We start from the raw sequence: 288,358 nt of genomic DNA, 5'->3' as shown, positions 1-288,358 counted from the left end.
ACGTGAAACGATATTTGCAACGTAAAAAGGATACATGCAAATGAGTATCTTGTTGCCAGGACGTGCAGTATTAACTATATATTTTTTCAGTCGCATTTCCTTTGCGAATTAAAGCATTTTGAATATGTAATTGGGACACTGATTCATGCGGAGCGACTTCCAAACGTCTTCTACAAATTCCATGAGATTAGCATCATCTGCGCCTCGAGTGCATTCGCAAAATCTGCCTCAAGATGCAGCATCTCCGTTTTCCCTTTAGTGCCGCATCTCCGGCTCCTATCTCACCGTGTGCACATACAAACAAACACAATCTGCATGACCAATTTCCATACACATTATTATACGGGGAGATCGTTAAGTGGAACAGTCAGAGTTAAACAAGTGGTTTTAGCTTTGTTTCAGTTTGGAGATTGTTCTCTTTTGTTAAGGTTTGATCTATTGTTACTCTCGAAGTCAGATGTCGGGGAACTTTTTTTTAAGTTATTACCCCAAAATATAATCATTTTCGCCAACAAAATAATATTTTTTACTTGCACGAATTTAATTTTACCCCATTTGGGGTAACTTACCCTTGTTCTTTGACCCATACTCTAAGTAGTAAGTAGGGTGTACCAAAAATAACGCTGGATTTTTATTTTTTAATGAAACATGTTATTTATTCAAAAAGGTTTTTTTATATTTTTAACTCATTATAAAGTATATTGATTTAAGCGCTTGGGTCATTTGTATTTTTGGCTTTCCATTATGTGTAAGGAAACGTTTAATCCTTGTTATGCAACGTTTTCGAGTGAATCTGTACTACAATGGCTTTTGGATTTATCAACCTTATATAACAAAAATGGCGCCAAATTTAAATTTGGCGCTCTTATTAGCACACCCACTATTTGCCAAATAAAATAAGTAAATTACGTGATACTTAGATAGTAAATTAACTTGCTAAGTAACTCACTTACACACAAGTACATAAAAATAAGTTAAGATACGTAATTTGTCAAGTACTTTCTCTTTAGGTTATTTTAAGTCTTAATCTGATCTATTTTAATTAATTTACTTCTTTAAAGAGAAATCTAATGCCATATTTTTTGGTCTATTTTAAAAACTAAACAAAGTTCCGAGGTTTTGTTCGAGTTTCATAATAGTATAGTCCTTGATTTTATTGTTTTCGTAAATTCAAGTTGTTCGAATGTTCTTATCAGTTAAGTTACCATGGAAACACTTTGAGTATAAGACGAAGATCCTTCGGTGGAAACAGTGAGAAGAAAAGCCGAAGCTGCGAAGACTGCAGATCGAGTAAAAAAAAATTGCGGGCGCCACGTTGATCCCCCGTTCTTCGAACTGGTAATGAAATTCCCGCAACGCAGAGTCGCAAATTGGAATCGGAAAAGGAGTAGCGAGCAGTCCTATTGAGATGCATTCCCCCATTGTGTTCGTGTTTTTTTTTTGTCATCTCATTTCGTCCTCATTAAATGACCGACTAGGATTTTTCGAAAAGGGGCACCGATCTAATTCCGTATTCGCCTCTCATATCGAATACTTTTTGTTTCTTTGTTTATTTGTTCTTTCTTTTCTGCAGTTTCATTTTGTTTCCACAGCCGCGCCGCATCCATTGTTTGCGAATGCAAAGGGCATATCCATAAATCCGGACGCTAATTAACGCAATAATTCCATCAAACTGACCCACCACGAAATCCGAAAGCATAAATAAATGAATAAATGCAGAGCGGGAACTACGAAAAGAAAAACAAACAGAGTTGCGTTGGCGATGTGCGTACATATGAAAAAAAGCAATCGTCCTCCAATGGTGGATCGAGATGGAACTCGGAATTAATTGTCAATTAATGGAGGTAATTAAGGACATTTCGGAATGCGGCGCGGGTCGGGATTGTGGGCGATTTTTGTACAACAAAAAAAGTAAATAAATATGAGGTGAATAAGGATTAGGCTCTTTGGAAACTGACACCCACAATTCCGGTCGTACGCTTTTTTTTAAATTCTGGTTGTTGTAAATTCTTCATCTCTCGAGGCTTATTTTAGTATTCAGGATCCGGTATATTTGGAAATCTCATTTAAATGTTGCATTTTTTTCTCGTACTTTTACTTTTATACATACATTTTTTTTTATATTTTCATTCAATTGCACGTGGGATTGTGGGTGTGTATTGCGCGAGTGCAGATATAATATGGATCGGGCATTATCTTCCAGTGGTCATATAACTAGCCTTCCTTCCTTTCAACCAATTACAGTCTATGGTCAGAACCTTACTATGCAAATGTTCCTCTCTTCCATAAATTAGTCTCATTACCAACGTATTTATTACGGCTCGACGTTAAAATACTGGCAACGCGCCATACCATAAATATCCGAGCTTCTTTATTTCTTTCTTCTCCCTTTTTTTTATATGAATTTAAGGATTACTTCATTCTGCGCGATTCTAGAATTACTGGAAACTTGTCTATAGATATTTATGGCCGTTTATCATCGCTCGGACAACTCTTGCTAGTAGTATTTGATTACGGTTCCTCCTGCCACTCTGACAGAGCTACTACCACATCTCGCGATCATCTTACAACCACTTCTTTATCATTATTATACGACCTAATGAAAATATTCGCATAGCTTATTTTTACCTATTTCCTTCGGTAGCTTTGCAATTACCATTTACATAATTTGTTTTTCGTTTTAATTGTTTTTCATTTACAATAGATTCTATCAAATGCAAATATTATATCTAAATATAATATTATATATATATGACAATTAAAATTGTTTTTTTCTTATATTTTGAATAAATTTATTGTTAAATGTTAGACAGTTTTCATTTAAAAATATTTGCTCTTCATATTTTGAAAGTTTCGATTTTAGAAATCATCTTTAAGTAATTGTCGACTTCAAAAATGTTTATGTGTGAACACTTCTTATCTTTTGGATCTATTCAATCTATTACAATTTCTAAGAAAATCACTAAAATGTGAAAACACTGATTATTGAGAGTTAATTTTTAATTTTTTTCAACTTTAAATGTGAAAACACTTTACTTTTTTAACTTTGAACGCAATTTACAGCTAAATGGATGAAACCATATCAATATGCGAATAATCGCTACATTTGCCACACATCCAGCTTTTATATGCATTTTTTGGATCCATTGAATCACTGCTTTTTCGAGCGTTCATTTTTCATTACTTTTTTTCAAATTTGAACGCAAATTACTGCTAAATGAATGAAACCACAGCAATATATATATTTCCCAAACATCCAGCTTTTAAATTTTCAAATTTTCACAAAAAGAAATAGAGAAAAAGGATTTTTACAACTTGTTTTCTATTGCTCACATGGATTATTTTCTTTCCAGAAATATAATAAACTCACTTGCTACCAAGCTGGGTTTAATCGTCTTTTAGAGCATTCAACAATCAATTAAATTATTCGTTCTTCTTTTAGTACCCTCTAACACTAAAAGTTCCTTTTTTTAGTAGGTTGAGCCAAAGTCACATATTCAGGTTCTTGAATATATTTATGACTTGATTCTTTCAAAGCAAAGCTATAATTTCTATTTCTTTTTTTTTAAATGATTTGCATACAATCTTGATAATATTTGTCCAAAAAACTTAATGATCTCACTTTTTGAAGCTAGTGAATGAAATAAGCTAGACGTCTTTGTCTAAACGTTCTGTAGATTTTGTAAATTATCTAAAAATCTTATAAAACAAAAATAAATTTCAGTTTTCATGATTTTCTGTTGACATGATTTTCTGTCAATATTTCTATGTTTTTGGGGAAAAACCGGTTTTCGAATTACACAAATTTCAAAAACCGTGTTTTAAAAATCGACAAACCCTAACGTTTGGGTTCCATTCAATCTATTATAGTTTCCGAAAAAAAATCGTTAAAATCTGAAAACACTGCTTTTTAAGCGTTAATTTTTCTTTTTTTTTTCAAATTTGAACGCGAATTACAGCCAAATGTATAAATAAATAAATAATAAATATTTGACTAATTAGTTTGATTAGTAAATATTTATTGTGTAAATTGATAGAATTATTTAATATTGAAAATTTGATTGCATTAATGCGAATGCAAAAATAATGACTTAATTTTAATAATGAATAGCGAACGCTGTCCGGTGTATAATTATTGGCCTGCCCCGATGTGCGTTTGATTAATATTCCAGGTACGCAGTAAGTGCGGTTAATGAGCGAGAATGGCTCTCATAAATCAATTGAAATGGACGTAATTGCAAATTTTACTTCGGTAATCAAAACAAATTGCCATTTTCCACGAGCCACGATCTCACTTTCCATCCAAACATTCCTTTTTTCTAATGAATTCATTATTTATCGAACGATTTGTCCGACGACTCAATCTCACTTGTTTGGATTTCTGGATGATCGCATCAGAGATAACGAGGCGTGTTTAAGCTCGTCCATCGGTAATCGCTTTTCGGATTGAAATGAATGAACGGTGTCGGTCGATTAAAAGCGCAGGACGTGTGGGCCTAATATGAATGATGTGAAAGGATTCGCCGCTCTCCCATCCCCAATTCTATATTTATTAACACGAACTTTAGTATTATTTTGTATTTCATGTGTACTCGTTAAGAGTTAACATGTATTTCCGTTTTGAGATGGAAAGGAAAAGACGAGGAAACGCAGTTGAATTAAACCGCGATTAATACGCAGATGGAGTGAATAATATCGGTTTGTGTCAGCCGGAGGATTATCATGTTATCCCGCTTAATCCTGACAAGCCATAAACTACGGTATTAATGCACATAAACAAGTCTTCGAGCAGCATGATGCTAACTCAAGTATCCAGGTCCATTCATAAAACTGAATATGTACATTTTTAATATATGGATGTACGGATTATATATTTTCATAGTATTTAAACTTTACATTCGAAAATCTTCGGTGCAGCCAAATAAAGACACACCAGCAGGCTAACTTATATTCCAGTCCGTTTAAATTTACTATTCTTTCGCATTGTATTATAGGTGAAACGAAAAGGATGAATAAAAAAAGGATCACAACAACAGCAAAGCACTTGAATACTTCTTTTCTTTTCCTACCACAACCATTCCTTAAAGGACATAAGTTTTCTATTATAATTCTCTATTAATAGAATCTGATATATTAATTATACATTTCCAATAATAAATTTTAAAAGAAATTGAATTATTCATTTTATTGTTATACCGAAATTTATTACTTAAACATAATTACTTTCTATTAGGTTATTTTACTTTATAGTTTATTGATGATCGCAAAGAATGATTCACAGAGAGGAATAAATTAACAGAATTACAAAAAAATAACAATCATTTCTTTTACCATCAATAAATCATCTTAAAATACCTAAAGTTGAATAGATTTTATTCTTATCCCATAATTTATATCCATCAAAAACTGATTAAATTGGATATAACTTTGTATTGCAACATTTTACGTTACATTTTATTTAAAAATATTTTAGTTAAAGAATTATTGAATATATAGTTAAATTAATTAAAAACAATTTGAAAAAAAAATTTAAATAATTTATCAAATGCATTATTAATGTTATTGTTTTCCATTAATTTATTGCCATAAAAAGAGAATTACAATGTTTTAATTTCCTTTTTTCTGTTCAACATTGTTCAACATGTTTCAATACAGACAAAGAAGAAATTCCATCAACTAATGTTTACGTAATAAATTTACAAGTGTTTTGTTTAAATCTCTATATTGTATTTATTGTATGCGATTTTCTAACTTTAAATTTTATGGAAGAAAGAAACGATTAAAATAAAACAAAAATTATACAACAAAATAAATTATTTGAAAAATATTTTCTAATGGATTCCTATGTGATTTCTAAATGATTTCTTTGAAATTTATAAATAATTTTTATGTAATTTCTATGAGATTAGTGTGTTGTTATACAATAAATTAAGGAATAATTATACTGACTATTACTGTTTCCAAACTTAAACAGAGTTAATGATATTGAGATATTTGTAATGAGCAAATATTTTAATGTGATTTGTAATGTTAAAATTCGAATGGTAATAATATGTATAAGTACAATGTAATTTCAACCTTAACATTGATGATGATTATTAACATAGGGGCTAATTTGAATGCATAATCTTTGTGATCGAATTGTCTATTAATTGCTAAAAAAAGAAAAGAGATCTGAAACGTGGGTAGAATTGAATGTGCAAGACGAATCCGATCTTATTCAGTGTACGAAGATCTGCATATGACGATTGTCGTGATTTATTGAACTTCGCGATTTTATTTTTTTGTTGCCTTGGTCCAAAGAGAGATCCGCTCACGCATCGTTACGTGACGATCACAGATATTTATTAAGTATGTACATATTATTATTATGAAAAGGCAGATGCATGAGCAACGTATAATTTGTAAGGTGTGAACTGCGGGTGTGTGTATATTTATATATAACAAAACTATAGAGCAAGGGCAGAGGAAGGAAGAGGCAGTCCCTTCGTGACTTCGGACTTGAGTAAATTGAATTACTAATAGTAATAATAATAATAAAGTGCATATTAACATCCCTCTTCTGCCCACGGAATCACGAAGAATATCGGCATCTCTCAGCAAACAACGGCAATGTTTGATTTATATCCGACAATTTCATTAAAACATATTATGCATGTTGCTCGAATATAGGAACGTTGCTTCCTAATAAATATGAATCGCAGCATCCCTTCATCATCTCGTATGGATGGACGACGCACGAGAGTGTACAACTTGGAATAAGTTGTAATCCATAATTCGTGTTGGTGCATTTCAGTCTCGTTTTCCTCTCTTTTTATTTAAATTTGAGGTAGATGTAGGCTATTAAATGATGCGTGGGACGTTGATCGCTGATCTTTCCACGCTCACCTCGAGTTAATCAAAATAATTAAACAACGTTTCGCCGCATTGTCTTCACCATCTTCCCCAAATAGCTTTTAATCGTTATTAATTGCGGATAAGTGCTGATTTATTAAACCCATTGTCCGTGCGCACTTATTGTTTAAAACTTAAAGAACGTGGGTTGAGATCCAAGCAAAACAATTAATAATTATATATATATATAGTTATACAAATATTACTATATATATTACTATATATATTGCATCATAATGCATTTTGGTTAATTATTCTCTACTATGTTAGTAATAATTTATTCAGTGCCTTATTACGTATTTGCATCATAAAATGTTTCAATAAAATTTGGTTATAAAATGAAAAATAATTTGAATTTCATCATATTTATACAACATTAAAAATTAACAAAGAATACACATATTTATTATAAAAGCCACAAAAAAAACAAATAAAACATATTTATATAATCAATAATAATAAAAATTTCCTAATGCATAAAAATTAACATTGATATGAAATATTGCAAAGCTTAAGTAATTGTTCTTTGCTTTCTCACTTAATTTTATATAAATTTCAACTATCACCATATTTAAATAAATATTATTAAATAATTTTGTATGTAAATTTGACATTTGAAGTGTTTCAAAGCAATTATAAAATTTTAAAGTTTACGCATTTCAATCACAAGAATGACTTTTCTATTTATAAGGTTATAATTTAACAAACTCATATTCTTTGTTCAACATCATTTTTTCACATTTTTTCATTAACGTTTTTCACTATACAATTCTTAAGTGCCTTTCAACCTATAATGATTCAGTTTTAAACATGATATAAAAACTACATATGATAAAATAATATTATATTTAATAATTTCATTAAATCCAAAGGATTTATTAAGATTAATATTTTCAATCGGATGTTAACAATGTAAGATAAGTGTAGTTTTTTTTGTTTGTTACTTTCAAATTGGAAAATTTGAACTCGAACATAAGAAGGTTCCAACTTTTAATGATGATAAAAGTAGCAGTAATAATTGAATAGTAGTAATATTTGAATTGTGTTGTTGCAGGATCAAGAGAAGCGGCTTTTACGTATGCAATATCAAGCGCAGGAGTGGCGTACGCCTTGGCTGCGGCCTGCGCTAAAGGAAACATCTCCTCGTGTGGCTGTGCTCCTGGTCCGAAAGTTAAAGAACCTGCACCGTCCGGTTGGAAGTGGGCAGGATGCAGCGTGGACGTCGGCTTCGCCATGCGCTTCGCAAGGAAATTCCTGGATGCCAGAGAATTGGAGGGAGATGAGAGAAGCCTCATGAATCTGCACAACAATAAGGCTGGAAGAAAGGTTGGTTTTGTTTGAATGAACGCTTTTACTTACTCTCTCTCTCTCTTGTCTTTAATTTAGTTAGCATTTACCAACAACGCACACATACAATCTTTAGACACGATCGTAATAAATCCGCGCGCGTTTTGCAATTATGAATTCCGATAATCAAGCGATTTAATCGAACCTTCGGATTTATGGTCGTTGCAAAATAGTTATTGTAATTTTTCGCGTTTGCAGCTAGCAATGAAATAAATTCACGAGGTGCGATAAATAATATATTCAATTAAAATTAATTTATTGCCTTCGAAAGTGCGCGCACCAAGAGCAAGAGAAAGAAAGGCTTCTGACAAAAGTGCTTAACTATTTCGATATCCCCGATACGGACACTCGAATTATTTATGAAGTGGACGGTAGTTCAGAACCCACATTTATATAATGAATACATATACATATATCCCCCTCGGTACCGTTCCTTAATTTGCAAATTGCAAATCTTGAATAAATCGCACAGAAATCGAACGGCGGCGGCGGCTGCTGCAGCATTTGATTTATGTAACGAGCGTGTGTGGTCCTTTTCCGTTATTATTACTATTGGTTAACTTTGATTCGAATTGCTTTGCAGGCCATTAAACTGAACCTGTCCACCGAATGCAAATGCCATGGAGTGTCAGGAAGTTGCACCATGAAGACCTGCTGGAAAGCGCTTCCGCCGTTCCGAGAGATCGGGGATAAACTGATGAAGAAGTATTACAGAGCAAGGCCCGTGGCTCTAAGTCAAATTACTACACACGTTACAAGAGCGACGAAGCCCAAGAAACACCTGGTACTGAAGAAAGGTAAAATACCCATCAAGAGGACGCCCAAGAAGTCCGATTTGGTATTCTTACAAACTTCACCCAACTATTGCGAGCGTGACCTTGCCGCCGGTTCCTTAGGTACCATAGGAAGGGCCTGTAACCGAACGTCAAGAGGTAAGATCATATCAAATACAAACATATAACATTAAGGACATTAAGCATTTATTACAACTCATCGAAGGAATTGGATGAAAGCAAAGGTTTTATCACTTTTAATTCGTTTTTTCAGGTATTGATGGATGTGATCTGATGTGCTGTGGACGAGGCTACAACACTCACCAATATACCAAAACCACGCAGTGCCGATGTCAATTCGTTTGGTGTTGTTCCGTCAATTGTGATACATGCAGCGAAAGAACTGAAGAATACACCTGCAAATGAATCTCCTTCAGCAACAGCAGACATGATCTGCTATACTTGCATAATACTCAAAATATCCACGATTCCCCCCAAAACTACACTCCACGACATTGATTGATTCAAGTGTAAAGACTTAAAATATTCGTGATACTTAAAGAAAAAAAACGTAACAGAGCAATAGCATAACAACAACTAACAATGATGTACTGTATAATAGTGATCTGTAAATAGTACGTAATATATTTTGTAGTGTATATAATGAAGAACGCTAAATAAGCTAATAATAATTATTATAATTATATATTTATGCAACAATCTTTGCTTAACTGTGAAAATGAAGAAAACCACATCCCATGCTTCCACCAATCAAAACGCCTATAACCCAAGCTAAAAACGCTAATCCAACATATGCAACCACATGTACATCAATTACTTAATTAATTTTAAAAAAATACACCCACTCATTTCTATTAAAACAATAATACTTTAATCTGAATAACAATATTTCGATAGAAACACACTTAAACTTATCAAGGAGTAAATTTGGTTGCCTACAGCTTAAGCATTTATTTTTTTTTATATGTATTTATAATTTTTAACGTCTGTGTTAAAAATCGATCGAGCACATTGAAACCATTAATTTATTAAAAATAAATCTGTATTATACGTCATGCACAAAATAAAATTTATATATGAAAAAAGAAAACAAATTAATGAATCAGGTTTACTCGTAACGATCCATGAGATTCCTCTGATTACATCATTTTATGGAGGGGCGTATGTGCTCACACACATCATTTATTTCCCAGTTGTCCAATTAATTAGGAAAAAAATTCTATTGTAAATTAATCAATTTATAAAAGAAATTTTATTAGTCTTCCTTGATGTATTTTACTTGAAAAATAAATAAATATTTTAATTTTTGTAATTAATGTTTTTTTTTGTTATGTTTATGAATACACTTTTTGACATTCGACATAGAAGAAAGATTATCTTTCTATATTATTCTTTATTAGTACAAAAATGTAACAAAGTCGTTAAATGTATATTTTTTACACTTGTGTTGTATAATCAAATTTTAATATAGTAGCCAATTATATCCACAAATTTCTGTATGTCGATTGTTCCCTTTTTTATGTTGCTTGATGAACAAAAGGAAAATTGGAAACATGAATATGGGTCGATTTAAGTGTACATGAAAACAACTTTGAGCGCCGAAATTTCATGTCGGAACACACAAAACAGAAGATAGCTTCTGTGCTTTAATTAAACAAATAATCCAGAAAAATCGTATATATTTTAATACGATTATCCTGGAGTATAGAATTTTCAAATTTGTTAATTTCCAATTGTAACTGCAAAAAATATATATAAAATAATAATAAATTTATATCAATTTTTAAAAGATAATAAATAATTATTCAATTTTATGGGCATCAAACTTTAATACGGATCTGAATTAGCGAAAATGGTTAAACAAAAAAGAAATTGGTTTTATAGTAAAAATAAAATGTATTGGAAGCTGTAAAAATAATAAAGTAATAAAAGAAACATTGTAATATATTTTTTACTTCTTGTATTTTCGAGTATTACGATTATTAAAGGATATAACATAAATGAATTTTTCTTTATATTTGCAGTTCTTCGAGTCGCAAAAACCAAATAAAAGTCGTATGTAGACGACATCGTTACTGGGCTGGCCTGGCAAATCCATGTTTGCATTATATACAGAATTTAATAGGCGAAGCGTGTAATGTGGAACGGACTTGGCAAGAATACTCCAACTTTGGTAGTTGGTGATGGTCGAAGGGATTGATTATTTGCAGGAAGCAAGGCGCCGACTTCAATGCGAGATGCGAGGCTCCGTCTGACTCTCTTTCTCTATGTACACATCATCCTAGGTCAAACTGTTTAAAATCTATATATAGGATTTCGGTTCGGAACTTCAAACGAATCCTATACATTCTTAACATGTAATCGAATCTTTGTCTAATCTCCACGTTACGATGCTAATTTCCTGCGATAAATCAATCAATCCAGCTGCTAAGTTAATCAGAGCTTTAACTTGTGGAGCTGAAGTAACTCAATTAATAGTTTCACGGCTACTTTGTAAATACACTATTCACTCACACACAAGGGTGTGTGCAATTGCAAGAACAAATGGTTAATTAATTATAAATAAAACTCTGTTAATAATTTATTTACTTAACTCGTGTTTATCTCAACGTTATATTGTGATAGTATTTTTACACTTACAACTTTTTATAAAGTTTTAACCAATATTTCTACAAAAATCAATTTGGTACCATAATTTATTTTGTAATATTCCCTTTTTTTGGAAAAATTCCCAAATATTTCTTAATGACTTTAGTAATGAGTTTGGATTGATTTTGGCCCGTTCACATCTTCGTATAAATATTAAGAAAAAAGTATGTCAAAAAAGAAACGTCATAAAACTGCGTTAGTTATTTTGTTAAATTCATTTACAACAATAGAACAAGATACAAATGTAATTGAAAATTGTCCAAAAACAAGTATTCTCATTTTTGACATAAAAATTCAAATATTTAATTAGTTAGTACATATAATTAGTAAGAACATTCCAATTAGAACTATTTTGAAATTTCAGTTGAAATGATGAATGATTTATGATTCGTGCACAAATGTATTTGCAGTAAATCAATTGTTGAAAAGTATGTATAAAATATTTCAATTTCGTTTGATAGATTCGGGAAGTGTGGCGTTTCAAATATCCTTTCAGGATTTGAATTTGCCTTTAATTACAAGATATTGAGGAAGGTGCATGTGTTGTTGAAGTTATAATAACGTGAAAATGAGGGTCGAAATAAGACTGGAAATGATGGGCGCCGTTCACGGACGGCAGCTTTTAGAAATACGATGAGAGTTCGCTGCATTTCAGCCGTATTTCAGGAGAGTATGGTTTTCGAGACGTCCGCCAGGGTGTATCGAATGTTATTTAAAAATCTAGGCCTTCCCCACTCGGTTGACCCCAATTCATGCCGTGGAAGCTCTCTTGCGCCGCCTCCGATGTATTTTTAGCGTATGCTTTTCGAGTAGACATACATACACACACTCGCAGACAGAGTAAAGGGCGAAGGGAGAGAGAGGGTGGTGGTGGTTGTGGCAATGATGATTATGGTGAGGTGATGGCAGTGATGGTGGAGGCGTTGCAGAAGTAGTAACACTCGCTGAAGAAGAGGTTTTCGGGGAAATTCGTGATTTCGGAGGATGGAAGAAGGTCCGGATGCGTGGCGCGCGCGCTCTCACTTTGTTCGAAGCCACCAGCACGCACGCTCATCGAGAGCGTTGGAGGCGTGAGGAGGAGGAGGCCGGTGTTATCGTGTTGGTCCTTACGAAGGAGGAGGCGGTGGAGGCGGCTGTGCGGGGGTGGAAGGAAGTTGGTGGTGACGCGCGCATCGTACTCACTGCTACACACACCCGTTTCATTGATCAGAGGCGGCGGGCAAAGTGGTGCGGGCGACATCTTCAGTACCGTATGTGACATGACATGAGATGTCCCGAGACGCGTACGTGGGGGGCAGCCGGTCCCCGCGGGGCGTGAGATTGCCCACCGTGGACCGGTCCCCCAGCCGGGCTTATCCTGGTGGAAGTCCGATAAGTAGAAAGACCTGCCGTCCGACGAGATCTGGAAACAATTCACCGGACCACGGTTACGGCTTTCACCACAGCTACTACAGAGACGAGGAGCTCGCCAGTCCGACTATGTTGGAGGAAAGAGGACGTCCGTTGGCCGTCGGCCCTGGTCATCATCGTTCCCGTAGCGCGACAAGACCCACCAACCCCATGACCGTACGATACCAATCTTTGGATCGAGGCGCGACCGTTGACCATGAACGAGAGTTCCTTCCCATCCGCGACCGTAGGGATCGTTCCCTCGAACGGTCCCTCTACTTCGACGAGGACACCTACGGAAGTCGATCAGCTCGACAGTCCCCCACGTCCCATCAGCCCTTCCTCGGTGAGCTGCAGCATCAGAACTCCGATCTTCAGCGTGAACTCGGCAACCTCAAGAAGGAACTCGAATTGACCAACCAGAAGCTCGGCTCCTCCATGCATTCCATCAAGACCTTCTGGAGTCCCGAGCTGAAGAAGGAGAGGGCCCTTCGCAAGGAAGAATCCGCCAAGTACAGTCTCATCAATGACCAACTGAAACTTCTGAGCAGCGAAAACCAGGTCAATATAATTCATCATCACCATCACGCTACATTTTTTTTTTTTGCAATATTCATTGATGCCCTCCTACCATGCCATCGATTTTCAATTCCACCCTTCTCTGCTTAATTCATGCATTATCTTGTACCAATTCGAGCTTACAAACATTGTCTGCTCAATATTTCAGTATCGAACCTTTCCACCCACGCACGCACCGAATTACAACCACTTCTTTCATTGATTAAGTTCACTTCCTTGCGCGACCAGCGGCGTCCCTCCAATTTTACACAGGGAGGGGCAAACCATTTTTTTTATATAATATCAATTCTTATAAGTATTATTTGTCTCATTTATCCGTTTTATTTATATGCGCTTTACATCATCATTCATTGAACATTCACAATATTACAATTATAAAATATCAATTCTCGACATTAATTAATCTCTATATATTAAATTAAAAAATATCAAATATATATACAATCAATTTTCAACGTAAATCAATAATAATTCAAGTATTGTCATTTTCTTGCGCATGTTTACTAAACTATTTTGTTTGTACATTAAATACGATCGCGCATGACACTGATTGGTTAAACTTTCCAGATTTTTTCCCCTCAACATTTTTATATAATTATGTACATTTGTATAATTAATACAATAATATGTAATTTCAGTAGGATCATTGTTACGACGATATTTTGATCAAATATAACAGTGTTTCTCAAACCAAAACTTGATTTTTTTACTCTGAACAGTAACAATATATTGTTACTATTAGTATTGTAAAAAAATTAAGCATAATAAACTTTATATTTTTTTCAATATTTGATTTGTTAAAAACAAACAAACAGCTAAATATTTCATTTTTTACTATAATTAACAATTATTATGTTCCTTAAACATAAGTAATAAATGAAATTATATTATTCTGTCAAAAGAAATAATTAATGATAATTAAAACTTAATTTCTCATATATTTCCTTTACACACAATTTTCTAAATAAAGAAAACTTAGCATTACTTTATATAATTAAAAAGGGATATAAAAATATATTATTGTATACATACATTTCTATAATTAAAACTTTGAATATTAATTTGACCATTAAAATAAAACAAAATCAAATTTTAAATAGGTTTTGATATTAAAAAATGTGATGATTTTCTGTTAAGATCATCATGATACATACATTAAAATTAACTTGAACTTGAAAACATTAGTTAATAAAAAAAACATATATTTAGAAGCAACCGTTGGTTAAGCAGCGCATGTTTTCAGTATTCAACCATTGTCCAAATTATTTCCGTATATTGATCTATCCGCCGTTGGATGTAACGATTTTCGCTCAGAAATACTTACAGTTAGAAATTATTCATCATTGATTTTATAGATGAACAATTTTTACAACTATACGAAAAAGTTATATTTAATACCAATTGTTTTATCAATATATTTATCATTAAAAGTCATAATTTTCTATTGGAAATACCGACAGTTTGAGTACATTCATCATCGATTTCAAACATGAAAAAAATTGATATTTTTCTAAAGAAATTAACATAAATGTTAAGCAAGGCATTAATCACATTATTAACTTTAAAACTAATTTTCTTCTATGCAAAAACAGACATCTTAATTACAAGTATCATTGATTTTATAACTACAAATTGTGATAATTCCCCCAAAAGAAAGTTACATAATCTTAATGCGATTGTTTATAAACGTTAGATGTAATGATTTTCGCTTAGAAAATCTATATTGAAAAACTACAAATTGAACTTTTATAATTTTGAAGAAAATCGAACGCCCATGCTTCCTCTATTAAGCAAGAAGCACTCGAGGCGAAGAAACACTTAACTTGTCTCTCGCCTGTAGAGAGAATTCCCATCGGAAACAATCATAAATTGTAATTATTACACTCTTCGGTTACACGAGATTCGTAAATCCCTTGTCGACGACCTTTAGAATCCTTCGACCACTTTACGACTCTCCTCTTCTCGAGCAGCACCGTAAAACGAGAGAGCTCCAAACAAAGAAGAAAGTCTGAAACTCGTGTAAAAGAAAGATGCATATTTTCGCAAACGGTCTAATTTTAGAGCGCATTCAGAGACTCTTAGCAAAAATTCACGTCCTTTGCCGCAAATGAACAATTTTTATACAATTTTTATCAATGATCATTCAAAAACTTCAAATCAAATCCTTTTAAAATATTGTGGAATAATAGTATTGATTTTCATTTGTTTTAATGTAAAGTATTAATAATATTTAGTCGTTAAGACGTGCTCCTGAGATGATGATTTTTTTTGTTCTGGATGTGAGAAATGGGTCAAGCACGTGTTCAATAAGTGGTCACAAGTGGAGGGGTCAACCATCTGCTAATAAAATCATTCTTTTTAACATACCGAAAAACTTCAATCACGGAGCCAAAGTTTTGTTATCGAAGTGAAATTGGTTTCTCCGCCGTGACTAACGAAATATCAATTTATCTATAATAGAACAATGATTTTCAACTAAATGGCCGTGAGAAGGTACATACATATTTCAAAGAAGACGTGCAATAAGTGCATAAATCAAAATTAAAATTACAAAACAAATAATTTCTGTATACAATATAAAGATTACATTAAAGTACCAACAACTATTTAGGTCTGTTTCACGTCTCTTTATAATTTACATAATAATTAATTAATTCATCATATTTATTAAGTATTCAGATGATACTTACGTAATGTTATGTACATACCACATACCAAGTGTATACACAATTCACTTGTGAAAGTTACTTGTCATGTAGAACAGTGATTCTCAAAGTATGGGTTGGCAGAAAAATATCCATTCTTCGGGGGTTCCTTAAAATTATTTATGTGCAAAAGGGGGTCGCCAAAAAGTTGGAGAAACACTGATGTAGAATATTGTGTATTACTTATATAAGTGGTAAATATGCCACGTAAAACACTTTATAAATACTGTAGAAATATAAATGACTACAAAACAATTATTTACTTTTTTTGGATTCAGATATTCACTTAAAACCTATATAGTACAGCAAATATGATACGTACACACTACTTGGAAAGTAAATGCAAATTGTATGTAGTATTTCTATATACAATTCTTGTGACAATAACTTGTACATTACTTATATTTAAGAGTAGAAATCCAAGTTTAACTGAACTTATAAGTGCTGTCAAACGACAAGGGGTTGAAAAGTTTAAAAAAAACACTGTTTTAGAATATCTTTTTGTAAAGACATCAGACAATAACAATGAGAATTCGTCTTCATTACCTCATTGCGCGTGTTTATTTTAAATTAAGATCAAGATGTAGTTAGTTTGGTGCACGTCCTTGGGTTGTCTTACAGGGAATTAACCGTGGCAACGAGTCTATAATTAGAATTTTTCATGAAGCAATTTCAAACAGCTCAATGTTTCGTGCTCAAAACAAATCTGGTTTAACGCTGAGGGCTTTCTCATCACAAAAAAGAAAGATTAAGTAAAATCAATGAATCGATCAATTTTTTGTTTTATGATTTCAATTTGTACTGAGAATCTATTTAATTATTAAATAATTTATACGGTTTGAACATTTAGGACCGAAAATTTTTCGAATTTTATATAAAAATCATTAAAAAAATCACAAATATGACTTTTTTTTTAAGTTCTAGTTCATTCTTCCAAAAGTATAAATTTATAATTTTTTTTAAAGTAAAAGTTAATATTTTATTAAATTATTATTCTATGATTTGTTTCTTTTTTGCAATTTAATTTTAGTCAATTTCATTTGCTGTTCTACCTAGTAAAACAAATGTAGTTTCTCTCTAATTCTAGAAAATTTACAAAAGTGTCCAACACTCAATTCCTTTCTTTATAGTCACATTATTTTCCTCATTATCTTCCTTTTACCTTATAGTATCAGTTAAAATAATTCTTAGTTGCAATGGTAAAGAAATACAAATGTGGTTATAATGACCGAAAATATCGTGAACCGTAAAATGCAATTATTGTCTGCATAATTCCTGAAATGCAATCCTGATCATGGCTGCCTGCCTGCATGTAACCGAAATGATTCGCATCGCATCGGATGCCCCAATTTATCGGGGACAATCCTGTAATCCTTACGCGAATATGAATAATCGCGAAAAACTGGATATTTGACGAGGAAAGGTGGATGATCGATAATGTGAATGGGCTTTTTGAATCAGCAATGCTTGAGGTCCCACCACCAAACAGTTCAACACTACACATGTTCCATAGTAGTAAACGCTTTTCCTCATCCTCCACGTTCTAATTTCATCATTCGAGCTTCGTAGTAGTACATACTAGTATGTATTCGACGCAAATAGAAATGGAAAAACACGCAGCGAAGGCGAGAATTCAGCGGAGAATTCTGAATGAAAGCGTGGCTGATTTTTATTTTCCTCTTTTTTTGGAGCTTTCTTTTTTTCTTCCTTCTTCGTGTATATTGGATTTTCAACTGATCGCTGCTTTTCATTCAGCTCCGATTTGTATTTCTAATTAAAAGCAGCCGTTGGATGCCTACGAAAGACATCAGACAATTTAATTAACGTCTCTCATTGTTGTCTAATGTACGAAAAAGGGAAGAAAAAAATGTTGTCAGAATTCGTGCATTGTCGTAGTACGATCGATGCTCTCTGACTCACGACGCTAAATTATTAACCCTGAGTCACTGTCGTCTCCGCACTCGCTCATCCACCAAATTTACGACTGTGAAATCGACTTGGAAAACACATTTATAAAGAGCGTTCTTTCAGCATTATTTAAATCTTTTGAGAAACTTCGCAGTTCTAAATATAAAACAGAAATAATAATGATTTTGTTAACATCAATCATAATTAATATCACAGAATATACAAAAATCTGTTAAAGTAATCACGAATTAAATTGGCAATCATTAATTCTGAAAAGTTTAAAGTCAAATGAGAATGAGAGAAAATACATTCAAATGATATCATGAACAAGTAATATAACTTTCAGACACTCCATTGATTCATTTCGAGTTATGAAACCTGTACAAAATTGAAAAATAACTGATCACAAATTATATTATTAGATTCTTATATTTTCAAATACACAACGATTACAATTATATTTAATAGAAAACTTAGATACAATTTATGGCTTTAAGTTAATTCCAGATCTTCCAGATCAGTTGTCATGCATCTAATATGATGTGATTCAAAGCTTTAGAGCTGTGAAAAAAAAACAACTTAAAAGTAAAATAAATAGAAAATTCCATTTTTATATTCTTATAATAATAAAGAAGATGTCAGTCATCGTTATATAATTATGTTGAATTGAAAACTGAGATACTTTGCAGTGACATCTGTCAAATCAGTTGTCATTGCGTACAGACAAGCAATACAATAAAAGAGAACTTCATGAATCTATTTATTTACTGAAACTACTACTACTGAAAATAATGTTACAACTTTTTGAATTTTTGTATCGTTAATTCGTCTAATATCATGTGATTAAGAAAAGCTTTAAAGCAGTATTGTTTTTTATTCAAAAGCAAAAGAAGTGATTTTAGATCAAAGTAAAAAAAATATTGTTATATTCTTAAAAAATTGATTCCAACTGCAAAGCGATTTCAATTGTCGTCATATAATTGAATTGAAAATGCAGGTACAATTGATGGCATTACGAAAATTCGCGACATTAGTAATAAAATTTGCGGTGACAGCTGTCATGGCAGTTGTTATTGCGTACAGACACAAATAATACGATAAAAGAGAACGCTATGAATCTTACTCAACGTGAATTTCATATTGTTTTTAGTTTATTTTTTTCAATTTAATTTTAGTCCTTAGTAACAGTTGATCATTTTTTATTTAATTATTATGATTATATGTTTAATATATTAAATTATTTCAAATAAACAAACAAAAATGAAATTTTTAGTTTCATTCTTGCAACTTCAAATTATAAACTAATTAAAAAAAAAGATCTTAATTGTTTAGAGAAGAAAACACTAATATTAAATAAATCGAGATTCGCTCATCAAACGTTGGTAATTTCAAATAGTTACGTTAAGATATTTCCAATAAATCGGAAAAAAAAAGCATTGAAGAAAAATCAATAAATTTTCATTAAATCAGAAACGACTCTCGCAGAGCTTAATTAAACTTTCGCCTGATTAGTTTAAGGTTATGGTGACGCAAAAAAACAGCGACTCCGATAGATTTGGAACGCATCCAGAAAAAGAATGGGATCTGTTGAATGCCAACAGCAAACTTTGATCCTCGGAGAAAGTGCGAAAAGAACAAGTAACAACAACAAAAAAGCTGGACTAAAGATAGGACAAAGAAGTCCGTAGTAATTTTCATTATTTAATGAGATTATTTTCTCGACGTTTCACTTGTTGCGAGTAATCTATCGCTATAATTCTGTCGGCGCTGCACCCTTTGTGGAAGCCCTTAAATAGTGTTTCGGAGGACATCGATCAATGAAAATAAAGTAAAATTTACAAGACGAAAATTGAATTGGATTTGCAAAACTGTTCAATCGGCGGCGAATTTGTAAATGCTCCGATTTAAAAAAAAAAAACACACGTATAAATAGAGGAAAATTTCATTTGCAAACTCACTGGACAATATGCTACAGCAGATACCTAAACTGGATGTGCAGACGGCGTGAAATTCGAATTTCATTCGATTGTTGCCGTTAGCAATTTAATTTCGAAGCCAAGGAGAATCGAGGATTTCCCAATTAAAAGACCGTTCATTATTTCACCTGACTTTAAGTCACTTAACCTTTACCCGCACAACGATAAAACTTTTGCGCAACTTTTTAATTGGCTCCGAGTTCGTTCATTTACGCTTTAATACATTTTTTTATCGACACCTTGAAAAAGTTGCTTTCATTATGCACTTTATAAATTTACACCGGATACATCCAAAGCTTCCTGTTTAAAAAAACAATTCAAAACTTATATTTTCCACACCTCTGAAAACCCGTTTTGTTATTTCGAATTACGAACATTTTTCTTTTTCTCCATAGAAATATTTATAAGTCATTAAAACTTTAACATTTTGTCATAAAAGAAACGTTATTACTTTGGTTTGATCTCATTTCTAACGCATTTTATTATTAAAGAATCATGTAATATGGACTTTCCATCATAAACGTTACAATTTTTCATCAATAATCCGTTATTATTTTAATATTATATCAGAAAGTAATCATCCATATTTTTATGTGCTCTCGATAGTGTTTATACAGCTTTTCATCCCAAAGTCATGTACAGTGCATTTTCCAATTTTAGTTTAAAAGAAGTGTAATAATTTTATCATGAATGAAAAGTTATTATTTTCTCATGAAAAAACGTTATCTATTTGTCACAAAAGAGACATTCAGTCATGCTATGTGGACTTGCCTTAAAAGAAGCTATACAATTTGGTCATAAAAGAAGCTTTACCAATTTGATTTGCTTTCAATTCAAACATATTGAGGTTATGTCATGTAGTGTGGATGTTTGTCTTATTCATTATAAAAATTTATTGAAAGAAACTCTTACTCTTTTGCCTGTAAAAAGTTCTACCATTATATCATAAAAGAAGCGTTACTATTTTAATATACTGTCACTTTCAAATTATTGAGATTATGTATTATACATACAATTTTAGCATTAAACGTTTAACGCTTCAACAATTTCAATAAACGAAAGGAAATCAGTGCAGGTTTCATGAGTATCAACGATCTGATATTCAATGTTTACGATAAACTCCCCTTTGGCTCAGGCCCAAAGATAGATTCCACCCGTTTGCAAATGCCACTGAATAACTTACCTGCTACACCAGTATAGCTCGTAACATCGTTATTCCAACTTAACTCAAACGAATCTTTATTACGCAAAAGCTGGCGTTCCGCAAGGCGCGATTCTAGGTCCTTGCAAACACCACAAAAATAACATAGTAAGATGGCCGAAGAATATCTATGCAAATGATCCGACGCTATAAGGATGCGCGCAATTCCTTATCGAATTGTGATCAATAACCATACCACGGCTATATACAATAATAGTGTCTAGTCAGCAACCTTTTTGAAGCAAAGAGCCATTTTTAATATATTGTTTGTTCAAAAGAAACGCATTGCAATCGATATTTTTACTAGTAAAATAAATTTTCCAACGTAGATGAGAATTAGGATCATCTCATATGAATTTATCTTCCAAATTGAATATTATATGGTGAAAATCCAGGATTCCGGAATGGATTAGCGACGTAGTTAATGTTGGTATTGGATACATTGTGGAAAGTGTGGGACGCTAAATATGAAGTTCAAATTGCCATTAAAGTGGATTTACGTTGGGGGCGCTGCGCCTGCAAAATTTGTTACGTGAAACAATGGCGTTACCATGGGAATTTCAAAAGTAGACTTGTCAACTTTGGAATTCCCGTTAGGTGCGAATATTCCTCTGCCGAAATGAAAATGTACAAATATACAGAAAATTGAAGAAAAAAAAAACTCTGGAATGTTTCATGTACTTATTCAAGAAATTGTCGAGCAATGTGAGAGTGTCTTTATCATTTTAGTCATTTTATATTTTTATGCGAAACAAAAGCGTTACTATGGGAATGTCAAAAGTAGACTTGTCAACTTTGGAATTCCCATCAGGTGCGAAAATTCCTCTGCCGAAATGAAAATGCATGCAGGATTGAAACAAAATAATAACAAAATAACTCTGGAATGTTTCAAGCACTTATTCAACAAATAGTCGAGCAATATGCGCAAATTGTCTCAATAATTTTTCCCCACTGTAGCTGTGAGAGTGTCATTATTATTTTTATTCTTTCTATTTTTATTATGCGCTTTTCTTTTACAGAGGAAAATTTAATAATCTTGGCGGAGCGGAGCGAAATAAGATTAAAAATGCACCCGTTTTGCGCAAATAATCATATTTTCCAGGCGCTTAACGAAATTACGGCAAAGTGGAACGCTTTTACCGATCGTTCGTTCGTTCGATGCGTGCGTGCTTTGCTTTTGCATGTGCTCCTTCGGCGTTTTCCTCTCCTGTATTGATTTTCCGACCACGCATGGATCGCGCGACACTCCCGCTAACGCAAAGCACCCCATGAATTCTTCACCGGTTTTCATATCGTCCCCCCTCGGCAAACTTCATTTCCCGTACTTCGTTATGAACGTACGCTAACCAATCTAGTTACTATACATACCTATTCAAAATCATACCGACATCAAATCATAAACACACACACAAAATTGAATCTAAATATATAAATTTCATACATTTACATCAATAGACAAATTGTAATTCCAATTTGAAATAAACTTATAAAAAACGATATATTTCTCCCCTCAACTTCAAATGTCACAGAAATGTTAGTTTTCTTACATCACTTTAAAACTTAATACTATATTTAGATTTCTGACAGAAGTTTCAAATTTTTCATTATTTTAGTTTTTTTTATTATTATTTTATGAAGCATTTTAGAAATACAAATAAAATGAAAAGATTTGTAAATAAAAAATGATGAGGAAGATAACAAAGTTAATTATATAAATTTTGTATTGCAATATGAACGTAACTTCTTTAAATCCAACCGCAAGATATTAATTGATCCGGAGGAGTAATTAACAACGTAAACTAATTTCAACTCTTAATTAAAGACTATCGAAAGGACGCAGGGATCGTCGATAGCGAAGATCTTAATCCAATAAGTGGAGGATAAAAATCATGGAAAGAAGAGCTGCATCTCGCGAATCTTGCCTCCTATTTCGCATCCAGCAATGCGGGAGATTCGATAAAGTTTCAATTAATCTGGATTATGATGTGGTTTCAGCGAAATTCGCTGTTCGATGTTATATCTCACGCGATGATTCGCAACGAGCGGTTCTCGTGCCTCTGCTGCGTTTCGATCCGAAACTGTGCTCGCATTTCTTGGTAAATTTAACGGTTTGATTGATATCTTCGCTTGGAACGATTCCCAGTACCTGTTGTTTGTTAGGAGCATTTCCGTAAGGGCTATACCTGATTTCATCGTGAATTTATTTAACCAATTATTAGCTTTTTTCAGTTCGTCACAAGCTACTTTTTCTTATAGCTTTAAATCTGTATAAAATACATAAGTTTGAAGAGCAAACATCCAACATTTTACACTTTCAATTCATAAATTTATCAATATTTCTTTCAATACTCAGCAGTCATTCATTACATTACTGTAACATTCATACCTTTAAGAATATATTGTGTTCTTAATTACAATCATATGTATATTTGACTCAAGGTAGATGATGGTATAATTATATATCCAAAGTACAATTAACATTTGTTTTCATGAAGATGTGATGATTCTACACTAGTTTCATCCATTCCTAATATCTATCGATCTTCAGACGGTAACGTAGAATACAGAATGACCTATAATTGCATCCAGTAATAATTAATCATCACGTCGGGTAGGGACTGCGCCCGGTCTCGGATTAACGTTGAGGCAGTTTGTTTAATATTTATTGGATATAAATATTATTTTCCTTGTCGCACGGTACTACCGCCGCAGAAGCCGACGACAATCGATCCATTCCCCATTTCCAAGCTCATTTGCATTCTTCGTGGACAATTCAATGTTCATTACCGACCCGACATATCGCAATTGCATTACGGACTTCCAAAGCGACAATGCATGTTACAATTATCCTTCCACCCAAAAAAAAACAACTGGCTATTCCCGTTTATCAAATTTCCGTTTCTAATTCAATATTAACGTGACGCTTTTCAAATTTAATAGTTTCCGATTGATGTGTGTTGCATAGAAAGTCCGTTTATCAAATAATTTAATTGTGAAAATTACTTTTTGAGGCTCAAAATTTGTTACTTCGATTTTGACAGTTTATTACATTACTAATAAGAACATACTAATGTGAACTGATATTGACCAATGTAAAGACTTTATTTTAAATCCGTGTTCAATATTCTTTCTATCATTATTAATTTTTTTAATAATTAGCGAAAAACGAAAATGGTTAACATTTTTACCTACATTTGAATATTTAATTGCAGAAAATTTTCAAATATCACAGAAATCACTATAGACTCATTTAATTCAATGTAGTTTTAACTTTAATACCTTTATTCACTATCCATTCTATCTTCATTATTAATGAAGTTATTAATAAAAATTTAAAGTACTCATTTTCCAACACTTTGCAGGAAAACCGCCGATTCTTCAGACATCTCATTGAACATATTGATTCCCTATAGATTTATCTTTAATATCCATCTTCAATATTCTTTCTATCATTTATAATTATTAACTAAAACGCATGGACACTTACTTTACGAGGCTCAATATTTATTACGTACTTTTTGATATTTAATTGTAGAAAACTTTAAGTACCAGACAAATCACTATAAAGTGACTTGATTCTATGAAATTTTATCTTTAATTAATGTATTTAATATCTGTTCTATTAAGTTATTAACTAAATTGTATTAACATTTCTCGAGGCTTAAAATTTTACAGCGTTTTATAGGAAACCAATCAAAGCCAGATAAATCTCAGTGGATTTATTGATTCTCTGTAGTTTTATCTTTAATATCTCTGTCCAACATTATTTCTATGGTAATTGGTTTTCAAGTAATTAACTAAAATGTAAAGACTTTCAATTTTTGAGGCTTAACATTTATCAATCCCTTGATTTCTTTTATATTTTTGTTTCTTTTAATTGTTACCAGTCCAGTTCATTATCTTATGTAAGTTAATTGCATGAAAATCTCAGATTTATCTTTAATATTCAATAACCACTCTTTATCTATTAGTTATAAAATTATTAATTAATCTTTCTTAATCTAATGTCATTACTTTATTAGTGATTTTAGTAAATTATGAAACAGTAAGAAATATCACAATGTTTGATAACATGCTGTGCATGTATTTGTCTTGCTGATGAAACACGGGCCTCCGGAGTGTGCGTAATTGTTTTGATTTCACCTGGACGAACGCAAATCCTCGGTCTTCCCGTGTAAATAGAGTTCTCGGTTTTAATTATTATTATGCAAAACTGGGATTTTCATATTTAATAGTCACGGAACGAAATCCAATTCTCCTGCAAAACGTCATTTGCATACGTACGTACGGATGGACGGACGGACGGACGCACGGAAACTTTCCCAGATCCCAGATGTCCGTTCGATCCGTAGCAGTCCTCTGTTTTGTTTCACTGCGATAGCCATTTATTTACGTAATCAATATCGAATTGCCTCAACCAAACTAGAAGCTATAGCACTGAATAAAAGCTAACTTTATCAAACATTGGACTTACTTATTTCGAATCATCTATTGAAACCCAACCTTCGTATGTTCCGTTAAGTACTTTTTTTTAGAGAATCTCTTATTGAAAAGCTATCTACTTACCTCTCAATTACAGAATATCAAAATTCAGAGACGCACCATTAACTTTGAGGTTCCTTGACTAACACTGTCTTGGGTACCTCGACTAACATTGTTTAGTCAAACACTGGATTGCAGCCCATAACAATACCTAAATCTGCCCCTGCCAATATTATTCACATATATATTATGACAAAGTATATTGTTTTCCATCGCATACTTGTTACAAAACTTTTAAGTCAAGTGCAATTTCTTTCTCAAAGATGGAGTCACTACTTATTTTGTTTATTAAATTTACAAGAAATTCATTAAAGCTACAAAAAAACAATTAATTAGATGTCTTTTTTGAACTAATTAAATTTACCTAATTTAATTATTAATTAATTGAAATAATTTTCATTGTTTAACTGATACCAAATTCACTGGCTATAATTTCAATTATTCTCTTAACTTTTATCACAAAAGTAAATATTGTTATTATAATTCAATATTTACACAAATTAAACTTTAATTGTACATACAACTTATGTTTTACTGTAAAAAGTTTTTGACTGCTATAGTTATGTAACCAATCGAACATTTTTTTTTTTTTTGAAAATAATTGATAAATTGTCAACAATGCAATATTTTTAAATAAAATATTGCATCACTTGAACAAATCAGTATCGATTGAATTGTGCGTTGGCAAAGAGCCAATTAATTTAAACAGGAAAAGTATTATGGAAATTGTTACATTTTAATTGCCAATTACTTTGGATTTAGTATTCAATAATCGTAATAATATATATTTATTTAATAGCAGTTCCCTATTATTTTCTTTCGTTTTAAAAATGCGCGGGACGAATTCTTTTTTTTTCTACACTATTCCAGTATTGCCACACGTTTTTTTAGGAATAAACTAATTCTAAATTTATAGTTTAACAATGTGTCAACTATTTAGTTTTAAATGTATTAAATTTATAGATAGCACTGATGAAGAAAACTGTCCTTTTGAACAATTTCATAATTGAAATTAGCAATAAACTAAAATTAGTGAAAAGTAAAAAATGTATTAATTATATTCAACAATGTCGCTTCTTGCTGCAATATGCTAAATTTGTACAGATGTTATCCGTTATTTTTGAGGGTCTTGGGCTATAACTGTTTGGGGTCCGCATTAAGGCAGTCGTGAACCCTAGACACTAGTTAAAATAAAAAAGGGATTGGGGCTCAGCATTTTAACAACAAAATATGTATTCTTGAATTCTAAGGACAGGATATACCTCAAAATGATCTAAACTAGTGATTCCCAAAGTAGTCTATATCGACCCCCAGGGGTCTATGACAACCTGCAAGGGGTCTACGAAATAAAAAAAATTGGGGGTCCATGACATGAAAATTTACTTACATTATACTATCTTATAATATAAAGACATATACATTATTTAGTTGCTAAAAATTTGAGTGTTAGATTGTATGAATCTCTTCAATTAGTCTTTGATGCAGTAAACCGAATCCGAAGCAACGCGTTGAATACTTTCATCAATTACTCCTTCACACTGAAGTACGCTGGATGTCGAAAGGCTTATGTTTGACAAGATTTTTTGCACTTTTTGAGACTATTTTAGAATTTCTGGATACTAAAGATAAAAGTAAATTTGATTAAAACAAAGTCCATCTCATCAGCGTTTCTTGCCAGAGTTAAACTAATAAAACAAAATATTGGACGGGGCTAATTTTCCCAGTTCCCCAATTTGTCACAGACAAACTGCCAGGAAGACAACGTTTTAACCCACGTTCAACATTTAAATGCCTTCTAGTCAGATTTAGAAACTAGGTTTGAGGACGTTTTGACTATGGTAATACCACCGTAGATAATTAACCCATATGGAGACATAGAAGAAACGAATGTCATATTATAAGAGGAACTGACTGAATTAAGTATAAACGAAGAACTTAAGGTTCAGTTTAAAAACGGATATCAGCAAAACCTTACAAAATTGACGCCAAATGTTGATAATTTTGTATTAAAGCATCAGGTTCATTCTTCTCACTAAAAACACTTACTTATTGCTTAGTTTATTTTATGTTACCTATATTTTATATAACAGATACAAAATTTTATTTTGAGTAGTTTTAATTTAAATTCAATTAATAAATGTATAAAACTTAACATGTGTTTTTACTTTAAGTTTTTAATACTAAACTTCACTACAGTTAGAAATTTACAAAAAAATCAATATCAGGTAAGTAGGGGGTCCACCCAAAACCGAAAAACATGGTAAGGGGTCTACGACACAAACAAGTTTGGGAACCTCTGATCTAAATTAACGTTGTAGCTGAAGCCTATAAATAACATGTCTAGATCCGCCCCTGAAGTAATGAAATAAGTAATTAAAAATGTACATTTCGAACAAAAACAAAGTCAAAATTCAATCAATAAATGAAAATACAAACGAAATAAATGGTATTATTTGATTGTTTAGAGATGAAAATGTTTGCAAATGGAATATTCCCAGTGGCGAAAGTACAAATAGTTAAATTAACTAGTGTCGAGGCTCACAATCTGCTTAGTTCCATCAATTTTTTCTAATACCTCAATACTTATAATTTATGGGCCTAAATAATATTTTTCAGAGGTGACTAAGATTTGAAGTTCCGCCACTGGAATATCCAATAGCAAATCATCGAGTTTGTTTGTGCACGTACACAGATGCATAATTAATTGCATAAAATCGCGTTGTTTTTAAAGCAATAGTTACTAATGACTATTTGTCATGTCACCACGATCGCAACTAACGAATTAATTGTTGCGTGCGTTATTTGTGTGCACTTCTCTCTTTTTGATTGTTTTCTTGTTGTTTTTCTCTCTCTCTCTTGTTTGTTTGTTTTCGTTGTTGGCGCAACAATGGTTCGTTTGTGTTCCATTCTTTATGTGAGCATTCACCGATGATAATATCCTACACTTCGGTTGGAATGAAAAAATTTCGTTTTTCACATTTATGTTTAAAGCGGCGAATGTAGAATGCAGGAAAGCATATTTAACCCTATAATCAATGTCTGCAAAGTGAGCAGCAGCAGCACAAGGGGGGTTAACATGCCGCAATAAATTACTAACACCCTCCGATCCACCCCAAAGCACACAACGACAACAAAAAAAACGTTATTATTTTCGGTTTAATCACTCTTTTCGACCTGTCATTTTCACAGTTGCATGGCAAAAAAAAATGCGAAACGCTGTAATCAGAATTACATTCTTGCAAATATAGCAACAGCAATTTGTTGCTGCGAAACTTGAAAAAAAAGCTATTCATTCACGAAACATAAATTACATTATTAAAACTTCTTGAACATGAATACAGTTAATCACAAAAAATAATTACAAAACTTTTATATTTTATATTATAAAATGGCAATAAAAAGAAGCCACAAACTGTTTATAACTTTCCATTTAATACATTAAGATTTTGATTAATAGAGCAGATATTAAAATAAATAATTAAATCCCGGCGCGTCCACCGAGATTGGATATTCACTGTTCTCATTTTTTATCTACTTTTGATGGTCATTTAAGTGAAGAGTTATAAAATAATTTCTAAATTACACATGACATAATTGTCAGTGGAATTTTATTTTTATAAATATTGTAGATGAGATTTAATCCACTTTGAAAATACTCAACACATTCATTGCTTATTTACGTGAATTTTGTTATTCTGAAAGTGCAATTCTACCATCTAGTTTGAAAATATTCGTCGGATTCATCAATCATTCATTAATGTAAAAGCGACGTGTCGAAATAAATCCATTAAACTTTATACATATTTAGATGCACACAGACTTGATTTCATAACAGACATTAAATGATTTTTTAATATACGTATTATATATTTACCGATCCCTTGTTTATTTACCATCAAAATATCTATTATACAAATGGATATTTTCTATTTTAATAAGAATTACTCATTGAGACATGTCATTTTTACAAATAGGTCACTTAATTTATTAACAGGTGTCAAAAGTTTGCAAATGACAGATTTTGGATATTTGGAATATTAAACGTAGTACTTTAGCAATTCCAATGTGAAAATATAAATAAAAAAATTCGGCATTTTTTCTATATTTATATGGATTAGTTTTGTTTTAATATTATGGTAAGCAAATTGTAGTAAAATTGTGAAAATTATGAAATATGACATGTTTCAATAATTACAAATCGGCCACATAACCTTAATTTATGTTAAGCCAAGCGTTTCTAAATGACAAATATTGAACAAAATTATGAAAAATCCATAATTTAGTATTAAATGAACAAATTGTTGTAAAATTGAGCTATCAATCAATAAAATAGTGAATACAGATGTAAGAGAGAATAAAATATCTTGAAGTTTATATGGTCAAAATGATTTATGTAGACTATTATGAAATGTGTCTTCAGAATGCAGAGAAAATAGGATAAGGATGATTTACGATCATATAAATCTAGAAATTTTCTCAAACTATTCAGTTTTATTTCAAAAGTTTATAATCGATCCATCAATATATTTTTATTTGTTACGTATTTAAATATAGTTGGTTAAATTGTTGCTTAGTTTACGTTAATTTTCAACTTATTTCTTAAACGAATTACGTTGTGTATGCATCGGAGACTGCGAAACAATGTTAGATAATAACGAAGTGGCCTTTTTAATGGGGCTCTTCGTTCGAGTGCAAATTTGATAAAAGCCGAAGGAGAACGTAGCGCAATTTGCAAAGAGCGTTTTCTTGGAGCCGCATTAAATAATTCGCCTTGTAAATGGAGCCGTTCGAGAAATTATAGCGTTGCAAACGCCATGTAAACGCATTAGAGAAACTTTAATGCTCGAACGAAGACAAAAGTTGTTGCAAAAATTCGTTTCAGAAACGTTAATCATTGTTATATTTTAACGTTTAGTTTAGTTATAGTAAAATTGAATAAGTTCAAGATTATATAGCGATGTACGCAAATTTTCGTTTAAAATGAAAATTGGAAAATCGATTGAAATGAAAATTGAAAAAGTTTGATGCTTGTTTTGCATTGTAATTATCAACGCTTTGTTTTATAAACTTTTCTTACATTAATTGATTTCCTATGTTATTACTTGTTATTGGCATCGAGTGCGACCGAAACTTGGAAGACAGCCAAAAGGGGATTCTTTACTGCTTCAGTTACACAATGCATTTTATAATCCTAAATATATACTTATAAGTTGCTTGTTTTCGCTATAAATCTTTTATTTTATATCTATTATATAATGTTTATTAGTCAAATATTTTAGTACTCAAATAAAACTCACCATTTTTAATTTAATCAAAACTTATTTAGATATAGATTAGTGAATTACTATGTTTATCGTGTGAAATATATTAAAATTAAAAACTTAACTAATTGGATCTGAATTAAGTGTATTGTATGAATCTGTTTAGAACAATTTACGTTGAGACGAATATTTTATTAGATTGCATTCATTTTGTTACATGTAACATCATGATTATGAAATTAATGCATACATATATTCTTTGTAAGTACTAGAAATACACTAATAATTAATATTTATACCAATTTTTCTAGTAGTCTATGACGATTTTTATAAATTAAATGAAGAATATTTTTATATTTTTAATAATTCCTTTTAGTGAAAGTATTAATTTAATTTATAAATTCAATTTCAAATGGAAATTACTTATTTACATGAGATTTATTCATTGACACATGTCATGTTAACAAATAAGTGACATAACATTAATATATTGACATGTGTCAAGCTTTTGCAAATGACAGATACTATCAATATTTAAAAATTGGCCACACAACTTCTACATTAAACCAAAATACAGAAAATAATTACTTTGGTAATTCAATTATGTAAATAAATGAGTATAGTATGGATGCTGAAATGAGTATCGAAATATATTGTTGTTAGTTAAAAAAAATATTCAATATTCAGATGGAAATTACCTATTTTAACGATTGACACATGTCATGTTTACAAATGGGTGACATAACATTAATATATTGACATGTGTCAAGTGTTTGCAAATGACAGATACTGTCAATATTTAAAAATATACAGAAAATTATTACTTTAGCAATTCAATTATATAAATGAATGAGCACAGTATGGTTGCTGAAATGAGTTTCGAAATATATTGTTGTTAGTTAAAAAAAATCAATATTCAGATAGGAATTACATATTTTAACGAGATTAACTGATTGACACATGTCATGTTTACAAATGGGTGACATAATCTCAATATATTGACATGTGTCTAGCGTTTGCAAATGACAGATACTGTCAATATTTAAAAATTGGCCACACAACTTATGCATTGAACAAAAATACAGAAAATAATTACTTCGGCAATTCAATTATGTAAATAAATGAGAATAGTATGGTTGCTGAAATTAGTTTCGAAATATATGGTTAAATATAGTGTATATAATATAGTGTTATTAGTTAAAAAAATCAATATTCAGATGTAAATAAACTATTTTAACGAGATTAACTGATTGACACATGTTATGTTTACAAATGGGTGACATAACCTTAATATATTGACATGTGGCAAGTGTTTGCAAAAGACAGATACTGTCAATATTTGAAAATTGGCCACACTATATTCAATATTCAGTTGGAAATTACATATTTTAACGAGATTAACTGATTGACACATGTCATGTTACAAATGGGTGACATAACCTAAATTTATTGACATGTGTCAAGTGTTTGCAGTTGGCAGATACTGTACAAAAAAAAATAAATAAAAATACATAATACTTTAATAATTCCAATTTGTATATAAATGATTTTACATTCTGGATCTTTTTATATTTAGTGATTTTTTTTTTTTAATTTAATTTGGAAACATGAGACGATTTTCTAAAATTGACATTTTTTTCTTTGATCAAGGAAACTTGACACTTAATTATGTTTTTATAGGGACGAATTTAGGTATGGCATTTAGTATTAGTCGTGGGTCCTCAATCAGTGCTAGCCCAGGTCCCCTAAATAGTATCAGTTTAGGGCAAGTATATCCGCCCTGTTTTTTTTTAATAGTTTTTTTTTTAATCACATCGTTTCAAAGCAAAGTACATAACCCAAATGAAACCATATCATATTATGTTCTTGCCTTTGGATGGAATGAGATTAAGATCTTCGTAAAAACGGACAGTTATTTGATTAAATGCAAATGGGATGAATATTCCGAAAGTTACATCAAATTCAAATGCAGCCAAATTTGCATAAGTGCATACAAAAAAGAATAAATTGGAAGAAAAAAAAGTATAATTTTCTTTATTTTTATTTCACACTTTTATGTATGCACAACAATACCTTACATAATGCGGATTCACTAAAGAAATTTTCAAAAAAAAAAAATATAATTGAATAAAATTTAAAAAAAAATAGTTTGAAGTCCTCGATTAGTATGGTTTCAAACTACTGTATATATAGTTTAGATATAAAATGAGAAAGTTTAAATGTTTATAATGAAATATGTAGAAAGAAATCTTTTTTTTGCAAAGCTAAATTGCGGTAATGTAACGATCTCGAACAGTTTGTTTCAAATTTGTGGCTTAGTCGCTTTTGATTAGCGCTAATCTGTGCTATTAGCTCGATGCAAATTTAATTCCACAAGGTAAACGTAGTCATTAGATCCAAATGTTGCGTGGTTCGTCCTTTGTGATGTCCGCACAAAACGGCGGCGGTTTTACGTTAAATGTCATCCCCCCACTATGTACAGAGATCACCTACAACTCATACAAATTGATTCATAGGGAAATTCGATTAAATTTATCACAAGGAATTATCGATAGATTTTGAATTACGTTCCTTCTATTGTTACATGAAGTAATATAGTACATTTTATGTATTCATACAATAACAAATTTTAATCAATTTTTGCAGCACAAAGAACGACATTTATTAAATATTATATTACGACCCAAATCGGATTTCACTCGGATATTGAATTTTGATCGAATTTATTATTATTAAAAAAAAGAGGTTATTTCCCCCATTTCGTTCGAATAAGCAGTAAGATTTCCCGACTTAATTATTTACACCTAATCAATCTGAACATCCGTTTGCGCAAACTACGATGTTTTTTTATTTCTTTTTCTCGCTTGAATTCGAGCCGGCAGACAGCAAATTGAATCAGGAAAAGTTAAATCGAAGACTCGCTATAATTTAAATCAATTTGATGTAACGATTTAACAAGAAAATTGTAATTGCTATGAATGTTTGATTCAAGACGATTTGTTTGAAATAATTTCAAAAGAAATTGAGTATAAATAGATGATATCATTATTATTTCCATTTATATACAGTGAACTAGGTTCAGGTCGTAGAACCGCATCGATTTTCGCAGGATTTATTATTTACGTGACGATGCATACATAATGTGAGCTGAGCGTAATATGAATTATGAAGTAATTTTAGAACCATGCAGTATTCATACTGCATAATTAATGATAATCTTCGGTTTGTGGTTGCAATTAACATTCCCGATCTTCGAAACTGCTATTATGACTATAATAATTATGCAATTAGAAGATTCATGTTTTTTTGCACAAATTATAAGAAAACTATAAACATTGAAACTTAGTATATTTTTTTTTAAACATTTCTTTTGATAATTTGAAAATCTTTATTTCATAGCAAATTTATACATAATTATATATATTCTTGGCTTTTATAATGATATTCAATAGGTTAAATTGAAAAATTCGCTAAAAGCTAGTGTTTTTTTATAATTCAAAATTTGATAGTAATTTCCAAGATTTCTACGAATGATACAACAATAATGTTATGCTTATATTATTCAATATATTCTTAGTTTTAATAATTTAATAATTCCATCATTTGTTTTTGCTCACAGAATCCATTGGGAATTAAATGATATAATTGAAAGCTTCGAAAATTTTGAATTTTCATCAATCGATAATTAATTCCAAGAAAGAAATAAACACTATAAGAACAAAATTAATTGTATTGAAATTAATGAACTTGTCACTTAATTTATATTTCAAGTTATTAACATTTGTCAATCGATATTTGATAATTTAATTAACAGATGGCGTTAATAAATCAATTAGTGGTATTTTGGGAAAACCAAAATTACCATGACGACCAATGGTAAATATCCAAATTTTATTAACAACAAACCTAATTGTCAAGTACTATTTAATTGGATAAGTATTTGTCGCGAGTTATGTAATTTTGCTATGTTTTTTTGTCGAAACCTTATTTTTTTTTGTACCATGATGCGAATATGTCCGTCATAAGCGCTACGCAATACAAGATGTTTCAATATTTATAATACGATTTAAAGTTATTAAGATAATCGTTAAAATACTAAAAAATTTATATGAATGATACAAAAAGAAAATTATGATTACTTTATTTTGTATATTCTTAGCTTTAATAAAGTTATTCAATATTTATAATATAAAAGTATGAAGAAAAACGTTTAGGTCTACAAACTTTACTGGAAATTTCATAAGTCTAAATTTACAAGATTTCTTTGTAATTGCTTATATATATAGAACAATATTATTCCGTATATTCTTATCTTTAATAATATTTAAAATGCGTTGAGAAAAACGTTTAAATAAAAAAAATGGAAATTTTACACCGTTAAATTTGATAAGAAATTACAAGATTTTTATGAATGATATAGCAATTAGTTTATACCTACATTATTCTGTATATTCTGAGCATTAATAAGACTATTCAATGTTTACAATATCTTATAAAGTTATTAAGAAAGACGTTAATAACTTAAGACAGTACGAATTGAATAAGTACGAATTTATCTGTAAAATAATCAAAAACTTTAGAATTTAACAACATAAACACATTTCTGTAAATATTCTGAAAAATTAAAAATTTAACTGAAAATTACAAAAAAACGGTAACGTGCACAGTTATTTATAGAATCATGAAAATACTATCACTATTTTTCATATCTATAACATATAATCAAAATGAATCTAAATCCTTGATTACAATCAAAAAAGTTGTAGTATTTTTTTTGGTTCTTATCACGAATAAATATGTGAAATAATCGCCATATGCGTACATGACAAATCTAAATGATGATTGCGTGTCTCGTAAATTTTGTATAATTACACTGAACTTAATCCACGAAATGCGTGGCTTTGTAGTAACAGTAACAGTAAACGTTTGTTCAACCCCGCAATTTACGCCCTTCGACTTAATCAAATTCCTGCCGAAATTTATTTGAAATCGAGGAGGAAATCGATGTCGCAGCGAAAACCACCGCATCTGGGATTTTCGATTTTAATCAATCCATCAAGAGATTTACACTATCCAAGATTATATTAAAAATACGTTAAAATATTTTGTCTTTAATTAATGTGCCTTATATTAATATTTGTTGAAATTTCATAGCAAATTTCTGCTTTTTAACTTTATCCAAAATGAAATAATTAAAAGTAATTGTTATCCTTCAGCACTTTTGTTTAATACTTCAAGTTGTTTTTTTTTGTTCTATTTTCATTTATAATAAGGAGAATAATGCTGCAAAATGAAACAGTTAGATTGTTAGTGGAAGTTTTCGTAATAATGCCCAGTCTTATTGGTGTTTCTTTATTTTACAACAACAACAAAAAAAAGAAGAAACTAGTTTCTCATGGTACGTCCTTATTACTTCCTCCGTTCCCTTCTGGCTCAGATATTTGCTAGTTGCCTCGGTTTGCGCGCTCGCGTCTTGTTGAATGAGGTATTGAGTTTTAGAAGGGGTGTAGGATTCCAGGGCCGCCTCCGAAATGTGTGTGTGTGTAGCGTAGTGCCGCTGGCTTTGGAGAGAGGGTAACATCCAACGATCGATGCATAAAGTGAAGGGTCGACGACCTCCGTACAACATTCCCTCAACTCCCTCATCGTATTTTTTTTTCTTTCTTCCCTTCTTACTAATCTATTTTCCACTCACATCTCTCCTCCGCCACGACAATTTCTGCACGGACGTATGAACATAAGTATGTGAAATGCACGGATTTGAATCGTGAGAGAGATAGAAAAAAAAAATAAAGTAAAAAAATTAAAAACTGGATCAAAACTTTGCTGCTCTTCGTCAAAGAACCTTTTTTTGGCTCGTCGCGCATTTGATTACCGACACGTTCGAGCCGCACATCTCCAGCAAGCGAATAGAGAAGCAAGCAAAAGAACAAAAAGAAAAGAAGAAAAAAAGGGGAAACAAAAATAAAGGATGAGTGGAAATTGAAGCGTGCGCAGCAGCTCATTCATGAATCGATACTCAAGAAAACAAGATACAAAAAAAATGTGCGAGCACACATTCTTCTCGGGCACGAAGGAGGCGCGATTTAATTTTATGATATCATAATCGTCAGATTCTCAGTGGTTTTGCTTCAAGTACTATTTAAAATTTTCATTTTTCTTTTGCAAAAGATTACATTTATATAATCTTTAAATTTATACAATATTATAAAGCTTTTATTTCATTAATATTGCAGCCACACTTGATGATCCTTAATATGATACATTGAGTCGAAAAGAAAGAAATTTATGTTTGAAGGAGTGTGACATTTGACAAATGTCACTTTTAGCTTACTTTATATGCAAATTGTGCGTAATTTCGTTTGCAGCTGTCAATTTTAACATGGAGTGAAGTAACGAACAGTTTCAACTTATTTTGCTTTTATATTTTCGTAAAAGCATGAAAGTTGCTGACGTTCACCAAGAGATATATTAACAGAACGCACGTGTCAGAATTGGATATTTTTTCACTCAAAGATGACCAGAACGTTGGTCATCTTTGTTGATCAGGACTAGTATTAGTTTTTTGTTGAAAAAGACCAGAAGTTCTATGATCACAGAATCATAAAGTTCTCGAAAGGATGACAAAAGGTCATTGGACAAAATGGACAATTTTTATAATACAAAACTGAATACCAATTACTATTGATAATCGAAATGTCTTGGTAATCTTGACAGATGTCATATTTGAATAAAATATTCTTTAATTATTTAATTAATAAATTAACAATTAAGTTTTATACACAAAACGAATTATAACTATTAAAAACTCAAATTATATAAGTTTTAACTATAATTTACCTAAATATAAATTATTTGCATTTACAAGTTTTCATAAATGCCTAAATTGGATCATTCAAATTTGATGAAAACCAAAAGACATTTAGTTTGAATAAATCTATATTAAAGCTAAAGCTAAATAAAGGACAAATCAATAAAATGATGTCATCAAATTTTGACCAAAAAGTTTTTGTTATTGGACAAAACATTATAACTACTTAATTATATAGTTACCAAAGTGAGTGCAAAGACCACAAAAATTATTTTGCTTAAATTGCATTGAAGAAAACCAGTTGCTTTGATTGGACCTACTGAGGCATATTTTAATTTATTTTTTTCTTTATCATTCTCCATTGTATATTATGTCCAATGGAAACTTATTCCTAAGTACGTAGTTGATTCAATTGATTCAATATAGAATATTCCTTATATAATTCGAATAATAATGCAATTTTAAGCTCTTATCAAGGACACTAAAGAGTAAGAGATTCGAACCGAATCGGAGCACTTTTCACTCCTTCCCAATTGTTCGCCAAAAACTTAAAGTTTTGACCCGAGGTCGAGTTGCGTACTGGAATAATACCCCATCATTCCCTATTCATCCTATACCATTGGCATGATATTAATGCGAAGACAGACGGATAGAAATAACGAACTGAAGAAGAAGAAAAAAACTCTTCTTCCTTCCATGCTTCCTTCATTAAAGCTCCTGCTTTATTGTTGCGTTCGCATCCGTCTGAAATATTTAATTCTTTGACACAATTGCAGACGGCGAACAATGCAATGGTTTTCAGCCATGCGGAATGTTTTAAATTCGCTCCACGAAACCTCGTATTGATACCGGCGCCTCCGCCGTTTCGCACGCTCCCTAATTAAAATCTTATCATTGAAATACACCGAGCGCGGTTTGCGTAACGCCATTAAACTTTTGCAACGGTCGACGCAAATTCAAATGAATAGTAATAGTTAACTACGTGCACGTATGGCACAATGCAGTATTTAGATTCGCAAGAAAGTTACAACCTGATTGGCGATCGTCGACCACGTTGACCCGTTTCTACCGAAATTCAATCAACTGGGGGGCCTTTGTTCCGTTTAATCTAGGCAACGGTCTATAGTAATTTATTTAAACAAAGGAAACATTTCATTTCATTTCAACAGTCTACTATAATTATTATTATTAAAAATACATAATTATTTATCGATCAAATGTATACTAACAGAATTGCCAACTCAACATACAATACACATTTTTAATCATCTTCTTCTTACAGTTCTTAATATTTTTAAATTCTAAAACAAACCTGATAATATGAACAACATAAGTATTTGCAGACGAACGGCGGATCCATTCGCCCATTTTTTACAAAGTAAACTATGTTCTTATGCAAAATAGTATATATGGCCACTACACAGCGGTTTATATTCAGTATTTTTGTATCGTTTCAATGAGTGCGCGATATTCGCGGAACCGCACTATGCGAGGTATGTGGGCTGTATTTGCATTAAATTATTTTAATTCGAAATAGAATTTCATAATTAAACGGATATTCTCAGTAAATTGTATGCAAATGAATATAATTAAATTTTAATTGTAATATCGAACTGGAAATCAGCGCGCATTGCGTTTATTATTCTACATCATATTTGCGTTGGTGCTTCCGTTTTTAATAAAATCGATGTTTATAAATTACATCGCATATGCAAACATTTCCAATCGTAACATATAAATATTATTAGCTTATATCCAACCGTTTATTGAGTCTTTTTTTTTTTAATAAATTATTAAATATAAAGTGATGTTCATTTTATTATTTAAAAAATAAACTTTTTGATGTTTTGGACAAATATGAGACATAAAAGGAGAAGGAGGAAGGACATACCATGAGACTTGACACAAACACAAAAAAATTGACAAGTGTCATTATTTTAAACAAAGTGTGACATAAAAACATTCGAAAGTGGACATAACTACATGGGATCACACTAGTCATTGACATTATACAGGACATGAATCATAATATAAGATATGTAATTATGAAGTCAAGTAGGTTTTCTTAATAAAAGACATAACATGATTTAATATGACATAAAATTGACGGGTGACATAATTCTAAACAAAATATGACATGTGGACGCCATATATATTCAATTGTCCTAAGTACGTGGTTGCTTCGATTGATTTAATATTCCATATATTATTGGATTACGTAGGATACATTTTTGTGCTCGTATCAGTGACAATAAACAACAATTGGATTAATTGCAAAAGCGTTATCGTTTATTAGCAGCAAGGGATGATGAATATGACGCACCGAATCGAGTACATTTTAGTCCTCCCAAAAGGCTGATTGTTCAACATGTTTCGTATGAGGAAGGGTGTGAGCACAAGACATTCAATACTAGACTGGACAATGATATTAGATAAAACATGACATGAGGACGTGAGAGATGGCTTGAGGAAATAGATAACGTGAGATTGAATATGACATGAATCAGTACAAAGTATCAGCCATGAAGTTATACAAAACGGATCATATTGTCACAGTTCGATGCAGGACGTGAAAACATGATATAACACTGAACAATAGATTAGATTACAGACAAAAACATAACACAATGCAAAACATGACACAACACTGGACATAACATGAAAAAGAGTGTTAGATAAACGTAATTCAAATGGAATGTATTCTGATATGCGTAGATTAGATCACAGCGTGCGAATGTCATTGAGCTTATTGCACTTTCGATCAATTATAGCAATTGTTTTACCGTGCGGTGATTACTCAAATTGTTTATCTTCGGAGAGAGGTGGCATCATTACATAATTGCGTTTGCAATCAATCCAATTGACTCGTACGTTAATCGCGATACGAGCAATAATTGCTATTATTATCGGAAGCGAAATTAATGAATCCGCAATGTCGAGTGGGAACTCGTTAATCGGCCGTTTAATCGCATTTTTTATGCACTGCGATTCGCATGTTATGAAAACGTAACGCCGGTCTCGAAATTCTCGCGTAAACGCAAAAGCACGAATACACATTTTAATTTATTAAAATAATATTTAGTTTTTTTTTTATATAAATAGAAATATGCATGTTTTTCTTTGATGTTAATGAAGTTGAGTATGTAAATGGATTTAATTAAATCGAAAATCAGGTTTTAATGAAATATTCTCCGAACTGAAATTATTGAAGCAGTAATTGCATTCTATACAGTTTTGTTCGATGGAAATGACATTCCTTTTAAACGATATTAATATTGGTATAATATATCATAATAATAATTTATTAGCCAAACATCAATACAGAAGAAGAAAAAATACATAAAATAAAAAATATATTAATAGGCTGGCCAAAGGGCTAACGACCGAGGTCTTTCCACCCTAATATATCATAAATTAACGAACTTCCTTAAAATATTGAGTTATGAAGCTGTGGTCTAAACTGTTTGGTGTTATTTGCAGAAACAAGCCATGTTGGTTCGACAGTTGGAGGAGGAGTTGAGGATGCGGATGAGAGGACCGAGCATAGAGATGCAGCAGCAGATGGAGGTCATTTATCAGGAGAATGAGCATCTGACCAGAGAAATTGCCATATTGAGAGATACCATAAAGGTGATGGAATATTAGGAAATTAATAGAATCGGATTTGAATTGGAAGATGGTTTGCAGGAATTGGAGCTGAGGATCGAGACCCAGAAGCAGACGCTGCAGGCGCGCGACGAGAGCATCAAGAAGCTACTTGAAATGCTGCAAAATAAAGGAATGGGTAAGTTCGAGTACTACTTTACTTACATATAGTAGATGCTTGATCTCTTGCACCAAACTTATAATTCTACTTTTCACTTCTATCATCCTCCTGACTGTGCATTTATGACTAAATGTTTTGTAGATATAGTTTTTGGTGTTTCCGTTCATCGCACATACACGTGTTTGTTTTGGTATAAAAATATAAGAGTTGTGAAAAGCGAGTCTTGGAAAGCAGAGTCTTACATGGTTACAGTGGTGCTAGTTTCGTTCCCGGCTAAATGTCAAAGATATTGGGTTTCTTGGGGTGATGCCATCTAATGCGTTCGTTGAAATCGGTGTGTTCCAGGGAAAGAGGAGGAACGTCAAATGTTCCAACAGATGCAGGCGATGGCTCAGAAGCAGGTATTATTATATGATCGAGAAAGAATGTTGGTGATGGTGCGTGTATGTTGCGTAAATGGATGCCGTAGTTGGTCGAATGAGTGTGCGAGTGTGTTGGATGAAGGTGAGGAAGATGAGGGTGAGAGTGGTGGTAAAGCGCCGGCCGAAGGTAGGTAGGTAGGGGGTGTGTAAGTTGAAAATTTTTGTGAAACCTTGTGCAGGAACTGCGGGCGGCCAACGAGACGTTGCGCACGCTGCAGTCACAGCTGGAAATGGTTCCTTCGCCCTCCAGCAGCACGGTCCGAGTGCTGCTGGACACAAAGGACGCTAGAATAGCGACTCTAGAACGGGAAGTGCACTTGTTGGAAAACGAAGTGGAACGTCTTGGTGGTTCAAACGCACCTCAGGACTCCTCCACTCCCTATAAGCGACAAGTAAGTTTTCTGTTGAACGATGTTCAGTTCGGGAAGGATGGTTCAGTACTTGGCATACTGTAACTAATTGTAAAGACTCTCCGGCCGCTTAGTGCTGACCGTTTTACCACCTCACTGTCTCTCGGCACGCATGTGTCCTGCATGGGTAGTGCATGCATTCGCTCCTGTGTGCAGCTCGACGAGTTCCGGGTGGAGATTCAACGTCGGGACCAGGAGATCCTCGCAATGAGTGCCAAGATGAAGACTCTCGAGGAGCAGCACCAGGACTACCAGCGTCACATCGCCGTTCTGAAGGAGTCCCTTTGCGCCAAGGAGGAACACTACAACATGTTGCAGGCTGACGTCGACGAGCTTCGATCCAGGCTGGACGAAAAGAACAGGCACATCGAGAAGAAGACGCAGCAGTTCACGCAGGAACGGCAGCGTGCCGGCTCCGAAATTGCAGAGATGAGGGAGCACATGGACATCAAGGACAGAAAAATTAATGTCCTTCAGCGCAAGGTAAATTTACCTTCACTTCCTCTTCCTTCAACGAATCCATGATACAAATATACAAGCTACGCTTTCAATCACTTGAACTTGAACCATCTTCTACATTGTTCTACCTTGTATATATTTGTATCATGCTACGAATCAACTCTTAGTTCTACCATTTTCTTTATTTATCTTACATTTTCATTAGGCATCAATCAACATCGATGCATCGTGCACTTCATGTACAATTCGAACAAATTCGCAAACAACTAAAGCTTTGTTATTCACTCTTAAATGTTACTAATAACTAATACTTACTAAATGTTACCCTGCATCTAACCACATGCTTCTAAATGTTAAATCCACCCCTTAGAAAGCAACGCAACGCTTGCAACCATCTTTCTCTTCACTCTCGCAATATTCTATATAAATAATATTGTAGCATTGATATTATAATAATTGATTTATGTCTAGTTGTGTGTAATAGGATAAACGTGTCTAACAAAGTTTTTGTTGTACCGAAATCGTGAAGATCGCGATTCGTTCCCAACCTTACCAATATAATTTTTACCTAAATTTGATCGAATTTAGAACCCTCAATATCAATTTCTCAACTAATTGATTTATCTGGATTTTTTTTCAAATTTATGATAAACTAAACTATGCGATTTGAAGAGGTACAATATGATTTAAGGAATAAATCGCATTCATTCCCACATATTCTTAATATGGTGCAGTGTGTTTTCTGAAAAGTAATTAATTAATGTTACATTTATTCTGAAATGTTAATTTTGAAGAGTTTCTTCAAGATATACAAAATCAAGAACATTAATTAATTTATCTTGGTTATTTAGTTTATTTTAAAATGTAGGTTTTGATGATCTCCAATAGGAATACGGAATACACTAATTAAATGAGAATAAGATACCGTCATTTTCGCATAAAAAGACATACTCGTTTCTGATTCGATTTTTTTACATTAAAAAGTGTGTCTTATTTTCCGAAAAATACCGTAATATGAAAACGCACGAACTTCTAAATCACTTGATATTCCCAAATTATCTCGCACATTATGTTTTTTGTTTGTTTGTTTATTATATATTTTGTGAGTGTTCCAAAGTGATCGAATTCGGAATATGATAATGGTTATTAATAACACAGGTAGAGAATTTGGAGGATTTGTTGAAAGAGAAAGACAACCAAGTGGATATGGCGCGAGCCCGTTTGAACGCAATGCAGGCTCACCACTGCTCATCGGAGGGTGCCCTTTCATCTCTTGAGGAAGCAATCGGTGATAAAGAGAAGCAGATGAATCAGCTGAGAGAACAAAGAGATCGGGCCGAGCAGGAGAAGGCAGAAGAACGGGAATTGCACGAAAGAGAGATTGCCGAATACAAGATGAAGCTGCACGCTCTGAACAGTGAAGTAGAGAAGCTCAGCGTAAGGTTGGAGCGTGCCCAGGGTGATCGGGATAGATTGGAGACGAAGCTGGAGAGTTCCCAATCGGAGCTGGGCAAGTCGAAGGCAGAGCTTGATAAGTTCAGTGTTGAGGTGGGAAGAAGCGGTGCCGATTGGGAGCAAGCGAGGCAGAGATTGGCACGTTTAGAGTTGGAGAACGAAAGACTCAAATCGGATCTGGATAGGGCTCAACTCTCATCGTCGTTTAGCAGAAGCGCTCTTAGCAGGTCGCAGGAGTTCGATACGAGCACTTATGATCGTTCGGACAAGACCTCGGCCGAACTGAGACGATGCCAGGCAGAGTTGAGGGTGACCCAAGCCGACAACGAACGTGCAAAGACAGAGGCAATGGCTCTGCAGGAGAAACTGGAAAAGTCTCAGGGGGAAGTATACCGCCTCAAGGCACGCCTGGAGAATTCTCATCAAGAGCAGGGAAGTCTACGAGAGGAGATGGAACGGGCGCAGTCTACTATGGCTCGTCTTCACGCCGACAAAGATCGTTCTACGGCGGACCTCGAGAAGGCCAGGGAAGAGCTGGAGCGCTCACAGGCGACCTTGGCAAAGGCCCAGTCGCAGCAGGACAAGCTGCAAAATGCCTTGGACAAAGCTCAGACCGATGTCGACAAAATGCAAGAGAGGCTCGACAAAGCATTGGCGGAAGCACGCAGGGTAAAGCAATACGCAATATTCAGTAGTCATTCACACGCATCACAATATAATTCACAATTCCTTTTCCGAACCGCAGATACAACTAGAAAAAGAAAAACAAGAGTACGCTTTAGAGAATGTCCAATCGCAATTGGACAAGGCTCTAGGGCAATCTGCTCGATTACAGAAGGACAAAGATACCGCACATCTAGAAGCAGATCGTCTTAGAGATAAGTACGAAAAGTCACAGGTAATAATAATAACAATAATAATATATACTACTCATTTATATATATACACTCTCATAATAATTACTAATAATAATTATGGTAACAATAATATATTAATAACATTAATAATAATAATAATAATCATCATAACAATCAACTAATCAATAATCATAATCCTATAATACTAATAATACTCTTCTGGTTGTGTATCTCGCACTTGTTCACGTGGTCTAAAATTGGGCGTTGTAGATTGCGGTGACTAGGCTCCAGAAGGAAAAGGAAAGTTTTCAGGAAGAGTGCGATAAGATTAAAGAACGTCTTGAAATACAGCTAAGCCAAGTTGCTAAAGCGCAAAGAGAAAAAGCAGATATCGAGACTGAGCTCGACCTACTGAAGGAGAGATGGGACAAGGCACACATGCTCCAGCAGAAGATACAGATAGAGAGAGACGATGCTATTAACGAAATTGAATTATTGAAAGAGAAACTTGATAAATCCATGTATTCCACGCAAAAGATCATGGATGAACGCGAAAATCTCAACAAGGAATTCAATAAGTTGTTGGAAAAATACGATAGGTACGTACTTGGGTTAAATAGTTTGGCGAGTGAGCGTCGATATCTTATGTTTGTTTATTTCTGTTTTATCGTAGATCGCAGAGCGATCTGTACAGACTACAAAACAAATTGGAGACGATTCAAGCAGACAAGGATCGGTTCGAGATTGAAGTGGAGAAGCAGCAAATGTTGCAGACAAAATCGCGAGAGGATCAAAGAAAACTGCAGGAAGAATATCAGCGATTGCAGGAGATGCACGACAGAGCGCAAATGCAATTGGCCCGTACAAAGGAGATGGAAGAAAAGTCGAAGGAGGAATTGGGTAGACTTGGCATGGACATGGAGATGGTGAGAGAGAGATACGAGAAAGCTCAATTGGAGTGTCGAAGATTGCAAACGGAAAAGGACAAGTTGCAATCGGAGAACGAGAGATTGCAGTACGAATTGGAAAGATCACACATTCAAGGTAACAAGGCTCAAGCCAGTTACGAGAAGGCGCAGGAAGAGGCGACGCGTCTTTCAATCGAAGTGGAGAAGATCAGAGATAAGCACGATACTCTGCAGAATGAGTTTAGAAAAGTCGTCGGGGAGTACGATTCTCTGCGCGAAAGCACCACGACAGCCGCGAGCAGATATTCAAAGTACGACAGAGATGAGAGAACCAAGGAGGATAATGATAGGCTCAGAGCCGAAGTGGATAGATTGAGAGAACGATTGGATAAGACCTTAACGGAATTGGATAGATCGAGGAAGGATCTGGCTTTAGCCGAGACCAGTCGCGGTAAATACCAGTACGAGGAGAAGGAAAAATCGGCTGAAACTGACAGACTGAGGGATGAATTGCAAAGAAGCGTTAACACGATTGAACAGCTCGAAACCAAGTTGCACGAGTTAACAATGCAACTTGATTTGGCCAGGGCCGAAGTATCCAAAGTCTCGGGAGGACAAGACAAACAGCGTCACGAATTGGAAAGGGCAGTCATTGAATGCGAGAAGCTCAGAGATCGGCACGAAAAGCTCAAACTGCAAATGGAAAAATTGGAGAAGGAAAATGAAAAGTTGCGCGTGGAATTGGCACAAACGGAGAGAAGACAAACTTTGGCCGCGGATAAGGTCAGATCGGATGAAAGGTTAGAGGTGGAACGTTTGAAGGAAAAATTGGAAAAGGCGATACAAGCTCGAGATGCTACAGAACTGGAGGCAGGTAGATTGGCCCAGGAGCTCGAAAAATCCCAGATTCATCTTGCAAAGGCTTTAGAGACGAACGAAGCCACGAAAATCGAGTTCGAACACATGGCTAATGAACTGACACGAATGCACGAGAGGATCGAAAGGGAGAAGATCGAATGGAAAACGCTAGAACAGGAGAGAGACGTGCTGCATGCAGAAGTGCAGCAGGTTCGTAGTGGAATGGACTCGCAACGTAGAACCATCGATCACAGGGCTCAAGATACTATCGTTAAGCTGCAACAAGAATTAGCCCAAGCTTCCAGAGAACGCGAAAAGATCGCCTCGATGCTAGACAAGCAGGGTAGACAAGGAGATTCTGTTGAAAAGCAAATCGTCAAATACGAAGCAGACATCAAGCAGCTGACCATGGAACGTGATCAATTGGTGATGCAACTGGAGAAGTCCCAAGATATGCTGATGAAATTCCAACAGGAGCTCAATCAGAGCGAAACAGATTTAGAAAGGCAAAAGGCCGAAGTGACAAGACTCAAGAATGAACAGAAGCGAATGTCTCAGGACGTCGAGAGGGGCACCAAGGAGATGCTCGAGAATAGGGATAGAGAAATTCAGAAACTCCAGCAGCAGCTTGCTAACATCCAGAAGGAGCGCGACAACCACAGGCAAAGAGCTGACAAAGCCGAGAAACGTCTGCAAGAAACTGGTGCCAGAGGCGACAACGAATTGGAGCAGTGGCGTAAAGTGGTCGAAACAGAGACAACTCGAGCGGATCAAGCTGAAAAAGCCGCTCAGGAGCTGCAAAAGCGCATCCAAGTCATGGAGAAGCAGCTACAACAACAGCTTCAGCAGATGGCTCAATACCAGAAAGGCGGTATACATCCACAGCAGGACGACAAGGAAATGGTCAGGTTGAAGAAGGAGCTGGAAAAGGGACAGGCAGAGCTAAAGAATAGCCACACAGAGAAGGATCGTCTTCAGGCGCAACTGGAAATGCTGGTGCAAGAGCTGGAACGGAATCAGGTTAGATACACTAGAACTCACTACAACACATCAAACTTTTATTTATTTATTTTAGTTAGAATAATAAAACAAAACGATGATATATCAAAAGAAACATATTATTATTTTATTATTTGCGTTTTATTTTAACACTTTATTTTACACTAACAGACCTACTTTTAATTTTATTATAATTTCTAAATTGATAATTATTGACATCTTTCAACATACTTAATGATATTGCTAATTATAGATGGAACTTATGGAAGTTTCGAAGAAGATGCATAACAACGTTGCGCCGCAGAAGCAGAACGAAGAGATTATCGCACAAAAGAAGCAGCTCGATGAGCAGCGTCGTCAGTTCGAAGAACAACGGAAAACAGTGGACTCCAAACACAAGCAGATGCTGGAGAAGGAGAAGCACATCAACGAGATGGATCAAGATCTGAGAAGGAGGAAAGACCAAATGGATAAATTGGAAGCGCAGCTTAAAAAGGTACTTGAATCAATTTTTGTACGATTATTCTAAGCAATTTGTGGATTTTTGTAGGCTGGAGGAGGAGCAGCTGCGGCCGGAGAACTGAACAAGAAGTTATCACAGGCCGAGCAGAATTACAAGAAGGCAATGGACGAGGCCAAGCAGAAAGAAGGCGAAATGGAGAGGCTTCTTCAATTAGTGCAGATGAGTCAGGAGGAGCAAAACACTAAAGAGAAGACCATCATGGAGCTACAACAGTAAGAGTTTCAAAATACCAATATTTTGTAAGGTTTATTAATGTTTTATTTGTTAATATTTTGCAGGGCACTTAAAGCGGCGCAATCAAAACTGAAATCGCAGCAGCAGGTCAACGCGCAACTAGAGGAGCAGAGAAAAAAGGAGGAGGTAAATTATCATAAAACTGTTAATCAGCGTCTTCAGCTTGAATCGTGTACTAATACAATTTCTTTCTCTTTTTGCATCCCTCTAACAACTCGTTAACATTGGATCCGTATGTATTTGTATAATCTCAGGCTGGTCCAGCCGGATTCCTGAAAAGCTTCTTCTAAAGACCTTTAACCTTCCATCAATCTTTACACACACACACAAAAACATACACACTCACATACACACTCGACACATACATACCTTAAACACTACACTCACTCACTCAAATGGAATATGATTACTAATTTTCGTTGAGCGTTTCTTTATTATTTCTGACATGTTGTACATTTTCCGCTTTGTTATCTAAATATATATATAAATATATGTACATCACACATTCGTAAAACAACAGCATTCCGAAATACAAACGATCGAGGAAAGTGACGAAGAGACCAAGGACTCGTACATTTCTAAATTGATGGACACGGTGGAATCGTACGAGGACGCGCTGAAAGAGAATCGAAACGAAATTGGAATACTGACCACCAAATTGGAGAGGAAGGAGGATACTATAAAAGAGCTGGAGGTAACTGCAAGCGATAATGGTAAGAAGCTGGAAGAACTTTTTGGTGCTTTGGATGAGAAGAGGATTCGAGTCTTGGAATTGGAGGAAGCTTTGAGGGAGAGCATGGAGATTGCAGAGCAGAGAGACATGGATATAGCTGAGGAGGATAGGAAGAGACAGCGCGTCGTCGAGAAGGTATAAATTCATCAGTCGTTAAACGATTTATGAATTTTGCAAATTTATCACAGAAAAATTGTCTTCATCAATAATGTCCAAATTTAAGGTTGCAAAATTGGAGCAGCGTTTGGTTTCGATACAAACGGCACAGGCGTTACGATGCCATTCCTGCAGACCAACGCTTCTCAAGATGCATTCTCTTCAATCGCGTTTCGGTCAATTGGTGAAGGAGCGGAAGCACCAGCTGCACGAGTTAGCCGACATGAAGTGAGCGACGATGATTGAGAGGAATAATTTTGAAATGAATTACTTTGATTACTTTCGATTTGCAGGAGGGAAGCGCTCGAGGCCGCAATCAGCGAGAAGGATGCGCATCTGGCTTTGCTGGAGATGTCGGGAATTCGAAGTGCCAAAAGGGCGGAAGAGGTGGATCAGCTGAAAACTGATAGACGGAGACTTGTTGAGCGGCTGCAACTCGAGGTATATTAACTCAATTATTTCCCGTGAATCATAATTTGCGGTTCAATTTCCCTCCACATCTACGCAAACGAACTAATTATGAACCAATAGTGGAATTTCCTACAATTTTAGATAACGTAAACTGTATTCCAAATATGTATTATCACATCTAAAAGATTTTCAGTCTAACAGTGTGCATAAAAATGTAAAAATAATATAAAAAAAATATAATACTTCGAGTGCGATAAAGGTTGTTGGATAAATATAGATGCTCGAATCAAGCACCTATGTTATGTCAGCTGCGAGTGCGATCTTCAATATTGCAATATCACATTCGAATTCTGACAGTCGTCGCTTTTATCGACGATCAAACGAGTACCTCTAAAATACAAAATTAATTGCCGCAAACTTTCCATTTATCTCTGTGATTTATCGTCGAGATCACGTCGAAAACCATTTAATTTCAAACGAAAAAAAAGTATATATTATTTGACCTCATCAATCATCTCGATAATAAACATCTCCAATGCAGATACAATAAGAAATAGTAATCAAATAACAATAACTAGTACAAAATAGCTTTGACATATTATTGATTTTTAAAGCCTTAAATTGAAGCTCTGAAATCGATAAATTCGTTGAAATTGCGAGGAATATTTAAGTTGTTTCCAGAAGGAAACGTTAGCTTCACTTCAATTTAGTCGTTCGATACATTTTATATTTTAAAAGAAAATCAAGGATGAAACGTGCACGAATGACCTAACACCAATTTCAGATTATTTCAGATCATACATTTTACAATTAATTGCTACTATAATTACAATAAATTGTAGAATAATTTGGATTTCCAATGGAAAAGTTTTAATGAATTATCTATAACTACAGGTTATTATCAGATTACATATTTAAGTTTGTTATTTCAAGGCACACTTGAACCTATAAAAATTAATTCATCATCTCACAGTACGATACACCATCATGGTTGATAATCACTGAAACAAAAAACTTATATTTCGATATAAAATAAAATGATGATAAAATGAAATTAGTTCATCTTCTTGCTTGAATTCAGAGTGCGAATTCTTATTGTATGACTCAGCAAATTGGTGCGCGTTGTTAATAAACGCGCTGAAAACTAGGGTAAACTAGGTAAAGTAGTAGAAGGAAGTCCTCAATCGTCCATAAGAGCGCTTCATTTATTTTTATAGTCAACCTCTCGTAAAAGTCTGTACATAACGGAAAAGGGGAAAACAAATGCATTTTTATCGGTGCCCTCAACAATGGTAACAACTGCATTTTTCTTTGTTACATAATAATGGTATAGCGATAATGAAATGTTAATAGAAGCTAAACTTGGAATTTGTACTGTTCCTTTCTATACCTTACAAATACAGTTTTTCCACTTTTTTCTACATTTTTTTCTTAGTTCTTAGCTCAGACATTTCTTCGTTATTTGGAAAGATCACATTCAGGCAATATTTAGAAATAAATGTTTACTGGTTATTAGTGAAAAGGTCGAAATTATCAGTGGATAATAAATTATTAATACACAAGGTAATATTGAAACTAATATGGACTTATGGTTTCTAATTGTGGGGTACATCCTGCAAGTATACGAAGTTGTTCATGGTCACCTAGCAGTATTGACCAATGACCAAGACTATCATATCTGATGTCATTCACAGAAACTGTGTATGGTCGTGTGTTTTGTCGTTCATCTTCATTTTCTTGCTGCTCATCATCTGACTTTTCTTCAATGTCTTCGTCAATTTCATTATTTTTATGTAATTTTTTCTTCTAAATTTCTCTAAAACTTTCTTTAAATTTCCGTAAAACTGCATTGGGCTATGCCATCATCATATACATCATTTTTTATTCTCAAACTAGACAAAACACCCCAGTGGTGGAAATTACGTACACACATTTCAAAGAGCTATGAGGATGGTTGTTTGTGTAAAAAACCACACATAACTTATGTTTAATAAGTTTATAAACTTTATACTTTACATTCCAGACAAAATAATGTCCAAATTATTCTTTGTATATTATCTGCCACCTTACCTTGCACAGCCGTCACTTATATACGAAGAGATTCAAATATAGTAGAAGTTAGTAACGAAATATATTGGCAATCGTTTGTCGAGACTACATCTAGTGTTTTATGCTGTTAAATTATCTCCAAAGTATACAATTACAATTGAATGCAATTAATACATAAAGAAATGTACGAAACTGATGTTATCTTATATCTTCTGTTGCAGAATGAGCTTAGCGTGTCATTGACGGAAGATCCTGACGACGAGGAATTCTACCTGGCCGATTTCGAAATGGACGAAGAGACGGAGGAGACGTGTTGAGCTTTTTGTTTTGTTTCGACGGATCCTGTTGAATTTCGGTATATTCATCGTTTAGCAATAAAGCAATGTGTTTATAAAGGAATACGAGAGAGAGGAACAAATAAGAAAGAAACGAAACAAATAATAAACAATAACAAATAATGAAGAAAAAGAGGAAGAAGCGTATTGAAATAGATTTATACATATATATATATATACGTATATAATTTATATACGTCGTGAAAAGAAGCACTGCCTATGAATATTCATTAAATTAGTTAATCGATTTAAAAAGAAAAAGAAAGGAGAAAAGATGGACATGAAAATGGAAAGATTTTTTTTTTTGGTTTTTCGTTCAGACGTTGGAGACGACAATAAGTGGACGGATCGGATTATATTTGATGTTTATTTTGCAAATAATAAACTCATCAGTTTTTTTTTTGGGATTGGATATGTGCAGCAGCGAGAATTAATCGCACATACGCAAATGGGAGAGATTCTTTACGTAAATTGCCTTGTATAATATATAGATTGTACATTCATGTTCATATCATAACTAATTTAAAGAAAAAAAAAATGAAGGGCCGAGAGACACTGCCATTGCTCGTGCCATACTCGAAGACGCGCGTTTCGAGGTTTATTATATTATATAAAATAATTGAAAAAGAAAAACCAAAAAAAAAACAAAAACAAATAAGATAATTAATTAAATACTTGATGAAGATTGAGTGCACTGAACACCGGAATTCGCGTCCAGACAGCGGATGAAAAAAAAAACAAGAGAAAATCTATCGGTGTCTGTACCAAAAAAATTAAGAGGATTTAAAGAGAATAAATAAACCATTAGCCGAGACCAAGTGCGCACATGCACACCAGTAATTATCTATACTAATAATACTAATCGTAATAATAATAATAATATTAATAATTAAATACTTAAATGGGAAAAAACTGCATTTGTAATTGATGATATAAAAACTTCTTTGTCTTCTTCCGTGTCGCTTCGTAGTCGTTTAGCAATTGGCTGGTTGGACGAGTTGCGTTTTTTTTTTTAAATTATTCATTTATTTCATCATCATTTGTTTTGGAAAACCGTCCCTCCTGCAACCCCCATCCCCCTGACGACGATGGAAGCGCAGCCTGCAAAACGCGAATTTATTAATAACCCAGTTGTTCTTAAATATTTAAAAAAAAATTATTACTCGCAAATATGAAGATGTGCACAACTAATACTTATATTAACAATTAATTACCGGTGTCGTAAATAATAGCAATGATAGGTGGATTAGTTTAGATCAGATTATCGAAGCGTAGATTTTCCTCCCGTTCTTTCGTCCAGCGAGTCTACAAAAAAACAAAAACAAACAAAAAAAAAGCTTTCGAAGAAGACCATCCACTTTTCCTTCCTCTGTCCATTCGCTGGATCAACCCATCTCCGATGCAACAACAAAATCTAATCTATATACAACATTCAAGTTACAAAACGCAACTTCACACCTCACTCGAACATCACCTAACATATCTCATTGAAAAGTTTAAAGAAAAAAAGAAGATATATGTATATTATATATTAAACAAGTTGCTTTTTATAATAACGGAACCGGAACGTAGGGAGGATTCAGAGACGAAGCATTTAAGGAAGTAAATGAATAAATATTAAAAGAATAAAAAAAAATAAATAAAATAAATCTTGTTAGTGTTTAATGATTAATTGAAGATGGAGAAAAGGATAATTAATTAAAACGTAATCAATGTTTCTTGTTGGACGCGACCGGGGCGCATCGTCCTCGGCGTTCTTTTGTTTCCCCGAACAAATCTATATGTATATATATATATACATGTATGTAAACAGGATGATTTCCTGCAGCTTCTTTGATCGTCATCATCCGAGCGCAGGAATCTCGATCCATATACATATAAATATATATATATATATAAATCTATTTATGAACATAAATATTTATATATATATAATTTTATAGGATTTAGTATCGTAGATCATGTTGATTTTTTACGTTACCTAATATCTAATTTATTTATGTCAAGCTGTTGTAAAAATCATGTTAATGAATGATGAAAAGAAAGTGTGAACAAAACAAAAAAAAAAGAATAATGAGAATAAAATAATTATAATAATAATAATATTAATAAGAGATGCGAACTGAAACTAAGTTTGTCTTCATTTATTTCAATCTCATTTATTCTTCTTACGCCCGATCCCCAATATTATTTACTTTTTTGTGTGTGTGTGTCTAATCTTAAGTGGATTTGAACCATAAATTCTTCTTGGAGTGGTTTTTGACCTCGGATTACACGTTTCCTCGTTAATCTCCAGACGAGGAGCGTAAATCCATCGACGGCTCGGGTTTCCTAAGATTCTTTAGATTTGGACTTCTTTGCTCTTACTTACTACCATCAGGAGGATCATCATCGATGGACTCGCTTCAAATGAAATGAATAGCAGATGTAAATCAATCGATGATTTGTTTGGCTATGGCGTCGAAGAAATAACATGATTTTGTTTCTCTTTGTTTTTGTTGTTTTCAATTCAATTGAATGCTAGATAGTAGTGTAAAAATAAGAAAACAAAACAACGCGTTCAGAAATGTTAAAGTCGTTGCGGTTCAATTGTTTTCAGATATAATTAACAAAATATACTGAAATAGTGATTACGGTTTTATTATTCAATCAATTCTCGCTTATTATTGCTTTTTCTTCTTTATCTTTCGTTTATAAATACTTATTTTTTTGTAACGCGTTTTCTTAATTAATTAAACTGTATTGTTTTTTTTTCTACGCCTCTTTTGCGTGCATTTTTATTATTAATGAGAAATATAAATTATATTAGATATAATTATTTCAATTTATGTGCATTTCTATTTATTATCAGACACAATTTGAATACAATTATTTTGAAAATTTATTCGTTATAATTATCAATACTATATGGCATTAGTAGTTATTGAAAAAAAATGTAATTAAACGATTAAAATTTGCAATTTTCATCGAGATGAAAATAAATATTGAAATTTTGTAGTATTTTGTAAAATTTACATACATTATTTGAACTAAAAAAAGGATTTTTTAAGTAAAATTAATTTGAGAAAAACGCTGAAAACTTAGTTACTCTGATACTGATTTATTGCTGAAGAATCGTCTATTAAACAATTTTATAAAAAAGGTAATGGATAGAAATATTTGTCTTGAAAACGAGATAAAATGTAACTAAATTATTTTGACTGAAAATTCTTAACATAAATTAAAACATTTGTGAGAATCATTAATGAAATATTTTAAATTAACTTAGTTTCATAAAATAATACACTTTATGAGAATTTTGTACTATTTTGTAAAATCTATAAACTCCATCTGTATTATTTGGATATAAAAATTCTTTCAAACGAAGATTAAATTTGGAAGAACACTCAGAAACCAGTTAGAATTTGATCTTTTGATACTGATTAGTTTCATAGTATAGTTCACTTTGTAAGAATTTTGTAGTATTTTGTAAAATCTACAAACTGCATGTGTATTATTTGGATATAAAAATTCTTTCAAACGAAGATTAAATTTGGAAGAATACTCAGAAACCAGTTAGAATTTCATCTTTTGATACTGATTCATTGCTGAAGAATTTTGAAGAGTCGTTTATATAAAAAAAAGTAATGATCCGATAGAACTATTTGTCTTGAAAACGAAAAAAAAATGCAACTAAATTATTTTGATTGAAAATTCTTAACAGAAATGAAAATATTTGTAAGAATCATTAATGAAATATTGTAAATTAACTTAGTTTCATAGAATAATACACTTTGTGAGAATTTTGTAAAATCTATAAACTCCATCTCTATTATTTGGATATAAAAATTCTTTCAAATGAAGATTAAATTTGGTAGAACACTCAGAAACCAGTTAGAATTTCGTCTTTTGATACTGATTCATTGCTGAAGAATTTTGAAGAATCGTCTATAAAGCATTTATATAAAAAAATGTAATGCTCCGATAGAACTATTTGTCTTGAAAACAAACAAAAAAAATGCAACTAAATTATTTTGTTTGAAAATATAAATGAAAATATTTGTAACAATCATTAATGAAATATTGTAAGTTAACTTAGTTTCATATAATAATACACTTTATGAGAATTTTACTCCATCTGTATTATTTAGATATAAAAATTCTTTCAAAAGAAAATTAAATTTGGAAGAACACTCAGAAACTAGTTAGAATTTCGTCTTTTGATACTGATTCATTGCTGAAGAATTTTGAAGAATCGACTAAAAAACATTTATATATAAAAAAAATGTAATACTTTTATACAAATATTTGTCTTAAAAACGAAATAAAATGTAACTAAATTATTTTGCTTAAAAAACTTTCAAAAAATTAAAATTTAAAAATCACAAAATGGAAATTTTACGTAATGATTCAAACATATTACGTTTTTTTTTATATATAATGTAACAGATCTTTTCTATGCTTAAAAAATAAGTGGAGTCTTTAAAAACGCATTAATTTCGAATCAGTAGTCGGTTATGAGGCAATTTTCTCTCTTCCTTTTTTTTGTTCATTAATTTCCCTGTTTGCATGTTCAAAGTTATAAGCTGCCTCTTCGAATTTTATTTCACTTTTTTGTTTGATTATTGATTCATTTAAGTAAAACTATTTACATCCAAAATTATAAATAAGTTTAATCTTGTTAATTTCATTATCATGAGGACGTTGTTTCTAATATGATTACGAAAACTATATTTTATGTAGCTCCAAATTATTTTAATACCTAGATTCAATGTTTTTAACAGTGTTATGAAGATAATTATTTACAGTAAAGAAACTTAAAAATTAACATATATTTAGACAAATGAAATTGATAATGAAAAAAATTTAAGAATTTATCGAATGTTTAAAAAATATGTATTGTTAATTATATTGAATCATTTGATATGAAATATTTAATATGAAAAAATACTAACTTTGAATAAGCTTAAAAATAATGTACTTTGATTTGTCATTATTTTTAAGCTTATTTTTAACAATTGAAAACAAATATAGTTAATAGAAAAATAATAATATATCATTACTAATTCACACAAATTTTGAAAAAGCTTAAGATTGATGACAAATCGCAGAAAATTAACAAAGAAAATCGAATATAAACAATTGAATTCGTGAGTGAAACAAATGTAAGTCGTTGTAAATCTTCTATTGTTTATGTAATTAACAATGAAAAACAAATACAAACAATTGCATTCGTGGCTGATACAAATGTAAGTCGTTGTAAATCCTCTATTATTTATGCTGAAGGAAATCAAAATTGTGGTTTGAACAACTGCGAATCAAAGAAAATTAATAATGAAAAACAAATACAAAACAATTGAATATGTGGCTGAAACCAACGTAAGTTGTAGTAAATCTTGTATTGTTTATGTAATTAACAATAAAAAACAAATACAAACAATTGAATTCGTGGCTGAAACAATTGTAAGTCGTTGTAAATCTTCTATTATTAAAAGTAAATTAAAATTGTGGTTGGAACAACTGCGAATCAAAGAAAATTAACAATGAAAAACGAATACAAAACAATTGAATATGTGGCTGAAACCAACGTAAGTCGATGTAAATCTTCTATTGTTTATGCTGAAGTAAATCGATCAACAAAATTCATCTATTGTCGAGACTGGTAAAATTGTGGTTTGAATTTGCAGATGAATTTGTTGAAAATGTTCATCGAATCCGCTATAATGTCCATTGGATTAGCGGTAAAAGAGACAGACAGATGCGTTTGCATAATCGACTTAGCGCTTTCAAAATGCGGCACTAACTAAGTTATAAAGTTGTCGGCTGAGGCTTATTCTGCGCCACCGACGACAATTGGGAATCACCGAAAACGGGATTAGATTTTACGACCGTATAACTTCTAATCCTGACGTCCGAGCTTAGATTATTTCCCCATTTTGGAAATACCCGAACCGCATTCACCACTTTTCAATAATGATAACTCGATTTATAAATATTTACAAAAAATAAGTTACATTTTGTACAATTATTTTCTGATTTCTATTCTGAAGAAATAATATAAAAGCTTATAACTAATTTAGATAGAAGATATTTTTTCGTATAAGAAAATAATCAACTTTAAATAAACGTAATTTCATGAAATTGGAGAGCAAAACTGAAAAGATATCATGTAAGCTAAAAATTAAGTTATATTAGTCATTTTAGTAAACTTGATTAAAACAAATATAATTTGATGAAAGTTTTAATACCGTTTTTATTTGTTACAAATGTGCACTCACATCCAATTAAAAATGAAAACACATGTGTTCAATTCATCTTTATATAATTTTGTTCTTTTTTTTGTTCTTTCTGTTGGAACCTTTTAATAATAACGAATAAATGTTTGAGGTCTTATATTTTCTTTTTTTTTTCCTCAATTTTATGGCATTCCACGTTATTAAACGCGATGGTAGTAAACACACACACACACACAAGATGTTGGCGTATCGGATTTCAATCCAGAAACCTCAGTCCCTTCCGAAGTGTTTACACAGAGAGTGTATGATTTCATTCGACCAAACATTGAACATGTTTCCTCTGATTTGAACACATGCTGTTTTTTTTTCTCCATCCATTCTGTTAACATATTTAACACAAAAAATATTTGTTTTTGTAGATGATTTAAATAATTGAGACAATTGATTATACACCGGTCCCTCGTTTTATACGGTAGATTCCTGAGAAAACGTGTAAATCGATTATTTTTAACATTTATTTATTAATTTACTTGTTGTTTAAATCGTGTAAAAGAAAAAAATATGTATATAAAGTACCGTGTAAAACGAGGGATAGGTTATTTTTCAATTTAGTTTTTAAATATGAAAAAATATGAAATTGTTGGTTTTTCAATTTTATATTAATTTGTGTAATTGCAGAAAAATAATGATTTTAAACTTGAAATCACGTTATGAGAATATTTATTTATTTGTCAAAATAATATTTTTTTTTTACTAATTCACATTAACTTTGAAAAAGTTATAGAATAATGACAAAATTAACAATTGAACGAATAGAGGGTGACTATATCAAAATCCCGACTATATCGAAAAATTTTACAATAACAATTTTAAATTATTTCGGAGCGTAGTCACCTTGTGCTACACTTTTATTATTAATAACAATAAATTATTATTAATTTATTTGATTTTGTTGAATTATTCATAATAAACCTTAACATTATGAAATAATCTCAAACGCAATTAGATTATTAATTATTAAATTGTTATTACTATAATTAATAACAATTTAAAAGTCCGGAATAATTTAAAAATGTTTTGTAGACATTTTCGATATAGTCGTGATTTTGATACAGTCGGGATTATGGTTGTCGGGATTTCGATACGATTTGTTTTTATGTTTTGTAACATTAATTATAATACACTAAATGAATTAAGAATGTTCTAGATTATTCAAGTAAAGCAGAATGTTTACTTTTTAAAGTGAAAAAGCTTATCTTGTATGCGAGACTGTTCAAAATCAAAACAAAGTGTTTTTCTTCGCATCCAAACACACTTCAAAGTGCAACTCGCTTTTTAACACCAATCCGTACAACTTGCTACGTTTTTTTAATGTTTACTTGACGTAATCTTTAAATATTGAAGTCTTTCTCGGAAATGAACGAAATTTGTGTAATTAATTAAGAGTAAAATAAATTTTCGGATTTGTTTGTTTTGCTCACTCGACGATTATTGTAGTTGTATAAATAAAGTCGATAGCGTAAGTCAAAAGTCAACAATTCGGCAATTGAAGAATATCTTTAAAAACAATTATCAAAGTCGTATTTTTTTCTTAAAATCATCAAAGTCGTGAGTATGTTGTTTTTTTTTAAACATCATCAAGATTCAGACATCGCGTTCGATGACACATCCAATCTGAATGTTTGCGAAACTGAATTTCTTCGTCGGTTACCGCAGTCAGTCAGTATTTGCGATTCGTTTCTCGCGTGCATCGGGATTCCTGAGATGCCACGGACCGTGCATACACGTCGTACACAGTGGTGTGTGAATGGCGAATTCTCGCATTCCAGACGAGGCGCATTCTTCTCCAAAACCGGTGGCGTTATCCTTCGGTGTTACGCGCCATCGCCAAACGGGTTCCTCAAAAAATCATTCTTTATACCTGGAGGACAAGACTCTCCTTGCTGCATCACCGGTAAATCCATTCATTCCTTTTGGAGATTCGCAAATGCAGAAACCTTAAGAATTTAACACCGGAGGAGGTATACTCTCCGTAACAGTAAAATCGAAACCACCTGATTTTTTTTTCTTAGAAAACCCTCCGTTTTTTTATACTAACTCGAAAAGAATCTTAACGATATTGCAAATTTAAATTCCTAATGGAAAGATTATTTTAGGTTCTAACTTAATAAGCATATTTGATTTGCTTAATTGTTTAACAAATATTTTAAATGAAGATTAAAGTATTTGAAATTTATTTATTTAGAATTACGAATTAAAATACGATTTTTATATTAATTTAAGTTCAAATATAACAATAAAATTTGCTAGAAAACAATCACAAATCAATATGAAATCATATTTGCACATAATTGATTAAAAACAGCACAAAATCTAGGAAGCGTTTTTTTTTTCATACTTTCGTCATAGAAATAAATATTAAAATGTTTCCATCACGTTTACGCACGAAGAATATTAAACACGTGTATTTTTAGCATGACCTCAGATAAATATAAGTTATTTATGGATTAAAAATGCGAATTCTTTTTGTTAAAATAATTTTACAATACCAAATTAAAATTACTCCAATCAAAGAAGCTTTTGACATTTGACAATATATCAAGTTACGAAATAAATTATGAAAAAAACTGATTTTCTGAGAGAAAAAAATCAGGTACTCCTTGGAAACAAAACAATTTCATTTTGCAACAATTTAGAAAATCAAATGGATAAAATCTAATATAATTACAATAAAATTTAATCTACCACGAAAACAGGATCTGACGATTTTACGGTTTACATTTCCTGAAACATTGCAAAACTGCAATCATAAAATTCAATATAATCAAACAATATATTTTAACCTTGAAGTGTTTAAAATTAAATGACGGCTTAGTGAATATTAAAGAAAGTGAACAGATAAAAAATAAGAAAAACTTCTTTGCAAAAAAAAAAGAAAAACAGGTACTCCTTGGAAACAAAATGTATCTGACAGTGCACTTGAGAATTGTCAAGTGATGCGGTTGCATGGATGAACTCTTACAGTTTTCGACCAGGTAGTAAAGTTATTTATTATTTAGTAATGGAGGATGTCTGAGACGCAGAAGAAATTCCGACAAAAATCGGCGCATTTACAACATTGGACGAAAAGGTAAGTAAACGCCATTTACCTTTTTGTACTTGTCAAATAATTTACTGAGAAACGTCAGATATTCAAGAACTTTGCAAAGGTTTAGCTACGGGTTCTCTTACGATTGGTTACTTGAACTTCAAGTCGAACAACTAAAGACAATCAAACTTTCAAAGTTATTACATTAAATTGTAAAGTTGTTTTATCCCTTTCTCGTCTGACGGTACTTATATATCACTTTTTATATTATAAAGAGACGTAAAACAGACCTAAATACTTATGTAATCTTTAGATTGTACACAAAACTAATTTCTTCTGTAATTGGAAACACCAAATAAATATAAAACTACATTCAAGTAATGCTTGTCACATCTGTATAAGTTTTTTTTTTGATGTTGTAACAAAAAGAAAAATTGTATAACAGAATACCACGAAATAAGTTTATAAAATAATATTGTTACTAAATATATATATGAAAATTGATCCGTTTTTGTAATCTAAATCACTATAATTCACTTATTCTACGATTTAAGCTTAAAATTACCTGATTACCAAAAAGTACCACTTTTTTTTTCATTGAAAATATTGCTGAAATTTAACAAAAATGTATAGGCAATGTGTATTGAAATAAATGCAAAGAAATTTTTTTCTTTTATTTTAACGTTGTTCAGGTAAGAAATAGTTAAATAATATAATATTAGAATATAGTTTGTTGTTGATTTTGAGCATGAATTTCTCAAAAAAGTTTTTTTTTAATTCGGATTAAATAGGTGAGAAACATCAGATGACCAGGACATTTTCAAAAGTTAAGCAATGATTTCTCTTGCGATTTAATTGAAGTCGAGCGACTAAACACAAACAAAAATATTTGTTTAATAAAATAAAAGCGTAATTTTTCAGTTTACAAGATTAAAAGAATAACAAACTTTCTTTTTAATTAATTTTTGCTTTATTATTGTTTTGTGTTTGGTTATCGCGTATTTCAATGTTTACACTTGCCAACGGATTTATCTACATTTTGTTAGCACTTGGAAGTTCTGTCGAATTTGTTTGTAAACAAGAGAACGACATTATTTTTCTCTATTTCCTAACAGGTTCATTATCATTAATAACAGACTGCATTATATTTCCATTCACGTATTTTTTTCTATAAGATATACAAATAATAAATTTTTATTATAAGTTTATTAATATTATACTTATATTTTTATTTATATTAATGAATCAACAGTTTGAGTAAACTTTCAAAATTCTTAAATTAAATTATAAAATTGTTGTAAATTATTACACTCGTTTTACACGGTATATTATTTACACCGTTTAAAAAAAATAAATTTAATAAATAAATGTTAAAATTAATAGATTTACGCGTTTTTCTCAAGATACTATCTACTGTGTAAAACGAGGGATAATTTTACTTTAATATAATTATATAATTGTTGTTAAATTTGAGTATGGATTTCCAGAAAGTGTTTTTTATTCTGATTACATTTTTTTTTTTTGATAAAGCAATGCTGTTGGTGTTTGCAGTTTGATAGGACGTTTATCGCGACAAAAGTAAAGACTTTCGTGCGCAAAATAAAATGAAAGAAGAAGAATTCAATAAATAATAAGATCGCGTTGGAAAAGTGCTGTTATCTAGGATAGTGGCAGATAGTGTTAGATAGTGAAGTAGTAGACAGAGAGACATGCATCATGTGCATTTGGGTGTGCGTTTGTAGTACGAGTGTTGTCTTAATTAACGCAATAGGAGCTTCGCTCCAGAGGGCTTCGAAGTCAGTTGACATCTTGAACTTGAGCGCATCGGACAATACGATCCCTCCTCGCCCGTCGGTCCCCCCTGAAGAGAAGAAGCATAATACCTTCCTTCCATTCCATACCACCACATTCGTCGACCATTCCGAACGCATATCATTCGCTTTCGAAAGTATGCGTCAGTGTTGTTCCGAGGTCGAAACCGACTCATACCACCTGGTTCTACCTGTCCGACTCGCACTCAAAAACCAACGGCGCGTATCTTTCCAACCTCTTTGTTAATATTTGTTCAGTGAAGCTACCGGTCTACTGCTGCTGCTGCTGCTGGTGTATCCTTCCATGTGAACTCACCATCACCGAGGACCTCTTCATCGCCATGTACAGCAACAACCCAGGAATCTACTCAATCGGCGGAGACATGTGCTACGTAAGTACTTGTTGCACCTAACTGCAACACAAAAATACCAAAAGGGAATTCGACAGATACAAAACCGGCTTTCATCTCTCTCACACTGCGTAGCCCCCCATCCGCTTAATTCACTCTTACGAATTCCTTTAAACAATTTCATCCGGCAGCCTTGAAGCTTTAAAAGGAATCGAAAAGAATTCCCTCGGCAAAGTCTTCCAAGCATTTATTTACAATAATCTGCCGATCAGCAATCCCATCTTATCAATACTCGAAGTATGTCATCAAAGGAGTGGGGTCTAATCTCGAGCATGGTACGATGCTGTAGATCAGTTCGATATGTAATTCATACTAAAACAAACAAAGAAATACCTGTGAATACCGGATGCTAAATAATACAGCAACAACAAAAAAAACATAGTGAAACCCGTGTGCAGAGTGCCGATCGAACGTAAGTTGTTGCTTATTACACTAGACGGATTCGCGTGTATCGTGTATTTTATTTAATCGGTTTCGCGGAATTTCGCATTACTCACACCATAGTTTTGTTTAAACATTCATGATTTTTTTAGTTATTACAAAGAAATCATTATACAATGATTTCATATACATAATATCAAACGAAAACGAATAGCTATGAAATATCACTAAAAAATGACGCAGTTCTAATATTTATGATTATTTAATGAACAATCCAATATTTAATTATTCTTTTATTAATTGGACTTTTTCCATTATAATAATTAATTTTTGTAAAAATTGAAAACTAAACTGATTAATTCTCTATATTATAATGCAATGATAATAAGAAATGTATTATATCATAAGGCAAGAAATGATATTAAATATTTTTTGTATCTTAATATGATTTAAATTTACATAAACTTGAAAATTCGTGAAATATCAAATTATTTTAAAGTTTCTAATAAATTGATAATCATGAAACTTTAACATAATAAAATAATTATATTTAATACCTTAATTAAATTTAGTTAAAATTTATAGCAACAAGCTAAATATTTGAATATTAATACTCGTACACTTATATTACAAAACAATATAATTCTAAGATTTACGTTAGGAATCTTAATAATATTTTTATTTGAAATTTATGAAGAATTCGAATCTTGAATATTTCTATCCGAGCTGTAAATGCGACCACTCCTACCATCAATCAGCATGAATTGTACATCATGAACAATGTCTTTTCACTCTCAGGGCGGTTAATACCAGTTGACCTCTCTTTGTTCTTCCAACGTCCGCTCCGAATAAATCGTTTCTTTCCCGCCCCGTGATTTGTGACAAAAAGCAATTTCTTATTTACGCCCACAAACCAACAAATAAAAAAAAAGAACATCTCTCAAATCTTAACAGTAAAGTGTCTATTGATTCTCATCATCCAACAAATCATTTCAATAATGTTTCAATCTTATACAACGAAAACTAAAACTCGGATAATAGAATTAGGTTCTATTGTTCTTCACTACAACGTATATTTTGAATCGTGTTTCATTGAAGACATAAAACAATTGATTTATACAATGAATATTTTCAATCAAATTTCAAACATTTCCTAAATGCACGTATTCATGTCTTCATGTTTAACTATACTCAATATGCTGTGCAAGTTAATAAGATTTTTAATATAACCAAAATTGCAAGTTAAGAAGTTACTTTTGGTGTTAGTTACCTTAAAAACTCAGTTGCATTAGATTATTTATAGAAACAAAACTAAAACTTGAATGTTATCAAGAATACATTACAAATGATTAATGTAATTGTTGCAAATATTGGGATTAGTAATGAATTGAATACGTTCATTAAACGCATTGAAATAATCAGAGTGGAAGTTTCAATTCAATGCCATCACTTTCTTCTTTTCATTTCGTAATAATTATTCCGGTCGCATAACTTTTCGTAATTTAGCGGAACTCTCGCAGCAGCAGCAGCACCTGGAACAGCGCTTTCCGAACTGCAACATCTCAACTTTCGCAATATGCTAAAAAGACTGTTGGAATCAAACAAGAATTGAAAAACAAAGTAAAATGAAACGAAACTGAGTTAAATGCAACGGCCCCGACTAATTGAGCAATAACGTTTATTACATAATTCCCTGCTTAAATAATCATTTCCAATTTAGTTTCGGGGTTGGAAAAATAAAAGCGTAGCCAAACATGGAACGAAGAGGAGAAGGGACGAACAAGACGGATGTCCCCCATCGATATTAATTAAATTGACATTTGTAGCGCTTTTCGGGTGAGGGAGAGGGAGTTTTGGACAACGCACCAATGGTTCCATTAATTAGCAGCAGATGCTGCGTGTCAGCATGGGGGTACGATTTTGTTTTTTTTTGTTTCTCTAATCAAAACTCTACTTCTTTTTTTATTCACACACTTGATTTTCGTGCTCGAATACTGAAAATAGGATCTTCGCAGTTTTAATGCCGATGTGGTAATTAAGACAATTTGACTCTTGCAACGGGTGAACAACCTGGAGACACATCTTCTTCGTGCATTTTTTTTCTTTCCTTCTTAGAAGGACGGCAAATTGGTCCTCGATCCATCCAATTTCTTATTACTACCGAGCTGTTATCCAACATAATCACGTTTCTTCTCGAGTTTTCTATATTCTCACTTATTGCTTATTACGCTCAAAATAACACACTATTGCATCACTACTCTACACCAATTAACAATACCTAAACAATATTTCATTTCATATAATTGATTATTTCAAAGATTGTTTTAATCATCAATTAATAATATAAACAATCTTTATTTATTAATTATTATTATCTGCAATTTACACTTGATAAGTGTCTGCAATTGCTTTCAATTGAAATCAATTATCATATTATGATAATTACACACATTCAGTCAATAAACAATTACTTTGTAGCAATGAATTGTAGTAAAATCTGTTATCAATTATCTGTATAGATTAAATGAGGTAAGGTAAACGAACTTTCGCATCCGGCGAAAATCTAATTATCTCTATCGCTCCGTATTAGGCTCCAATCGACGATCAATTATCTCACAATTACGTTCGACTGAATATCCAACAGCCATCACGCACGAAATTTCGATTTTCTAATTATAACGTACACTAATTTACTCAAAAAAAATTGTATGATGAGCCGAAACTGGAACAGTGTTAAAAATACTGCTTCAAAGGAAATGCACTTATTATATTTTCTGTAAATTTTCACGCTCTTATTTTAGAACTTTACAATTTAAATTTGGATAAGATAAAAGTGTTCATTAAAATCAAAGATTTTTACTCAAAAATTATTAATAAAAATATTAATCGTACAATAAATTATAATTTATTTATTTTTTGTGGAAAACGATCATATTTAGTCACTAGAGTAATCATAATGAAAACAATACGTCTCATATTTAGTCTACTAATGAATACTGATGAATATTCTACACATTTCTAACAGAATTTATATAATTTGTATCTCTTCCAGTAACTCATATCTAAGATTACTTTAATGATCAATTCTTGAAATTCAAATGGTTTCATTACCGGTAATCGGTTAACCGGTTTTTCTCGGCCAATGAAATTAGTGGTAAATTTTGATAAAAGAAAAACTCGGAAATTTAAAGTGATGTTGCACATGAAGATGTTTAATAGTACGCCAAAAATGATTTTATGAACGAAATATTTTATATTTTAGTTAACAAAAAGACATAGAACAGCCTATTAGATATGCATATAGATGAACAGATGTTCACGCAGGTGTTTCTTATCACAGGTGTTCAATAAAAACGAAGATGTTCACCCAGGTGTTCAATTAAACGCTGGTGTTTATGCGTGTGCTCAATTAAACGTAGGTGTTTCTTAATGCTGGTGTTCATGCAGGTGTTCAATTAAACACAGGTGTTCACGTAGGTGTTCAATTAAACGCAGGTGTTCAATAAAAACGCAGGTCTTTCTTATCGCAGGTGTTCATACAGGTGTTCAATTAAACGCTGGTGTTCATATAGGTATTCAGTTAAACGTAGGTGTCCAATAAATGCGCATGTGTTTCTAATAGCAGGTGTTCAATAAAAACGCAGGTGTTTCTTATAGCAGGTGTTCAATTAAAATCCAGGTGTTTAATAAAACTCAGGTGTTTCTTATCTTTGCAGATGTAAATATTTCAACTAAAACTTAAATAAAACCAATTGTAATATAATAACAATAAAATTTCATTATTTATTAAATGGAATACGAAAGGGTAGTTAGAATGCCGAGAATAATGTAAATATATTTTTAAATTATAAAATATGGTATGAAAACACATATTATTTACTTAATAATTACTGTTATTTTAATGGGAATTGTAAATTTAACTCTATAAGATAAACTTAAGCAGTGTGACACATTGGTAGCATCTGCAATTACAAAAACTATAGTCTAAAGATGTTACAACTTTCGTTTATATAACAAATTTACCGGTTAATCGTTTTTTCCTACAAATATTTAATCGGTAAACAAAAATTACGCTCATTAATTCTTATAGATTGTGCAATAAACATTTATTTAAATCTGTCATCATTCTAACATTTTCTGATTTTTTTTTGTAATTAGACCAAAGAACTATTATGTAAGTTTGTTTTCGTTGTACAAAGAACTTGGATCACTTGATAAGAAGCTACTAATATGGTTTGAAACTAAAGTTAAATGAAATTTATAATTAACTTAAACGTTTTTTTCTTTCTTCTAATTACAGAAGATTTAAGAACTCTTCTATTGTATAAAGAATTCCAAAAGCTTAACTTATATAAAACAGGTTTCAGATTATTCTAAACCTTATTTCAATCATAATTTAAGTTAAATGATTTAGTTGACTTGAAAAAAAAAATATATATTTACGAAAAGCAGATACAATTACATGACTTTATGTGAAAATCCATTAAAATATATGTAACACATGCCCATAATTCATGTCTCCAGAGTCAACCCAAAAATAAAATTACAACAACAAGAAAAGAAAAAAAGTGAATTTTATTCACTCTGGGAGTGAAAGATCGTGTATACAAATACTGTTTTCTTTTTTCTTCTTCTCTACTCTTTTCTTTCGGGTGCATTAATAACCGTGGGTCGAGTTGCGTGAAATGTAAATGTGGAACGCAGCAAATGTCGTTATTGTGTCCATTAAATAATATCGCTATGTGGGGCACTTTGCGACGCTCCATGTCCATGTCCATTAACTCAACCTAATGTCGACCATTACAATTGAAAAACATATTTCATTCGAATTTATTAACAACAAAATTGATTACTTTCTTTAATACAATAACAAACCCATAAATAATAACAAATCCTTGTTTTGTCGCAACGCAAATAAATGACCGAAATTTCTACTTGTTTGATTAATTTAATTACGTGCAAGTAATTGCGCTGCACGTCATAATTAACGTTCATTTAGCAAACGTAACATCACGTCTTGAAAACATGACCAATCCAGGATGTGCACACACACACTGTAATCATGATTCATGTTTAATTACCGCCAAATTGGCCTTAACCGAAAACTCTCAATTGTTTTGCTGTCTGTTGTCTGTTTGCTCGTCTTTTGTTTTCTTCAATGTTAAAATACACACGAAAAAAAAATGTTTCATACTTTGTTATTTAAATAAGTTAAAAATAATATTTATTTGTTTATATACAAAATCTAATGCTTATAATAATATTAAAAATGAATAAGTTTTTCTACCGTAATTAACTAAGTTATAAATTACTATAATTGAGGTTTTTTACTATTAAATTAACTTCAAATTAAAGAATTTCACATAATTTAACCTATATAATTAAAGAAACTCTATAATATATTTCACATTATTTGCATATTAAAACTGCTTGTGTGTATTTGGTTGCATATAGTAAAATATCTTAATAAATGTAACCTGTATCAAATTCAAATAAATTATTCGATGCAATTAAAATTCATTAATTTAGTTTGAATATTAATTTCAAGTTATTATAAAATGTAAATTTTGATGCGTTTTATTAGATATTCATTAACATTTTAAACGGTTGAAATTTAAATTAATTTAATGTTAAACTATCAATATTTTAATGAGTCTGTTGTGTATATTAGCATCATTAATTTTATATTTTCATTCATTATTAAATTATTCACTTTTAACAATTATTTATAGTTCTAATTATATAATTACAACTGTTAAATGTAAATTAATATTATTAATATTAAAGCTTCTTTTAGATTTTCTTTAGATTTTAACAATAATTTAGATAATAGTAAATTTTTAAATATAGATAAATTGAAGAATGTCAAAAGAGAAAATGTAATCCGAAAATATCTAAGAGCAAATGTTTAAAAATAATGTGTTTTGTCTGTTACATTAAGCATTGATTATTGTTTTGTTAATATAGTAAACTTATTATTATTTCTTTAAATTAATATTGCTTTGTTTATTAATTATTAATTTATATGTTATTATATTCAACTGTTATTAAAACTTCATAGCTTGTTCTTAAAGAAAATATTACAAAAATATTGCTCACTTATAAATAGTAATTCAAATAAAAAAATACAGGTTTTTACTTAAAATATTTACGGGAAATAAATCATATTATTATCAATTTATTATCAATAGATGCAAATAGATGCAAATAATATTATATTATTTTACTTAATTTGAGTAATTTTTCCTGCTTGACTAATCTTTGTAGATAAGATATATGTTTTAGCAAGTTTTTAAATCGTCAATTAACTTTGTTGTCTACGCTTGTCATCAAACTAAACAGTTAGCATAAAGATTATTTGTTGTAAGTAGAATTTTCCTATTCCATTGTAATAATACTTGAGTCTGTTTTGAATTTCGTGCTTCGCTAAAAAAAAAATTACAAATATCATCATTTGCTGTTTAAACATATGTTATCGTTAAACAATGATCCTAACACCTTTGTAGTCTGGAAGTAAAGAAGTTATCTGTGAGAGTAGAACGATACGAAGCGAAAGGTTAACAACCCTCCTGCATCCTAGCAGAGACCATCATAATTCAGTCTGATGGATTTATAGATTAAAATTGGTTTTATTGCGTCCCGCAGACAGGGCCATCATTTAACAATAATTAATGATAGCGTTGTTCGTAAACGAAAGTGAAAAAAAAAACGTGATAATGATAGATGAAAATGGTCAAATGATTTATCATTAACGGATAGATTAGGTCAGGAAGTCGAGATACCATTAGACGTGTAAAAGCTTTATTTGTATATATAATAGAGATAGATTTTACTACCCCAAATTTAGCTATTCGGATGGATCAAAGAATGTTTATATTAATTTTAATATCTGCGTTTCTTGGCAGATAATCGTTGTTTGAACTGTGTCAAGTGCGGATATCGATTAACTCAGAAACCCAAAATTTGGCAGAGTTTCTGCTGAAAGTCCTTTTAGAGCAGACGACAATACCTTTCGTAGAACAAAACGAAATCATCGATCTCATCTTATCTCTGCATTCCGAATATTTTATATAAACTAATAATTTTCAACTTGTTGTTATTATATTTAAATGATTTAAACATGTTTTGCGTATTTACACAGTCTGATTAGAATTAATTATAAAGACTTTCAATATTTTCATATTTTTATTGTCCTTAATTATTTTTATTATTTGTAATTTCATAATACATAATTTCTCTATTTATAAAATTCCATTCAATATTTCCGTCGAAATGTGTTTTGATCAATAATGTATACATTCTACTTCTCCTATAACGCGATTAGTTGGTACAGCGTGACCGTTTTATGAAAATAAACTCTAATTTATAAAAAATATCATTATTTTATTATAAATATAAATTTTTATAGATAGAAAAGGCTATAAATTAAAAGTTTACATATTTCAAATTATTTTTATTTAATTTAATTCCTCTTCACCTAAACTCACTTCTCAAAGTAGTACTTCTCCATCTTAATGGTTTTGTATCTTCAAATTCTTTGCTGATTAAAGTAATTACTAAACTGTTTACTATTTTCATCATTTAGTAGATCACTTATCTATATATTTGTCTACATCTGAGGTAGATATATCATTTAATACTATCTATTACTCTTCATCAAAATTTCTTCTCGTTGTAGTTCTTCATCATCTTAATGGTTTATTTATTTAAATTTTGCGCTGCTTAAAGTAATTACTAAACTGTTTACTATTTCCACATTTTTTAGTAGATCACTTATCCATATTTTTGTCCTCATTTGAGGTAAATGTATCAATTAATACCATCAATTACTCTTCATAAAAGTTTATTCTCTTAGTAGTTCTTCATCGTTTTGATAGTTTATATCTTCAAATTCTTTACTGCTTAAATTATTTACATAACTTTTATTGACTATTACCAGTTTATTAATCAGATCATTTATCCATATTTTCTTCTATATTTGAGGCAGATGTATCAATTAATCAAAGTTTCTTCTCGTAGTAGTTCTTCATTATCTTGATGGTTTATGTCTTCAAATTCCTTGCTGCTGAAAGTATTTACTAAACTGCTTACTATTTCTACATCATTTAGTTGATCACCTATCCATATATTTGTCTACACCTGAGGTAGATATATCAATTAATACCATCAATTAATCTTCATCAAAATTTCTTCTCGTTGTAGTTCTTCATCATCTTGGTGGTTTATGTATTCAAATTCTGCGCTGCTTAAAGTATATTTTTGTCTACATGTGAGGTATATGTATCAATTAACACCATCAATTACTCTTCATCAAAATTTCTTCTTGTTGTAATTCTTCATCATCTTGATGGTTTATTTCTTCAAATTCTGCGCTGCTTAAATTATTTACTAAACTGTTTACTATTTCTACATCATTTAGCTGATCACTTATCCATATTTTTGTCTTCATCTGAGGCAGATGTATCAATTAATACCATCAATTCCTCTTCATCAAAGTTTATTCTCGTAGTAGTTTTTCATCGTCTTGATAGTTTATATCTTCAAATTCTTTGCTGCTTAAATTATTGACTTAATTTTTATTGACTATTACCAGTTTATTAATTAATCAGATCATTTATCCATATTTTCTTCTATATCTGAGGCAGATGTATCAATTAATCAAAGTTTTTCTCGTAGTAGTTCTTCATTATCTTGATGGTTTATGTCTTCAAATTTCTTGCTGCTTAAAGTATTTACTAAACTGTTTACTATTTCTACATCATTTAGTAGATCACTTATCCATATATTTGTATACATCTGAGGTAGATATATCAATTAATACCATCAATTACTCTTCATCAAAATTTCTTTTTGTTGTAGTTCTTCATCATCTTGATGGTTTATTTCTTCAAATTCTTCGCTGTTTAAATTATTTACTAAACTGTTTACTATTTCTACATCATTTAGCAGAATATGGATTTTTTCTTTATCTTTTACTTGAATTTTAGTAATTATAGCAAATACTATAGGTATTCGAATCAATTTATAAAAAAAAAATATATATGTTGTCCTGAATTACAAGCACAACATCTAATTGCTACAAATTAATATATCCTCGAAAATCATAAACTCTTTCTTGTACGACGATTACAATAATTAAATTTAAAAATAAGCATAAATAAAACATGCAATTTAAATATCATGCAACAGCGTTCTGTATGTGTTACGAATAAATCATACTGCATCATTTCTTGACGCAAATTTTCGAACCTTGAATTTCCACTATTTCTAATAAATACGTTACATTTTTAATAAATATATTAATTATAAATATGCAAATATTAATATAAAAAAAGTAAAAGACTTGTTGATTCTGAACAATTATAGAATTGATAAGATGGTGTAGTAAAGTGTTACTAATGAATGAACGATTAGTAATGGAGCATATAGTAAGTGCGTAAAGCGTTTCTGAAAATGCCGCTGAAAGGAGCACGTAGACAGGGATTTAGGAAAAGCAAACCGCAAATAGGAAATTTTATTAAAGTAGGAAAAAGTGATATTTTAATTTTGTTTGTCAGCACGATAAATAAAATAATTAAAAAAATATATTATTACAGCAAATATGTTATTACCAATTTGTATCCTTGAGCAAAACGCAGTTTTCAATAATAATCGCAATTAATTTGTGTCAGTTCCAAATTAATTAACTTTTGGAGTTTACTCATTGTATTGGAAAATATTGCTCAAATATAAAAAACAAAGTATTTGCAATTCATACAAATCACTGTCTTTTTAATAATATTAAAAAAAATCTGAACAAAATTTATTACATTTTTGCAATTGGAAGATTAATTATAATCAATACATTATATCTAATTTAAATATTGCTGAAAGTTTACAAGATTTACAATTATAGGAAATATACAAATTTGCAAATAAAAATCAAGTCACAATATTGCAGTATTAAGTTCAGATATATTCAAAATGTGCAATAAAAAAAAATTTGGATTGTTTTGAATAATCTAATTTAAAATAGTAAAATTAGACATATTAATCAAATTTGTCTAAATTTTTCATTTAGCTATTAATTAGTGCTGAATTTATTAATTCAAATATATTTTAAAAAGTCAAACTTTTTGAAGAAATTGTAGATGAATTGTTTTGCAAATGATTGTTAATTGTGATTTTAAAGATTTGATTATATTGATTATATTTCACACAAATAAACAGTAACAGATTGCTCAGGTTTTAGCTCTCAATGAAATAAATTGTGAGTATTTTGTATTGATGAAATTGAAGAAGGTTACAATGTTTTACAAAATTATTAAGAAAGAGTAATGCTGTTGTTGTCTTGCGTATAAAGTTCCTGTTGCGACATGGAACGTGACTAAACTTCCTGCTTTCTTACCGCAAACAATGAGAATGAGGTCCGGAAAGAAATACTTTTAGACCAGTTTGACTTGATCTGCGCGACTGAAAGTAATAATAAAAAAAACTAGTTTTTAAAGAGTTGATCGGACTACGTAAAGATGTTATGATTTATTCGATAAAATCTAAAAGAATTATTGAAGAAGTCCAATTTAGACGAAGAGTGTCCGTTGAAGAGAGACCATGGCTAAGTCAAAACTGTGCGAGGAGAGACTAAGGTTTCTGCACGAATTGGTGAGTTATTGATTATCGCGCGCTCTTGGACACCCCATGAAATATTGGAAGCGTTGGCTGTGGTCGTCGAAGAAGTGCAGTTGATTTGTTATGTAAACGGACAATGGGGGACGCCGTCGCCGCCGCTGCCACGCGGGGGGGGAACAGAGGGGACGTGTTTTTGTTTTAATGGAACCCCTATTCGAATGCTCCTAATTTATTCTTCCTGTCCCCCTATGCCCGTGTACGAGCGCAATAAACGAAGCACACCAGCAGATTACCGCAGGCCACGGAATACACGACAATACCCCACACTTTACCAGTGCTTTCGACCGTTGGGCTTTCTTTTTTCCACTTTAATCCTTTGTTTCCCTCCTCGTGGTCCGTTTACGCAATAGAAATTATTTTCAAGTGATGCTATGATGTGATATTGATAATGGATTCGAAACCTAAGGTAGGCTTTTCAAACGTGCGCACAGGTTTTCCTTGATTCGATTGAGAAGCGACAATTAAAACAAAATAATTTGCAATTATAATTATGTACTTATAAATACCGATTCGATGTTTGCGAAAGTGTTCAGTTCAACAGCAATATCGCACAGTGCACCATGTTCTTCGAAAACTCCGAACCCATCATCGAAATGGTATGACGACAAACCAAAGTAAAAACTGTAAATGCGACAATGTTCTTCTCGACCGAAGCACACCTTAGATTAGATAATGTTATTATCGTGTTTGCTTTACTTCCACTTTGTCCTCACCATTTGCTCAACCGGGATACCGGAAAGAATACCTGCTTCGCAGTCTGCGATTGCAGATAGCGGACTTTTAAATTCAAGACTTTCAAGAACATCGTCGTCTTCTACCATCATTCAGATCTTATTCTCCTCCACTCCGAGATACCGCTTCTAAATCCTCGTCATCATATTATTATTTTTTTTATTGTTATTGCAGGAAAATAAAATGATGGCCACGACTACACCACCAATTCGAAGGCCCAGCGACTCGGTGTGTCTTAACGTGGCCGAGCACGATCGAAACAAAGCACCTGAGAACTTGAAGCGAAAGAAGATCCACATACGACCGGCTTATTTCGTTAACGGAATCATCATCATCATCGGTGAGTAACTCCTACCTAGGTCCTATAACCGTAATGAGGAAGCTGCATATGAATTTGGGGGGGAGGAGGTCGAGTCTTTTCAATTGATACGGCCTCCAATCAACAACAATATATTTGTAGGCGCAGAAAATCATCGATTTTCCCCCCTCATAAAGTACACACGTTCGCTAGCTCGCTCACTCAATTTCCATCAAAATCACCTACTAAATATTCCTGGCGTGTCCAGTCCACCCATAACTCATGGCATTACTCGCATATCAAATGCAAATTTTGTACACATAATCATACTAATTTTCTATGGTCTACCCAATTATTTTTAATTGTTTAATTTGGTCGCAATTTGCAGATTCATCCGGGACATCAATTTAAGTTCATTTCGTATTTTATAAATTAATTATATTATATATTTGCCAGTTGATTCTGTTTTTTAAATTCGCTGTGCAAGATTTACTCATTGAAACAATGGTAACAAAAATGTATTCATGTCTTATCAAAATGTGTATAAGAATACACCATAAATTAGTATTTCTTATTAGTATATAATAAGAAAAAAAAATCAAAAAATTACAAATAAAGTTTCAAAGTATTTATTGAAAATCTGAATAAAAAGCATAATGTCTAATATGTATGTAATGCACGTGTCTTTATGGAAACATGAACATAGTGATATATCAAGGAGTAGAGCTTTAACAAATATTGATGGATTATGTATAAACATAAAATAATCATTTCTTTAATAACTTGAACAAATAGGTCAGTTTTCTTAAAGCTTAATGTAAATGCGATAATATATACTTGATTATATACATTACTCTAAGTTAATCTAAAAATATCCATACAAACGTACAATAATATCAGTTGGACTAATCAATGTCCGCACTTTTATTTAACCCTTTGTCGTCTGACGCTACTTATAAGTATCGACACATTTATGTCATTATTTAAATTATAAAGAGACCTGAAACAGACCTAAGAAAAAGTACCACATTTTTTTTCATTGAAAATATTACTGAAATTTAATTTTAATGTATTTTTAAAGAAATCCAAAGATTTTTTTTTATTATTTTAACTATGTTTAGGTAACAAAGCGTTAAAATTATATTGATTGATATTAATTGCATTTTGAAAAAAATAATTTGTCTATCATTTCGATTTATGTCAGAACAAGGAGAGACATGAATAAACTAAAAAAAATAATTAATGAATATATTTAAATAAATTTACCAACTAATAATGGATCATTTGCTTAACATATGTGTAACTGAAGGTTGGAGATATCAGTGGAAAATAAATAACTTACATATAAAGTGGGATGCGGCCAGTATTATTTATACAAAGGTTCCAATCAAAATGCCTAAGAAGTATGCCTAAGTTCGAGCTTCGTGGTTCATCAAGAATAAACAAATACACGAAGATCTTCACATAGATATGGTCGAGGATACAATAGCAACATTTAGTAGTAGATACCAAGTTAGACTGGAGTCACATACTAATGTTCTGGCTATTGGCCTACTCGACAACAGTGAAAGCACAGATAGGCTGAAGCGTTGCAAACCACTAAATTTAGTATATAGATTTAAGTAATAAATAATGTTTAAAATCATCATAATGGTAACTATCCATCGGGAAAGCTTATCCATTGAATATCAATCGCGATCTTATATTTGCAAACTGAACACTAATTGCAAAAATTGAGTATTCTTAACTAATTCATAAATGTTTTAAAATTTAAAACGTGCCAGATCAGTGGCATATAGATAAGTATAACGGTCAATGTATAACAAACAAACAAACAAAAATCCGTGCGGAAATACTGGTCCTTTTGTTGCACGTAACTAACAAACAGAGATAAACGAGCTGCATACGTTCATCCTCAAGTTACTTTCCGCGCGGATCCGTGCAGATAATAGAAAAATATGAATTACGTAACGGCCGGGGCCGTTGCGACAGCCGCAATCGCATCTCGGAGGGCCTCGGAGGCGGCACTGCGGAGTACTTTATCAGAAAATTGAACGATTGGAGGAAATGAAGCGGATTCCTTCGACTGACTGGTTGCACATTTCACCAAGCTCCCTCCGAAAGTAAAAACGTCCGTTAAAAGGACTGAAAACTGAAAGCTGAAAATGGAATTGAAATGGTGAATGACGTGGACACAGAGTCCGAGCACAATTCTCTCACACTGCGCTTTCGATGGAACATGTTTAACAACTCGCATGATTGCGACACTCGAATCATCTTTGTTATAGTTTCATTTCATACCGTACTTTTCAAACGAAGATGAATTGACCTACAAGACGCACTCCAAAATATTTTAAGACAATTTAAAAAATATATAATTACTAAATAAAATATCAAAAGACGTCACGGTGAAACAACAAAATCATTTAACTATTTTATAATTTATAGATATTATAAATGCAATTTTCAATATAATGAAATTTCAATCAAAAAAAAAATTAAATGAAAAAGTTTACACTTGTAATAAATTGAAATTTTCAATTCGCCGAGCGTTAAAAAATAAATATGAATTGCAACGAATACAGTATAATTGTGCGAATACATTATTTGCTTCAGTTGTATGAATTTAATCAATACCCAGTTGCAATTTTACCAAGCGTCGAACATTTATGTGATTTCAATTACGTCGATTTCAGTTTTAAAATTGTTTACAATAAATTGTATAAAATATAGCTACAAAATTATTCAACTTTATATTTTATGATATGATTAAGCAGTGATTATTGTAGAGTCTGTTTATAACTAATATTGTCTTAATTAAATTATATATAATAAAACAGTTGAATAATAGAAATAATTTAATAATTAATATTCCGTTTATGTACATTATACTATACTATATTGAAAAAGAAAAGTGTGTTCATTCTTGTTTTGAGTCTGCTGTGAAAGTAAAACGAAAGTATTACAATCATTATTTCACCATAATAATAACGAGCGTTTAATTACAAATATCAGATGATGTTGTGTTTGTTTATGATAGAGATAAGTTTTTTTTTTTCTGGTTGCGGCGCCTAGCGTTGATAGTGATATCCAGGGTTAATCCGAACTTGGTCGGGAATTTATCAAAGGGAACGGAAACATTGTCTCTGCGGTTTAGAAATGAAGTTGATGGAAGCGTCGGAATGATTTCTGTTATTCTGGTTCACGACTAGCATGAGTCGCGGAAAGTTTAGCTTATTACGTAAGCGACTGTTGCAAAGTGATGTTTGTTAGAGATTCCGTGTTTTCAATCTCTTGTTTTTCTTGTTGTTTTGCAGTGTCTCTGATCGTGGGATTGACGGAGTTCGGTTTCCTACCGCAAACGAAGAGAGGATTTTACTGCAAGGATCCATCGCTGTCGTTCCCATACCAAGGGGACACCATCTCCAACACCCTTCTGTTGTCAGTGAGTTTCGCCGGATCGTGCATTCTTCTCGCCTTGGTGGAATATCTGCGTCTCGGCTCGAAGACCAAGCTGGTGCTGGAGGTGTCCTGGAGATGGTACAGAGACATGCTGGTAGGAATGGTGCTCACGCTGCTCGTGATCGAGGTGTGCAAGGTGATAGCCGGTGAGATGAGACCACACTTCTTGGATACATGCGTTCCGGACGTCGCCGCCTCATGCACACCGGGCACCTTCATCACCGACTACGTCTGCACCAGCACCGTCTACTCGCGCACCCTCATCGTCGACTCCTCGAGATCTTTTCCCTCGGGGCATTCCGCCCTCGGCATGTTCGTCTCAGTCTTCCTGGCGGTGAGTACACTTCGATCCCTTTCGCTCTGATGTATTGCAAACTTCGTCGAAGCATTGTTCCTTTGTCCTCTCATACCCAGCTCGTTGCTCCGTTTCCGCATTACCAGTAATGAAAAAGCTGCACACCGTCCTCCACCCACCTCCTCATCTCCCTCACTCATTATCCTTCTCTCCACCTTCATCCTGTTTCGCCCGCATAATATGCACATGCACATCGCAAGAACAAAAGCAAAAAGAAAACAAACGAACACACACAATCAAATCATCCCCGACGTGCAAACCGCAAAATGTAACATCAAAATGTCACAGATGATATAAAAACAGAAAACATGTAACGCGTAAATCGCGAATACACATCACGAAATAACTACCCCTTATACAAATCATCTAATTTACAACTTACCCAAGTATTTCTAGTAAAATAAAAAACACTACGCGTTAATAAAACTTGATCAATCTGACTATACAAACTCTGGTAGTCATAACGATTTTTTTATTTTTTTTAGCATGCTTTTCCTGTTTTCAAAACAATTGGGTTTTCGATTAAGGACGATTTTGTAAAATAGTGAAAAAATCAATCTTTTCACAACAGAATTATGATAAAACCAATCAAACTAAGAATATCGATTTCATTTTCAGAAGATTCGAATGTTTTAATTGAAGAGAAATTGTGGAACGATGAGTGTTCGTAATTATAATTGAAGGCGTGGTATTTCGGAATCACAAATTGCGTGACTCATCGACGTAACACAGATTATATGTAAATAATTGTTCATAAACATGACAAGAAACTACTTCCTAAAAGAAAGTTGAGCGTGATTTTTTTTGCTTATTTTCATAATTCTTTTTAATTGCAAAAGTATCAGTTTTAAAGTAATTTTGTAAAGTTATGTAAAAAAATGGAGTAAAATATGTATTCAAAATATAAAGAAATATACTAGAGTAACAAGTAAATAATATTCACAAAACTATTAACAATAAAAAAAAGTACATTTATTCCTGCGTTTATTACACCTTCTAATTCTTGTTTATGTTGGAGATAAACAGAGAATTGGAGAAAGTAAATAGCATTGTTATTACTGTCAAGGAAGACGAGGGTGGAGGCTTTTATTTTATACTCTTTTTTTTAGCATGAACTCGTTGATGCAGACGTTTTATGGTAAAATCAATACGTTCGCAAATTATCAAATAGCGAATTTAATTAAACACTAATGAACTTATTTGTCGGTGCGCCCATCGGGCAGGTTCTCGTTTGTAATCCCAGCATTTCAATGGGCGAATCAAATTTATCGCACGTATAATTGCCGCTACCTCCCCAATTAAAATCAATAGCATAAAACGTTTCGTTTCCACTGTAGTGTGCACGATTCAATCGAACAACGCAAATCTATCTCATTTATCTCGTCTGATATTTTTTTAATTAAAACAACTCCAACAATCAAATTTATTATATTTTTTTAAAAGGGTTCTCTTAATATCAAATTTTGTTGTTATGAGCTTAATAATCTGTTTAAGTTTGCCATCAAATGTGATTGTTTTAAATGTCTTATAAGAATATTTTGACTCGTGCTAAATGTAATTATATAATTGTTATGTTATTGAATGTTTGATCATTATGTTTATTAGAATCGTGAATGCATTTAAATTTATTGATAAAAAGCTTTTATTAATAGAAACGTAATTTTCATACCTGATTTAATAATTTTATATTACGAGAAAAACAAATTTCTATATACTTTATAATTATTTTGTGTTTGTCGTTCCATAAGGAAAATGTAAATATTATAGATTATTACTGTTTCTTGTAATGCGAATGCACGTGAAATAATACAATGCTTCCTTTTGGTATGAAATTGTCAAGTGTAATTTGTGTTTTCTCTACCATGCAACAATGTCCTTATTCCCGGTTTTCTTTTGCAGGCGTACATCCAAGTCCGGCTTCCGACCCACACGATCGGATCCTTATCGAAGCCATTCCTTATCGCCGTCGTCTTCATCTGGGGTCCTTTGTGCGCATTGACGAGGATAACGGACCGAAGACATCACTGGTGGGACGTCCTCTTCGGCACGATCTTCGGCGTCGTCGGTGCTTTGTATTCGGTGGTGGTTCTGTGCTCGAGCTTCAAGAATATAGGAAAGACCAACATGAAGTCGACGAGACCGTCGCAGTCGACGACGACGTTGCTCGATATTAAGAACAAAGATGCGACCAGTGTGATAATTTAGTTATTTATTTACTATTTATGGTGTCGATTCTCTTGACACAACCTGTACCATATGTTATTTAATTATTACTATATTAGTCTGTTTGTTTGTTTGTTTTCTCTTTGTACACTGTAAGTATAACACGAACGATGCATTTATTTGTATTTTACTTCTTTTTTTTCATTTCTACTTAATAGTTAGTTAGTGAACGGAACAAAAAAACTATTATTATTATATACTCATAAGGAAGAGAGTGCCTCTCTTAATAAAACAAAACGAATATTTTATAATCCATAGTTTTCTTTCTCAATTTAACCTACCATCCCAAAAAATATTATCTTAAGCGAAATTCAATAAAGTCACGTTTTGGTTCTGAATTAATAGATAAGTTCTTGTATTAAGGTTTCAAATATGCATAGAATAATGATGATGGTGATCTTTAAACTCGGAGCGCCGATCCGTGGATTATTTAATGAATTCCAATTAATTTCGGTTCGCCGAGTCCTGACGAATTATTTATAGTCGCAAGCAAAAGGAAACTCTTATAGCGAATTGAAAACTTTCTTCTAATTAATCTACCCTCTTTACCCTCGATTACCTCGGCTCAAATGAATATACCAGACGATTCAAATATCTTCATTGTAATTTTGGCCTTAATTCAATATCAATCAATTATTTTTAACATCTTGTGTTATTAACAATTTCGACGAATTAATTTATTCTCATTGGATACTTGAAATGATATTTGGAATGGATCTCATAAGATTTTTTTTTCAATTTTGATAAAATTGCTACTTTCAATACTTGCTTTTTTAATAATGAAATAGTACATAGATAAACATTTATGGTTATGAATCTTTTAATTACGGAAATGTTTTTATTTCTCAAATTGTATTTATGTCTGCTTGCAAGATGTAACAATTCCACCGTTTTGTTTATGAAGATGAAGGTTTTGTTTATGGCGAGTCTTTTGATTACTTATCCTTCTTTCTCTGAGCAGTGGATTTGGGTGGTGAGTAAATATTTTGAAATTTGCGGCTGGATAAGGAAGTGTAATATTATGGGATTAATTTTGCGCTGGAAAGTTGTTTGACCTAGATCCTTCTTGGGTCGCAACGACGTTAATCGCGCAAGGAGACGAGGATAGGAGCTCCGCCGTGTAGTCAGAGTTTTTGCCCGTTGCAGTAGTTGTTGTTTTTATCTGGTGGAAAACATGGTGTTCGGGCGTATGGCGAATTGGGAAATTGCAGGGTGTGCTGTAATAATAATCCGGGTGCATAGAGAGATAACAAAAGACGTGACTGGATACAAATTTGATGTTTGAGGGGCAGCGGAGGAGAGGAGTGATGGGGGTTGGTAGGTTTGGTGTTCTGATACGCACAGGCACACAGAACACAATAACGAATTTGTTGGCACGGTCCGGACCGCATTCGAAAGGGGGTGGCGGGAAGAACAAGGATGGGATGGGATGGGTTTGGAACCTGGTCGATACGGGGTTGGTTCTCTGGATGTTGGTGTGTGGATGTAGTGGATGTATGGATGGAGTTTGGGGGGAGCGCGCGCATTTCCCCCAAAAAGCCGTATTCTGCTGTGATGCCGAGGGTCGGCCTCCAGCAGAAGCGGTCCGCAGTGTGGCTCAAAGCACAGAAGACATGGGGTGTCTTCGGGGGGTGTCGTCCGTGCGACATCAGCAGCAGCAGCAGTGGAAGCCGTGACCGCGTCGGAATGCTGTGGACAGAGAAACATGTCACGTGAATTCTATACGCATACAGTGAGTTAACACACATCCATAAAGCACCCTCTCATCAAACCACATCTTATTGTTTTTGATGTTGTTGCTTTGCAGGTGGCAGGACCTGGAGGTCGTCTGATGGTCGCGAAGAGACCAGAATATTTTGGGCAGGTGGTGGCGGCTCTGGCTGTGTCTTTGGGACCGTTCGCAGCAGGATTGGGAAAGGGCTACAGCTCTCCTGCGATAGCCTCCCTTCAGCAACGCGACGCCGAAGCTTTCCCGCTCAATGGACAGCAGGCCTCGTGGTTGGCGAGTCTCTCGCTTCTGGGTGCCCTCTTCGGAGCGCCCATCGGGGGAGCAGCGATGCGCTGGGGACGCCGTCGCACACTCATCTTGGCAGGAATCCCGCTGTCAATTTGCTGGCTTATTACCGTCTTTGCGGCGAACGTAGAGGTGATGTGCTTCTCGGCTTTCATGAGCGGTTTTCTGGTGGCCGTTGTGCAGCTAGCAGCTCAGGTCTACGTAAGCGAAATCGCCGCTCCAAACATCCGTGGTGGATTGAGCGCCCTCACCAAGGTTGCAGGACATGCAGGAGTACTGATAGCATTCGCAGCTGGTGCATTCCTCGATTGGAGACAGTTGGCAGGGCTCATCTCGCTTGCGCCGACGGCGATGTGCGTGGCCATGCTCAAGGTGCCAGAAAGTCCTGGGTGGTTGGTGCTACGAGGTAGAAATGAAGAAGCTGAACAGGCTCTTCGATGGCTTCGTGGAGGAACAGCAGACCTCAGAGTTGAGTTAGGAGCTTTACATGCTCACGTCCTTTCGAGGACGATGCCCGTTAATCCTCGCCTCCTCATTCGCACCCTGCGCGACCCCGCTTTAATAGCATGCGGCCTGATGTTCTTTCAACGATTCTCCGGTGCGAACGCCTTCAACTTCTACGTGGTGAGCGTCTTCAGACAAACGTTCGGAGGTACAAACCCGCACAGCGCGGCTGTGGCCGTCGCTCTAGTACAGTTGCTCTCATCATTGCTATCCGGACTGCTCGTCGATCGTGCAGGAAGACTTCCTCTGCTGGTAGCCTCCAGCGTGCTCATGATTCTGGCCTTAGCTTCTTTCGGTTCTTTCGCCTACTACGAAGATGCTAACCCCAAAGCTCAGCCCCAGCTGGATTGGATTCCGTTGCTGTGTGTGCTAGTATTTACCGTGGCCTTCTCTTTAGGTATAAGCCCCATATCGTGGCTCCTCGTCAGTGAGCTTTTCTCCTTGGAGCATCGAGGTTTCGGCACAGCCCTCGCAACGGCCTTCAGCTACCTCTGCGCTTTCATAGGTGTTAAAACGTTCATCGACTTCCAAGAACTTCTTGGTCTCTACGGCGCTTTCTGGCTGTACGCGGCCATCTCCATCTGTGGCCTCGCATTCGTCATCAGCTGCGTTCCTGAGACCAAGGGCCAGGACCTCCAGGAAATCAAAACCACCAGGTGATCAATTATTATCAGAGCTAACGAATCCAAATGCAAGATGGAAATGATATTTGTACAACGCTTTCATAGATTCCCGTCGAGACGTAAATCCCCTCACGTCTCGCAACCAATTCAGAGAGTTTTATTTCCGCGACTACTCATATTTGAAGCGTCTAATATCGAAATCCCGCAAATCGGTAACAAAAAAACTCTACAAACATCCCACAATATTGAAACTAAAATCAATTTAAAATCAAAATCTCTACTTACCTAAAACCCATTCAATTATATAATATAATTAAAACAAAGAAACGAAATTACATTTTCAGTCACAAACAAGTACATTCTCCTACAATAATAATTTCTGTTATAAATCATTTTTTTATTGAATAGACTAAAACTTCCAGACAAACATTATTATGAAGTATAAGAGGAAAGCATTTTGATGGAAAAAAACAAACATATCGTGAAATTCTTCAATCATATCCAAGACAATTAAGGAACCAGTGAGTTTTTGTTAATAGACGCATCAAATTCATATAACGAAAGCTCTCGAAAAGATGAAACGTTTATCGGTACAAAACTAGTTTAAGGATTTCGAAAGACCACTATTTAAAAAAATAACAAAACAAAAGACAACCATGTGATGAAATGAATGAATCGGTCTTCTCAATGTTTAGCACAATCATATCCTATATATATATACACTCATATATACATAATTATTGAAGAAAACAGAATACTCGTAATTTGTAAAAGATTTTTTGAAATAACTCTAGTTGTTCCTAACGAGAGAAGTACGAAAGCACGTTCAATCAATTAAACGCTATTAAAACTAAATAATAATTGTTGCGAGACAATAAAAAGAAATAATCGAACGACAATAATAACAAACAAAAAAAATAATAATGTTTTTTTTAGAAATATTTTTGGATAGTTTAGTGGTGCGGGTGATGAGCATGTTTTTAGGTGCTATTAAACTTAGAAGCTTTAGTCGAGATAATCAATCTATACACGTATATTAAAAAAAAAGTCAATATTACTATTATTTATTAGCAACTAGTCAAGCCAAGTCCAATTAACTGTAACTTTTTAAACAGACGCTCAAGTGTGAAAATGAAAATTATGAAGAGATGTTAAGAGAACGTATAGTATTTGTAGATTCGAATTGCAACTTTGTCAACGAACATCCAATTTGACCGTACGTTTGCTTTCCAATCTTTCGCGAAATAAAAATCAATTTGTAATTGCTTTTCGAGAAAGTTCACCAACTTTCCACAACTATTTGGGGATGTGTTTTGAAATTTATGCGGGTCCAAAACGACATGTGCGTAAGAGCGCTTACAATTCTATTCAAATGGATGTTCTTTGCAATCTGATGGGTCATCCACCAAACAAAACAAAAAAAAACTTTGATAATTATTATTTGCAAATGTTTACTAATATTAACAAATTTCTACGAATTCTTTTTGTTCCTATTATCAAACGATGTTTGCAAATGTATTGAATTTTTGGTGGATGGCTTTCTAGATATTATGGAAAGTTGCGGGTAATGAAAATACGTTTTATATTTGTAAATGACAATAAAAATCAGAGAGAAACAGAGATAAATAAATATATTATATATTATATTGAAATAAAGTATCTAAAATATGTTTCGACCATAGCATGCCTATGGCAACAATTGTGTGATGTTCAATTCCAAGGAATATATGTATATGTTCGAAGAAGTAGTAGTGCTTTGACAATAATTTATAAAGACAAATCTAACAAAAAAAAAATTATATATAAATGAAATGCTCTTTTTATAATAGATTTACTTTTTACTAGTAAACATTTAATACTACGAAACGTGTTGTTTTATTTTACTTCCTCCCACCATTTTATACTTATTTAAATTGGTAATATTATGAATATAATAAACCCAACATCTTACGAATTCAATAATTCTTATAATTTTCTTTGAATCATGTTTGTTAACAAGAAAATGTTCTACCATAAAATTGAATAATCCACACTACACGAACGTCAACTAAAAAATGTCGTAATCTTAACAGAATAAAAATGGCGACAAAACAAAATGATAACATTTCTTTTATGACAATCTAAAAATTAATTTTCTTCAAAATATAATGATGATTTTATTTATGCAGAAGGAGTATTAAAAAGTAAGTAATTTGCAATATTCTTAATTAATTTTATTTTAAAGTGGAAAAACCTATTATTAGTAAACCTTTTCAACGTTTCTTTTGTATTTGTTTTGGTTATAACGAATGATATTATTATTTCATATATTCCCAACTATTTTTTTTAGCCCATTAGTTACAGAGAATAAGAGTATTAAAAAAAAGTATTTGCATGTATGAATCGAATGATGGCAACATAAAGTTTCCGTTGTACGAAACAGGGAAAATAAAGGAGAAGTCTTTAATAAAAAATCAATAAAGAGTGCTACTACCTACCATGGCTATGGAAACAGCTGTAATCCTATTAGCATGCTTCCTTTCTGTGCGCATATCTAAAATTCTATAAAAGATAATATCTTAGATGTTGAACAACATTTATAATATACATTTAACCCACGATTTGTGTTGTTTACATTTACAATTTAAATCTTATATAATTATTTAGTATATTTCACATTTGTTTATATACACAATATCTATTATAATTATACTTCTTTGTATATAATTATGTCAAAGTTATCAATCTGCTCAAATGAAATGGATTGTTTTTTTATTATTTTTTTATGAGAGTTGAACCCGTCACTTTCACATCGGATCAATTTAATATTGAACTGCATTCTGCATTAACTCATTTCGTATGGGCTGCAGTTGAAGATAATGACGATTGTTACTCGTGTGGAAAATTACCTAATCTGAAATGACCACGTAATATCTGAAATTCGATACATTTTCTTGTACTAATTCGCTGATTAACTTCACAATGTTAAATCAATTGTGACAATTTTTTTGCAATTTCTAGTGTTTGAACATGACTAATTTTGTTTGTAAATGTTTCTTTTCTTAATGCATATTATATTTTTTATTGTTTAATTTCTGTCATAAATGAAGTGTCAGTTTAAAACGATTTAAACGAATTCACTAAATTTTCAAATATCACTCTGCAACATTTACTAATTACTTTGTTTTATTATATTTAACATATAGCAATTATTTAAAGAGTACTATAACAAAGAATGGTTAATATTTTTGACATAAAATAAATGTAGCCATTTTGTTGTAAATGAAGTGTCACCATTTTGTCATTAAAAAAAATGTTATTACTTTTACATATAAGAAAAGCTACTATTTTGTCGTAATTTCGGTTAAAATAAATGTAATTTAGACGAAGAAAAAAACAATTAAGTTATTTCAATAAAAAGTTGTATTTATAAAACATTAATTTTGTATTTTCCACCATGTATAAGACAAAATCTACAGAGAAATTTCAACATTTATACAAATGTATTTGTATGTATTTGTAATTAAAGAAGATGCAAATTTAAATACGAAACAACATTCATCAAAAACATGCATTTAAGATTTTGACTCTTAATTTCAGTTATTTTACGAAGTTATATTCTTATGTTTCTTCCACTATAAATATAGCTCGTTTTGATACTTTGTTTAAATTCAATCTAAATCTTGTTAATTTGTAGGAAGCTTAAATAAATAAGTGAGCCTCTGGTATATTTGAGATTTTTTTCGGCCCTATTTCTACCTCTTTCGGGTTTAACAGCCACCACAAATTTTTGTTGATTTTTCGGAATTGAACCAACGACCTTACGTATCAGATTTTCGTGATACAGGCGATTTTGGATTTTAATATGAATTAAAATTGAAGACTGGTAGAGACATCTGTACTTCAATGGTTGGACTGTTATAGAACTGTCAATCAATGTTGGTAAATAGGCAATTGCATGCGCATCGCATAATAAATATTGTACTTGTTTTTTTCAGCAATTTTAAATTTGTAAAGTCATTTCCTTGGCATTGAAAGGGCGTTTGATAGGAAGCAGTTCATTATTCGGACAGATTGCAAAACAGTCATTGTGGGTCTTGTCGAGGTCGGTCGTCACGTGACAATGACGTTTGCTGTGCGTAATGGTTACGGGGACCAATGGTAGTGGGACAGATATTATTTGTGCGGACGATTGTTGATTGTAAATAATATGAGAGTATTGTCAGAGGCGTAGAGTGTGCGAGGATTTCTGTTGGGTCGATCGAATTTCAAGTGGGACAGAGAGAGAGGAGGACAGGACACGGTAGAAGGATTTGGAGGCGAGCTGAAGCTGCTAGAGAAGATGGAAACGCTGCCGGTAACGTTGATAGTGAAAGCCCCGAATCAGCAAATCGAGGATCAGACTGTTCGCTGTGAACTGTCATGGACTATACAGAAGCTGAAGCAACATTTGTCGGAAGTATATCCCAGCAAACCAGTAAGTGTGGCATTTGTTATAAACAAACGAACGAAACAAAACAACACGAGTAACCTTCGCACGGGCCATCAAACATTCATAGAATCCAACGCTATTGCTGCTGATGTAATGCGCTTTATACTCGATTGCGAGAAAATAAAATGACAAAAACAAACAAAAGTATCATAAGTAGGTTAGACCAATTTATTGAATCAACAATTTTTGTTGTAGCCTTTAGTCTACATTTGATACTTGCAGCCAAAAATACATTTCGATTTTATTATCATCAATAATTCAGATTCTTTGATAAATATTCCCATATCTGACCTCCAATTGTTTCCACTGATTGAGACTAATTTTAGTTTAAAGTTATTATCTGCTCTCATTATCTCTCTCTCTCTTTCACTATTTATATATCTGCAGGAAGTCTGTGTTATTACTATTTGTATTTGTATCAAATTGCCTGAGAAGCAAAAAAACAGATTACATTAACAAAACAAATAATAGTTGATTATTTAACCACAACACTTGCTTAGTAACCAGATCCTAAATTATCAATTAAAATTCTGTAATCCCATTAGAATCCAGACAGTTGTTGTTGCAATTGTTATTTAAATAAATTATAGTTTTGTTAACAACATGTGAATGAATAAACATTATTGCAACTATGTTTATTATCATTGCTCAAACAATATAATCTGTATCATTGTAGTTTAATTTCAAGAATTAGTTCAGGGCAGAAAGACGTAAATATAATTATATTTATTGCTCCTTCTGTGAATCTACTCGATATACAACAGTATTGATATTTTGACTTGATTATAAATTATTTCGAAATTAATGTATTTCATGTTGAAAATTGTTATAAAATCCATAAACTTCACTAGATTAATGAAATTTAAAACAGAATAATGAAATTCACATTACCTGTTATTTTGTTAAAAATATGTAGAAATATTTCAATATCTTATCATTCGTTTCAAGAAATACCAAATATTAAAAAAAAGGAAATAAGGAATGTAAATGTTATAAAATCCATAAACTTCACTTGATTAATGAAATTTAAAACAATAATGAAATTCACATTACCTGTTACTTTGTTAAAAATATGTAGAAATATTTCAATATCTTATCATTCGTTTCAAGAAATACCAAATATAAAAAAAAAGAAAACAAGGAATGTAAATCAGGTCTATATTGAACTGCATTCTGCATTAACTACTTTCGTATGGGCTGCAGTTGAAGATAATGACGATTGTTACTCATGTGGAAAATTATCTAATCTGAAATGACCACGTAATATCTGAAATTCTATACATTTTCTTGTCCCAATTCGATGATTTCACAATGTTAAATCAATTGTGACGATTTTTTTTGTTGCAATTTCTGTTAATATTTCTAGTGTTTGAACATGACTAATTTTGTTTGTAAATGTTTCTTTACTTAATGCATATTATAGTTTTTATTGTTTAAAACATGAAAATAACTCGTCATGTTTTAACATTGATGAAAAACATTTAACGTTTTCTCTATTTCTGTCAACAAATAAAATAATATTTTTTCGCATCCTTGAACCACGTTTTGCACATTGACACGTGTGATGTAATAATTAATATTGCTATGTACACAGTGTTTGCATGCGATTACTAATCTTTGTTTTATATTTGATTTGCAGCCGAGAAATGAACAGAAGTTGATTTATTCTGGAAAATTGCTGAACGATTCAGTCGTGCTGAAGGATATCCTGCGACAATTCGATGGTCAGGACACTCACACCGTCCATCTGGTCTGCACACCAAAATTCACTCCACAGACTGAATCCTCCCCACAGACCACCGCTGCTCCACCAAGAGAACAATCAGCGGCTTCTGCTGCAGCCGTCGATCCACCACCGCCCCATTCCAATGAACCCTTTAACAACCAAAGATTCCCAGACTGGTATAACCATCAGTTCAATATGATGGACGCACAGACTATGCAGTTGGTCATGCAGCAGGCCTACATGCAATATATGAACCATTACATTAGCATGTAAGTATGAAACATCATTGATAATCGGAAAGAAAGAACGAATCGTAAAAAAAACAATTTTAAACAGATAATTTGTAGTAGTTGTTTTTTTTTATATTTCGAGTAGAAATTTCTCCGCCGATGATGAATTTGCATCAGAATAAATCGGCAATAACACTTCTTTCGCGCAAATTGTTTGAGTTTGTAATGAGTGAAAGTGAGAGTTCGAACGGAACGAGTTGCACAACCGCTTCGAGAACAGGAAGGAAGGAAGATATTTACTTTTTAATGTGTACCAAATCAATTGCGTTATGCAGATTTAATTTTTCATTGTGTCCGTTGCTGTATACGAAATATTAGTTTTGATACTTTGTTTCTATTCACATGAAACTACTATCACTTAAGTTTCATCGAAATTTCAACAATTGAAACAATAATTATCAAAAATAAAATAATCAAGATCATAACAACTTAATTGTTGCAGTTGGCAATATTAAATTTGAAAAGTCATTGTTAGTAAAATAATCGGTTTGATACTTTGGATTCATAATTTTCAATCAGTCGAACTTTGAGTTGCGTTTATACTTGTACAAGAAAGTGTTGTTTTTGTCTAGTATGGCATTTTTGCTTAGATAAACCTAATAAAACCAAAGCTAAAGTCTTTTCTAATGTAAAACTGTAGGAACATATTTTATTTCATAACTTATTACTAATTTATTAGTTTTTAAGTGGTAGGGTGAATAAGATTTTTGAATGATGCAGTTCCTTTTTGTTTGGAATTGAGATCACCTTTACTTAGTTGTAAATGTTTTTTGCAGTGCAAATCATATGCAAAATGTGAATTATGGTCAACCGATTGCGGAAACCCTTCAGCAAGCTGCGCAGGCCATCCCCGATATGCAAGATCAACCGCAAGACCCGGCACAGCCTCCCGCGTACCAACCGCAAGCGCAGCAACCGCAGATACCGAACATCCCCGAAGCACATATTGGACGTGATCCGGATCGAGAGGGAAATCGCGATTGGCTGGACGTCTTCTACTTGCTGAGCCGAATGATGGTCTTCATCAGCGTCGTGTATTTCTACTCGAGCCCCGTGCGATTCATATTCGTGGTAGTTTTAGGTTTAGCCCTTTACCTTTATCAGATAGGTTTCTTCAGGAACGTCAACATCAACAACAATAATATAGCGCAAGGCGATGCAGCCGAAATTCAGGCGCCCACACGACTCATGGTACTGTGGACGTTCTTCACCACGTTCTTTGCTTCTCTCATACCGGAAATACCGAATGTCATCTAAGGCAGACGTTTCCGATCTGCTCTGCACTGCGGAAATTTCGATGATCAAAGTAAATAGAGCATACAACATACATATAGTTTCAAATTAGTGAAACACTTGCAACACGATTCTGTAAATAAAATTCTTTATTATTATTTTGTTATTAATATATTAATAGAAAACAAAAGCAAAGAATTATATATATATACGTTATTATTCTACACAAAGAACGCTTAATTTTGAATAATTTACAATGCGCTGGTAATAACATATCACGGTGTCCAAATTAAGTTTTTCGCCCCTCGTTTCGTTGCTTATGAATTAATATCATTTTCAATATCGACGAGACGAAAATATTGCAATAACCGTGTATATTATTATATTAAGCTATGTTTAGTTGGGTACATACATATTTGTGATCGTATGTTATTGATTTTGGAAACTTACATTAATTAGGCTGAGGGGATGAAAACACTGTAAGGATGATAGGAAATGGCATTGACAGGGTATATATAATACAGAATATCCAAGAAAAAGGTCAAATTGAAAACATGTTTTGTTGTAGGAAAATTCAACTTCGTATTTATTGGAATACGACTTAGCTTACATATAATTGTAAATATATATACGATGCTAGGTTTTTAGATAAATATGTGATTTTAATAATAAGATTATACAAAAAAAAAAAATATGAAAAATACAAAAAAAAACTTTTCCTTGAAATATATTAAGTAAACTAAATTAATCACAATCCATTGTATCCGTCTGTTTAATTGTTTGACTTGGTGCAGGTTCTTCATCAGATTTATGCTCCGCCGTCTTACCGTTGTCGGTGTTACTAATTTCAGTTATAAATTGTTTTTGGCTTTCTTGTGGATGGTTTATCTTAGCCTCAGCCATCTCCTCTAATCTCCTTAATCTTTCCTGTCTCAACCTCATGGCTCTCTCCTTATTAATACGGACTGTCTCCAATTGCTCTTCAGTCAGTTGAATAGTATCTGCTGCTGGTTTCTTTGTCTTGTTTACCAACGCATCGAATTGACTTTCCGCTCTGCTTGGCTCCGTCACAGGAACATCCACCTCTCTTTCCTCGCTAATAGGCTTCAACGTTTCCGGCTCTATAAGACCCATCCGAATCTTTTTGATCTGCGTCTGAAGATGAATTAAAGCAATTAGTAAACATACATTGATTACAGTTATGATCAACTTACAATGACTGGTTTCTTGCTCCCTAGTTTCTCTAATTTGGATATGCACTCATCGAATGGATATTTTGGAAATAATCTATGACACCAGTACTCGTAGGTCTTCATCAGTGTTTTCAGGTCCTGCTCTTCATGTCCTTTACCTTTGAACTTTTGTTTATTGAAGAGCTCAGGCATTGCCAGCAATCCTCGAGGTCCTTGCAGTGTTTGTGCATTCAACTTTGGTTGTGGATTCCTTATTGCGCGTCTTGGTTTTATAACTTTCTTGGCTGCAGCATCATCGTCTGCATCTTCGTCAACTCGTTCAACTGTGACAACTTCACCATCCTCCTCCGCCTCCTCTATAACTTCCAGACTATTATCCTCTGGATCAGACTGGTAGGTGTCCATGTTACGCGCGTATTATATTCTAGGTTATGTCTATTGCTTATGTTTATACTTCAAGGAATGTTTTTCGTTTAGCTTTTTTTTCGCTTAAATTATTTTAATCAAAGTTACTATCCTCTTCCTCGCCTGACTTAGAATCGTCTTTCACCGAAGGCTCTGCCGTCTGAACTTGATTGATGCGCTGCAGAAACGAAGTCAACAATTTCTTGTTCAAATGATCCGTCAGGGTGGTTTCCCTCTGCGCCTGAGCTGGTTGATATTCACCAACTTCTTCAGCTTCAACAATTTGTTCCTTGGGCGGCTGTGTTACTGGCATTTTACTTTTGTTTTTCAACGCCCCGAAAGTTGACTCACAATATTTGACAACTGGTTACTTTTTAGGTTAAGAAAAATCAACTGTTCAAATTAAAAAAAAATAAACAAACGAATTTGCTTCATTTTAGTTTCATATTTATATTATATGAATTTATTCCATTAAAGAATTTATTCTAAACATTTTACACATTAGAAAATGAAATTAGAGGGGAAATGTTAGCCCTTATAGATCCTTAAAAGTATATCAAATAAATAACATAATTAAGTTAATTTTTGTATGATGGCGGAATTCAAAATTCCTGCATCGACAATTGTCTGCTTGTCCTGCAGCTCCTTGGGTGGAAAAGAGGTGAGCAGCGCGAACGAACGCATCTCGTATTGGGGCCTTGCTGTCACAATGAACGATCTGATTTGCTCAATGGTGTGCTGATGGTTGAATTGTCCCACCAATCTAGTCCCATCGGCCAAACGAATCTGTAAACTACAAAATCGATTTATTACAAATTGTTTATCTTGTACGTAGTTATCGTTCTTTACTTTGTTGTTGGCTGATTGGAATCCACATGAAGGTTCTCTCTAGCATGAGATTCGTTGACGTTGCGATCCTCGTCCAGAGGAGCTCCAATTGTCGGCGGAGTTGGGCTACCCAAAGTATGTCCCTGTCCTGAGAATGCCTTCCTCGAAAACCTTTCTGATTTCTTCGCAAACGTCTCCATGCGATGATCTTCCATGCTCACGTGCACCTGAATCACAACACATTATTCAGATTGAATTGATGAGTTTGTTTTATACATTACCTCGCTAACATCCCTTCTGAGTTCCGTTGGTATTTCTCCCCTTCTGACGCTAGTCAGAAATTCCTGATTCGCGGGATCAGTGTACATCCTCAATGCACCATCATCAATGCTGAATCCTTCTTTCCATAACTTCAAAGTGACCTGTACAGGCTTTGAAGGAACTGGTGCACCTGGGACTGTTTCTGTGTCATCACTAGTCTGTCCTAATTTGTAACCAGTGCCCCTGAAAGCTGAAGAACCACTTGCTTGGTTATCCAATACTTCAACTCCATGTCTACAAAAGTTAAATATAATGTAATTTAATATAAACAATAGATGAATAAATCAACTTACTCTTTCACAGACTTAAACATGTCAGCCACTATGTCTTTCTTCTTAGGCCCCAGCACCTGCTGCCCACTGTGCTCTGATCCTCCAGCATAGAATGCCTGACCATCCTCCTCCTCATCACTGGAATTATTGAGTGTGTGGATTGTTGCAAATTTCGAGTTTACCTTTTTCTTCTCTGGCTTGGGCTTGGCAAGTGGTGTTGTTGGCTCAGTGTCTGATGGTTGGTCAATAACCTCCACATCTGATTGACTGTCAGCATCTGCATCATAGAAACTTGCTAAAGCCATCTGGAAATCAAAATTTATGATATTACATGCAAATATACAATTGATTTATTTTCATGTTAACCTCCAAAGTCCAGGACGCTGCTTCCAGGTAAAACCTGGCGCGTTCTTCATTTACACCAGTGATTGATCGAAAATGCTCGATTTTCTCATCATTACCCGACATTATTATGAACTGTTACACAAGATTTTCAACAAACCGGTAACAAAAACAAATTTTGACTAGTCAGTTTTTTACAGAAACGTCAATTTCAAGTACACACTAATGGCCTGTTAGTTCCACTAGTTTCCTATTAGAACTACCGTCAACTACTTATATACTGTTTTCCAAGTACAACATGAGTCATTTAATTATTTCCTCATGTTACCAAATTACCTTTTGCTAATAATAATTGAATCATATATCATATTAACACGCGTGCTAAAGAATAAATAAAAAATAATTTATTAGTAGTTCAAATAATATAAACAAAATGCATATTTATTATTAGATATTATTAAATATTAGAATTAACAGTATGAATGAAAAATGATAATTACAAATCAACAAGTTATATTAATATTTATACCAAAAGTAAATTTTAATATTTTAGAATGTCGGTATTAACACAATGATCTACATAACCTACATTATTTTGTAACCTCTAATTAATAGAATTTAAGTAACAATTATTGTTATTTAACATTGAGAATTATGGCCTTTTATCGTGTATGTTATCATACACCAAAGATAATTTCGAATTGCATAAAGTTGTCCTCCTGTTTGAATCACAGGTAAGATTTTCAAAATTTAATTTGTGAAAATTGAATTGAATTAATAAATTGTTTTAGTAACAATAGGACAAAATGCATTTCAACAATTTATGGAAAATCACAGTACCATACAAGTCAAACATTTTGGAAAAGGAGGAAAACTGTGGAAGAAAGGGTAAATTTATTGCAATTTGTTTAATTTTCGTTTTTCATTGAGATATTTAGAAATCTTCCAGGATAATAGAATACACTCCCAAAGCTAAAGCAAAGGTGATTGATGTATGGAGGAATATAACAGTGGCAGAATTGGCACAAGTCCTTGATCGTGATGTAAAATATGTGTGTGATTTATTTCTTAATCAAGTGTCAGGTGGAAGGACAGTAATTAGTGACCAAGCACTGCTGCATGAAGCAGTGAAGAGGAGTGGTCACAGGATGAGAGTGGTTGCCAATCCTAATGATGTGGTGGAAGAGGAGGTGGATAGGGATATTTACCCTAGGCCACCTCCTACTAAGAGTCAACTGAAACCTAGGCCTCCTGTGGTCACTGTTATGGGTCATGTTGATCATGGCAAGACAACTTTACTGGATGCGCTCAGGAATACTAAAGTAGTAGCTAGCGAATTTGGTGGCATAACACAACACATTGGTGCTTTTTCAGTTGAACTAAAGTCCGGCGCCAAAATTACGTTTTTGGATACGCCAGGTCACGCTGCATTCACCGCTATGCGAGAAAGAGGTGCAAATATAACTGATATTGTAGTATTGGTAGTTGCTGCAGATGACGGAGTCATGGAACAGACAGTCGAATCAATCAGAATGGCCAGGCAAGCAAGAGGTTACTTTAATGCATACATTCATACAGTCATATTACTTTAAATAAATAATTTACAGTGCCCATATTGGTTGCTATAAATAAGATCGACGCCCCAAGAGCGAACGTGGAGGAGACAAAGCAAATGCTTGTGAATAATGGCATACAAGTTGAAAGTCTTGGAGGAGATGTACAGGCCGTTCCAATTTCGGCGCTTAAACGCAGGAACCTGGACCAATTGACAGAGGCGTTGGTTTTACAAGCCGAACTGTTGGAAGTCGGTGCAGATCCTATCGGTCCAGTGGAAGCTGTGGTGGTGGAAAGCAGATTGCATCCGCAGAGGGGAAGATTGTGCACGATTGTGGTGCAACGAGGCACGCTGAAGAAAGGTGATGTAATTGTTGCTGATACCTCATTGTGCAGGGTTCGTTCAATCAAAGATCATGACGGTAAACAATTGACGGAGGTGAAGCCTGGATATCCAGCTGAAGTAGAAGGCTGGAAAGATCTTCCATCCGCCGGAGAAGTTGTACTGCAGGTGGACAGCGAGAAGACGGCGAGGAACGTGATCAAAGCGAGAGAAAGCAAAAAGCAGTTGGCTAAGCAGGAAGAGGATGCTATTGCTATCTCGTCCAAGGAGGAGCAACATGACAGGGAGTACAAAGAGAAACTTATGCACAAACGTCGCATGGGTAGATTCAGGCTGAGAAGCCAGGGTCCACGAGGAAAGGAAATTATAGATGGTAATATTTTTACATTATTTCCAAATATTTTGAAATAGAAGTTCAAATTTAATGTGAATTTGTCTATTCTCTTAATATTAGGATTAATTATCCAAAAGTTTTAATGTAATTCTAATTTCAGATGACGATGGTACGCCTAGGATAAATTTGATAATCAAAGCAGATGTGGATGGAACGTTGGAAGCGCTATTGAATACTCTGGACAGTTACGAAGAACCCGACTGCGTCATGGATTTAGTACATTATGGGGTTGGCGCCGTGACGGAAAGCGACATCGAAATGGCAAAGTCCTTCAATGGCATCATTTATGCATTCAATTCTGACTGCCCACCTAAATGTAAAGACCTGGCCGACCAGAATTCAGTACCTATTAAACACCACAATGTAATTTACAAGTTGGTCGACGATGTCAAGGAGGAAATTAACGATAGGCTACCCCCCATAAGCTACGAAGAAGTGATCGGTGAGGCAACAGTCCTACAGCAGTTTGATATAAACGAAGGCAGAAAGAAGGTTCCAGTAGCTGGATCGCGCTGCATCAAGGGTGTGCTAAAAAGGTCTGCCAAATTCAAATTAGTCAGAAACGAAGAAACTCTCTTCGACGGTAATCTTTAGTATTCCCAAATACCATTGAACCAATTGTAATGTTATTATATTTAGGTCCGCTTTCTTCCATGAGACATTTGAAGAACGAGGTGGACTCTATCAAGAAAGACTTGGATTGCGGCCTTCAGTTGCAAGATAAAGATTTGGAGTTCAAACCGGGCGACACGATTGTTTGCTACGAGAACAAGTCAAAACGACAGGAGACCTCGTGGGATCCGGGATTTTAATGTGCTAGTTTTCAGACTGTGGGTTAATCGCGTCATGAGGTAACAATTAAAAATATTTATTCAATGTAACAAACATTTACTTTCGAAGCGCTTGAAGCCTCGGCGCCGACAGTTTAACTTTTCCCGGCAGATTTTTCGCCATCACATCATCCTTGACGGCTTTCAGCAAGTCCCTTTCCCTTTGCGTGATCGTTTTCTCGTGCAGAAACATGTTGACAGCCGTTTTCGAAGCTTTACCTCTCTTCGAAGTACCCGGTGTTAGTTTTACCTTGAACCTGTTGCAAACACAATGGTTGTTATATATTTCTAATAAATATTTAGTATAATATAAATATTTATGTGGTAATATTGGTTTATATTCCATGACTAGGTTATTTATTATATTACTTACTTGTACTGTGAGAGAGTATTGTAAGGAGCTACGACAGGAACGGCAAATAACAATTCGTCTTCTGTAGTTGGAATTCCAGTTAGGGCATCAATCATGTCGACGTCAGCCTGCACCACGGGTTCATCTTCCACGTCGAAATGTTGCTCCACATTTGGTCTCGGCTGTCTCGGACCTTTCTCGTTTTGTTTGTTTTTATTTGCTTGCGAATCCTTGGAATTTTTCTTGTTTTTCTTGCTGATCGGACCAGCCGACTACACATGAAAGAAATAAGTATATATTAAAAACGTTACACCATTGCTTCGAAACAACAAAATAACCTGAAGAATGGTCATCCTCAACTGTCGTTCCTCCTCGTCCTGATCACCGTACTTTTCTTTAATCTTCTTAAGTTTACTTCGCTGACCACGTTTTGCCTGTTGAGTTTGTTCCTTTTTCTCTTCTATAAATTATTCAATTATCGTCACACAAATAAGCTAACTATGATATTACTTTGCTGTCGCTGCTCCTGAACGCTGCTTTTACTTTTGGTGCTGGTCTCGCTTGCAGTCCGACTTCTCTGCTTGCTCTTTTCCATCCTCTCTTCAATATCTAGTTTATCCTTGGGCGCTTGGAACCCTGAAGTTGTTTCAGTCACAATGTTAATCCTACAAGAATGAATTTAAATAAGAATTGACAATAGAACCAATGAACCTACTTTGTTCCCTCTGTATGTGTAATTTTAATTTTTGTGTCTGGGAAGGCGGATTCTTCGGAATCGCTTTCTTCCTCGTCGTCCTCCTCCTTGATATCGCCCAACTTTGCCTCCTGTTCAGTTTTCTCGTCGCTACTATCGCCGCTATCTTCGGAAATGACGATTTCCTCATCTTTGCTATCTTCTTTGATCTCTTCAAGTTCTTCCTCGTTTCCAATCACCTTCCTCTCATCTTTATGCCTCTCGATACTACCATCCTCCAGTCGGAACAGAAATCCCAATCCAAGAATCAAATGCGATGGTGGTAAGAAGTTTTTCTTGCCGCGAACCATGAAACTACCTGTGGTCAAGTACTCTCCCGTCGGAGCGGTCTTGCTCACTTGCTCTCCGAATACCCAATAAGCATTCGTTAATACCTTAGCTTCCCAAGCAACACTGAAATAATTGAATCCATTGAGTTGTTTAGTTGAATAATAATAATACGTTGTAATAATACCTATAGCAGATGGCCATTGTACCAGCCTCGTTTAATGTCTTCGGCGGGACCGGCTTTCCGCTTGGATTCTTTATAACTACACTCGAAGCACCGTGGATGTCGGCATGCACGTAAATATCTGTAGGTCTCATATACCTCTTCACGATGAGCTCGTTCTGGCCTTGATCGCGACCGGCGATAATCAAGTAGTTCTCCGAGCTGATGAACCAGAAGAACTTTTCGAACCAGTAGACCTTCCGTGCCTTGTTGATGTTCGTCGTGGTTTGCATCTGAAATTACAAACGACACCTCAGATTACCAACTTATTAATTGATATTCAAACGTTCCCCACCTCCTTCAAAACTTGCTTGGTCTTCTTCTCTGCTGACTTCAAAGCCTTACTCTGCGATTCTATGGTCTTCTGTTGCTTCTTGGCGGCCGATCGTTTCTGGTCGTAGTATCTAAAGACAGAAGATATTTGCTACATTAGCATTCAGTTACATAATACGCGCTATTACTAAATCTACCTTCGGGCGTTTGCGAAAGCACTCAATGCCAAATCAATGTCGATCACTAGAGGGATGGGCTCCGTGTTTTCCTCTGGATATGGATCGGCTAGAAGTAAACTGATGTGGTTGGTGTTCAATTTCAATTGTTTAATCTGCTTAGCGACAGGATCCCCCTGAGCCGCTGCTTCCTTAACCAACGTTTCAATGTCCGCCCAAGCCATCTGCAAATAGTTACAAAGTTAATACAAGTCCTATCTAAACCACTGAATGGTTAGTACCTGGTTTGCAAGCGCGCTCTGGATGGCAAGGATAGCTGATTCAACCAATTGTTGATTCTTCGTAATTAACTCTGCTTTGACCTTATCTGACTCTTGCGTCTTCTCCAACGCTACTAAGCGTTGATCGTGATCGCGTTTTACGTTTTCTAACTTCTTTACAGCTTCCCTCTCCTGCTGCAACGATTTCATATCAATTTTCTGACCCTGCAGCGTGGAGAAGAACTCGTCGACTGCCTCATTAAACGTCTCATACTCTTGGTAAGTGTGCTCGGTATGCTGGGCGTAAAGTAGCGGATGAAATTCCTGGTTAGCAAAAAAATATTCCTTTTCCGCATCTTTCGCAGTATTTGGACGCTCCTCTTTTTTCTGAATGATATATCCCTGAAGCATACTTTAATAACTAACTACACTTCCTTTTAAATAAACAACATACCTTTGATGTATCAACATTGGTCATGAGGTGATGCGCTTCACTCAACGCTTTGTGCAATTTAACGACGTCGTCCTCTACATTGAAATCCTTTCCGATTTTCGTAGAGTTCGCAAATCCGTATTTCAAAAAAACATGTTCAATCAGCGCTGGTCCAAATTCTAAAAACAATATACAATTATTATTCAACGCAATTCGTGCAAAGGCTGCACAAACCAAAATTTGGCATTAACCATTTCTTCAAGGAATCCCCAGGCTTTGCTCCAGCTAAGATTTGCTGAATTTCCTCAACCGTCGGCGCACTCAATTCGCGAGCCCGATCCTGCGGATATTTCTCCCTAACGGCGAACCTCACTTTATCCCCTTCCGTGTGAGGTCTAAGTACATTCAATATAGTCCACTCGAAGTCAGTCAAAACTATATTTCCCTTATCAAAGAGCTCCAAAATAACGTGGTAAGCTGCCTCGCCACTACCAAACTGCAGATCCACGATACGATCGCATCCAAGTTGCTTCAAAGATTCCAACCTTTTATTTTTTAAATGTTTTCTTAACTAAAAAATATAAATCTCTAAATTTATAACTCTACATCAATAGCTGAAACCAATACTTTCATGCTGAATCCGGAGGGAGCCATATTCTTAGGCCACTCATAGTTGGTTGTGTGGAACCTATTTCCAGATTCCAAAAGTAGCACAAACTTTGCCTCTGTCTTCTGCAGTCTTATCAGATAAGTCTTGTTGTCGATGTCATAGACATTGTTGACTCTCATGCCAATCAGCCTTTACAAAAGAAAAACAAATGACCATCAATGAGTATTATAACCTAATAAAGTTCTTTAGCACACTTACTTTTGAAGCTCGGCGATGCTGCATATGATATCGTAAGTGTTAAATCGCAACTTCATCCTGATCACAGGTGTTTAAACGACGGTTTTAATTAAGAAATGTATTTGTTGACCTGCGTGCTAATTCCTGCCAAAATGATATAAAAGACTTCAATTACATGCCAACAGCTGGCTGTCATGACATTGTTATATGACATGATGTTTAATCCATCATCAGATAAAGATTATATTACCAATTCCTGTAGAACTATTAGAGAATCAACAACGTGTGTGCAGCATGTCATATTTCATTTAAAAGAGAAGAATGGCATTACAAACACAACGCCTTTGATACAAATTTCAAAATGAAACATGTTTGCAACACATCGAACTCTCGAGTGTTGAAGGTTTCAGCAAAGTCTTCACACCAAGTTAATATTGATATAAGCAATATTTACGCAACCGATTCTATAGCCGTAGAAGTATATCCTGAGGTGAATTAAATAACATGTATATCTTGTTTAAATCAAATAACATAAATTGAACAAATCAATTGCACTAACCAATATCAAAAGTAAGAATTATCAATTATTTATCAATAGTCAATATTAAGATTCATGTATCTCATATTAAACTTTAATATTTAAGACTTTGTATTTTTTTTTATTTTTAATAGCAAAAGTACATATTCAAAAATTGACACAAAATATTAGGTTCAAAATCATTTTTTCTAAAGAACAACAGATTTTAATTTGAAACTAATTAAAAACATTATTTTGTATCTTGTAATTGTTTTAATATAGAATAATAGAAATTATGTACTTATTAATCTAAGAGGAAATAGGTTTGTATTTTTGAGTTCGGTTTCCTGTTGTGTTTTCTTATTTATTTAATTTAATCTAGGTTTGTGGGATATCCACCACAATCGTATTTTACATCATAAATGATTATATTACAGTAATTATGTAACAAATTATTTGTTAAGTTAATATTTGCTAATAATGTTATTGAATTGTTTTAGGATGAAAGAATTGAATTGGAAGCGCTCGAGCGATAATTTGCATGGCGGGGTTATTGTAAATGGTAGAGGTAATATAGTATGAATAAGCATTTGGAAGACGGCGAGCGGCAGATGCGAACGAGCGAGCGAGCGAGTCGATCAGTCTGGCTGGTGCAGTAGAGGTGTGCGCTTGGTGCTTGTTACTTGGCGCGTCGTGCTTGGTGCTAGTGCTTGCGCGTCGCTCCCTTACGAGTGTGCGCGCGTGCGGAATTTCAGCCCCAGCCCCTATTCGCAAGGCTTCTGCCATGGCCGAATAAAAACTGACTCTGGATGAAAACGGGCCCCGTGCAGCGCGAACTCCTGTAATGTGACGGGAGTGTACAGTTCCCCAATATCGAGAGACGAATTATTCAAAAAAAAAATAATAACTATTAACAAAATAAACCCTCATCACACAATCATGGTTCAGTTGGATTTCTCTTCCGTTGGTAAGCTCCTCCACAACTCTACGCTATTACATTTTTTTTTTGCGAACATATCGATTGTTTACCACTCACTAGAGCGGTTTGACATTTAGCACGTCCGTACACCCTATCTAAGGACTCTTCCAAAATGATCAGGATCTCTTATCTACTCATTCATCAACATCTGTGCACCTCGCTCATTTGTTTCTTCACAACCATAATTATGCGAATACCTACAACCTAGGTAGAAAACTGAAAATTTCTTTCCTTTTATTTTATTGTGTGAACAGGTGATTTGAACGTGCCTGCGTTTCAGGAACCCACATTTATTATACTCTCGAAAATCGCTTTACCTGTTCATACTCGCAGCTGTTCCCTTTAAATAATGACATCACCTTTCAGAAAATCTGCTCACAGAAACTGAAATAACAATCATCCCGAAACACAACTAAAACAATAATCTGAACTCTTTCCTGCAGATGTTTACATTTTTCATATTATAAATCACAAAGTACTATTAAAAGTAAATAAGCTGATACGAACAATTACGTATTTATAAACAAAACAAAATAAGCACACTTCATAAATAATGTATTGTTAACTTTATGTAATAATTTAATTTAAACTATGGGCGCGGTTTGCATAAATACTCTCGTAGTTATTTTATAAGCATTGCATTTTGCCCAAATCTTCTACCGAATCCAAATACTATAACTCCTAATAAAAATAAGCGTGGAAAACTTATCGTAATCTTATGCTTACTTGAAAGTTTAAATTGCTTTCGGTTGTAATCTTCTTTAAGGTCTTTGGGTGCGGTTTTGTCTTAATGCTATTATTTTTTGGATGCGAATAACATTGTATTTTATTTTTTCACTCGTAATCTTCTGTTAACAATTATTATATAATGCTCGAAAGAGACGTTATTTGAAATGCATCTGCTTCATTCGAATCAATTGAAAACTGCGAGCATCCACTTGAAAACATGAGATACTTATATGTGTTTCGCATATGAACAAATGAAACAAAGAAACGATAATTATGTTAACTTTTTCGTAGTTTATATAAAATATAAATTATTTCATTGCGAAAGAAGTAATATGAAAGTTAAGCAACTTTGATTATGATTCCATATTATAACTATATTTTGTTTTTGATCCTGTTTTCGAAAATTCAATAAGTATTCAAACATTGTTTGAACACAACACATCTTTAAGTTTGTTATTTTAAATTATTATTTCTTGTTTACTTTTTGTATCTAAGTTTATTTTCAATTCTAACTTAAATCATATTGATGCTTATTTATTTAATGTTTGTATTTGTTGCATCTTTTTGATAAAACATTGAAAAATCCTAACTGCAAATTTTTATTTATATTTATTTATCTTTAAGATTGTTCGAATCGCTTTATTTTCAAAACACAAACACCGGTTTATTGTACGTTACAAACGAGCAATTGATGCGTGCATTTGTTTATTTACTTCCAAAGAGAATATGTATATGGTAGCTCAAGCTTAAGTGTGTTTATTTTATATTCTGGATGTGTTTATGGCGATGTAACGACTTGTTGAAAAAAAAACAACAACGTAAAATGCGTAAGCCGGATTTCGGAAGACGAAATGCGGTTGGATTTGCGATTAGATGACTCACCGCCGCAGTTTTAGATCATCAAAATTCAAATATCAAATAATGTTATTTATTTAGTATTTACTCGAGATTCTCTGCGTTGAATCATCTTTGTTTATTAAACAAGTTATGCAAGTTCTGAAACTAGAAAATATTTTAACAATTAGTTGCTTTCAGTTCTTGATAATTTGGGAAGTAAATTCAAGTATAATTGAAGAGGTATAATAATTGTATCTCTTTTAAATTGCAGTTTTTGTAAATTATGTTCAACACACAAAAAAATAACTTTTAAGAAAGTATAAGATTTAGAAATTTCGATTATCAAATATTCTATAATTATTAAAACTTTAAATGAAAATTGAAGAATCTCTAGAAAAGTAAAACAATATACGCAATACAGTAACATTGTTCAAATTTATTATGTATATGTTTTAAATTGCAGTTTTCTCAAATTATGCATCAAAAGAACTTTACGAAAGATTAACCAGAAAGTAAAAGATTTCTGAAGACAATTATATATGTACTTTTTTTTTATCCCACGGAGTAATCAAGGTTCGTTACCTGTTCTTGCGTTTCTGTTCACTAATTAACTGCAACAATCGCAAGTAAAATCGACGAGTTCCTGGTTCATGGGAGGCATTGAAACAAATGAAATGCTCTGTTTTATATTTATTGGTAATTGCAAACATATCGAGAGTTTTATTTACTTTTATTAATAATTCGCTAATTGTAATCTTTTATTTAATTAAAAAATATAACATGTAGGAAACTCAATGCCTCGAATCCAGTTCTTTGAGTTACCGTACACCGGGCAATTGATATTTCGTGCCGCAGGGGCTGAACTCTTTTTATTTTTTGCTTTTTTTTTTTCGTTACTTCTGAACGTACACCACCTGCCGCTGCAACGGCCGAATGGGTTTAAATTAATACCTACGTGAACCTGCCTCTGGTCTTTGCATTATTTTTCACTACATTTTTTTTTCTTCTCGCATCGATCTCTCCCCTTTGATTCGCATTGAAACCCAAAATGCCAATAACGTATTTTGTAGCTTCTCATTAAGATTTACTCACACCTCAATCATAACCAAATATATATATATATAAGTTTTAATCTAATAAATTGAACTAAAAGAAATAACTAAATAACACCTGTTCGTAGTTGGGAGTTTATTCAATTCGCTGTCAGTGTTACATCGAGTTAAGTCAGTTACTGTGTGAAGAGAAATGTAACAACAGTTGAATGAAATGTTTCGACGAAATGAATTTATTTAAGCGACATTTGAACTTTGCCTTTATTGAACATTCCAAATACAAATGAAATTGTACAATAGATATAGGTTTCACTCTTCCAAGGCTACCGTGATTTATTTATTAATATTCATTTAATTTATTAACTTATTTAATCAACAAATTAATCACTCTTGTATTGAGACCTTAAGACATAATAGTTAGGAAACTCTTAGTGTTATTATGATATGGAATAGTTTTTCTAAGATCGTAAATAATGATAGTATAAGAAAGTAACATACAGAATGAAGGAAGGACTCTATGAATCATTGTACCTGTACTCTTGTCGTCGAGGTATGGGATATCAGGAAACGACCAGATTACTCGAATCTCATCATACAGCACAAACATACAGATTTCCTTTTACCATTAAATGCAGATGAGTACGAATATTCGTGACCATTAAGATTCCGTCCGGCCTCCCTCGACCGCTGTCGTCGCTGTGAATTTCGAATGATTACCACGATTATCGTGTAACATATCTTGAATAAGTAAAATCGGACTTCCTCTCTTGCAAAACGATAATGAAATGCGTTTCGGAACGCACGGAAATAGAGTAAACCGACTGGCAATTATCATTGTAAACAGCCATAGTTGAAAATTGTATGTACGTGTTTCTACGTATGTACAGTATCTACTGCGGTTTTGCGGAATATTTTATTTATCAATCTCATTTTTTTTAATTATTTTCTTTTCTGTTTTATTCCACTATTCAACAAGCTTTAGTTTCTTTAATAGATTTAAGAAATGTTCTGTAAGTAATTAAATCCACTGAAAATGTTGTTATTTTAACATTTTTTTTTATATAAGTGATAATGTCTGTAGTTTGCGCACATTCATAAAGTAGGTCATACTGAATTCAGTTATTTTTTATACTAGCCTGAAATTTTGAGAGCATTATCTTTAGTTCATTGTCGTTATTTCTATTTAATATACAGTGGAACCTCGCTTAACGAGCACCTCGCATAACGAGCATAACGAGTCCCGGATTGCGCGCCTGCTACATCATTTTTAAAACTTGTGTACTCATGTTATGTGTATTTTTGAATATGTTTCACTATACGAGTAAAAATCCGGATTTTTTTTAGTATAATAGTAAATACAAATTTAAACCTAAATATTTGTGTTTTGACAATGTCTTTGAATATTTTGTTTAAACATTAATATATTATTTTTCCTTTAAATTCATTTGTTTTCAATGTGTAAGATAATTGGAAGTTTCAAAGCTGTTTCGATTTGTGAAAATTATGAATGTTCAAATTGTTTTTTGAAATAAATTACGAATTTTTTTTTTATCAAAAAAAAAATTTTTGTTTTTTTAGTTGAATACGTAATTATTAACAATAGAATATCATTAGGGTAATATTGGTACGATTTGAGTAAATCAATATTGTATGTAGTGAACGAAATGAAACTGCGCAAAGGATTGTTTTCTCTATTTTCTTTTTATTCCAATAGCAAGTGCTAATTAGGGCTATGTTCAATGTTCTATTGATATATGAAAGTCAATACGGACTAATTAATGAATCCTTATAATTTGTGTAAAAAGTAACAACGAAACATTAATTGTATAACTTTTATAATAAATTTGTAAATTTTGTATAAAGCTATAAACTTGAATTTCTATTGGACTTTCGTGTGTGAATTCATACAATGAAATCAATAAATGAGTCTAATGTTGTGACTCAATGTAGGCTCACAAACAAAAAGAAAATGAGTAAGGATTATTATAAAATTTGGTCTTTCGGATATTAGAAACTTTTTTTCTTTAACACTACGACCATTCATAAACGCTCCGAGATTAGTGAGAAGTGTGAATCACGCGGGATTTCGTGGAAAGCAGAAGCATTATGTAAACGCGATTCTCCTGTCTGGTACGGTGGTTCGCATTTGGATTGGAGTGTGTTCATGTTAATTCCGTTTCGATTTTTTTTTTTGGAGCGTTCTCTAAACATAGGAAATAGATGTAAAATGTAAATAAATAAAGCGTGACTTATTTTTGGTTTTGTTTGCAGGGAGCGTGCCCGACGATGGCGTCGAGGATATGACCAGGCTGTCCGCCTTGGACGAAGAAGTCATCAACAAGAACCTGCGGGTGCGATACGAAAAGGACCGCATCTACGTATCCTTTTTTTATGTTTTCATGCTTTGTTTTCGTTTGTGAAACTTGGAAGACAATGCGCTTTGCGCTTTTAGTCGGAAGGGCGGTACGAAACAATCGCGTTTTTGACGGGGGGGATGAGGTGAAAGCACAGCCCTCTGCAACATAGAAATGCGACGAGACGAAAAAAAAAAAAAAGAAAATGCGTATTATGGAAAAGGAGATGAGGAATAGGACGTGCGGTTTCACCATTTGGCATTCAGTAAACATCATATTGTGTACGTTCGTCCGGGTTTATTATTCAATCGCATCTGATTGTTTGCCCGTCACTTTTCGGATAAGCTCGTTCGTTTACCTACCCTAATCATCATCGCCTGGTCCTTGCAAATACATTGTTTACTCTGTCTGCAGCTTATGATAATCTCCGATTTACGTATCTCGAACGCAAACAAAAAGATGACAACAGAAATGCGTTTATTGTAAATAAGTAACTTTGGTGCGGTTTCTTCCACGAACCTCTTCAGATAATTGTGCGCGCAGGTATAATACCAAAATTGCATTTGCGCTTCGAATAGAGGAAGAAGCCGTTTGGGATTTGTTCCAAGAAAATTGAAACCGGAGACTTCGCAGCAAATGATCAAAGCAATTTAATTACTCTAGACTTTGTCTTTTATTTATTTATTTTTAAAATAAGGTTCGATGAACTCGCGGGAGGATGATCGCACAAAAAGGGAGTATTAGCATATATGCATTTATTGGTAAATGCACTTTCATCCATTCGTGGCATAAATTATGTGCGTTTGACACGGTTCGAGCGTGTGGTGCTTCAAATGAACGTCATCTGGTTATGAGTATGCCTTTTGTTTAGAAGAACTGTAACAGTTTTTGCCGGTGATTGCATGGGGCTCCTCCAGCAGAGCTGCAGCAGGTATTAGTCATCCGAAAATTCCATCGCGGAAGAACGGCAAATAACTATCCACTCAGCATTTCGGTTTTAAAGGCCGACGCATACCTTTCCTCGAAGTCATCTCGATCTCCATTCAGAGAGCGGAGGAACCCCGTTTACGACACTTTCAATCTGTCGAACACATTTAACAACAGGCGTAATCCTATTCCTCTGGCTCTTTACTAAAGATTACAACTGATGATCATATTTATTAATAGAGGATTTTTTACCGAAACAATATAATTCTCTTTCTTATATAATTTATGATTTCAATTCATTATTTTTTGATACCAGACTTAAAAAGTAACAATTACAATATATTTTACGTATTAATTGATATTCTTCAAATTCAAAAGGTATGAAATATTACAAGAATTTCAGCTGACTATAAATTAAACATTTCCATTGACATAACAAATACATTTGATTGAATATTTACTCAGTAATATCAACTTGTTATTTCGATACTTTCCAAGACATTAAGATTACAAAAATATTGGTTTTATTTTAGTCAAATTATACAAAACTACTAGAAATTGTGCAATTTTGTATTGTATGTTTAATTATAATTTGTATAACGTATAAATATTATATTTTAAATTACATACAAAATAGTTAATTAAAACTAAGGACTATTTCAATTGGTGTCAGAAAATGAATAGGAAATTGTTACAAAATGTAAATTAAGATTCAATTTTTAACGTGACGCTAAAAAATAATGCAAATGCGTTTGATGCTACAGGCATAGGGTCAAAGTAACTGCATCACTGTATCCAAGGAAACAGTTTGGTGTCCATGACAACCTTTTATAGATTGCACGAAAATATAGGTCATCCCACCGTGTTGCAGTTTACAAAATTAACTGCGATTTTGAACATTTATTTATGTGCGAAAACATAACGAATGTTATTTTCTTACGTTTTGCATCTTTATCCATAATTAAAATATGAAATTATAATAATCACAATCAGTTTTTATAGAATGATACCATCAAATATACTCGAGAAATCCTAAGAATTCGACCGCAAATGAACATATAAACCTTCTATATTTTTTTTATGTATTGTTATTCCTTAATTGTATTCTCAGACGTACACTGGATCCATTCTAGTTGCAGTAAACCCTTACAAGGCCATTGACATGTACTCACAGGTAAGTCGTTTAGTCAACTGCTAATATGGAGTGCGGATATTAATATGCATCGAGTGGCGAGCGGCGCTTCCTCTTATTGTCAACCGTTTATATTGTCCAGGTTGGGCTTCTTCCGCAGTGGACGCGCGCGGTTTTGGATGGTCCGCAAAAAGACCGATGCGTATTAATATTATATTGTTCCCTTTTTGTTTATTTGTTTTTCTTTTTACTTCTCTCGTACGAACGTGATCTCTGCGCGCATTCCGAATGCGGCGGATGCGGTGGACAGCAGCATATGTAGTAGTTTAAATTTAACGAATTCCCAAAACATATTTACTTCTTCCTTCCTATAACATCGCGCTTGATCTCTGCTGATGCGGCGCGACTCGATGCAGAGGAAACAGATTATGCGGGCGAAGCAATTACAATTTCAACATTTTCGTATCCCCATGGAAAAAAAAAACAAAGAACTATTAATTCCTTTCCTGAAACTTAATACTTCTACAGTAATTAGAGAGATAAAAACTATGAGTAATAATGCTAGGTTTTTTTTGTAGGGTTGCCTGCTATCGCAGCCTTTAAATTAAGTTAATAATTCAGTTCGATAACTACTCTTTAATTTCATATTCCATTATTACAATTAAGTTTATAGTTACGAATTTACAGTTTACTAATTACTCATTTATTGTAATACGTTAATTTTTGTCTAATTACTGATTAGTACGTGAAATGCTTTTAGATGATTCAATGTGGAAGCACGAAATGCTTTTATAATGCTGCGAGATAAGGAGGGAACAAAGGAATTGCGTTGAATGTTATTTTCTTGTGAATCACAACAATGGGGATGAATGTACGCGAAGAGAGGCAGCGAAAGCGATGGTCTTCGTACGCGCGCATTCCTCTCTTGTTTCGCGTTCAGCATCTGAGCATATTATCAGGGATCACTTTTATCATTTTAACCCATATCTGTCTCTTCCGTTATCGCGCTCCGCCAGACGAAGCAGCAGTAGCATTTCGAAGGAAAAAATAATGGTAGAGATGGAATTAATTGGATTGTACAAGTGAGAGTGTACTTGAGCTGCATCGCTAAATGTGCAACAATATTTATATTATCCTGCATTAGGGTCCATTGTTCCAAGTGGCTTAAATTGTTTTAAGCTTTGCTTGAGGCAGGATACATCTCTTATTATATTCACAGAGCAGCGCTCGTTAAATAATGGTCGTTCGGCGTCGTGGGAAAAAATCTGCCGTCGCTGCCGTTCTGCATCGTGAATTTCGTCTGGAATTAACCGGAGAAGAGGCTCACTAAACACCTATTATTAACATTAAGAAAATTACATTACCCTTGTACAATTTAATGTACGAATAACTTTGGGGAAAGAAACAATGAATCAAGCAAATTCAAGTCTTACCATTATTATTACATAAAACTTAAAATAGAAAAAACATTATAGATCATGAAATTCTTTGAAAACAAAACTATATATTAAAGTTTCTTTTGTTTAATTTTATTAATAATTGTATTTTTCGGTTGCCCAGGAGATGAGTTTATATGAAACACCGACAGTTATATTTTTAATATGAATTTGTTGCTTTGATTGAAACAAATTGAAATGAATACTTTGATTAATTGTTTTTATTGTGTTGTTTTTTTTTTATAGAAATATGTGGAGAAATATCAAGGAAAGAAGATGGGAATGGAGGAACCCCACGTCTTTGCACTCGCCGAAGCGGCCTACGTTTCCCTGCAAACCATACACCAAAGCAAAGGACACATGAATCAAAGTTTAGTGATAAGCGGAGAGAGCGGAGCCGGAAAGACGGAAACAACCAGATTCATATTGCAATACCTGTGCTCCGTGACCAGCGGCGTCTCCACCTGGGTGGAACAGCAGATCCTGGAGGCGAATACCATTTTAGAAGCTTTCGGTAAGAGCTTCAATCAATTACCATCTATATTTTCGAAATGTAAAAAAAAATGAGTAAATTTTAATAGATCATCGATCGTTATTTCCTCTTTGTGGAATTGTAAGTTTCGTTGAAAAGCAATCAACTGCACCGGAAATAATTGCGCTTCGACGATTGGAATTTAATTTTTTTTGTTATTCGTTTATTGTGAAAATACTGGATGATGATAAATGTATAATCTGTTTTGCAGGAAATGCGAAAACCGTTCGCAATAACAACTCGAGCAGATTTGGAAAGTTCATGCAGGTATGCTTCGATTCACGATGGATGATCGCAGGTTGTATCATCCAGGATTACCTGCTCGAACAATCCAGATTAACATCTCAAGGACCCGGAGAACGTAACTACCACGTTTTCTATCACCTAATTGAAGGAGCCAAGGTACGAATTTAATAATCTTTCAACAAACATGTGTTAAGTAATTTTACCTCCTTTTCACTACAGAACAATACAGAGTTATCCGCTCATCTGCATCTTAAGCCGGTCGAGTTTTACAAGTATCTCAACCAAACCGGAAGCAACAAAGACGACGCCAAGTGCTTGGACAACCTGATGCTGGCGTTCAACGTGCTCCAGGTGCCGCACATCATGTGCAACGGCATTTTCCAGACCCTCTCCGCCATCCTTTGGCTGGGAAATCTCTCATTTCAAGTAAGAATAAACACCGTTATTCGAGTTTGCATTTGTAAATCGTTTCTCGTTTGTAGGATGTGGACGGGGAGAAGTGTGATATTACCGAGGAGGATGAAGAAATCTTGGGGATTGTCTCGGAATTGCTGGGCTTGGAGAAAGAGAGTTTGAAGCAGGTGGTGCTTATCAGGCAGATAAACGTGCGCGGAAACATTACCGAGATTCCGCTGAAGCTGCAGGAGGCTCGAGAGAATCGGCACGCCATGGCGAAGGCCTTGTACTCGCGTACCTTCGCCTGGCTCATTAATCACATCAACACGTGTACGAATCCAGGTCAGGATGGAACGCGTTTTCTGGGTGTGCTCGATATCTTCGGATTCGAGAATTTTGCTGTCAATTCATTCGAACAGCTCTGCATCAATTACACTAACGAGAAACTCCATAAATTCTTTAACCATTACGTGTTTGCTCTGGAGCAGGAAATTGTGAGTCAAATTTTCGCGGATATGAATATTGCAATTAATGTTTGTGATTTTTAGTACAAGCAAGAGGAAATTGATTACAAGCACATTGCGTTCACCGATAATACACTTTGCTTGGAATTGTTGGAAAAGCCGCCAAGGTGCATCCTGCGTCTGCTATCTGAACAATGTCATATGCCCAGAGGATGTGATGCTTCGTATATATCCAATTTACATGGGGAATTTGAAAGTCACGAGCGATATTTCAAAGGTAAATTTGATTGAGTTTTGTTGAACGCATTCAAAGTTTTATGATTTATTGTGTTAGGCGACGATAAGAGAAGATGGGAACTAGAATTTGGAGTGAAGCATTATGCAGGAGGCGTTCTCTACAATGTCAAAGGATTTGTAGATAAGAACAAGGATGTACAACAGGACGTGTTCTTTGACATTCTTTCCAGAAGCAGTTGCGAATACATACAGGATTTGGCTAGCTATCAAGATCTAAATTCTTGCGCTGGTAAAGGAGTTGGTGAGTGAGAATACTTATAATATTTAACAATTTGTATTTTTATTAATCATTTTTAAAGCTAATGGTTCGTCGACGGTGTCGAGAGGAACGAGCAAAGGGAAGTTAACAGTTTCTGATACTTTCCGTCATCAACTGCAAGCTCTTGTCGATGTCTTGCAATCAACAACCCCATGGTACGTGCGATGCATAAAGCCAAATGCCAACAAAGACCCCAACAATTACGATAATACGTTGGTTCTTGATCAATTGAAATACCTCGGTATGCTGGACATCATTCGCATTCGCAAAGAGGGTTACCCCATTCATATGGACTTTAACGATTTCATTGCCAGATTTCACTGCCTATCTAAAAACAGACTGCCTCCTGACGTACGAGCCGCGTGTCAAGCTTTAATTGAGAGCCACAACGTCCCTAAGAACGAATGGCAAATCGGTAAAAGCAAAGTGTTCCTGCGGTCGCACGTGCACGAGCCTTTAGAAGACACGCGAAACAGGATGCAAGCTTCCAAAGCGATACTAATCCAGAAAACGTTCAGACGGTACGTCGCCCAAAAGGAGTACCTGCAGATTCGTAAAGCCGTGTTGAAGATACAACACGCCTACAAAGGCTGGAAGAGCAGGATAGTGTTTCTGAAGAAGCGGAGAGCCGCAATCGTCATTCAGAGCCATTTGCGTGGTGTGTTTGCCAGGGAGGTAGCGGCTGCTCTAAGGGAGATGAAGAGGGTGGAGGAAGAGATGCGGAAGCGTGAAATGATGGAGGAAGAGAAGAGAAGCAAAGAATTGGAATTGGAGAGGGAGGAAAAGGATAAGCTGGAGTTGGAGCAGAGCGAGCAAGCGGCGGAGAAGGAAATTGCCGCCTTATCGCATATGGCGGAACAGCTGAAACCGCGCCTGACGGAAACAGCAACGGAAGCCGTTGATTTAGACAATTTGTTCGCATTTTTATCGGACGTACAACCGCAACCGTTGAAGAGTAATAAGATCATAGATGAAATTGGCGAGAAGATGAACGAGCTCGTAGAGGACCTCGACGTTGAACTGGAGACGGTCATTCAACAGGAGCTGGAAGGACTAGCGCAAGAGCTGCATCAGCCGACTCCTCCAAAGATGGGTCTGCCATCGCTGCCCGAGCCGACGGAACCTCCACCGCCGCCTCCTCCTGCAACAAACGAACCTCTTCCACCTCCACCCGTTATCATCCCAGAAGATGTGATCCAAGACAAATCCTCTAATGAGCCCATATACGAAGCTGTTTTACCGCGCGATGATTCAATCTGTGTATCGCCGCCGCCACTTCCAGCACCACCCAGAATCCCAACCGAATCACCACTACACAGCCCACCTGTCTCTAGATGCAGCAGCGCAGGGGTAAAATATTAACATTTCATATTTTATTCATTATCATAATAATTGTATTTTTTTGCAGCCTCAATCATGGAGATACAACCAGGAACAAGAATTGGTGAACACAGAGCGCGAACAGCGCAGGAAATTCCGTGTGGAGAAGAAACTGCAGGAATTGACAGAGCAGGAGAAGGAAGCCGTTGTTGAGGACGTCTACCACGATATGCTCGAGTTTGCAGAGAACTTTTATAATTCGCACGAGAGGAGTCCTGAGGGTACGCTCATTGCCACTCTGACGAGAAAGCGGCCTAGCTCGGAGATGATTCCAATATATGAGATGCTTACGTATTACAAAGGAAACAGCATCCCGAATTCGCATATACATATGTACGACCCGGATAACGTGAATATCGCATGTACCGTTTTCAGAGATATCTGCAAATATATACGTGGCGAATTGAATAACGATAGAGAACTGACAGTAATACAGAGCGTAATTGGTCAAGCCCTTGAAAGGGAGGAACTCCGTGACGAGATTTTCGTACAATGCGTGCGACAATCTACAAACAATCCACAGTCCGATTCGGCAGAAAGGGTGTGGCTTTTGCTGTGCCTTTGTGTCGTCGCCTTTCAACCATCAAAGAACCTCTATCGTTACTTTGTCTCATTCTTGAGGAAGAATTTATCACAAGGAGGAAAGATTGCTCAATACGTTCAGTGGTGTTTAGATAATTGCAATAACAACAAAGTAACTGTCAGGGAGCATCCACCGTCGTCTGTCGAAGTGGCGGTATGACAATTAAACTATTTTTAATTAAACTATTACTATTAATTGAAAATTATGATTTTAGGCTATGAAGCGACTAGGTACAATCGTGTGCAGATTCTTTTTCCTAGACGGTCGAACGAAAGCAATCGATGTGCATCCCACGGATACGGCTGGAGATGCAGCCAGGAAATTGGCTGAACGTCTGGGTTTGCGCACCCTTGAGGGTTGGGCTATATACCAAAGCAGAAGTGACGGTGAGGAGCACGTAAGAGCGCATCATTTTCTATACGATGTCATAGCTGCTTGGGAAACGTAAGTTTTATATGAATGATAGAAGCACTTTCTATTATTATTCACTTATTTGTCTTTCTGCAGAAGCCAAAATAAATTGAATCCTCCGAGTGGATTAGCCACCCTGGGCAGGAGAAGCACTACCACAGTCAGTGGTGGTGAAAATAGGTTCATCTTCAAAAGAAGATTGTTTAGGTCTAGTCGAGAGTTAAGTCAAGATCCTGTCGAGGTCAATTTACTGTACGCTCAAGCTGTTCATAGTGTTGTTAAGGTTAGTTTTGATTCGTTTCTTTATATACGTCTTTATTAACGTACATTTTTTTTTGCAGAATGATGATTTCCCGGTGACCGAGAAAGTCGCTTTACAGTTGGCCGGTCTACAAGCTCAGGTTGCCCTGGGAGATCCTAAGGATAATAACAAGCTGGAGTATTACACCGATATAGACACATATCTGCCTTACAGGATAAGCAAGACGAGAGGGGACGATGTCTGGGTCCCTATAATAGCTCAAGCGCACAGACAGTACGGCGCCGGACGAACGGAACTCACAGCTAAAGCTCTTTACCTTTCGTGCGTGATGCAGTATCCCTTATACGGTACAACCATGTACTCTGTTACATATCGTGGTTACTGGTCATATGGAAATTCCCTGGTACTAGGTATCAATAATAACGGCATCATGCTCATTAAACCCGACGACAAGTTCGTGCTGAACGAGTACCCTTACCACGAGATCGAGAGTATCATGCTCGACCCAAGCGATAGCTTCATCACTATAACTCTGCAGCGCCACATGAATGACTCGAATCACAAGTGCTTCGTCTTCGAGACAGCGCAAAAGAACGAAATTGGCTCTTTGATAGCCAGTTACTCTCCAACTTTAGCAGGCTGGATCACTGAATGCGAACAGCCGCAGAAGAAAGTTAAAGCTATGACCAACGAGGATCGCATACGATTGTACCACAATCTGGTAAATTGCCGAAGGGCATTAGTCGATAACGATATCCTTCGCAAACCAACAGATGCTTCAGGAAGCTTCCTACGTAACACTCTCAGGCGTCTCAGCAAGCACAAATTGGATAAGTTGAGACAAGAGCACGGCGATAGCGGAGAGACCTACAAAGGCTTCCACTACTCGTTCTGGGCGTTTAGCCGACAGCCCTTGCCGCAAAGCATCAGTAGAATACCAGAGAGCGAGGAGCAGATCATGATTCAAGTATTTCAAATAGTCCTCACGTACGCTGGATTGGGACAAAATGGTGAAGCAATTCGACGAGCTGAAGACGAGCACGTAACACTATTACAATCGATTCTTGAACGTTGCATGCGCAAGGAATCATTGCTTTGCGAGTTGTATCTTCAATTGATCAAACAGACCACTGATCATCCAGACCCAAATTCGAGAGTTAACTTACGCCATTGGGCTTTGCTGTCTCTCGCCTGCTCCGTTGTGTTACCTCCTCACAAAGCTGTTCGAAGATATTTGATTGCTCATCTCAAAAGATGCAGCTCGGATTACGTTACCGAGGAGGGAAAGTTTGCTCGTTTCGCCGAGAAGTGTCTGTCGAAGACTCAAGGCACCAGGAGGCGACAGTGGCCACCATCTCGCGAAGAAATTCTTTGTACCATAAACAGAAGGCCAGTTTACGCTAGATTCCACTTCATGGATGGCCAGTATCACTCTGTTGAGTTTCATCCTTCGGCGACGGCCCGGGACGTCCTCGAGAGCGTGCGCGACAAGATCGGTCTCAACTCGAACGCCATGGGCTATGCAATCTACGAGGTGCTCGGCAACTCTGAAAGGAGCCTTGCTGCTGAGGAGAAGGTTGCCGACGTGATGGCCAAATGGGAGCGTTACCGTGCCGCCTCCGTCGCATCCAACAACACGAACACGGCGTCCAAACGCGCCCGCCCTCAGCACCACTTCTTCCTCTTCAAGAAACACCTCTTCATGGACAACTTCATCAACCTGAGCGACAATGTGGAAAAGGAATTACTGTACCACCAAGTGCTGCATGACTTGAGGGCTGACCGATTTCCAATCACCGATAAAGAAGCGGTAAGTGATGTTCCGCTTTCTCAGCTTCACACCACGGATTACGTGATTCATAAACATATTTTTGTTCTTTCTTTGTTGTGTGAGCAGTCCTTACATTGGGACGGAGCGGTGAGACGCGAATTGGCCTCACTGCTTCACGGAAAACTCGAAAACTTGGCGCTTTCATCTGGCGAATTCGAAGTAATTTTTACTACTTTCCCAGACCAAATAACTTACTCAACACTTTTACTTACCATCTCCACTTACATATAAATATATACATATTTCTCAAGCCACAACCATATGCATGCCTAAACCTACTACATACAATGGATACAAAAGGTTGCTTTGCCCGCTTGTTCAATACTTCTTCGTTTGTCAATTGTATGCCAATAATCAGCACGAATATGATGACAAAACCCATTGGACAATGCCTGTTTCCGAAATTACCTAATCGTAGTGAAACATTTATGATAGAAAAAAAATATAAAACGTTTTATTCGGATCTCTTTGAACTCAAAATGTGTGATTTTGTCAATAATTACTCATCGCATCACAAGAACCATTCACATTGAAACATTTTATACTTTTTTTTATGTTCATATTTAGTATTACCTAATATAAGGCCCATGGAGAAACCTAGTTTAGTCATTCACAAATTTCATTCTATTAAACTAAATTATTAGAATTAATGAATGTAATAGTTTTCTCCAATTTGAATATTTTTTCTTTTTCGCTACTTTCTTTTATTTTCATATTCCCTTTGTATGCTAGATTGGCGAATGCTCGGAAATGTTAATATGGATTTTTGGGAATGCAGAAAATAGCTTATTTAGCCCTTATATCAATAACCAATATTATTTCCTTATTGGTGTAATTGATTGCGTTCCCGAGGATTATGAATGATCATAGTTGCGAATATTAAACCCAAAGCCTGTTGTATAATAATTGAATGTACATAAAATGATTTGCAAAGTATGAGCGAAGGAGTGGAAGAAGTACAAGTCAGTCGTATAAATTACGAAGTAGTAGTTATTATGCCACGTTTATTTAGAATTGTAAAACTTCCTTTCCGAGTTAGCACTGTTTCGCTTAAGAAGTGGTCGGGGCTGAGATAATGTGATTATATAATATACAATGTTAAATTTACAGATGATGTTGACCGCACTACAAGGTCAACTGGAGCTAGGGGACTGCTCCGAGATGTTGCACGACTACAGAACCATCGCGTGCCATTGTCTTCCAGCCCGTCTTGTGCCAGGTCTTCCTCAGGAGGGCGTAGCCATGCACCATCAATCACTACGAGGGATGACCGCCTCCGAAGCTAAACAGGCCTTCCTCAACTTAATCCAAAGTTGGCCTCTTCACAAAGCCACCATCTTCGATGTTATGGTATGTTTGATTGCAAATTAATTCACGAAACGTTTTATTAATTGTTTTTGTCTGTTGTTATTTAGCAATCTTTCACCTCGAATTGGCCACGAGTCCTCTGGTTGGCGGTTGATCAGAAGGGGCTGCATCTGTTGGAGCACCGATCCAGGAACGCTCTCTGCACGTACGAGTACAGCAGCATCTTGAGTTATTCTCCTGCTCTAAATTGCCTGATGATCATCACCGGGAGCGCCTGCAAACAAAGCAAAGTTATCCTAACCACTGCTCAGGCCTTCCAGATAGCCACCCTCATCCGAGAATACATGGTGGTGTTGCAGAGCGATGCAAACGACGCAAAAAGAGCGCAGCAGCAGCCGAGGAGTCGACCGGTCAGCGTCCTTCATCAGAACAACATGCTGGTACCGCCTCAGCCTAGCTAGAAAAGGGTCCATTTCGCTGATCAAGTGACTGCTGCCGTATACTGAGCACTTCACACTTCCCAATTAAGGCAAATCCACCCAAATAATATTCGCGTTATTATAAATGAGGGACAAAAAGGCGTATTTTGCTAAGCGAACAACACACGGTAGGACTAATCGAGGCTAGGACTTATAGTAAGGAATATTATTTGTTGTATTTGACGGCAGTTGCATCATCAGCGAAACACCTGCATCACTCTCAAGTTGTCGACCACAATTATCTCTCTCTATCAATCAAACAAATATAATATGTTAAATAATTATCCACTAACGGTAGCTTACGTAGCTGAAGTTCATAAGTAAAGAATTGGGCAGATCAGAACTTCAGCTCTTCAGTAATTGGTTTAGACACTTTAATATGTTATCCAATATAGCTAAACAATTTTTCAAATAAATAGTATATTCCAGAACGGCCACTGTAAAATAAAATTGCAACAAATGCACAGATTATATAATTAAATCAAATATATATATATAAAAAAAAATATATAGATATTAAAGTATTAATTGTACAAAGACTGAATCAAATACATCATAATAATAATAATGACTATATTAATAGCAATTTTAAGTAGTGTCAAAGAACCTAAATAAATAATATGAAACGAGTTACGTAATATACAATACAATAATAATGCGATTGTTTTCTCAAATCTCGCGTTCGTTCGTTTTCGACATGATTTTTTTTAGTAGAACCGATTGATTTACCTTACCACGCCTGTTGTGAGAAAGTTACGCAATATTATTTTTATCGTATACATGAAATATATATATTCATATACGTATATATACATATATATATATTATACTTACTAGTCAGTTACTATGTATATAGGATTATACGAGTTATGCATGTTCGATGAGAATGATATCCACATTTGTCGCCTTACAATAATTTATTGATCGCTTATTTTATACCCTATTAGTTTTATGATTAACTAATCAACCTCATATGATTATTTAAAACAAAAAAAAATGTGGATCTCATGGTTCTTATGTAGATATGGAAATTAAGGATGTTACGCACAAAGTTCTATTCAAATTGCTATTTGTGATGTATACTTTTAACCTCGTCTCCACTTCCACTTCTTCATATATACGTGTTTCTTCCTATATTATATTATTATTATTATCATACGTTTCGTAACTGGATTCGTTTTTAACCAAATTTTTATGTATTTTTTATTCGCTATATTTCTTTTTACTATGTTTTATTTTTTTTAACCATATTTGTATATAAAAATAAGTATATATGTAAAGTTTAAATATGCAACTCTTATTTACCTTCATTGCTTTCCTTCACAAGACATCCTTAGCACACTGGTAAGTAGATAAAGACTATATATAATGGTTGTATGGTAAATAAAACAAAAGTATACAAAATATTATTTTTTTTATGCAAAAAATGTAGTTTTAAAAACAAAGAAGAATGTATAAATATTATCACAAAATTACATTACATAATTGATATCTGGACATGCAATTCACTCATCTGTGCTTAGTAAGGAACCTTGGGCCTTTCGGTTTAGGCGGTTTCTTCTCGATCTTCTTTGAGTTAGGATCTCCGAAATCGTAGCGTCTTTTCAAACGTTCTCTAATTAGTAAACCCCTAATCAGTTTCCTCCAGTTTCCGAAAACCCTCTTCTCGTATTTCTCTTTCTCCCGTTTTTCCGCCTCCTCTTGTTCCTGGATTAGGAATAAATATTTATAGATCGCTAAGTTCGCTAATAAGGGAATTTGTAATACTTACCACATACCATGCAGCAATCAGACGTTCCTGCTCCTCTTCGCAGACGATGAAACCGTCAAACATTGGATGGGTTCCTCCACTATGAAAATCGAATCCGACGACGGCTGGGGCACAATCAATGTTCAGCTTTCGGGCTACTTTATTCAGACCAGGCACTGTAATTTTCGAAATAAAACTCTGTTTAACATGAAAAGTAGATGATGGAAAACTGCGAACGTACGTTGAAGATGTACGGTTTTCTTCGGCAACATGCACGGTTTGAACAATTCCACGTTTCCGTAAGCGTTTCTCGGGACCACACCGTTTTCTGCGGTTGGCGGCACGTAATCCTCTGTTTGCCAATGTCCAAAGATCTCCAGAGGTTGATCAGTTATCATACTGTTCGATAACTACATACAGATTATAAGAGTTAGTAGTGATTTTAAAGAAATTGAACATGTAGTTACTTTATCGTATTTGGGTCTGGCTTTGACAATCTTGTAGGGCGTCTCGCCCAGCTTAACAACTTTCGCGGATTTCAGCCAAATATCTCTGGAGTGGAGAACGTAGACGCAATCTCTAGAATAAACTGGTTCACCTCTAACAAAACCCAGGGTTAGCGAATCCGGAGGATAGATGGCTTGGAACTTCAACAGGTGACGCTTCAGAACGTACAGAGGATGATCTTTATATCTTCAAAGAAAACAGATCATTAGTTATTGCTGAAGAGAAAAATACGTTTTTAGCTTACTCTGAAATCGTTTTCGGTAGAGGTTGATCCAATTGTTGCCTCGCCAAATCCTCATCCTCCTCCTTATCCCTATAATTCTTCTTCCCAATGAAAGGCCGCAGTGACTCCTCCCACCATTTTGGCTCCGCCCTCAGTTTCCTAGTAACAGTATTCCAATTGGCGCAATACCTTTTAGTCACGTCCTTGATCCTATTAGAATTATCCCACGAAAGAATATACGAAACAGGATGCGAGGCTTGATTCTACGTTAATAAATATATATATAGATAGATGTCATTTTTTGCAACGTTTGATACCTACATGCAGATCCTTGACACAATGGATTTTTCCGTTGACAACATCCGCCGAAATCCATTTCTCTTCGGCCTCCAGAAACACCTCAATCCAAATATCCAAACCTATTTTTTGTTTTTTCGTTTCCTTCTCTGTCTTCGCTTTCTCCTCCTGCTCCTTCAGTTGTTGCTTCGGAAGAACTCTCCTCTTGACCTTAACATCAGAGTTTTTTTTCTTCTTAATCACCGGTTCGCTAGCGAAATCGCTATCACTTTCCTCGACGTAACTCTTCTTAACTTTTCTGAGCCGCTCTGCCATTTTCTCCTCGCGAACACTCTTCTTCACCAACTTTATAATATCATCCTTTATCTCGTTGTTTTTAAAATACTGCGTGCATTCGGAATACGATTTTGACTCGGTAGTCGTCTTCTTCTCAGCATCCACGCAATTGCGTCTCTTGTTAATAGGTTTTAGTTTAACCTCCTTTTGAGTATTAAAATCGAATGGTGTTGTTACATTTTTCGGACTGAACGGATTCCTTGAGGTCCCTGCTTCCTGTTGATCTAAGTCTTGAGTTTTCTCCAAGGCCAACCTTCTCTGGCAACGATCCTTCGTGGGACAAGGTATCATCTTATAGTTTTTAAGTTTTTTCAAATTGGGTTTATTTGTTGGTTCGTCGATGCCTCCATCCAGCTGCGGTATGTTCGAGCATTCCTCGTCCGATGTATCCTCGCCACAACCATCCAATTGCACCACTTTCTCAAGATTTTCCATGTTTGAAATGAGCTTATCTATGTCCTGCTCCATCTCATTCTTTTCTTCCAACTTTTCCGTTTTCTTCTTTGTGGATTTGAATAGATTGTTGACATCAATTTTCATGGTTTTGCTTTTAGCACTGCGTGTCTTACGAACAGTCGAAGATTTATCAGTGCCCTGTTTATCTTCGCCGCCCACTTTGAGTTTCTTTAAATTAATTTTAGTTGTTTTTGGTTCTTTTAGTTTATCGCTTTTAATACTTGTAGATTCATCCTGTTCAAGTTTTTGGGTATCAGTTTTCGACTTCTTGGACGCTTCTAAACTCTTCTTTGTAACTTTTTTCTTAGATTTATTACCGACATCAAGCTCTTTCATTTCAACTTCTGATGTATCTACAATATTTATCTTGCTCGATTTTCTTTGATTCTTGGCAATGATATCAGAGGTATTTGTTTTCTTATCGGTAACTTTCGTAGATGACGCTTCTTGTAAATTTTCAATCTTTTTTTTACTTTTACCTTTTTGTAAGGTAGAAACAGTAGACTTGTTATTATCTTTAACAGATTTATTCTCAACAGTCGCTTCTTTCTTTTTAACAACATTCTTGGATTTTTTAGTATCATCCAATTGATCTTCACTCTTACTCTTCTTTATAATAGTTGAAGTGCTTGCATCCTCATCATTAACAGATTTTCTTTTATTTTTTGTCTCATTACCTTTCTTATTAGCAACGTTTTCAGTTTTTTCCAAACCACTAGATTTATTTTGCTTTTTAACTTTGTCTGCGTCGTCAGTATTTGGACATACCTTTTGATCTTCTTTAGTGCTTAGTGAACATAATTCACTCGCTGGTGGTTTCAGTGGTTCGACTTGCAGGGACAAGACTAATCTACAGTGAATTCCCAAAGACCGCAATATGCATATAAACAAATAGACAAACATTTTCTTATTATGAGCTTCACGACGATCTATTTGCTGTTGCAAACTTTTCTCCAAAGACAGATTCTTGGTATCTTTCTCGACTATTTTAACGTTTTTTCTATACCACGCTAAAATCTGCTCTAGATATTTCAGATCCGTTCTTTCTGATGGATAACATTGCTGAGAGGGCAATAAGGATAAAGACATTGCCAGCAAGGATTCCCTATTCAACACCTCATTGATAAAATTCCCATGTGCAAGCCAAGTCAACAAGTGAACTTTATGAATATAAATTTGATTCTCCTTTTTGATCTGATTCAATCTCCTTTTCATAGCTGCTAACAGATCAACGCCTTTTTTCTTTTTCATCAGTTCAGGCATTTGAACTGTGATTTGTACACCCTCTTTGGGTATAAGAGACCTTTGGGCCTCCTTCTCTTCAGCCACCTCTTCCCAATCTTCTTTCTCAGATTCAGACAATGATTCAAAATCAGTTGAATGCATGCTGATTTGTGCTGAAAACATAATCATAATTATGCAAACTGTTTAATATATATATATATATTTTATGACCAATTATTACCATTACTTGATGACACTGTTTTTTCACCAATTGCCAATAAATCACCAATATCAACTTTCAACTCTTTCTTCTGCTTCTTCCGTGCATGGTACAACTCCAAATGTTTCTTAGCTTCCTCAATTTTTTTTGTATATTCATTTAATTGTTGGAAATTCATAACCATCTCTGTCTTAGCTGTCTCAGATTCAGTTTTGGCCTCCTCATCCTGCATTTCTTCCTCATCCGACTCAGAGTCACTAAGCCTGTTAACTCCATTGAATATAGCATTCTCAATATCCCCAAAAGACTTTGGCACATCATCATTAGGAGTGGACTTGAAAAAGGTGGAATTCAAATTTAATTCCCCAGGTTTTGTTAGGTAATTTTCAATGTCACTCTCACTAGAGCTATCAGAAGACTTAACTCTGCTTTTTTCAGGCACAGACTGTCTTGTCACCCTTTTTCCACTTGATTTTCTGGAATTTCCACTTCTTAAGACGACATCAGGATCATCAGAACTATCATTATTTTCAACAGTATCAAGTTCTTCCTCCAAATCTGTGCTGTCTTCACTATCACTTGATTTGCCCATTTCAACACAATTTATTCCATAAATGAATAACTTCGAGAACTAATTGTGATTTTTCAGTATGAAACACAAAAACACGTGTTTTTTATTATAAGAAATTAATACAAATATTTAAATATATTTTTTGCCTCGAATTTGCGTGTTCTTGGTTAGCATAATTCCAATAGTTCTGACAGTTGCAAAGGTTGCCATCATAATATCAAATGTTATGAAAGTAAATTGCTGCTCTATTTTGAAATAACACGTACAAATAATACTTTATGTGATGCTAATTATAAACCATTATAGAATACAAGAATAATATTATTAATAGGAAAAGAAGTAATATGCAGTTTATTGAAACTCTATACTGCTCTATACATGGCAACGTCGCTTGTCATAGGTAGAACAATAAACAGTGCGGTGCATCATAAACATCATAAAGAAAATGTCACAGTTACAATATGTGTAAACAAATGAAAGAAAACAAACGACTTAATGCTTAATTAATTAAGTGCTTTGAAGGCATCCAGAATACCTTCAAGATTGTATCCACCGATTGTTCAGAAATGGCGTTTCATCAGAACTTTAGCGGTGATATATTGCATTTAAACGTTGGAGGAAAAAGGTATTGCATTATTTGTACAAATCAATAATTTCACAAAATATAATTGCATTTAATATGAGAGATCTATATATATATAATATCAACTTTCACTTCTCACACCTTACTGTAATTGTCAATATGCTCTAATTCTGCAGTTTCACAACATCTAAGCAGACCCTGACATGGATCCCGGATACTTTTTTCACTGCACTTTTGAGTGGCCGAATATCGAGCCTGCGGGATGACAAGGGAGCAATCTTCATTGATAGGGATCCAAAGATTTTTTCAGTTATATTGAATTATCTGCGCACCAGAGAAATATCTTTAAAGAATATTGACTTGAGGACATTGCGGCATGAGGCTGAATATTATGGCATTGCTCCACTTGTCAAGAGGCTAATGCTCTGTGAGGAAATGACACATTCTACTTGTGGTGATGTCTTGTTTTATGGATGTCTACCTCCACCTAGTAAGTTTCATTTATTTCTATACATAACCACTTATATAGGTTTACAAACTTGATGTTACTACACCTTCCTCAAAAGTATGTAATCATTTGGCACCTCCCCTCCCCCCTCCATTTCATAAAAGACATAAAACTATAGCAGATATTTGGAAAATTGCTCACTGCGACTAATATTCGCGCCTCCCCTTAGACTAGTCCACGCCTTCCCAGGGAGGCGCGCCTCACAGTTTGGAAAACGCTGCATTATATAAAGACAATAATATTTATTATCTATTGCAGATATACCATTACAAGATTCTTCTGCATCAGAAAACAGATCAAACATAGAGACAACTGGAGTGCATAACAGACATGTTAGAACTTCTGAAGTATCAGCAATGCAAGGAAGTAATGCTAATTTGGAGGCTGGTGTTGAGGTGACGCCATCAACGAGCTCCTCGCAATGTCCACCTATTTCGGCGCCTCTGGTGGCTCCACAAGTTTTGAACGGTAATTTCATTCAAAGTCGTCAACCAGGTCATTCGAGGAACTCATCTCTGGAAATGCGTATGGGAATTTCTGGGAGTTGCAGCAGAAGTTCTCAAGATTTGAGAGGACTGTCAAGTAGAGTACCATCTGCAACAGGACACTCGCGAGCTGCATCATTGGATCTGCGCCATGCGCGGAACTCTTCAGCGGATTTAAATAAACTCATCCGGAATGATTTGGGACTGGTTTTTGGGACTAGCGGTAATATCATTTGTTATGGTGAAACAACCACTGATTATTATTTATAGCAACAGCATGGACCGACCCATTGAGAGTGCAAATTATTAAAGCCCACCACAACTGGATTGTCGTTGCTTACGCACATTTCGTAGTTTGCTATAGGTTTGCATATTGGTGTGTAATTGTTCTTTAGTGTAATTCGTTTGTATTAGATTAAAGGATTCAAGTGGATGGCAGCAGGTGTTCACTAGTCCCCATATTGATAGCTGCATCGAGAGAATCGCGATCAATGCCAAAATGGGCACAGGCGGAGAAGCTACGAAAATGGTTGCAATTTCATATGGGAGTCAGATTAGACTGTGGGGAGTGTCTGAAGATGGTTCAAGAACTAACGTTGGTAAGATTATTAATAATCTTTCAAGAGTAAAAGATGTTAAAGATTTATATTTTTCAGGAACTTTCAATCTGCACGTCAGGGTGGAATATCTGTTCTTCATTGGTAGCCAACTAGTGGCTTTGTCACCGTCGGGTAAACTCGGCGTTTGGCATGCCATGACGCAGCATTGGCAGACGCAGGATGTTGTGCCGATTTCGTCCTTCGACACCGCAGGTTCCTTCCTGCTGCTCGGTTGCAACAACGGTTGTATCTATTACATCGGTAAATAATACTCGCAATTCGCATCTGCTATTACCTAATCAAGAAGATATATTCAATCATCAGTTCATTATGCTCATAAATTATAGATATGCAGAAATTCCCTTTGAGGATGAAAGACAATGATCTGCTGGTTACGGAACTGTACAGAGACCCCAACTGCGATCCTGTCACAGCGATATCCGTCTACTTGACTCCAAAAACCAGTAAGTCTTTTCACATTTACTAAAGAACGTATCATAGGTATCATGTATTATCTGAATCACTAAAAGTCAGTAGCGATCTTACTTACTGTCCATTTATATTCAAACTGGTAGTCTTTCATTTATATATTTATCAACGTAAAGCACATCATTTTCTAAGTGGATACATCATCATTATATATTGTAGATACTTAATCAATCGAGCGCAGAATTGTCTTTAGCATTAATATTTCTTCACTTCATCTTCTTTAACTCCATCGCGAATTTATAGCATTATTGCATTAACTCAAAGGTTTGTAAAGAACTCGGCAATTCTGCGTTCGTCAATACTGTTGCTTCTAGGTGTTGTTTTATTTCTTTTATTTACTCGATGTTTCTTGAACTGTAATCTTTAGTGAGCGAGTGATCAAACATATCATCATTACTGTTACAGTCACGTTAATTTCGGATTGTTCCTCCCTTTACTTTTGTGTTTCTCTTATTTCTCTGTAAAAAAACTGCGGCCTTGTGTTTCATGCCAGCTTCGGAGAGGGGCCGCGAAGGTATGACACCGTTTGACGCTTTTATAAACCACAAATTTTATTATTTGACCTATTTTCTTATTGTACATTGAAAACCAACATAAAAATTATATATATATATATATAATAACATTGAACCAGATAAACTAATTACCATGTCACATACAAATCTAAACTGACGTACATAAAACGAAGAATTAAAAACGAAATATTTGTTATTTCTATTTATTTTACTTATCGTTTGCCATAATAACTTTTTTGTTTCAATTTTAAGGATATTTAAATATAAAATTGTACAGTTCACTTCAAATGTGGAGAAACAATTACATTTTCTGTTATATTTTTAAGGTGCATGTAACTATTTACAGTACAAATGCATTGCATGGAAATAACGTGGAGAATTAAAGTAGAACTTCGTCTTAGTTATTTTATATACCTCAAATGCATTTTGAGATATAATTTTAGCCATAGCCTTGCTTTGAATAAACGTGATAAAAACAAGACATTTTTAAGTTTTTCAAACATAGTTTATATTGTATTATTTTTATGTAACTTTAAATATTTCTCCACTTTTGAATGACACTGTATTTTTGTGTATGTATATAAGGTAGACTTTCTATATTTCCTTTGTGGTTTCGCTGGTCGCCAGTGCAAGAAGACCACTTGCATAATACGCTATAGCCATAAGGTGGTCTTTCGTCGTGGGAGCCAATAGAAATCGCTTGGCTATAATTTAAGTTGCAGCCTAAATTAACGTTCAACTCCTCCCGCCCATTTCACTCTTGGTTTTGCTTCATATTCGCTTCTTGCAAACACAAACACTATTAACACACACATACACATCATCCCACCATTTGATCATCCTAGATCTAGTTACCGCAGACTTTAGATCCACTCGAATACTTGTAATACTGCTGATTGTACTGATACAAAATAATGTGTTTTGATTCAATATCCGTTTTGTGTGTATGTGGAGCAGATTTGTGTGGGAATTGGATCGAGATAGCGTACGGCACCCGCTCTGGCTCCGTCCGTGTAATCGTCCAGCATCCGGAAACCGTAGGTCATGGACCACAGCTCTTCCAGACGTTCACTGTGCATCAAAGCCCCGTAACTAAGGTAATAATATCATAACTGACCGATTGACCTGAAAAAACGTAAGAATATAATAAATTATTGTTTATTCAGGTAACGTTGTCGGAGAAGTATTTGGTCTCTGTTTGCTGTGAATACAACCACGTGAGAAGTTGGAGGGTTACCCGATTTCGAGGGATGATTTCGACGCAACCCGGTTCCACTCCCGAGGCCTCATTCAAGATCGTTTCCTTGGAGGCGGTGGAGCCGTGCATCAGTCATGCGACCGTTAACGACTGCGGCCCGTTCGGAGAGCAGGACGACGAGCAGGTTTTCGTGCAGAAGGTAGTACCAGATAACGATCAGCTGTACGTCAGGTTGGCCAGCAACGGCAAAAGGTACCACTCATCTCCTTTTTTTATTCCCAATTCCCATGATCATAATCCTCTCTATCTCTTCAGGGTTTGCGTAATAAAAGCTGTGGATGGGAGCAGTGTGACCGCTTTCTGTGTGCACGAATGCGAAGCCTCTAGCCGCATGGGATCACGACCACGGAGATTCATCTTCACAGGTCACATGAATGGATCAATTCAGATGTGGGACCTTACCACGGCCCTAGATCCAGCTTACAAGACTGATGCAGGTACGTGTCGACAATTAACTCCATTCTTGATCCGCGCAACTCATTATCATTATTTAGATATGACAAGCGGTGGTCCCACCCCGGAAGAGCTGCTTAGGCTACTGGACCAATGCGATCTCAGCAACAGCCTATGTTCTACGCCGTGCATGTCGCCGTCGCCTTCATTGGCCGCCGCCGCTCGTTTGAAGTCGAGCAACATCGCCTTTCTCAATCAAATGCAAGACAGCGATAGGTCATCCAGTTCCAACTGAAGTCAAAGTCAAAAGTATATTGCCAATTGATTTCGTTGTTTGGAATAATTAATGGATTAGTATGTTTACCTTGTTACATTGGCGAAAAGTAAGTAGCCACCTTAATTATTTTTATTATTATATATAACCTGTATAATTCATAAGTCATCAGATATTTATGTGATTCATAGTAAATCAACGCATCAATTCATACTGACTCAAAACGTAATTATAATATTACAAGATCATCCAGGTACATCGAAATACCAGCTTTCTATATATCTTTGAAACAGTTAGATGAACCCAATCAAATTAAATTTAAGTTTAACTTATTTCAATTATTTCTACCTTTACATGCATATTATATTACATTTACAATACAGTAAACAAAATGCATGCGTATAATGTATATTAACGAAAAATAATGTTACCTATTACTATGTTTTTCTTGGTTATTTTAATGAATTGTTCTATTTCGTTTTATACTGCATTATTTAACTTAATTAAATATTTTTGTTACATACAACTTAGGTGAAATATATTTCTGCTACCTTTTTTCAAATGTTTAACAGGAAGGAGAGGCAACGAAACAAACGGTTTATTCACGAATTACTTTATTTAATGAACACCTGTGTATATTAAACGACGGCAATAGACGAAAATCGCCGACTGATTAAAGGGGTAACAGTTATAAAACGTTTTTAAAGTTAACATGGACGAAAGTGTTATTGCAAGACAGACATTGTTGTTTCCTATGAGATCAACATTCCGCAAGACTTGCCCAATGAGAAACCAATAACAAATTTCCTTAATAAAGGAAATATGTAGTGCACAACAACAACAACGAACTTTTATATTCTACGAAGGGAAGACAAATTGGTTATATGTTTTTTTTTTTTAAATAAATACGTGTTTGTACTTTCAATAATTTGAACTAGAAATTAAAATGAGCAAAATTGTTTGTTTTTTTTTCTCTGGATACGTTAATTCAATTGAAATGATGGGAGGATGATGGGACTAGAAATGAGTGATTTTAATTTCAATCATTGTAATACCATTTAGGTTCAGTCAATGGGTTTAAAAGGAAACACCAGCTCACCAAGCCAATGACGAACAGAGAGCCAATAACGTACTTCTCGGTGCCTTTATACCTCATGAACTCCTCGAAATCAGGCACTCCCATGTGATTACAGAAGGAGTGAGCTATGAAAATGGAGATGAAATGACCGGTGCGGTAGAACAGATAGGCTGAGTATACTCCAAAAATGGTGGTGTAGATAAATTGCACACCTGAAAATATACGAGTTAATAATGGTTACAAATGATATCTAGCACATTTTTACATGACTCTATGACTGCAAATTTTACTGGAACATTGTTCTTAAGTTTCTCCAGAAGATGGTGGAAATGCGCTAAAACAGAACATGATTCAGAGATGTTTGAGAAACGCCTAGAATATCAGTACCTGCACCGAAGAATATAGGACATATAAAGACAGCTTTAATTGGTGAGAAACACTGCAGAAGGACAGGAAGCATGCACGACCTAAAGCTGAACTCTTCGGAGATAGGCGCGACGATCTGACTCCTCAACCAGATCAAATCCTTGACGTTATTCACCCAATACATCGGTTCTGAAATTTCGTTCAATTTCAGCAATTTTGCCAAACATTATTATCGGTGTTACCAGTGTACAGTTTCAACAGTCCGTTGTGCACGAGCAATGCCAAAGGTCCCAAGTGCAAGATCATCGTGAGGAAGAGCGGCATGACGAAGGCCTGCAGAAGACCCTCGGATCGAAATCCAAGCACAGTCCAAAACGATTTCTGCAAATTGAGGAAGATACATTAAGCTTTAAATATCGCAAAGATGTTCATTGTTCATACCTTCTCCAAGATGTCTTTATTTAATGATAAATATAAAAATATCGGCGATATAAACAGCATCACGAAGACGCTTATAAAGCGCTTTCGGATGCTGTCCGCATGATTTCTGTAACAGAAAATTACAAATTAATGATTGTTCGTGATCGTTTTATATAATATTACATTTTGCAAGTATTTTCGCCATCCGATCCGGCGAAAGTTTGCACATCTAATTACAAGACAACGCATGATTATGCCACTGCAGTCCATTCCAATTGTTTTATTTTAAATTTTATTATTCGCCTGGAATAATGTTTTATTAGTATAATTAACATTTCAATAGAAAATGCGAAGACGCCTCTTCACAGTTACACCAGCAAATTACGCTAATAAATAAATTTAATACAACAAAGTAGGTGGGAAATTTCAACGAGTCGTCGTTTTCTTTTAATTAAAACTTTAAATATCAACAACCGTTCTTTCGACTCTCGTTGTTAACATATGTTAACTGTTGAAGTGGAAAACGGTAACAGATTTAATTCAAATGTGTTAAATAAATTAAATGAATTTGCAAACTTGTAAAAATCATATAAGAATATAGGATAGATAGAATATGTGTGAATATAATGTATATTTATGAAATTCAAAGTTTTGATATGTCAAACAATGATTGTTCACGTTGGCATTGATAGAGGAATCGATAGTTGAGAGGATCGTTAGAAGGTATCGCAGGTGATTGCATTAATTAGAGATGAGACTCATGGGTGTATGTAAATTATGGTTGGAGCAACGTGAGGATGATGTACAATAACAATTGTTGAAAAACTGGTTATTGGGTGGTTCGGCGGTTGGTAGCGCATCGTGACAGTTGCAGAAGGCGACGTTGCCGGAGTGTACGTGAGCAGAAGACAAGGATCAAATCCATGCAGAGGTGCGAGAGAGAAAGGACGATCGAGCTGGAGAAGGACAGATAGAGATTTGGGGGAGAATATTCTGTTGGCCATTTGTCGCGGCGGTGGTGTGAATGGAATGAGTTTGATTTGGGTATCGGGTAAAGGAGAGAGATTGAATAGTAAAGTATAGTTGGTAAAGAAAAAAGGGTCGGTATCCGTACCTGCCGTGTTGATAGTTCCATACGTAGAAGCTGGCTATGTAGACGAGCGAATGAAGGAGGCAGGAGCCGATGGCCAGGGTGCAGCCCGAAATCTCATTCAATCCGTCCGGCCGCTCCATTCCGATTCAGACTGATCCTCTGTGTTTCTGACATTATAACGGTCACGTGACCGCCGATGTGGTACTGTTATTGGCCCGGGAGGTTTCGTCTCTCTGGACACATTCAATTGTTCGTGCGGTGTTGAGTGAAAATGGCCGTCGCCAGTGCTGCATAGTATATACTCCACTCTGCTGTCCCCATTGTTTCGGATTGTGGCACCCCCCTCTGCACCCCGGGTTGCGAGCGGTCTCCAAAGATGCCGAGCGCTTCCTTCACCGCCTCCAGGTCGTGCGTGAGGAGGTCCCGAAGGAAAGGTGCCAACAGGATACCCACACCTTCGAGAACAACCTCTGGTAAGTAGAACACCACCGATGGAAGAACATTGTTATCCGTAAAAAATCCATCGCATCCCCCCAACAAGTAAAAAAAACAAACGAACAGAGGCATAGCACCCTTCGAGGACATCATCATCATCGGCCCACTCGTACAGGACATATTTCACGTAACGTCCTCTCTCCTCTCCGTCTCGCATTCATCCAACACACATCAATTTAATTATGCCCTCTCGACCCAAACGGATGGATAGTCGGTTGAATGGATTCCACATATCCATACACTCCCATCATATTACTCATATACAATCATCCCCAAACATTTCCATGACGAAATATCGATAATTCCGAATCCCGTTCTCGATGCTTCTGACTACTTCTTTTTTTTTACTCTTAACTATTCCTCCTCCTTATTCCCCCCTTTAAAGGGACCATCCTTAATTCCTCTCATTTGCTTCAATTTTTGACGGATGTTGTCTCTTGTCAGATGGAACAAACCAAATAAACAAAACCACCACGCCAATCCATACAAGCTGCAACCGTTCCCATGCATATTTAAATGACTAAACTCGTTCTAATTATATCACATTACCTATCTCCCTTACCTAAATCTTTCAATTCCTTTCCCTCAGACATAAATAAACAATAACAAACAAACAACAATGGTGGATCTTGACACATTCAACTATCTATCTTTCAGTACACCATTTGTCAACGTATTCCTTGAAAAGATTTAAACACACTAAATTTCAATTATTCCGTCTACCAAAGTTAATAAATATACACAACATCGATGCAAGCAAACAAAACAATGGTGACTAAACAGTGTCAAGCCATCATGGAATAATAATTAGTGATTTCTTAGCGATTGCCCCCAGACTGGTTCAAGCACATTTTTGCCTTCGTGTCTATTTTGGGCATTGTAAACATTCGATCTAGAACAAGTTTTTCTTTCCCTGCTTGTTTACTGTCGAAATTTATCACTTTCAGAAAAAAAATGTAAACAGATTTTGATATGGTTGGCATTGAAACACGTCAATTATGTTTCGGAATTTGCAAATAAAACTTCAAACTAATTACTTTGAGTTTCTGTTTAAAAGCATGATAATACAAATTCAGGTCCTGCTTGCTTTTACCACTGACTACCAGTCTTATTGCCATCATTTAAATATACGATGTTTGTTTTATAAAGAATCACAATTGCAATATTTTACAAGTGTCTCAATATTTATATAAGATGCATAAAGATTATGCACACAATAACTATGAATGGCTAATATTCATCAGAATCAACATGTTTATATAAATTTACAATTTGAAAAGAGATTGTTTATGTTTGCTATTTTAGAAGATTTTGCTACTGCTTTTTTTCAGTTTCTTCTAGTTGCATAACGACTCACAGACAAACAAGAAAATGATAAGCACAAGTGTTGTTATTGACATTGATTTTTTTTTCAGTGTAGCTTATCACTTATTTAGGAACAGACACATTATTTTTTTTTTATTGGATTCTCCAACGACAAGTTCTTTAGCAAATCCCTAAGTAACTATTACTCCTCTCCTCTCCTCATATCTTGCTCAGGTCATTCACCCTTCAGATAACGTATATATTTGTTTATTTACTGCATCCATTATGTATAGTGTATTAGAATTACAATTAATAATTATTATCTTCTTTTTAAGGTAAAAATAATTATTGATAAATCGTTTATTATTGTATTGATTGTGTGTATTATGGATTTTGAAAAAAATGCATATAGATTTCTGATATAAAATGTAAACACGAAAAAAAGTTAGTTAGTCACAGAAAGTCTCAGGCGCAGGAGTTGCCATGTATTGATTGCTCCGTTCAACAGTTTTCATTCTATGTTTTTTTATATTTCATTTGAATCTTATTCAGGTGACAAATCATGCTATTTTAGCAACAGTTACCATATTTTTTTTTAAATCAATTTTGTCAACAAACTCATATATGGGATTACATTACATAATTACATGAGCTTAAATGTTTATTGCAGATAAACAGTTGATTTCTTAACTATTGTATGTTTTATTTCTGTGTAGTAGAATCATGACTTTATAAATAACGTGTGAAATCAAATGAAAAGTTAATTAAATTATTGCAAGAAAAACTTTAATTTCAAAAATTGCAACACAAATATATGAAATAATGTTTTGATTTGTGAAAAAACATATTTGTTTGTGTATTTTCACAGCATTTGCTTACAATGAGAAATCATCAGAATTATTCAAATATTCTAATAATTAACATATTTATAATTATCTGAATGATAAATATATAAAATTTCATGTAATTGTACAATATGTTTACTGTGTTATCTCTTCAGACAAACTTGTTTCTAATTAATGTCATGTGCTCAATTCTAAAAGTTTCGCGTTTACTGAATATGCTTTGGGTGCTTTACAGTTAGAATCTCGTGTCATTGAAGCATTCCAGAAGAACGTGTTACGTTGCTTTTGTGAATCGGCGGGGATTTAAAATCGTACGGCATACTCATTTGATAGACAGCCAAGATCCGTATTTTCGTTACGACTCATACAAATTTTGGTTAATATCGTTAAAAAAATAACTGTTCCTTCCACATTGTGTGTAAAAGTATAACTGTAGGTGTCTTTGAAAATCTTTAGTATTTTATTTGAAACGTATTATACTGTCAGTAACGATGATGGGAATTGCTGATTATTGAATTATTTATGTTTATTCAAATTTATTTTTTATTTCATTCAATAATAGTGATACGATGATAATTAATTATCATGTAGATCGTTTGTAAAGATGTTGTCTAAAGCTATTTTTGGTTTGTTGCCAGCAGAACCATGTGAACCGTCGTGTCCGATCCCGAACCAGAACATTCCAGCGCCGTTGGCGCCGGCCAGTGGCTCCTCGTCGGCGATGGCGCCGAGCACCAGCAGCAGCACAGTGCCCGCCCACCATTCGCCATACGATCTTCGTCGCAAGTCGCCGTCCCATCACGAGGGCGGTCCCAGTACCAGCGCCGCGACTGCCGGTTCGCCGACTTCTCCAGCCACGCCCACGGCCCCCGCTCAGGTTTGCTACGCCTCCACGATGTTACCAGCAAGGAAGAGGCCCCGTCGGACCTTCTCCACCTCGTACGAAAGTATGCAAATCACCATCATTATCATCATCGATGACTTTGACTAAGCTCTATATTAAATATTTGCAGATTGCACCGCCACAGCTGCACACTACTTGCAGTACGAACTTCCCGATGAAGTATTGCTCACGATATTCAATTACCTCCTCGAGTTGGATTTATGCAGGGTCAGTCAAGTGTGCAAGCGATTCCAGGCGATTGCAAATGACACTGAAATTTGGTGAGTTTCTCTTCGAAATACATGCAATCACTAAAATGGACAAGTCCGATATGGGTACCTGAAGCAAAAACCTGCTATAGAAATACATATTTATTTTTTCCATTATCTAAAATTGGAACGATTATTGTTTTGTTTTAAATTTTGCATATTGGATAATCTAATTGGTTATCGAATAATTAAATAGAACGTAAATGCGTTAAAAATATTGCCATATCTCGATCATTAATTAACATTACTTAACAGTAGTTATAGATAGATCCTGAGGCAATCATAAAATATGTAAGTTTTTGTGTTATATATAACATTAAAAAATGTGAAAAATGGTGAAAATTTAAACAAATAAATTTCTATAAATTACGATTTTAAACATTATCTACGTATAACAAAAGTAACAAATTTGGTAAAATTTGATTTAATAAATATGTAATGTTAATTTGTGATTACAGGAAACGTTTATATCAGAGCGTATACGAGTATGACTTGCCATTGTTCAATTCGGCTCCGTGCCGTTTCGAGTTCGTCAGCCCCGAAGAATCGGATCTGGCCAACCCTTGGAAGGAGTCCTTCCGACAACTGTATCGTGGTATCCACGTCAGACCCGGCTACCAGGATCTGACTTTCAAAGGACGCAATTTATGTTATTTTAATTCGGTTCAAGTAAGTTCTACCTGTTTTGTATTCTTTAACTACCCCTGTGCTTATTTATGTAATTGTCAATTTGCAGGGAGCTTTAGATTATGCAGATGAGCGAAGCGCCGCAACAAGCGGTACTAATTATTCAGGTACATGCACCAATACCCATTCTTCCGAACCCACCAATCAAGGGGCTCTTATATTCTTGCACGCCGGGACGTATCGCGGTGAAGTACTGGTAATTGACTCGGACATTTCACTGATCGGTAGGTCAAATCACGGAGGCAGCCAATTTGTACTAAAGTGTCGATTGTTCTGGAAAAAGGCGCAGCCCCGGGGAACGTCGCGGAATCCGTTATATTGGAGCGCGAATCCGAATCGACACTGATGTTCGTCCAAGGGGCAAAACAAGCATACGCAGGTCATCTAACATTGAAGTTCTCACCGGACGTTACATCTACGGTGCCACATCATAAATATTACTGTTTGGAGGTCTTTGAAAACTGCAGCCCCACAATCGATCACTGCATCATCAGAAGCACGTCTGTAGGTGAGTTGAGACAAGTATATACTTTGAAGAGTATGATACATATTAAATTGTATTATATTATTTAGTGGGCGCCGCTGTCTGCGTTAGCGGAGTTGGTGCGAATCCCGTCATCCGACACTGCGGTATATCGGACTGCGAGAACGTAGGTCTTTACGTAACTGATTACGCGCAGGGAACCTACGAGGATAACGAGATTAGCCGCAACGCTCTAGCTGGGATTTGGGTGAAAAACTATGCCAATCCTATAATGCGGCGGAACCACATTCACCATGGACGCGATGTTGGTATATTTACCTTCGATAACGGCCTGGTAATCCAAGATCATCAACTGCTACTTCATGATTTTACTAATGCATTTTTTTTTTTTGCAAATTAGGGCTATTTTGAAGCGAACGATATTCACAATAATCGAATTGCTGGATTCGAGGTGAAGGCGGGGGCAAATCCGACTGTGGCGCACTGCGAGATTCATCATGGGCAGACGGGAGGTATTTACGTGCATGAAAATGGGCTTGGACAATTCATCGACAACAAGATTCATTCAAACAACTTCGCCGGAGTGTGGATCACATCGAACAGCAATCCGACGATCAGGCGTAACGAGATCTACAATGGTCACCAGGGTGGTGTCTACATATTCGGTGAAGGTCGTGGTCTGATCGAGCACAATAACATCTATGGAAACGCGCTGGCTGGTATCCAGATACGCACCAACAGTGATCCTATTGTGCGACACAACAAGATCCACCATGGTCAGCACGGTGGAATTTACGTACACGAGAAAGGGCAAGGCCTTATTGAAGAGAACGAAGTGTACGCAAATACTCTTGCTGGAGTATGGATCACGACGGGTAGTACTCCGGTCCTGCGACGTAACAGAATTCATTCCGGAAAGCAAGTGGGCGTCTACTTCTACGACAACGGACACGGAAAGCTAGAGGATAACGATATTTTTAACCATCTATACTCGGGCGTACAGATCCGAACTGGCAGCAATCCGGTCATCCGCGGTAACAAGATCTGGGGAGGCCAGAATGGAGGTGTTCTCGTCTACAACGGCGGCCTCGGTCTGCTGGAGCAGAACGAGATCTTCGACAACGCTATGGCCGGAGTCTGGATCAAAACCGATTCCAATCCAACGCTGAAGCGTAACAAGATCTTCGATGGAAGGGACGGCGGTATATGCATTTTCAATGGCGGCAAGGGCATCCTCGAGGAGAACGATATCTTCAGAAACGCGCAAGCAGGTGTGCTCATCTCCACACAGAGCCATCCCATCCTGAAGCGAAACAGAATCTTCGACGGTCTCGCCGCTGGAGTAGAGATCACCAATAATGCTACGGCCACCCTCGAGTTCAACCAGATTTTCAATAATCGTTTCGGAGGTTTGTGCTTGGCCAGCGGAGTGCAGCCCATCGTCCGAGGTAACAAGATTTTCAATAATCAAGACGCAGTGGAAAAGGCTGTCGCAAACGGGCAATGCCTGTATAAGATATCTAGTTATACATCATTTCCCATGCACGATTTCTACCGATGTCAGACGTGCAACACGACAGATCGCAACGCAATCTGCGTCAACTGCATTAAGACTTGCCATGCCGGACATGACGTCGAGTTTATTAGACACGACAGGTAACAGGCTACATTTTTAAGCATTTAAAACCCCGATCGATATTTAAATAGTTTAAATTATTTTCATATTCATTTTATAACATTGGATTGACCAAAGATTAAAACATTAACTGGCTTTGAAATGAGTACAATTTATACTCGAGATTTTACGGTATTATTTTGAACGAAACTTTCTGACTGAATTTTTCATTAATTTTTGTTTGTTTCGTTGTTTAAGATTTTTCTGTGATTGCGGCGCTGGGACATTAACAAACCAATGTCAGTTGCAAGGTGAACCAACCCAAGATACCGACACACTTTACGATTCTGCAGCCCCGATGGAATCGCACACGCTCATGGTGAATTAGTATTAAGACACACCAAACCCAACACAAAGCTATTTATATATATATAATATATATATATTATATTTCAAGTTACACCAATTTTTACGGATTGCAGCTGGTAACCAAGTGTTTAAAAGTTGACGTCTATTACATAAAGTTATTTATATCTATAACTATCTATATCCAAAAAAAAGAGGAAAAAAAAAACAGGTTTATATATGAAATTGTGAGTGTGATTTTGTTTTGAAGTGGGTTTTGATCAGTGCTTCACGTGAAGAGAAGGGACAATTTCATTTTTTACACGATGGAAACACTTTACTTACGTTGTGATCGTAGTGTCTGTCATTATTTCTCTCTTAATATTTTAAGTAGACGTGCGAGATGTTTAGGGTGACTTGCGTATGCTTTGCAGAAGATCGTAGTATGCAATATAAAAATAATAATAATAATTATAATAATATAATTAACGATACATTACACGACTGATTTTCTTTTCTGTTTATTTTAATTTGTTTTTTTTTTTCTACATTTTGGGCATACGTTTTATATGTGGACAATCAAATGCAGGCTTCCAGAATCAAATTAATAGTAAATGCTGATCCAACAAACCAGAGGCAGGCAGATCAGACTAAAGGAACAAAATTTGTTGTTTCTAATCGAAAAAAAGAACTCCAATTGCATTTGTTTAATTTTGCTACAATAGAAATACGGGATTCCTCTCATTGCACAGCTACTTCTAAATGAAAAATTATATTTTTCAGAGGCGGTTAAAATTATTATTATTGAATCTCATTGTGTGTATGCCTGAGTAATTTCGTCTTGAAGATCTGCACGAAAGTGTGATCTTCTTGCGCATTCTTATATGCCGTTGGAGTAAATGTGATGAATGAGGTGCGTCGGAGTGCCGCGAAGTTCATCGAATCAAGTCTAAAATTTCAATATTGATAAGTTTGTTTCGTTTGACGATTTTCGCTCGCCCAGCTCCATTTCAACACTTGCATTTTATTGCAACGCAAAAATTCGTTGGGCTTCGCTCACACATCCGTTTTGCACAATAACCAATCGTTGCAATTGTAAAACATTATATATAAATATTATATACAATACGCCAATGTACAATTACTTTTTTTTACTAACGATTATTACACAACTTGTATAGATATTTTTTGTTTCCTTTAATATCATCATCATTATTATAATTATTTAAGTTTGCAACGAGCCAGATTTGGCGCTAATTAATTATATTTTTATCAATAACTACATTTGTTAAAAAATTAAGTGAATTGTATTTTTTTATAATCTTATTTATTTTTAGTTTATCTAATTATTTAGGGATCCACGAACCGATTGCGCATTGTGAAAAAAGGGTGGTTTTGGAGGGAGGAGGAGGAGAGTTGGAAGTGCAAAAGAAAAGAACGAACAAAACAATTATTATTTTCGTCTCCAAATCAAACTTGCGTATTAAAAAAAAGAAATCCGTTCACGTTTAGCTTCTCTAAATCGATGAAATTAATTATGTTTTTTTGTTTGTTTGTTTTTTTCTTTTCTTTCGTTCCGTATTCCGTTGGAAGGAACGAAGTAGTTTGTAAATACATTTAGTGGTTGAATATACTAGCGTGTGATAGTTGAGATTGTATTTTATGTTCTTAATCGATTAAGTTAACTAGTTCTTTGGTGAAATTTGTCATGGAAAAGAAAGAGAAAATTTGAGGAAAATATCAGTATTTTGTTTGTTTTTTTTTAATATTAATTTGATTTTCAAACGATTTTTTTTTGTGTTATTTTATTGTTTAATTATCTTTAATTACTTGTGGTTTGGAGAGGGCAGGAATCCAAAGTTCCTGCTTTTTAATATGAACATTATATATACTTATATATATAGGAATTTCAATTGTAATGGTTATCAAATTGAAAAAAAAAAAAAGAATTATGTAAATGTGTGGTATATATACTTTGTACATATATATTAGAGAAAACAAAAAAATATAAATGATAAATGCGATTTAAACATGTTTAATAATAATGAAGGCATTGTCGGGAAGAAGAAGAAAAAAACACAAATTATATAATGATCAGAGGGTGCGAACAAAAGAAAACAAAAATAATATGATATTTACAAATTCAAAGGCATATTTTTGCTCTGTTTATATTCTATATTGATGGAACAAGTTTAATGAATGAGGTGGCCGTGGAAATGCGATAGAGAGCAGTAAGGACTAAAGAAAAAAGAAATGAATGAACTGAAACAAGAAATGGATGATTGAATTAAAAATTAAAAAAAAAAAACAGGTGCCATATACTCTATATTATAATAATAACTAATAATTTATGGAGGAAAAAAACACATTTCGAGATGAGAAATCGCGGAAAAGATGATAATCTAGCTAACATTTATAGGATTTCGTAGGTAGTAATAAAAAATAATAGTTATTATTCTAGCTTAATTAATTATTATTTGATTGAATAACGTCGTAAGTGTAATCTTTTTTTTTTTGTTTTTCTCTACCCGGTTTTCTATCTTGATTTCGTTGGATTTTCTCGATATTTTGATGCACTTCGATGATGTTTTCCATATTTGTGTGTGTATATGATTGTTCTGTACTTTTATATCATTAATATTTTGTTTTTCACGATTTCCGTTTGTGTACTTTTTATTGTTTTCAATTTCCGTTTCGTTTTCGTCGCTTTTGAAGACTGCAAAACGGGAATTCTTCTGGACTATTACGACTGATATGACTATGTATATCAAATTAACTGTAAAATAATGTCCTTTTTCTATTAATACTAATTCTAAACTTAAGTTTTTAACAGTAAGTCTTAAGAATAAGAGATAAAAATAATGAAACAACAATTAAATAAATTGAATGTCAGGCTTATATAGATCGAACGACGACTGGCAGTGTCATTTAATGATGGATTAGTTAGCTAGCACCCGTATTGTACTGTGTACATTATTTAACAAGCAAAAACAAACAAAAAAAAAATATATATATGGCAACAATATTTCATTATTTATTATTATTTTCAACGTTACTCGTTTATTATCTAATTAATCCCCATATATATTTTTGTATTTCGTTTATATATATATATACATATATATCATTCAGTCTTTAATATAAACAAAATAAATATTCATTTTGACTCGAAACATTTTCTCTACATTTCGTTATTAATTCAATTCAAATCACATTCATAAAAAATGCACAGAACATGTCTTTCATTTAAATTAAAATTCCTCCAAAATATTATTGTGCGGTGCGTCCTATACACAGAATTTCTAATTCTAGATGTGTCTAATACATCGAAAATACAGCAAGTATACTTAATTAGATGTTTTAATTTACTTGTTTCTTTCTTTTGTGTAAAATATATTCAAATTTTAAACTTTCAAATATTCTTATTTCAATGAAGTTAGCAACGTGAATACAGTTGCATAAGTATTGTCACTAGGAAATTTTTTCAGAGTCAAAATCCTAACCTCCTTTAGTTTGACGTTGGTGTCATAGCTGGTCATAGCATAGAGCACGTGTATCAATATAAATAGTGTTCAATATTTAGTAAAGCATACACATTGTGAATTATTTTGTGCAAAGGAGTTACAAAAACATAGCAAAATGGAGGTAGCAGCACCGAGTGTAAACATAGATGTTGATAGTTTTGAGCCGATCAAAGGGAAGAGCTCCAAAAGAAAATCAGACAACTTCGAGATGGATGTAGATACAGCCCCAAACGCTAAGCGCGTGAAGAATAAGGAGATGAGAAAGATTCCTGTCCCGAAGCACAGATACACTCCATTGAAAGAGAATTGGTTGAAAATCTTCACACCAATTGTGGAGCATTTGCAACTGCAAGTGCGTTTCAACCTTAAAACTAGATCTGTTGAAATTCGTGAGGGTCCAGAGACCACAAACATTGCACATCTGCAAAAGGCTGCAGATTTTGTTAAGGTACCTGTTGAAAGAATTATTCTTGTTTTGAAAATGGAATTAATTGTTGATATGTTTTAGGCTTTTATCCTTGGATTTGAAGTGGAAGATGCTATGGCGCTTTTGCGTTTGGATGATTTGTTTATAGAATCATTTGAAATCAAAGATGTGAAAACTCTGCAGGGTGATCACAACTCTCGCGCGATTGGACGTTTGGCTGGTAAAGGTGGCAGGACCAAATTCACCATCGAGAATGTGACCAAGACTAGGATAGTTTTGGCCGACAGCAAAATTCATATTCTAGGCAGTTTCCAGAACATTGCTTTGGCAAGGAGGGCTGTCTGTAATCTAATTATGGGATCTCCTCCATCCAAGGTTTATGGACAACTTAGGAACGTTGCTGCTAGAGTTTCAGACAGATTATAACCAATAGATTTAGATAATACATATTTTTTATTTAAAAGTAAATGTAATAAAATATATTTTAGTTTAAGTACATAACATTATTTTTTGATGAATTTCATATATGACACAGCTATCAGAATCCCAAGTTCCAATAGTATTATCATTACCAAAACCAATTTGTTATAGATTACATTTCTCCCCATCTTTTTCAAAATCCTCCTTGTGTTATCAAGTTGATCATCGGCATTGGTCAGTCTGTCTTTTGCTCTGAGTAGTGTTTCCCTTTGGCTACCCAACTCAGTTACAACTTCAGTGCCAATTGTTTCAGTTTCAATAGCTATTTGATTCGATCTAGCTAAGCTCTCACCAGTCCTTTCCAAAATCCTCTTGCCCTCAAGCAATGTCTGCCTATTATCTTCATCCCAATTATCATGTCCACTGTACATAGTGAATCTTTCTTAATTAATTTCAATCACTTTTTTTCTATATACTATTTACTTCAATTGTTTATTTCTGATAAGTGTTGCCAATATAATATATTTTTTTATGACATTGACTGGCTACATGCATCCCGCTATGCGAACTAAGTTGCATACTTCTACTATCTCAGATGTTCTGGTTCTTTCACTCTGAAAAGGAGTGGATGTATGTAACTTAGCTCGCACAACGGGGTGCATGTACCCAGTCAATGCCATATCAAGTACTAAATAAAATTAAATACACATATGCAACTCAAAAAACATATAGAAACTCTTCACGAACTGAGACCTAGCGATTCTTATCACAATATGGAAGGTCTCGGATAAGTTAGTAAAATGTTATATGAATTGTTATAAAGGTACCAGTAGTAATAAGTAGATATAAGATTTTTATCGGTTTGTTGGATATTTTGTATATCCCTACTTCTGGGGTGGAATTAAAAAATAAAATCAATTCGAATTAAATAAAAATTATTTGTAAATATAATAGAATATATATTTGAAATAACAAAATAATAGAGAATATACAACCAAAACGAATTCCTGTCAACATAAATAAAAGCATCTTTCAAATGAAAATAATTTTGAACAATCTGTATTTAACATAATATAAGATTTTGTTATTCGTCCAGATGCATCATCAATTCTGAAATTTTATCTTTTTCAGTCCTTTTCCTGAACATCAATTTCTTGCATTCCTCCAGCAATTCTTCATTGTTTCCTTCATTCCTGCGCACCATCAAGTACATCATCAGCGTCTGTAAAGAAAAGCGATGTTAATACAAAATTTATGTTTAATTGCAAAATATTTACCTCCGAAATATATCCAGAGAAATAATTGTTTCCCATTTCCATTGCATGAGACAACAAATACGGGATGCTATCCCAATCCTTTTTCAGTATGGCCATTCTTACAGCTTCCGTTATCATCTTCTGTGTATCGAAACCGATATTCTTTATATTACGCTTCGGTCTGCAACCTCTCTCGGCATTCTTTACGAGTTTACTTTGCTCGTTTTTGAGAACTCGAGATAAGTCCTGCTTACCAAGGTACAATAGTTTTCTTTTGCTTTTACCCTTTATCTCTGTTTTGCATTTTTTCAAAGATTGCACGCAATCCTCATATATACTATCCAAAGCCGAAAATTTATTCTCCAATTCAGATTGATTTTTATCTTTTATAACGCTTTCACATACTAGTTTATCATGTACATCATTTACCTCAGATGGTGGCAAAACTTCGTTTGTTGTTATTTCAATTTTCAACATTTCTTTGAAGGCGCCGTCATTTGTTTCTTCATCCTCATCTGACGACATCATATCATTCTTACTTGATCCTGGTTTTGCACTGTCCATCTTAATGCTACTCAATACATCGAGTTTGGTATTTTGTGTTGAGGTTTGCGCAGCATCATTGACCGGATCAAAGTGAATACTACTTGACATTATTGTATTATTTAAATTTAATTTCGAACTAATCACTTCATCGTGTCTCGAAACGCTCACTCTTCGCTTTTTGGTCTTCAAATAGTTTTTCCTATTGAAACTTTTTATTACCAAGGAGTTGTTAAGCTCGTCATCGGAAAAACTCATTTGCATATCATTAATTGGCAATTGTTGCTCAACATCTGCATTATTATGTTCAATTGTCTCTGCTAAACGCGGTTTTTTAAAAATTTCTACTACATTCTTTTTACACTCTGAAGTTTTACATGATTCTGTCGGGACTGCTGATCGTGTTTCCTCTGTTATTTTATTTGCGGTTTGTTGCGATAAGATATTATCATTTTGTGCGATAAATTCACTATCACTATTAATTTCATTAAAACAAAGGACAGTATTTCTCGTGAATTGTTTCAGGTCAACTGTTGGTGATCTTATTGCCAGCAATTGTTCATCTTCATTATCAGTACAATTACCATTATCCATTTCTGATTCAGATGCTTGTGGAGATTGTTTTATCATAAATTCATGGTGAACATCTTGCTCATTTATACACTCCTCCATTTTAATATTCATACTTTCATTTAGAGACCTTATTGTTTCTTCAACACTTTTTTTCTGGTTGATTGGTAAGGTTGATGAATCCAACACATTTAATTCCTTGTTATCCATTATATTGTTACCTTTCGATATTTGTTTCTTTTTACGTTTGTTGTCTTTGGTTAATTCCTCATCATCCGTTCTTGTTTTCTCTCTATTTGTATTAATAGATTCTTTTGACGACATTAATTCATTTGGACAAATTATTATTGTGGATGCTTTCTTCTTCACGTGTTTTCTGTCACCATTAGGTGAATTATCTTTCTCCAATTTCAAACCATTAGTTAATAAATCCAAGTTAATAACATTTTCGTGTTCTTCCTTTTCTGTCGACGATTTTTTAAAAGCACGCTTTGGATTTTCTCGTTTCTGAAATAATTAAAATAAAAATGTTATTGAATTATGAAACAATAGCTTTTATAATACTTACAGTATTTGTTGTTTGTTTCACAGATCCTGTAGATTCTTTAATAACCAATATATTACCATCAACTTGTTCTTTAGGATTTATTGCTAATTCCTCATTTACTTTCCTCAGACTTTTGTTACCTTTCACAGATTTGTCTGCAGGATGATCTTTTTGATTCACTGTTACCACATCTATTATATTTATGATATTTTCATCATTGGTAGTTGTTGCTCTTTGCTCAGCATTATTTTCAATGCTTTTATTAAAACTTTTCTTTTTCTTACCTTTTGTTCGTTTTTCACTATCAGTCAATGCACCTGCATTTGGTTCCTTATTAATTCTCTTAGGATTATCACTAGCTATATCTTCGTATAACAAATCCTTTAATTCGTTAATACTGATTGAGCGTTTTCTTTTGCTTGTAGATTTATCAGATTCATAGTTTGGTTCTTTTGAAAAATCATTCTCAATTAATTTCAGAAGATTCTGAAAATCTTCTTTCTTATTTTTGTTACTCTTCCTTTTGCTTGCCTTATTTTTGGATGATGTACTTGGAATTTGTTTATCTATTCCTGGCAATATTTCCTGTACTCCTTGAGCTGTTTCACCAGAAATATTAGACTTTTGTAGTGTCTTAACATTTGCAATACTGACATTTTTACATGTTTCTGTCGGTATTGCTGATCGTGTTTCCTCTGTTATTTTATTTGCCGTTTGTTGCGATAAGATATTATTATCATTTTGTGCAATACATTCACTATCACTATTAATATCATTCAAACACAGCACAGTATTTCTCGTGAATTGTTTCAGGTCAACTGTAGATCTTATTTCCAGCAATTGTTCATCTTCATTGTCAGTACAATTACCATTGTCCATTTCTGATTCAGATGCTTGTGGAGATTGCTTTATCATAAATTCATGGTGAATATCTTGCTCATTTATACACTCCTCAATTTTAATATTCATACTTTCATTTAGAGACGTTATTGTTTCTTCAACACTTTTTTTCTGGTTGATTGGTGAGGTTGATGAATCCAACACATTTAATTCCTTGTTATCCATTATATTACTACGTTTCGATAATTGTATCTTTTTACGTTTTTTGTTAACATTGCCTTTTGTTAAATTTGCTTCTTGCAAATTTTCATCAGAATTTGACAATTCAGATTCTGGAGATTCCTTAATCCTCAATATATTACTATCATCATGTTCTTTGGCATTGGTTAATTCCTCATCATCCTTCCTTGTATTGTCTCTATTTGTATTAATAGATTCTTTTGACGACATTAATTCCTTTGGACAAATAATTGCTTTGGATGTTTTTTTCTTCTCGTGTTTTCGGTCATCATTAGGTGAATTATCTTTCTCCAATTTCAAACCATTAGTTAATAAATCCAAGCTAATAACATTTTCGTTTTCTTCCTTTTCTTTCGACGATTTTTTTAAAGTACGCTTTGGATTTTCTCGTTTCTGTAATAATTAAAAAAAAAAGTTATTGAATTAACTCACAATAGCCTTTTTAATACTTACTGTATTTGTTGATCCTTTAGATTGTTTAATAACCAAGATATTAGCATCAACTTGTTCTTTAGGATTTATTGCTAATTCCTCATTTACCTTCCTCAGACTTTTGTTATCTTTCACAGATTTGTTTGCAGGATGATCTTTTTGATTCACTGTTACCATATCTATTATATTTATGAGATTTTCATCTTTGGTAATTGTTGCTCTTTGCTCAGCATTATTTTCAATGCTTTTATTAAAACTTTTCTTTTTCTTACCTTTTATTGGTTTTTCACTATTAGTCAATGCACCTGCATTTGTTTCCTTATTAATTCTCTTAGGAATATCACTAGCTATATCTTCTGATAACAAATCCTTTAATTCATTAATACTGATTGAGCGTTTTCTTTTGCTTGTAGATTTATCAGATTCATAGTTTGGTTCTTTTGAAAAATCATTTTCAATTAATTTCAGCAGATTCTGAAAATCTTCTTTCTTATTTTTGTTACTCTTCTTTTTGGATGATGTACTTGGAATTTGTTTATCTATTTCTGGCAATATTTCCTTTGTTCCTTGCACTGTTTCACCACAAATATTAGACTTTTGTGTCTTAACATTCGCACTAACATCAGAATCAGATGTTTCAATGATGGCAAACTTTGATTTCCTTGGTGCTTTCAATGGTTTGCTTAATTTTGATGGAAGAGACTTATTTAGTTTGTCAGTTTTTGATTTTAGCTCCATTTCGCACTCGGATAAAATATCTTCAATTTCATGGTAGTCCCTCTTCGGACGACATTTTGGTGTGGTTTGGCAGTCCATGCCCAATATATTCGGAATAGAGAAATCCATTTTCCTTTTCTTGCATTTCACTTTCTTTGAAATGCTTGCTTTGTTTAAGGTGGAAGAATCACTGCTCGAATCAGTGCTGGATACACTCACCTTGCGTTTCTTGCCCTTTACTGCATTGATAGGGACAACATCGAAATTGATTCTCTTCCTACCATTATCACTTGAGACCTGCATATTCTTCTATTAACTTTAATGGAAAGCAAGTAAACAAACAATCACAATCAACTTCGATCAACTTATTAAAAACATAACCTTGTGTTTATTTAAAATTTGTAGAATGACGTCAGACGTTCGTTTGGTAGACTACAATAAGGGGTATTCATTGTTAATAATAATTTAATCATATTAGTAAAAATAAATTAAAACAGAAGAAATAGCTATAACAACTATAAACAAATAGTGATATGTGTGTAAGAAAATTCCTTTTAAATAATCATAGTATCAACAGGCAATTAAATGCTTAATTTAGCAAAGCAATTAACTAATTGTTACTCGCATTAGCCTTGCATATGATCTACATATGCATTTCTTGAATGCATTAATTGCAGTAATGTCATGGATATAACAGATGTTGCACCTAACAACATCTGCTGATCTTCCTTTTGATGTAAACAGTTTATATATAGTACATATTAAGTTATAAATAATGGGAAAGTTTATTCAGAATAATATTAACAAACAATGGAATAAATAAGCAAAATTATCAAGTAACTGTTGGTTGTATCTAAATTATTATACATATTTGAAATTTGATGTTGCGATTATTATTAAATCAAATGTTGTTTATTTTGATGACTCATGTTAGCTTTGCTTAATTAGATAGTAAATTAGAATAACAATATTGTATTATTGTTTTATAAACATCATGAATCAATAATTATATTTAAAAATAATGGGAAATTAATGTCTGTATTTCGGAGAAGTGTCCAGGGTAGTACTGGTGACGTCGGAAGGATAGTAATAGGATAGAAATGAGGTCGGTAAATTCGATTTATACTAATAGGAAGGATAATAGAAGCATAGAGCAGAATCGAACGAGTCCTCGTCCTAATCTATCGTTATGTATTGGTATGTATATAAACCAACATATACATGAGATTGAGAGAGTGAATGAATGAGAAAGAGAGAGAAGGATGATATTTGGTGGTGACGATCTGCATGATCTGCAGCGCAGATCTGGAGCGGTAACAATGAATCTTTTGTTTCGCGCAGGGAAATCGAGTGATGACGTCGGGACGCGGACGTGGCGTCGCGACGCATTCGTCTCGATGTGCGCACGCGTCGTGCGGAAATTCACCCCCCACTTGAGGCAGATTTCTTGCGGTGGAATGACAGACGCCGTCAGAAGTGACAGCTGGTTGCTAGACCGTGTCCTACTACGATCCGAAATTTACGTAACGCTATCAGCGAGCGCCTCGTGATATTTGTGTTTTTGATAACGGTAGCCATTCCCGCGGACGAGAAGCGACCGACGATCATTCACTGTCTCAGTGATGTTATTCTAGCACACGTTGAACTGTTCGGTGCGTGCGTGAGCGAGGAGTGTGTGGCCTTCGAAGTGCGATCAGCTTCCATTATTTAGCGAAGAAAGTTAAAAATAGTCGTGCTATATTACACATATAGTGGAGAGAAGATCGACACCATCGCTCAGTGAAAATGGTGCATTTCAGGAATCAATTGGGTGCTTTATTTATCCTGCTGTCAACCTCGACAATTGTCATATCTGAGAGTAAGTTCGCCACACAGAGGCTTAATAATGATTTCTCCACTGGTCCCCCTTTCGCTCCTAACGCATTGGGCGTGGTGTTTTGCAAACATCAATTACTCTCAATTAGCGCCAATATTTACCTACGACGCACGCCAGAAAACCCTAAAAAAAAAACCCGCCCCACATCTTCATGCCCTAATTTCCGCCACCCCACAAACACACATGCCATCCATCACTGATCCAAGGTTATGGAGATGACCAGCAAAACCATTCGCTGAACTTCCTATTAATTCCAGTTGAAATCAATCTCAATTACGATGAGGTGTACAAGACCAACCAATCCAAGAAGTTTGATATTCGGAGTTCCACAACCATTGAGTGCACCATCGAGGCATCAGAAGGGGAGGAGTACTCAATGAAATGGTATGCAACAAAAACAACAAATATATCAGTCACATTAAATGCACATATTATTTTCAGGATGAAGGACGGCAAGGACTTGGATACGAGCAGCGAAAAATTCAGAGTTACCAAGGATGGTAAGAAGCATTCCTTGAGGATTGGAAAGACCATCGACGAAGATATCGGAAATTACTCGTGCGTTGTTAATGTTAAAAACGATGACGAGCCAAAGTCTGCAATAATTCACATGTTTAGTGAGTTTCGCATGCACGCACAACCAATTGAATGCTATTAACAAAACAAAATTTTTAGGTAATTTTAAAGTTAAGACACAAGATAACATGAACTTCGTCGAAGGCGACATCCTGAGAATCCCGTGCACTGTCTATGGAAAACCCAGACCAGTTATCAAATGGAAAATTGGTGAGACACAATCAATAACTTATATACATTAACTTATTCACAATGCACAAATCACTCCTAATTTTGAGAATGACCCAGATTTTAACCTATTTAACTTATTGACATATCTGTCAATTCATAGATTTTTCCAATAGGAATAGACAACAACAGTAGATTAATATTTAAATAAACATTCATAATTACTTTAATTAATACAGATATTGTATTTTTATTATACAAACATCAAATTTAAGAGTATTTCTATTTCTTTGTTGTCCCAGCATGATTAATTAACAAAGCAATCAAGTAATTGTTATTCACATTAGCTACATACATGGTCTACATATTTGCAATTAGTGGAATATATATGCATATATTGGACTAATGCAACGAAATTGCGACTAATAAAATTATTACTTTTGCTGTAGAAAGTTTTTGGTCATTGTAATGAAATTGAGGGCAAATAGAAATCGTAATATATTCTATAGCAAAATTGTAATTGTAAATTCTACAATTTGTTAAGTTATATTTAATTTACAGGTAATAGAACATACGAAGAGAGCGAGGATCGCGTGGTGCTAGAACGGGACGAAGAAAAGGGTGTGGATAATGCTGTTCTGATCATTCAAGAAGCTGATCTTTCGGACAGAGGAGTTTACACCTGCATCGGAATCAGGCAATCCGAGCCGGACATCGTCGACTCGGATGATACCATGGTTCGGATCAAAGGTTACCATCTCATCAACTCATCCTGTGCAGTTTAATTTAATTGAATTCCGTTTCGATTTCAGATAAATACGCTGCTCTTTGGCCCTTCTTAGGAATCTGCGCCGAAGTTTTCATCCTGTGCGCCATCATCTTGATCTACGAGAAGAAACGCAACAAGGCCGAACTGGATGAAAGTGATACTGACCAAAGCCCAGACCAGTAAGTTTCTTTTTCTCTCACAAAACGAATCATTCCTTATGGTATACTCATCTAGACTTTTTATCTTATCAACACTTATCTGTAAACTCGTGGACAAACTAATCATGGTCAAAATGGGAGCAAACTCACTATTGTTTGATGCTACAAATGCGGTAAAATCTAAGCTAATAGACGCAAGTTAATAAACAAAAATCTTGTGTCAAATCCATTTTTAAGTTTTAAAGCTTCAGCTGAGATCATTTCTATAAATAGATGTGATATTCACGTAGCCCCATAATATGTTAGTATTCAGTATGAATGAGTATCTTTTCATCCACGCTATTAACAACAAAGAGTATATATTTATCAGTTTTAGAAAATGCGCCATTCGTCAATATTTGAACGCAGTAAAAGTTTGTGTACTTTTCCAAATTCAATACAAACAAATGTTTATTTATAAAATATATTTTCTTTACTAGGAATGTTTTCTAAATTATCTGAAAAGTAAATAGAAACAGTTTAGTACTCTACATAGTACACTAGATATCCTTATCAATGCTTAAGTACTTTAAGCAACAGATAAACAACAGGATAAATCATTTACAATTGCTTTGTTCTTGATGTTACGATCATAAAGTAATAATTTATTAATTAATAAATGAATATCAGTTTTTTTTTATGTAAGGTTTAAACAATATACAAAATGAAACTCAATGCATATTTCCTAATATTTTCGATACATAGGCATTGTATAGAATGCCAATTTTTACACTTATACCAATATTGATCAGTTACGAATATTTACATTTTAAATGTGTGATTCAAGTTAACTTGTTTGTTGCAGGAAGAACACGCCCGACCACGGAAAGGATTCCAACCTGAGACACAGACAGTAAACAGCGTGTTCTAAAAAAATGTCTCCGTTCGCTGCGTTCTCGTACTGGTAAAACGGAACACTGTTGGTTATAAGAACTATTTTGGTTTATTTTTTTCGTTCTAAATTCAAGTGTGGTTTCTCTTCCGTGTTTATATTACAATTATTAATAAGTTTTTCATTTAATATTAATTCTCGTTACCTCTATTCTACGTTTACATTTTTAATGATACAAGACAAGAAACCAAGTTAAGCGCATAGTTTTAAACCTTCTTCTCTCTTCGCGGATTACTCGCTGTTCAGTTTACTATTTGTTTGTTTTTTTTTTTGTTTCTCCAGATATATATAGAGTTGAGATTTTTATTAGGATTTAAATGAAAGATAAAATAAACTGTTGAAATCAAATGTTGAAGAAAACGAGAAGAACAAAAAAAAAATAATGTATGCTATAAATTAATTATTAATGAAACACAGGTTTTAAAAATCAGTTTAGGCATGTAAATATAACTTGACAATATATCATGTTATTGTATTTATCGGAGAAGGAAAAGAAGAGAAAAATAATAATAGAAGGGAGGAAGTAATTAAAGTACTTACTAATTATTGAGACATCTGTCAATGTACATAGGGTTCACAGATTTTTGTTTATGATGATGATGTTATTATTACTATATTTTATTATTTAATCAAGTTTTTATTTTATTTGCATGTATTATATATGAAGACGTGTATAGCTGAGTAGCCTAAACGGTTTTTCTTTTCTCCCCCCTTTTTTTGCTAGCAAGAGAGAGAGAGAGTTATGAGAAGAAAAACCTATTACATACTTTATTATCGTTTTTTTTTATTATTAATAAAATTAAAAATTAAATATTTGTAGGAGGGTTATCAAGTTTATTTTTTGGATTGTTTTTTTGTTTTCTTTTGTTTATATAGTTCAAGAGGGAAGTCTCGATTTGAAAAGAACGAGTAATACTAATAATAATGTATTTGATAACAGTGATTGTGTTGTGTACGCAGTATGAAGAGGAAAGAAAGAAATGAACGCCAATTTTTTGTTAAACTAACATTTATTTACGTGTTGTTGTCAAAGGCAGAACGAACATTAAGTTTTCTATCGCGGAGCATGTATTATACATATTTATATAATATATTAATATATGGATGTTAACTTGTGTCGGAACTGCAGTAAATTGTAATTGGAGCCGAGCTGCACCGAAAAACGCGCGCGCGGGATATTCCCAACTTTTCTCACAACAACAAGAAATAAACAATTTTGTTCATTAAAGCACGAGATTTTTACAACTTAAGAGACTAGCGCATACTTATTAATATTCTAACGCAGTGATTTATTAATACCAGTTTCTTTGTCTTTACTTGACAATTACTTTATTATTTTTAAATTAACAATTATGTTGTTTTCTTATATATATAACGTGTAGTTGTTGATTTTGTATGTAGCCACCTAGTGTGTATTAATAATTTTCGTTCTGCGTCGCAGGCAAAACCTAGTACATCTTATCGGTTTAGTAAACTGTAATATATTAATAATAACAATACGTTGACTTGCATTAACAAATAATTATTTGATTGTTACATAAATTTAATATAACCGGAGTGTAAGAGTTCGTTTTTTTTTTCTGTTGTTGGTTTTGGTTTAACAAAACTGCATTATGATTTATATAATATATATATATATAAACATAAATCTACACAAAGATATGAACATAAACTGTTTGTAAACACATCCGTTAAAACGATCCTCTATCTAATCGATACAATTTGGTTCTGCTTGAGTTATATGAATGAAATCGTGGAACTTTTATGCCCAAACCTAAAACAAAAGAAGAATAATAAAGTTGTTAATGAGTTATACTGTTAATTTGGTTTTGTTTATTTTTTTGTGTTCGATTTACTCTCAACGTCGAATCCCATGATCCCGTCGACAGGGCCGTTCCATCTGGGCTGACCTGAAGACAAGACACCCTATTCTCGTGCCCGTACAGAAGACACACCCGCACGCATTTCAGAGTATCCCAGACGTTCACGGTGTAATCATTGTAACCGGAGAACAGCAAACGACCTGTAAGAATAAACAATTACAGTTCTTACCATCATCATAAATCCATTTGTTTTACTTCGTATCTCTATTTTACGATATTGACAAGTTATATACTTCAAAACGATAATTCGAGTGTTTTACAAGATTAGCAAAACATCTTCATAAACTTAATAAACGCGAGTAAGATCTTGCCTACATGCTAACCCAGGGGTCGGCATCCTACGGCTCCGGAGTTGTACTCTTTTAATGACAAAGTGCGGTCAAAAAAAATATTTAAAATGGAGTTCTAAACAATCCTTCACTAATCAGTTGTGGAACTATACTATGAAAAATATGTATATTCGTCTATATTCACTACCATGTATCGCTACTTGCGGCTTCCTAAACTATTTTTAAACAGCACTAACCTTACCCTACGATAGTTGTAAACTAATAAATTTGTTATTAGATTACGAGCACGTTTTCTCAACAAATGATGCTGGAAAACTAAGATATCAATTTTTTTTAAGTAATACAAACTACCATGACCATTACGATATTGCTCTTCAATAAGGAATCAACTACCCTTATTCTTGACATTAATAACATTTGACAGACATACGAATGACCAATATACTAAGAAATTATTGCGTTGGTGCCCGGCGCTTCCACCAAGAAAAAAATGGTTTCAGTAATTTGTATATAAAGGTTGTTGAATGATTGTTATAAATATATCCGATTGAAAGACGAAATGTTCAAGTAGTTACAACATTACAGTAAATTGTAAATATTGATTTTGCAATAACTTTATGCTAATAAAGCAAGGTAAAATCATTTCAAAATTATGTGTTTATCTAACATGTAATTCATAAATTAAACTTAGTCAAATTAAATATATAGTATTTAATAGTAAATAAGATTGAAATAAAAATCTTGCATACCTGAAACTGAAAAGTCGACTGAATTCACGCCGAAGATGATGCTCTCCTTGCTGTAGGTGGCAACTTCCTTATCGGCCCTCAGATCGAAAAGCCTACACTGGAATGGTAATTTACTTTAAAATTAATCTGTAATATTTGTAATACAAGTTGAAATTATATGTTTACCGTGGAATCGTCACTTCCCGTTGCAACGGCGTCTCCACTCGGATGGAATTTAACGCTGTTCACATCGGATTCGTGACCCTCGAAGGACTGTACGCAATGGCCCGAACGCATATCCCAGATGAGAACCAGCTTGTCGCAGCTCTACGAGAAAATATGAAAAAAAAAATGGAAGAGACAAATCTACCTTTCTTTTTTGCTTCTTACTCCAGACACGAATGTGTTTCCTGTTTCCGAGGGAGCCAGATCGATGGTCATCACGTCGGCGGAATGACCGTGGAAACTCTGTAAAAGTTGCCCAGATTCCACGTCCCAAAGAGCGCACGTAGAGTCCCCGCTTCCGGTTAAAATCTGAAAGAAAGACGATGAAATGGTACCAATGTCAAATGATAATGATTTTATTTACCTGCTGATCGGAATTGGGAAAGATGCAACAGCTCATGTAGCTGGTGTGAGTACCGACGGTCTTTTTGCGCAGGGTGACATCCTCGTCGAGGCTCAGAGGATAGACGGTGACCTTATTGTCCAACCCGCTGCGCCAGCGACCAGGAGGCAAGAACATAGAAGAAAGACGTGAAAAGTTAGGGGTCTCTGTGGTCGTTTGCGACTTCTTTTTGTGTACCCGCAAGCGACCAGATTCCCAGAAGGCGCGTACGCGCACGCCATCACCCACGTCGTGGGCATTGTCACCGCATGCTCCTTATTAGTCGTGTAAGCGTCCCATATAATCATTTTACCATCCTGTCACACACATACACACAGCTTCATTAACTTCAATTAACTCTGCAAACTTCGTTAACACACACACAAACGATTACAGTTCGAATCAGTTGTTAAAATAAATCAATTCAAAAACAATTTCATATGAAATGAAAACTACTAAGTATCAAATAGGAAAGTAAAGAACTCAGCTTTATGAAATCCTACGCTTTTTTTTCAATAAAATAATCCAATAATCTTTGTGTCATTAAGTGTCAGTATTAAGTATAGAAATATACTTGTATTGAGTACTCTTAATACATTTTTGTAAATATTATCCAAAAAAATATGTTATATTCGTTTATCTAAAATTCTCAGCTTGCATAATTTTATCAAATTTTCTTGAATTATTTTTTGTTGCCCATCATCAGAAGGAATTCTCTGTGAAATAGTAGTATTCACATTCCTTCTCAACATTCATATTGCTCATACAGTTAGTAATCAATCACTGCTAATCAAGGTTCACAAAGCTACAACACATAACTAAAAATGAAATACGACAGCAACAAAAAAAACTACTTCAATTAAATAAATTAAATCATGAATTAAAATGGAATGCATGCCACTTTGAAACAGTGTAAACCTGAGATGATGAGACAATGTGTCGTTTATCTGGAGACCAATCGGAACACAAGACTTTTGCTTGATGGCCTTTCAATGTCCTTCTAGGTTTAATATTCATGTAGTTTATTATCTCCAGTCTCTCTGCAACAGACGCCACTACAAAGCAAAATCATCAGTTCAAAGCCAACTGAACATACACTAATTACATGTAACATCATTCAATTTCTGTCTTTCCTCCTCCAATTTGATTTTGAGGGTTTCTGCCTCTTTCATGAGACTTTCAACAGTATCCACAGAGGGACCAGATACTTCTGAAGTCATCTGTAGCAGAAAATATAAATGGTTAACAATAAAAATGTTTGCAAAGTTTGATAACAAATGAATGTTCAATAAGTCAACTATTTATTGATTGTTGATGAGTTGGATGCAGCAAGCACGTTTTAAGTGTTCTGTTTCAGTTACCTTTTGCAAGAAAATTGTGCAGATTTGTTTAGTATTATACTTTATCGGTGTTTTCGGGCCGAGTCAATATATTCCAATATATAGAGTACAGGATAAGGTGTGTGTTTGTCAATAATTTATGGTACGTTTTTTGAAGCCTGGTTTCTTGAGTCTCGCAGCATTGGTAACACTGAAAACGCAAAATTTTAACCAAACATTGGCAAATGTTGTCAAACAATTTCTTGTTGCTTTAGAATGAGTTACAATTGAGTTTTACAATGCATAGTAGTAAATAGTGAATTATAAACGTTTCTGTGATATCCATCGATTTTTTGAATTACAATTTAATAAAAGTAAGGGCATAAATTTAAATCCAAAATAATCTTAATATTGCAGTTCAAATTTAGATTTTTCAATTTCTTGCAAAAATTTTGACATACTTTGACATCTGATAACATATACATTATTGTTATTTGGATATTTTAAAGTGCAAAATTTCCAAATGATTTACTTATTGAAATGATGTTACAAAGGTGTATATTTTTTTACCAAAAATCTTAAATCTTACTCTGCAAATTTCTGATTTTAGGTTCCTCAGTGACTTAACTATTCAAATGGGTAATTGCATACAGGATGAAGAAATCGAGAATCAAGATTTGGTGTACATTATTATTGATGATCATGAAGAGGAGTATATCAGTTTTGTGCAGAAGTTGCATGAACTGACTAAGCAGAATGGAAGACTCATAGCTGATATTGGTGGCAAACTAGCGCATCGTGATGTCAACTTCCAAGAAATTAAAGTGGTCAAATGGGCAATGCAGGGCATGCAAAAAGAAATTTTATTATTAAATAAATTAAGCAAGTTGTTGAATGATACACTTGTGGAGACCTATGATGAGTATAAAAAGAAAATAACTGAGGCCCCAGTTTCAAATGAAACAAAAAACAAGAAAATAATCAACCTATCAATGAACCATTCCATTGATGACATCACTGTGGATTCAGTTTTATTATCTAGTGAAACTGTTACTGACCCTAAAAATGTTATCAAGGAGGAAGGTAAGTTTTCATGTTTCTTATAACAACAGCAATTTTTTATGATTGTGAATTTTAGATGCAGATGAATTCTTTAGAAAGGCAATTACAGAAATTCCTGATAATGAAGATATTACAAGTCACATTGAGAAGGCCAATAATCTACTGAGATGCTTTGAAGGTATGTATATTTACAGGTTTGACTATGACCCTGTTTACAATATTTATTTCATATTGATAACAATGAATGTATTAAAAAATACATAATAGAAAAGCATTATTCAATACTTAATAACCATAACACTAATGAAAATAGAAGAAAAACATTTTAATTGGTAATGCATAAATTGAGGCAATTCACAGATTTAATTAATGTCTCTTTTTTTTTCATTACAGAAGAATCAGAAAATACAGAACCTTTAGAGAACCAAGTATCACAGATGTCAAATGGTATAAATAACTATGAATGTTTAAATACATCCACTAAATTAATTTGTTTATATTTTAGAGAATAATGAAATTGACAATGGAATTCCTCTATACAACAATATTACAAAATCAAAGGGTTGGTATTCTGTCCTAATGATAATAAATAATTCTAAGTTTATTTTCTTTAGATTAACGATTATTTTTTTAGAAACAAAAAATACAGATATAATTCCAGAAACATATATTTTACCGAAATTACAAGAGGGTAATCATACAGATGCATCAACGAATTATGAGCAGGATACAAATATTCAAATTGGAGATGTCAACACGACAACAGTAACAAGTAATGCTTAATTAAAATAAATCAATTAGTTTATAAACATATTTGATTTCAGAGAGTGGTGTTGGCGCAGAAGGTATTATCTCAGAAGCGACCAATAATTTAGAGCTGTTACCGCAGGGTATGTAGGTAATATTACGTCAGATCACTTGTATATTATATCTAAATTCTAGCCGATGCTGCATACGGCGATGGTAATCAAATAGAAATTGATTTGTCTCAAATCAAAAAGGACGAGGAATGCGATAATGAGAGTATTTACTCTCACGGGACGGACATTGTGCCAGATATATTAGATGTGAAGAAAGAAGATGAATTTACAGAGGTTTTACCAAACTCGTGCAGGGTGCTTATTGGTGACGTGGATTCTTTCCAGATATGTAACGAAATTTTACCAAACGACGCGGAATATACGAGTATATAAAATTAATGAAAAGTTATGTGTATATTCTAATTATGATTATTTTCAGATGATCATTCGTTGTTGGATTCAATTCGCGATGATGACAGTATCTTTCAGAATTCCTCTGGTTCTAATTAGTAATGCATTTATTATAAAACTACGCACGATTAAGTAATAATGATAAGCTTTTTTCAGTGATGAATCTGACGAGGAGATAAAACCTGAATTGTGCGATGTTGAAATTGAGGATGAAAGAGATCGTCGTGTCAGCACTGACTTACAGATGAATGTCGCCGTTACGCCGCCATTTAACTATATTATGACTAGGTCGTGTGAAGTGCGAATAAGAAAGGACGATACAGATAATGTCCAAAAACACATAGATCAAAAAATTGAAATTGAAAGGTTTTTTTATGATGAAATTTCTTAGAGTTAATGATTAGCATGTAAATTGATATTTTTAGATTGTTGGACCTTAGAAGTTTAAAGAGGAAAAGAAAAACGAAACGCGGAGACACGTCAGTTTCCAAGTCGAATAAGATTACTAAAAAAAGCAGAGAATTGAACGATTCAGTTTCAAGCTCCTGTAGCAACTCCTCAGTAGCGGATTCGGATCTACACGAGTATAATTCCGATTACCAATCAATTAATGAAGCAGATTCGAAAATCATAGATGATGATTTTATACTGGACAATATCAGAGAATCGGACAGTGACTCGAGCTCCGGATCGAGTGACGACGAAGTTGCCAAGAAAAAATCTAAACATGGTGATGTTCATGTTTTACCTAAACGAAATGCTCTGACTAGTGCATGGAAGAAAGATCCGTTACTGACGTGCAGCTTGAGCAATTCAAAGGAAAAACAAAAGTAAGATTGTATTCTATTGATATTACTTGACTACTTCTATTGACTACTTGCTGAATTCTCGTTTTTAGAACAAGTATTCAAGATGACGTGACAGTATCCGTGGATATAAATTCTTCCGATTCCTCGGATATAGAAATGTATTAGTATTTTGCTCGACCAACTCCTCATTATTTTTAATGGTTTATTTTTTTAGATTATGTGATGATCAACAAGTGAAAGAATCTCCAGAGGCGACAGTCGGGAATAGTAGCAAAGGTAAAGGGCGAAGGAACATTCGCGCCGTTTGTTCTGATCTGAAGTTGTCCCACAGCACGGTAATTGCAAACACCCAGGAAAAGGAACGCATCGGCAGGCTTAGAATGAAACACGTGAGTTGTTCATGACTTGTATTTCGTATTTGTAGAAATCCTAAATTTGATTCGAGTATTTGTCACTTTTCAGTCCTCCTGTAATTTTTGTATGTAATGCTGTTCTACATATGTTCTGCATAGGTTCTATATTGAATATTTTCAATTGTTCACACGAGCTGAATCTCATTGAAAACGCATTTTAAATGTAATTTTATATTTAAGATAATTTAACAATTTACATTTACTGATCTAAATGTACAAATAATCTGAAGAAATATAATAAAAACAATTGCGATTCGTTTATGTATATAACAATATAATTTTATTTCACAAACATTATGCTAAATAGTACGAGCTTCGTGTGCACATTTAAGAAAGTATATAATTGGAAGGTAGGTTGTATATGAAAGTGATTATTAATATTTTTACTTATAGACATCACCTGGCGATGAGGACATAGTAATCGGTCTTCGCCTGGATGATGAGATAGTTGTGCATCACCTGTTGTCGGCCCGATTGAAAAAGCACCAAAAGGAAGGTGTAAAGTTCATGTGGGACTCGTGTTACGAATCAGTCGAGGTTATCAAAAAGAGCGAAGGCGTAGGATGCATCTTAGCCCATTGCATGGGCTTGGGAAAAACCTTCCAGGTGAGAATTCATTATACTTGGACATTTCCAGATCATATTTCTAATATTTTCAATTGCTATTTAAAAAATAGATTATCAGTTTGTTGCACACATTGTTCGTGCATCCGGAACAGACGAGAACCAATTACGTTCTAATTCTTTGCCCAATTTCCACTATAATGAATTGGAAGAACGAGTTTGATATCGCTTTCGATATCGTCGGCGCTAAGGACTTTAAAGTTTACAAGATCAGGTATAGCGCAACTTTGGATCGTGCGAATAACATATATATGGTAATATCTTTCTTTTTATAGTGACAGCGAAAGGGTTTTGACGTCGAAGATCAACATGGTAAATACTTGGCTCAGTAACAAGGGAGTTCTCATTATGGGATATGAATGCTTCTTGGCTTTAAGTAAACAGGAACTGCCTCTGCTTCAGAAGGCATTGTTGAATCCAGGTAAAAAAATCTTGTACTTGTTATTATGATAAATGTGTCATTTGTTAAAATATTTATTGTGTTTAGGACCTGATTTGGTTGTATGTGACGAAGGCCATCTGCTGAAGAATGGAAATGCGACCCGCTCCAAAATGATAAAAATGGTGAAAACGAAGCGAAAGATCATTCTGACCGGAACACCAATGCAAAATAATTTGCGCGAATGTAAGTCCTTTACAATTAATATAATAAATATTTAATTTAGAAATAATTTTTATTAGATTACCATATGGTTCAAATCGTGAAGCCGAACCTACTGGGCACTTTAAAGGAATACACTAATCGCTTTGTGAATCCCATCATAAATGGTCAGTACGGCGATTCGACGAAAGAAGATATACAAATCATGAAAAAACGAAGTCACGTTCTCCATAAAGTATTGAAAGACACAGTGCAGGTTAGTCTTCAACTAGGAAACCTGGATAAATCTTATTTTAACGCCTTATTATGAATTTATTGTTTAATTTAGCGAGTTGAAGGAAACGAGCTTTGTCTATATTTGCCGCCGATTAAGGATTACGTGCTAATAATACCATTGCATGACCTTCAAAGAAACCTGTACAAGAAGGCGATGGAGTCTATCAAAGTAAACAGGGAACAGAAAAAGCTGTTCATGCATTACTATCAATTAATGATGATATGGACGCATCCGGTCCTCCTGCAGATGCAAGAAAAAGCCACGGTGAGGCATTTCAATTTTATCAGGACTCGCATGGCGAATAAATAAATATTTTGATCAGGTAAGATCCAGGCCTGTGGAGCAGCAGGAAGAAGATGACGCCCCCACCGACGAGGTAATTGTGACAGAGGAGATGCCTAACGGCTGGTGGCAGTCCATCGTTCCATCAGAAATGAATTTACTGATCTACAGTCCCAAGTTCCAGATTTTGTTTAGCATCATCAGGGAATGTATGCAAATTGGAGATAAACTGCAAGTAGCCTGAATATCTATGCTCAACTATCTTATATAAAAAATATTTTAGGCTGGTATTTTCCTCGCTGCTAGTCGAACTAGACGCAATCGAATTATTTTTGAAACAATTGCAAATCGACTATCTGCGTATGGACGGCAACGTGTCTCCGGATGGTCGTGAAAGTCTTTGCAGAAGATTTCAAAACTCTAACATACCGTACGTATTTTTGTTACTATTGTTTTATTCAAGCAATTATCATATTAATCATTATTGTGATGGTTTGCTTAAGGATATTCATATTATCGCACAAAGTCGGTGGGCTTGGGTTGAACCTCACCGCTGCCAATCGCGTGGTTTTGATGGATGTCAGCTGGAATCCGGCTGTGGATTCGCAGAGTATCTTCAGGATATTCCGCTTCGGACAAACCAAACCCTGCTTTGTATATCGATTAGTATCAAAGGTGAGAATAGATTTATCTATTTAAATATATTTTACATGTGTGTTGTGTTATCAAGGGTACGATGGAGGAGGTCGTCTACGAGAGAGCTATTACGAAGCAGGCAACCGCAAGTCGTGTCGTAGATGATGCTCAGATCAGCAGGCACTACAAGAGCGAAGACTTGCTGGCCATGTATCGCTGCAACGTGGATCCCCTTGAAACTCCGACCACTGTTTTCAGAATACCCAGCGACAATATCCTGGCTGAGATTTTGAAGAAGAACAAAGCTCTCATACACTCGTACCATGAAATGGAGAGTTTGCTGAAGAATCTGCCGGACGAGGAGTTGAATGAGGAGGAAATTAACTCGGCATGGGACGAGTACAACAATGAATCGATCGGTAATAATACGCGAAAACGAAAGTTGAAACAAGCTAATTTATCTTAAATTATTTCTAGTTTTACCGCAGCAGGTACCACATTTGGCGGTGATGCCTCAGTTGCTTCCTTCCTGTTCGAACATGTTTAACCAGTTCATGCCACGGTCTGTAGTTATTTTCTTTAAATCAATTTGCAATTTATATATAAATTATTTTTATTTTTGTGGCTATTGAAAACCAAAATCAAGTAATGTGTTTATAATTTATGTTCGATTTACAGGAATAGCTTTAATTTCACGTGCAACAACACGCTTCCCCTTAATTACAACAATATCAACAAGGTTATAGTAAGCCCAGTTCCAGATGCAAGAAATAACAATTTACCGCCCCAGAGAAATCCTAACTGCACAATTACAGATGGTAAAACATGGAACGATGGATCGTTCGTTCTATCGACTAATGTTTTATTTATTGTTTCAGGCGAGATCATCGAATTGGATTGAATATATCTTATAGATATTATTATTATTCTCAGAATGTTAATTATGTTGAACTCAAGTTATATTTTATTTAATAAATGATATGTTTGTAAGTAAGCGGATCGTGTTTTCTTTTTTTCCTTGTTCGACAATCGCGAATCAGCTGTAACCATAGCAGCAATTCGTATTGATCAATCGTTAAATCTGTGTTGTGTTTCGTGCGTTTCGTTCGTTGTTCGATCGTTTCTTTGGGAGGTGGCAAATATGTTGGAGAGAGCCGATGATAAAAGTTCTTCTGAGAAGATCAAGAAGCAGACGCATCTTTACATGCAGGATAGGTCGATGAAATGTATAGTAGGTAGACGTCTGCTCATATGATGATAGCTAACTAATTACAGAAATGTTGTCCTGAAAGCCCAAGTTGTCCTCGTACGAAAATCTTTGCGTGGTGTATTTGCACGGCAACAGGATAGAAAGCATCGAGAATTTGGATGCTGCCGTCAATTTGACCAGCCTCTATCTGCAAAACAACCAGATAGAGAAGTTGCAGAATTTAGGCACATTCCGCAGGTTGAAGAAACTGCACCTGGGTCACAACAGGATCAGCGTCGTTGAGAATTTGTCGGGTTTGGACAATCTTCAGGAGCTACATCTGGAGAAGCAACAGCTTCGAAAAGGGGAATGTCTATGTTTCGATCCTAGATCAATTACGGATATTTCGGTACGTTTTTGTATATATGCTTGTAAATATCATCAATGCAATCATTTGGATATAAGAAAAACATATTTCTTTTCTTTGTGTAGAGTACGTTGCAAGTGTTGAACATTTCTCATAACTGCATTAAGTCGATAAAAATTTTGAATCCTCTGAAGAGTGTGCGCGTGTTCAACGCCAGTCACAACAAGTTGGACGACATTGAGGACATCCTAAAGACGGTACAGCAATGGTACTATTTGTACGAGGCTTCTTTCACTGGGAATCCCGTTGCCAAGAGGCACAAGTATAGGGAGAACATAATTGCGAGAACCGTGCGCTTAGGTAACAGTATAATACAAGTATCATCAATTGAAAAGTTTTCTAATTGCTACCTTTCGGTTTAGAGCTGCTGGACAAGAAGGAAATTAACGAGACGACGCGCTGCTTCATCAAGAGGTTGGAGCGCGTCACCAAGGTGTCGCCCAGCGTCAATTTGGCAGATTTGCATGACCTCCCAAAGAACTATCCGCATCCCTTGCAGAAGGCCGTCTCCTGTTCAATCATCCAGAAAGGATTGTCGGTGTTAGGTAAATGCAATGCGGACGACGAATATGTCCCATGGCAAGCGCGTAAGTATCTTATGTATTTAGTAGTATAATATACTTGTTACACTATAAATATGAAGTAATTTATTAAATTACTTCAGTAAACTAGTATACGAAAGCAACATTTTTTTTTAGTTTATATATAATTATGTTTCAGTGCCGCAGAGCCTCAAGAAAAAGAAGGGCGTTCCTGGTGAAAGGAAGAATATTGCAGCAGCCCTAGGTGGGAATGGTCAATTTAAATTGGGAAATATGTGAGTTGATCTTCGTGACATATTTTTTTTATAAACATATTTATTATTAAATAAAACTTTGTAAAACAACTTTTCTAAAAATAATAAAAAAATAAAACATAAAACTATTTCATAGTCACAAAAATAAAATAAGAAAATGCTAAAAATATATATATATATTATATGTATTTTTTTTTTCTTTCTTTTGCTTCATTCAGTGAAGAAAGCACTGCGCCTGTGTACACTTAATGCTTAAAATACGATTTTTGTTTTTAATGAATGCTATGCTTTGTAGAAATTACATAAGAGTTTGGTCGTACACATTAAATATACACACGTGCAAAAAAAAGTGTTTTAGCAAAATAATAATATGAAATAATAGTAAAATAAGAAACAGCAATAAATTTTCTAATTTTAATTAGAACGTAAAAATAAAATAATACAGTTTTCATAAATCCATATATATATCAAGTATATGAAATAAAAAATAAATTTGTTTGTTTCAGACGGAAATAATAAATAGACTGGTTTTGGAATACATGAACAAAAGAAAAAAAATGTAGCGTACAGTTTTATATATCATCCATTGTTTCCTTAAATTACGATTTGTTGCACACACAAATAAGCTTTTCCTTCTTCTCTTCTCCTTAAAATTTGATGAACACTTTAATATATCATTTTTTTTTTTAATATATATTTATATATTAGTATTTTTTGTTTCATATATATATTTTATATATAATAGAGATTCTTTTGTTTTAAATATATTTTGAATAAAATAATAATAAAAGTATTATTCCAACGTAGAGCTTCTTTTTTTTTAATTAATTTTATTTGTTTTTTTCTTACACATAGCACGCAGATATTGAATTCGTGTGAATTTCGCGTCTTTTACGTAATAATATTGTTATATAATATACATCTTAGTATAGACAAGCACCTGGAGTGGAGGTGTTCAATGTGACGTGACGTTTAGATAGAAGTAATAAGCTGCTAAAGGGAGACGACTATACACAAAGTGGCGCGAAAATAAGGATTAGTAGCGCGTTCCGCTGTGGCGAGACCGAATGTACAGAACAGTAATAATAAACAATTGGTATTACTACTATACTTAGTAATATGTAAAGCGTAAATAACTGTATGTGCGAACCCAAGAAATGCCGTAAAACGAATAGAAAATATGTATATACCACAATCAATAGACAAAAGATGACATCGAGCATATCAATTTTATGTGTTAATTAAGTTCGCAGAAGTAAGCAATATCCTAGATGCTTTTACTGATCAATAATTATTGCTGCTCCTGTTGTTGTTGCTGCTGAGCCGCTTGCTGTTGAATCTCAATTTTCTCGACTGTCATGTCCGGATTCATCGCAGTTGCTTCTTGTATAGCTTCAGCAAGGGCACGATCGTGATCGATTGGGTCACCGTCCGACTGGATGGTGATCTTCTGCTCGACGCGTGTTTCTACCACGCCATCCTTCTCGGTTTTATACTGAAGAAAAAAAAAGTGTGAACCTGCGTACTCTTATTATTTCGTAGCAAACTTACGGTGATCGTTTCCACGGTCCTCGTCTTGGAGGAGATTGTCTGAGAGCTGACGATCTCTCCTGTAGCAGAATAACTACCATCATCGGATTTGAGGTGAACTTTCCTTGCTTCCGTCGCAACTACAGGAACGTTGGTCGTTGAGGTGCGAGTCACGTTTGGATCGCCGCTGTAAACGATGCTCTCGGTCTGCACGATTCCTTCTGGAACAGCCTTTACCCAAAGAACACATTTAGTATCTATAAATCTTAGCTTTATTACTGTATTAGTCGAGTCAAACTTGCTGTTCTCATTTTACCATATTTCTTGTTTGGTCAGTAGTACATGTTACGGAAAGAAAAGAAATCTAATGCCATGCCATGCACTTTGCAAGACCTACCTTGTGGAAAACGTTATCGTAGTATGGGTGGTTGGGGTCATCCGGTGGGTCGATTGGGGTTCCGGAATCACCGGAACTCGTCGAGCTTACGCTATCTCTGCGGCCCAGCTAAAAGTACAGCCACATAGCCATGCAAAACAAGTCTTAGCAAAACGAAACTATTCTAGTAGTAGGTTTCAATGTAAAGTAATCAAACAGTCAAACAAAATTTTAAAAAATGATTGAAAGAGTGTGCAAAATGGTTTGGAAGGTGTTAAGATTTGGTGTAGAACAAACCTGATCGCCGCTTACCACTGTACTCGTGGTCTTAACTTCTTGCGTTACCGTCCTCTGCTCTTGCCTGGTGGCACTTGAGGTCATCGAGTGCGCCACAGTTTTCTCTTCTAATTGCTGAGTGCGTGCGTGAGTGTCTTCGTGAGTGGTGGCTGTGCGCGTCGTGACTGCCCTAGCCGTCACAAATGGTGATTTTCCATCTTCACCCGACACATCCGCCTTTTTTAACGTTTATTAAAACGAATAAAAGATACAAAATAAAATAAATAAAAGCAAACTAAAGAAATAGAAAAGATACGAAAGAAGCAGCTTTCTTCTTCAACGTAGGAATCGCGCTTCGTGACTTACCTTATTCACCTGCGTGGATATCGTGACCTCACCGGTTCGACCGTCCTCGACCTTCTCCTCGATGTTCTGGGTGACGCCGCCCCTATCTTTCGTGACGACTTGCTTGGTGGTCGTCTTGACAACGACAGGACCCGTCTTCGTGCCGAGGCTCGCAAGATCACGCAGATTGTCCGTTCCGTATTCGTTCAGATCGTCGTCGCTACTCTCATCTCCGGATTCCATGATGACCCGGGTGTTCTTCAAGTCGCTGAAATGTGACGGATCGATCTGGGCGTAGTTGAGGATCAGCTCTCCGGTTACTGGATCGGTTCTCGCTGTTTCCGGATCGATGTTTCCTGTTTCCGGGTCGATGTTGCCCCATTCCGTATGGATTTTACCAGTAATTGGATCAATTTCTCCGGTCAAAGTCAGTACCTGCGTTACCTTGGTGTTCGCACTCTTCACCAGAGGATCATTACGATCCACCTGTACGATTTTACCGGTCTTCGGATCGACCATGCTGTACATGTACACAGTTGACGTGGTCACCTTCAGGATCTTTCCTGTCCTCTCATCAACCTCGCAATCGTTCGGATCGATCTCCCTCGGCTTATCCGTTTGCGTGATCAAGTACACCCTGATAATCACCAATCTACCTGTCTTCGGATCAATTTTACCATATTTGGTATATATTTCGCCGGTCTTCGGGTTGATTTCGCTCACTGAATACAACGGTGCACCGGTCTCATCCACTTGACCTGTCTTACAAAAAACTTGCTTTGTTTCCGGGTCAACGACAGATGTGGACGGATCGAATTTATTATATTTGGAGACGATTCCAGTCTTCGGGTCCAGATAACCGTAAATGGTAATGATGTACCCGGTGATGGGATCCACTTGTCCGGTGGAGTAAACCTCTTTCCTTGTGATCGGATCGACGTGGTCGTAAGTCCACACTTGATTGGTTTTCGGATCAATCTTGATGTTCTTCAGATCCCCTGTAGCCACTTCGCCGTTCTCTTGCAATTTGGGTTGTGAGATTAAGATGGAAATGATGCGTCCATAGTGCGGATCGAATTTACCCGTCTTCGGATTCACAAGTCCCTTGAAAATGATATGCCCAGAGTTCGCATCAACAATGCCCTGTTTAATTTCCTGCTTTCCGGTTTTAGGATCTGTGAAGGTTAGGGTGCCGTTGATGGGATCGATCTGACCGTACTTCGTGTCAACGGTGTGATTGTAAGGATTATATAAACCTGAGGAGAGATCCGGTTGGGCATTCTTCGTATCGATTGTATTCTTCTTGGAATCAATTTTACCGGCGAGAGCGACTACTTGAACCGCAGGTTCGATCTCCTCTCCGATGGTGATGACCTGACCCAAATTGGGATTAACAGTGTCCGTCTTCGGATCAACAACTCCATCGGTGATGATCACGTTACCATCTTTGTCCAGAACGATGGGTCTGGTCACAGGTTTGCCGCTCTTATCCAGACTTGTGATGGTCATCAATTTCAAATTGATAGATCCAAACTTTGTGACGATATCTCCTGCAGCAGCGTTGATCTTCGCCTTGCTGGAATCCATTTGACCGTTCGTCAAATCGAATTCGTTAGGATTCTGTGGATTCTTTCTGGCTGTGATAGTAGTAATCTCAACGATGGGATCAGCTTGTCCGGTGATCTGAATGGTTTGTGCGAAGGATGGATCGATCTTTCCAGTTTTTGGATCGCACACATCCTTGGAAATTGTGAATACTCCAGAATTTTCATCAATCTCTGCCGATTTGCCTTCAACTTTACCGGTTTTGCGATCGTTGATAAGAATTTTGTTGGTCTTAGGATCGATCAGACCGTACTTGCTCTCGATCAAACCGGTGATAGGATCCAGGTAAGCTGTGGATTCTTCGACCACACCCTTCTCAGGATCAATTTTTCCAGTCTTCGGATCGACTTTTCCGGTGATCACAAAGATTTTAATTAATCTCTTCCTCGGTGCCGCTGGAACGGTAGGGTCTTGGGCCTGCTTCAAGCCGACAACAGAGAAGATTTGGCTCACATTCGAATCCACTTTTCCAGTGTTGGGGTCACGGATTTTATTTGCTGCGGTATAGATTTGTCCTGTCGTAGGATCTACACGTCCTTTCACAACTTCCGTCTGTCCACTAATCGGATCTCTAGTAAGGATCGATCCAGTTTTGGGGTCGACGATGCCGTATTTTGTGTCGATCAAACCTGTGTTTGGATCCAACACTCCAGTCAGTTGTTCCTCCACGGCATTCTCCATATCTACCAATCCAGTTTTCGGGTCCTTTTTGTAGGTGATAACCATGATTCGAACCAAACGGTGCTTGGGAATATCCGCTCCGATGGTCTGCGTCTTAACTGGCGACGAGGACTGCTGTTGTTTCACAGGAGATGATTGTTTCTTGATGGGAGATGGTTGTTTTGGCGGTGGCACGACCGGTGCAACAACTGGCTTCGGTTTAACAGGAGATTTATCCCTCTTTGCGGAACGTGGAATGTCTTTACCTATGGGCTGCTGTGCTGTTACGTTATCAACAATTGGCTCTGTAATATGGACGGAAAGAGCTCTTCCGAAGTGGCTATCAACTTTACCGGTCTTCGGGTTAACAAAACCACCCTTAAAAACGATTTCCCCGGTATTGGGATCGTTGTGGCCCACTTTAACGTCGGATTTACCAGTCTTCGGGTCTGTTACCATCAGAGTTTCAGCAAGTGGATCCAATAAGCCGTATTTGGTGTAAATTACATTCTTCTCCGGATCATACAAACCTGTCGAAGTTTCCGGAGCGTGAGCGTGCTTGGAATCGATCACGTTTTTCTTGGAATCCAATTTACCGACGTACGTCGTGACCTGAATCTCTGGGTCGACCTCATCCAACATCTTTACGAGCTGTACCATGTTCGGGTCGACTTTTCCAGTTCTCGGATCGACGACGCCCGTTGAAATAACGATATTATCATCACCGTCGATTCCAATTGGACGTTCTTTGATTTCTCCAGTTTTCGGATCCTTGCTGGTGATGCGCATCAACTTCAAATTAATTGTTCCGTTCTTGGTGATGATCTCTCCAGTTTCTGGTACCAGTTTTCCATTGGTAGTTTCGGTCCTGTAATTTTCCAAATCCAATTTTCCGGTGGCCGGATCTTTCTTTACTGACACTGTGTTGATGGTGTATACCGGTTCCTTCGGATCGACGACATTCATCACCTGCGAGAATGTCGGATCGACTTTGCCCGTCTTGGGATCCACCACGTTCGAATCAATGAATATCTGACCGGTGTTCTCGTTGATTTGTATTGGAGATACGACTGGTTTACCTTTACCATCGGTCTGCACAATTTTACCATTGATCGGATCGATCTTTCCGTACTTGGTTTCGATGATGCCGGTTACTGGGTCGACAGCACCCGTCAATTTCTCGACTGTTCCCTTTTCGGTTTCAATCTTTCCGCTCTTCGGATCCTTCTTTGCGGTGATCACCAAGATCTTGACGATCCTTTTCTTGGGGATCGTGTGCGAGCTGAGGGCGTTCGGAATTTTATTTTGATTTATTGGTGAAACGCTATCGACGATCGTGATGATCTGTCCGGCAGTTTCGTCCTTTTCGAACGTTTTTGGATCGATGATCGGACCGTAGAATGCGAGCTGCCCTGTAGCCTTGTCGAACTTGCCTTGGACAACTTCTTGTTTTCCGGTCAACGGATCGGTTATGGTTAAGGTTCCTTTGGCCTTATTTATTATTCCGTATTTGGAATCTATGTCGCCGTTATCATTCAACACTCCTACCGACTGATCGACGACTCCAGTTTCAGAATTCAGTACACCAGTCTTCGGGTCTTTCTTGCATGTCACGACCATCAGTTTGACGAATTTACCCTCCTTCGGTTTCTGCTCTTCGCTTATCTTCTGAGGTACTGCTTTCACAGGAGAAGATTCCTCAACCTTCTTAGTTTTAGACGCAGTCTCTATAGGCAATGGTTGGATGTTCACTTCTGGTTCAACTTCCGGTTTCACCAAGCAAATTTTGATAACTCTTCCGTAATTGTTGTCGGGCTTTTGCGTTTTTGGATTGAAGAGTCCCTTGAAGAGGGTGGCTCCGGTAGCCGGGTCTTTGCTGCCACTTTTACTCTCAGTTTTACCAGTCTTCGGATCTTGGTATGTCAACGTCTCGTTAACAGGATCGTAAATTCCGTATTTGGTATACACCTTTCCGGTATCGGGATCGAATAATCCGATGGAATCTTCGCTTGTGGAGTTCTTAACATCCAATCCTTTCTTATTGTCAACCTTTCCGGCCATTGAAGTTACCGTGACGGAAGGATCCGCTTCGCTGCCGATTTGCAGGATTTGGCTGAGATTGCTGTCCTTTTTACCGGTCTTCGGATCGACGACGTCAGATAATATTATAATATTACCTTGGCCGTCCAATTGGATCGGTCTTTCAGAGACATTTCCGTCTGGAGTTCTGTTAATAATTTTCTTGTTCTTCATGTCGATGGTGCCATATTTTGTGACAATATCACCACTTTTCTGATTCCATTTTCCGTTAGTTGTTTCCTTATGTACCTTAGTCGGATTCAAAGCTCCCGTGGCACGATCTCTTTCTGCAGTGACAGAAGTTATCGGCACGATGGAATCCTCATCGGCTAATGATATTAATTGACCCAAATGCGAATCTACTTTGCCGGATTTATCAACTACACCATCGTTGATAACAATCTGAGAAAGATTGTCATCGATTTCGATCGGTCTCGTATCTTTGCTGGTGATTATCATTTTGCTGGCGCGATCAATGGTTCCGTACTTGGTCATAATGCGTCCAGTGGTCGGGTCGATGAGAGCATCAAGATCTTCGCTTGTACCTTTCTCCGCTTCAATGCGACCGGTTTTCGGATCTTTCTTAGCAGTAATTACTTTGATTTTCACAATACGGCGCTTAGGTTGACCAGCAGGAATCTGTTCGCAAATGGAGATGACCTGACCCATATGTGGATTCAACTTATTGGCGACAGGATCGTACACCGATCCATTCGTAATGACAATTTGCCCAGTGATCGGATCGAGAAGACCCTGCACTAGTTCTTCTTTACCGGTAGAAGGATCCTTAACGAAAACAGTACCCTTCTTGGGATCGATGATGCCGTATTTGGATTCGATCAAACCAGTGTCAAGGTATTGTTTTCCGGTGCAAATATCGGATTCCAAATTCTGCAATGGATTCTTCTTGCCGGTAAGGACGAACAGAGTCACCGGTTTTGTATTATTGGGATCTCCAAGATATGGTGCTACTACAGGAACGGCAGCAGATGCAGGTTCTTTGTTGTACAGTTCTCCAGCAAGAAAAGCGGCGCTGTCGTCCTTCGGATCTGCAAGCTTGTATTGCTGTTGCTGCTGAGCCATCGGGCCTCTTGCACTCGTCGGGGATAGTTCCTTGCCCTTAGCCTTCACCTGATCATCACCACCTGGAGCATAGTTGAAGGCCAAACCCGTTTCCCTCTTGGTGGTGGGCGATTGCTGATCATCAGCACCGTCACCTCTGTTCCCAGGCTGGTTCTCGTACGAGAATCCCTGCGTAAAAGGTTTCCTCGGCGACTGTGGCTTCTCCGAAGTTTCGTAATCGTAGGGCTTCGTGTGTCCTGCCATCTCCTTCGCAGCGTCCGCCTTTTTCGGAGACTTGTCTCGCTTCGAACCGAACGATAGGAAACCAGGACTCTATATACAAAGCAAACGTGCAACACAAAAAAAAACAAAATAATAAGAAAATAATAAACATGCACGAATATTTACATTATATATACGAAATAATAAAGAATATGAATAGTAAATAAATAAATACAAATCTATTGTACAGATACTAATAACTAAGAAGGTAGTACTTCTTGAAAAAAGACTCTTACCTTTTTGGGGGACTTCTCGTTCTCTCCGCTCGAGTTCAGATCGGAATCGGTTCCGTTCTGCTCTGGCGTTGCGTTGTGGTCGTGGTTCTCCTTGTCCTTGTCGTCCTTCTTCTTGAAGAGACCACCGGAAGGCAGCACAGCGACTCCTCCCACCGGCTTCTAAAGGAAAACATTAGACATTGGTTAGAGAATCCAAGCGAGACGTGAATCCGAACGAAAAATCGAATCGAAAAGCTATACACGTCCAAACGCACACACAAATAATAATAATAATAAGAATGATAACAACGACAGAGATAAATCCAAACAAAACTAAATAATAAACAAAGACAAACTGCAAAGTACATATTGAAGAATAATGTATAAAGCCGGCTTCTTGCTAAATGTAAATTTACGAGTACGAGAAATGTAAGTACTACTCGTAATTATAATATTTTGTATTCGCGTAGACTACAATAATATGTGCTTCTTGTAGCAGCAAGAAGCCGGCTTCAAGATATGATAATAATAATAAAGATGCCAGACAAGTAAAAGTGAAAATAAAAAATATCAAAGCTAAATAGAGAAAAGTTCTACGGCGAAGCTTTCTGAGTATATATGTATATATAGATATAAATAAATATACACATAGAATAGATCTGCATTTGCGATTGCAATCAAACACCTTTTCGCTGTTTTCATCTGCCTCGTAGTGACCCTCCACCGAGCTAGACGAGCTTAACGACGCCGTCCCTGCACTATCTCTCCGAGCCAGCTAATATGCAAAGTATTAATACTATGGTTTGTGACTCTATATCCAACATTCCTTCCACCTAAATATTATCTCCTAAAATTTCATCTAAACCTACCTTTTCCTTGCTCTTGTCCTTCTTCTCCTTCGGTGATTTGCTTCTTGCAGGACTGTCGATGTCCGGAATGTGTTCCGGAGGATGCGACATGGTGTGTCTCTTGTTTGCTTCGTTATAATCGTCTTCGGGAAGAGTTCCACCAAGTGCTATAAAGAACACACATAAACATGCATTACATAACATCAAGAGCAATCATATACAATTGTTCGTGTTGTATACTTCATTGTATACAGACAATTTCCCATAATTCGTGTTCGTGTCTTGTATGATCATCTTTACATGGGAATTGTACTACACAATATTTAACAATTATTTTTATTTAATGTTACTTTAATTTCCTCTGGTATTTTTGCTAAGTTGTTGGAGAAAAACAGTTGCCATGTGACAGTATTGCTTTTAGGCAATAAAATTACTGACAAAATGATTTCATATTGGTCTACTTATAAAAGTCTTATGTATTTTGCTAGGCAAATGTTGTAATTCGTGAAAGTTACATAATTAAATGCTCTTAGTGTTGAGCACGAATAATTTGCAAGTTAAGGTTTCATGAGTACTAACAACGCATTAACTCAATAATATACTGAATGTAAAGGACTAGATTCTAATTGTATTAGTTCATTTGCATAGTTCACTTACGATCCATGCTGCGAGAGGCAAGGCGACGTCCGGTTAAGGAACGTTCGAATTGCGGTGCTGGTCTCTCGATGGGCGTCTTCTTCGTTTCGTAATGGGTGCGTCCCGAGTAGCGGAACTTGGATCCGAGACGAGGGAACAGCGAGGACTTCTGGTTGTTCTCCGGCGACATCAAACGGAAGAAAGTGTGGTGCTCCACGCATGTCTTCCACAACTTCTTCGCGGCCCGATGATTGGCCAACTTGAAACCGATGGTCGATTCGAACTGCTCGAATTCACCTGGACGGATCTTGATGTAGAAGTTGTGCCGCTTATAGCTGATCTTCAGGATCTTCGGCCAGGCGAAGCGATTGATGCGCAACCGATCGCGGTATACCAGGAGTCCGGAGGCGCAAACACCGAGCATGATGTCGACACCCTCCGAGTCCTTGGCAGGATGCAGATCGACGCCGTACATGGCCAGCTTCTTCGCGTTCTCCAGGTAGTGGAGCTCGGCCTCAGCTGGATTCTGTCCTCTAAAACACATATATTGCAATTAGAATCGATGGACAGCAATTAGTCGTAATTTGTACAGTACTTGTGGGTCTTGTGCAGCTCCATAACTTTATCCTGAAGCTCCTGCGTCTGGTTGGGCGCGAACTTGAAATCCTTCAGATAGGTGCCATCCATGGAGGCGCTGTCAAAATCACCCAACTCCGATTGGACTAAATAAGAGCCTAAAAGGGCGTGAGTGACAAAGGAGCAGGGCAAACGATTGTTGATGATGTCGTTTCGGATCTGCAGACACAGCTGGTAACGCGTGATGTCCTCCTGCAGTTGCGCTGGATCCGGTGGATAGAATTTCACCTCGAAGCTGAACTTCCATGGTTCATCTACGAATAGAAATGAAATAGTTAAATCTCAATAAAATTAATGTTTATGATCGTTTCTATACTTTTCATGAACTTGGTTATTCGCTTGTCCAGATCCAGCCAATTCCTCGGATCGTGCCTGTCGACGTACACCAAACCAAAGTAGTCCTTCTCAATGAGATTGATGGCTTCGCACACTTTGTTCAACAGTTCTTGTCCTTTAGATTTTCTCTACAAAGTATAACGGAAGTAATTAATAATTTTGTGCAAGAAGAGGTGATTGATGATTACCTCGATGAAAACGTCTACAACAACACCATCGAGCATTGTGACTTGGGCCTGGGCGTTGGGTCCGGCGCGGGCGGCCGTCGTCTTGGCGCGTTTCGCCGGAGACGACGTCGAATTGTTGTCGTTGTCATTGACGACCATTTTCTTTTCTTCTGGCATAATTCCTTGTTGCAGTTATATTCTGTAAAATCAAAGAGAAAAACAAATGAAAATATATAAATATTGCCGCATTTCTCTTGGTTGTATGTTCGTACACTTTAAGAGTGTAGTAATATGGATTGCGTGATGAGAAGGAAGGAACGCGACCAGAGCTCTGGGCGTATCACCACTACCCTATGATTATATTTGCGCGCCGGCGACGGCTGGGAGCAGCAGCTTTATTACTTTTAACTCAGACATCCAGTCGCCAATTATTAAATACGTTTTTTTTTCTCTCCCTTATTCCCCACATCATATGACTCGTTTCACGATCAATTCCTACCTTTTTCAAAACGACACGTTCGAAATGCACATCAACAGACCCTGTTGGCTGTTGGTGTTATATTATAATACTGCAGTTTAAAAGTGCGAAATGATCGCATAGACTGCGGTTGATTCTCTTTATTTATGTTTCATTTGAAGAGACATGACGATATACATGAAATGTGAGTCAAATATTACAAAGAGCTCATGATTTCATCGAGGAGACTGGACAAGAACCGCGTGACATCATCCTTATGTAAGCGGAATTATTACGCGTTGAAAAAAAAAATACATTCAATTAGGCGTTTCTTTTGCGGCCTTTCTGCGTGCAACAATAACAATGATATTTATTCATCTCACTGGACACTCCTCACTCAAACCCAAAATAAACATAAGAACGACATCACAGAAGACACTCCCAAGACAACAAAAATATCAAACTTATCAATATTTGTTATGACTTATATCCTGTCTCAGTTCACGATTACTTATTTTTGTCAGACATTGATAAAATTTGAACATTTTTTTTTTACGTTTAAACGACTAAAATTCCATAAACAAGTTTCTGATTAAGTCTACTCTTGTTAGGAATATGCAAAACTAATGAAATCAATAGTCCTAAGGTCATAGAATGTAGAGAATTTTCTAACTTTACATCATCAATTAATATATTATTATATTAGTTTTATTTTATCTAAAAACATATTTCACTTATATAATATTCTCCCAATGCAAAGCACAGTTTAAAGTTATAGTATAAGATAGTCAACTACTGAGTAACTTGTAACAATTTTTAATGTTACATTTAGAAATACTCCAATTAATTAGAAATAATCCAACTGAAACCTTTACTACTTTAATACAGTCAAAAGAATTATATTAATTAATTTCATGGAAAACAAACAATTATTTTAACAACGCGTTACTACCCTGTTCGTTTGACCCATTTTCCATGCTGGAACCTATTTGTTATCAATCAATGTAAGTAACACTGGGAGTGTCTTCTGTCAATAGGATTAATTTACGGTTCTCCAAGCATTAACACAACACGTGTTCTCACGGAGGACACAAATGTAATCATTCTCTGTCTATATGTTTGTTTTTATTTTTGATAAGTTAGAAATCATCATTGTCGCTTCGGAGCAGCATTAGTCATAAATGAGCAAGTTTCTCTTTAGCAAGAGAACTACCGTACATGCAGATATTGATCTGCAACGTGCTTGGCTATAAACCAGAATATCTTCGTCGCCTTTCCACGGACGTTCCATTTGGTATTTAATTTCCACATAGGTTTTCTCCGAAACTGGGTTAACAACAACTGCAACGGAACAACTTTTAAACGAAAACTCTCTGTTTTTTCCTTATACAAAAAAAAATACATCACTTGATTTATTAATACATTTATGACTAAAATGTAAAGAATTTTACGATAAATCAATAAATTTCACATGAAACGATAGTAAGTGAAAAATAATAGTAATTTGCGATTAATGATAAATATTTAGATCTATGAATAGCGAATATCTTTAAATAACTTTGGTGATAAGATTAGAGCGAAACTGAAGTTTAATTATACTGAATGGAGATCGTAAATAAACGGCGGTACGGCGATGCATAGAACACAGAAATAAACAGAGAGTGATGTGATATAACTCCTTCGGCCTGATGCGATTCGCAAAATGTGTCGTGTTACTTTTTTGTCGTTCGTTCGTTCGTTTGTTTATTTGTTGCTGTTGTTATGTGGAATCGCAATGGAATGGAATGCGAGGAGCGGTGGAAAAACAGTGTCAGAAGGTGTGCGTAAAATGGAAATGTTGCAGAATGAAAAGCGCGCTTCGGAGGATGGGGGGTGCCTCTGTTTATAGATGGGAAACGTGCACTGGGTCAACGGCCCGACGCTCGAGAAGACCCGCACCTGTGCATAGTGCTGCTGAGCACATAGACAATGCCATATAGGAGATTACAGGTGTCTCTTTGATCATCTCTACGGCTACGAGATGCGAAGACAAAAGACTCGCCGGAACGTGATCCTTCACCAAAGTCGGGACTAATTGATCAAGTTAATTGTGCAATTAGACCTTGTACGAACTAATAACGCGAGATGATATTTCGAAAGCGCGCCTCGAATACTCAATTTCATTTGCTTAATTTATTCCGGAGAGCGGAAACGGACGGTGGAGACTCACGGTTGTCCGTGCCATGACATAAGCCAGATATTTGATATTTTAAATATATATATATAAACAGTTTTATTTTCGACGCGAAACGCCTCTTCTTTTCTCTTCCCATCCGCATTTATTTTACTTGAACCAAATGCAATTTGATGATCTTCGAACATCCGTATTTACAATTTCCTTATTTTCTGGATTCGCTCAGGAAATTATGATAGAGAATCCCGAAATACACGTCCATCAAAAATCGATTGAAGTGAGGTCACGTGGAAATTTTCAAATATACATTCACTTGTTCAAAATAATTCGCTTACTCGGATGAACGTAAATAACAACAAGTAAAGTATAAATGTTGTCATGGTAATGTGTCAACTTATCCGAGGGACAAGCTTTACATTGCTTTACTGTTAACCGACTATCAAAGGGAAAGTGCGGAAGTAACGTGCGCGACCCACGCTCGATTTCCTCACGAACTAGAGAAAATTTCTTCGAAACGCGTTTCACTTTCCCCAAAAACACGCAAAAATTAATATATTTGATTACTAGTTCATTTTATATAACAAAATTTCAATTAAAGCCAAAACCCAACACTTTAATAGGTGTCTACAACGAAATTTGTAACTTTTAACAATTTAATCTAATAAGTTATTAAAGATTAAACAATATACAATTTATATTACTCGAAAACTTCAAAATTCAAATTAAAGCTAATATTATAAGCTTTAATATGAGTAAGTGGTAAGAATTATAATTAGCAATAAACATTGAACAACAAATTTTTAAGGTTTAACAATAATTATTCTATATAAAGCTAAATATATAAGCTTTACAGTGATATATAAGTTATTAAAGCATTAACTATTATAATTAAATATGTTTAATGCAAATTTCTCAGTATTAATTACACATGATTACATCATTTACCTTCAAAATTGAATATAAATAGTTATGATTCACAGGCTGTTATTTTTTTTTAAATTATTTCTTCAAAACTGCTGTAATATCTAAAACACAAATAATAAAAAAATATCTTGAACATGTTTTGAGATCATTTATGTGTATGCTGTTTTAAATCACTATAGAAATATGTGACCATATATATATAAACGTTTTTTTTTAGATTCTCTGATCTGGCCGATTGAATAGCACATAAAGTCAACGCGATCATTGAAATCTTTTGATATCAATGAGTCATCGGTCACCATAGCGACATGCGAATGACACCACGTATCTCTCAAACCATAATAAATCGCAAATAAGTAAGCCTAATCAATTAATTGGATTCGGCTGCAACGGAGAAATAAAATAAAATAAAAACTTATTTCAGTTTGCGTCAAAATTGGTTCAAGGATTCGGAGTAGTTGCAGAGAAATTGGGACAACCGAAGGATGAATGAGGATTTAATGGATGCCCCAATTAGAGTCGAACAATATTAATTAATCGAGTTGGAAATTAAAAAAAAAATATATATGAGATAACGACTTGGCAACTCGAAAGTTGTGGGAGTGTGATGCAATGGAACGTGATTGTAGCGGTGTAAAACGTTTGAATTTGCTATTGGTAGAAGAAAAGAGAGAAGTCGTCATCGTTCGTTATAATGTAATAAAAATTAATGATATTATTGGTTGAGAAAAAGGTCGTCGTCGGTGCTGCGACTTGAGGTCAAGTATGATCATTCGCTCTGCGCGCAGCCAAACAGACATCATCATCATCATAATCATCGCTTAAAAATAGACTTATATTTACCTCTTAATCGGTCTTTTCGCGATTTGCTTATTTGTTTTCAATTACGAAAAGGAGTCAATGTAAACAAGTTCTCTAGCTCAAAGCATTTAGAAATTGCACGTCGAGGTTTACATCATCGGATAGAATGTAGATTGGGTTTAATTGAATTGAATTACCTTTTTAACATTCCTCCGCAATTGCTCATCGCACATCCTGCGACCGATTGTCTCAGGATGAAGTAGTAAAGTAAGGAGATCTATCTGTTACAAAAAAAAAAACCTTCAACAAAAATTGTTTTGTTTTCGTTTCGCCGCCCGTCCGAAGAATTGGGTCAGACGAAAACGCTTCTTGACCGTAGTCCGTTCCAACGGTAAATTTAAAAAGAACCCGATGCTCGTGGTGTTCGACTCTTTTGGCGCCCATTCGAAGCCCCGAGGCCGGAAAACGCCTCCGAATTTGGTTTATGCACGAACAATTCAATTGCACCGTCTCATAATACACACACACAATAATAGAGTGCTGCTGTTGGACGTGCTCGGACGAAGATTGCCTTTAACAAAGCCATGAATTATCTCGAAGAATTAGTTTGACTCTATTCTTCGTGTTCGGTCATCGCGCGGAGTGAAATATTCACAAACTATTCGAGTAACAGCGTAGATAGACACTATTATGTTCCTTACTTCCATTCGTTTAAGGGAATTTAATTCAGTTTCGCATAGTCTTCGATGAGGTTAATGTAGTTTCATTTCACTGATCGGTTTCTCTCACAAGTCTTAAAAGTTTCTGTAATTGAGTCTTCAGTGCAAATTAGAAACATATGTAACGCAATAAAACAAACAAAGTTTGTTATTACGAGTAAAAGCACTAAAACCTTGTATATGAGATAATTTTATTAAATAAATTTGTATTTCCAACTTGAGGACATTTGCTCCTCTCAACTGATGCTTTAACTCTGACCTAAAATATAATTTAATAAAATGAATCATACATGTGAAGTATCTTAAAAGTAATAAATTCACAATATAACATTCTTGAAAACGCGATTTTGTAGTTGCTCCGACGCATTCTTAAGTACAACTTTCAGTTGTCATTAGTAACCAGGGTTTGGTTTCTTGACAACCCAAACGAATCCTTAACAAACAATAAATGAATGCATAGCAACGTTTTAAACAACTTTTCCAATAAATGAAGGAAATGTCATGTGTCTCAATGTGAATAAACATTTTCGGTGCTATTTTTATAGTTTCACATAACAATTTTAATCATATATAATTGTGAATAAACATTTTTGCAGATGAAAAAGGAAATCGTGATATGAATAGATCAAATGTGAAACATGATGCCGTTATAAAATTGCTGGAGTTTCCACACGTATCAAAGAACTCATTGCTCAAAGAAATAAGCTCAATATTAGTATTTAATATGTTATAATGTGTACGCACAGTAATTTATAGGAGGTTGAAACTGATTAAGTTGGAGTGTTCCTTTGACTTCACGATACCACAGATTCAGTGATGTTTTTTTCTTTAAATTTGATACAAGATCTTGACTCGTTGTTTTCACGAGCCTCCTTCAATCTTGTGCATTAATTACGAGATTGGTGGAGGAGAAAACTGTTTGCAACATCTTCATGTGCAAATGCGGTCGTTGAATGCAGACATTGTGCATTTCGTGGGAGGCATTCATGAAACGTAATTACGGTGCATATGGAAAAGGCTGCACAACGCACATCGACTTTGCGCACGACGATAAAACGCTTTAATTATTATTGTTCCTATAGATCGCAACATGAATTTCGGTCGTGTTCCTATTTTCGTGCGAACCATATTATATTTCTTTTTCTAATTTCGCTTTTAGCCTGGACTCGAAGGTTCGACATTGGCTGAGAGGACGCAATTATATACATTGCATGCGCATTTCCACAACAATGACTCAAAAATACACGCATTAATCGCGCCGACAAATCGCGTCCACGTTTATTACGTTATTCTGGTTTGCCACAATCGATGCAATTGCTATTCATCAAAACGGAATTTACTTTCAGAACATACCGTTTCTTCATGAATAATTAAAACATTACTATTCATTTCATATTATAATATATACATTGTAATCTTCTATTTAGTAAACCACATTTATCTCATAGAAATAAACCATTATTGGATTGGATTTAATCAATATGAAACTTAGTACAAATTCGTAAAAACATTCGTATACATTTAAAAAGTTCACAATGATTGGCAATAAACCTTGGCAAATAAACATACGTTAAATAAGTAACGGTTTTTTCGAAAACAAAGAATATAAACAATTGTATTCATGTTGGATTTGCAGAACTAAAACTCGTTTATTCGTTGACCATCATTTTGCAGCGTTATTCTAATCCGAAATGATTTAACTGCGAGATTCAAGGTGAGCTGCTGCTGCCGCTACACCGTTTCATTTCCAGCGAAATGGTCTTCGTCATCATCTCTTCATCGATTGAACCCCATCTATTTGCACACAATATGACAGTCTCAGACGTGCGTGACAAATATCAAAAAATAGACTATTGAGCGGCTCGGTGGTTCGCCTTTGATGTCGGGTGAAATTAACTTTCATACTTTCCTCTTCATAATTTCACCATGAAAATACTCAAACCGTATTTCAAACTTAATTTAAGAAACATTATCAAATAAATAAGGGTTAATCTACCTGCACGGTAGTAACGCATTTACATCCCATTAATATTAACCCTTCAATCTGTTCACTGCTTGGCATTTAATCATGTACAAATTCTACTTGACACAAGCTTTTATAAATAAACTGAGTCAATCACTGAACGTAACGTTTATTTATATATAAAAAAACATTCGTTTGTTATGACATCACTGCTTCGAATATACCGCAAAGCAGCAATTTATTAATTGTTATGTGAAATAATTCGTAGTATCATATGAATTCTATTTGTTTCGTGTCCTTTTTTTTATTGGGGCTGCGGTACATGCGGACGAAGAATATTAGACCTCGGGTTCACTGCACTCGGAAGGCCGGTATTGATTAACTTAGAAAATTTGAAAATATGTGCTCCTCCGTATATTATATACTAGAAACACGCTGACCAAACAAAGTTCCTCCACGCAACATGTCCCAGATGCAGTTACCAAATGCAATTATCAGTGAACAAACTACATTCATTAACACCAAATACATTATCTTTCAAATACCATTAAATCGCGTAACAGATAATTATTTTAGGATATACATAGAAAACAAAAAAAATACTTTAGTACAAAACAATTTAAAACTTGACTATGTGTCACAGGATATTTATTAACACAAATCATAGACGACTGTTGTTACATAAATCCATCGAAAACAGTTTTGTTTCGTTTGTCCTGTTTTCGATACAAAAAAAAAATGTGATTGAATCGCGAAAAATCCTTGACCCATATCCTTCCAATGGATTCTCAAGAAATGTAAATACGATCGGATTTCTGAGTGCATCAGCACTTGCAATTGTACACTTGGATGAGTAATATCGTGCGTTTGTTTGGTAGACTTCCAAAGCAGCAGAACAGAAACAATACATTTGCTGATGATGAGTGCACAATGAAAAAAAAACAATACCATTTATTTGTGTGGTCTATAAATGATGATGATTCGTATATATTATTGGTATAATTATCATAGCTGATGATTGATTCAATTACGTGCTGAAGTGCAATTTAATGATTTTATTATAAGCTCATTGATTGATTTATTTGTGTAACTGTCATTTGATTAGTATAATAATTCTATAAAGTTTCCATTCAAACTTTCAATCATTTACATTTTATATCGCACTTTGTTCATGCATCAATATGTTATTGTATAAAACAAATATACATTTTTCTATAGTGACAATTGTTTATATAGCTTTTTTTTTGCAGAATTAATATAATTAGCAAAACTTTATTTGAAAAGTGACTTCTTGAAGTATTCATTGATTGAGTAATGTGAACTGGGAGAAATTAAAAATGATTAGATATTTGAATGATTAATTAGGATTCATGAGAAAGTAAAGTTGCGGTTAATTTACTGAGGATTGATCCAATCATTGCTGCAAGCAACGGTTTTGACTCATCGCGAAGTTCAATTGTGAAATTAGATCACGATTATTTATATGTCGTTTGGTAGCTTTGGTAGAAAAAGAAATAACAGTTGAAGATAGCGATAGCGGCACGCCGAGAAACGGTGGATCGAGAGAATGACATCATTTTTTGGTTTGTTATTGCCTTGATGATCCGCGAATCCAATTGGATTTGAAGCAGTTTTCTTCTTCTAGTGATTGTTTTGATTTTCTGTTTTGTTGGTTTTAAGTGAGAAGACGCGTCTCGGCTGCGAAGAAGACCTGAATAGACACGTATACACAAACACACCTGAAAGTGACACAGGTTGTTGGTATAAACACCTCCCTGCGCACCGCGGCCGCCATCCATCAGCTATCCTCTTGTTTATTTTCGTTTCGGAGGTGTTTTTTCTTTTTCCTTTTTTTTTGTTGTTGTTTTGAGAGGAAATACGAGGGCACTGGCACTCACCTATTGGGCGTTCAGCTCATGTAAAAGTAGGTTGCGGAAAAGGGCCGATTCGTGGATGTATTTATGGAAATACGGCAAACACATTCACAGCGTACTGGGATGGGCCAGACCATAAACAAAAACACTACCAGCTACACACTCAACTTGAACGCTACTCGCCAACTAACGCAACTGAACGCAACCACACTCTGTTCGATGCTCTGACCACGACCACCATTCGTAATCGGTGGCGTCGTCGTCGTCGCCGTCTGCGCAACGCGCTCTCCTTCTTTCCTACGTCCACCTTATCATTCTATCCTTGATAAGGAGACGACGATTCCTGAAAGCTTCGCGAATGTTCATCAGTTTGAATTCATCCTTTTCATGGAAATACCATCGGTACTACTTTTCGCAAGCGTAGCGTATGAACACGTAACATGGTCGTCATTCTATTAGCATTACGTCATTCCGCATAGTTAGGTATACCGTCACGCCCCATGACCATCATATACCATGGCAACCATAGCTTCCCTCTCTTCACCATCAACCTTCATGTAAACATAAATGTAACCGTCGCGAAAGGCTTGGTCCTCCAATACGCGGATTCAAATAATCCCATCCTTATCCAAGTTATTGTTCGCATATTTCTTGAATTACATACATTATTAAAATAAAAGTATTCAAACATCTTCGAAAGTTGCATGTGCGCAGTCCAAATCTAAAACGAATTAAAATAAATAAATCCAATTCGAATAATTAATTTAAACTTACCGATACTTTCTTCAAGCTTCACCAGATGCCGCTTATCAGCAGAATTCCATTAACACAATTGCTCAGATAATTATGAAACTAACAGATTTAAGCTTATTATTTAAACCTTCAATTTCTCTAAAACCTAGTAGAATTCTTCAATTTTCTAAATCTAAAGAAGGAACATAAATAAATCCAATAATACACATTTGTATTATCAAATTCGAACATTACCTTATCCAAATCTTATTATAACGTTCAACATTTAAGTTCAACTTCTAAGCAGATATTTCTATTTTTACCACAATGAAAATCATTATTAACAATGAAATCATTACTATTTCCAGAAAAACATTATGCAACTTATTGATCAACCTATAGTATTAAGCAGAGTATTCAAACTTACCTTTTCTTTCCTTAAAGCCACATTTATCAAAACATGTTAAAAATTAAAGCGCTGATTGAATTTTACCAAAAATGAAACTTCAATAAAACAATTGCTGCTGAAAAGTACTGCAAATTCTTCTTAAATTAAAGAAAATTTAACACTTAATTCTCTATCTGAAGTCATAGTATTTAAAGCATAGTAGACAGATACAATTCTGGATGAAACTTACATGGAATACTGTATTTTTTCTGGATGCTGGTTCTTTGAAATAAATACTGTTTCCAGTGCTGAAGTCCAACTAATGGCTTATATTCTAATTAGAAAATTGATTGTTCGCATTTCAGAAGATCATCATTTCATTTTGATGCGTATCGAAAACGTTATATTTTTATTTCAAATACTTAGTAACTTATGTTTCTATGACTGATTACTGTTGGCCATCTTGCAGCAACCGGTAGGATGACAGCGTTAAATATTATTTCCTAACCTGTAAAGTAAATCGATTGAGTGTACATTGTTGTTAGAGATTCGTTGCAGTTTAGTGCCCTTATAGTTCGATTCAGAATGATGCAAATGCACCCGAGCTCCATGAACATGTCAGCAACGGACTGGATGGATGCTGCACACAGCACAGGAGTAAGTTCTTCAGCAGAATCGTATTTATGTCGAATCATCCTCACAACATATATTCCACCCAAGTAATATGTTTATGAAGAATTGAACTAATTTTCTATAGGGTCTTTTCATAATTGACTGTTTTTGTTATAGTTTTTTTTAGCTAATCAATACTTTTGTGTATATCTATGAAAAGATGACAAGTAACATATAATGTTGTTTTCTTCAATTGGTTAAAAATAAATATATTGCATTTTATTAATTAACAATGATGAGAAGTAATCTTTTTGTGTTACTATATCACTTTCATTGGTGAACTAGCACAACTAAAATGTTAATATAAAGTAATATAGATAATTTGCAGCCTGGATTTACATATTTTGTTTATGTATAACAATGTTGATGTTAATATTTTTAATACTATATCATTAAACTTATTTTGTAGACTTCAATTATGGCTGCTGAATTTGATGGAGGTGTAGTTATTGGAGCTGATTCCAGAACTACAACTGGGTATGAAACTTAATTCTTTAGAAATTGTTATAAAACTAATTATTTGTATTTTTCATTAAGAGCTTACATCGCGAATCGCGTCACCGATAAGTTGACCAAAGTCACGGACAACATTTACTGCTGCAGATCTGGATCTGCCGCCGATACACAGGCCATTGCAGACATTGTCTCTTACCATTTGAATTTCCATTCGTAAGTTCTTAATATTAACTTCCGTTTTAATTTGTGCGCTATTAATTTGATGTTTAATGGTAGGATGGAATTGGGAACTCAGCCGTTAGTTGAAACTGGAGCCGCTGTTTTCCGCGAAATGTGCTACAACTATCGCGATTCTCTGATGGCCGGTATCCTTGTAGCAGGATGGGATAGCCGCAAAGGCGGTCAGGTTTACTCCATTCCAATTGGCGGTATGTGCGTGCGACAGGCCGTTTCCATTGGTGGATCCGGTTCTAGCTACGTCTACGGTTACGTCGACGCCAACTTCAAGGAAGGAATGAAGAAAGAGGAATGCGTGGACTTCGTTACTAACAGTACGTAGATAACTTTGTTAAAAGGAATTCTTATTTTAGCGAATTGTTCTTGCAGCTTTGAGCTTGGCTATGGCTCGCGATGGTTCTTCGGGAGGTGTTGTACGTTTGGGAATTATTACCAAAGACGGCGTTGAGCGCAGAGTGAAATTGGGCACCGAACTGCCCAAGTTCTACGAAGGTTAATCGAGTTCTCAAGCACTTGAAATAAAACGTAATTTACTTCTATTTTTTTTCGGTCTTTAATATTTAATAATAAAAAATTAATTATATTTATCGACGTTTTATTTGTATTCCTCCGGGTATTATAGTTAGCTGTTTGTTTCGCCCTTGGTTTGAGTTTATTTTGCGTATGATGTAAGATTTTGTTTAAGGTTTTTTTTCCTCTTCCTCGCCAGATTCGTTCTCGTTACCGTCTTCGCCCTCGCTGAACACTTGTCCTTCTTCATCTTCTTCGCCGTCATCGTCACCAGCAACTTCAGCGTTCTCCATTTCAGCGCGTTCCATTTGTTTCATCAACTCTGCTTCATCAGTAGCAGTGACAACTTTAGGCTAAAACCAATAAAATAATGAATAGATTGATTCCATCTATAGTTTGATAGTAGACTTACAGCCATTTGGACTTTAAATACACCACCTAATTCGTTAATTGTGGTCTCGATTTTCTCGATGGCATCTTGCAGGATTTTCAGACCATCGGCTTTTTCCGGTGTCGACGTAGTCATTACGTACAGTGGAGGCGCGATGAGATTGATTTTGATGGGTAATTCTTCCGTGGACAATTCCAAACCAGATTTAAGTGCAGTCTTAACTGCATCAATTCCTTCATAGCCGTAGCACGCGCACTCGATGTCGGCACGGATTTTCACCGCTTGCGACGTCAATTTCCTCTTCACCTGACTCAGAAGCACCTCCTTGGTATTCTCGTCCAAACCGCATTCAGCAAGAATGCTTGGATCACTGAAAGTACAATTGTCAATGAAAAATAAGCTTTAAATATATTATGTTAAGCAGACTTACATTACAGCTTGCTTAAAGTAATCATAAGCACTGGCTTTGTTCTTCTTGTATTTCTCTTCAAAATGCCATGCAGTCTTCTGGTACAGCTCTTCAAGCTGTTCATTCGACTCATACTTCAGTAATTCAGCAACATGTCTCAAAATTGAGTTCACAGCTTTTGCCTTTGCAAATCTCTCTGTACACTTCTCCACATCCTCAGCACTCACACGACGTTTTGACAAGTCAATGTAACCCTTCTCCTTGTCCACCCTGATCACTACAACCGGTTCTGTTTTACCAACTCTGATGAGCTTGTTGATGGAGCGAATACGTCTCCTGGACAACTCAGAGAGCAAGATCATGCCCTCAATATCATTGTATTCAAGCAGATGAACGTAAGCGCCCATCTCAGCGATGGAACGCACATTGACCATAACAACATCCTCGACTTCTGGATACTTCTCCTTGTAAAACCGACACGATAGTGGCATTTTGTAACCTAAAATATGTTGTTATTTAATTCAATTAGAGATGCGTTTGTTGACTTAACACTAAGTTATCAAAGTGATTACAAGTTATCCCGGCTTTACCTTATTTAAGTATAGTGAATACTGAAAAAACTGATGCAATTCACGTGTACGAAAACACCGACCCCTTATTGCTGTCACAATTTTTCTGTAGTGGCAGAATTATTGTCATCAGTTTTACCACCATTAACGCATTCAATTTTTACTGTAAATGTTTAAAAATTAAGTTAATTTAGCACTCTTAATTATTGTAACAATAATAAGGTAATTATATCATAAATATTAATAACCAGACAACGATTTTAGACGACTTACATTCATCATTTGTAGTGTTATAATATTTAATATTAATTATAAAAACCTATTATTATTATACTATAAATTGATAAATAAAATGAATTGTAATAAATTAATTAATTATATTGTACAAAAATAATAGATTTTTGGTGTATATAGAATTGTCTAACCTGATATAATTTGGTAACTAATGTTGGCAATCATGTGGTAAATTTAGGTAACTGCTTTTGTGCCAACAATTCTCCCATTTTGTTTTTGCTTCGATTGGTGTCTGGTTCAGCGCTGATCGTTTGTGAGTGTTAAGAACGATTAACTCGACCAGGAAGTGAAATAAACTGATAAAATCATGGTAAGTGTCTTCAGATAGCTTAATTTAAAGAATTTCATCACGAAGATATGAATTTAACGTCTACTTTTTATGAATTGAGGTTATAGTAACACGTGTTTGTTTATGTTCAATTTGTAGTCGACCATGAAGGAGAATCCCGAGAAACCCGGACAGGAGACCGCTCCGATCCATCGTATCCGTATCACGTTGACCTCCCGTAACGTGCGTAGCTTGGAGAAGGTCTGCTCAGACCTTATCTCTGGCGCCAAGAAGCAATCGCTTCGCGTCAAGGGCCCGGTCCGTATGCCAACTAAGACCCTGAGAATCACCACCAGAAAGACACCTTGTGGTGAGGGTTCCAAGACTTGGGACAGGTTCCAGATGAGGATCCACAAGCGCGTCATTGACTTGCATTCCCCATCTGAGATCGTCAAGCAGATCACCTCTATCTCCATTGAACCTGGTGTAGAAGTTGAGGTCACCATCGCCGACCCTTGAACGCATTTCTTTTTAAGACCAAACTTCTTTTGTACACATTAGAAGAATTTCATAATAAAAAGAAATAAGATACAAAAAAAATGAAAAATACAATAATCCATTGTTTTATTACTCTCAACTTACAATATATTTACATATGTTTATTCATCTCAAAATAAAGTTTAAATTTCTAAACGTATTTTATAGATGGGTAAGTATAAATACTAATACGTATATTTGGTTGCATATATCTATATCGCAAGCCCGACAACCGAAAGACCGTCTATTAAAATCTCGACTGCCATAAAAATGTTATTGTAGAAATTTATAATAATGAAAGACACTGTCGGGATTTTGGTTGTCGGGCTTGCGATTGCCACCGATGTGAAAATGCATCTATCTATTAAATTAATTTGAAATTGCTAAACATCCTGCGTTAGTGCTTCAACTGACTTCATTTATTATATTGGCCCATTTTCAAAACTAATGATTTCAATGCACGAGATCATCTTGGATTGGTTGTTTTTTGCGATCAGTAGGATGGAATCTACTAACTTGAATGCGATTGGACGTTTTTTTATAGCTTGCTCACAAACATAATATTTTTCATATAAGTATTTTTACTGAGAAGTTTTTTTATATATGACATTTGAATAACAAAATGGCAAACGCACATGTGTATGTGCCATTGATAATCTGATTGGTTGCCTTTTTTTGCCATGCGATGGACGAATAAAACAACAGTTGATTGTGGTTGGACGTTTCACAACTTTTATTTACCGAAGAATGAAATGCATTTTATTATCACATACATAAGTAGCAGTAATATCAACTATAATTTAGTTTTATTATATAAACAAATGTAATATATTATTTAACAAGATAACACATTGAAAAAAAAAACTAGATTTTTTAAATTTAATTTCCTAAATCTATTATTACATTTCTAATATAACTTTTTTTCTAACATTTTTTAATGAAATAAAGATATACATATTTTCAATATGTAAAGTTTTCCACTTTCTAATAAATATTATTTCTTATGACTCCAATATAAATATCTGTATGAAACAAAGGTAAATTGAAGAAATTGTTGTTGAGTTCTAAGTACAATTTAGATTAAAGTATTCTTGATTATGTTCTGATTGTAAATGTATTGTGTAATAGTGATTGAGGAATATGTTAGGATGTGGAGCAAATAACTAGAAGACATGCAGTATAAAACATGATTTATTAATCACTAATAAAAAAAAATCAAATTAAAAATCGAATAAGTCTATATAAACTCTAAGATTAACAAATGTATATATTTATAAATATGTACTAACAAACTAAAATATGTTGTTGCTTTAATGTAGTTTTTATTTTCATGTCGTTACAATTTTCATCTTCATAGTTAAGGCTTTTCGTTCGCTATCGCAATTGTTTAGAGAAAGAGACAGATGGGCGCTAATGTGTTAAACTGTATGTGTGTACACTTGATGAATCTCATGAATATACCGATATTTCTGGCATGTTTAACCAAGCAAATGTAAGTAAGAGAAGTACAAGGTTAACAGTCGTAATTATGAGAAATATAAAGTAAGTGATCCAAAATCGGACATCCATCTTATTGTTTTTCTGCTCCTTCCTTCAAATTAGGCTTGACCGTTGGTGGTGGGTCCGCTTGGTAGTTCCGCGTTACCATTAGTGACGACGGCAATCTTTGGAAAGCCGTTGGTCAGAGCCTTGGTCGGCGTGCTGACCGGACTGACGATAGTGTATACTTCGCCAGTAACTGGATTCCTCTCTGCAAGCGAAAACACCGAAATCGTTATAGAAATAACACAAGTTTTTTTAAAAGAATTCGTACCTGAATGGCTTTTTGGTGTGTTGCGACTGGCCGGTCTTCTATCCCAAGATTGAACTCCGTCTCCGGTCACAGGGTTGCGATTTGTCACATCTACAATATTCACAAAGTATATAAAAACTGGTGTCAGGAGACGCCTGCCAAATACATCCCGGAGGATGGAAAAAAAGGGGGGGTGGATTTATCCGTCAGGGGTACCAATTTTACTGTTGGTTCAATGAGTACCATGAGTACTTTAAGCAACTTTAAATATCGTGATGCGAATGGTATGGATGCAACAGTATGTACTTGATTTTTAAAATCATTTAAATCTTCTTTTGCTTACCATGTTTGGTGAGCGATGCTCTGCGTGGGGTGTGGGCTTGGGCAGGGCTGTCTCCGAACAGACGGTTGAAAGAATCATTGCTGGTGGTGGATCTACGACGGGGTGTGCCGTCCACAACGCTCTTGTTGTTGTTGGGCGGAGTGGACATTACATTCACAATGTCGCTGGGTGGATTACGGACGCTGCAAAATCAAATACAATCATTAGCTTAAATCGTAGATCAATCATCAACTTTGAAGGTTCAATTAGAGTTATGTACGATGTTGTTCATATGGAAAAACAAAAAGTATATATTGTTATAAATACATTGTTGTATACATTGTTTCAGGAAGCTAGAGTTTGACAATTTACTTGACAAGTATATGTACATCAGTCATATTCGTCGAAGATTTGCCGTCACCGCCTTTAGAAAGCATCTTAAATTATGGCCAGAGAACGAGGTTGATTAACGTGCCGAGATAAAGGCATTGGTGAGTAGTAGTAGTACTTCCTGGTCCGCCTCCGACGCACACACGGATTTAATGCGATACCCATAAATAATGGCAGAGATATCATAAATATTGAACGACCCCGCGTTTCTTGTTCCAACCCAAAGCCTCCCCCGATCCTCATCCATCATCTTTCGCATTCTATTCAAATCTCTTCTTCGTTGTGCCCATCAAATTACAATACGGTTCCAATAAAAATTACATTCTTTTATGTATCCTCCTTTTCATATTCTCATTTTGTTTTTTTAACGCTTGTTTAAACACTTTATGGAAAGTCTTAAAAAAAAAAGGAATGAAGAAAGTATTCGATTCGCTTTTAACAACATCCAGTTACATAAACGTCAGCACGGTACTAAGTTACAGAACTTTACGCTTCTGCCGTTCCGTTTCATCGTTCTTTCGGGCACAAAACTTAACGGCGTTTTTATTATGGAGAAATTCATTAGCGCGTTTCTGAAAGCTTATAGTCATCATAAAAGTTTTCCTCGGGCCGACAGATTTAATTTAATTTTTTTTTTGGGTGCGCATTTCTGGGAAATCGCAAATTCTTTAACGAAAATTGATTTCTTTTCGTTGTTAAAAAATATGGAAACAATTTGTTATAGAAATAAGCGGAGTTGAACCAAATATTTATTAATTATTTTTCACCTATTTATACAAATTAACATACAAGTAATGTAATTAACAGTAATGCAACTTAAGTATTCAGTTAAGATTATGTTTGGTAACAAAGTCGTATTGTGTTATTTATTTTAGGTACGTTCGTGACAAGGCTTTTTTTTACTTGTCATGTTGAAATTTTGTTTCCAATCACGATAATCTTATATGATTTAATGATATTCATCTCATTTTTTTTTTGTTAAATGTGGACGAGAAATGTGGGTTATAATCTCTGAATAATTCATTCCAATGCATATTTTCAAATATGAATTGTATTACTGATTTGAATTGAATGCGTCTCTTTTCGAATATACGAGATCGATTGGATCCGATATAATTGTGTCGCATCCAAAACATTTACATTCGGTTTGAGTTATGAGGGAACCAGGCTGTACACGGAACGACGTCCTCAAAATATCGTGCCTTCGTACAAAACGCTTTTCGTTTCTTTGAATAGTAATAAAGTCAGTCAAATAATAAGTTATCCAGTTATTATGCTAAATGATATGCTAATTTATTATGACTGTAATATTGAATGAGGTGCTGAGAGTCCTTTGGAGTCCTAGTTACACTCATAAAAACCCTAGTAACAAACTTAGCAATTGGAATTTAGACATAGAAGTTATTAATAATCTTATAGTGAATAATATAGTGTTTATTATCATAAAAACTCTAACTTCCACTTATAGCATTCTTTAAAACTCCCCTAGGGCTCCACAACGACATAACTACGAGTTAGTCCACAGTGTCCAAGATATTTTAATCCCGGGACACGACAATAGATTTTGTAAACTTTCGTTAGAGTAACTCGAATTTACATAAAACGATTTAAAATTAAATAATAAATGCAATGATTAAATGCAATGAAATTGAATGCTACTAACGAAGGTTTCCTGTAGATTTATTGTCCTTGGATGTTATCTTCCATCAAAGACAATTTTATTGAAGTTAAATATCGATTTAATGTAATTATCAAAGCTAAAGTTTTTCTTTTATTTATTAGGAGTAGAAAAATATATAAAAAGAACTTTAAGTAGAGAATCCAAGTTGTCAATATCTTTAAAATGTTCACAAGAAATATTGACAAAATCCAAAAAAAAAAAAAAAAATATGTAATATAGTTTTTTTTTGCAATGAATGGTCAGTAAAACTTTTAGTTTGTTTGTTTTTGATGTCCTTCAATACTTAATCTCGAATAACAATCTCAAATTAAAATGGGACTCTTACTTTAATGGGTGAAATGGGATGAAAAGCAGTAGTGAAACGTCAACATGCAGGGAATTTTCATGTTATTCTGCAAGGGTTGCAATACTGCAGCCCTTATGAACGAGTCGCCACTGAAGTGAAGTGAGCATGACATTAGAATTGGTAATTGCGGCAATTATACTGTCCGCCTTTACGCAACGCGGCCCACCATAAGGATCGGCTTTCCGAGACCATCCTGTCTGTCTGTATGTCTGTCGGTCATGACGACATGACCAGCAAGGTGTACATCCGCAGATTATGTTGCAGGACAAAGGACGGTGCAAATGTTTAGGTGGGGGGACGGCGTCGATCTAATTGCACGAAAAAAATAGTTACATAATTGGCACCGTTATGGCAATCATCATCGCAATTAGCCACGGAATCTCGGAATGATTAGGACGTTCGGGTACGCAGAAGAGACGCGCGTTTTCACCGTTAAGCTTAACCGAACTATCCGGCTAATTAATTTATAATGCATGCATTTGATCACGTACACGATCTCGTGGATAGAGAAGAAGGGGAGGAGATGGATGATGGATGGATGATGAAAGTTGGTAGTGAACAGATGTGATTAGGTACTGAACTCCTTGAAGTTGGTACGAAACAGTAGCAACTTTGATTAACAACTTGATATGCTGATAAATTCGGTTTAATCGTTTCAGTAAAGTTAATTAAACTAATCCAAGAATAGATTGTTGGTATAAGATAATTACACAAAAATGATGATAAATTAACGCAAGAAGTTTTACTTATATTTAATTGTTTGGAATGTACGCGAGTTTATCGAACTGCGTTAGCAACTAACTGGATTAGGTAAGTGAGAATCGCGTCGTTCGCAAATACACGTCGCTAATCGCGTTGCAGAATAACGAATTTCACCTTGAGGCAGGTCCCGGCTTTGGATCACTGTTTACAAACATTTAGCATCGTGCGTGAAAGTAGTAATAACGAAATCACGATCGTTTCGATGGCTCTGAATCACAATTGGGAAAAGCGAATTCCATCCGAAGCTCTCTTGCACATAAATTTGCGTATGGTTGCTTGAAAGTTATGGTTGTGGTTGTTATATGTTATCGGTTCAGCAGTGTTTCAGCAAATTGCTGAAGATATTGCGTTTCATGGTAGGGTTTCCGGGTAGCAGTAAACGGCATTAGACGTTAATATCGGGCCGCAAATGGCGTCGAACGTAATTAGCGGTTATTACGCCACAATGGGAGGCTCGATCGAAAATGATTTCCCTTTAATTACATTTCGCGCGTCTCCTCGAAGACGGATAAATGATGAGGAAGTTATTGCCCGTCGCTTCGAACTTCTTCACCATCTTCTTCTCCTTCTTCTTCATCCTCCTCGAGTTTACCCAAGCGACAGAGCAACGCAATCATTTCTACAGATAATTTCATGTAATCCCATCATCAAATTGGTATGAATTTGAATCCAATTTCAACAACATTCATTTGCTTCTGACTTTTTATTCTTGTTCCACCTCCTCGCTTTTTTTTTCTCTTCGAGTTGCCTGGGAAGCAACTCCTCTCCTGTTTGTTTCTTTTGTCTAATTGGATTCCCTCGAAGACCATTCACAACGCTCACGCTTTAAACTTAAACGCTATCTTAAAACGTATATCTTAAACTCACAATTGCTTCTAACACTATATTCAATTACAGTCAAAGTGACACCTGTCACTTTTTGCGTCAATTTAATGACACATACATTTGTTTCTACAGATCAAAAGATCACTGTAAAAAAAGATACGTCACTTGTCATCTTTAACCTTCATTTTAATCTCATCTCTTTATTGCTCATGTAATTAGCTATCAAATGATGTATCTCCACTTATTATATAATTTATCATTCGCAAGAGGTGGAAACACTTTAAAAAAGGGAGCGAAAAACTCGTAATACCTATTATGACAATCTAGTTGTCAAATGGTTCGTGATTAGAGTGCAGCTACTTACGGAGAATAGGTAAAACCAGTAGTACATAAATCCTTCACGGTTGAAGCCCCTTAGGTACACCGGGAGCAGGATCAGGCAAAAAGGCTTCGGAACTTTTCGAATTGGTCAATTAGAGACGTGTATTATTTCCGCGTAATGCATGGTGCATCGCTTCGAGCAATGGCGCAAGATTTACTTGTCAATTGGTACTAATTTCGCGAAGCGCGGAACATCTCAATCATCGGCTTTAGCATGTCTGGATGAATGAATGGATTTGCGCAAATCGCTATCTACGATCGTTGCTATCCCAGTATTCGTTACACGCATTTGATCCAACACACATGGCAATTATTTAGTCGTTACATTTCTGTTTATGCCCGTAGCAACCGACGCTAACATAATTAGAAACAGCAGTTGGTATGATTGATGGTCAATTGATACGATTGATTGATCACTGGCACTTTCGATAATCTGCATTCTTACAACAATAATTTATTCAATTTCATACAATCTTGCTTAAGATAAAACGGTCAATTTTGACAAATATCATAAAAATGACATTATATTGGTATAAGAGATATAAGACTATAATCTGATATAATAATAATTACACAAAAATTTGATACATTAATGAAATATAGAATTTGAAAAAAAAAATGTCAAATGCCATAAAATGAGATTAAACAGACTGAGATTACTGCAATCGATCATAAATGATGAACCATAAATTTGACATATTTACGGTAATTTGAGAAGAAATAGAAGAAATTGAATTTGTCTTAAATGATGCATCATGATCGTAGAAAAGAACGAGATTGTAATGTTGCAGAGGTTTAGTTTTTAATTGGATTTGTTCGAGTTGAAAGCTCGCTCGGAACGCTGTGCATATTCATGCATGAGAAGCAAACTCATAATCATTGAAAATGGGTGAATACATTATTAAAACTTCTCCGAGGCACGGGCATTCCAAGTATGTTTACCTTTTATGTTACTTCTTTCGAGTTTCGTTCGCTTACATCGTTTTTTTCATTCTTTATTTATTGTTGTTGTTACGCGTTGTTTTTCGATTTTTTCGTCGGGTTCCAGTATGTGATATTTCTTCGAAGGTCAAAAGATAAAGAAAAAGAAGTGGTCGCGCGGTCGGGGATTTTCAGACGGTGAATCATTTCTTTATGGAAACATCTCGAGCGGGTTTTTGCTTATGCAAAGAATTTTCGAACCCTTCCGAGAGGCACAGCAAGCAGCATCGAAACGTACAAAGTTTTGCATCCGCCAGAGATTTTTCATTTCGATTTATAACAAAATAACTAGGGAGAACATAATGAAAATATTTACAATTTGTGGCAAGTTGTGTTAATAAGTTAGATACTGTGATAAACGAGTCTATTTTAGTAATTAGTAATTAATCAAGAATATTTAATTAAAAACTAAAATATACTCAATGTTGGAATAAGACGAAGACTAAAAATATACTCTTTTCGGAATGCGTCGCATTTAATTGGATGGAAAACAAGTCAAGTTATTTGGAAAGATTTATGTTAAATTTGCGAGTTTTTAGCATCGTTCGTAAACTGATTTGCAATTATTGCAAAAAAATGTGAAGTGCATAAAGGAAAATTAGTTGCTATAGGTAATTACCTTTATGCACTTCACATGTTCAAATTATTTTCAGGTCGGAAGAATTTGTGAGAATATAGCAAAATTTTTTAATTAATTTAAAGACGATTGATTATAATTCGTATATTATTAAATGAATGAAACCAATGTAATTAAAGGAATGCATTGCGAGTTTCATATTGTAAAATTGGAAAACGTAATGTTTCATCAACCTGATTAAATTTAGACATCATCAATTTTAAGAAAAAAATGTCTAATTGATTCTATGACTGGAATTGCATCTGTTTCAGTGTAATTCAGTGAACTTATACTGAGTTTGGAAGAATGACAGAGACTATAGAAACATTTCTTAATTAGTTAAAAGATGATTGACTTCAATTCTGTGTTGTGTATATTGTGAAATGAAGAAAACTAATTAAATAAATGAATTGTCAGTTGAATATTGTGAAAAAAAAAACAGTAAAGCCTTATTTCGTCGAAATCGTACACCAGCTCAAACGAATTCAATTTCGACTCTTTTTCTCCGTTTCATCAAGTTGAAGTAACATGGAAACATATTTAATTCTGTGTAAAAGAAATAAGTTATATTTGTTCGTAAAGTTGCAATGAAATTAATCGATTACATTGCTTCTTTTATGATCATTTATAAATAAGTTATAGTTTGTAATTTTTCTGGTATTGATTGATTTTATTGAAACGAAAGAAATGTAATTCAAGGTGAAAAAAAAAGTCGTTTCTATAATTGAATTTGTTTGAACTCGTTCGTGTATGGTTTCGACGCAATAAGGCTTCGTACTCGAGATTGCGGTCTTGCATCAACAAGCATTATTCCAGAAAAGCGTTAATAATAGTAATGTATTCTAGGCGTAGCGAAAAAATAACGAAATCACCGCAGCTTTTCTTATTGTTGCTCATCTTTCTCTCTCTTCCTCACACACTCCACTTATTATTTTTTGTTGTTTGTTTCATCCATTTGTCTCCCAAACCATTGTATGCAGAATTTCCGAGCTGGCTGCTTCCTCCCATTATTTGGGTTGCTTAACCTCTTTGAATTGTCTATATATGTATAAAATGAGCGAAAAGGGAACGAAGAAAGAATTATTTCTTTATATTTTTGGCCCCCGTTTTGCTTTGTTTCGTTTTCATCTCCTCCCGCGACTTTCTAAATAAGGCTCGTTCGCAATTAATGCCCGATCGTCTCGAGGGCAAGATATCAATTTAATTGTTTCAGGTGAGCGTGGGTGGGTTAGGTTTAATTAGGTTTGCGAGTAAACAATGCCTTTCGCGCCATTCCTCCTCTGGGGCGTGATCATGATGAGGTGGATGAGTGTAATTGGCCTAGGAGAGATAACTTTACGAAAAAGAAAAACAACAGCAATAAGAACGAGAACCGAAGAATCGAGATGATTGCTGCACCAGATGAACAAAACGAATCATGCAAGGTGTGGGTGTTCAGATAAGTAAGGTATTTACCGTTTACGCCCCATTTCGATTACGCTATTTTTTTTTGTTATTTTCTTTTTCTACCCGAAAGGGCATTTCGCAAGTTCAAGTTTCTATTCCGAGGATTTCACTTTCGAACCAATGTGAACGTAAAAATACCAATATTCTCTACGACGCATTGCTGAACTTCTTTATTTGGATTACTCGTCGAGTGTCAACAGTTGATTCCGTAAACTTCGCAGACGTACTTTTCATGAGATCGTTCGCAAAACTTCCAAATTCACCTACCAATAAGTGAAGAATGAATATGAAGAATATAGACGAACATTCGGAGATAAGACAAGAGAACATAAAGATTTTTTTTCGCCTACCAATATACAACAATAACTCGCATATTGCGGCTTCAATCAGTCCGGATTCACTATAGTCCAGTTTGAAAATTTGAAAACAAACGAAATTTTAATTGAACAAAATAAATTCTAAAAATTTAGTTTTTTTTTTGTATTGTTGTTGTATGCATTTAGTTTCTCGATTAGTCCTATTCCAAACAGTCCTATTATCCGCACTAAGCGAGATATTGCAGTAATCATTTTTTTAATGGTAAACGGCTTATTAAGAATGCTTAAAGAAATTATTTATTTTCTCTCTTAATGCAATTTCGCATTTTAAATGGCGTTTGGAAAGTTTAACATCCATACTTTTGATTAGAGCGTTCAAATAGATTGAATACATCATATTGATTGAAAGACAATTATCAATAAGTTTATTTTGAAAAAAAACTTGAATTTTTATAATTTATTGTATCACTAAATGTTTTATATAGACTGCGTATATAATCTCGTTTCATCAGAATCAACTTTCTTTGGAAAGTTTAATACGTATTTTTCTTATTAGTGCGTTTACTAATATTTTCTATAATTTATTATAAATCATCTTATTAAAGAATGAAAAGAAAACGTTGTAACATAATAATAATTTATGTATTTTAATTTGTTATAACTTTAAACGTTTAAAAAACATATTTCTTATTAGAGCGTTTACATAGATTGTAAATCTACCAATAATGGTATTCACTGCAAATTAACGTATTTAAATTAAGAAGCGTGAGTTAACAATCGTTAACGTTAAAAAGATTACTTTATCAGAATCTGAAAAGTTTAATAAATTTACTTATTATTACAATGTTTAATAACAAACTATTTCATATTAATGTTATATGATTATTACTTTTCCATAAATAATGAATTATATAAAATTATTTCGATGGAAATAATGATTGTGATATATAAAAATGACTCTTCTGGAAATTTCCTTTTGGTAAATGTAGAAACGATCGATAAAGCTATGATTGTGCCAAGTGGAACAGAACTGAGATTATCGCATGATCACTAGACATTAAATAATAAAATCCATTATATAACATTGATCGTTTATGCGTAAAAATAGTTTGACAAATGTACGTGCGTATATCATTAAAGAATGACTCAATTCGTTCGTTTTGTTTGCAGAACTAATTGGATTACATTCGGTATAATAACTCTTTCGGGAGAGCAGAAGTACCGTTGCTGCAGTTGTTGTTGTTGTACCATTATGTGGAAAGCAATCACCTATGTCTCTCCAACATCTTGACTATGAAAAGCAATTAAAATGCATTTAGTGTTTCCAAGCAAAGTAAATAAACAAGAAAAAAAAAATAAGGAATGGAATCTGGCATTAAGGATGTAGTGAAGACTCTAGGTTGGGCTTTCTGATCTTTTGAGAGGAAGAGGATTTTGCAAATCCTGCACCCGCATGATTACGAATTCCATCGAGCGGAGAAGAAGATTGTTGTTTGTTTGTTGTTGTTTTTTCTTTTCGGAGATGCACGTGGGTGGCGCGAGCGCACACGGTTTACGACGAGCCGCACTTAAAAGAAGATTAAAACTTTTTAGAAACGACGAAACCGCGTAAATCCACTTTCATTATAATGGACAAAGGAGGCATTATCTTAAGCCAACCGAAGGAACGCGCATCGAGAAGAGAGCGTTAAACCTTATGCAAGAACATAATTACGATCCTTCTTCACATGACGTGCGAGAGAGGAGAGACGAATCTATTCTGTTCCAAGTTATTTTTCAAACCAATGAATTTCTGGTGGATCGAATTTAGTCCAATTGCAATTTCATAAATTCATCTCTGAAAAAAAAATAGAAACAAATGGAATGGAAATTGATCGAAAAAGGTGCATTGCGACTAATATAATCTGTGCAAATTGAGTGATCACCGTTGGAAGACTTCCTAGGTATTGTTCTGCTCGGCTTCCAAACACCACGTTTGTATGCATATTATCATTATAATAATTATACGAGCACTCGTTTCTTCGCTAATTAAAACTGGAACTAATTAGCTCCTTCGTGGATCACCTCGGGCCTAATGAATACGCTCGAACTGTATTTTAATTTGGTTCGCTCGAAAAATCGCCAAACGCCAAATTGACTGACTTCGAAGTCAAGTTAATTAATTATTTAATAAGCGTTCCTTAAGTAGTTTTTTTTTGTAATGAAATAAATACTCGATAATCATATAATAGGTGCAATTAAATGGATCATTATAAATTCGGATTGGGAATTAGTCAATTTAAATTTAAACAACGCATTTAAGAAATTATAAATGTAAATTAAAAATTGATCTAAAATTCAGTTTAATTTTGATTTTTAATTTATCAATATTATTTCGTGTTTTATTTGTTGGTGCTGCAATTTCGTTATTTTGTTTAATTAATTGAATTTCGCAGTGTTAATTGATTTTATGTTCATTAAATTTTGTGTGGTGGTTTAATTGCAATTTTGTAAATATTTGTAATTGTTGTAATGGTGCAATGATGTAAATGGAACTGTGTGTTTTGTGTTGTGTGGGAAAAGTTCAATGAATCCAACTGAGGACGGATCCAAGCCGCGGTAAATATTGATTTCGATGAGGGTTGTTGCACCCTCCCAACGGTGAAGGTAATTACTGGACACGGGAGACCATTTGTTGGTCTTCTAATGCCTCTTGCACGGGGAAAGGGAAGTACGTGTAATATGACCTGCATATCAAGTGAGCTATGACCCTTCCTCTTCTTCTTCGTTCCCATCGTGTAAAAGTGGAGGCCAAACCGGAAACCCCACAAGTCGTAGGTGACTCGATTCCATTAGGAGAATTGTACAAGGAAAACTGGAATTAACCCAGAAGGCGAGCACATAGCACCGGTTATTATTAGCTTTAAACTCGGATGATAGGTAAAGAAGTAACTGGAATCCTTTCTAACGACGTTGGCCAAAGCCTTTTACTTAAGCTCGTTTACGTTACTAATACCAATAATAATGGACGGTTAGGATTTGTCTCGATTCACGTGCCATTATCCATTAGGGTCATGACTCTGTACCGTTTTCAGACTTGGCAGCGCAACGAACGATTCCTTCGAGATAAATCGAATTTCGGTGAATCGAATAGTTCGAATTTTCTACCAGATCACTAGATAATCTACATTCAACTCTGGTATTCCATTGTAATATAATTATTATTAATCATTATCTGCGAAAACTTTGATAGACGTCAATGATGAATTTCCAGTTGAGAGAAGCGCATGATGATATCCGGTGTCCGGATACTTAGAAATATATCCTCGTTGACCGGAATGTGAGAGTGACTACTACGACGACTAAGGAAGAGTAATGAAAATAAAAAGGGAAAAAAATGTAATGGCATGTGCATGTGGTCCGAGTGCAAGGTGCTTTATATGGATGCATCTCCTATATGGAAAAATCAGATTAAAATGAAATATATTTCCGGATTTTAATATCGAAATCGATGGCCTTAAACAGATTCATCCTTTTTTTAAATTTGTAACCTTCCATTTTCGAAAGCTATTTCGACGCACCGTTACACCTTTTTAGTTATAAACATTCAGTTGGCAATAAAATCACCATAAAAGCAACATTTTGACAGTTCCACCCAATAAGGAAGTTTGGTTATTGGAATAATTGGACAGCACATTTATCAAATGTAGAAAGTTTAGATAATTTATTAATTGAATCAAAATGTTGATATAATTTTGTAAAATTTGTTTATTAATGGAACTTAGTGATTTATTCTTTTTTATTGTAACTTTCCGTTTTCGAAAACAAATTTGACGCACTGTCACAGCTTTCTAGTTATAAACATTCAGTTGGCAACGCACAATAAAATCACCATAATTGACATTTTGACAGTTCCACCTAATAAGGAAATCTGGTTATTGAAATACATCACATTTACTAAATATACAAAGTTTAGATAAATTAAAAAATACAATATTTTACAAAATATGACTTTTTTTTTCTAAATACAATTGATTTTGTTTATTAATAGAACTAATCGATTTGACGTTTCTGCTGTCAAATATGTAAGTTAAGTTATTACCGGTATTACGGATCGATGAAAACAAAAAGGGAAACAGCGCAAAGTTCGATTTTTAAATTGATTGATAATTAAAAAAATGAGTCGACGAAACGGTTCAATCGTTCGTTGCGTTCGCACATTTTTTTTTGTTCGTTCGTTCGCCTTTCATCTTTCTCTTCTTCTTTTCCACTGGATGCGCCATCTAACCGTAACGATCCCGATGAAAGATTTGATAATTAACTGTTCGAGCTCGCGTTTTCAATCAGAGCGTGAATTTAAATATTATTGTGCGCTCGGAATCCGACGACTACTAAAATGATGTTGTTGATGATGATGATCAGCGTTAGTACAGTTAAGATATTGAAGAAGAAGAAGAAAAAAAAAATGAGTATAATATGGAGGAGATGATGAAGAATGCGTACGTAATGTTGAGCAGCACATCTAGTGATTACATTGCGCAATGCCCGGACGAAAAGAACGTGCGTTTATAACCGACAATTACGTGGAATTGATTACGCCTTCGTGCAATCACACGATTATTGCATTCCGCATTAATTGTTTGTAAATCTCGTGCTCGTTTCCTAGCACCTCGAAATGAAGATCAAGTTGCAACCACACAGATTCAACTATGTGTTACTATACAATATTTTCTTTTATAGTTAGCTTTAGTTTTCTTGTAATTTTAAATTGTAACTTAATCACCGGACAGAAAGGCTTAGGTCAATAGACTAATTTATTAAACTGTTTCACTAAACTTATTTGAAAAATAAAAGATAAACAACAAAAAAAATCGATTTACGTTTCAAGTTTTAATAAAATTTCTAAAATAAACATATTTTACATAAAAGCTATTGTAGTCATGGAAACACATACATGACTCTATCTTATATGACAGATGATATATTTGGCGGGAAGTATTCATACTCAAATGTCTAGTGGAACCGGAAGTTTAGTTTATGTATCTATGTCTGCCATCAAATAGTTGATAAGTTCAAGTTGATGGCAGATATAAACTAATCTTCCGGTTCCAATTTTGAATTCTTCACGCCAAATATCTCATATATCACATATAGAAATGATTGAAATAAACATTTTTTTTAAATTTTTTTAATCCGATTTAACAGAATAATTTACGTCTTTCATTTCTGTCGTGAATAATAATTCAACTATTTGATGAATAAAACAATAAACAGGAATTTCCTCTTAATATTGGACAAGTCATTAGTTTTGGCTGTGTAAAATAAAGTTCTCGAGTATCAAAGAATGACTGTTATGAATAGCAGTTTTTAATCTCTGGAAATACACGGACACGTTTCTCGCATAGCTTTGACACCGAAGTACAGTAACGTTAATGTCTTTCAGATCTGTACTGCTTTCTCGTTGTCGCCGTCTTTCGTTTGTTTATTATTTTTTTCATCATCATCATCTTCTTTTGTTTTGTTTGTGTTGTGTTCTGCGCTTGTTACCATCGAGTGGGCGACCTTCTTCGAAATTAATCATCTCCCGTCGCGTGGGAGCTGACTTATTTAACAGAAAATTAAGTGGAGCGACAAGACGAAACGTTGCCTACCAACAAGAGTAACAACAGCAACAACAATAAAGTGCATTAATGTTTCCAAATAAAAAAATAAAATAAAAAGGCGTCCGAGGCCGTTGCTCCTTCTCGAGTGCCGCAATTAATTTAATTATCGTCGGCTCCAGTTTTCTGGAGGGACTTTTACCAAGAATTCCTGCAAGAGAAGAGCCTCCTCGCTCACATACGTCCGCTGCATGCATTTCTAGAATAAATAAATCCCGACAGATGGCAGATAGGGAAGAACCATCATTGTTGTTATCTTCTCTTCATTTATTTACACGGTCGCGCTTATTTATCAAGTTAAAGGTCATAACGGATTTTTTCGGGAGGACCAACAAAAAAAACAAAGAGAAAAGATTTAATTTCAGGTCTTCGTTCATTCATGATTTATGCTTGTTAATCTTCTGGTTTCGCATTTTCTGGGTTACCAGGTACGAATGTAAATCAGGCGGAATACTGAATAGCTTCTTCTTCCTCAACAGTGGCTTTCCTTTTTTCGGAATTTAAATATAAGCGGGCACGCGATCCGCGCCATCGATTTATGCATCCTCTCAACCAAAAGAAATCACTAAATTCCTACCCATAATAAACTTATATGCTTTGCAGAAGTTTCAAAGATCGAATCTACAAGCAAAAGTTGGAACGCGGTTAGCTCGAAAACTTTCATTCACAGAATCTGTGAAATCGGCGAAGCAAAAGTTCACAGTTAGAAACCGCTTTTTCCCACATTTTTTTGTTTGATGTGTAAGAATGCGATGCAGCTGCAGCAAACGCGTTTCGATCGCATCGTGTGTCGCACGATGAGAGGAGATACGTTTTGCGTGAATCTAAATACATAATTTTTGCACATCCCACAAACTTCGATCGTGACACTTATGCTTCGATCGTGAAACGCGGAAATCCAATTTTTCATGCATTTTTTTTTTACTTGAAAAGAAAATTAATAATTAAACTCGAAGCTAAATATTAAGACTGAGAGTTAATGGAAACCAAGAGATTTAATGCAGTGCACTTAAGTCACGGAAATACGCGGAAAATTAAACGTAATTATTTATGCAAGACCATGTGTTATTACGCAATACGAGCAGTATGAATCGCGTACCTTGAGAAATCGCACAATGCGTCTTTCCCAATCACTTAAAATCTTGCAAGGTATTGATATTAATTATTATAATTAACGTAGAATTAAAAATGCACATTAATATTCAGCAAATTATGTGAGATCATACAAAAAAAATCCATTATTCATATATTTGAAAATAAAAATTCAATTAACTAAATATCAATTTATAAAGTTAAATTTATTAATATAAATTCCATGAGGAATTCTCAATAATTATTATAATTTCCAGATCGTTCCAATATTATTTAATCTAATTATTCTAATTATATAAATAAATTTGAAAAATTACGTGTAGCTGGTAATATAAATTAACTTTACCTGCAAATATTGACCCACATAAAATTTATTTTTAAATTTCAAGCATTTTTGATATCACGATTTGACAATCTGCCAAAATTGAAATGAAAGTTCATGGCCTAGAAATGTAGTAATGGATAGTCAATGAGAGTTGTCTAAATATAAAAACTTTACTTTATTAATAGTTTAAGCACACAATGAATCGATAGACAGAGATTATTTTTAACTCACAATAGTATGTTGAATAAAAGTGGAGATGTTATAAATGACAGGTGTCACCTGTGACAGGTCAGAACAGAAATGTGGGTATTGGCGTGAAGAATGAGTTGTTCACCTTCTCTGGACGAGAGAAGACATGACAGGAACGAATGTAAATGCTTACGAGCAAGTATGGATTTTCTGAACGTAGGGCGAGGTTCGCCGATGGAGCAGGGTTGGTGGTATAGTCGGATAGTTTGTGTAGTTATATAGTTTAGGAGCAGATCGCGTGAGGCGCTCGCTCAGACGACGAGGATGAGGTCATAAACCCCAAAGTCCGTGGTCGAGGGTGGATTGCGGCCCTCCCGCTTAGAATTTAGGCTTTACGGTCGTTACGTAATGCACTTTAGAGAATGATAAAAAAATCTCATTAATCACTTTCAACGCGTGTGCACACACACCCCCACGACTTGGATTCGATTGAATTACAGATGTTTGGTTTTAATTAGTATTAAATTTCCGGAAACGCATTCTCATAAAAATATGATTTAAAGCACTAGTTTTTAATTAGAACACCTGTCTTTATAATATTTGCCCTATTAACACGAATTTAAAAAGAAGACAGTTAATAAACAGTTATGTCATTTTGACAGGACAATTTTGAAAAAACCCACAAATTTTAAAAATAAAATATTAAAATTTGTGATATTACCAGGTTATTTCAACAATTATATAACTTAAACAAAATCAATGAATTTTTATGACAAATTTTATAAATAAAATATACAAATTTTGTTGTCACAGGATAATTTATGAGAATTTTGAAAGCATTCATAATTTGTAAGAATATAAAAAATGAGTTTTGTAATAATTAAGTTATTGTGATTTAAGTTGTAAATATGAATTCTGTTAAAGTAAATCAAGGTTGGTGGAACAACGAAAGGTTGAAATCCACTTTTTGACAAGTTCAGTTCAGGTATGCGAAGCATTGCATAGCAACCAAACAACAGATGTTTCTTATTATTTCTTGTTACTTACTGTCATAAAAATATCGTGTATAATCGTGTGTAAAGAAACAAAAACAGATTTCTTATTAATTATGAAAAACTCTCGGAATAAGATTTGAAAGACACACATTTATTCCTCGTTTTAATTCGTTTAGATGAGATGCTGTATGGAACTCGGTATCAGATTTCCGGCATACCCGGAAGCGAACTTTTCTGTCTTTCAAGCACACGGCAATTAATTAGGACACCTGTCTTTCTCACAATTTCAATCAATTGCAAACTTCAAGCCTTCCTCTCCGTCGGCATCGCAATTAAAGCCCATCCATTTACTTACTCATCATCCTTTATTCTACCTTGAGGTGTCGTCCTCCGTGATTTATACAACAATGCAAGATGAAGAAAACCTGCTTGCATAATTCCTTAGAAATAAAAGAGAATTCACGGATGCAGCAAATACGGCCAAACCTATTAACTAATTATCGAATGAAACTGGGTAGTCTTAAAGTTGTAAATAGTTTAATTGAGCGATTCAAATATCCAGTTATAATTAATAATTGAGAAAGTGGTGTTTTTTTTTTGTTGATGTTTATTTCACCATAATTATTGAGTTTGTTTTACTTATGCATAGCAAATTCCTACAACTTTTTGTACATACTAAATGAGATAATTTAATGATTGGGACATTGTCAACAAGCTGCTACTATCATTGATGATAGTAAATGTTTAAATTTGAATCGTAGTTACGATTCTTTGCGTCCACAATCGCTCTTCCTGTGCTCGATAAAATTGGGGCCAAGTTCCGGCGGATATCTGCGTGCGTGAGCAACGTAACAGGAATAGGGCTTGTGTGTGCACTTCCTACTGTTTCCTGCTGCAATAAACGCGCGGTGTGTACGTTGTGCATTCTCTCGTGTCGCGCGTTCAGAAAGGGACACACGGTGCACACCTTGCCCTAAAGTTACTCCACTTAAATCCTCCCAAACCGGATATAGGTTAGTAACAATGGAGGACCAACAATTTCAATAGATTCATCAAATAAAGCAATTCCAATTCATTCTGACATAAAACTAAATCAAAACAATTTTCTGCTACAATTAACACAGTTTTATACTGTGTGTCCTATAGAAACATCACTATCAGTTTGACAGCCATTGACAATTTGAGGAATTCATATTTTGACATTATCATCATGTCAATATAAATGTCAAAAGAATAATTCTAATATTTTCAAAACTTATTCTTTCAGGATAAAACTAACTTATTTTGAAAGATTACTTCAAGTTTAAGATCATAGTATGGTAATTTGTGTAAATTAGAATATGAATTAAACCTAGGTTATAAATGAAAGGTGGATATTAATTTTTGGACAAGTTCAACTGGTGTTGTTTATTCATAAACATTTGGCAATTTGCGTAACAACTAAACAACAGATGTTCCTTGTTATTTCTAGTTATTTACCGACGCATACGTTTCATGAGGAACAGGTGAATACACTTCTAACAAGAAATAAAAGAAAATTACATACTACGATTCACAAAAAAAAAACTAGTGTGTAACGCATAACACACTTCGTAATGACGTATATATTTCTTGTTTAGAAGAAACAGAGAGAAAGAAGGATTGAGAGAACGGAGCATAAAAGAAAGAGAGTGTAACGTTTGAAAATTTACATTTCAATTTGTGAGCTTTAATTAGTATTAATTGGGTGTGTTTTAATTAACAAACCGCGACTTGCGTTCATCTACCTTCACCTCGATCCGATCCCAAATTAATTAGATTTTTTGAAAGTTCGATTCATTGTTGCGTCCAGTTATATTTTGCTTCAATCCTATACAGGTGTCTTAATTGTTCAATTTAGATGGAAAACATTTTTATTATCGATCACTATATAGTAGTGGTAATTTTGCATTCGTATAGATATGATCCAGTTTTTGTGTGGAGGAATTGTTACATTTTATTTTCGCTATGGAAATGTGCTCATAATTGTAAACGAGTCGTGCGGTTTTCGAAGCGAATTTCCGTTTCCTGCTTATTTATATTTATTTATTTATTTTTTGCGGCTATTTCCAGAAATTCCGCACGTAAAAGTCGACTTTCAACATCTTTTTATAAATTGTGGATTGCATCCAAAGCACATACATTTTCATTGAAAGAATCTTTCGTACTTTGCAATTACGTTAATTAGTGATAGAAGTCTCATTATATAATTCTATATTTGATTTATTTAAAGCAAAAGTGTACAAGTGTACATATTTAAATATGCATTGTCTATTGTAAAGTGAATTTGCAGGAATAATAGTTACATTTATAGAAATCAGCACATTTATTTGTTGACAGAAAAATGGACTAGGCGTTTTAGTCTACATACATAGAATATGACATTTGAATGGTACATTTAAACATGATGTGTTCTCTTTGTACCCGTTCCCATGATTTATGTATTTTGTTGAGTTTAAGCATAATAAATATAATTTAATAGCTATAGTTTCCTTACATTTTTTGTTTCTATATAATGCAGAAAGTATAGACAGGTTTTTATACATTCCTTTTCGTATTTTTAATTAATTACATATTTTTTGGTTTAATGTTACATTTTTTTAATCCAATTTAATAAATTATATATGTTTTAGATGTTCTAAATGTTTTGTGTAATAAAGGTTTTTATTTATTCAAGTTTTCTGACTAAAACAGAAGTTTATTATACAATTAAATAAATATTATAGCAATAACAAAAAAAAACTTATTATATTAAATACGATCTTTTAGATTTCATTCTAATTTGTTAATATTGTGTGCTATTATTTATCGTATTTTAAATTGTTTTTATATTGTAATTCACGTTTTGGAAGGGATTTAAAGATTTATTTTTATTATCATGTTAATATTTGTCAATTTGTTTATAAATTTATATAAATTATGAAAAATGTAAATACATTATTTTCTTATAAAAATCGATTCATTATAATAATTACAAGAGAATTAAGGTTTTTGGAGATTTAAAAAAAATAATGTTTGTTGTATTATTTTTTGTTATCTAGTTTCCATATTTATTATTAAAAAACAACAATTTTCTTAAAAGTTATGTGGAATGTCACACAGTACTTTGTATATTGTTGTAATCATCATTGAAAAAATGCAAATTATTGTATTAATTTTTGAGATAGTTTTAAAGAATTTAAAAAAAATATGTTTTTCTATTATTAATTGCTCAAATTCATAGATTGTCGATGAATTTAACATTTTGTATATATTATTTTAATTTAGGGATAGTTTTTTTCAAGTTTTGATAAAAAGTTTTAAATAATGTTTGTTTTTTATTATATAATTATTTTGTTTGTTTGTAAAAGATAAAATATATTTTGGTTGTTGGAAAGTTTTGAAAATATGTAAATTGGATTTGATTCCATGGATATTTGAGGAAGAGCGAGAGCGAGTGAGATTGGGGATGGTGGCGTGCGAAATGGTGGAAGGTATTATTGATCCGAGTAAATTCGGGGTACTTACCGCTTCTTGCTGTAGCCGACTTTGTCGAGTTCGATGTGTCTGTAGGCGGCGTAGGTGGCCATATCTGCTGATTCCTCTCTTTCAGGCGTTTCGAAGTACAAATTAAGAAGGTATCACACTCTGGAGGAACTTCGCACGGTTACGTCTTGTTCGGTACTGTTTGAATGAATGTTTGGAATGGTCGTGTGTGTGTGGGGGGATTTTGGAGTTGCGTGTTAGGGTGTGTAGTATCTCTTGGCGAGGTCTGGCGTTGGTGAGGTGCGTCAGCTGACTGAAGTCGCAGCCGCTGCTCCTCCAGCTTATATAGGGAGCCCATGTGCATTGGCCCGTGCACTCCTCGACGTCGGCCTCTCCCGTCCTCCACAAACTGCCTGTATCCATGTGTGTGCATTTCATCCATTCCATCCGTGTGCCTCTATTCGTACGAACGTATGTGTGCATGTATTCCAAGTACATAAACACGTACGTACACAGACATAATACATTTGCAGAAGAGTGTGTGTGTGTGTAGGTAAATGCACCATTGCCTTCTCCATGCATCATCCTCCAACTATGCAAATTGCAAAACGAAGCGCGCGACTTCTTCGGCCTCTTGCTCCTCACTCTTCCACATGCACTCTTCCATTGTTATTGCGAAACGCCAAATATTAATCACTCCTTCGCAGATAATAACACCTCTATTCCAGACTAAAAATCTTCGGCGAGTGGCATAATTCACTTGCCCCGTCTCTTTTAAACGAGCACCCCAATATACCAAAGCAAGTATTTCTTGTCGTACATCTACAATTTACATGCCAATTATTTGAATTCATTTTCTCATCAAAAAAAGCCATTAACAATCTAACTGAAGACTAACTCTGAGAATGACGCATTAAAACAAAACAAAATCGGTTCAGGTCTTCTGTACGATGAGTAAGGAAACATTTCCCTAGTTCTTTAAACAACAAACACAGAAGGTTAATGTAAAATATCTGCTTGAACTGAATTTACAAATCCATCATGTAATCAACTCTAACATTGAAATACTCCAGCGATTCCAATCAAAAACATTACGTACAATTATTCAAAGCACTCTCATGTGCTCCTAATACTATGTTTTGCAAATAGAAACAGATTAAAAACTTCAGTACAAAATATTAAAAGGAAAATACAATCGCACGCAAACACTTGCTACAAAAGAAAAAAATGAACATATAGACTTAAAATGTACAATAGCGTGGCTAAGGAGCCGCATGCGGCTCGATTATAAATTGATCCTTGTTTTCAACGCTATATCTATGTAGCGAAATTTGTTTCAGTAGTAATATCTTAAAAATGGTTCTTTGTTCCAAAAAAAAAACCCTTGTTCTAGATCTAGATAGAACATTAACGAATAAATGTAATAAAGATAGATACAATTGAGATAGCCAATAACATTACTATTAAATTTAGTTAAAGTGATTAGATTGTAATAAAAAAAAATCTGAAATTTGTAATAATACTAACACTAATATAGTTTATTTATCAGTTTTTCATTAAAATTAGTAAAAACGTTACTAATTTGTAATTTATTTGTATTTTATTATTAAATTTCAAACGTCAAAATATGAGACAAATTCAAATTGTCATAAAAGAATGTTTCATGTCATATATTACGGTGCTAAACAAAATTGCAAAAGTTTGTCTTAATGTACGGTGTTTCTAGAACTTACAACGAATTATTTAGGTTAGAAATAACAGTGTTTTGACATGTCCTCGCGTTTCTCGAACTCCACCATATATATTAATTAGTAAACGTATAAAATAAAAATAATTACACCTTAAAATATGATTAGAGTCTTATTTTCAGCATTTGTAGTTTTCCTGTAAAATTAACAAAAAAAATATGTTTTAACATTTTCTTGTTTTGTATCCAAATCCACATAAAGCACGTACATCAATTAGTAACAAAATTAAATATAAATCTGCATGCTTCAAAATTTTGATAGATTAAAATGTATACCATTCGTGGTTTATTTAAAACAAGGTATTACAGTTGAAAAAAATATACAAAGCCTCGAAAAAGCAATGACTTTTCTTTATATGGTAGTTTTCTAAAACCACAATTAGCACATAAATGAATTAGCAGTATAAAGGAGAATTGTATAAGCTTTAAAACGTGTCTAAGGTCATATATGTTGCATTATAGGTTTTCTTGAACAAGCTGTCAAAGTTGAAAAATACTGTCATTCACCAACGGATAATAGACTTTAAAACTTATGTACACTTGGTTCTCTTTTTATGCGGTAGATACGTTCCACAGGTAAACGCATAAAAATAAATCGCACAAAAAAGGACTAGACACACGTATAAAAATAAATTCCATAATTTTTTAAAACCGCATAAAACTAAATCAATGAGTTACAATATACCGAACATCGCATAAAAAAGGGTTTATTAAATTTCAGAAAANNTAATTTTATAAAAACGTTAACAATCATAGACAAGTTTATTAAATTTCAGAAAAATATAATCTTAACATATTCCTTCTAAATTTTTACTTAAAAATTTTACAAAAAAAAAATACAGAGATTTTTTATGAAAGTTAATCTTCCTTTACATTTTTTTCTTTAGAATTATCGTCGCTATATGAGAGTGTTCGGCATAATTTGCGAACTGAATAATGTTCGAAATCCTGATATGAGTTATATGAGAGTGTTCGGATAATTTGCGAACTGGTTCGAAATCACTTTCATCACTAGAAGAGATAGTCAGCATATCAGATCTATGTCCTGAAGATAATGATTCTTCACAAGTAAAATTAGTCTCAACTTGATTTTTTCCCTTTGACAATATAATCTCACAAGTAAAATTAGTCTCAACTTGATTTTTTCCCTTTGACAATATATACAGTGATTAAACTTTGCGATGGTTTTGCTATTTTTTTTATACAATCGCGTTGAAACTTGAATGCTCGTTCAGAATTATCATCTTTTTCGTTGAAATGGTTTGCCAATTTGTGTCAAAACGTGTCAAAATGGCCTAAAATAGTTATTTAAAAAAATGCTTCTTGAAATAAAAACCGCATAACTTCAAAACCGCATAAAAAGAAGACCTAGTGTCTGTTATTGCCGAATATTCATTACTAATTTCCATTTTGACATATGTCATAAAAGAAATGTCACTATCTGAATTGTTCGTCATTTCCTGGTTGTTTTGATGACGTCAATTTTCATTTGGTAAATTCTTATGTAATAAGTTTTCAAGGGCATTAAAACCTATAGTTAATTATTTTTATTCTGACATGTTTACACAATTACGTTTTTTTATTTATTATTTTGATATATGTCATAAAAGAAATGACATTGTGCATGCTGAAGCTCATTTCTCATTCGAAAAATCTCAATTTTAGATCATCCATTTGTTTCATAAATTATTTTTTAACCTCTAACCCCACCCTGTTATAGTAACAAACCACAAGCAATAAGATACTAAGCTCAGAGTGAAGATTCAATCCAAATTCCAATTTATTTAATTTATTACTAAATAAAATGTCATAAGAGGAATGTCACGATTTTGTTTTGTTTATCTATTGATGTTACGTCTGTTTCAGACATTTGAGCACTGTGGATCACCAAATTCAATCATGTAATATTTGATGTCTCGACAACGTTTTGTTTCCATCAAAAAGATAATCAATCAATAATTCGACGTAACTTGAAATTAATTAATTAAATCAATAAATAAAAAAAAACATTAACAATAAGCTAAACCATGAAAAGATTAGAAGAATTATATTTATATATAATTGTATAATTTATTTATTTATTTTTAGTTTATTTTGTATAATTTTATTATATTTTTTTTTTGTATTTTATTAGTTTTTAATTAAATTATAATAGAATTTCAAAAAATAAACTTTAAAAATTATTAATTATAAAATAAAATTATTGTTTAAGTGCAAACCAAAAATATGACAGACGTCATATTATTAAATTACGTTTTATCAAATACGTTTTTGTCAAATTGGAAGAGATTGCTTTGAGAGTGGGAACGAATCGTATAAATTTCTTTTCAAAGAATATAATTCAGACTTCCGCCAACTATCGCGGATGCAGGCGGAGCAAAACGCATCGAACGTCCCGCGAGACCAGGAAAAGCACTTCCGGAATACCTTTTACAACTAGATGGGGTCCCATTCGTATATTTTGCACCGCCGCCCATGACGATCCAGTTTCGCACAACCATTATTCTCTAGAAGTCTTCTTCATCGTTCTACTCCTCTACCTCATCATCGAAAGAGGAAAGGAAAGATAAATGGAAAGCGAAGAAACTAAAGTTGTTAATCGCTGCAAGAAGAATTGATCACGCAATTTATGCGCGACGTGGATTTCTGCGATTTCGAAATTTCACCTTGAAGCGAATTTACAACAACAACAATAATAACAAACAAACAACATTCTTTGATCATTGGTATTAAAGTTTATTTTTTGACTATACATCAATGTAAATAAATGTAAAAATTTCTAATACTACCACTAAATAAATCCTTGTCTCTATAACGTTTGTTTATAATGAAGTATCACTTATTTGAGGTTATATTAGTTGTAAATAAAAGTTTATTCAAATTGTGAGGTTAGATTTAGTTATGTAGGATTAAGTTAATTAGGATTAAATTAAGTTATTTTTTGTTAGATTAAATTAAGTTACGTATGATTATAGCTGAAATTTTGTTATATATAAGATGTTAATTACTTAGATAATTAGGTTAAGTTTGGTAGGATTATAGTCAGGTTAATTTAAGTTAGGTTATGTTTTAAAATTTCTTCTCTTCCATGGAAAAAGGTTAGGTTAAGATTATATTAGTTAACGTTTAGTTATGTGCGAAAGATGAATCAAGTAAATTAAGTTCATTTTTATTAGATTAAGTTATGTTAGGTATGATTATATATATATATATATATATAAACAGGTTAATCGAAGTTAGTTAGGATTGAATTAGGTTCTGTTAGATGAACTTAGGTTAGGTATTAGGAATTCCATTCTTTCAAAAGAAAGGAAGGTTAGATTAGATAATATTACAAAGGCTAGTACAAAAGACAAGTTCGAACATCAACATAATTGTCTTGAAATCTTTAATATTTTTCAAGTTTTTAAAATTAACAAATCTATAGTTTTTATTGCATTGTTTTATAGAAATAACTTTTTATTTAAACACTCTTTTAATTAATCAAATCTGAAGCTAATAATTACAGGTTGCAGAAATAACATGTATGTTTTTTTTGTCCCTTTCAACAAAACCATCATTACTGCTGCATGCGAGTAGAAAGAATCGCATTTCTGGTAATTGTTAAGGGCTTGCAGAATAGGAGCAGTATGAGAAAGGAAACTGACTGTTTTGAAACGAGAGCCCCCCAACTCAAAATTCCCCATCGGATTCAGGCATTTTTGAAATGCTTCACTTGTAATTCAAGCCCCCCCTTAGTTCCGTCCATCAAATTATCGGAGCGGCACACAATACTGCTGTTCATCAGAAAATTCCCTTCAAATTGTTTCATTTCAAGTGAAATACAAATTCTAATAAAAATCCCATAAATAGAAAAAAAACTTATAAAAATTTAATATTAATTAAATTACTCATTTCTGTATTTCCAATAAGAAAAATTAACTTGATTTGAAAATTTTGTTCTATTTAAGCAACATTTTTGCTACACGTTACATATTAATATTTTGTGAATAACAAAATAAATAGAAACTACTGAAAAAATACATTTTTTTTTGTTAAGAAAAGTTATTTAAAAAAACTTATAAATATTCATTTACTCAATATTAAATATGATTAAATTAAACATAGCAAAATCTATAAGATTCTATGTATAAAATGCAATGCAATTTGATATATGTGTAATAATTTTTACGTTTTTGATTAAAAAAAAATAAAATATATTTTTTTTTGTAAAATCGTTGAAAAATGTATAATATTTTCAACAATACTCGACTAAAAGGTCACGATGTTAATGTATGGATCTTTAAATACATTTTTTTTACTGTAAACACTTTTCGTTTCATTGCATGTTCGAAACATATAATTTTTTTTTATAATACTTTGTTGTTGTTCCCAATTTCGGAATATATATAAATTCTCCAAGAAATAAAACTATATTATACCTCACTTGAATATTCTCAGGTATAAAATTCTAAACATATGGCGAGATTTGGAGATGGGACAGGAACTGATAAAATTTTAGAAATTCTAAAATTTATTTTTCAATACAAAATTTACATATAAAAAAAATGTATAGTAAATTAAAAAAATTAAAAATTAATTTCAGAAAAAAAAAAATGAATAACAAAACTTTCCTATACTAAATATGAAGGTAAAGTGTTTGAGTAAATACGTTATAATTATAAATTGCCGTATGAATGACGACAGAGGAAAACCCAAACATTAAACACAACAATACTAAAAAAAAGACGCGAAACGAGGAATCGCAATACCTATAACATTGCGGTTTTCTACGTATGTTTTTCGATATACCGTATAGAAACCGCAAACTATCATCGTGCATATAAGGGACACGCAGACAGATAGACAGAAACTTGAGAAAACGAACAGCGTTTGCTCATTAAAAAAATAAATAAATTGAGGTTAATTTGCGGAAATTCGATTCGGAAAAATCGGTTTTGAATTGAGGCGCCTCGAGATTCTTCGTATCTTCTAAAAAGTATAACTGTTTCCATGGAAACGGCTAGATCTGTGAGCGTATCTGACGGCGCCTAATTACAGAAAAAATATAGAAAAAAAAGCGTTTACAGATTCAATAATTGATTTACTATAAAAAATAATTATTAATATAACCAAAAATCAATTATATATTTATACTTGTATTATCTAAATACTCTATCTATTAATATGTAGAATTTCGATTAAAAAATAATAACAAAAATTATTATTTTATTCACATCCATTTTTTTTTATAAATTTGGGCAGTTTCCATTTGATTGACAAAGAACTAAAACTTAATTTTAGGTAGCTTTTCGTTTGTTCAAAAGTTAAAAGAATAACTATTTCTATGGAAACTCTAATATCTCTGAGTATATGTCAAGATCGGATTTTGTTTAAAATGAAAACATTTGAAAATTTTTAGGTTAAAATTGTATCTTGATTATTTGAAAATGTATGTAATTCATTTAGTACCCAAAAGAATGCTTTTTTACTATAATTTAATAATAAACTTATTACAATTACCTAATAACTATAAGCAACTAAATTTAGTAATATAATTTAAGTTTGTACACTTTTCTTTAGGTTTGTAAGCAATGTTTTGTAAATGAGAAAGAGTGGTTTTAATGTCCTCGATTAGTGCGCATTCACACAGTGCGGAATATATCAGTGCTATTAGGTATATCATTCAAGTTGTTACAATTCGATTGACATGTTGGAAGTTGTCAATATCATTTTTCTTTTGTTTTTAAAAATAATTGCAAATTATACAAGTTTTTTGATAAACTTTTATGATAAAATTAAACATTGGCAAATTGTTTTTATTTAAATAAACTGATGTATTTCTAAGTTAAGAATGGATTATGATTAGTGAAATTCGATTAGATTTGAAACTTTGTTAAACTTTCATAATAACAGTAGACAGTAGCAATTTGTTTTTTTTTTTATTAAATAAACTAATGAATATTTAAATTAAGAAGAGATTAATGACAATTTTGGATTAAGTTTAACAAAATTCGATTGGATTTCAAACATTTTTAAACTTTCATGATAACATTGGACTTTATCCGTTTGTTTTTTTTGTTAATAATATGATGAATATTTAAGTTAAGAATGGTTTAGTGAAAAATTTGGATTAATATTACTGAAATTTGATTCGATTTGAAACATGTTTTAACATTCATGATAACATTAGACTGTGTCAACTTGTTTTTTTTAATAAATTGATGAATGATTAAGTTAAAAACATATTAATCTAAATTTTGGATTAAGATTACTAAAATTCGATTCGATTTTAAACATTGTTAAACTTTCATGATAATATTGGACATTGTTAACTTGATTTTATTTGTTAATAACCTAATGCATATTTTAATATAAAAACTGATTCATGTAAATTTTGGATTAAGATTAGTTAAATTATATATGAAACATTGCAACTAAGTTACAATTACTTTTTATTTGGTGAAGCTTCGATGCGTAAACACAATTAACAGGCAGATGCATTTTGCATATGAATTTAATAACAACAACAAAAAAAAGCGCACAAAGTTTTTTATATGTTAATATTCCAAATGGGCCGTGCATGTTTTTAATAAACAGTAACGAACGAATATTAGTGTAATATCGAATAACCAGAACTTAATACGACTACAACACAAAAAAGTATCATTCTCTCATTAGCGTTTAAACAACAGCGTGTTTGTTGTTGTTGTTATATAATATCCATTAGTGGCTGAATTTTGATATGAAAAACAGAACTTGTCTGCATGATTTTTCGGTGCGTTCTTCACAAGACCTTTGATCCGAGTGTGTGTTTTTGAAATTCGTCATCGGACCGGAAATGCAGGTCCGAAAAAAGAGTAATTTAAATGTTGTTTATATTGTTGTGCATTGATTCTGAACGTCTTTGGCGATGATAACTGCACGTTGTTTGCTGATCATGATGATGCTGATGATGATTCGTTGTTCTGCAAATAACGGCGATCCTCATGCAACGTATTCTTGTTGCAAGAGATAAGACTGCTGCTTCTGCTGTTGCTGCACACGGTTTCATTTAATCTGGACTCTGGTCAACGAACTCAACCTTTTTTTTATATTCTTCTTTCCTTCTTCATTCAATAGGAATGCTCCTCGATAATTATCACCATTAGGAATACATTTCAACTTTGTTTTCGTTCTCTTTAGGAAATTCCCTTTCCATTAATTCATCGTAACAATTTTGATTGCCCCATGCATCTAATGTTGCATTAGAATGCTTGGGTACTTAAATTTCAATTAATACAATACGAATTACAAGAATCATTAACATTTGATTGATTTCATTTAGAGTTTTGTAAAATAATTTTAGGAAGGCCATAAAATGAAATTTTAAGCAATTTTCAAACGTAATTTGCATGCACTTTTTGAAAACAGTTGATTGTCCAAATTTGATTAACACGATTTTGAATTACGCGTAACTTATGTTTCATACAAATTTTTTTAAATTAATTTAGTCGTAAAACCGTTTTTTTTTTCTTTTAGCAGATGAAAACAATTGTGGTTAAGATTTATATTAAGAATAAAATTTAAAAAAATAATTAACAATGTTTAATCAGTTCGAAGACATCGACGTTTCATGATTTCTTGCAGCGAAATGATTAATATCTTGTGGCAAAGCTAAATAACTAGAAACTAACCAACTGAGACAAAATGTTATTAATTTTTATCAAATGTACGAAGAAACTATTTATGCTAATTCTGGTGAAATCGCATTAAGTTTCTTATCGATTTTTCTCCATACTTCAACTTTTATTATTTATTAACGTTTCACAATATAAATCAATTGAAAATCAAATCTAAATACAACAAATTATTTTGCAACATTTATTTTGGTCTTTTCTAAAATACTTGATTTTATCAAATTAACTCAAAATTTAAAAAACTTTTTCTATATTTTCTGATGAAATAAGAAGGAATTTTCGATTGTGCATATTTTGGTATAACTATTATTACAGAATTATACTTGGTTGTAAAAATAACGATTTTCGATATTCTTTTCACCTCTTACGTTTTATTTAATTACTCGACAACCACCAATACTAATTAGAACATAAAATTATGTCCTTTCTAATAAGCTTATTGTCTAATATCATGTTTTCACGTTTAAATTTTATATAAATAAATTGAAATTCTAATCTAATTACAACAAATATTATTATACACAATTTCAAATTAATAAAATTGAAATGATGAAAATTTACTAGAAAATTTATGTTCATATATATATATATATATATATATTATAATTAAATATGACAGAATTTTCTATTGTTCATATTTTAGTATAACTATTGTTACGAAATTATACTTGCTTGTAAAGATAGGGTGTTTTTTCGATATTCCATTCACGTCTGCACGTTTTATTTAAGTACTCGATAACCACCAATGCTAATTAATACATAGAATATGAAAATTAAACATAAAACTATAGCCTTTCTAATGAGCATACTCTATGATATGTGGCATTTACTATTTTTATAGAATAAGCTTTCAAAGTTGAAGAATGAAATTCGTATTTTAAAAACTATTTCTCGTTCAAAAAAATATGAAATTGAGTGAAATAATCATTAAATATGGTAAAAACGTGATCTTTCTTATTGATTAATCTTAATTGATTATTTTAGTTGAATATTGTTAATTTGTTATTGATTTATAACGAATTTATGTAGAAATAATTTCTTTAAAAAAAAATAAATTTCGAAATTTTTATTTAACAACAATTGTAATGGATTTTTTTAAATATACCGAAAGGACTCGTTTTATGATATAACTTAAAAAATGCAGTCTTGTAAAACGATGCATCTTAAAAAACAAAAGTCTGATGCTGCGTTGCCATTAAATCAATTCCTTTCATGTTTCTTTTTTAATTTAAAAATTTCAGGTAAAAAATGTGAAACGTCCGTTTTTTTTTTTGAAAGAGCTGAATCACGTTTCCTTGCATAGACTGAAGGAAAGCTTTCAATCAATAAGTTTATTAATAAACACTAGGATTATAATGATTTATAAATAAAGCAAAATATCAGAAACAACAAAAAACAAAAAGTAAATTAAAACAAAAACCGCGTGTATGCAGTCCGCTTGTGAAATTGACTTTAGCTTTCTATATATAGACGCTGTACGTACTTTCTAGGTTACATGTAGAAAACATAAAAATACCACCATGCGTTTGACACATTTATACTTTATTGCAGAAGGCTGCGCCGTGTTCGCTGTCTCCGTGTAATTCCGAAAGGCCGAAACACCCTTTCGTTTTGCGCTCACCCACATTTCGAATAGAAAACAACGACAACAACAAAAATAACGAAGGTTTCTTTCGGTTATTCTCTATTATTTTTCATCCATCCCGACCGAAAAGGCATTACGTAAGAGAGGCAATTATAAATCGTGGATCATCTCTAACAAATAACAGGTATCCATGGAAAGGGTTCATCACAATATTCCAAGAAACATTCTTTTAGTTTTTCTTTCAGTTTACTTGAAAGTAGGTATTTCTTAAAATTAAACAAAAACTTTGATTTTCTTTCTATCTAAAATTTAGTTTCATTACAGAAATATTTATCCAGTATTCAAATATTAATTAGTTTAAAGTATTCAAAACTATTGATTGAATTACTTAAACTTTAAAAAAATGTATTTTGTTTAAGTTTGTGTTTGAGAATTAACTGCGTTGTTAGTTTAAATTAGTCTATATGTTGAATGTTGTTTAAATATACCTGATGACTATTTCTATTCGTAAATAGGGATACCTTAAGCTTCTGCAGTGCTGCATTTGTTTTGCGCACTTCAAAAGGCCCGACTACTAACGAAGTCTTATCATTAAGAGCCTTATCAAGACTTATCTGCTGTATGCATATAGTGGAGAGAGATAGTAAGAGAGAGGAATGGAGAGAGGATCTGAGATAAATATAGAGCATTTTGGTGCCGCCTCGTGTATATGTGATAGATCGATCGTACATAGTGAATGTTTTATCAAGGGAATGAGAGAGTGGTGTGCATGCATGGAGTGCGAGAAGGTCGGATGCATGTGTTCAAGAGTGAGTGGAAGAAGGATGGAAATGCAGTCGCCGTGGGGCGAGTCGGGAGGAAGATAAATAAAGGTGGAGAGGATGGAAGGAATAAGGAGGATGAGGAGGAGAAGGAAGACGGGACGAAGGAGTTTGTTTTACGCTCGATTCACACGGAAACAATTTGGACGCAAATATTCGACCGTTGTGTCAATATTGGCCAATAGAATTTTAAATTTTCCTTTTCCTTCTTCCTTTTCCACCCACACCCTTAGTATCTTCCTTTTTTATTCTTTTTATTTCATACCTAACTCCGTCAATTGGAAAATCTACAGAAATTTCATCACGTTAAAAATATTTATATAAAAATTAAATTAATATCGATGATGAATGTATAAATTTATGTTTTTACCAAGAAACTATTAGAAAAACTTGCAAAATTACATATTTTTTTTTGTAAAATGCACAATTGAATATAAATCATCCTCGTGTTGTTGCAATGTCACTTTTTTAATGATTATTTAATTACTTTTAGTTTTGTCAATTTATCAATTTTATCAAAGTCACTAAATTAATTTAAATGAAACTAACGTTTCTATAACATTAATTTATATAAATTATAAATCATCAAATTTTAATGACGTTTAGTGACGATTTCTGTAAAACTTATGTGTTTTTGTTCTAAAAAAATGTGATACAAACTGTAATTTAAGTCGATTCATGTATTTGTACTAAGAGTGCAATTACAGATATACCTTGCTTAATGCGGGTAATCGGTTTCGTCCTCACTGTTCGAAACCTATTAAAATTTAGTATGTTTTGAAATATTCAAATCGCACTTTTGTAAATTCGCACTGATTGAAGCCGCATTATGTATTTCTGTATATATATGGACATTCAATATAAAACTAATAGTAAATTGTTGCTATTGAAAAGTATATATTTACTTGAATTGGATATCTTGGTATTATTAACAATATTTGTCTTCAAATTTCTTGCATCTAATTAAATAGTTAATTACTAATTATACGTTATTAACTAAAACTAAAGCAGTTACATAAGTAATAAAAAATATTATTATAATTTTTAACTTTCCTCATTTGCTTTATGCAGAAGTTCGAATTGCTTTAAATTGATGCATTAATATGAAGTAAATTCAGAAAGGATGAAAATTTGCATTTTTAAGTTTATCTTATAACAAAATTGATTTTTTATTTATGATATTGATGACATTATCATTTATCATGACATTTGAAGTTTTTTTTTTAATATTCTTATTCATCGTTATGTTTCTTATTATTAGCCTATGGTATGTTATAAGTGTCACTTGAATGATGACATGTGTCATTTGCCAATTTTTGTCTAATGTGTTGTTATGGAAACGATAGTGGACCAGGTTTAAGCTTACTGCGATTCATAAATGTTTGTGAAAGTCCAGTTTAATTCTTAAATTTCGAAAATTCGGAGCGTTACGTAGATTAAGCTGAAGGGTGAAAGGAAAGGAATGCGGGTTGGTGTACGAAAGCAAACGATCAAAATGTAATGGCTTTTGTTGCGTTTCTTGCAGGTTTCCCAGTAATAAATTACGTGTAGGAATATTCACATTCGTGGAAGATCGAGCGCACTGCCTCTTTCCACCTCCCCCGAAAACCAACATCCTCTCTTTCCCCCAGAGCGCTGTCATAGTTTGACAGTTACAAGGGTACGCCGTTGCACGGAGAGGGGTACATTCTGCAGGGGTGGCATCTCGCAACACAAAACAAGGCCGAAGACGATGGAAGAAGAATAAGAAGCCAACGCCGCCGTCGTCGTCGCCACCGCCGCCTTCGATGTCTTCCGAGAAGAACAAGAGACGTCCGTCTTCTTTTTCTTCTTCTCAACCTTTTTTTTTTCATTCTCTCGCCCTCTGCGATTCTTTTCCTATTTGACAGCTTCTCGGAAGACGCCCCACATACACATTTTATACCTGCAACCAGAGGAGGAGGAAGGAAAGAAAAAAACGCACCGTCGTGATACGTAGACATTCAATGCAGTCCATTGTTCGTAGGCCTCAGGAGGGGCCTTAGCCTACCCTCGCATAGGGTTGAATTTCCGTCGGATCCTCAACGGACAAGTGTAACAAAGAGTTTGGGGACTGTTTTATTATCTAACCTCTCTCTCTCTCTCTTTCACACACAAACACACACAGAACCTGTCACTCACGAGGCTCGAACTTCTTCTTTTGTATATATTAATATCTCTCGAAACGCATTATGCAGCATCTCCGCGGTGCGAAAAAGGAAACGTTCATTGCTTGTCATTCGAGATTATGCACAGGTTTTGGATTGCACCTCTGAAAGAGATACAGACCCGGATGTACTACTGTCCATTACTTGACACTCGACAAGTACTTGTCAATCCTAATACAACTAAATTTCATAATAAATATAATCAATCTACAAAAACCATCAAATTACTGCATTATATATAACTAAAATACTCTATAACAGCGTTTCTCAACCTGTAAATGACAAAATGACCTTGTGTCAAACCGAGGAACTGGTGAAATACTCTTATCAATTGGGTCACTGTACAACTACAAACAAATATGTTTAGGAAGTATTACGATTTTACTTCACATTAGATCAGTTGAAGAAAAAAACTAAATAACAAATTAATATAATGATTATGAAACGAATTATATCAGTTTTCTTAATAAAACAAAAATTTGCAAATTAATTAAATTATTTAAAAAAAACTTATAAGAAAAGATTGTATTTTTCAAAGTTTCTTTTTGAAATGCTATAAAAACTATAAAAACTATATGTTAAGAAATATCAAAATTTTCAATGATTTCATGATATATGAAGAAATAAGTGTAAAGTTTAAGAATTCTGATTGAAAGAAATATATATATATAATTCGTCTCTATTTCATATTAAGAACAAATAAGTTGAAGCGAAATATTTATTTTTAGAATCTCTTATCTATATTTGTTGATCTTAAAGCAATAATTAATTAAAAATACAATAAATTTTCTGAAGCAATATATCACTATAATATTGAAAATTCAATAAAATTACTATACTAAAATAATGAATCAGCATTGCTTTGCGAAAAATAAGAATAAAACGAGTATTGTTTTTAGAAATGATAATGTGTTTAGCAAAAATTAGTTGGAAATTATTACATAAATTGAATTAGTCTTTATATTTTATATTTCCTACCGAAGGCCAAGATGTTGTTTACTTTAACAGGTGTAATAAATGGGTAGAAAAGTGTATTCGAATGACGAGGTTTCAGGATTCGATTGATTTATTCAAGGCGTTGTTTTTTTTTTAATTTATTTTTTTCATAAACAAATAAAATAACTTCGACATTTTGATTGGTTTGCAAGTGAAAGTGCAAGAGCATTTTTGCATACTTCGATATTACTGTAAAACAAACGACACGGCACGTTACGTTACGGTCGTATGCAAAGGCGGTCAGGAAATTAAAAGTACCAGTAGGTAAGAGCCCTGAGGATATTATATTTTCCACTTTGTTCCACATAATTGATTCATGTGTATATATGCACAATCATGATGGTTTATATAAATGCAATGCATACGTACATATTATTTCATTCCAAGCAATTGTTATCGAATATTATATTTGAAGAAATAGAAAAATACTGAAAGAGAGAGAGAAAAAAATGGATGAGATGAGTGCTTTTAGTTTCGTATGAAACAAAAATGGGTCTGACAAGTATTGAGGATTTATAATTTATAGGGAGGAGACGTGGGTTGACATTTGTCAGATGTTTATTTTCCGTCACCTTAACTCGAGAAGAATCTGAAGTATGTGACTCGTCTCCACCTTCTTCGAGTGGAGGATTAAAACAAGCTAAGAGGAATAGATTCCCATGGTACTAAGACACATCGAAGTGGTCTGTAATCATTTCCATGACCACCTATAATTAATCATCAACGAAAAGGGGAAAAAACTATATCAATACATTTCAAGCATGTGAATTTGTATAACATTTGAATATCGTTTAAAAAAAAAACTAAACAAAATACGAATAAAACAAAAGAAATGAATCCTCTAGGGTTTTGATAGAAGCAATTACTTCTCGAGGCATGCTTCTAATGAGGTAATCAATATCCTCCAGGGGAATTTCTTCGAAAGAAACGTGAAGTTTGTGTTTGGCATGTAAAGGAAAAAAGATTTTGTCTTCTCAAAGATTCAGATAAATTTGTTAAAAAAATATGTAAGTGAATTGGAAATAAATCATAGATCAAAAAGTTTTTTTTTAATTTTATTAAAGTAGATTCAATATTATTAAAGTGTGCCAACTAATACGATACTACTGACAGCTATAATATTGACAAGTATCAACTTAGATAATATCAGTTATTGCAGTTAGATGACTTTTGTTATTATTTATGTCTCCTGTCATGTATTTTTTTCTAAAGATATTTTCAAATAAACTGTAACAATCAGATTAATGTTGAAATAAGTTGTAATTATATATATTCTGCTTTATATTAAAGGAATCATTTAACTGAAAGATACGTATTCAAAATTAAAAAAAAAAAACACTTAAGAATATAATAATGTAGGTGGGTAAATTACTGATGATTTTTCAATATTATTTACATTTAATATAAATGTAAAATAAATATATTGTAGATGGATTATCAGAATTGAAAACTGGGTAAATCTGGATACATTTAATATCACTATTCGTAAGATGTTAGGCATATATCACTAAGAATTGGTTGGTAGTCATGACTATAACTGACAGCGACAGCAAATAAACTGACAACTATTAGTTAGAGATTTTTTCTCTTCTGATATCTGTTTTACGTCAAGGTGAATGTCAATGTGAATGCAGTATAATGGTATTAAAACTGCATATATCATCATTTGAGTGTCATTCGCAAAAGGTATTGCGCGTTGGTCGTGCAACCCTCAATAAACTCTCGCATATCGGAGGATAATTGTAAACGAATTGATATTGGAAAGCCATTTTCCATTACGCTGTCGATCATAGTAAACAGTTCTCATCATCATCTCTCTCTCTCTCTCTCGCACACACACAAAACACTATCAATTACTCTCTCTCTCTCCAATTTTTTTTTTTTTACTTTTTCGTTTTGCCAATCATTAATTATTTCGTCTATATATTTAGTAACTTTAGACAGGACCCCGATATTGATTGATAATATATTTTGTGTAGTGTATATAGTTATATTTTGTAAACATTATAGTATACGCACGCATTTACGGCTCGACAACTATTTTATGGTCAACGTTTATCCACAAAACAAACACATCACGAATGGTGCAGTATCGTGTGGTCGGTCACGTGTTCTTTTTTTACCCTGTTCTTCGAAATTTATCGCCGCTTCAGTTCGGTTCGACTATATTCGAAATCAATTTGCACAACGGCACAACATCAACCATTGCCGTTGTTCCCATACATTTATATCAATACAACAACACATTTCGACGTATATATTATTACTATTTTTTTTCTGTTGTGCAGTCATATTTCCATCTCTATATATATATATAAATGGGAAATCTATTTACCGAATATTATCATTCGAATTATAGAAAATCTGCATAAATTCCGATGGTCAAGCAGTTGTAATTCGAATAATACCAAAACCATAATAATTTTCCCATTACCAAATGAAATACACGCACATACATTCATACTGCTGCAATTTTCTTGGGAATTAAATGATATAATTGAAACCTTAGAAAATTTTGAATTTCCATCAATCGATAATTAATCTCAAGAAAGAAATAAACACAACAAGAACAAAATTAATTGTAATGAAATTAATGAACTTGTAACTTAATTTATATTTCAAGTTATTAACATTTGTCAATCGGTATTTGATAATTTAATTTAAAGATGGCGTTCAGAAGTCGTTAATAACTAGAATCTAATTGAATTTGTTTTAATGGTATTTTGGGAAAAGCAAAATTACCATGACGACTAATGGTAAATATCCAAAATTTATTAAAAACAAAACTAATTGTAAAGTACATTTTAATTGGATAATTATTTGTCGCGAGTTATATAACTTGGCTATGTTTTTTATCGTAACCTTATTTTCTTTTTGTATCGTGATGCGAATATATCCGACATAACCACTTATTGACATTTGTTAATTTGTTAAATTCTTCAATAAATGTATATAAAAAAAAACAATATTTATTTTACATTTCAGAAAATTTTCATTAATTTCAAACTTTGATAACTTTTCTTTTAAACCTTCGTTACTCGCACGACCTTTCCTAGCATCGTTACTCACGTGGCGTCTGAGAAACTCCATTAAATATAACGTTAGTAATGAATTTATGTAAATGATTGAATAATTTATGTAATCAGATTGAAGAAAAATAAAACATAATAGCTTTTAATCATGTTTTCTTATTCTAAAAATGTAAGAAAGTATCTTCATTAACACTACTATCGTTTGTTTCTGATTGAGTTTACAAATTGTCAGTCAGTATGAAGAATGTACATAGTTTTAAAAGTTTGTACCTATTGGCGTCTCTCAGACGAAAGGTTAAAAGAATTTAAAAATTTAAATTTTTGTACAAATATAAACTCTTATTTTTAAAATATACGCATAAAATACTTTATTGTAATCATTTTTTTCTATTGATTATTTATTAGTTCAGGTAAGAATCGAATTACATTTAATGTTAAGTTAATCGTTTGAAAATTGCAACTCGTTAGCAAAATAAATTCTTACTTTTATGTTTTACGTTCTCTATATTCTCTCTCTCTCTCTCTCCCTAAATCCATCTCGTTTAATTTTGGGATGAATTGCGAGCGAAATTAGTCGAATATCGATCGTCCCATCCTTTTTGCATCTCTATTTACACTAGCGCAAACTTCAAATGCATTCGAAACTCGCAATTAATTACTGCTTAAATGCATTCGGTTTGTTATCTTTTTCGCGTATTTCCATCAACAAACAAAATTGCTCGTGCATCCAACATTGCTTATGTCAACTTTACCAAATAAAGTATTTCGAAACAACAAAAGATGAAGATAATAATTACGTAATTTCGTTGCACGCTAATCAAGCGAAAGAGTTAATTATCCAATTGGAAACGCACTTCCTCGTAAATTTAAACACCGTGGACGCGTGGAAAGCATATTTTATGGACAGTCTCATGAGCGTAGGGAACTAACACAAAAGACTGACTCTTCCGGTCCTCTTGAACTACGATTCATTTGCATACGTGTAATTTCTCATATCCATCTGCCATCATCGTCTTCAAAAAGAATCGAGAAACTCGACGAAGAAAAGGTCCGGAAATTGTATACAAATTCATTATTTTACAACGATTTTATTTTGCTATAACTGGAATAAATCAATTTACTTTTTTTCGTTCTGAATCAACAATTTTTAACTGAAACTCACTTTAAATTAAACTATTTATTTATATAAATTTAATATTAAATAATGTCATTTATATTTGTAATTTTATAAACAAAGAAAAACTTAATTTCAGAAAATATTTATTGAGATAAATCAATAGGTTTATATCATAGAAAGTGACCCGAAGGCTTTCTGGAAAGCTGAGTCTCTTCACTGCATGCAAAGGTTATTAAAATTGAAGAAATATTACGAGAGAATGAAAAAAAAAAAGGATCTTCGTATGCGAATTTCACATACGCATATGGGTCAATACAAACGTACACGAATCGTGCATACCATGCATGTCTCTAAAAACATGTAATTTACCTTTTACGCAGAAAAAGATTAAAATAATGAAGCATTTTTATATATAAAAAAAAATATAAAATAATCACTCGCAGAGAAATCGAAAATAAATATGAAAGAAACAAAATCTTTCTTAAATTATTATTATTGAAATAGTTAAATTTACATGAGAAATTGTTTAACATGAACTTAATAATGTTTAAATAATGTATTCGCGTGTAAATTTGTTAATCAGTCGGTTATAATTTGATTAAAAGATGATTTGAAGAAGTCGTCATGATTGACTAGATTATAATATAATTTGTTCTAAATCGAATCAATTATTTTGTGAAAAACAAATCACCATGACGACAAATGGAACTTAATTTATATCTAAAATTATTGGCATTTGTCAATCAGGTTTTGTTAAGTTAATTAACAGATGGTGCTGAGAAGTCGTTAATAACTTGTAAAACAATTAGTGCTATTTTGGGAAAAGCAAAATTATTAACATTTGTCAATCGGTATTTGATAATTTAATTAACAGATGGCGTTAAGAATTGAATTGAATTTGTTTTATATCAAATCAATTATTGGTATTTTTCGGAAAAGCAAAATTACCATGGCAACCAATTTATTAATAACAAAACGCGAATTATGTAACTGTATTATCGAAACCTCATTTTTTTTGTATCATGATGCGAATATATTCATCATAAGCACTACGCAATACAATCGCTTCATAAATTTGACATTTGACGAAATATTTCATGACTTTTCACGAGTATTTTTAGTTTGTAAGTTTTATACTTTTTTGTAAAACGTACAAAAAAAACGATATGCAAATGAAAGCTGCAACCTCCAGGTGATCCGTGCTCCGCCGAACCAGATATTATCCACCTGACAGAAAATCGAAGTGAATAAATTAATAAACCAAGATTTGTTTTTGATAATGCGATGGCTGCGTACGTCCGTGTGTGTGTGCATGCATGTATTGATATGTGTGCGTGTGTATGTGTGTTTGTGTATGTATTATAGAAAGCTGCAGTGACGCAACGGACGGCAAAGTCTCGGTCCTTGGATAGAAGATCGCGTGATAGAATGAGTTGTACCAGGCAGGCAGGCAACAACCAACAACCGATGGTTGCTCGCATGCAACCGAAAGAGAATTGCACGCTACTACTACCAAAAGCCCAAAGAAGTTAGAGACGGAGGAGTCCAGACCGAAATGATGGACAGGCGAAAAGGGGGATCACCTTTAACGATCCACGTCCAATTTAAATTCACTTCATATACTTTCAAAAATTCATTCCACCTAAAAACCCATTATTTACACGTAGGTAAATCGAGCATGCGAACGGTTCGGAAACGAATCGCTGAGAAACAAGAACAAAGCCAACAAATTCGAACAAATCATTTTATAACACCGAATTCCAAGCATAAACACATCTGATACAATTATATTATATAATTAGCTATAGTTTTAACTACAATTTGTATATTCAATATACGCATTAATAGTTATAATTATCGAGAAATGAAAATTTAAACTCAATGATTACATATTCATAATTTAATCATTTTTGAGCAAATGTTCTAAAAACACACTTCATCTCATTTTATTATCTATAATCTTAACTTTAATTTGTATTTTATTATTTCATAATGTGACAATATTTATTAAGATATATCTATTATAATATAAAATAAGTTCAATTTGTGAAAGCAAATTACAAGATTTCTGTACATTCTAGCTTTTGTTTCATAGTTTCATGCATGAAATCTACAAATTTTATAAGAATTAATTAATTTCTCATTATGACACTAATATATTATATTAAATACTAATACTAATTTTGCTAGTTTATTTTGACATTTTCAAATCGTAGTATAGTTCGCACTGATCGAGACTGCACTTTTCGAGGTATTATAAAGGGTGTCCCAAAATTAACGCTGACTTCTCAGCTTTTTTCAGTTTTTTTTGGAGTTGCCAACACTTTACTGCACAAATGGCGACAAATTCAAATCTTGCGTTAATTTTGGGACACTCTTTACTATTTCTAAGGAACTGATAATTAAACAGTAATAATAACACGAAAAAACTAAAACAGATAATTATATTATAAATGTTTTATCAAATGTAATTGACTTAATAAAGACTAATTAAATATTTGCACTACACTTCTAATATAATATTAGAAAAATATATCCCGTTCCAACGATTGATGTTGTTTCCTATGTCAAACACGTTTTTTTTATCTGTAATTATTGTACAATTATTATACAATTACACATAATTATTGACATAAAAAATGTTGTTATTATTATTAGTAAAACGAAATTTTTCATGATATTTACAAAAGCTTGACATATTTATTATTAGAAATAGCAGACATTTATGATATTTCGTCTTTCAGATTTTGTAACGAGTATCAACCGCAAAATTCACATACCACCTAGTGAATCACCACGATTCTCGCGATGCGAGTAAATTTGGAGTAATCCAGTGAGTAATTCGCATCGGATGTTATTGTTACTATCTGTTAAACTTAGTCATATCTTTGTTCTCTCTAAAACAAACATATTGATATATTGTTGCAATTGAAAAAAAATCAATTGAATTATATAAAAATACATTTTTTTTTAGTTCATTTCAATTCTTACATTGCATTCAGTATAATATTTATAATTATTATTATTATTCATTGAGAATTCAAAGATTCAACCTTGGGATATTATGCAAAATGCAAACGGAAGAAAAGCGAGAGAGTAAGAAACACCGTTACACGAGATTTACAAATGCACTTATAATCTCAGCGAGAAACGCAGTTTTTCAAACGTTTTCATTATTTTAAAAATACTACAGTTTTTAAGAAAAAAAATCAATTTCATTGTTATATACCGGTGTTTCTCAACCTTGTACTTATTATATAGCTATTATATTTTTACCAGTTCCTCGTTTTGACAGCTTTGACAGCACAAGTTGACAGCTGTTATTTCGTAACCCATACAAAAGTTAACAATTTTGTAACTTCACTCATAGTTTAAGAAATGTTATTAAATAGAACTTAAGACATTTCGTTATTGTTCAAATTGAATGTTATTTAAATCCTTTTAAATAATACATGGAATAGCGTATATTCTGATTAACTCAATAAAATTGATAAGACGACTTGTTTTTGCCAAGTACGCGCAAATATGTATTTAGTATATCTTGTTTTCTTTAGTACGGATTTAAAATTAGATCCAGAATGTGCCAAAACTTCGATCAATATTTTTGTCTTCACTGTTGTTTTATTAACCTTATTAATACATTAAACATTTTCTTGTTTACTAAACACATAATTAATTATATGAATTGCAATAAAATATTATTATTATTTTGTTAACAAGAAATTAATTTTCTTGCATTTATAATAAATAAAAGTAAATAAATAAACTTTACAAATTTAGCAAATAAATAATGAAAGATAGTTTTCTTTTAAATTCTTATTGGAATATCAACTAAATTCCATTAAAATCAATTTAATTGAATTTTGTCATCACTCGTTTTCAACTAATTTTGCTTAACTTTAGTGCGTTGCTACTTATTATTAACTTAATTTTTAATTCATATTCGAATACAATTTAATTAGCAAAAAGAAAAGACTTGGGTCACCTATTCGAAAACGTACGTTGTTTAACTTTAGTAAATTGTCAGATACAGTGGAATCTCGCATAACGAGCAAAATGAATTGTAAGAAAAATGACTCATTTAACGAGCTACGTTTCGTATATTATGTGTATTTTTTAATATGTTTCACATTACGAGTAAAAATCCGGAAATTTTGAAACGGATTAAACTCGTTAAGCGAGGTTCGACTGTACAGAAAAATTGACAAACGTCTTTCATTCAATTCAAATTTAAACAGTGATTAGATTTTAAATTCTTATTTGAATTCCAATTAATTTATTTTTGTACTTATAATTTCATTGAAGTTGTTTACGATTCGATTCTTACAGGAATATCGATTTATGTTAATGTTCGTTTGTAAATTGAAACGATTCTGTAAAAATATTTTATTTTTTTACTTAAATGTTAATATTTTTTCAAATTATAAAACATACTGTCGGGAATTTGATTGTTGGCATCTCTAAATTTTTGAGTTTTATAATTTATATTTATTGGAATTTTAGTATTTTTTTATTCGATGTCCTGTTTTAATACTGTTCTGTTTTATAACTGTTTGATTTATTTGCTATTCTGTTTTAATGGTAAGTAGTCTGTTTTGTTTTGTAGTGTTCTCTTGTATCACGTTCTGTTTTGTCCTGACTTAATATGTCATGTTCCACACTGGTGAGTTCAGTTTGACTATGGAACTGTATTTGAAATACGGCGGAAAGCAGTTTTTAACTTCCATCGGTTGGCGCCCGTGTCGTGATTTTGCCGTTCGTTGTTCGTAGTTGTTCGGGTGGTGACAGTGCGGTGCGAACGCTTGCGCGTCAAAGTATAGGAAAATGGCGGTTCGTATACTGAATAGACGTCAGTTTTGGTACGATTCCTAGTAAAATTTGTGTAGTTTTTCCGTTCGTTTTTTGTTAATTTCGTTGGTTTTCGGTGGTGTGCTCTGTGAGGGGTGCGTGCGGTGATTGTGAGCGGTGCGAGAGTCGAAAGATGGATCATAAAAAGAGTCCGATCCGTAGGACGAAACGACAAGCAAAAGTGCTGGAGGACAACTTCTGGGATTGCAGTGTGTGCACGTACAGGAACACGGCGGAAGCCTTCAAATGCCTGATGTGTGACGTGAGGAAGGGCACGTCGACACGGAAGCCCAGGATCAATCCTCAGCTGGTGGCGCAGCAGTTCCACCCAGCCACCTCCAACCAGAAGAAAGAGAAGAAGGACAAGAGGGCGCTGAAGAAGAGGCGACACCCGCCGCGCCTGAAGAACGTCGACAGAAGCACCGCCCAGACGCGTGAGGTCACAGTGAACAGCGTCACCGTCGTCATCACCGAATATAAGCCGAAGGTCAAGACGTCGACGGAGGCGAACAACACCAGCTCCGGATCCTCCGATCACGGCTCCCATTCGGAGTCGAGCATGGACGCACGATGAAGAAGACGACGACGACAACGTTCAAGGCAACCAACATCACCGCTGCTGCTGCTGCTGCCACCGCCGCCTCCGATTTCCCCGCCCTCCTTTACAAATGTCACTGACATAAACACTCGCGCAGGACAATGACACCGCCTGTGCTTCTCACGTGCGTCTGTTTACCTATCATGATCATCATCACGTCCAGTTTTACTGCCCAACAGTGTGATACCTCAGTACTTTATATAAATAAATCAAACTCAAGTTACCGCAGTTCATCCAACCAAAAACAAAAGGAAATATATATTGTGACACATAAATAAAAATATAAATATATATATATATAGATATACAAAAAAACATTTGAATGTCATAGATGTATAGAAGAAGAAGATCGCATTTCCCGACCGCAACGAGACGTAGTCTACAAGAAGACAACAACAACTGCCAAAAGACGTCCTTCGAAATGGAGAACCCTTTTTTTTCACTGCCGTTCGTCACAATTTCCTTCAGGAACGAAAGAAAACGGAAACACTTCGCATTGCAACGAACTGTTTCAGGGTAGTCTCAACAAGATTCGCAAATGAAAAATCAATCCCTGTTATTATATTTCTCTTGTTATCATCAATTTGTAAAATAAACAGATTTTTAAATAACCAATCGGTAAGTGCAATCCATAGGTGACCGATTGTCAAGGGATAATAACTACAACATTTCTTATTGGAATTATCAAAAAAAATGCAATGATTTTCACTGCAAATTTATGTATATTATTACAGTTTTGTAACTTGATGAATGGAAATGGATCGAATTTGCAGTTGCCGAGAATCAAAAAATACACGTGCAATTTTTACACATGGAGAATGTGCCAAAATTAAAAAAAAAAAGAAAAAACATAAAACTTTACTAACATCAACATTTATTTGCCTCAATTTACGTAAACATTGTAAATCTTAAACGTACTCACAATAAATTGCAATTGTCTTCCTGAATGGAACAAAAACAAAAAATAAATAGTAATCTTATTTAAAATATATAGAATTGAATTTATTTGAACCAATTTGTTTCATGGAAGAGATGAATTAATAATGATTTTATTACTTGAAAATCCAATAGGAATCTTTTTTTTAATTCATTTCAATGGAATCTAACAATTATGTTGAAAATCAAGTAACAGTTGAATTTAAATCGATTTCAACGATCTTAATTGATAATTGAATTTCTTTCAGTTCTTTATTCGTAACTATTGAAGATATTGTGAGGAAGAAATATTGTTGCAAAAAATGCATTTGTTCGTAATATTAAGATGCTTACTTTTCATTAGCAAAAGGTAAGCATCTTTGGGTTGTTGTAATAGTAGTAGTTTAAAGAATGAAAGATGTTGACGTTATTAATAATCTACACAAAACTTGACTGGTTCAGATGTAAACAATGAAGAAAATATTGTGATTTTGCAGAAGTCGTAGGTACATATTATATCATTGAAATTATGCTTTAATGCACGATCATTAATTCTGTTCTTTTTCAACGTAAACTTTCCCCACTTATTCCTTCTTCGTTTCTCCTCCTCCTCGTTACTACTATTCCAGTCGTTCATTCAGTAAAACTCGATACTTATTAATTTATCCCTCTGTGTGTGTAATTCGTTTGGCGTCGCAATTACTAGTTGTAATGCGATAATTAATGCCTTTTTCCCTCGTTCTCTCACGACACGAATGTTTACGAGGTCGACAATTGAATAACGAATTTAATAGCTGCGGAGCGTTCACTTTTTTATTTTGTTTTATTTTAAGGAAGCAATGATTAACAATTGCGGTGGGGCGGTGTTTTTTTTGTGTGTCTGAAATCGAAACGCCATCTATTGTTTATATTATTTTTTTGTAAATAATTGAGTGTAAATTTATACTGTTCATTTCTCCCTGTATATATTTAGAGTATATGTGGGCCACCCTATTTATATTTCTGATGCGAAGGAAAGAAAAGGAGAGTCGATGAAAGAGAAGAGAAAAAAGGAGAAATCTTTGTCTTTTGGGAACGTGACGGAATCCCGGTGCTCCGGCTCCATTTATCACTCCGAAATTCCTCTTCTTCCGACAGTCTCTTTTTTTCGTCGTCGCCTCTTTCTTATATTCGTTTTTTTTTTGTTTCTTCTTCAAAGAGTTCTTGTGGATAATTATCGAATCCTTATTTTTAGGCTCACCTATATTTAACAAAACAAATGTTTTAAACTACTCTGCGTATTTTATTGTAAAAATAAAAAGGATTTAGTAGGCGTTTCACTATAAGAAGACTGCGTCGAAACAAATTGAAAATGTAATCGCAAACTTCTTTTTTTTATAAATATATATTGTAAATCTCCGGAACAAACGTTTTTGCATTGCATTTATTAATTTTATTAAAAAAAAAAAAACACTATTACTTGTAATTATTATACATACTAGGACTAGATTACTACATTATTTGTATAGACAATATTGCTCATTGTTAATATATGTATATTTATGGTGCAAAAAGTATAATTATATTGAATGGTATGTAAATTATTTAATAAATCATTATTCTTTATTATCCTTTGTTCTTATTTTTTTTAATATTATACCTTCTTTCAGAGATCGGCAAAAATCAAGTATAAATAGACTTTGAGCTTAGTGGTAGCATGACAAAACCACATTTTTAATAATTTATATCGTAAAGACTGATTGCACTGAAACCACACTTTTAAATAAATGTTCATAAAAAATAATTACAACAACTTTATATTACAAAAACCACATTGTAACATTTTTTTTAATAATAAATTTATTAAATAATAACCTTTGTGAATTTCCAAATCCACAGGATTGACACATATATGATGTTGGTATTATTATTGATTTCTATGATGTATAAGAAAAGTTGGTACAACTTGACCATGAACAAGCTTGTCGATTCTTTGGAATTTTGATTTCATTTCAAATGTTCACATTTTAAATAGTTTATGTAGAATAAATACATAAATAATTTCACCATCTTGCGGATGTATTTAGATTCAAGTTTGACCCATATTTGATGTTGGTATTACTGGTTTTAATGATGGATGAGGAAAGTTGGTACAACTTGATCATGAAGGAGCTTCTCTTAATACACAGGGTGTTTCTAATAACTTGGACTAATAACATTTGTTGATGTACAAAATAAATATGTTGCTGTTAAGGACTCAAAGGGTTAAGAAATTTTTTAATTCAACGCCATCTCGCGATATTTGCATTGAAAAATTCCATTAATTAATTAATTGAGTAATTTAGAAGCTGGAAATTCGCATTTGTATAACACATAAAAATTCAGTAATTCCTCGTGTCCTCGCAGTTTTAAAGTCCTCGATTAGTCCGATTTCAAACAGTACCGATTATTGCGAGATTTCCATTCAAATATTCTTTATATATAAATATTTGTTGTCTAACTATGCTTGTTATTGTCATTAAATTTTATCGTTAATTTTTTGTAATTGATGTGATTATTAATCATTAACCATTTGATGGTGCTTATTTATCGTCAACTTGAACTTTCGATTAAATTCATAGCCGGCTCTTTATGTGATTGTTATTAGGCGATGATTGAGTTGCGATAATGAAGTGTGCGAGATTCGTTTCCCAACCTTTGACACCGAGAATCCAGTTATCGTCATATTTCATTGCATTACACTTAACTACCCTTCGTTCTCACTTATTCTAATAATCGCCCTTTGTACTACGATCTTTGAAGCAAGCAATAATCTGCACTGTCCAAAACCGCACTATGCGAGGTATTGTTCTAGTCGTATTTAAATTTTAAAAAATCTATTTAATCGAATAGAAAACGAAGATAAGATGTGAATTCCTAAACACAAAATGTAAGTAATGGCATTTGAGTATTCGAAGAATGCAAGATTACGCAAAACCATTTGTTTATCTGGAACTCGTTAATTAAGACAAAAAACATTAGATTTTTTTAATGAACTCAGGATGCGCCGAATAACTTGTGTAGAGAATGCGGCTTTCCTTTTTTTTCTTGTAATTAAACTAATTCGTTTTAATTTATTGTCAAATATAGGAACTTTGATTTCATTTCCACTAACAAAGTTAGAGAAATTTCCGAGTTTATCTAGAAGTTATATATTAATAATTTGGATTGCCATCTTACGGATGCAATTATATTTATGTTTGACACATATATGATGTTGGTATTATGAGTTTTTCTGATGAATGAGGAAAGTTGGTACAATTTGATCATGAATAAGCTTGTTAATTCTTTGAATCTATAATGTTTTCCCAATTATGTCCATGTTCTTTAGAAGATAGTATATTCAGAAGCAATATGTTAATAATGTGGATCGTCATCTCGTAGATGAAGTTAGATTCTAGCTTGACACAAATTTAATGTTGGTATTATGGGTTTTCATGATGAATGAGGAAAGTTGTTAAAACTTTATGACAAACAATTTTGCCGATTCTCTAAATCCACAGATTGACATAATTATGATGTTGGTATTATGGATTTTGATGATGGACGATGAAAGTTGGTACAATGTGATCAGAAAGAACCTTGCTAATTTTCCAAATCCACAGGATTGACACAAATATGATGTTGGTATTATTGATTTTTATGATGGATGAGAAAAGTTGGTACAACTTGAGCATGAACATGCTTGTCGATTCTTTAAACGCATTAGGTGCTCCCAATTATGTCCAATATTGGAATTGTGATTTCATTTCGCCTGAAAGTTCACATTTAAAATAGTTTACGTAGAAGAAATACATAAATAATTTCGCCATCTTGCGGATGTAATTAGATTCAAGTTTGACACATATTTGATGTTGGTATTACGGGTTTTCATGATGGATGATGAAAGTTGGTACAACTTGATCATGAAGGAGCTTCTCTAAATACACAGGGTGTTCCCAATAACTTGGAGCGAACTGCGAGAGGTTTTAAGACCAGTTGAAGGATTATGATGAACGTAGATATTTCCGAGCTCGATGAATCCTTTGGTCCGCTGTACCGTGGGGCGGCAACAGTGCAGTAATTTTGTTATATTGATGGCACTAGATTAATATTAATGATTTCCCTCAAAATGAAATTCTCGGCTGCTGCGAAAGGGGTTTTAATCGTCGGAAAACCGTCGGCATCTCTTAAAACCTGTATTAATATCGACAACTTGGGATAATTCGATTAAACGAAAAAGCGCGATTTAAATGAGATTTGTTTGCACAATCTTTCGTTTCGAACACAATGCAATAACAAATAGAAATCAAAGCAGGGATTCGCGAAATTGCATCTCCTTTATGAATAATTTCTTGACGTTTTCGAGGCCTTCGGGTTATAATTATAACTCGCGCGAAAACATCTTCACCGACGTTTCGCCAGTTTACATTTTTTTTTTCTCTCTGAAATTTCATCTTGCCGTCATTATTATTGTACAATCCGTACGGGATTTACGAGAGACGGACCTTGAATACTTTTTTTTATAATAAGCTGACATGTGTTTAATGCATCTGCAGCTTGATTTTGATGCAGTTCCTAAATACATGCATAATTAATTATTTAACAAAAAATACGTGCACTTTCTCAGACAAATTGACGAAAAGATATATAAAAATTGTTACAACAATTCTACAGAAAGCATAGAAAACATTAAACATGTAAACCAATTCAATAAATTGAAAATTTTGAATTGAAATTTATTATTTGGATTCTTACTTTTATTAAGATATTCAAGAATATGTTTGGACGCTTTTTCCCATCAAATATTTAAGTAAATCGTTAATTTCTCATAAATCCAAGATATTTAACATACATATAAAATATTTAACTTTTATTTGAATCAGTAGGTTTTTATATTTATGAATTTTTGGTTGTAAAAATATTAAAAAAGAAATGTAAAAGTATTTTTTTTGATGATTCAAATTTTTCTCATCAAATTTTAAGTAAATCGTTAATTTCTCATAAACCTAAGATATTTAACTATAATAAGTATTTAACTTTTATTTGATTGGATTCTCCTATAAATATATTAGTTGTGAAGATATTTAAAAAAAATATAAATATATTGCTTCGAATTTTATTTCTTCAAATTGAGAAATAAATTACAAGAAAATGGTCAATCTCTCAAAAAATCTACTATATTCTCAATACTCCTTATATATTTAGATTTGAATAATTATATTTTTATATAAATGTATTACTTGAAAAGATATTTAAATAAATGTAAAGGTATTGCTTTGAATTTTATTTCTTCAAATTTAGAAATTAATTACAAGCAAATGGTCAATGTCTCAAAAGATCTACTATATTCACAATACTCCTTATTTAGTTAGCTTTAATTTGAATAATTATAATTTATAAAAAAATATTACTTACAAAGATATTTAAAGAAATGTAAAGGCTTTTTAAATTTAGAAATAAATTTCTAGAAAATGGTTAATCTCACATAAAATCTAAAATAGTATAAATACTCCTTATATATTTAACCTTGATTTGAATAATTAGGTTTTTATATAAATTTATTGGTTGTGAAGATATTTAATAAAATGTAAAGAGCTAAAAAATCGTCAATCTTCTAAACAATTCTAAATATTCCTTACTCATTTAACTTTAATTTTAATATTCAGATTATTATGTAACTTTAATGGTTATTGTTTAATGTTAGGAAACGCTGCAATATGTAAATAAATATTTAAATTAAAGCAACTTTTAATTAAATTTGTTCGCATTGTTTTCAATTAAAATATTGAGTTAAATGTATATATAAATGTTGGTTTTATAATAATAATTTTAATATTTTATATCTTCAAAATTAAATGGAAAAATATTAAAAAAAAATCGTCAACGACTTTTATTAAAACTCGAAAAAAAAAACAGGTTACAATTTGTATATGGAGCACACGTTTTCACGTCGAATGAATAAAGCTTTGCAAATACGTTTTTTTTAACACAATTTAACATCAAATTACATTTCATAATTATCGCACTGAATACAGAAAACGTAATTGGTATATTATTAAAATCGTAACAAATAAATGTAATGAGTTAAAAATGTATATTTCTCTTTAATATCAAATTCCATACTATTTGAAATCGATGAAAAATAATGTTGTTTATTTCTGTTTTGCTCAATAATTTATTTCGTTTTGAAATTTTCAAATCGTACTAATTGATTCCGTTACATTTTTGTTAAGCTGTCATTTAATATGTCAATTTTTAATTGACAGTTTGACAAATTATATTGATTTACAGTTTTTTTTATTGATCGTAGAATGTTTCTTCATAGTTGACAACATTGTCTTAATTTGTTTATTAAATATCTGTCAACTGTCAAATGAAAATTGACATAAATTCAAATGACAGCTGAACAAAAATTCAACGCTTTCCTGTTGACAATCAGCGATGTCAAACTGATAATTAATTAACGCATTATTTTAATTACACATTAAGTTTCGTATTTAAAGTGAATTAACGTATATATTTAATGAAACTGGTACAAATGAGAAGGAAATATGATGACAGTGTGCATGAATAAAAAAGGACAAAACGAGCAGAAAAAAAACTTTTGAGTGAGTCGATGTTGCACGGAACGTCCGGTAGTATGTTTAATTACTTTAATTTATATTATATAACGTTTCATTAAACTAATTACGTTAATTAAGCAAATTGTTAATCAAGAAAGGTGCTTGAACACACACGTACATGCGCTCCTCGTACGTTGTTACTACCATTCGGTACACAAATAAATATAAAATAATAATAACATTATTAAACGTAAAGCCTTCGTTCCCGCACGATCTATACTAATTAATTAAATTCCGCCCGGTTAATCAGTTGCCGCAAAACTGTATCCATTCAATTCATCCATTCATTCGTTTGTTTTATTTGTCCATTCTTCTTCGCGTAGTATTTCGTACGCATGCAATTAACTTTCATTGAGCAAACATTATGCTGATTTTGGTTGCACAATACAAATCATGTGTTTTGTTTTTCATTTCTACAATATTTTTTTTTATGTCGTATAATTTTATTCACAATCTGTTCATCAATGTGAACATTGAGTAAATTATATTAAGATCGCGGTTAATATTAGGTAGATAATCTTTTGATGATTTGTTTTTTTTAATTTGTTGATTGGCTGTCGTCTTGTAGGTTAACTTCAGTAGTATATTGATGCTCTATGATTCTCCTATTTACTTTCACTGTGAATCTGCTGCTATCTTTAATACTGTCATTGTCCATCGACTTGGCTGAAGGCCATTCATTTGACTGTCCATCTGTGATGAACGATGGCCCTATTTTTTGCAATCACCGAGAGGGCTCACAAAGGGTCTGGCTTGACCAGGATTCGAACCATTCGTCTATTAGTTGCCCTCTTTTTACAACATTTACCAATACAAATGTCATTCTAGTAGAAATGTATTTGGTAGAATAATATTTTACGAAACAATTGTCAAACAAAAACTGACATAACCTCAATTAAAACAAAATAGTAACGATTATTTTATGAGAAATTAGACAAATGCTATAAATTAATTATTGTATGCAAGAAATTACTTATTAATTGGGTTTTTGATGTATTGAAAGATAAGTAAACTACATAAAATAATTTTAAAACAAAAAAAAAACAGTGTAGCACAAAAAGCTTAATAACTAGAGCATAAAACGTTAATTGTACATTTTCATATAGTTTTTTTAATTTACTATGTTTAATTAATTGTAAAAGCTCAATAAATAATCGTGAAAGACAATGTGCGCAAGCCGCAGTTCCTGGAATTACCACGAGTGACGGGAACGGACTTATTACTTCTTTTTTCTTTCCTTGTTCCTGTTCTTAGTTCGGTCTCGTTTCTTGTTTTCCGTTTTTGTTCACGTATTTATATAATATTATTTTTGGACGAGATATTTAAATATAAACCGCGGTGCGAGAGCCTCAGCGTACAGGTCTCTCTCTCTTTGGATGTAATCCGTATTGCGATCTCTACACTCGTATTATTTATATACGCACGTCTTGTGGTGCTTTTATGTAACTGCACTTCGGCAGAACTAAATAAATAGACATTAGATTATATAAATATATATAGAAAACAAAAAAAAAGGATTTTTATCTTCAAATCCAAATTTTATAATTTAAAATAATATGCATAAATCTGTATACTTAATATACCTAATTACTTCAGTTTTTGTTATATAATGTATTATTAAGTAATTACGACAATATTGTCAATTATAGGTCTAAGAACTAAGGAATAATTTATAAATAAGTTATATAGTTTGAGTATTTTCTGGCGTTTTTATTCAAAAATATATAAAATACTAGTTTTATTATATAATAAGTTAATTAAAGAAATTGTCATCAATATATTTTGCTGTCATTTCTTTTCATAAAAGTTGAATTTACGTCACTTTATATTTGACAGTTGAATAATGTAAAACGAGCAAATAGACATATTTCTTAAACGCGTGCATCTATTCAATTCAATGTCTAATTAATAGAATTTTTAATTGTAAGTTGTAAATAAATAAAGGAAGCGTCAATATTTTGTTTAGCTGTCATTTATTTTTTTAAAGTTAATTTGACAGTTCTGTAATGTGAACTATAGATTTTATCAATTATTATAATAGTTTTGCTGTCAGTTGACAGTTGACAATTCTGTCAATATTTTGTTTAGTTGTTATATTTTTTACCGATGTAATTAAGCTTTTTGAGCAATTTTTATTTTTTTTTTTCAAATTAATTATTTTGTACTATAATTTGTAATATTTTTTTAATTGCATGTTGTAAATAAATAAAAGAAGCGTTAATAATAATAATAAGCTTCTTAAGTCATTTAAAAATAAATGTTGAGTTTATGTCAGTTTTTATTTAACAGTTGACAATTCTGTCAATTATGACAATTCAAATTAATTATTTTGTACTAAAATTTGATTATCTATATTACATAAATGTCATAAGAAAATTTATATAACCTCAACTTGAACAGAATGGTAACAAAAGAAAATGATTACACTTATTTTATGACAAATATTTTTAGCTCTACTAAACTTTGTAAAAAAAAGAAATTTCTCATTGACAATTAACTTACTATATACTTAAAATATGTGTATTTCGTTTTTGTTTATTTGAATTTTGTTAAACATAGCTCAAGTTTCATGATTTCTAATATAATATCCTGAAATATTTTGTTTAATCAACTTATGCCCTTTTTGAAAACTTTATGACGTGTGCACTTACCATACTTATTTTTATGCATCCATTTTTTTTTCTTATTTATTGCCTTCACAAATCACGGTGAGCGCACACAAAAGCACGTAACATTAGCAAATTATATTTAGTTTACGAGCGACGACCAACTAACTAATTGTGCAATAAAAAAATATGAGTTTAATACGCTGCTAGTCCGGCAATGCATAAATAATCGCAAGAACGTCTTATTACGATGTCGTTGGCTCATTGTTCTGATTTACGGCCGCAATTTAAACATGTCTAATTACAGTACATACATTACAAAAAGACTTTTCGTTCTACAATAAAAAAAATAAAATATTTTCATTTTTACATAATATTATTATTGTTTAAAAATAATAATTGCAATTCATTTAAAATTTCAGCAACGGCCTCGTTTGAAATTGATGAACCGGTGCAATTAGTAGTTCATTATTCAGTCGTTTCATACAGTTTTGAACTAATGGTTGCATCAATAATAATAATAATAATATTTAAAAACAAAACAAAAAAATATATGTGAGGAAGGACAACAAACGAATTCCGGTCGTTTTAATTATGAGTGTTGCTGCAAATGCATTCGTCCAGATTACAAATTGTGAACAATAAAACGCAAAAATAAATGCAATCTAAATGAGTGCAGTTTTATTGTGGCAATTTCGTGAATTAGATGGAATAGTTTGTGTGTGTGTGTGTGTATGCGTCGGCCATTTCGAAAAACTGGTGAAAAACTTAGGTAGCAAATTTGATGGAAATTTAGATGAAAATGTCCACTTTGCAAATTAGTTCAGTTTTTTTTTACTTTCAATTACAGCCAAATGGTTGCAACCACGTCAATATTTGTTATACTTTTTACATTCCCCAAATATACAGTTTTCATATGCATCTTTTGAATATATTCTAACCATTGTAGTTTCCGAGAAAATCACTGAAATGTGTAATTTGGAAATATCTTTGAAAAAGTAGATTTTAAAAGAAGACATTGCATTTTGTCTAGTCTTTTGTTTGTTTTGTATATGCAGAATTTCAGTGATAACGTTGCATTTGGATCAAATTTGGAAATATTCTTGAAAAAATAAAATTATGGAGAAACATTGCATTTTGTCTTATGAATTTTTGATACATATTGAATAATCAAAGTTTCAGTGAAAACAATACTTTTTTCTACCAAACTTAGAAAATATCCTTGAAACCGTAGAATTTTTGAGAATAAAATTTATTTTGCTCATTACCTTTTAATCCTTTTTGTAGAAATAGAATTTCAGTGAAAATATTTCATTGTTTCTACTAAAATTTAAAAATATCTTTGAAGAAGAAATTTTATGAAAACATTTTATCTAATAATTTCGATACATTTTGTATATGCAGAATTTCAATGAAAACAATGCATTTCTCTTAATATTTGAAAATATCCTTGAAATAATATAATCTTGGAGAAACATTACAATTAGTCTAAAAGTCAAAAAGTGTATTAACAGTGAAAACATTACATTTTTTTCAAACAATATTTTGGAATACGCTTGAATAATTTGAATTTTATCTAGTGAGTTTTTGCTACATTTCGAATAATGAGAATTTCATTTCAAAATTGCATTTATATAAAAATTTGGAAATATTCTTGAAAAATTAGAATTTTGGAAAAAAATTGCATTTTATCTAGTAAATTTTTGATAGATTGCTTTATTCTATAAAACTTTGTAATTATCCTATAAAACCTAGAATTTTTGAGAATAAAATGCAGTTTGTTGTAAGTGTTTCATCCTTTTTCATAGAAGCAGAATTTTTGTGAAAATATTTCATTTTTTTTACTAAAATTTAGAAATATGATGCAAAAGTAGATTTTTAAAGAAATAATTGCAATTAATTTTTCTATACATTTTGTATATATAGAATTTCATTGAAAATATTTCATTTTTCTATTAAAATTTGGAAATATCCTTGAAAAACTATAATTTTAGAGAAGACATAGAATTTACTCCACTAACTGTTTGATATAATTTTTTTTTCAAGATTGTTAACATGACCGAAATAAACAAGAATATTATAATAAAAATTAAATTAGTTAAAGTGCAATGCTTTTAGTAATTTTCAATTCGATTTATACAAACAGAAGGAGAAAAAAAAAACTCATCAAAATAAAACGTGCAATAAGAATGAGGGGAATTCAAATACAAAGCATTTTCGAAATTGTAACGTCTCTATTCGAGAAGCAGAACCGTACTTTTTTCTTCTTATTCCTCATTTGTTCTTATAAAGTATTGATTCTTGCTGCGTGTACATTAAAGGTAAGTAACTTTCGATGTTTTCCTTCGCTTCAATTACATGCAAATAAAAAGAAAGAAAAGGAAATCCCCCGGCGTGGAAATTCATGGAAATACCGAATAACATTACTGTTTGTATACATTAAAAGTACAGCAATATTTCGCATAGTCCGATTTCACCCGGACTGTTTGAAACCAAAAAAAATAATTATATAAACGGACTACAGTGAATCGGGACTGATGGAAACCGGACTATGCGAGGCATTGATTCTTTTGAGATGGAATTCACGTTGTATTTTATGTATTTAAAGTGTGTAATTTTTCTTCTTAAATAAATATTGCATTCGGTGCGGTTTCCAGTTCGCCGCGGGCCGCGCTGTCAAAACGGCGGGTCCCCAGGTTTAAGGACCCAAGGGTCACTGGCCCAGTTAACGCCCCTCCCGAATCCCCAATCACCCCACAAACCCCCCGCACCAAATCGCATTACATCCCATATATTATATTGCCGTAGTTGCAGTTAACACAACAATCGCATTCGGATCTCGCAGATTCAATTCGAACGGATTACCAAACCTGCAATAATAATCATTATGTTTGTTTGCGAATTAAATTGAAAAAGCTGTGTTTCCACATTTTAGTAATTTTCTCGGAATCTATAATAGATTCAATGGTTCAAAAGATACGTATGAAAGCTGGATATTTGGGGGAATGTAGCGACTATTCATACATTGCTGTAGTTTGATCCATTTGGCTGTAATTCAAAGTTGAAACAAGATTGAAAAATTATCGTTTGAAAAGCAGTGTTTTCACATTTTACTAATTTTCTCGGAAACTATAGTAGACTAAAGAGATTCAAAAGTTTCATATGATATGAATAGAGTTGTTGGAGAAACATTGCATTTTGTCTAGCAAATTTTTGATACATTTTGAACAATAAAAATTTCATTGAAAACATTGCTTATTTTGTACTAAACTTTAGAAATATCCTTGAAAACGTAATTTTTTTTGAGAATAAAATGCATTTTGTTCAGTAAGTATTTGATTCTTTTTAAAAAAAAATCTGCTTTTTCAAGTAGAAAATGTTTTCACTGAAATTTATATTATTGAAAATGTACCAAAAACTCGCTAGATAAAATTCAACTTTATTTTTTAAATTCTACTTAGTCAAGCGCATTTTTAAATATTGTTACAAAAAAATGCAATGTTTTCACTGAAATTTTGCTTATTCAAAGTGTATTAAAAACTTATTAGACAAATTTTTCTTCAAAATTCAAAATGCAATATTTTCATTGAAATTTTACATCTTCCAATGTTTCATATATCAAAATTTTGATAAAAACAAACAAAAATGTTTCTGCAATTTATTTTAAAATTTTAAGGAATTAATTATATAAAAATAAATGTTTTGTAAAATTGTGAATGTAAAGAGATTTGCAATAATATTCACCAATGTTGATTATAAATTTGACAATTGAATATTTTTCAAAATAAACTCAATTCAATTAGAGATGTTTAAATCTTAATAAAACATAATTAATTAAAGTTGAAAACCAACATAATAAAGCACTTCAAATTGCAATATGTTTGTTTGTGTCTATTAAGTTGTTTATAATAAAGAGATAATACTGCTCGATGAAATAATAAGTAAACGAGAGTTGATGAAAATAAAAAAAAACAAATTATTTGTCGCTGCAAATAAACTTGGACAAAATAATGCAGACGCAGATAAATCTATGCAGATAGTTTTCGACGACGTCAACAGTGTACAAGGATTTCTGGGAATGGAGATTTGCCAAATTCACTTGCAAATATACACAAAAAACCTAAATAAATAACTAAGAATTATACTTTTCGGACAGAAGCAATTTGGATGGACGAGAACATGCATATAAAATATTTATGAAGCTATTTTAAATGAATATTATGAAAAGTGTGATTTCGTATTTAGGACCAAGTGCATTTCCTTGAGGTATAACTTACATAATTGAAATTAAGGTGTAGTTTATCCCGAAAATGTGTCTAGAATGAAAATAATTAAAAGCATACATTTATTTTAATTATTATTAGTTAATAATAAACGTTTTGTAATTGCGTAATAAAATTGTATAATAATTTAAGAGCATAAATAATAAATAAATTTACAATTAATTTTATTAATAAAATCGTATTTTTTTTAATTAAGTAATTTATTTAATTAACATTAACACTTAATTACTAATAACATTTAAATGAATATTGTACGAATATTCAGTTACATTTGCAAATGCAAAAAATATGTATAAACTGAAATGAAACGCAACAGCAAATTGAAACAAATTTGTCAAAATTGGAATAATGAATTCGACCAATAAAGATATTAGTTTGGAGCTTTTTTTTGTTTCATTGAAATATTGGTGATTGAATGGTACAATGACAGTACGATTTAAAATTGTTTTTTTTTTGAATAATCGCTGAGTAATTGATGTTATTCAATGTACTGAAAATAACTGCGAAAAAGAAAAATAAATATGACCAGGCTTTATTTGATGCTGCATTTTTATGCGGCGTATTTCGTGCGGTCGTTCATGAATCTACCCTAATAAATTAATCGATGTCGCTTTTCACCTATATAAATACGTTGATGAAATATTTAGTTTTAAAAAAAATATGCAATTATTTATAGATCAATTTTGTACAGTGATTATATATGATGTGGATTGTCTATTAATTAATGCTACAAGTTGCATGATTACATACGCTGGAATTTTGTTTATAGTACAAATAATGTTGTAAAAGGATATTCGAATACCGAAACTATTATACATCTTATGTGTAGCTAAATTAACTATTTTTTAGCCAGATACTGAAATTCTGTTCGTAAACCGAGACCTGTTTTGTTTTGAAGTCCTGGAATCAATATTTCATTATACAGCAATACCTCGCATAGTGCGGCTTCGATCAGTGTGGATTCGTTATAGTACGGTTTGAAAATTTCAAAACAAACTAACTTTATATAAAAAAAATCTATAGAATTAGTACACAAAATGGAACTTCGCTTAACGAGTTTTAATTTCCGGATTTTTACTCGTATAGTGAAACATATTCAAATACACATAATATGTGTACACAAGTTTTGAAAATGATGTAGCAAGCGCGGAATCCGGGACTTCCCTTCTCATCGTCACTCGTTATGCAAAACGTCGCACGTTAAGCGAGTTATTTTTCTTACAATTCATTTTGCTCGTTATGCAAGGTTCCACTGTACTTACAAAGAAACTTTTTTATGTAAATTTAATGTCATCGATTAGTCCGGTTCTGTCACTATCTCAGGTTTTGTTGTATTTCGTTTCTCGATTCACTCGATTATGATTCGTTTTCTGATTGATTTTCATTTCAATTATATTTCGAACAAATTCAGATTATAAACAAAAAATAATCCACATATTGCTTAAGTGAATAGCCGGAACTAAGATATCATTATAGAACAGCGTTAGCTCGTACAGTGCGGGTAATAGGATTCGCTAATATTTCCAAATGTTTGAAACCGTACTAATTAAAATTGCATAAACATAAATCGTAGTTAAGAGACTTGACTATATAGAAAGAAGAAAATAATATCATTTATAATGTGGAATCCGTACTAATCGAAACCGCACTATGCGAGATATTGCTGTATTACACTTTTTTTTTTATTTTGTGTACTTTTACACTAAAGTGTGTAAATTATTGTTAACAATTAGTTTTTACCAATTAAAACAAATGTCTTTAATTGCATTCAATTATGGCTTTAGATATAAATCTTTGATCCCATGAGACGAAACATTTCGTTAGTTTATGATGGATATTTAGTGTAAAGTTTTTTATTTTAATTTAGTGATATTTAACTATTCATTATTGATCATTTTATATTATCTTTTTATTTAAACTGAATTCAAATATAAATTTTAACAAATTAAGAACATTTAATATCTATCAATTAATTTGTAAATAAATCTGCCTATAATTGAATTAGTTAAGATTTTGTTTTGTTTCTAAATTATAACATAATTTTTTATTTTTAATAGATATTTATGTTTCAACATCTTTCTGATCAAGGCACATTTTTGAATATGATGATTTTGTTCTTTAGATTTCTTCATCAAAGTTCATATAGACATATAGAAATTAAAAAAAAAAAACTGAAAATTAGTCTAAATACTTATGAAAATCCATTAAGTTTTATAGTCAAAAACTTGTTAATAACATACAAAATTATATAGTAAAATATTTACGTTAATTTAATAAATATAAATATTGTTTTTAATACTAATAAAATGAAAAATTTTAAAGTTTTTCAAATTAAAACTGTTTTTTTTTTAATATTTATAGAAAAGTTAGTTAGATCGTTTATAAACAAAAACAGTTACGAGGTGCAGGGTTATATGAAATATAAATAAAGAGAGAGAGAGATGCATATTTATGCAATAATTGTAGAAAAAGGGGTTGCGAATAGTCGAGTAAATATGCATTTTTTACATTCGTCGAATAACGGGGGTGCCGTGCAAAAAAATTATAGCAAGCGTCAAGTGATAAGGGCATATCGGTTGAAAGAGCGCACGAACCGATCCATCCCCTTTAGTATACACAACATAAAAAGTTGTCCGTCGGGGGCTGGGGTTGGGGTTGGCGTGGGGTTGTTGGGCTGACGGCATTCGGAGGGTGGCCCGATAGAGGGCGCTCGCTCGCGTGGGGTTTTGGGAAGGTGGGGGCGGTTGCTGTCGGTCGGCGGCGGCTACGGCGGGGGCGGTGAGGTGCGGCGAGAGGCGGGAGGGTTTTGTTCCGTTACACTTGTCATTGGGAACGGGACTGGCGTTCGCTTCTATCCTGCTGCTGCCAGGACAGAACGGGCTGCTGCCATCCTGCCAAATCCTGCCGCGAGGATAGAAGAGGAAACTGCTCGAAATTCGACTTCGAGATGCTCTTCCGAAAATTACACGCTACATACGAATACATGGAATTTCTTACTTCGCATTAATGAGATTTCCAATCGACCCAAACATTTTCCACTCCAAATAAACAACAACAACGACGAGCAGACTACAAAACTCAAACACACACATCCAAACTGAAATGACAGTAATACTTTCCAAACATTCTTTCAACATAAAACCAAAGGAATTTTCATTACTAGAGTTAAAATCGCACACTTTTAATGACTTCAATTAATCAACTATTGCAGTGAATAATGAACATAATTTATTGCATATATGCTCCTACGTAAACACAAAAGACTATTTATTAGTCTACTGTTATTTCAGTATTTATAAACCACTCGAAAGTTATCATTATGATGCAAATCAATAGAGAAACGAAAAATATGTATTGTATATATCATTTTGTAAACATTTCAATTCGGTCCCTACTATTTCTATTCACTTAAATCGAGATTATATATTTTTGATTGTGATTCAATTCTCATTGATTTGAAATAATAAATACATAATTAATTACAGTTTAGTTGGGTTTCAAATAGTGCGAGAAACGTGATTTTTCTTCATTTATATCCAATTTTCAGTATGTTTATAAAAAAATATGTCTGTCTAATTGCTGCAGTCTTTCCGACCAATCATTAGAATAGTAAAATACCAAGAAGAAATTGAATGGAATGAAAGGTAAAAAAATTAAATGGACGACATTATTTGAAATTTTCTAACAAAAAAGTTTGTGAATTCAAAAAATACAGAGTTTTGGTCCACTCTGTCACAAGACTATTTTAAAAATGGAACAATTATTTCAATTCTTAATGTGTTCATCACCTGTTGTATTTTTTCTTGGATTATTCTTTCAATTTCTTCACGTATCTTGGCCTTCAATTGCTTACTACTTTGAGGATGTTCACTATAAACTCTTTCTTGTAAAAATTTCGATATGTAGAATAAGTCAGATGAGCCTGATGGGCAATTGCTCAACAAGTTTCGCAAAATTATCCTCCTTCTTAAAATTTTCCTTAAGAGTTCCATTGTCAGGTGAGCTATACTAACTACGTTTTCTTCCTCATCTTTCAAGAAGTAAGCAAGCACCATAAACTTTTTTCAAATTAACGTTGTAGAATAGAATATTTTGATTCATTTTTCCTTGTATGATTATCTAGCTAAAGATTGATCATTTTTACACATTATTCAGTTAGATTCGTACAAAAATCAGTTTTCGAATCCCAACTTTTCTACAAAATCCGATTTCGAAAACTTTCTAAATTCACAAAATATTTTGCCCACATTTTTTTAATTAAGTTTTTATAAATTTGAATTTCGGAGCCCAATCCGAGTACAGTATAAATTTGAAGATTTGAGCAAATTTTTATTTGAAAAAAAAAAAACGGTTTTCAAAGTAGATCAATTTCTTCAGAAAACCATTATTATAAAAATAGACAAACTCAGTTATATTTTTTTCCATATTTAATGTCCAACAATTACACTGTAATAATCAGAAAGAACATTGATCAAAAGTTCTATTGTATTTAAAACAATATTTCAGTTTTAAAATTGTTATCTTACAATTTGCAAATGCAGCCTCAACAGTTAATCAATAATTGCAATACGCCAACAACATTTAAATTCAAAGTATATATATATAAAACACAAACTCATACATTTTTTTTTATTTAGTCAGACATGAACTGCAATATTTTACATTTTATTTATTCAAATGCATGATACATAATACGCGACACGTAACTGAAATAAATAAAAAAAAAGTAGTAGAGACATATATGAAAATATTAATAAAATATATAATAATAATAATAACATGTTTCTATTACGCATTCCGAATCCATGCATATTTAAATTGTCACCTATTGTATTACATATTTTCGTCCAGTCACATTTTTCTAATTTTGAAAACATATTATGATGCAAAAACAATAAAGTGCTTCCATTCTCACACACACACACACATTTTTTTATTTCGTATTTTTGTTGTATTTATATTTACAAAATTGTATTTTCCTTTCGCTATTTTCCATCCACAATTGTGTTATTACGTGAATTACATAAAATAATCCATTGTGAGTGCAGTGCACATATTTTTTTCTAATTAAATATGTATAATACGTGCGTTATTTTATTTTCTACATTCAATGCGACTCTATTTATAAATATTTCATTTATATACACAATATATTTATATAATTCTTTTTTTTTTGTAAATATTTCACATTTTTGTTGTTGTTGTTGTTGTTGTCGGTCTCTCTCTCTCTCTCTTTTTTGTTTCTATTGCCCACCTGCATCCAAACGTGACAATGAGCAAAACGCATTCTTCAGTCGTTATTCAATATGCACACTATTCGATTTCCGTTCACTCCGGATGTTGTAGTATCTTCACATTAAAACTTTTATTACGCAATTTAGTAATAGTTAATTTCTTTCATTATTTCAGTAGATTTCATTTAAAATCAAACCGAATTTAACAAATTTTGAATAAATATAAGATTGCTTCGATTAGTGCAGGTAATCGGTTTTATTAATTTCTCTCACTAAAATTAATTATATTTCATTTAAAATCAATGTGATTTGAACAAAATTTGAATAACTAAAAGAATACTTCGATTAGTGCGGGTAATCAGTTATATTAATATCTCACACTGTTTGTATCCAAACTAAACTGTAATTAATTATGTTTTATTTAAAATCAATGTGAATTGAACAAAATTTGAATAACTACAAGAATACTTCGATTAGTGCGGGTAATCGGTTTTATTAATATCTCGCACTGTTTGAAACCAAACTAAATTCTCATTAATTATGTATTTATTGTTATATTATAGTTTTTTTTAAAGTATGTGAATTGAACGAAATTTGAATAACTAAAAGAATACTTCGATTAGTGCGGGTAATCGATTTTGTTAATAACTCGCACTGTTTGAAACCAAACTAAACTCTAATTAATTATGTATTTATTATTATATTGTAGGTTTTATTTAAAATCAATGTGAATTGAACAAAATTTGAATAACTACAAGAATACTTTGATTAGTACGGTTAATCTGTTTTATTAATGTCTCGCACTGTTTGTATCCAAACTAAACTATAATTAATTATGTTTTATTTAAAATCAATGAGAATTTTAAAAAATTTGAATAACTACAAGAATACTTCGATTAGTGCGGGTAATCGGTTTTATTAATATCTCGCACTGTTTGAAACCAAACTAAACTCTAATTAATTATGTATTTATTATTATATTGTAGGTTTTATTTAAAATCAATGTGAATTAAATAAAATTTGAAAAACTATAGGAATTGAATTACTGAATCTGGACTACTCAAGGACTTTATTTGATATATTTTTGAAATAATAAATTTTCTCTATGCTTTTAGTCATTTAATCTTTTAAATACTATTTTATAACAATTAATATATTTATATTAAATCTGGTAAAGAAACAATTAACAAAACAAAATAGTTTGTCATCTACATTAAGTAATCATACTCAAATCGTAACGTAACATAAACGTAATAAATTTACAAAAGTGTTAAAAATATATAATTTTCTCAATTTTTTAAATTTATTTTATTAATATCTCGCACTGTTTGAAACCGAACTAAATTGTAATTAATTATGTTTTATTTAAAATCAATGAGAATTTTACAAAATTTATATTATATTATAGTTTTTTTTTTAAATCAATGTGAATTGAACGAAATTTAAATAACTAAAAGAATACTTCGATTAGTGCGGGTAATCGGTTTTATTAATATCTCGCACTGTTTGAAACCAAACTAAACTCTAATTAATTATGTATTTATTATTATATTGTAGGTTTTATTTAAAATCAATGTGCATTAAATAAAATTTGAAACACTATGGGAATTAAATTACTAAATCTGGACTAATTAAGGACTTTATTTGATCTATTTTTGAAATATTAAATTTTCTCTATGCTTTTAGTCATTTAATCTTTTAAATACTATTTTATAACAGTTAGAATATTTATATTTAATCTGGCAAAGAAACAACTCAAATCGTAACGTAACATAAACGTAATAAATTTACAAAAGTATTAAACATATATAATTTTCTCAATTTTTTAAAATATTATGATTAAAGAAAGATGGCTTCAAGTCATTAAAATCACGAAATTATGATGCCAACTTAATAAAATTTATCAATATCATAATAATTTAGTTGCAGTATTTTAAGAGATCAACTGACATGAGTAAAAAATAAATTTCAGTCATTTCTAGTGCAGGTCGGCAACGTTTTTGGAGCAAAGAGTAATTTTTTAGAAGTTTATAAAAAGCTTAGGGAGCCGCATTGAGCCATGCTTAAGGAGGAGAGTAATGGTGTTAAATTTCTTCTAGAACTCCATTTCAAATATACTTTGACCGCGATACTTGAAGTCACATCTTGTTAAGAAAAGAACCACATACTGCTATGAGGCCGCATATTGACGAACCTTCATCTTGTGTTTCAACGTTTAAATGATAGTCATTAGTTAACATGACACTGATATCTAGAATTGGAATTGACAGCAGAATACATTCACAGATACCAACTGAAATAAACTTATATTAATATATTTAGTTACTTCATTTAGGGAAATTATTTTTCGCATTCACATAACATGTTGATGCATCTGATGAAATATAAAAAGTTGAATAATTCGTACACAAACTAAATTTATCCAATATCTATTTCATTTATTTATACTTAATTAATTTAAGAAACAAGCATACATTCAGCAAATTTGAAAATTAATAATTTTATTGTCTAAAATTATTCCGAATTGGAATATTGTTTAAAAACTTGCACCAATCAAAATTTAATAAATTTCAAAGTTACTCGCATTTAATTAGCCGAATGCATTATAATAAACTATAGGTAATTAAAAGTTGTCTCCAATGACAACTGTTCCAATTTATTTTGTTCGCAATCACGTGCACGCTGCAAACAATGGCGAAACAAAAAACGGTAACGTGTAGGCGTTTCTTTATTATTAATAGCAATAAAGTGAATCGAACTAAAGGACGAGAGCAACAACAAGAACAGCAGCAACGGCAAGAACTAAAGCTGATTACCATAAAAATATTGCTATGCGATGTGAGTGAGCAGGAAAGTCCTTGGAAAGCAATACCATCGAGTGGATGCCGGTCCAGATGGACGGTCGATGGTGGCGCCCACGATAGAAGAACCATCGACCCAACTGGACGATTGCGAATTCATTTTAATGCTCTATCTTTTTTTTTTCTTTTTTTCTTTGCGTTTCCATTCTTCGTTTGCAACTGCACACAAAACGCATTGTGCTCTAAGTGGGTTATTGGCGAAGAGATTTTTTTCGTTTTCAAAATCATAATAACAAGACAAAATTGAAGAAAAAAAATGAGAGAGAGAGAGAAAACAAAAACTGTGTCAAGATCGATGCGTTCTGCGGTGATCGAAGAACGTGTGCGAAAGAGACGGAAGAGTAAAAACAAAAGTCGCGTCAATTGAACCATACCAATGAAGGTAATTAAAACGTATTGTTTATTGTTTCATTGTCTCTTTCGTCCTGGCAAAAGAATTTCAAAAGGAACGTACACGAGATTCTCGAGAGAGAGAGAGAGAGAGAGAGAGAGAAAATAAAAGGAAAGAATTGGGTGGATTGAGAAAATATAATAATAATTTATTGTTGGAAACTGGTTAACGATGGGAACGCCTTTTTGGTGTTTCTGCGCTAAAAATCCCCATGTGCTTTACAAATGTCCTCTATTTTTCTGAGTTTTTTTTCTTCGTTTCTCTGATGTCCCCGACTCACATTTTGACTGCTCCTCCTCCCTTCCCAGAAACTAAACTTTTTTTTCTTCTTCATCTTCCAAGTTTGACAACCAATTTTTGATGGATGTCTCCGTCCCAACTCGCTAATAATTTTAAAGGCGACTGTTTTTCCATCTCACATCTATCTTTGCGTCAACAAATCTAATAGAAATAGAAAATATATTACAATATGATTTAGTACAAATTTAGTAAACGTAAATTAACTACTTGGTAATGATAAATATTTTCTTGTCTACACTAATATTAAGTTCATACACGTATTACTAATAAGACATAGCATGCGCACAAAGTTTAGTTTACTAAATTTTTAATTAACGTTTATGAATTTATAAATAAATATTCCAATTTTACAAACTATACTAAACCAACAACATGTATTACAATAACCAAAAAAAAAACTAATTTTTCTAACTTAATTTATATTTTATTTGTGTTATTTTTAAAATTGAACAAATAAAAAACTAAACCATTTTTTAATTTAACTAATTATGAGCTCATTATTTATTTCATATAAAATTCATTTCATTGCGGCGTTTCTCATTTAAACACGCAATTATTGTTGGAAAATGCGAAGTAAAGTGACTTAAGATGATGTTATGAAAAGTTCACAAGTGCTAATGCATATGGTGAAAGTGTGAGGTTGCAATAACAAGGTGCAAATTGGACGTTCGGATGAACAAACAGAAAAAAATATAAATATCTATGAAATTTGTGTATTAGAAAATCATTGGTATTTTGTAAATATTCTACATTAAATGTGACAAAATATTATCAAAATTCATTACAAATTTGTAGAAAACTTCAATTAAATATTTGGCTTAAATAAATTACTTGAAAATATTTTTATATACTGTTAAAATATTACATCATATTATGCATTTTTTGGCATCAAATAATTGAATTAATTGAATACAGTAGAACCTCGTTTAACAAGTTTAATCCGTTCCAAAATTTCCGGATTTTTACTCGTATAGTGAAACATATTCAAAAATACACATAATATGTGTACAATAGTTTTAAAAATGATGTAAAAGGCGCGCACTTTTCTCATCTTCACTCGTTATGCGAGTCATTTTTCTTACAATTCATTTTGCTTGTTAAGCAAATCATATTTTTTGATTTTGTAGTAAATTTAGTAAATTTTTTAACAAAATACTAATCTTATTAAAGACTTAAAGATAACAATATTAAAATTTAGAATTTTATGTAAAACAAAAATTGAAATGAAATAGTTATTTCATGGAATACCGAAATTACATTCTTTAATGGAAACATATATAAAATAAGTGAAATTTGTTGTTTTTAAGTAAATTGTAAAAAACTAATGTTCACTTTATTATATAAAAATTCAATTTGAATAATTAATTGTTTATTTATTCTATAAAATCTTTATTTGGACATTATCATTATTGATTTGTATTTCTTTTTAGTTTTAAAAAAAAATTTAATGCTGGGAAAAGAAAAACATGAATTATTCTTTTGTATATATGAAAATGCATGACAGATGCGAATCAGAAGAAAGAAACTAGACGTAAGCCAAATACAGATACAGAACTGTCTGTAATGAGAATTATTAATTATCAAATGTAAATAATAAATAAGTCAGTAACTGTGAATGAGCGGACGTCGAACGGAGTCGCATTAAAATAATGAATTATTGATGCAACTGCGAAACTGGTCCGGAGCAAAAATAATTTTTCTTTCCGAGAAATTCATTAACAGAAATCAAACAAGATGTGTGTATACATTTAACTGTTTGTGTGTGTGTGTAATGCATACAGAGATATATTTTTTTTCCGAGTTGGTATCGCACAACTTTCTGTGGAAGTGCAGGAACTATCTTGGAAAAATAAAGGAGAACACTGAGACCAGTCTTGAATATTAATGTCCTGCCTGCATGGTCGATGAACTGCCTTCGGCATTTTTTCTTCCATCTTATTCCGTGCATTGCGCTTACACATACACACATATATATGTACACACACACATACGCAAACACATACACATAGACAGGCGGTGGCAAAAATTTTACTTTCTAATGCAATTTCCAAGTAAATTACTTAAATATTCAGCAAGAAAAAGGGGAAAATTCCTATACGCCCCACTTTTCAAAACGTTAAATATTCATAAGTGATCTTCGACGATGGAAAAACAAACGAACGGATGACGATACAAGTAAAATCGCACAATATCTTCATAACTTTAAGACAGCAAATAAAAATGGGATGTGCGAATAATACTCGCCATATTTTCTTCCTTCATTATTTTCAAATATGCATCTGCGACAGTGATTAAAGTCATATTATACAATATGGCTTCGATCAGTGCGGATAGAAATTATCAAAATATTACAGTTTTGTTGAAATTTTACATTAATAAGATTAGATTTTTTTTGTGAAATAATTTACTACATTTTCTACAACATTCTACAACAAGTGCAAATGTTATAATGATTAAAGTGATATAAATGATACAGAGCGGATAGAAATGTACATAATATTACATTTTTATTGAGATTTTCCACATTTTTACTTTAATAAAGTTATTTTTATTTTGTGAAATAATTTAGTAATTATTCTAGAACAAGTGCAAATGCGACAGTGACTAAAGTGATATAAAACAATACAGCATAACTCGAAATAAAAACAATAGTACATTTTTGTTGAAATTTACCATAATTTGCTTTAATACTTTTTTTTGTAAAATAATTTACTACATTTTCTAGAACATTCTACAACAAGTGAAAATGTTATAGTGATTAAAATGATATAAAAGATACAAAAATACCTCGAATCCAGCTTTCATGAGAGCGGATAGAAATGAACACAATATTACCTTTTTTGTTGAGATTTTCCACATTTTTACTTTCATAAAGTTATTTTTATTTTGTGAAATAATTTAGTAATTTTTCTAGGACTAATGCAAATATGACAGTAATCAAAGCAATATAAAACAATACAGTAATACCTCGCATTGTCCGGATTTGATTAATGCGGATAGAAATTATCACAATATTATATTTTGTTGACATTTACCATATTGTTACTTTAATAAGTTTAGTTTCTTTTGTGAAATAATTTAATACATTATCTACAACATTCTACAACAACTGCAAATGTTACAGTGATTAAAGTGATATAAATAATACAGAATTACCTCCAATAATCCGGCTATCATCAGAGCGGATAGAAATTAACACAATATTACATTTTTGTTGAAATTTACCACATTTTTACTTTAATAAAGTTAGTTTTTTTTGTGAAATAATTTAGTTCATTTTCTAGAACAAGTGCAACAGCATACATCGCATACATCGGATTAGATCAGTGCGGTTAGAAATTAATACAATAGTACATTTTTGTTGAAAATTACCACATTTTATTTTTTATATGAAATAATTTACAACATTTTACAACAAGTATAAATGTGATAGTTTAAAGTGATATTAGACAAGAAAGCCATACTTTGCATATTCCGGATTCGATCAGTGCGGATTCACTATAGTACGATTTGAAAATTTCAAAACAAACTAAATTTCAATTTGAATTATTGTGTTATATAAATTCTAAAAATTATTTTTGTTTACATATTTTTTTTCTTCCACTTTTGTTTATAATTTAACATTAATTATATTTTTTTTTAATTACGCTGAAATAAGAAACTCAGATTTATATTTTTTTTTTGTTATTTTGCTCTTGTAATATTGTTGTTAAAAACGTTAAAATAAAAGTATTTGCACTAGATTACAGAATTTGTAATTTTCTGAGTTATTATACATTCTTGATTGATTCTATAATATCTATGAAACATTTTCAATGCTTAATTTTCTATAGTGCAGTTTCAACTTTGTATCTTATTTGAAAATTTCAAAAAATTATTTGTTTTTTTCTCTTTCTATAGTCAAGTCTCTTTATGTGCTTTTTTAAGTGATTTTAAAGTCCTCGATTAGTCCAGTTTTAAAAGTGCACATTTTTTCTTATAGACATTAGCGTATTAAAATTCTAAATTTTAACCAAAATTAGACAATCAGTTGCATAATTCTCTAAATGAACGTTTATATAGAGAAGCCAACATTACTCTCATTTCGGAACGCATTCTTATCTCGTTTTCGAAGTTTTCTTCTAAACCTTCCAATTTACATGGATTTTATCAACAAATAACAAAGTTTTAAAAATTATAACGAAATCTCTTTTTTTTTCAGTGATTTAAGAAAAAGTGTTATTATTAAGCGAACACTGTTAAATTTCACTTTGTATGACTGACATTTTATATTTGTTCGAGAAAAAATAAAATAATAAACCGGACTGTTGACAATTAAAACAAAAAATACAAAAGAAGTGAAGGGGTTGGTCCAGTAACCAACCTAAACATAATCACTGTGAAAGCACACGCACAATCAAGACACGCATTCACGAACTACCTTAGACTAAGGTTTTATTAGGTCTTGGGGCTTGAAACGCTTCAATCTTCGACGATGCTTCTCTGTGTTAGTCAGCAAGGGGGTGTGGGTGAACATCCAGCCGGTGTTTGTAATTAACATCTGAAATGGAAGTTTCGCTTAACGAAGTAATTTTGTGAAACGCATCCTATGCGTTAATTGAGGTATGATTTGATAAAAAAAAATCTAATATAGATAATTCTTTGCATTAAGATGCAACATTAATAAAGAGAATAAGTGTTGGAGGAAAGGCGGTAAGGAATTGCGTGAAACTGGAAAAGTTTCGTGCGAGCGAGTGTGTGTATTCCAAGCAGAACTCGTTCGTTATCAACCCTTCGGCCGGTTTTTCCCATGAGCCTCATCACTCATCCGGGCTTGGATCCTCCGCCTCGGCTTTCCCATCTTTGCATCGCAACGACACCATATCTTCTAATTACCAAAGTTAATATTCCATTAACATAGCTTCAGCAATGATAACAATACATATACACGAAATGCACCGTAAGAGTAGCAAATCTAAATCGATGCATCAACATCATCATCGTGATCTGAATGTTATTATTTTCGTTCGGTTTATGAGAAAATATCGTTTGTTGCAGATTGTGCACAACAACCAACGTTCTCCTGAAGGGATCGAAAGATTACTACAACCGATAATCAATATTTATGCAGATGGATGGACAGAAAAGAAGAGAAACCCTTTCGGTATATTCCACGACACATTAATCATTGTAATTATTTGGACTCTCCGTGGAAATAATTCTACCTCGACTCTAGTCGTTACACAGTTTTTCTTCCCGCTCCGCAGACACACCCGTTCATTATGCACGACTCACTTGCTTCTTCCATGCAACGACAAAAAGAACGCACCACACCATACACGAGATGAGATCGTCAAACAGAAATTTTGGTTTTGCGCACATTAAATTGTTGCAAATTGAATGTGCACCAACAATAACAACAAATAACTATCATTACTTGCTTTACAAATTCATTTACTGCTACTTCCTACATTATGGACTTTACTTACTTAACACAATTCATCTGCAACGTTTCAAAGCAAAATTTCCCGAACTGTTTGAAACTGGACTAATCGAGGAAATAAATATAAAACGCACTAAAAGACAAGTTGAAAATTAAAATTTAACACACAACTACTACGGACAAATAGAAAAAACTCAAGTACAAAGTACGGGTCATTTTGACCCGTTTATTAAATATTTAAAAAATAGAACAAATTATTGATTTCTATAATAAACACGCATTAATTCGTATCATTTAATGATTTAACACTGATTTTACCGCTCATAACGTTTGCAGCAACGTTTTGTGCCAACGAATTTGAGTCTGTATACAAAAAATATATTAATAAGATCCGTGTTTCCAGGTAGTTTTGAACCTTGTACAACACATTACACCAGTGGTTTCCAAACTGGGAGGCGCGGACTCTTGCCAGGGGAGGCGCCAAAAATTTTTAATAAATTAATTTTTATACCATAATATCTTCAAATAAATAAAACGTGTCTATATTATTTAATCTATTAAAACAATAAAAGGTAACGGAGGCGCGAAAAAAAAAATTCTTTTCGGGGAGGCGCGGAAAAAAAATTTTTTTTTCGGGGAGGCGTAGTAGCATAAAGTTTGGAAACCGCTGCATTACACCATTCATTTTCCACTAGCAACATCTTTGGGTTATAATCAGAACTAATAGTTTTCATATATTATAAATAGATTTTGTAACAAATTCGTTCTTACATTAAGTTAAGCCAAACTTCTTTTTACTCATGGCTACATATATATTACGTGAAGTAATATTTTGCAGTAGTTTCTTTAAGTTTTCAAATTTTTTTTGGCATTGGCATTCCTGGAAAATTTGCATAGGCTTGAGTTGACGTCGAATTCCGTAGAGAATACAATACAAAACAATTTTTTACAGTGTTGGTGATGGAATTTCTACCATTTCTACCATTTTGCATTTTCTCCAATTTATTCTTACCGATCTTGTAATATGACATGAAATATCGTTAGACTTTAACAAATTGAGAAACAACTTCTGCTTTTCAGAAACAAATGTATTAACGCGAACTAAGCGAACTTTTGTTAGACCCCCACGTATATGAACAAATTATCAATAATTAAAAAAAAAACAGTTATAAAATGAACGAAATATGATATGGAAATGTATTGCATGAAACAGGCATATTTTATTTCCAATATTATTGCGAATATCCAGAAAATAATGCGTTGCACGGTAAACAACAAAATCGAACGTCCATATATAATATATAACTTTTTATTCCGTTAGTCGAGTGGAGTGGAATCAAAAAAATAAAAATAAAATGGACAGTTTAATTTATATCCCGATTTGCAATATCGAAATGGATTATACAAATACGATTATGCCGTTTCAATTATTGCAGCAACGAAAAAAAATGTGTTTTGTTATTATATAACGCTTTCATTTTGTGGCGATGTCGTTGCAAATGTATGGAATTAAAAAAAAAAAAACTAAATTAATAACAAACATATTTAGGTTTAAAAAAAAAGATGAAACGGCGATAATGGGTTGAATCTGTATCGTTTGAATCACCGTTAAAACGGCGATGATTTACGCTATGACCAATATAGTTAGCAATGTGAAAAAAAAAACAAACAACAAAAAGCATCGTGAAACTAAACGACCCAGGGGATGATCAATAAATGGAATCAGCAAACAAATGTTTATTTTATATATACGCTAGTCCTCGTCCCTAAAATTTTCATCCGAATATTTATTTACGTGATTATTTTTCAATCGGACGTAATAAAAATGTTTCCGATCCGGTCTATATTTTTTTTTGTTAGGTTTGTTTTGTTTATCTCGTTTCAAAATTAACGCCGGTTTTTTTTTCAACAATTTAAAATGAATAATTATTTAAAATTTGACAGATTTTTACGTGAAAATAATAATAGATACATAAAGCCTGTATGTTTGGGTTTAATTCAAGTATTCTTAATAATAATTAGCATGCGTGGTTATGGAGTAACTTGACCAAATTTGAAGACTCTGATTTACAAAATAAAAATTGACAGCTTATTACTAGAAAATGCTGATAGATACAACTATTTTAGTTTAATATTATTAAATGTAGTATATTTGGCTTTAATTAAAGTATTCATACTTGTAATCAAAATGTATGGTTGTCGAGTAATACTATGAAACGTGAAGACACAACGTTCTTTTGCTCCTAATTATTATGAAGTTGTCAGAAAGATACTAAAAGACCATCGGCCAAAATAGAAAATATGTACAGTGGAACCTCGCTTAATAAGTTTAATCTATTTGATAATTTCCAGATTTTTACTCGTATAGTGAAACATATTAAAAGTTTTAAAAATGATGTAGAAGGCGCGCATTCCGGGACTTCTCTTCTCATCTTCACTCGTTATGCGAAACGTCGCTCGTTAAGCGAGTCATTTTTTTTACAATTATTTTTTCTCGTTATGCCAGGTTCCACTGTAATTGATTAAACTGCACAAAAAAAGTGAAATTAGTACAAATTTAAATTATTTGTACCAAAAATTAATTATTTTCTTTCGATTTTTGTAGAATAAACAAAGTAATAAATTGATTACATGTCAATTGGATAGCATAAACACAATAATTGCTTGTATTTATAGAAGGAACAAACAAAAAAATACGGGTAGAGTAATAAATATCAATTGAATATGTATGTTTATGCTAAAACAAAGTAATTACAATTTGCATACAACAAATACAGAGTTTTATTAGACTTCACACTAAAAAGCAATTTACAGCAATTGCAATTGAGACTTAATACTAATCGACTTCAATCTTCGTTAATGATATGAGACAAATCTTGGTAAGCAGATAACTCCGACATTATATTGATGTACCAGAGTTTCGTTTTAAGTCGTACGATTTTCAGGAGTTTAAGTAAATCCTTTAGCACTGCAGGTACGTCCTTCAGGGCGTTTTCAGCTTTCACCAAAAGATTCATTTACTTTGTTTTTTGACTTTATTGAAAAAGCACCAATTGTGTCAGATACAATTTTAAACGTCAATTTTTATAAATGTTGCTTAGTTACTATTTTATATTAATAATATATACTTTTTCAAGAACATAAATGATACAATACGAATTTGGTTTACTTAGTTAATAGGAAATATTCAAAAGCAATATAGTTTCTACGACTTATACGAAACATGCGTAAATTTTCTGGTTTCGATCAATCGTATGTAATTTGATTGGTATGTGGATCAAAGGAGAATCGATTGTAAATTAACGCACACGAGTTTTAGCCGAGTTGATCCTTTATCTTTCCGAAATTTATAGTTCTATTATGAACGTGCTCACAGTAGCATTCATGTTCTCTCGTTCTTCGATAGCTGATAGTTCAGTATGCGTACGTAACAGTAGTTTTTGCGGATAAGAATCGTTCAATAGAAACTTCGAACAATGAGAAGATTGTTTGATCAAATATCCTTCGGGGCAAGGAGCGAGTGTGTGTGTTTTACATCTACGGGACCACACTTATCTCGTGAGGATCCTTCGTACCAAAGAAAATACCGTAGATTCTGTGCGCGAAGCACGATCATCGTGCTCTTTCAATTCTTAAATAAAATGATTAAAAAAACCAATAGCTGGGTCTTCACATCTTATCAAATTACTAGACAAGCACGCATACTAATTATAAGTATCAATATTCAATTTAAAGCAAAATGTACAGGATTCTATACATATGTAGTTTCTTTCAGATTGATAACTATTACTATTATCGAATTATTGAATAACCACACATTGAAGCATGTCTAATGCGACATCACTTCCAAACCAAGATCCAATAATTTTCTACGTATTACGAAAGATATGTGAGGATTTGCAATGTTTTGGTTAAACACGATTTGCAAATTTTTGATTGCTTCTTCCAGTTCAATTGGTTGTTGATAGAAAACATCTGAATTGATCATTTGGTTCCTTGGATGCATGTCTAAATACACAACATCTTTGTAACACCAATTCAGATTTCGATGTGATTTGTGCTGGTTCTTCACATTTGTATCATCATCGTTTTCAATTGATGTTATTGTAGATGATTACATTACCAATGATGATTTGTTTAAAAAAAAAAGTGACGATTTCATTGAGTTTGAGATGGATATTGCAAATATTGATTCGTTTTGTTAAGAGTTTATTTTTCAATTCAAATGCGATTAACGCAAGAAATTTAAATGATTTTCAGTTGTCGTATGTGCAATATCTTGCACAATTATATAACTATTCGATTCAATTATGGATTTGATTTGGTCCTTCAGTAAGTCGATCAGAATGTTGGTCACATTTCAATGAAAAATCTCATACAAAAAAAAATCTAACATATGCATTCTGTAAAACAATCAACATCATAATCTTCATATGTCGTTCTGTAAAATATGCTGAAAATGTTAAAATTTAACTAAACTAACAGCTGCATATAAAATTACGCGCAATTGGCTTCTAAATGAAGCTAAATGTGACATCTTTCAAATGAAAAAAAGGAAAAAATGATAACATTGAGAAAAGTCTTTAAAAAAACAAACATAACACTATCTATTTGTGCGTGAAGGGAATACAAAAATTGAACTATATATAAATATAGATATATTAAGACGTTAGCAGTATTTGAATATTGACCCTTTTTATCCTTAAACTATCGTAAAACGTACAGATAATACCCAACCATAAAAACGTGACCCAACTAAAATTTCTAAATATATGTATTGCCTGTTAGGGAGGGCGACTCTGCGGGGGAGTGAGTTCGCATCGATATAACTATAAATATGACTTTATTCGACGTTACTTTGAGTCCCGGTGAAGTCTTACATATTTGATTTTCTTACTTTGTTGTACCTTCAAATTATTATATCTAAATTTCGTTGAAAATCTATGGGTTTACTTTTAAATTATTGTGCATCATTTTTGTGAAACTCGATGCTGTATGAAAGAGGGTTGTTATTTACTATTTTTTATATACTATTGGGTGTATCTTTAAATTATTGTGTATGTAGTTCGTTGCATCTGAGGGGTGTGAGGACTGCATCGATCTCCTTTGAACGTTCGATTTATAGAATCTAATTTAAGTTTTGCCCGTTTTCTCGTTCGCTCTGTTTTGCTTTCAGCGTAATGAAATATTTCAAGGGGTGGCGGCGCGGGGTGCGATTTGGAAAAGGAAAAGGTCAGGAATTAGTAAATAAGGAAGGAGACGAGCGAGAAAGACAGAGTGAGTAAGAGAGAGGAAGAGGAGATGGGAAAAAATAGAATTAAAATCGAATTTAGTGCATCCAAGTCAAGAAAATTTAATCCCGGTACAGTCTATCGCTTTAAGGTGGTAGTGGAGCAGTGATGTGGAGGGCGTCGCGACGCGCACCGCACGACGAAGACTCGTCCGGACGATTGCCGACTACCCTGGAGCCTTATCAGGACGCCCGAGGCGATGGTGGGGTGGCGTATTCTCACCCCCTTCGCCCCCACACCGCCGCCGCCACCGTGCCGCCCTTATATACGATGCTATATATTCAGGCTATATAGATATTCTCATATAGAAACTAGAATCCTTGCCCAGGCTTTACTTGCTTTTGTTACTGTACTCCCTTCCATATATATATATATATATTGTATAATACATACACAAACACACACACGCGTACATCTACGGAGACAGAGAGAGAGCTTTCTCCAGCATTATTATGTTAAAATTTGCGTTGTTATGTCTGAAATTTACAACATAACTAACCACTAGCCCAAGCGAATGCACACAAACATACACACATAGAGCATAAAGGAAGAAAGGCGACCGCGGGTTGAAAAAAAATATATTTATGTATTTCATAATTCACATTCAATGGGTGAGAAGAAGCACAAAGAAAGAAAACATTATTTTTCTACAGTCTGCATTCACTTGACGTACATTTACTAAACGTATAGTTTTGATTATACGTACAAAAATATTTGCAAACAACTAACCTACAAACATTCGCACGACCGTACAATTAAATCGATCAGATGAGTAATCAAGCATTCACATTATCACATTCTATTTGTTCTAATACTTAAAAAAAACTTTGTCTGAAATAAAAATGTATATTTAGTACATATAAAATAATACGTTCCATGATACGTACAAACATTCGTACGCATTCATTTTTTTTATTTGACTTCTAATCAAAGTCATATTTGTTTTTCTATTTGCTTCACTATACAAATTGTACAATTAGGTCAATAATATACTTTTTATGAACTTGTTTTTAAACGAAAACTTACTTTCGCACTCCCTTAACGTACATTGATTTAAACTAATTTTAATATATATATGATATTTTATACAAATATTCGCATCAGCGTACATTTATGTCAATCAAACATTGACTAGTAATGATTATTTGATGTTTTATTCTCATTTTAAGAAAAAGAATAATAAAAATTATTCGCACTTATCGTCACATACATACGCTAAGTTGGCATTAATTATTTTGTTTCTGAAAAAACAAAATTTGTTTCTCAATTTCTTAAAGTCTAACAATATTTCATTTAATATTTCAAGAAGACCAGTAAGAGTGGACAGAAAATGCAAGATTAGTGATGTGTTTTGCCATTCTCTACGTATTTCGACATCAACTCAAGCCTTTGCAAATTTTCCAGGAATGCCAAAATGTATATGGAATGAATGCATCATCCCTTGCGACTATTTCCAAGTGGTTTCAAAGATTTCATTTTTCTGCGGAAGGCGAACCTTATTCGACCGATGATACAAATGTAGCCCTGGTGAAGGCAAACATTGACGAAGTGAAACAGGAAATGGTAGTTGCTGAACTGGACATGAATGCCATGGCTATGTCGCAAATATTAAATCATCGCTTTGGCTGCACGAATAAATCCGCTCGATGGGTTCCACGATTTTTAAATGACGACCAAATATGCCGAATATTTCTTGGAAAACTTTGAAAATGGAACAAGTGATAAATATTGATTCTATAAGTTTGACCTGGAAACCAAACAAATATAAATCCCCCAGTTGAAAGAAGACAGAAAAAATAAGCAACAAAAGTGATGACGTCGATTTAATTTACCAGGGCAAAGAAATTGGTCAGAGGGTAACTGCTAAGTACTACACAGAAACTTGTTTACCACAAGTTTTCAAAAATTTGTTGGGAAACCAGAAAAAAGGGGAACTTCGTCGCTACTTTTTACATCACGATCATGCCTCTCTGGCTCGCCCAGCACCTTATTCTACCGACCTAGCACCTTGTGATTTCTGCCTGTTTCCGAAAATTTAAAAAAATGAAGTAAAGAGTATTCAGTTCCAATGAAGAGATCATTAATTAAAAGTTGAAAAGCTCCAAAAAACAGATTTTGAAGAATGTTTTGAAAGGTGCTCTACTGACTTAAGAAATGTATTGAAATAAATGAAAATTATCTAGAGAAATTACAAAAGGATGAAAATTAAAAATTTTAAAATAAAATTGTTTAGTTTTATTTTATAAACTTCTTTACCATTTTTTCTTTTACAAAACAAAAGCTTATATAAATGAAATGTAGATGCATGAAAACGAAAATACACGCCTATGTTTACATACATTGCTTGCATTAATATGGGAATTCGATAAATGTACAATATTAGTTCACAAAATAGACTTAAAATATTACATTCGAAGTAGAGCTTAAAACCCATAATTTACTATTTAATCAATTTTTTTTATATAAATACATGTTTTACATTTGTATAAAAGTTTCACACGAGTTAAAACACTTATATCAAAAAATACATTTATCACACTTTTTTTCATTTGCTATGTACGTTAAATGATCGTTGATTGTATTTGTTAGAGCTTCAATTGATAATCAATATTAGTACCAAGAATTGATTTAATATGACTGTCGAATTCCATTCGAAATTGTGCTCAATAGTTGCGAAACCCGTGGTTCTCGTTTAATCAATAATCAAACGCGCTTGATTATTGATTAAACGTAATTGGACATGCGGGTAATAATTAAAATATGTTAAATATAGAGAGAAATTTTGATTAGGTTTCAGCTCCACTGAATACTTGCATAAAATATTCTAATGTCCGAAAATGTTTCAATATTGTGTATATTACACGAAAAGAACTATTAAACCATCAAGTTTCATTCTAATTTAAGTTCAATAGATACGAATAGTGATTCCCATTTAATCAATTTACAAACTCGTTAGTGAATCATTTCCAGTTACAATAAACGTTGCAAAATCACAGCTGTCACCTTGTATGTAAGTGTCAAGTGTGTTATTTTATAAATATCTGACAATTTTTATGAATTATTTTCTTTGAGATCGATTTCATAAAATAAAATTTACGTAAAACAAATTATTAGAGTATTGGAAATGATATCATAACCTCAACAACACAAATTGGAGACGAAACAAAATTGTATCTATTCTTTCATAACACTCTACATTTTATTCAAATTGGGTAATAACCAAATGAAACAAAAGCAATTCGCATTGAAATTTGTAACGAAATGACAGTTGTCAGTTTGAGTTTAACTCTTTGACGCAATCTGACAACTGTCATTTTTCTGTTATTAACAGTTTAGTCACAGTACAACTACTGTCCAATAATTTGATTTGAAAAGAATTATATAATCATAAACAAAAATATTGTATTGATTTTTTCATGACACTCTACATTTTTGTATTGGTTAATGAACAATGAAACAAAAACAATTTTCATTGACAATTGTAACAAAATGACAGCTGTCACTTTGCTTATGACGTTTTGACGCAACGCAACAGCTGTCATTTGGCAGTTATTAACAATTATTAACCCAATAATATGATTTGAAAGGAATTACACAATCATAAACAAAAATATTGTATCGATTCTTTCATGACACTCTAAATTTTTGTATTGGTTAATGAACAACGAAACAAAAACAATTTTCATTGACAATTGTAACAAAAAGACAGCTGTCACTTTGCTTTTGACGCAAGGTAACTAGCTGCCATTTGGCAGTTATAAATAATTATTAACCCAATAATATGATTTGAAAGGAATTACACAATCATAAACAAAAATATTGTATTGATTTTTTCATGACACTCTACATTTTTGTATTGGTTAATGAACAATAAAACAAAAACAATTTATATTGACATTTGTAACAAAATGACATATGTCACCTTGCTTTTGACGCAAGGTAACCAGCTGTTATTTGGCAGTTATTAACAATTATTAACCCAATAATATGATTTGAAAGGAATTACACAATCATAAACAAAAATATTGTATTGATTTTTTCATGTCACTCTACATTTTTGTATTGGTTAATGAACAATGAAACAAAAACAATTTTCATTGACAATTGTAACAAAATGACAGCTGTCACTTTGCTTTTGACGCAAGGTAATCAGCTGTCATTTAGCAGTTATTAACAATTATTAACCCAATAATATGATTTGAAAGGAATTACACAATCAGAAACATTGCTACATTTTCAAAGCAAATATATTTTCATTTGAGAATGTTCATAGATATTTCCTTGTATTTCCAATAACAGCGTAATAGTGTAATTAGGAAATAGAAAAACATTTAAAACAGACAGTTTTACTAAAATCCCATGCATTCTGTCCCATATATTAAGACATTATCAAAGCTCTGTCATCGCCGCAATTCAAAGTCCTCCTCAAAACGAAATTATCGCTCCAGTTTTATCTGGCACCATGTGACGTTGCCTGTAAAATGATACAAACAGACACAACAGTGTTAACTTCATAATTCATAATACACTCTTTCATTCTATCTCGTGTAGAAATATCGACGCAGACACTCAGCAAATGCAATAAATTATATTTTTTTTCAAAATTACATAACATTATTCGTCTCTTATCTCGCTTAACCCAAATACGTAACGTCGCCTAACGTATCATTAATACTCTATTTTATATAGATATATATTTCTTTTTTACATTCCCAAACATAAACTGCTTTAAAAATACATTTCAATGTAACTTTTTATACAGTAAAATTCACTGGTGCCGTATCAATATTTGATCCGTTCGTTGGCAGAATTGAATAATAGCGCGATTCATAATGAAATTTTAATATTAATAAAGCAGACTTCCATATATTATTTGCAGCGAATGCATTTAACAATAAATTATGTAAAAGCAGCAAAAATAAAATATTAAAATGAGAACACAAAAATTGTTAAATTAATTATATAAATATAACTAAAATTTATTCTAATAAAGATTTGAAAATTAATCAAATTTTATCTTTTTTTTATGATTGAACAATGTATATTTTGTAATAAGTTTCTAAGTATGAAGCATAAAACAAGTATCATTTCAGATTCTGTGAAATTTGATTTAATTTTATAGATAGAATCGTTTTTAATTAGTTTATTATGGAAATCGTAGTAAATAATTCGCGTTAAATTGTTAATTAAAATTGAAAACGCACTCGGAATAACAAGTATTTAATGCGATGTACGTAATTTTCATAGTTCGCTAATGAACGTCATTAATGTACGTGGAAGGTTCGTGGAAGATAAGGGCACCGATTTAACTTTGCGTTTTAGTTTCAAGATAAATTGATCGAGATGAACTTCAGTACGTTCTAAAAATTTAACACTCAAAGTGAAGAAGATTTTTTCTATATAAATCATTTAAAATTTAAGAACTAATTAGTATTATAAAAAGAAAAGCATCAATTTACGAAATGGTTCATTTTGAGTAAAATAAATAAAAGTTTTGATATTACCAACTATTGGAAAATTACACTAAACGTATGTCAAATCCAAATGACATACGTTATTTAGGTTAATAACAAAATGGCGTCATAACAAAATGACATAGTTCAAATTTTAATGAATATTCAATCACATAGTTTCTTAATAATTTGTTCAGGAATGAAAATAAACAAAGAAACATTACATAATAAAATTGAATAGTTTACGTCAAAATTAAATGACAGAAAAAAAAACAAAATGATAACGCTTCTTATATGACAATTACTTTATGTAAACTTATATTGAAATTATCTTTACAACAATTTCAAAAAAAATATTTTAAAATATTCAAAATTATTAGTAATTTTTTTTGACATATTTTATACAACATAACGTATTTAATTAAAACAACATAAATTTATAAAAAGAAATTGAAACTTATTTACATATTTTTAAAGTACAGCAATACTCCGAATAGTGCGGTTTCAGATTTCTACAGTGCGGTTTAAAAACTTCAAAATAAAGTAAACTTTAATTGGGGAAATACAAAAAATGGTACTGTTTTTCACTTTAGTCTAGTATCTCTTTGTGCTTTTTATTAGTCCGGTTTCAAACAGTGCGGAATATTAACGGCTTCGTTCAGTGAGAATTCACTATAGCACAGTTTGAGTACTTCAAAAAAAAAATAGCGTATATTTCTATGTAGTTGTAAACTTATCGATTAGTTAGGGTCTCAAACAGTGCAATTACCCGTACTAAGCCAGATATTGCTTCAAAGATTTTTATAAATTTTGTGGACACTGTACCTACATAATTATCGACACAAATATACTATAAATTATAGCGGAAAATGAAATCTAAACTAGAAGAAGCACCAAACGAACGGAATAAATAAAAATTATAATTAGCACATACATGCAAGTGCATGAAACTAACTGATATCGAGTTAATTGAATTAATTAAGAATTTTACGAAAGCTTGCCCAATTAACCCTGTTTCAAATTTTGCGTGTTTTCGTTTTAATTGAAGAGATGGCGGGCGAGGAAAAAAAGAACCGGTTAATTAGTATTCGTGTTACAGAGTGCGTGCCTAATTGATATTGATAATTAGCAACGAATAACGAGTGCAATATCCACTACGGATTATAACGGAAATTGCACACTTCGATCAATCAAAGTAGAGTTTCAAAAATTACCGAGATTTACCGGAAAATATTTTTAATAAAAACCGGTTAATCTGTAAGTTAGCAGTTTATTTTAATTCAAAGTTTTGTCTCATATACTACTACTACTTATTAGCAAGTAATGTTTTTATTTTTCAATTACAGTTAGTAATTACAATTGGTAATACTATCAACATAGTTTGTATGTAGTAAAAATGGAATTGTAAACGTTATTAATCAAAGTAGTCAAATTCTGAAATCTTAAATTTGTCTGTCAACGGTTTATATGACTACCGTAGTTTATTATGTAATGTAAGATACGTTGAAGAATGCATGTTGCAAATTTTTGTTCAAATTGTCAAATAAGATTATAGTGAAAATATAATAATAATATATAGTGTTATAAAATTAACTTAAATAGTGTAAATGAGCAAATGAATGAATGATTTCGGTGCGGAGAATGAATGTGATGTGAAAGCAAATTTTCATGGAATTGAAAATTGGAGTGCAAATGCGGTTGATAAAACTTTTCTCCTCGTTTTTTTGCGTGCTCTTTCCATCCCCGTTCCACGCTTTACGTGTACATATTTAAAGGGTGGCAACAGGTTAAAAACGCGGAGGCTATGCAAGCCCTCCTACACCCGCGTCCAACCTACACACACACACACACACACACACACACACACAACCCTCGTGAGTGCAGAGGGAAGAAGAAGAGTGGAGGAGCAGCGAAGAGTGAGAGAGACTTTTAAGTGCGTTCTCGAGATGAGGATCTCTCGGAGTAACATCGAGGACCTTAATTTCCCTTAAGATCGACCGGTCTCTCATCCTCCTCCGCACATCTATTTTGCCGAAGAGAAGCAACGGTCCACCACTAACTTGACCAACGTCTCATGCGAACGGGATAACTGCTCTGAGGCATTCCTTCATTTCAAGGTTCCCAGCATCCGAAACCGCCCCTGAAAACCATTTTGGAAAGGCCCTTTCCGCAGTTTTCAACAAAGACGAACCAACAAGGAAATACCCCGATTTTCGAACGCTCAAAGGCCTAACGTGAACTTAGCAAAAGCCGCATAAAATATTTTAGAGAAGAAAATAAATTAAAGCCAAACATTGTATGGAATTCAAAGCGAAACTCATTCATCTCACTTCAATGCATAGCGATTTTTACTTTTTATTAAAAATATAATTACATCGTTGAACTTCAAAATTCAATAGCGATTTCCAAGAAATACACAAAAGATGCAGTATTATTTTTATATCTATGTTATTTCATATAGTTCCAACTTTAATCAACATATTTTTTTTCGTACTTGATTTTCGTAGTTATCGAGCAAAACGCTAAAATATAATACACTTTTTATTAAATTCATATAAAGTGAATTTATAAATTCAATTATTAATTACTTAAAAACAACAAATAATGTAATATTTTATGTATACTCTTTATTTATCTTTAATCTGCATATTTTATATTAAACATATCTTTCTCAGTTATCGACAAATGCTTTAAAATATGAACACTTTTTATTTCATTTTTCTAAACATAATTTAAATTCTTCTAATACAATTATTAAAATATACACATAATATTTCTTGTAAGCTCATATTTTTCAGTATAGTTACAGTTTTAAGCTCCATATTATTGTATTACGAAGTATTCGAGAAATGCGTTAAAATAGAGACGTTTTAATTAGTTTTTAAATTAATTTATAATTTCAATTATTAATTACATAAAAATCACAAATATTGTAATAATTTATACATGCTCATATTATTTCGTATAGTTTTAGTATTAATCTACATCTATTATTTTGTATGTCTCTTAAGTCTTAAAATGCGTTAAAAAATGAAGAAACTTTTTATAAAATGTTTCTAAACATAAATATTTCAATTATTAATTACGTAAAAAATACAAATAATATAATATTTCTATTAAGGTCATATTATTCCGAATAGTTTCAGTTTTAATCTACATATTTTATATTAGACGTCTCTGTTGTAGTTTTCTAGAAAATTGTTAAAATATGAAAATATTTTTGTAAAAATTCCATTCTGCAGGTACAGCTCAAAGTTTTAACTATAATTTAAATATTTAATATTGAAAATATCTAACGGGGTTATCAAGATATACCATTATTTAAAATCGTGTACAGAATCAAACTGTAAAGCACTGTAACGTTTGTTGTTGCATAACATGCATGAAAATTGCATACAAATTCGAGATTGAATGTACCGACTTAATTCACTTTCCTACCTCTTAGTTTTTCCTTTATTACATTAATGAATGTAACAAGGAAGACGCGCGTCCTCTAAAACGCGAGACGCTAGAAGCGAAGTGCATGGAAATCTTGTTATGGATCTATAAGTGATGCATTAACAAGCACACCGAGTCCCATCTCGAATCGCTTACATAAAGTCGCTAGTGTCATTTGGACCATTAAGAATGCATTATCGCGAATCCATATAGCGAATGGAAGTATTTATGTATGTGTGGGGTATGTATGTATGGTGCAGCATCAGAGGAAAGATGAATTGACTAAAGTTTTTTTGAATCCTCATGACTTTCAGAATTATATTAGTTTTTCATACAATTTTTACAGTTTTTTTATATACATTTTAAAGTTACGTATATATTTTGCTTCAAATGAACTCAATTTCATTATTAAATTATCGAATCATAAAAAAAAATCATAAAATAATATATTTTTATTGAAGAATTTTGAAGAGAAGAATTGAATTATTTTTTGCGTTGTTATTACTCAACCCCAACTTGTCGACAGTGAGTCTAAATATTGGCTGCTTTTTGATCCCCATTATTTAATATCGCAGAGAGGGTGACGAACAGAGAGCGATAATCCCACTTAAGTGAAAGACCATGCAGAAATGATCCCAACGTTTAATCCGCTGAATTAATTCGGAAAGCGATTGGTAATGGTAAATGCTGTTTAAATTATTGACGATTGATACACAAAATTCAGTCTGCTCACTTCATAATTGAGAGTCTAAGTTATATAAAGATTTTTCTTAATCGAACATCAAGAAAACTATGAATTTATAATCAAGAAATTTTTAAATTTGTGAACAATATTTATGTTATTATAACTAATTTAGTACAGTAAAACCCAGAATAGTGCAATCCGCAATATTTGAAACCGCACTAATCAAGGACCTTAAAACACCATGAAAATAAACATTACAAAGTGGGAAAAAAAAACGTTTTTTACACTTGATTTTTATTATGCTCGATTAAAATTTAGTTTATTTGAAATTTTCATACTTTACTATAATTAATCCGCACTGTTTGAAGCAGCACTATGCGAGGTATTGCTGCACAGAAAAATCTCTAAAAAAATATAATATATTAAATTATAATTCACAAATTTTCTAATTAATTAAACTTAAAATTGGATAATTTTGAAAGAAAGACACTGTTGCAATATACAATAATTATATAAGGTACGAATGAAAAATAAATGAATTTTATTCATGATTAATTGTATGAAAGTTTGTACACAATAGTTCTATACTAATTCAATTTGTTCATTCAAAATGAAATTTTGATGATGAGGATATAATGATTGAGATATTGCTTGATATATATTGCATTAATATTATCCAGAAAATACGATTTTTAAGACGATTTAGATGGTAATAAAATTGTGGATGGATTAGAGTTCGAAGAACTGGGACGCACTTGTTGAAGGTTGAAGGAAAGAGAGATTGAAACAACAATAGTAAAATCGAATGAATCAATCGATGTGTAATTACGTAATGCGTAATGATTGAAGTGGTAAAAGTGCGGATTTATTAATTCCCAATGCGCGAATGATTTAAAAGAAAAAAAAACAAGTAGTGCGAAACTGGAACCGAATACGGATAGGAAATAAAAAGGGTGGAAAAGAGAGAGTGAGTGAGAAATGGAAAAATAAAAAAGTAAAGCAAATGAAAAGCCGACGTGAATTAATGCATAACGGTAAAACAATAAAAGACAAAATCAAACATCACTTTTACCTCTGCAAAAATTCGCGTAAAAAAGTGTGAGATGTCAATATTAACGCAGTCCGGCAATACGCGAACATCCCCTTCGTCGTCCGATCGAGACATCCCCTTTAATAGGAGAGGGATGCAGCGCGCCCGTGTGGAAGGGAGACGGGAGGAGTGAGAGAGAGTAAAGGGTTGAACGGAGGGAGGGATACGTGCGTCCGAGTAGGATGGATACGGGTATGGGTGGCACGAGTTGGAGAGAGACGAAGTCACGCACGTAGCCTGTAAAAACGAGCTGCGGGGGCGGTGCGCGCAACAGAGAGAAACGCGACTAACGAAGGGAGTATGCGGGGGTGGTGGCGGTTTTTTTTGTCCGTGGGGAGGATGGGTGAAGGGGTGGCGGCGTCGTCGGGGGGTATTTTCAAGGATTATGTCTAAAAACACGGCGCCGCGTAAAATATGTTACATTGAAAAAGGGGTTTGCCATATAAGCTCCAGCATTGAAGGTCGTCGGATTCGCGTCTATTTTTTTCTTCTTCTTCTTCTTTCTGTCTTCTTTCTTCGCCTAACCTAACATTTCTTCCAATAAAATAAGAATTCTTTCAAAGAAGAAATTCTTAATTAAAAAGTGGATTAAAAACCATCGACTCAAACAATAATCGAACGGAACAAAAAAAGACATCAACATGAAACAGTTTTAACGCAAATAGATTCAAGAATCTACATTTTGTAACGTTGCTCGGAAACTAACAAGTACGTTTGCAACAACAGTTATGTTGGGTTATGTAAAAATAAGTCTAGGAAGCTTCACGTAGCATCATAATCGCTATTTTTTTTATATGTGAAAATATATTTCCAACATAGATACCATAGCCAAGAACTGGGAGCCGCAATTTCTCATGAAAAGAATTACATGCGGCTCTGGTGCCGACCGCTGAGTTATATATACACTACAAAGTCAATGACCAAAGACTGTATTTAAGTAATTACTTATCAATACTAACATAGTGTGGATGCAGCATTGACACGTAAAAAATAGATAACTTTAAGTTTATAAAATGTACGTAATCATCATAATTTGCTCATTCCATAATACGTATCAAATGTACAGATTTAGACTTATTATTTAAAATTGTAGAATAAAATAGTAGGCGGACTATGGTCAGTATCACGTTTCAATTATAATTAAGGTTGTAAATGTTACTTTTGTTTCGAGAATTATGAATAAAATATATAAAAAATGTTGACAGTTTTCGAATAAAGTTCGAAAATATTATTAGTTTAGTAGTAAAATTCTTTAAATATATTCATAACATTATTTTTTAAACGATTGCGGCTCTATTTCTGCCACTATATCAGTGCTTATCGACCACTACAATGGAATAGATTATTTTTTATTTGGTACGAGTTTCGAACTCATCATCTTCATATCAGATTTTGCGATAAAATTAAAACTGTCATTAAACATAACCAGAAAATTGTTATAATTTGACGTTATTGATCAATATTTATTTAGGTTGGTATTTAATGAAGACATAACATTTTTATTTATATATTATTATAATGTATATAGAACAAAGTCTGAGTTTCATTAAATTAATGGTAATTTATATAAAAGCTTCTAAATTAATTTACTTAATGCTTTATTAATTATATGAAATAAATATAGAAGTAATACAAAAAATAAAAATAAAAGCTAAATTAATGGAATATTTGCAAAACGAACAAAATACATAATTTTCGATAAGGTGTGATACGCTGCTGTCTAGAGTTTTCCCCATTTTTCGAACCCCCGTCGCGTTTCTTCGTCTCTTATTTTTTTTGTAGTTGGGTTGATGTTGGTTGCCTGGCATTGTGTGCGTGTCCCCCTTTTTGTGCATCGAAATCGTGTAACAAGATTACGCAAGTTATGAATTTCTCGTAAAAAGAATTTTTAATGGGATAAACGCGTCGGACGTCCACTTTAGAGGGAACCCATGCGGCCACAAAACCTCCCCATTTCCAATTTGATTCTTCAATATTATTCGAATATTCGTGCTAAAGAGAGAGAAAGAGAGAGAGAACGCCCCTCTCTTTAATTATTTAATATTTTCTCATCCACTTTCTAGTTTCCATTTTCCCTTTACTTTTATTATTCCATTGAATTTCTCTTCGATTCGGATTTATTCTACGTCGAAAAATAGACACAATTGAATTTCTTTCTTCCCTCAGTCTATATCCTTCACGTACTCAGAGAAATCTACCTTTTGAATTCATTGCAACGCGTACCGTTCGTTCGATTTTTTTCTTTCTTTCTTCTATTTTGTAATAATACACAACATGAATACATGTATGTTAGTGTCAGGAATTCCATATGCTCACATGTTTCAGCAAAGAACGTATTGATTGCTAACTGAAAACACTGAAAAACGATAATTTTACATATTTTTTTTTAAATTACACCGAGTTCATTAATAAAAAAATATCAGAACTTTTCATAACTTTCCTAAAAAGTGAAACATCAATAACTTAAAGGTATATATAATCAAGAATAAAACAAGGATTTATTTCTTTCCTTAAACTGGAAAAACACTATTTGCACGATCCTCCCACATTAATGACATGGTATTCTGAAAATGTAGTTGTTGATACTGTTATTTCCTATTTGCTATTTATTTTGCAGGAAAAATGTATGATATTAACGAAAATTCGCAGAAATCTAGATGCATGTGCTAGTTTTACTTACACTACGAACGGTTTCCAGGAAACGGAGAACGGGACAACCTAAAAGAAAAAAAAAATAAGGATCACAGCGACGCTGGTATGCATGGAAACGAGAAGTCGATAGTCGACGTTAGAAAAGATACATAAAAAAAAAACAAATAAATGAAACACGCACAA

At 33.4% G+C, this 288,358-nt stretch overlaps 29 protein-coding genes across 51 annotated transcripts in view; 17 read left to right on the top strand and 12 right to left on the bottom strand.

Moving 5' to 3' along the window:
• The window catches only part of LOC108562837 (protein Wnt-7b), a gene marked incomplete at its 5' end in the record, with an annotated part of 23,588 nt that extends 13,725 nt beyond the window's left edge, over window positions 1-9,863 (top strand). The window contains 3 exons of the mRNA XM_017921306.1: window positions 7,937-8,220; window positions 8,825-9,173; window positions 9,289-9,863. Coding sequence (XP_017776795.1) covers window positions 7,937-8,220; window positions 8,825-9,173; window positions 9,289-9,440 — 785 coding nt within the window. The remainder of the gene's footprint in view (window positions 1-7,936; window positions 8,221-8,824; window positions 9,174-9,288) is intronic.
• A 3,000-nt stretch (window positions 9,864-12,863) lies between these two features.
• LOC108562853 (myosin-9) lies at window positions 12,864-49,274 on the top strand. 2 transcript variants are annotated; one of them, XM_017921336.1, is made up of 14 exons: window positions 12,954-13,634; window positions 41,537-41,686; window positions 41,744-41,840; window positions 42,168-42,223; window positions 42,424-42,636; window positions 42,811-43,137; window positions 44,272-45,237; window positions 45,314-45,466; window positions 45,696-46,024; window positions 46,099-48,211; window positions 48,444-48,686; window positions 48,741-48,925; window positions 48,992-49,073; window positions 49,202-49,274. In XM_017921336.1, the coding sequence occupies exons 1-14, from the start codon at window positions 12,954-12,956 to the stop codon at window positions 49,235-49,237; spliced, it is 5,631 nt and encodes a 1,876-aa protein (XP_017776825.1). In that variant the 3' UTR covers window positions 49,238-49,274. The 2 variants fall into 2 exon arrangements, with proteins under 2 accessions (XP_017776826.1, XP_017776825.1); XM_017921337.1 differs by lacking the exon at window positions 42,424-42,636 and having other exon boundaries at window positions 12,864-13,634.
• A 4-nt stretch (window positions 49,275-49,278) lies between these two features.
• LOC108562854 (ELKS/Rab6-interacting/CAST family member 1-like) lies at window positions 49,279-52,725 on the top strand. Its single transcript, XM_017921338.1, has 4 exons — window positions 49,279-49,815; window positions 49,904-50,064; window positions 50,130-50,277; window positions 52,518-52,725. Exons 1-4 carry the CDS (start codon window positions 49,534-49,536, stop codon window positions 52,611-52,613), a joined length of 687 nt encoding a protein of 228 aa, XP_017776827.1. The 5' UTR covers window positions 49,279-49,533; the 3' UTR covers window positions 52,614-52,725.
• A 10,834-nt stretch (window positions 52,726-63,559) lies between these two features.
• On the top strand, window positions 63,560-82,404 carry LOC108562872 (uncharacterized protein T28D9.3-like). 3 transcript variants are annotated; one of them, XM_017921364.1, is made up of 4 exons: window positions 63,560-64,137; window positions 76,111-76,276; window positions 79,552-80,030; window positions 81,951-82,404. In XM_017921364.1, the coding sequence occupies exons 1-4, from the start codon at window positions 64,087-64,089 to the stop codon at window positions 82,254-82,256; spliced, it is 1,002 nt and encodes a 333-aa protein (XP_017776853.1). In that variant the 5' UTR covers window positions 63,560-64,086; the 3' UTR covers window positions 82,257-82,404. The 3 variants fall into 3 exon arrangements, with proteins under 3 accessions (XP_017776853.1, XP_017776855.1, XP_017776854.1); XM_017921366.1 differs by lacking the exon at window positions 63,560-64,137 and adding an exon at window positions 75,372-75,610; XM_017921365.1 differs by lacking the exon at window positions 63,560-64,137 and adding an exon at window positions 75,674-75,800.
• A 1,395-nt stretch (window positions 82,405-83,799) lies between these two features.
• LOC108562885 (facilitated trehalose transporter Tret1-like) lies at window positions 83,800-85,877 on the top strand. Its single transcript, XM_017921384.1, has 2 exons — window positions 83,800-84,006; window positions 84,082-85,877. The coding sequence occupies exons 1-2, from the start codon at window positions 83,980-83,982 to the stop codon at window positions 85,450-85,452; spliced, it is 1,398 nt and encodes a 465-aa protein (XP_017776873.1). The 5' UTR covers window positions 83,800-83,979; the 3' UTR covers window positions 85,453-85,877.
• A 3,632-nt stretch (window positions 85,878-89,509) lies between these two features.
• LOC108562865 (homocysteine-responsive endoplasmic reticulum-resident ubiquitin-like domain member 2 protein) lies at window positions 89,510-93,861 on the top strand. Its single transcript, XM_017921356.1, has 3 exons — window positions 89,510-89,871; window positions 91,526-91,881; window positions 92,679-93,861. Exons 1-3 carry the CDS (start codon window positions 89,737-89,739, stop codon window positions 93,157-93,159), a joined length of 972 nt encoding a protein of 323 aa, XP_017776845.1. The 5' UTR covers window positions 89,510-89,736; the 3' UTR covers window positions 93,160-93,861.
• On the bottom strand, window positions 93,834-94,832 carry LOC108562866 (TIMELESS-interacting protein). The gene is made up of 2 exons (XM_017921357.1): window positions 94,350-94,832; window positions 93,834-94,290 (listed from the first exon to the last, which is right to left on the bottom strand). Exons 1-2 carry the CDS (start codon window positions 94,731-94,733, stop codon window positions 93,880-93,882), a joined length of 795 nt encoding a protein of 264 aa, XP_017776846.1. The 5' UTR covers window positions 94,734-94,832; the 3' UTR covers window positions 93,834-93,879.
• On the bottom strand, window positions 94,746-95,117 carry LOC108562868. The gene has a single exon (XM_017921359.1). It carries the CDS (start codon window positions 95,044-95,046, stop codon window positions 94,828-94,830), a length of 219 nt encoding a protein of 72 aa, XP_017776848.1. The 5' UTR covers window positions 95,047-95,117; the 3' UTR covers window positions 94,746-94,827.
• Window positions 95,118-95,232: 115 nt separating this feature from the next.
• On the bottom strand, window positions 95,233-96,725 carry LOC108562838 (NSFL1 cofactor p47). The gene is made up of 5 exons (XM_017921308.1): window positions 96,521-96,725; window positions 96,176-96,459; window positions 95,843-96,116; window positions 95,583-95,788; window positions 95,233-95,526 (listed from the first exon to the last, which is right to left on the bottom strand). Exons 1-5 carry the CDS (start codon window positions 96,620-96,622, stop codon window positions 95,307-95,309), a joined length of 1,086 nt encoding a protein of 361 aa, XP_017776797.1. The 5' UTR covers window positions 96,623-96,725; the 3' UTR covers window positions 95,233-95,306.
• A 344-nt stretch (window positions 96,726-97,069) lies between these two features.
• On the top strand, window positions 97,070-99,792 carry LOC108562861 (translation initiation factor IF-2, mitochondrial). 2 transcript variants are annotated; one of them, XM_017921349.1, is made up of 7 exons: window positions 97,070-97,230; window positions 97,288-97,384; window positions 97,435-98,047; window positions 98,104-98,766; window positions 98,888-99,370; window positions 99,427-99,638; window positions 99,697-99,792. In XM_017921349.1, the coding sequence occupies exons 1-6, from the start codon at window positions 97,151-97,153 to the stop codon at window positions 99,597-99,599; spliced, it is 2,109 nt and encodes a 702-aa protein (XP_017776838.1). In that variant the 5' UTR covers window positions 97,070-97,150; the 3' UTR covers window positions 99,600-99,638; window positions 99,697-99,792. The 2 variants fall into 2 exon arrangements, with proteins under 2 accessions (XP_017776838.1, XP_017776839.1); XM_017921350.1 differs by having other exon boundaries at window positions 97,154-97,230; window positions 97,446-98,047.
• On the bottom strand, window positions 99,640-103,522 carry LOC108562860 (nuclear export mediator factor NEMF homolog). 2 transcript variants are annotated; one of them, XM_017921348.1, is made up of 14 exons: window positions 103,453-103,522; window positions 103,224-103,346; window positions 102,983-103,154; window positions 102,590-102,926; window positions 102,377-102,534; window positions 101,944-102,324; window positions 101,684-101,886; window positions 101,509-101,617; window positions 101,178-101,446; window positions 100,685-101,116; window positions 100,480-100,634; window positions 100,308-100,429; window positions 99,991-100,241; window positions 99,640-99,874 (listed from the first exon to the last, which is right to left on the bottom strand). In XM_017921348.1, the coding sequence occupies exons 2-14, from the start codon at window positions 103,277-103,279 to the stop codon at window positions 99,676-99,678; spliced, it is 2,844 nt and encodes a 947-aa protein (XP_017776837.1). In that variant the 5' UTR covers window positions 103,280-103,346; window positions 103,453-103,522; the 3' UTR covers window positions 99,640-99,675. The 2 variants fall into 2 exon arrangements, with proteins under 2 accessions (XP_017776837.1, XP_017776836.1); XM_017921347.1 differs by lacking the exon at window positions 103,453-103,522 and having other exon boundaries at window positions 103,224-103,408.
• Window positions 103,523-104,254: 732 nt separating this feature from the next.
• Window positions 104,255-122,076, top strand: LOC108562859 (unconventional myosin-X). 2 transcript variants are annotated; one of them, XM_017921344.1, is made up of 17 exons: window positions 104,255-104,686; window positions 109,588-109,694; window positions 111,709-111,771; window positions 113,412-113,679; window positions 113,909-114,099; window positions 114,163-114,369; window positions 114,426-114,833; window positions 114,888-115,080; window positions 115,138-115,341; window positions 115,400-116,709; window positions 116,768-117,475; window positions 117,537-117,766; window positions 117,830-118,016; window positions 118,075-119,805; window positions 119,893-119,985; window positions 120,937-121,176; window positions 121,242-122,076. In XM_017921344.1, the coding sequence occupies exons 1-17, from the start codon at window positions 104,659-104,661 to the stop codon at window positions 121,593-121,595; spliced, it is 6,522 nt and encodes a 2,173-aa protein (XP_017776833.1). In that variant the 5' UTR covers window positions 104,255-104,658; the 3' UTR covers window positions 121,596-122,076. The 2 variants fall into 2 exon arrangements, with proteins under 2 accessions (XP_017776833.1, XP_017776835.1); XM_017921346.1 differs by lacking the exon at window positions 119,893-119,985.
• Window positions 122,077-123,071: 995 nt separating this feature from the next.
• LOC108562848 (DNA repair protein complementing XP-C cells homolog) lies at window positions 123,072-127,534 on the bottom strand. The gene is made up of 7 exons (XM_017921326.1): window positions 126,648-127,534; window positions 124,415-126,579; window positions 124,115-124,356; window positions 123,831-124,056; window positions 123,605-123,773; window positions 123,385-123,539; window positions 123,072-123,320 (listed from the first exon to the last, which is right to left on the bottom strand). The coding sequence occupies exons 1-7, from the start codon at window positions 127,216-127,218 to the stop codon at window positions 123,123-123,125; spliced, it is 3,726 nt and encodes a 1,241-aa protein (XP_017776815.1). The 5' UTR covers window positions 127,219-127,534; the 3' UTR covers window positions 123,072-123,122.
• Window positions 127,535-127,614: 80 nt separating this feature from the next.
• On the top strand, window positions 127,615-132,679 carry LOC108562851 (BTB/POZ domain-containing protein KCTD3). Of its 4 annotated transcripts, XM_017921331.1 has the most exons (12): window positions 127,616-127,822; window positions 127,957-128,270; window positions 128,547-128,996; window positions 129,044-129,137; window positions 129,188-129,372; window positions 129,430-129,633; window positions 129,720-129,836; window positions 130,355-130,375; window positions 131,334-131,473; window positions 131,543-131,826; window positions 131,890-132,071; window positions 132,129-132,322. In XM_017921331.1, the coding sequence occupies exons 1-12, from the start codon at window positions 127,764-127,766 to the stop codon at window positions 132,320-132,322; spliced, it is 2,244 nt and encodes a 747-aa protein (XP_017776820.1). In that variant the 5' UTR covers window positions 127,616-127,763. The 4 variants fall into 4 exon arrangements, with proteins under 4 accessions (XP_017776819.1, XP_017776820.1, XP_017776818.1 ...); XM_017921332.1 differs by lacking the exon at window positions 130,355-130,375 and having other exon boundaries at window positions 127,617-127,822; window positions 132,129-132,678; XM_017921330.1 differs by lacking the exon at window positions 130,355-130,375 and having other exon boundaries at window positions 127,615-127,822; window positions 129,050-129,137; window positions 129,188-129,633; window positions 132,129-132,679.
• Window positions 132,680-132,884: 205 nt separating this feature from the next.
• On the bottom strand, window positions 132,885-135,422 carry LOC108562852 (CAAX prenyl protease 2). 2 transcript variants are annotated; one of them, XM_017921334.1, is made up of 6 exons: window positions 135,280-135,422; window positions 134,187-134,292; window positions 133,988-134,126; window positions 133,767-133,934; window positions 133,645-133,713; window positions 132,885-133,591 (listed from the first exon to the last, which is right to left on the bottom strand). In XM_017921334.1, the coding sequence occupies exons 1-6, from the start codon at window positions 135,396-135,398 to the stop codon at window positions 133,341-133,343; spliced, it is 852 nt and encodes a 283-aa protein (XP_017776823.1). In that variant the 5' UTR covers window positions 135,399-135,422; the 3' UTR covers window positions 132,885-133,340. The 2 variants fall into 2 exon arrangements, with proteins under 2 accessions (XP_017776823.1, XP_017776824.1); XM_017921335.1 differs by lacking the exon at window positions 135,280-135,422 and adding an exon at window positions 134,349-134,441 and having other exon boundaries at window positions 132,888-133,591.
• Window positions 135,364-143,320, top strand: LOC108562849 (F-box only protein 11). Of its 2 annotated transcripts, none has more exons than XM_017921327.1 (9): window positions 135,364-135,731; window positions 138,542-138,850; window positions 138,917-139,067; window positions 139,514-139,724; window positions 139,792-139,966; window positions 140,026-140,250; window positions 140,316-140,560; window positions 140,627-141,882; window positions 142,100-143,320. In XM_017921327.1, exons 1-9 carry the CDS (start codon window positions 135,635-135,637, stop codon window positions 142,227-142,229), a joined length of 2,799 nt encoding a protein of 932 aa, XP_017776816.1. In that variant the 5' UTR covers window positions 135,364-135,634; the 3' UTR covers window positions 142,230-143,320. The 2 variants fall into 2 exon arrangements, with proteins under 2 accessions (XP_017776816.1, XP_017776817.1); XM_017921328.1 differs by having other exon boundaries at window positions 135,366-135,731; window positions 138,545-138,850.
• A 2,363-nt stretch (window positions 143,321-145,683) lies between these two features.
• Window positions 145,684-146,638, top strand: LOC108562839 (RNA-binding protein pno1). Its single transcript, XM_017921309.1, has 2 exons — window positions 145,684-146,158; window positions 146,219-146,638. The coding sequence occupies exons 1-2, from the start codon at window positions 145,826-145,828 to the stop codon at window positions 146,561-146,563; spliced, it is 678 nt and encodes a 225-aa protein (XP_017776798.1). The 5' UTR covers window positions 145,684-145,825; the 3' UTR covers window positions 146,564-146,638.
• On the bottom strand, window positions 146,626-147,078 carry LOC108562840 (vesicle transport through interaction with t-SNAREs homolog 1B). Its single transcript, XM_017921310.1, has one exon. It carries the CDS (start codon window positions 146,986-146,988, stop codon window positions 146,641-146,643), a length of 348 nt encoding a protein of 115 aa, XP_017776799.1. The 5' UTR covers window positions 146,989-147,078; the 3' UTR covers window positions 146,626-146,640.
• A 510-nt stretch (window positions 147,079-147,588) lies between these two features.
• Window positions 147,589-152,095, bottom strand: LOC108562879 (uncharacterized protein PF11_0213-like). The gene is made up of 4 exons (XM_017921376.1): window positions 151,007-152,095; window positions 149,495-150,946; window positions 147,835-149,433; window positions 147,589-147,779 (listed from the first exon to the last, which is right to left on the bottom strand). Exons 1-4 carry the CDS (start codon window positions 152,003-152,005, stop codon window positions 147,642-147,644), a joined length of 4,188 nt encoding a protein of 1,395 aa, XP_017776865.1. The 5' UTR covers window positions 152,006-152,095; the 3' UTR covers window positions 147,589-147,641.
• Window positions 152,096-153,151: 1,056 nt separating this feature from the next.
• Window positions 153,152-157,816, top strand: LOC108562858 (basigin). 2 transcript variants are annotated; one of them, XM_017921342.1, is made up of 7 exons: window positions 153,152-153,560; window positions 153,836-153,962; window positions 154,020-154,195; window positions 154,254-154,364; window positions 154,884-155,072; window positions 155,135-155,270; window positions 156,094-157,816. In XM_017921342.1, the coding sequence occupies exons 1-7, from the start codon at window positions 153,488-153,490 to the stop codon at window positions 156,143-156,145; spliced, it is 864 nt and encodes a 287-aa protein (XP_017776831.1). In that variant the 5' UTR covers window positions 153,152-153,487; the 3' UTR covers window positions 156,146-157,816. The 2 variants fall into 2 exon arrangements, with proteins under 2 accessions (XP_017776831.1, XP_017776832.1); XM_017921343.1 differs by having other exon boundaries at window positions 156,076-156,154.
• Window positions 157,817-157,863: 47 nt separating this feature from the next.
• On the bottom strand, window positions 157,864-161,207 carry LOC108562856 (guanine nucleotide-binding protein subunit beta-5-like). The gene is made up of 10 exons (XM_017921341.1): window positions 161,050-161,207; window positions 160,794-160,908; window positions 160,607-160,743; window positions 159,887-160,005; window positions 159,671-159,797; window positions 159,472-159,615; window positions 159,268-159,408; window positions 159,103-159,199; window positions 158,037-158,203; window positions 157,864-157,954 (listed from the first exon to the last, which is right to left on the bottom strand). The coding sequence occupies exons 2-10, from the start codon at window positions 160,906-160,908 to the stop codon at window positions 157,943-157,945; spliced, it is 1,059 nt and encodes a 352-aa protein (XP_017776830.1). The 5' UTR covers window positions 161,050-161,207; the 3' UTR covers window positions 157,864-157,942.
• Window positions 161,208-161,243: 36 nt separating this feature from the next.
• LOC108562855 (transcriptional regulator ATRX homolog) lies at window positions 161,244-167,879 on the top strand. Of its 2 annotated transcripts, none has more exons than XM_017921340.1 (26): window positions 161,244-161,381; window positions 161,618-162,090; window positions 162,146-162,247; window positions 162,463-162,516; window positions 162,575-162,631; window positions 162,704-162,841; window positions 162,894-162,959; window positions 163,012-163,254; window positions 163,309-163,378; window positions 163,437-163,646; window positions 163,706-164,110; window positions 164,179-164,247; window positions 164,304-164,478; window positions 164,896-165,108; window positions 165,180-165,340; window positions 165,402-165,547; window positions 165,614-165,751; window positions 165,808-165,983; window positions 166,056-166,268; window positions 166,327-166,517; window positions 166,570-166,716; window positions 166,790-166,961; window positions 167,017-167,341; window positions 167,400-167,484; window positions 167,601-167,740; window positions 167,801-167,879. In XM_017921340.1, the coding sequence occupies exons 2-26, from the start codon at window positions 161,643-161,645 to the stop codon at window positions 167,821-167,823; spliced, it is 4,167 nt and encodes a 1,388-aa protein (XP_017776829.1). In that variant the 5' UTR covers window positions 161,244-161,381; window positions 161,618-161,642; the 3' UTR covers window positions 167,824-167,879. The 2 variants fall into 2 exon arrangements, with proteins under 2 accessions (XP_017776829.1, XP_017776828.1); XM_017921339.1 differs by lacking the exon at window positions 161,244-161,381 and adding an exon at window positions 161,461-161,561.
• Window positions 167,880-168,023: 144 nt separating this feature from the next.
• On the top strand, window positions 168,024-169,359 carry LOC108562836 (protein phosphatase 1 regulatory subunit 42-like). The gene is made up of 5 exons (XM_017921305.1): window positions 168,024-168,153; window positions 168,215-168,520; window positions 168,604-168,838; window positions 168,901-169,125; window positions 169,259-169,359. Exons 1-5 carry the CDS (start codon window positions 168,064-168,066, stop codon window positions 169,357-169,359), a joined length of 957 nt encoding a protein of 318 aa, XP_017776794.1. The 5' UTR covers window positions 168,024-168,063.
• A 777-nt stretch (window positions 169,360-170,136) lies between these two features.
• On the bottom strand, window positions 170,137-189,543 carry LOC108562847 (protein 4.1 homolog). Of its 8 annotated transcripts, none has more exons than XM_017921317.1 (13): window positions 189,323-189,542; window positions 180,409-180,586; window positions 180,201-180,348; window positions 179,844-180,138; window positions 179,270-179,781; window positions 178,634-178,779; window positions 178,450-178,539; window positions 177,786-177,944; window positions 171,883-177,600; window positions 171,538-171,753; window positions 171,262-171,369; window positions 170,886-171,095; window positions 170,137-170,829 (listed from the first exon to the last, which is right to left on the bottom strand). In XM_017921317.1, the coding sequence occupies exons 2-13, from the start codon at window positions 180,562-180,564 to the stop codon at window positions 170,626-170,628; spliced, it is 7,962 nt and encodes a 2,653-aa protein (XP_017776806.1). In that variant the 5' UTR covers window positions 180,565-180,586; window positions 189,323-189,542; the 3' UTR covers window positions 170,137-170,625. The 8 variants fall into 8 exon arrangements, with proteins under 8 accessions (XP_017776806.1, XP_017776809.1, XP_017776808.1 ...); XM_017921320.1 differs by having other exon boundaries at window positions 171,553-171,753; XM_017921319.1 differs by having other exon boundaries at window positions 177,786-177,941.
• A 1,348-nt stretch (window positions 189,544-190,891) lies between these two features.
• LOC108562883 (proteasome subunit beta type-6) lies at window positions 190,892-192,366 on the top strand. Its single transcript, XM_017921379.1, has 5 exons — window positions 190,892-191,075; window positions 191,500-191,567; window positions 191,628-191,759; window positions 191,823-192,097; window positions 192,153-192,366. The coding sequence occupies exons 1-5, from the start codon at window positions 191,004-191,006 to the stop codon at window positions 192,278-192,280; spliced, it is 675 nt and encodes a 224-aa protein (XP_017776868.1). The 5' UTR covers window positions 190,892-191,003; the 3' UTR covers window positions 192,281-192,366.
• A 3-nt stretch (window positions 192,367-192,369) lies between these two features.
• Window positions 192,370-193,770, bottom strand: LOC108562881 (eukaryotic translation initiation factor 2 subunit 1). Its single transcript, XM_017921378.1, has 4 exons — window positions 193,684-193,770; window positions 193,115-193,592; window positions 192,706-193,054; window positions 192,370-192,646 (listed from the first exon to the last, which is right to left on the bottom strand). Exons 2-4 carry the CDS (start codon window positions 193,582-193,584, stop codon window positions 192,464-192,466), a joined length of 1,002 nt encoding a protein of 333 aa, XP_017776867.1. The 5' UTR covers window positions 193,585-193,592; window positions 193,684-193,770; the 3' UTR covers window positions 192,370-192,463.
• Window positions 193,771-194,148: 378 nt separating this feature from the next.
• LOC108562842 (40S ribosomal protein S20) lies at window positions 194,149-194,840 on the top strand. Its single transcript, XM_017921313.1, has 2 exons — window positions 194,149-194,266; window positions 194,384-194,840. The coding sequence occupies exons 1-2, from the start codon at window positions 194,264-194,266 to the stop codon at window positions 194,741-194,743; spliced, it is 363 nt and encodes a 120-aa protein (XP_017776802.1). The 5' UTR covers window positions 194,149-194,263; the 3' UTR covers window positions 194,744-194,840.
• Window positions 194,841-195,936: 1,096 nt separating this feature from the next.
• On the bottom strand, window positions 195,937-216,676 carry LOC108562884 (microtubule-associated protein Jupiter-like). Of its 3 annotated transcripts, none has more exons than XM_017921380.1 (4): window positions 216,386-216,676; window positions 196,897-197,078; window positions 196,575-196,664; window positions 195,937-196,511 (listed from the first exon to the last, which is right to left on the bottom strand). In XM_017921380.1, the coding sequence occupies exons 1-4, from the start codon at window positions 216,445-216,447 to the stop codon at window positions 196,360-196,362; spliced, it is 486 nt and encodes a 161-aa protein (XP_017776869.1). In that variant the 5' UTR covers window positions 216,448-216,676; the 3' UTR covers window positions 195,937-196,359. The 3 variants fall into 3 exon arrangements, with proteins under 3 accessions (XP_017776869.1, XP_017776871.1, XP_017776870.1); XM_017921382.1 differs by lacking the exon at window positions 216,386-216,676 and adding an exon at window positions 211,908-211,988; XM_017921381.1 differs by lacking the exon at window positions 216,386-216,676 and adding an exon at window positions 201,244-201,400.
• Window positions 216,677-240,251: 23,575 nt separating this feature from the next.
• Window positions 240,252-241,918, top strand: LOC108562880 (YY1-associated factor 2). The gene has a single exon (XM_017921377.1). It carries the CDS (start codon window positions 240,467-240,469, stop codon window positions 240,905-240,907), a length of 441 nt encoding a protein of 146 aa, XP_017776866.1. The 5' UTR covers window positions 240,252-240,466; the 3' UTR covers window positions 240,908-241,918.
• The last annotated feature ends 46,440 nt before the right edge of the window (window positions 241,919-288,358 follow it).

This window comes from Nicrophorus vespilloides, unplaced genomic scaffold, assembly GCF_001412225.1.
Source record: "Nicrophorus vespilloides isolate i.1.1-1 unplaced genomic scaffold, Nicve_v1.0, whole genome shotgun sequence".
Classification (NCBI taxonomy): Eukaryota; Metazoa; Arthropoda; class Insecta; order Coleoptera; family Silphidae; genus Nicrophorus; species Nicrophorus vespilloides.
Note: the sequence above shows the minus strand (reverse complement) of the source record. Positions and strands in the feature narration are given on the sequence as shown.

Bases quoted from the DNA above. Each gene is read 5' to 3' on its own strand.
- LOC108562853 (XM_017921336.1), top strand. From the start codon at position 12,954: ATGTCCCGAGACGCGTACGTGGGGGGCAGCCGGTCCCCGCGGGGCGTG. The intron at 42,224-42,423 runs GTATTATTATAT...AACCTTGTGCAG, and splicing joins AGGCGATGGCTCAGAAGCAG to GAACTGCGGGCGGCCAACGA. The intron at 48,212-48,443 runs GTTAGATACACT...TGCTAATTATAG, and splicing joins AAGAGCTGGAACGGAATCAG to ATGGAACTTATGGAAGTTTC.
- LOC108562854 (XM_017921338.1), top strand. From the start codon at position 49,534: ATGGACACGGTGGAATCGTACGAGGACGCGCTGAAAGAGAATCGAAAC. The intron at 49,816-49,903 runs GTATAAATTCAT...TCCAAATTTAAG, and splicing joins GACAGCGCGTCGTCGAGAAG to GTTGCAAAATTGGAGCAGCG. The intron at 50,278-52,517 runs GTATATTAACTC...CTTCTGTTGCAG, and splicing joins TTGAGCGGCTGCAACTCGAG to AATGAGCTTAGCGTGTCATT.
- LOC108562872 (XM_017921364.1), top strand. From the start codon at position 64,087: ATGTACAGCAACAACCCAGGAATCTACTCAATCGGCGGAGACATGTGC. The intron at 64,138-76,110 runs GTAAGTACTTGT...TTGTTATTGCAG, and splicing joins TCGGCGGAGACATGTGCTAC to GAAAATAAAATGATGGCCAC. The intron at 80,031-81,950 runs GTGAGTACACTT...TTTCTTTTGCAG, and splicing joins TCGTCTCAGTCTTCCTGGCG to GCGTACATCCAAGTCCGGCT.
- LOC108562885 (XM_017921384.1), top strand. From the start codon at position 83,980: ATGTCACGTGAATTCTATACGCATACA. The intron at 84,007-84,081 runs GTGAGTTAACAC...GTTGCTTTGCAG, and splicing joins GTGAATTCTATACGCATACA to GTGGCAGGACCTGGAGGTCG.
- LOC108562865 (XM_017921356.1), top strand. From the start codon at position 89,737: ATGGAAACGCTGCCGGTAACGTTGATAGTGAAAGCCCCGAATCAGCAA. The intron at 89,872-91,525 runs GTAAGTGTGGCA...TTTGATTTGCAG, and splicing joins AAGTATATCCCAGCAAACCA to CCGAGAAATGAACAGAAGTT. The intron at 91,882-92,678 runs GTAAGTATGAAA...TGTTTTTTGCAG, and splicing joins ATGAACCATTACATTAGCAT to TGCAAATCATATGCAAAATG.
- LOC108562866 (XM_017921357.1), bottom strand. From the start codon at position 94,733: ATGGACACCTACCAGTCTGATCCAGAGGATAATAGTCTGGAAGTTATA. The intron at 94,291-94,349 runs GTAAGTTGATCA...ATTCATCTTCAG, and splicing joins GGAGCAAGAAACCAGTCATT to ACGCAGATCAAAAAGATTCG.
- LOC108562868 (XM_017921359.1), bottom strand. From the start codon at position 95,046: ATGCCAGTAACACAGCCGCCCAAGGAACAAATTGTTGAAGCTGAAGAA.
- LOC108562838 (XM_017921308.1), bottom strand. From the start codon at position 96,622: ATGTCGGGTAATGATGAGAAAATCGAGCATTTTCGATCAATCACTGGT. The intron at 96,460-96,520 runs GTTAACATGAAA...TTTGATTTCCAG, and splicing joins CAGCGTCCTGGACTTTGGAG to ATGGCTTTAGCAAGTTTCTA. The intron at 95,527-95,582 runs GTAAAGAACGAT...TCGATTTTGTAG, and splicing joins TCCAATCAGCCAACAACAAA to TTTACAGATTCGTTTGGCCG.
- LOC108562861 (XM_017921349.1), top strand. From the start codon at position 97,151: ATGGCCTTTTATCGTGTATGTTATCATACACCAAAGATAATTTCGAAT. The intron at 98,048-98,103 runs GTTACTTTAATG...AATAATTTACAG, and splicing joins AATGGCCAGGCAAGCAAGAG to TGCCCATATTGGTTGCTATA. The intron at 99,371-99,426 runs GTAATCTTTAGT...TATTATATTTAG, and splicing joins CGAAGAAACTCTCTTCGACG to GTCCGCTTTCTTCCATGAGA.
- LOC108562860 (XM_017921348.1), bottom strand. From the start codon at position 103,279: ATGAAGTTGCGATTTAACACTTACGATATCATATGCAGCATCGCCGAG. The intron at 102,927-102,982 runs GTATTGGTTTCA...TATATTTTTTAG, and splicing joins CCTCCGGATTCAGCATGAAA to TTAAGAAAACATTTAAAAAA. The intron at 101,447-101,508 runs GTGGGGAACGTT...TTGTAATTTCAG, and splicing joins CCAAGCAAGTTTTGAAGGAG to ATGCAAACCACGACGAACAT.
- LOC108562859 (XM_017921344.1), top strand. From the start codon at position 104,659: ATGGTTCAGTTGGATTTCTCTTCCGTTG. The intron at 119,806-119,892 runs GTAAGTGATGTT...TTGTGTGAGCAG, and splicing joins CAATCACCGATAAAGAAGCG to TCCTTACATTGGGACGGAGC. The intron at 119,986-120,936 runs GTAATTTTTACT...TTAAATTTACAG, and splicing joins TTTCATCTGGCGAATTCGAA to ATGATGTTGACCGCACTACA.
- LOC108562848 (XM_017921326.1), bottom strand. From the start codon at position 127,218: ATGGGCAAATCAAGTGATAGTGAAGACAGCACAGATTTGGAGGAAGAA. The intron at 126,580-126,647 runs GTAATAATTGGT...TTATGTTTTCAG, and splicing joins AACAGTGTCATCAAGTAATG to CACAAATCAGCATGCATTCA. The intron at 123,540-123,604 runs GTACGTTCGCAG...CGAAAATTACAG, and splicing joins GAAAACCGTACATCTTCAAC to TGCCTGGTCTGAATAAAGTA.
- LOC108562851 (XM_017921329.1), top strand. From the start codon at position 127,764: ATGGCGTTTCATCAGAACTTTAGCGGTGATATATTGCATTTAAACGTT. The intron at 128,997-129,043 runs GTAATATCATTT...TATTATTTATAG, and splicing joins ACTGGTTTTTGGGACTAGCG to CAACAGCATGGACCGACCCA. The intron at 129,634-129,719 runs GTAAATAATACT...CATAAATTATAG, and splicing joins CGGTTGTATCTATTACATCG to ATATGCAGAAATTCCCTTTG.
- LOC108562852 (XM_017921334.1), bottom strand. From the start codon at position 135,398: ATGGAGCGGCCGGACGGATTGAATGAGATTTCGGGCTGCACCCTGGCC. The intron at 133,935-133,987 runs GTAACACCGATA...ACGAAATTTCAG, and splicing joins ACTGTTGAAACTGTACACTG to AACCGATGTATTGGGTGAAT. The intron at 133,592-133,644 runs GTAAAAATGTGC...GTATATTTTCAG, and splicing joins ATTTGCAGTCATAGAGTCAT to GTGTGCAATTTATCTACACC.
- LOC108562849 (XM_017921327.1), top strand. From the start codon at position 135,635: ATGCCGAGCGCTTCCTTCACCGCCTCCAGGTCGTGCGTGAGGAGGTCC. The intron at 139,725-139,791 runs GTAAGTTCTACC...GTCAATTTGCAG, and splicing joins GTTATTTTAATTCGGTTCAA to GGAGCTTTAGATTATGCAGA. The intron at 139,967-140,025 runs GTAGGTCAAATC...TTCTGGAAAAAG, and splicing joins CTCGGACATTTCACTGATCG to GCGCAGCCCCGGGGAACGTC.
- LOC108562839 (XM_017921309.1), top strand. From the start codon at position 145,826: ATGGAGGTAGCAGCACCGAGTGTAAACATAGATGTTGATAGTTTTGAG. The intron at 146,159-146,218 runs GTACCTGTTGAA...GATATGTTTTAG, and splicing joins AGGCTGCAGATTTTGTTAAG to GCTTTTATCCTTGGATTTGA.
- LOC108562840 (XM_017921310.1), bottom strand. From the start codon at position 146,988: ATGTACAGTGGACATGATAATTGGGATGAAGATAATAGGCAGACATTG.
- LOC108562879 (XM_017921376.1), bottom strand. From the start codon at position 152,005: ATGCAGGTCTCAAGTGATAATGGTAGGAAGAGAATCAATTTCGATGTT. The intron at 150,947-151,006 runs GTAAGTATTAAA...TAATTATTACAG, and splicing joins CTAAAGGATCAACAAATACA to AAACGAGAAAATCCAAAGCG. The intron at 147,780-147,834 runs GTAAATATTTTG...TTTTCTTTACAG, and splicing joins TCTCTGGATATATTTCGGAG to ACGCTGATGATGTACTTGAT.
- LOC108562858 (XM_017921342.1), top strand. From the start codon at position 153,488: ATGGTGCATTTCAGGAATCAATTGGGTGCTTTATTTATCCTGCTGTCA. The intron at 153,963-154,019 runs GTATGCAACAAA...TATTATTTTCAG, and splicing joins GAGGAGTACTCAATGAAATG to GATGAAGGACGGCAAGGACT. The intron at 155,073-155,134 runs GTTACCATCTCA...TTTCGATTTCAG, and splicing joins TACCATGGTTCGGATCAAAG to ATAAATACGCTGCTCTTTGG.
- LOC108562856 (XM_017921341.1), bottom strand. From the start codon at position 160,908: ATGACTTCAGAAGTATCTGGTCCCTCTGTGGATACTGTTGAAAGTCTC. The intron at 160,744-160,793 runs GTAATTAGTGTA...TTTGCTTTGTAG, and splicing joins GAAATTGAATGATGTTACAT to TGGCGTCTGTTGCAGAGAGA. The intron at 160,006-160,606 runs GTTTACACTGTT...TGTGTGTGACAG, and splicing joins ACATTGTCTCATCATCTCAG to GATGGTAAAATGATTATATG.
- LOC108562855 (XM_017921339.1), top strand. The intron at 166,269-166,326 runs GTGAGGCATTTC...TATTTTGATCAG, and splicing joins AGATGCAAGAAAAAGCCACG to GTAAGATCCAGGCCTGTGGA. The intron at 167,485-167,600 runs GTCTGTAGTTAT...TTCGATTTACAG, and splicing joins TTTAACCAGTTCATGCCACG to GAATAGCTTTAATTTCACGT.
- LOC108562836 (XM_017921305.1), top strand. From the start codon at position 168,064: ATGTTGGAGAGAGCCGATGATAAAAGTTCTTCTGAGAAGATCAAGAAG. The intron at 168,839-168,900 runs GTAACAGTATAA...CTTTCGGTTTAG, and splicing joins TGCGAGAACCGTGCGCTTAG to AGCTGCTGGACAAGAAGGAA. The intron at 169,126-169,258 runs GTAAGTATCTTA...ATTATGTTTCAG, and splicing joins ATATGTCCCATGGCAAGCGC to TGCCGCAGAGCCTCAAGAAA.
- LOC108562847 (XM_017921317.1), bottom strand. From the start codon at position 180,564: ATGCCAGAAGAAAAGAAAATGGTCGTCAATGACAACGACAACAATTCG. The intron at 179,782-179,843 runs GTACTGTACAAA...TATGTGTTTTAG, and splicing joins GAGCTGCACAAGACCCACAA to AGGACAGAATCCAGCTGAGG. The intron at 171,754-171,882 runs GTAAGTCACGAA...ACGTTAAAAAAG, and splicing joins TATCCACGCAGGTGAATAAG to GCGGATGTGTCGGGTGAAGA.
- LOC108562883 (XM_017921379.1), top strand. From the start codon at position 191,004: ATGATGCAAATGCACCCGAGCTCCATGAACATGTCAGCAACGGACTGG. The intron at 191,076-191,499 runs GTAAGTTCTTCA...CTTATTTTGTAG, and splicing joins ATGCTGCACACAGCACAGGA to ACTTCAATTATGGCTGCTGA. The intron at 191,760-191,822 runs GTAAGTTCTTAA...GTTTAATGGTAG, and splicing joins TACCATTTGAATTTCCATTC to GATGGAATTGGGAACTCAGC.
- LOC108562881 (XM_017921378.1), bottom strand. From the start codon at position 193,584: ATGCCACTATCGTGTCGGTTTTACAAGGAGAAGTATCCAGAAGTCGAG. The intron at 193,055-193,114 runs GTAAGTCTGCTT...TTGTACTTTCAG, and splicing joins TACTTTAAGCAAGCTGTAAT to TGATCCAAGCATTCTTGCTG. The intron at 192,647-192,705 runs GTAAGTCTACTA...TATTGGTTTTAG, and splicing joins TATTTAAAGTCCAAATGGCT to CCTAAAGTTGTCACTGCTAC.
- LOC108562884 (XM_017921380.1), bottom strand. From the start codon at position 216,447: ATGGCCACCTACGCCGCCTACAGACACATCGAACTCGACAAAGTCGGC. The intron at 197,079-216,385 runs GTAAGTACCCCG...TTGATTTTGCAG, and splicing joins GTCGGCTACAGCAAGAAGCG to CGTCCGTAATCCACCCAGCG. The intron at 196,665-196,896 runs GTAAGCAAAAGA...TGAATATTGTAG, and splicing joins AGCATCGCTCACCAAACATG to ATGTGACAAATCGCAACCCT.
- LOC108562880 (XM_017921377.1), top strand. From the start codon at position 240,467: ATGGATCATAAAAAGAGTCCGATCCGTAGGACGAAACGACAAGCAAAA.